The sequence below is a fragment of the Coturnix japonica genome, chromosome 6, assembly GCF_001577835.2.
Source record: "Coturnix japonica isolate 7356 chromosome 6, Coturnix japonica 2.1, whole genome shotgun sequence".
Taxonomy (NCBI): Eukaryota; Metazoa; Chordata; class Aves; order Galliformes; family Phasianidae; genus Coturnix; species Coturnix japonica.
In genome coordinates, this window is record NC_029521.1 from 22,608,341 (window position 1) to 22,844,170 (window position 235,830).

At 43.6% G+C, this 235,830-nt stretch overlaps 4 protein-coding genes and 1 long non-coding RNA gene across 12 annotated transcripts; 3 read left to right on the plus strand and 2 right to left on the minus strand.

Annotated features, from left to right (window-relative positions):
- Nucleotides 1-27,448: 27,448 nt before the first annotated feature.
- Nucleotides 27,449-57,007, minus strand: XPNPEP1 (X-prolyl aminopeptidase 1). Of its 2 annotated transcripts, none has more exons than XM_015867127.1 (21): nt 56,921-57,007; nt 56,311-56,399; nt 53,952-54,027; nt 48,157-48,220; nt 46,435-46,539; nt 46,127-46,219; nt 45,086-45,229; nt 44,609-44,704; nt 42,280-42,361; nt 41,143-41,353; nt 38,161-38,250; nt 37,008-37,058; nt 35,803-35,861; nt 35,274-35,351; nt 34,671-34,742; nt 32,938-32,998; nt 32,049-32,118; nt 30,704-30,877; nt 29,792-29,868; nt 29,029-29,127; nt 27,449-28,011 (listed from the first exon to the last, which is right to left on the minus strand). In XM_015867127.1, exons 2-21 carry the CDS (start codon nt 56,367-56,369, stop codon nt 27,883-27,885), a joined length of 1,890 nt encoding a protein of 629 aa, XP_015722613.1. In that variant the 5' UTR covers nt 56,370-56,399; nt 56,921-57,007; the 3' UTR covers nt 27,449-27,882. The 2 variants fall into 2 exon arrangements, with proteins under 2 accessions (XP_015722613.1, XP_015722614.1); XM_015867128.1 differs by having other exon boundaries at nt 27,883-28,011; nt 53,897-54,027; nt 56,921-56,946.
- Nucleotides 57,008-57,066: 59 nt separating this feature from the next.
- On the plus strand, nt 57,067-69,681 carry LOC107316054. The gene is made up of 4 exons (XR_001556159.2): nt 57,067-57,170; nt 59,198-59,353; nt 59,461-60,013; nt 65,440-69,681. It is a non-coding gene; the product is annotated as an uncharacterized LOC107316054 (long non-coding RNA).
- Nucleotides 69,682-70,622: 941 nt separating this feature from the next.
- ADD3 (adducin 3) lies at nt 70,623-157,290 on the plus strand. Of its 6 annotated transcripts, none has more exons than XM_015867162.2 (16): nt 70,623-70,732; nt 99,890-99,934; nt 132,774-132,997; nt 144,876-145,014; nt 145,845-145,996; nt 146,117-146,197; nt 147,190-147,339; nt 148,260-148,403; nt 148,492-148,590; nt 149,059-149,241; nt 149,487-149,744; nt 150,780-150,899; nt 151,779-151,868; nt 152,522-152,645; nt 153,556-153,651; nt 154,878-157,290. In XM_015867162.2, the coding sequence occupies exons 3-16, from the start codon at nt 132,803-132,805 to the stop codon at nt 155,174-155,176; spliced, it is 2,130 nt and encodes a 709-aa protein (XP_015722648.1). In that variant the 5' UTR covers nt 70,623-70,732; nt 99,890-99,934; nt 132,774-132,802; the 3' UTR covers nt 155,177-157,290. The 6 variants fall into 6 exon arrangements, with proteins under 6 accessions (XP_015722648.1, XP_015722652.1, XP_015722651.1 ...); XM_015867163.2 differs by lacking the exon at nt 70,623-70,732 and adding an exon at nt 88,463-88,496; XM_015867166.2 differs by lacking the exon at nt 153,556-153,651 and having other exon boundaries at nt 70,624-70,732.
- A 5,327-nt stretch (nt 157,291-162,617) lies between these two features.
- Nucleotides 162,618-214,624, plus strand: MXI1 (MAX interactor 1, dimerization protein). Of its 2 annotated transcripts, none has more exons than XM_015867157.2 (6): nt 162,618-162,813; nt 170,102-170,234; nt 187,060-187,089; nt 207,356-207,470; nt 208,695-208,866; nt 210,656-214,624. In XM_015867157.2, the coding sequence occupies exons 1-6, from the start codon at nt 162,633-162,635 to the stop codon at nt 210,817-210,819; spliced, it is 795 nt and encodes a 264-aa protein (XP_015722643.1). In that variant the 5' UTR covers nt 162,618-162,632; the 3' UTR covers nt 210,820-214,624. The 2 variants fall into 2 exon arrangements, with proteins under 2 accessions (XP_015722643.1, XP_015722645.1); XM_015867159.2 differs by lacking the exon at nt 162,618-162,813 and adding an exon at nt 169,353-169,485 and having other exon boundaries at nt 210,656-212,560.
- Nucleotides 214,625-218,402: 3,778 nt separating this feature from the next.
- SMNDC1 (survival motor neuron domain containing 1) lies at nt 218,403-226,764 on the minus strand. The gene is made up of 6 exons (XM_015867161.2): nt 226,645-226,764; nt 226,273-226,392; nt 223,192-223,334; nt 221,962-222,123; nt 220,876-221,029; nt 218,403-220,148 (listed from the first exon to the last, which is right to left on the minus strand). Exons 2-6 carry the CDS (start codon nt 226,390-226,392, stop codon nt 220,011-220,013), a joined length of 717 nt encoding a protein of 238 aa, XP_015722647.1. The 5' UTR covers nt 226,645-226,764; the 3' UTR covers nt 218,403-220,010.
- Nucleotides 226,765-235,830: the final 9,066 nt, after the last annotated feature.

A 235,830-nucleotide genomic window follows, 5' to 3' on the forward strand; every position in this document is an offset into this window, starting at 1 on the left:
CACATTGCACTCAGCACCCCCAGAGCCTAAATTTAGCCATAATTCCACCAAAGGAAACCAAAGAATGGTACTCAAACTTCAGCACTTACATCCAGATGTCAACACTGTCTGTCTTCAGATGCACAGATTACTGCCTATGGGCCTCAGAGTAAAGATACAAGTTCCAGCAGATGTGAGTATGAGCATTCAGAAGACATGAACTAAGCTGCCACCCACCAGACAAGCGTGCATCCAAGTAAGCTGTAGCTCGTACTTATCTGGGGTGTGCAGGATGCATTCAGGCAAGGCCTGCTATGATGAAACTTGTTTATAGCAGTTTTAAGATAAGTAGCACGTTGCTTATTTGGAAGACTAACTATAGAAATCGAATTTCAAAACACCACATCCTGAGATCCCAACACACACTGCAGCAAACTCCAGGTTTCATGTCTTAGCTGCAGGTGCCATGCTACCCCATTACTCTGTGAAAAGCAAAATAAGAGCTGGCCACAGAGTCCTGCATGTAAAACAGCTACAGAACAGGGCAGGGTGAGCTGAGGGAATAGGTTTATTTTCAAAGAACAAATAGAGCAAGGAGTTGAAGAAAAGTTTTATGAAGTAGACCAGATTCTACTCTCTGTAGCTCCTCTGATCCTCCCAACAATCTGGAGTCAATCATTTGGCTCTGTGCGGCCTTGAAATATTAAGGAGAACATAGGCAATGGTTTGAGATATTTGAGATGCTTTGTAATCCCGAGACAGAAGGTATCAAAGAACTGCAGCATACTTATTGTTAAAAGTGTTTTCATTCAGGATTATAGCACAGTTGCAAAGAGATCTTGCATTCCTGCATCCCCGTAGCCCTGGGCTGTCTTCTTTCCACAAATTCTTTTGCAACTGAACTTGGAAGATTAATATTTTAAGAGCAGCTAATGCTGCTAATTGAACAGGGAAACAGATATGTCAACCTTTGTTTTCCACAGGACTCACTTCAGAAGCATGAATGATAAATGCACCCCAAGAGACATTATGATAATCGTAACACCAAATAAATTTTTCAGACAATGAAGTTCACGGCCATTAACTTTCAGTGAGATGCAAAAAAACACACTTGGTGTAAAGCTACTTCCCAAACAAATGAATATGTATTTTGCCCCACTGTAATGAACTGATACAGCTTAGATGAAAAGGACCGTGACCAGGTGAAGGCAGCAGGGATGAAGCTCAAAGCAAGGAGAGATACTCAATTAGCAATCACTTTTGTCCTGTGCCCTTACTGTGGAACTCTACAACAAATGCCTTGATAAGACCACAGAGCTGATGGTTCCCACAGCAGCTTTTGGCAGTGAAAAAGGAGAGTGGTCCTGCTATCAAATAATAGCAGGCGTTCGCTGATGTGAGACAGAGAGCTTTAATTCCCAGCTTAAAATGACCCACTGGAGCTGAGAAGAACAGCAGAAAATATCAGGCTTTGTTGTGTCATTAGGTACCAATGGTATAAGGTCACTTCTGTTCAAACACGCTCCTCCTCAACCCCGTGATTGAATTAATATTTAGAGAAATGGTTCTCTGGGTTGTGTTTTGCCACCAAGAAGGTTATTCTCAGCCACATGTTGCATGCTGTGCTATGCGCACAAGAACTTAGACATTGTCAGGTCTTTGGCTGCACAGCAGAGATCCCACTCCTGTTCTTTAGTGCAAGAAATCCTTGACCTGAGCCTTGAAAATGAATTGTTTTGGAGAAGATGCTTCCCACTCCTTGGCTCCTCTTGTTTTTTGCTCATAACAGATAAATAAATAAATGTTTTCCTTGGAAGGAAGAAATGCAGAAAACTTTTTTTCCCCTGATTTCTAATGAAGAAGAATATTTTCTTCAGAAATGACTCGCAGGCAATTTTTGTATCAGCCCTTCTCACAGACTCTGCAGTGAGAGGCACAGAGCTGCTTTCCCAATTACACTGCATTTCTTTGTAGATTCAGCTAAAGGAAAACACGTTAAATAAATTATTTGTTCCCAATTATTCACTCAGCTCTAAAAACAAATACATATGCACGTCTTTATATAGAGACATAGCAGACAGACCAAAATATTTGCTATTTTAAGAGCTTAATGGGAAATAACACAGACAAATGCCTCTTCTGATCACAAGCAGCTACGTCACCAGTCCCTGTGCAAATCATTGAGGGCAGAGAGCTGCTCCCCTACAGCAGATAGCAATGTGACCGAAAGGAATGCATTAAGAGCAAATTACAAGCCTATAAATATTACATCATAACTTTTTTATTTATTTCAAAGATAAAAACGGAGGCACACGGCCACTATTCTGTATGCTTGTATGTTATCCTATATATCTGTGCCTTCCAAACTGAATCTATTGGAGGGATAGGGTTATGATGATACTTCCCAAAAGCTGTGTGATCCTCTGCTCTGACAAGCTCACATTATCACTCAAAAAGCACAGGTGAGACAGAATAATACAAGAGAAATGAGTGTACAGGAGAGTGTTAGCAAATCCTTGAAGATATGCGCAAAAGTATTTGCTGTTCCACTGTGTTTCAAAACAAGCCCTGTCGTGTCTCTCCTTTTCTTACATTTTTCAGACATATTAAAAACCACAATAGTCCCATCTGCTACATGCAAAATGACATTGTCAGGAAGCTAGATATTAATGGTCAGGAGTAGACTTTCCTTATGTGCTCCTTAGTGGTCCCTTTCTCCTTCTGCATCATTAGCCTAGGGAGTGCACTGCCAGGATGAAAATAAGGCAGCGTGCTTTACACCCACTCTTAGGGCAGGTCAACCCAAAAGGTACAGTACTGCACCTGTAAACAAGTGTCCTGGGCAAAGATGCGCTGGTGCACTCAACCTGAGGCTTCTCAACCTCTTCCCAATTAGTGAAGAAAGCTGGCTCACGTCACTACCCTGTTTGCTGGCACAGCAAAAGCTGAAAAGGTGTCAGGAGAGCCTCTCCTGGCTTTTAGCACATCCAATAGTTGTGAAATCCAATAGGTGAAAGGAACCAGGAAACAGACAGTTATAGGATGACCTCTTTAAGAGGCTCCTCTGTGCTAAAAATTCAGGTAGGAAGATGCCAAGGCTTCTTCCCATGCAATCTCCTCCTCATTGTCATTGCTGCAATATAAATATAGTAACAAATAACACTCTGAAAGACAAAAGAAAAATAAACTCATAATCTCTCTGGCTCTCAGCCATCACCATGACTAAATCTATAGAGAACTGTGGGTATGAGCCCAGCAGGTCAGAAGGCTGTTCTGACCAGGTTGCTCCTCTGGGGCTCCTACCATGGAAGGACAGCACCTGTATTGCAATGGAAGCCAGCTGAGCTGTGAGCAGTGATCTCACTGGGTGCAGCACAGCCCTGGTGAGCTCTGCTCATGTGAACAGAGTATTCACAATGGCGATTAAGTTGGAAGAACATTAGTTTGAAAAGGACTTGGTATAAGACTGTGTATCAATGAGGAATTAGAGCTGGGTACCAAAAGGAATGGCATTTCCATCTTATCCTGGCACTGTTCCATCACCCAGAAACATCGTACATGTAGGGAATTCATGTGTCCGCATGCACACAGATACATATGTGCATGTGCGTACATGGGTGTGCATACACATTGAACCTTCCACTTCTCAGAAGAGACAACCTCTAAAAGAAGGCCTTGGAAAAAAAGAGTCCTAAAAATGAAGAACCACACAGAAGTCAATTGAGTTGGACACAAGGTTGAGAAAAGATCCCATACCTCTGGATTTCAGCAGTCCTGTGCCAGCAGTTTCTTCACTCATTTACTGCAGAACTCTCTCAGAATGACTCTGCACAAGAAGACATGATGCATTTCAGTAAATCTGCTACATAAGAAAGAAGAATAATCAAAATAAAGCTAGTGAAAGGAGAAATAATTCTTCGGTGCTAGACACAGAGAAGAGCAGCATTTACAGGAACAAAACTCATCAGATCAAAAGCAAGTTTTTACTCTATAAACCATCAAGAATTTTTCTGGAGGGGGAGATCACAAAACGATGAATTGTGTGACAGCTGGGGGCAAAGCCTTCACTGCTGATAAGATACGGCATGAAAAGTGACTGCCAAGGAAGGTTAACTTAAGCAACTGCACTACCACCTTTAGGATATATAGCCAGGTTACAGTCTGAGTGCTGCAATACAATAACAGTGAAGGAATAGCAAAAATATGAGCAATTCCATGAAGATCAATGGCTTTTTCACTTATTTTTGGAAAATTCATGATACAGAAACGTACTGCTATGTAAATGCATGTTAGCCAAGCCCCATATACATGCTTGGCACTAGGAACACACAAACAGACAGTCCCCATCGCTCAGATGATACACAGTGAATCGCTGGAGTGCAATAAATTAATCATTTGCATGAACCCTCCTTGACAAATGATCCCTCCTAATTATTCTTCCTGAGGAGACTTCAGGAATGGAAACCTAATCATAAGCAAAGAAAATCCACCAAACAACTCCTGCTACCTCAGACATAAAATTTTAAACCTGTGGTTATACTTTAGAAAACACCTTGTTACATTCATTAGCAGGTTTTGCAGCTGATCCACTCCCGTGGCAATGCACATAAATGATGGCATAGAGGTAAGGCACACAAAGGATGAGATGCAGCAGCAAACCCTACTCTGAGAGTAACTACCACTATCATTCCGCAGTGCCTTTTACCCAGCCCTTAGAAATGTGACCTGTTCAGAGCCCCTGCCAGGTCGGCACTTTCAAAGAAAACCTCTGCTGGCTTTGCTCACTTTTCAATCTGAGCTGGAGCAATTTCGCTCTGCCACCCACCGAGCAATCATTTCGGCAGGAGCAGTGTAGTTTGACCCCATTTAACGTCTGCAGACCAGACCCTTGTGCTCATGCTTCTGCTGAGCCTGGGTCAAGTAGAATCCAAGAGCACTTTGTGCTGTGGTTGGGTTCAGCTCATCCCACCCACACCGTGGGGCTGCCCTACAGCCGAGCATCTCCATTCAGGGTGGGATGCAGTAACTCTGCTGCCAGAGCTGAAAACAAGAGGAAGGTTCTGCTCACCCGAGGCATGAGAAAGCTGTAAAACAGCATGCTATGTGTGGGAAGGAAATGGAGCCTGACTGGTTTGGGCCATGAAAGCACCAAGCGTAACCCATTAACAGATTTTGCTATTACATCGCACTGTGTCAGCGTGAGGCTACTGCAGGGTGGGATGCTCAGGGCCAACCACAGGGCTGTAGGGCAGGAGAATGAGATCTGCTCCCCTGCACCTGTGTGTATGACACACGTAGGGGCTCTCAGGGTGCAGTCAATATTTCATTTCTCCCTCCTCTCAGAAAAAGAAAGGGAAGTTTATTTGTCTAGCAGGCCTTTTTAAACAGAAGAGGTAATTACCTGAGTATATCCATTATATGCAGAGCTGCTCCGATCATCACCAAGCATGATTGTCAAAGTACAGTTAATCAGGAAAGAAAAAAACCCAAAAGCTGTTTGACTAATGCGAAGGCATGGACCAAAAATTCCTCTTGTCAACCCCACATGACTGGAGGCAAAGGCAGGGCTCCCCCTGCAATCCGAGCCCTTGGCTTTCAGCTCCCCGCGTCCAAAACCCTTAGCTCTATTTTTTTAGAACTAGTCTGCTATGGAGAGTTACTAAACATACATCAGCAGCCCAACAGAGCACTAACAGGAGTACACAGCAATCAACTAAATGGACCGAGCGAGAGCTGGGAAGGAGACAGTGTGGGAGAACGTTAAGTGAATTGGTGTGTTGGTAAAAAATGACAAATTAATGGTCCAACAGACTCAAGGTCCCAGGGAAAAACAGAAAAGCAGTTCAAGCTCCAGGAGGGCTTTTTAAGGTGTCCTGGGGCCACAGAGCTTGTGGAGTCACCAAGGCACAAACCCCATTTTTCCTCCTCTGTTCTATGCAAACATTAGTCTAAGCACAAGGATTTCTCATGTCTGGATACCACAATTTGTTTCTCTGTCTTCACAGCCACCTCCAAAAGAAGATGCACCAGTGAGAACTGAGATCTCAGGTCAGGCTTGCTGATATGGGAGCCCCAGCCCCTTCCCTTGTCCCCTCCTGGCAATACAGAAGCAGGGATCCTCCACTCCCCTTCTCCCCCGGGCCTCAAATGCTAACAGCTGTGCCCCCAGCACAGCCATGTAGGCAGCAGTAGCAGAGCAAGGTCACCCTGGCATGTTCTCTAACCCACATCAAAAAAGCCAACACACAAAGGAATGGAATTACAGAAGGCTGGAGTAGGCAAAGAGGCAAACATCCCATTTCCACAGCCCCACCACCAGGTAATCCCATGGAGCTCGAAATCAATTTGTTCTGATTTCCACAAGCATGGAAGGAGAATCAGGAATCCCATATCTGTGTATTACAGACCTGAAAGGGAAGAAATCACACAATTAGCAAAGCAAGGGCATGTTCTTTTTTTCCTTATCCAAACCCAGAGCTATCTGAACAAGAAAAAAGAAACCTCACCTTATCCAGTACACAGAAAGGACTGACATCATTTGTACTTTCACTGTTACTCAGCACTCCCACCTGCCTTTCTTCTCACACCAGATTTTACTCTCACTAACGAGTTTCCAATCACACACTCCTGTTCTAGAACTAAGGTAACTTTGTGGTTGGTGTAGGTCAAGGCAAGCTTTGCGTGGGCAAATGAAGTTTACACTTCTAGATGGGAAGGATGCTTAATTTTAGGATATTCATCTTCAAGAATCCCGAAGCTGTCTGTGCAAAGGTGGAGTCTCCCAAAAGCTTCAGTATTAGAAACTCACTGACTTCAGTATTAGAAACCTGAAAATTCCACCAGTTTCCACATAATACAACTGTTAGTGCAAACTCTACCAACCCATGCAAACCTGAACAAAATGAACCCCAGAACTCTTCCTCACATCATGCTTTGTGTCTGGTCTGATTGCAAGAGGGGCTTGTTCCCAAGGTTGTGCCTGATGAATGTCATAGCATGGCCTTACAGTTAACTTTTCATCCAAATGAGAATAAATGGACTTCACAAGTCTGTGCGCACATGTGTTAGCACATGCCTGTGGCAGATCCAATTAGCAACTGAAGCAGATACATTTCTGGTAGTCTCTCACTCAGACAAATTCTTTCCCTTTATCATATGTATGCTAACAAAACATATCAGAGCATCCCATTCTCCCTTGGATTTTCTGAAAGTGAGAGCTGTAGTGTAATTTAATGTCCCCATTTACCACATTTTTATTGAATGCAGAAATCAGTAACAAACTGCTGGTCAATAAAGTGCTGTTTATTGAAGGCAAAATCTTCTTGCAGGTGCTAGAAAGGAAAAAATAGAGGAATAATTAATAAGTGTTTGACAGTGGCCACTGGGCTGTAACTAATTAGGGGAATGTATCATCTGCTAGGAGAAAATTTTCATTTCACAGCTGCCTGGAAGACCTGGGGACATTTTTCTGGCTGCCTACAGGAGCAGGGCATAGGTACTTACCTTCTCCAATGGATGTTTTAGCCAAGCAAGGAAAACCCATTTTTTCATCTCTTTGAAATTGGCTGTTGCTTGCACAGAATCAGTGTCTACAGCAAGTCAAAACATCACTGTTGCATTCCTACAAAGTAAACTGAGACCTCAGTGCCCTCATTATTACACAGCTACACCCATTGCCTCATCAGTGTTTATGTCCTGATGCCTCCATGACACAAAGCTGGAGGGGACCTGGTCACTCCAGAGCGGTTGGCTTCAGCTCATGGGAGTAAAGCAAAAGGGCAGGGAAAAGTATGACAGCTGGCACACCGAAAAATGAAAGTGCCCATCAAAACCAAGCCCTTACACCAATGGAGGAATAAACACACTAACTGAAATGCACTGATTAGTTATGCTATCTTTGGGAACCTCCTCTACTGCTTCTGGTTTCCAAACCCTGCAGCAAAGCCCTCTTTTGCTCTGAATGCTTCCTCCTTCAGTGCTGTTATACTTCAGTTGAAATGATCACTCTAAATTATCCCACTGTTGTGACCCTCGGGTGCCATGGCTATTAGATTTCGCTGCCCCATCCATGAAGACATGAATATGGGTAGTATCTATACATCCTCCCTGATTAACTGCTAACCACTACAAGATCACCTTGGGGAGGAAGTATTTCAAATGCTCAAGAAATAAAAATTAGTGAGGAAAGAAGACAAAGCCACAAAGAAACAAGGTGTTTGCCTGTATGGAATACACGTCTGAGGAATAACAGCCTTCAAGTTGACACTACTGCTGCTGCTTTTACAGAAGTGAGTGTGAACAAAGAACAGAGCTGTTCAGGTAAGAGAAATAATTAAGCCTGTAATCAGTGATATGTCTCCAGATGGAGACTCATTAGCTTTTCAGGCAACGCGCATTAAAATTCTGACAAGTTCATAACAAAGTCCAACCAATTCAAACACCTCCCCAGCATGTCTCTGGCCTGTAAGGTTTCCTTTTAACCCTCATTGTTGTAACGTGTTAGTTAAAGGTAATGAGGGGAATGCTCCAGCATTGAACCCAATCCATACACCGTCTGATGTGAAGGCATTAGGATGTAAACAGGCTGACATTTCGTATATTTAGAGTTTAATCTATATGTAAATTTCCCAAGCGTACTTAAATAAAATATAATTCACAAAAATTTACGTTTACAACATAGGGTGTGATTCTTCACGTCTTTAACTAATGCTCTCAGATCTGTGCTGTTGTATTTTCTAACACAGAGCCAATAGATCGTCTGAACAGGAGCAGGGCTGAACGTTTCCTTTTGTAATAACGAGAGACCTGAGAGGTTTTGATATATGACTAACAGGCAGTGGTAAGGGCACACAGACCTCTGCTAAGATTCCTGTTAAGTTCACAGATGCCTAATTAACGCCAAATGAACTCTAGAGGAACCAGTGCCCATCCAACAGCATTCCCAAAGACATTCAAACCCAACATGAGACCTTCAGTAGAACTGGAAAGCTGACTGTAGATAAAAACAACCAAATCTGTTTGTATCGCAGACATCGTTTCAAGGTCAGAAAAGGGCTTTAAACAAAGACATAGGTCTTTATAGAAAGACAGATGTCACTACCTCCTCTACTTCCTCCTGTACAGAAAACAGTAACTCTCTGAGGCAGCCAGCTCTGATTGAAAGTCTTAAAGCAATGGGAATTCATCATTCCATTAACTCTCACTATTTCTCATTTCCATGGCAGCGAAACTGTAGTTTTCATGCAAGCTGAGAAACATGTTGAAAAGAAATGCTCACACGTATAGAAAGAATGAATCACAAATGCTCCTACTTAATATCCATTTACATTTTTCACACTAACATGCAGGTTATAAACAAGAGTCCTAACAATTCTTAGACTTTATCTAGATGCAAAAGTGGTCTTTTTAATATTAAAGCTCGTATAATGTATGAAATTCCAAACCAGGTATTTTCGCATACAGTCAAACCGTTCACATTCTGATGGCTTAATTGTCTAGTTTGGTAAGAGCCACATTTGTTAGCCGTATGTAATTCTCAGACTATTGTATTCTTATTATGTTTGTATGAAGGCAGAAGAAGAAGAAAAAAATTGGCTTTGTTTAAAAAAAAAAAGGAATATTTCTATGCTGTATCTGATTAAACATTTACCGGTTACTAACACTGCACTGGGAAGATTCAAACGTAACTTCAAGGCAGAATACATGAAGAGTACCTGTAGTTAAGACCAAACCTGTTGCAAGAACAATCAATAAAAGCATTCATTAAAAACCTTCGCCGTTCAAAGTTAATGGCTCTCTTAGAAGGCTCTCAAACACCTTAAGGGGAAAACAATATGCAGTGAAGACATTTAATTAACCTTAACTCTGACCCCCATAGCAATAGCATACACGTATCTTGCAATCATTATTTCTTTCCTACCTGCTACATACCTCTGGGAGCACACTTTCTCATCACAAGGATCTTTCTGTGCTTCTCTAAATTTCTCCAAGAGAAGCATAAGGGACACTTTATGAAATCACATAAGGAAGCAGAGGCAACAGGATAAGATTAAAGATAAACATAGATGGAGATCATCTTGTTTGCTAGGGTGGGAAAATCGTCAAGATATGAGACGATAACTTCAAGCGTGGCTGCTTCTACAACAAGAGAACAATGAGCAGAGACTAAGAGTGAGAGACAATCTTCTATTTCACACACAAAAGAAACGGCGTGATTCTGGGAATGAGCATGGCTGCCAGACCACCTTCTTGCCTTGATTCCCTGCTTTCAATAAATAACAACCTGGACTTTCCCATGGGTGCCAAATAAAAGCTCTATGGAGGTAAGATGAAGGAAGGGAGGAAGGAAGCAACTGGCTCAGGTTCATTCTTGGAAAACTTTCCAGATTTATGCTAAAACTCTTTGTAATCTCTCCCCCAGTGACACAGTATCTGGTGAGAACCTCAGACTGAGGGCTGTTAGAGATTTATTCACTAAAAGCTTTTCAAGTCGCTCTCCAAATGCACAGCAAATTCACACATGAGTGTCAAGAACTCCTGAGAAAGTACCACTTAGAAAAAAAGCAAAGGCTGAAGATTTTAAGAGGTGGATGAGAAATGGCTCCTTTATACTCAGAACATCTTAATGTTCATAGGAGTCTATGAGGACACCCAGGTTTAATGGAAAGGGAGAGGAACCCCACACTCCAGAGAAACTTCTGCTATGGAAGGGATTGTATCAAAAGTGTCATTTCCTTGCCCTGCCTTAGGAAGGAAGCCAAGGAGTTCTTAAGAAGACAGATCTGCCAGACACAGGCTGACAGGCACTAAGGCTACAGCTGCACCAAAGGAGCGAAAAAACACAACTGAAAGGTGTATATGGAAAAGTTTGGGAGGAGAATGATCTCCTCTGCACCATAACAAAATAAACTCCCTAAGATACCACAGTTATGGGAAACAGTGCCATAAAAGGAATGTAGATAATTTAGAAGAGTAAAAGTTTGTGTAATATGGATCATTTTCCCTTGTCATGCAGTACACATTCACTGTACTAAATAATAGCTAAGGAACTAAGACAGCTCCCTTAAGTCAGTGAAGAGTCTGTCTGCCCTTGACTTCATCTGACTATTAATCCAGTTTCAAAGAAGGTAAGTGAAATGGATGTACTACTTCCCATCATTAGTGAATGATGGAACTGAGGTGATTGTTTTCCAGCCATACCCATTTTGTTTGGATCCAGACAAAGCCATAGTTTGTGCTTTAATGGGGGTTACCACTGCAGCACAGCCTCTGCTGGGTCAGGATGGGGATCTTTCACACAGCACAACAGCACAATCCACTTTGGAGATTAGAGCAACTCAAGCACTCACTCAATTGCAAATAATATGTTTGACTCCTCTGCCAGCCCACGATAGCACAAAGATGTATGGACGTATTTTAACATCTGGAAATTCTGGAACAAACATACATGCCTGGATAGCCTCTCCCAGGCTGGCCAGGACCTGGAATTCAGCCTCAGGGGAGATGTGCTTCCTTCAACCACCAGCCCCACTCCCCTAGAAGATGCTATGATAAAGCCAGCTCAGTACTGTTTCCTTTATGAGAGCAGATGTGACAATAGGCCAAGGCCTTACAACCTGAGGGCAACAGCTCTTTGCATCCACACACGAAGCAAAATATCTGAACTCATTACTTGCTGGAGCAGTCAGCATCTGCTATATCGTGTCATCGTGCAGTCTGTCAGAATAAATGACTTGGAAAGATCAATACTGGTAAGAGATACCAGGGGAGAGGCAGACAGATGGCTTAGATAAGAAGAGCTGAATTCTTCATCAAGGCTCTGATTTGTGCTCATCGTATTTTGGTTGTTTCCTTAGATCTGACTTTTCAAGGACCTGCCTGCACAGAGTGCACAAGTGAGCTCAGAAACCAAAAGGAATTATCCCAGCTCCTGTCAGTGAGAGCTTCAATAGCCCTCCAGAGACAAGCAATGGCCTCAGCATGGCTCTCCTGCTCTAGAACACCCATCCGTGTATACTGATGCTTACAACACTCAGTGACTCCAAATGCTTTTGGATCAGACAGCAGAAGCAGCAACCTGGCAGCAGGTATGAGTGATAAACACTCTCTTTGTACCATCTGAAATCCATACACTGCTGCTGGCCTCATCATTGAGCCTGCTCCACCATTTAATCTTATCGGAAAAGAGTAGGAGGCATTTTGCCCTGGCATCTCTTGCATTGAGCCCAACTACAAGTTCAGTGCTGTCACAAACTTTCACCTTCTTATATCCAATATTTTGCCATCTGAAGCAGCAAAAGTATGAAGGGGAAAAAAATAAAAGAAAAAGCTCATCCCAGAAGGAAATGAGCATCCGGCAGCCTAATAACCCTTTCACTGCACACCGTGCAGGGCCATGCAATTAAAGCCATAAAATATTCAGAATTGATTTCTGCATGTGGAAGATACGCTTACTACATAACTAATGATGGTTGCTGCTGTGATTCTGGGAGAGGCACTCTCCCCCACGAAAGCTGCTCTCACTAGGACACCTGCAGGTCTTATCCTGTCTCTGCCAGGAGAGATGAAGGTCAGATAATCCAGACAGGCAGCAAATACATTTGGTTCCTACCCAACCCACAGCCCAAACCATCACAACTCAACACTGCTTTGAACTGATCAATAGTGATTTTTCACGGACAGAAAGACTGCTCTGACCTGGGTCCTGCCTTGGTGGGCTTGCTTCTGTCTGAAGGGTGTGGAAACCTTCTCCGATCTGTCAGGTTCCCTTTAAAAGCAGAATTAATTTCCTAGCGTATTAAGATTAATAAGAAGCACAAGATGTCAAAAATGAAAAACCACTTAAGCAGAGCTCATTTGCAACAGTGTTTTAAGCTGCACAGTACACAGAAAGCACCCAGTAAGAAAGATTCACACACAGTATTACTTTTTTCCTCTGCTGCTTTCCAACCACTGCAGTGCCCGCTTTGCAAGGTCTCACTTGTGCTGCAGGGCAGCTTGATGATGCCTATATTTTCCTTGCAAAGCCAAAGCAGATACTTATTGATGTGCACTGACTACAATGAGAAGAGAGGTAAATGCTGCAGCAACCAATACCACAGCCAGGGAGAAAACAGAATTTCTCCTGAAACACTTTGCCAGGAGATCTCTAGGCTTCACATCCCCATCCACCTCAACACAAGCAAGACAATGAGGAGTCCCATAGCTGGGACTTCTGCTGTCTGAACCCAGTTAATCCCAGCAGTTATCCCAAAGCATCCCATTCAGTACTGACAGCTGCAAGAGTTTCCTTCAAAAACCAGTAGTTTCTCCTGCGGAATTTCAGGGTGAGAAGCAGGAATTCTTGCCCATGTGTAGCAAAGAGGAGAAACGCAGCCTGAGGCCCACCCTGCAGCCAGCTGAGAGTCAGAATGAAGCGATTTCCATAATTCAGCTAAAATTTGCTCCTTGTCCTTTCCAAAAAAATCACTGTCTTGTACAGAACATTGGATGAGTCCCCTTGATTTACAGCTGCAGTCATTAGGAGATGTAAGAAATATTAATGACCTAAGAATTATCTTGCTCTTGAAAGCCAAAAACAATCTGAATAAAAAATTCATTGATCAATATTCTCCCCTCATTTCTCACCAATTAAGCCTGTAAGTAAGTGTACCTTCAAAGATAACGCCAGAGCAAAGGCTTTATGGGCTTAGACTTGGCTGCTCACCTGTGAAAAATAAAATCTGCTTAATTTTTATGGGATAATAATTATATGACTTATTTTTGGAAGTAAATAATTCAGCAAGGATGAGCCACACAATAAAAAAGAGAGGGCTGCCCATGTTTTGCCTGCTGAAAAGGGGCAATTCTGCCATCCCACAGAGTGCCTGCAACACCAGCATTAACCTCTGCAAACATCTTGAGAGAGAAATGAGAAGAGCTCTCCCAGCAAACCTAAATTCCTCTGCCAGCTGACATTTGTTTCCTTTTATCTATACATTTGTCTAATTAAGAAGACATAGTGCCGTTTTAATTTTCATATAAACTCTTAACTTCGATGGGGATGCATTCTGCAAACCAAACAAGGATTTATTAAGACAATAAAGCAAGCACTTCATAAAAATTTAAATGCCTGCTACAAACTTCTTCTTTTTTTTTTTTTTTTTGTGCAACTGGGAGGCCAAAATATCTCTAAAACTGGGGGAGGCACCTGCAGCAGTCAAACAGCCTTGGCAGGAAAAGCACACATATGACATTCCTATGTGCAAGAGTGGATTTTCATACCTGAGGCCACAGCACCATGGTCCAGCAGGATTGTAGCTGTGTGCCAGCACTGCACCTTTTCATGCTCAGGGGTGCACTGGCTCAAATTAATTGATCCACTTACAGGGGCCTCAGCTCAGGGGGAAGCATATTAGTTTCCTTTGCTTGTGCTGCATCGTCTGTTTATAACAACATAGTTAATCAAAGGAAGAGGAGATGAAGATCTTTTTTTGCCAGTGTGGCAGGAAAGACTGTGAAGCTTTAATTGACCCCTTGAGAGACAAAGCAAGCTTGTGGAATGAGCTGAATTTTTAACACAAGGGCACATTTTTCTTTCTTCTCGGGAGACTATAAGAGAGGGTCATGCTCTTTGGTCCCGGGTGCAGCTGCTATGCCTCCTCACCTGAACCATTCCAGAAGCAATGCAGGTATTAATACCTCAGAGTAATAGCTTGCCATAATCCCTTAAACCCCATAATTGGAAAAAAATGATCACTGCTGACTAATGATTTTAAAGGCTGAGGCTTAATGAATTGAGCTCTGCCTACAATGCCAGAAGATTTTAAAGTGGTTGGTAGCTTTGCTCGTCTGGACCACACACAAGGGTGTTCCTCAAGGCAACGTGTCCTGAGGCTGCAAGGCAAAATCCAGCCAGGTCCTCCCAACCCAGGACTGCTTGGGGGTAGGGATGCTTCCCTGGATGTCACCATCCCTAGAGGTGTTCAAGAAACGTGGAGATGTGGAACTGAGGGACGTGGTTCAGTGGACATGGTGGGGATTGGCTGATGGTCTGAGTGGCCTTTTCCAGCCTTAATGACTCTATGATCCTATATCCCCACCAAGCACATGCAGCCAGCAGGATGAATTCAGTGGGCATCTCAATGCAGAAGGTTCCCAGCTGATGGATAAGGAAGGACAGCATCCCTTGTGGCTATCTTCATCAAATCAGATCACCCTCCTCTTTCATTCTGGGTTTCTAAGTAATCTTCAAACAGTAAATACCACCAGCAAGCCATTAGGGATGAGCCTTTATGGTAACACTGCTGTAGCTCGGTCACATACAATGAAGAGGGACAAATACCAGCATGAGCAGCTTTGGGCTTGCTCAGATGCCATCATGCAAGGAAGGACAGTGATGGCCATGCCAAATCATAACCACAAGAGCTTCGGAGTGGACCTGGCAGCAGGGATGTTGCTATGGGTCTCAGCTAGTAACGAGTGGTTTTGCAAGTGGTGTTCCCATAGGAAATAAACTCCTGGTGAATAATTCCTCTTTCCACAGTCTGGAAAGTGGCAGCAATGAAGAAAAACTTTTTAGGTATAGGCAATAGTTTTTGTTACAGCAACTAAAAGCTATTACTTCTCCCAACAAAACTCATTTTGCCCTCATTATACTTCTGCAGCTCCAACAATGCTATCATAAATAACAAACATACTCAAACGTGTGGCAAGAGAATCTAAGCAACACGTTGAATGCTACTCTCTTATCTTAAAATATTCTAGTCAGATTTCCTCTCCGCTGTAGGAAACATTATGTTTCCCTCTTCTCCTCAAACAACTGTGACACTCGTGACCACATAGCACGAAAGCTCCCTGCAAGCCCCCAGCATAATGCAGCCTCATTAGTAGCTTTGATTATTTATTCGGAACATCTCCAGCTTGCCTGTGTGACTCTAAGATTGTCAGTCCTGTGCACTGATTCATGTTCCTACTAGAAGGCAAGCCAAAGGGCAAAGCCAAAAATAGGTAGTAACATCAGCTAGGAAAAGTATCTAATTCACATAATGTCAGTGACCCCATGATGACGTCTGAGCTGGTGTTAAATAGAAGGCATTGAAAATGAAGACTTCATGCCCGGGGCCTTATTGATAACATCACGGAAACCACCATAACCCAGCAGTGTTCTTCTGAGAGCTGTTTTTTTAATGATCGTCAAACTTGTTTAAGACAAGAAAAACTGCAGTTTACATGAATGTTCTGGATCTACAGGGAGGTTTCATTTCATTCTTCCTTCCCTTCTTCTAAAGCACCAGATTCTAGACAAGAATAAACAGCATTTTGAACTAGAACATATACAAAAAAGAAAATAGCCTTAAGAAAATTTGCATTCTCTTTAAAAATGCTCCTGGATCCAGACTTCCAGATCCTGGTCTTCATATAAACCAGTTTTACTTTCCATCATGGCAACACTGAAGATGTTGACAGAAAGTTACCAAAAATGTCCTACTTAAAAATCCTTTGAGACCATTGACCAGCAGCCCACGGACCAGAAATATACCTTGACTTGTCTGAAAATGCCCATTTTGACCTTTTTATATGGGAGGAAAAAACCAGCCCAGTTTTCTATTCATGTTGTGGGAGTTAGCTTCTTTGAAAGTCTTCTCTCTAACTTTCGAATCAAATCATCATCTAGAAATTCTTCACCATTATACCACACTGCAACTGATGGGTATTATTGCCAAAGGAAGATATAGCTGAACAAAAAATAGCTTTATTTTCAACTTATCCCTTATAAGGCATAATGACCCACAAGAGTTATCCCTATCACTGCAGAATGAATAGAGATTTTTACTGGTCTGCAAAGCCCAAATAATACATATTCATGCCAAACTTGTAGAGCTCTTGTCAGAAAGGCTTCACCCAGACACAAGGCAGGATGTAGGTTACTCTTGCATCAATAGCTCCTGGTATGGTGATCTGCAAAATGTCATAGCAACCAGTCCTGCAATGAGCTGAACTTCCTCTGAGATAGAATTCTGAGGGTAAGTCATGCCAACAGCTCAAACCACAATTTGGGATGCAGCCCAGAGCAAGGAACCAGCCCCAGGGCCTGCCGGCACCTTTCTCCTCCAGCTGCCAAGTTCCTGGGTTGAGCTATATGAAGAAAAAGGCACAAAGTGAAAAAATGGGAGGAAATTGGACTGAAAATGTTCTTTCCACTGGAGCTAAGTAGGACATGAAAGCTGAAGCATTATGTCCCAAGAGCCAAGTATTAAGGAGGCTGGTGCTCTACTTCATGTGGGTTGCTGAGGGGGGATTAGCTCCAGAAATGACCCCTTCTTCCTGGCTGTCACTCCTGCCAGGAGCCTTAAAGAATAACTGCTGTGTTGTGGCCTACGCAACATTCCAGTAGATAGTATGAGAGACATCTAAGGCATAAACTACATGCTCCAAATCCATCAAGACTCATGAGGAACCAGCACTAGAGGGATTCTCAGATTTTCCTGGGGAAAACATCTGGGGGGGGGGGGGGAACGGGATGAATTCACATGGGAAATGGGATGAGATTCACATTCCCACCTCTCCACACACATCTGTGTGCTCTTAGTGCTCCATGGGGACAAGAAGAATGAGTATGGGATCATTCCTTCCTTCAGGAAAAGAGGAAATGTTGACTGGATAATTTCACCTTTCTCACTTCAAAAGGTATAGTGAGTATAGCCCAACAAACAGCACACCCAGAGGTGACATTCCCCACACAAGTGATTACTTAAGGATTAGTCATGCTGCTGCACCTCAGGCACGGGGCTGGCTTTGCAGGAAGGTCTGTCAGAACAAAAATGAATACAGATGGCCAAAGCTGCCAGGTCAGGAGCTTGTCCTCCCACTTCAGTAGGGAAAAAAGTTCCTTGTTGGAGATCTGTCTGTAATTGGTGTCTCCTGGATGCTCCTGCAGCTCTGTTTATAGTGATCATGAAAGGAAGGAAATCATTTACAAAAAAAGAAAGAAGAACACAAAGCATCAGTGCCATAAGAAGTCCTCCCCCTCCATCTGGCAGTTTGTGAAGGGCAACAGAAAGGCAAGAACTTTCTGCAGCATTTTCAATTGCAAAATTCATATGGGAGCCTCAAGAGCTCTGTCATAGAGTGGCCGAGGACCTCAAAGATCATCCAGTTTCAACCCCACAGCCACAGGCAGGGTCGCCAACCATTAGACCAGGCTGCCCAGAGCCACATCCAGCTCTGCCTTGAATGTATCCAGGGATGGGGCATCCACAACCTCCTTGAGGTCTTTGCACAGCCTGAGCACATATCCTTGGTGCATCCTCTAACTATCGACCATGCAGGCACACATAAGTCCCCTAAGAAAAGAGACCAAGCTCCCACCTTCACGTTATCACTCACTGTTGGTGCCTTCACACCTGCAACATCAAAAACAAGCCTAGTACAGAACACCATAGCAGCAAGCCTTAACAATCAAAGCATCTCTGCCTTCATCATCACAAATGCAATAAAAAATATAACATCCAGTAAATCTCAGATGAACAGGAAGCCCTCACCTTTTATTTTCCATTTGCCCTTTTCCACACTCACTTGGAAGCAGTTTGCCACCCCCACGCCAAGCCTGCCGTCTCCCATTGCCCATATCACACTTCTTTGTGCTGCGGTCCCCCCAGGCCATACTTGGCCGCTCCACGGGGTCCCTCTGGCGGCACTCACTGCGCCAATAGCATCACTTGTCAATGCAGTACTCTAATACAGGTGTCACTTAGCAGAGGGTCATGGCTGCTTTTTTCCACTAAAGATCTCTTACAAAAAGCAATCCGTCAGACGTTCCTATTCAGAACGTTCCCAAGTTATGTTCAGCAATATGGTCACAGAGAAAAATGTAGGGCTTTCACTTTAAAGTGTGATAATAAAAGAATACCTGGTAGCCAGTGAGAATCTTCCAGGGGTGAGAGCAGCCCTTCCAACTCCTCCGGGGGTCTGACATTACAGCTCCTCGGGCAGGTAAGCAATTAACTGACTTCATTCACTGATTTTAGTGGGAAGCAAAAGTAAGTGCAAATCTGAGTCTTAACTGCATACTGCATGCCCACCTTGGGGTCTCATTTGTTCCGGCTCCAGTAAGTATCTGTTTCTCATCTTGCCATTTTAATGTTGCTCTTTTCAGTGGTGCCCGGTACCAGGTTAAGAGGCAATGGGAACAAACTGGAACACCAGAGGTTCCCTCTGGCCATCACAATGCATTTTTGTGCATTTGATCTGTATCCCTTTCAGATTTTCCCACAAAAATTAAGTGGAAGAATATACCCAAAAGTGAAATTAGGATATAGAAATATGATGTGTGGAGCTGAAGGGTTATGACACCCTCACAATATTCCAAAGTCCATTAACAACGTAACTGGTTTTCCAGGCAATTTCAAAGTATGTCAACACTGAGTGATACGTATTAGCAAGCACTGTGATGATGGGCTGATAGTCAGACTAGACGACATTACTGCTCTTTCCAATCTTGCTGATTCTATGAGCCTACGATTCAATTCTGCTTTGTGTTCAGAGGGGTGTTGATACCACTTACCACCAAACATCCTTGAGAAGCTTCTCTTTTTCCCTACTGGAAGTGAAGGCAGCCAAAATATCCCACCTCTCGAGCACAGACAGATGAATTGGTGTCCAGCTTTGTGCCAGAGATGCCATCCACACACCATTCAGGACTGAGAAGTGTAAAAACTGACTCTGCCTAATTTTGGTGGAGTGGTGGTGTGGACATTCATCCTGTCCAGAAAAACAAATAGAGCTGTGAGCACATTGTGACATCCAAAGCTAAGCACACCCATGGCAGGCAAAATTAGTGGGTGGTACACAGTATTAATTCCGCTCCTTATCCCTGTATGCCAGGATGCTGCCTTTAATTAAATTAACATAAGCTCTCTCTTTGACATCGTGATTTAATGTTACAGGCTTCGAGTTTTATCCCAGTAAATGTATAAAATGCGAATGCATCTCGAAGTCATTTTTCCATTTCTTGCTCTGTACTCACACTGTTCCTATTGTCCTAATGATCCAGTTTGTCTTTGCCAGCTGGGATGCATGCATTACACGGTAAGCCAATGTTTGATTCTCAGAAGGGAAGAACAAATCCCCACAGTAGCTCCTCTCTTGTGGGGTTGGGGGAGTAAGTGGGCTGTTCTCCCTGTGCAAAGTTTTCCCTTCTGCAAAGTGCAGAACAGGGATAGGTTGTGCTGTGTGGCTTGAGCACAGGGTAGGAATTGTCCTAGGCATCTTGCAATGAAATCCCCAGATGACATAAAGGCTGGAAAAGACTGCTAAGATCACCAAGTCTGACCATCACTCCACTCCCACCATGCCTATTAACCATGTCCTACTTCTACTTGGAACACCTTCTGGGGACAGTGAACCCCCCCCCCCCCCCCATTCCTGGCCATTGTGTCAGTGCCTCATCACTTTTCAGGTAAAACTTCCCCTGGTGCAATGTGAGGCCATCACCTCTCATCCTACCATGGATGGCATGGACACACCTGGAGGTCTCCTTCCTGCCACTCAGAAGCTGAGTCTCAGCCCCAAGCCCATCCTGAACCTTTCCCTGGGACCAGCACTGTCCCAACATGATCTCCAATATGATCTCTATGCACAGAGGCTTCTTTCCAGGGTTTTCGTCACTTCTTTTTCCTCCTGCTTTTAAGAGGACAAAGAACCAAACTACAGTTCTGCAACACACATCTACGTGCTTTCATCCAGCCATCACATTTGCATGTTTCGGCCTGAATTAATCACTTAAATTAATGCTTGCTGATTTTCTCACATCAACAAATGCACCAAATGCAAAACATCTTCACAGTGACTATTTCTGTCCCTACAGCTACAGAAGAAAGCCAGATTTGCTGATGTTTCAAAGCCAGTAAAATCAGGCATCTGCAGTACAATTCTTAATGCTAAGCAGATAAGGGACGTCTTGCATTAAAAATTACATGATATTTCAAAGTATTTTTTAAATGCTCGACCATAACAGCACCGTACATTGAAGATAATGGGAACCTCCTCCACTGCAGGTCCTTATCAGGCTGCTTGTGACGCTACCTCAGCAGGGTTTGCCCTGCACCACAGCCCACCCTGATGGGCACCACCGGTCCCACTGAGGCAGACACAGAGCACAGAGCACTGGCAATGTTTCTCCAAATCCAATCAGCAGAGGGAATGACAGCCAGGTTTCATTAGTTTTATGCCCCCAAATATTTTAAACCATTTCCAAAAACTGTCAGAATGCCTTAATTCAGCAATTTCTAAATGGAAAAGTCTATAATTTATTATTTTTTTTCTTGAAAAATTAATCTAATTGGTTGTTTAATTAGAACTGTCAGTATTTACACATACTCCAAAAATGAAATATTTGGTAGATATTACTTTTTCAAGCCCAATAATTTCCCAGGCTCCTATTTAGCAAACCTTATCGTGGCTTTATCCCAGAAAAGAATTACCCTAAAAAACAGCTCCATGAGGCAGAAAGAAAGAATACCTCCTGCTTTTCCTTGTTTTGACCAATTCTGCCATTGCAGTGATTGCAGCAGCATGGTGCTCGCGTGCCTCTCACAGCTCAGGCTCCTGAAGGGAGAAAGGCAATGCTAATTCCATGGTTAACTTTGCTTAATTAAATAAAAAGAATATTACAGTAAATGAAACAGGATTCTTCCCAGCCCCTGCCCTGATCAAGCTGTGCCCCAAAACATGAGGTTTGATTATGGTTATCTTAGCAAGATGACTGTCAGGCTTTGTGACCCAGCGTGAAGGCAGGCTATTAACAAGTCAGATATTTATAGTGCGGATGTCAATAATTCAGGTATTTAATCACCACTTCCTTCGATCTGACCGCAGCTCAGACAAATGACCCAGCTGTGCCAAAGGCAATGGAGGTGCATCTGGTCTGGGGTCTGGCTCTGGGCTGCTGAAGCAATCATCTGGGACAAATTTCTTATATGCATATATATGCCACAACCTCTGTATTAGCTGATCAAGTCATGTACCTGATACACATTCTCATTAGCTAATTACCCAACAATGACTTTCAGATGGACCATTGCACCACAGATGCTGGTCTGAAAAGTACTTGGAGGAGTACTTTTTCCAACTGGGAATGACAAAAACATCCCCTGGATGTTTCTGCAGGAGCTTCCAGCTGTGCCCAGCTGCTGCAATGGGAGGAAACAACGTGCTCAGGTCACAGCTGGATCCTGCACATCTGCCAATGCTCAGCAGTGTGTGGTCTGAAAGGAGCTGCAGGTGGGGATGGAGAAGGTTTGCTTTCTTTGACTAATGGCATGGCATATATTTTGCTTGCAAAAGTCCTCTCAGAAATGAAATTTCACAAATCTTAAGGAAAGGTCTTTTCTGAGTGCTCAGAGACAGTGCACAAGCTAATCCCGTAGCACTGAGACGATAAAAGCACACCCTGAAGGAATGAATAATTGAGGGCCAGCCCTAAATATTAATGGCGTACAAGGGGGAGAGGACACTATTCTCAACTTTGCACTTATCAAGCTGCCTGTTCAGATTTGAGAGAAGATATTCTCCCAACCACTCAGAGCTCCTTAAATCCCTCTTGGAAGGCAGTGGTGCTCCAAAATAACACTGCTTTTGCCTGAAATCCCACAACTCATTCTCCATTCAAACCTCAAGAGGAACACAGCAGTGTTTATTAGAGGACATGATCCAAATGCAAAGGGACATGGAGAATGCTCACAGAGTCCCATGTCACACACAGAGCAACATCTGCACATGAGTGAGGGTGCACAGGGAGCAGGATGGAGCGCAGCAATGGGGGATGCCTGCCAAGGGCTTCCTGACTTGGGGTGATGGAGGGATACTGAAAGCTCTGGTGGACACTTATGACAAATGATGAAGGGTGGGATTGGATTTCTTTCATTAAATGTCACCTGAGCTGTAAAAGTGGCTCTGCAGATAGCAAAGACAGCCCCAAGGAACAGAACTCCCCTGCAGCATTTCCCAACCCTGGGCCAGTAAAAAATAAGCAATGTATTAATTAAAAAAAAAAAAAGAAAAAAAAACCAAAAACTTTATCTACGCTTTCATATGAGTTAGGCTGCTCTCTGCTGGCTCTGTGTGCATTTAGTCAGGATTGCAGACAGCACACATTCACCATCAGATCACACCGTGGGAATGGAGAGACCTGGTGTCCCCCCCTCATCCCACCACTGGCTTGGTAATGGAATTCAGATCTATGTCTGTACAGTCTCCAAACCCTGGTTTCTATATCCTCTTCCACATCTCATGCTTTGCTGACACAAACAGCCAACTGCAAAGTTCCGACTGATTTCCAGGTTATCTCAACAAAATCTAGAAACAGCTTTAAATGAGACAGCGTTCCCAATGTTAGGGAGATAAAATACCCCAGTAAAACAAGTTTCGATAATGCTGATTTAAATTAAAGCACGCCTGTGGTTGGAGGTGCCCCCTTTCTAAGGCACTCCTTCGATGCTAAGACTTGCCCTGCTGAAAGCACTAAGGGGTCTGTAGCATCTCTGCAGAGGAAGCACTAGCTTGCAACAAAGCACATTTGGACAGCAGCTGCTGTGGCTTGGTCAGCCCTGGGAAGCTGAAAAACTGTCATCTGCAGCCAAGTCTGTATATTGAGGATGGTTTTGAACTTAGTGATGGCAGTGTGCCAGGTGCTGAGAAGCAAAGCTCTAAGGGAGTCCCACGGGCACTGCAGCCAGTCCAGCCCCAGCCAGGTGCAATGAATTCCATCAAACTGTACTAAAAGTGCCCATCCTCTGCTAATGCTTTGCAGGTGTTTGTTTTCACCACAGCAGCTTCAGGTGTGGAGAGCTCAGCAAGGTTTGCTCAGCCTCTGCTTTCTTGTACAGGGAGACAAAAAGGGCCTCAGCTCCAGTGGGACAATTAGACCCCTGTCCTCAGACCTTCCACCAGACTCCCCAGGTTGTGTGTATCCTCTCTGCTCAGATTTTTCCTTCTGGGGCACTCAGGACCTCGATAAGATGAGCACAGCTTGATTGAATACAAGATACATTGCATGTGACTGAGAACAAAACATTATATTATCAACCACGAGGTTAAATTTCTACTTCTTCCAAAATACCAGAGCTCAAGGAATGTGATGGTTAAAGCCCTTCTGTAAGTTGTGCTGATGACTCATCTCACAAGTTCCTCCCAGAGGAAGGATAAGAAGGAGCCTGCATGCAGTGATCAGGGCACAACTGCTCTTCAGCAGCACCTCTGGGAGCAAAACCGGGGAGAAAGCAATCTGAGCGAGCGAACAAATCGGTCTAAAATAGCCTTAAGTACCTTTTGGCTGTAAATTTGAAGATTCCCAGCTGTCAGAGCAGTAACTTTCTCAAATCATCTTGCACAAGGCACGTTCAGAGTGGGGAGCCTCCATCCCTACTGCTTACAACACAGCTGGGTGAGCTGCTGAAGAGTTGCCCCAAACCTCTTCCTCCTCATGAAGCAATGCAGAGAAATCATAAGTAGTTGTTGTTGTCGTCTTGTTTTTTAATGGAGTCAGACGTTCCTGTTTCTCTTCTATGCTAATCCTTATCAGGCAGCTGATGCTTCACTGCATCACAGAAGTAACCATGTCCATGGGCATCCGCCACATCCCAAATTTAGAACGCTTTTTAACAAGCTGGAAGGAACAAAATAAACAGCACTTGATCTGTGAAGCTTCCCATTCTTGACAGCGTCCCCAGAGGTGGTGGGAAGCTGAGGAGATAGCTCCTTGCTTTAATTGGTACATTAAAATTCTTCCAAGCTGCTACACAACTGTTAATAGGCAACTTAATTAAGTACTAACCCAGTTCATATTTCCACCCTCCAGAGGCCCTTGCTTCATTTTTTTTTTCTTATTACAGCCAAAACCGTGGGGACTTTTGTCCTTATCATGTAAAACAAGCTGAGGGCACTGACACAAGGCAATTCAACTCCTGACCAAAAGACACCTTCACCACCAGATGCTGGAAACAATTTGTCCCCTAGAAAGAAGACTTAAGGAAAGGATCTGTCCCCTTCTGCCACCCTGCAGCAAGGGGTCCTGCTGTCCCTGGTCAAACAGAGAAGCTTCAAAGCAGTTTAATTACTTCACACAAGGCAGAAAAATGGAGCAGACCTAGGAGGCTCTGGGAGCAAGGTGTGAATTGCTGCAAGTTAACAGAAATAAACAGCAAATATCCTCAGTACCAGCAGTCACTTCACCCCCCCAGAGTGCCAAAAGGAGCAACAGACCCTTCTCCAGGTAGCAGGTGTGAACACAAAGGAATACTTTAGGCAGGACTGAGGAGCTTCATTCAGCCTCTTATTTCCCACAATGTTGATGTACCCCACACCCTGCCCAGAGAACATCCCCCTGAGAGCACAACATGACAGAATAGATGTCACCTCCTGGTCCCCAGGAGAGCTGGATTTGATGCATTCAACAGTGAGGTCCTCAACAATGGTGTTCGCAGTTTTACTTCTCTTTCCAAGGCCAAGCTGGGATATATCAAAACTTGCTTCAAAACTGCTGTGTAAAGTGAGAGGTTTAAGAGCCGTGCAAACAAACAGTGCAGTCTCCATTACAGGTGAGTTACAAACCATGTAAGTTAAAAACAGTGGGGGTTTACTGCTGCCTGGCACACTTTTGTTAATATCCCCAGACTGAGGAAGGAGGGGTTATGAAGGGATGGAGTAGCAAAAGTAGGCACAGCAAAGGTCAAAATCTGGAAGAAATAAAACACGTAATTTCCATAGGAATATGAAGCCTGGACGTGAAAAAGTAGAGAATGCACTTGTGTTTATTGTGTTTTCAGAATGTGCTGGAAGGGAATTAGGGATGGCAAAGGGCCAAGCATTTCTGGGACGTGGGTGGGAACAACCCCAGGTGGGTATACAACCATAAATAGGGAATCCAGGTGGGAAGAAGGATTAATTGGGCCAATCAAACCACCCAGTACACAAATTGCTTTTGGTGTCACATCCCCAATCCCTCACTTCTCACTAAGGTCCCTGAGCCAAACACAGCAGCTTTGTATTTGAGATAAAGAACAACAGCTTCCCTGGCTGTTCTGCTTCACTGTTCAGTAGGCATCATTCTCTTTTGCCTACCCATTCAGCCTCACTGCACACACAGTGATTTCAATGGGAAGTTCCCATTTTGTCACAACCCGTTCAGAGATCCCCTGCCTGTTCTTTGATCCCACAGCACAGTCAGTACCATCAAAGGTAATATGATCCTGTGAAAGAAACGCATTTTCCCCAATCTGTTTTAGATGGCACACACTCATGAGACACTATGGACAGCCTGATACGCGAGCAGGGAATCCCACAGAGCGTGACAGCTAATACTTGTGTGTAGCAGTGGGAAACCACTTGGATATTTAAATGCAAGAATTTATCTGTAGAAAGTATAGTATCAAAACAAACTTTTAAGAACTGATTGCACTTCTGCTTTTAAGCTTTCTTGGATGACAGAGCTATGAGGCCAGGCAATGCAATTTCCTGGAATTCTCTTCCCTAGTTTCTCTTCCAAGTTCTTTGCTGTCTGAATACATGATACTGCTTCCAATTCCCAGAACTCTTGCAGTAAATACCAATTTCATGCCATTTAACAGAGATCAACATTTCCCTCTCTGAATTTCTTGCAGTAAAAAATAAGAAAGAGAGAAAGCTACATATGTATGAACATTTCCATTTGCACAGGCCATTTCTTTAAAACATCAGGAATCTGAGTTAGTTACCCAATTGTCCCTTTTATATCTAATACTGAGCTTTAGTGTTCTTTCTCTGTTTCAAACACTGCCATTTTTTCTTTTAGTAAGTGTATTCTTACACCACCATTTAGCAATAAGGACAGTGCCCCGATGAGGCACACAGGGACTTTTCAGAAGACAGACCAGAAGGCTGCAGAAGAGAACATTCTCCCTCTGGTGAAGGGTAAGACGAGCTCATACCGGTGCTTACCTTGCAGTAGCTCTCTTAGCCACTAGATGTCCTTGTGCACTGCCTAGCAATCCAGAGCACCGTTCGTGGCATCCGAGGTCAGGCTGGTTTGGAACTACAGTTGCACAGAAGCCTTCTGTTGTCCACTGTATTATTTTTTTTTAACGTAATAATTGCCCTGTGTCCAGGAAGAGCTATAATTCCACGATACTGCCAACTCATCCTGCGCTGCCAAGGGTTATACAAGTACTCAGTACATCATAACAATAGACAGAAGTACTGGCCTGAGCGCTCCATAGGCAAAACCCACTGTGTCACCAAATCCCTTCCACGATCTGTCACAAAGCATAGACAGAACTGACAGCTCCTGTCGGGCCTTTCCATAACATCTGTCCTGTTCCTAGCACAAGGAAGCTCTATGTGTATTTCTTCACTGTCTGAGCTGGATACACACATAAGGGTCGAGTTATCTGGTTCCTGCCCTTCTTCAGGCTGTCAAACCAAACGCGTCACTGACTGCAAGAGAAGGCAAAGCGAATAACAGGTTGGAAACTTTTATTCAGTAATCAGTCCTGCTGTGTGGGTAGAATCTTAGCAACTGAAACCCAAGTATGTAAAAATACTTAGTTTTCACAGTGAAAAAAACCAGACCATATAAAATATTCCAGTATTGTTTCTTACAACCCTTATTTCAAGATCTCCATTTCAAAGGCAACATGCTTGAGTATTTTATTTGCTTTCTATTCTCAGCCTTCCCCTCCCCCTCAAAAAATGTTGAGATGGTAACCCTTCTTTCCCTCCCATTACCCGCACGTGATGGGAAAGAGAAAAACACTAAACAAACCCCCTCCCTCCTGATTTCCAATGGTTTACTGAAGAACTTTCTCCCGGTGGTGTCAAGGGCCAAGAAGACGTAGACTGATGTGACACCGAGCAGTCCTGATGTTCCACATACCAAAGACAACCACGGTGCTACTGAACTCTGATTAGAGGCTCTGTCTCCCGGATGAGCCATTGAAGAGCTTCATGCCGACCTTGCCTCTCCAGTTCTGCTCCAATTACTTCCCGGCACTTTTGATGATAGTCATTCACCCAGTTACACTGGAGAAAAGGAGGGATATGACATTCAGTACAAACACAGAATAGCTGGTGGCTGTACACAACTATAAAGGCAAAGATATTAGTAGGGTATTGTGCCCTTTGGGACTGGGCTGTGAGGCTGGGATGGCATCCTGACCCAGAGACAGACCCCTAATGCATTCAAGCAACTTGTAGATTTGATGAGGGAAAGAACCGAAACAATTAGTCCTGGGTTTTCAGAGGTGAAGTGCAGTTCAAATGACTAGTATTCAAAGTCTCTGCAAATCACTGCCTCCAACAAGTCAGAAGAGCTACTTGGCACAGACTAATAAAAAGCTTTGCACATTCATAACTCTGAACAGTGCACTGCTGAGATACAAGTTGCCCTATAGATCTCAACAGGTAACCTTAAGGTAAATCTCGGCACTGATCATAGTCCTCTTCAGATAAAGGAAACGCAAATGGAATTACCATTCAGAAAAGCAGGATAGGCTGAAGAAAAATGAACAGTATGATAAAAATCAGCATGAGACAGACCAAAGTGAAGGTAATGGGAAACCTAAAGAGAAAGCTACGGTATAAAGCTATTTAGGAAATACATGCTGCTGAGCAAATATGACTGATGTCTGCTCAGAGGCCAAATGCACTGCAAAACGTGGCACTGCTGAATAGGATTGATCATGATCATATACAGAAAGCAACATGGGACAGTAATTAGTGCAAGCCTCTGGGGAGACAGCACCAAAGTCTGACAATGAATGCAGAAAAAGACAAAACATGAGAACAGCAAATACCATATCAAAGGAACTACCAAAATGACCCCTGCTGCCTTCATCACAAAATAATTTAGATGAGAAGAATTCTAAAGCCATCTATTCCACCCAACCACCCACAACCGGATCATGCTGAAAATTAAATGAGATTCTTCAAGAACATCCTCTGAATCTACCAACTAAAACAGCGGACAGTGGTTCATGTCAACAGAACAAGACAGTTCTAGCATATAGAAGACAGTGGAAACCTGCTCTTTTCACCTACCTCTTTTTGTGTCAGCAAACTAACATCAATCATTTTCGTCTGAATTGGAACCAGCGTTAAGGGTTCAAAAGTCAGGCTTCCTCTGTTTTTGAAGTTGTACTGAAAAACACAAATGACGTTGCAAATTCTTAGAATTTGCTCTAGCAAGATCGTACCCTTCAGCTCATGTTGTCACTGACCACTAGAAAAACACCCTCGTATCATTCAGATGAGAAGGCAGCAACTTAGCAAAAACTTTTTCTCATATATTGAAGAGATAATCTCCACATAAATCTTAGTCATTTCTTTCCATAGCCACTTTCTAAAGGCCATGTCCCAAGTCACAGCTGCACAAGACTTGATGACCACACAGTAATTTCCAGTCTGACATTTCTATAAAGCATATCCCAACCAGACCTGAAATTATTATGTCAAAATCCATCCATAGTTTTGGTTCTACTGCCATGGGGGACTAACCTGACATCAACTAACGCTACAACAACACATCCAAGGGGCTGTATTAAAAAAGGTTCTGGTCTTTGATCCCCAGACAGAAACCATTTTAGAACAACTCTCACATACACATGCTAACCTATGGAAACTGCTGAAGCAGAACTGTCTTCTGTGTCTCCATTAATAGAAGAGATGTAGAAACAGCCTTCACCAAAGCAGCGATTTGGTGAGTAGCAGTCTTGAGTAGGACTAACTGTCTGCAGCACTGTCCCACCTCAAGTTTTATGAGGCTGAGTCACAAAGAAAGGTACATTTTGAGCAGGCCATTCACCTTGGTTTCAGCAGGGATCACAAGGACAACATTTTCTATTCGGATCCCAAAGGACCCATCCTCGTAGTACCCAGGCTCTGTAGAAACAGACAATAATTAATTAAGACACACAGCTACACTGTGAAAGAGCTTATTCCCTATGGCAAAACTTCCCCTTCGTAGTTTTAGTTCACTGAGGTTGCTAAACAGTCTTGACATCAGGCACCCAGAGAGGCAAACAAATTTCTGACTCTACTTAATCTGCACAGAAGCCCCGAGCAAGGTGACAGCAGAAGTTCTCAAAGAGAGAAGAAACCAGACAGACAGCCCTCAAGCTCAGAGAGTCTCCTTCTAAGTCGAGAGAGAGTACCAAGTACATGGTTCCAAGTACCAGGAACTCTGTAAACATGCATTTCTTTACAGAAGGCCAGTAGAAAACCCCCCTCCCTGAAATTATTTTAGAGTGCTCCCCTGACTCCCTGAAAGGATGTAACAGCCCTGAGGAATGCAAGTCTCTTAGTAAAACCCAGAAGGTTGTTAATTTCTTACTGGAAAAATAAGGCATGTACTAACTATCTCAAATTGCCCATAGCACAGCCCCTGAAAATCTGGCGTTCACCATGTTCTGCAGCCAGCTCTTCCTCTGCAGAATGGGAAGCAGTACGCCAGAACTGCTATGTTCAGCAGCACAGATCTGCTGAGGTTTGCACTTCACAAAAAAGGAAGCAGGTTTGCAGAACTCAATGGAATAAATGAAAAGGTGATAGCTAAAATCAGTGTCTTTACCCAGAAAGACTTGACTAATTAACAAACTGAGGAGGCAGGACCAGAGCTTATGATCACATCCTCCCTTCACCACTAAGTTCTTTCCACTGCATATTAAGAACGTGGTCCCTCCCTCAGTAGCCAGAAAGAACTGTTGATATTACATACCATCAGAGACGATCATGCCAGCCTCCAAGGGCTCATCTGCAAAGGTTTTGTAGCTAATGCCACAAGGACCCTCGTGTACATTTAGGAAAGAGCCAACTCCATGTCCTGTCCCATGCAGGTAATCCAAACCACAGTCCCACAAGGCAGAACGGGCAAAGGAATCTAGAAGATGACCTGCAGGCCAAGGGAAAGAGAGACACATGGAAAGAAAACTTGATCAAATAAGGCTTCCTCACAGACTGAAAACCACTTCAAGGGTTCAAACCTGGAAAATGTGCGAAGAAAACAAAAAAAAATTTAAAAAAGGGAAAAGTAAAACAAGTCATTGGTTTGTCAGAAATTACAGAGCAGATGTCTGCCATTCAAACACATCCTCATTGAAAGAACCCTTCACCCACTCAAGTTGCACAGCTCTTCAGAATACAGCCTGCAAAATGTTGCACTGCTGCTTGCTTTCCTTGGGTTTTCAGGAAAGAATCTAGCAGATAAATGGCCCACAAAGAATTCAGTACCTTTTTTTAAAGGCAGCCACACTAAGAGAGCTTTGCATGGAAGAGCTGGCAATTCTGCTTGGTGAACTAACCAGCCAGACCTCTCGCCTGGATGCCATAACTTTCAATTATGGCTGTTTCAATCAGAACACAGGGGATTTCTGTTGCCTGCGTGTGAACATCTATCATGTGCAAGTTCTGACACTCTCTATACTGTTCACTTCAGTTGGGGTTTCTCATGCCATCAGCCAGATACTTTTTCCTCACATACATAAGAAAGTGAACTGGAATCCACCCTACAAAGAGGCATGCTTATGTCAAGTATCTGACTAGAGAGGAAAGAGCTTGCAGCATTCACCAGCAGTGAACGTATATCACATGTTTTCCAGCACAGAATTAAATCAGCTCCAATACGTGTTATTCTCCCACACGGCTCACTGATAAAAGAGATTCCACATTAACTGGAAGAGAATTAGCTAGTCTTTTTGAAACTGGAAACTGACCTATCACTTTGACAGGTTTTAGAATAAAAGCATAAAGACAATGTCAGAGCACAGAAACGCCACAGATGTGCTAGGAGTGCTTGTCACTGAGGAGCATCATCGTCATCCTAGAAACAAAGCACTCAGACACCCTCCAGACTTCTCTCCCTAAATTTTCAGCACTGGTGGCTGCTAAAAGAGGGGGAATCGATAATCCAGAATGCAACATGCTGTGATTGAAACAGACACAGACATCTACACCAACATCTGCCTAACACATCAGGACCTATCAATCATAATGCTGTTTTCACATCACTTAATGGTTCTCCAGAAGTCACCGTCATGGTCAAACACTCCAACTCATCAACTTACCTTTGGTTCCATTTGGGAAGATGGCTGCACTCACAGCTATGTGCCCCTTCAGGACATAGGTGAAGCATTCCTGCCAAAGAAATGCACACTGTAAATAAAAAGGGAGAAACAAAACATTGCCCTTCCCCAGAACAGAAAGGAAGACTGCATCTGGTAGCAAAAGATGTGGAAAGACCTGCTCATTTCCTCCTATGGCAATGCAACGCAAAAGCAAAGCATGAGCAAAAAAGAGTTTAAATTACTGTGAAGATCTCCCTCAGTTATTACGCACAGGGTCACAAACCTGTTTAGCAACAGGATTCACCTGACCTATGTGACTGATTTTCCTTGTGACTAACAGTTTCGCTTCCCAAGCATATCCTATTTTCATCACTGAGCAAACTACAATAATTCAGCGTCAATTAAAGAAACAATTTAAAATAAAGAAATTTACATTGCTGAATTTCCAACATGGACCACCTCAGAGCAGCCTGAGACTATTTTTATACAGTATTCTATGTTCAAACCACTAATGCAGCTCTACATTAGACACTGAGCTTAAAGCTAAATTAAACTCCCATAATAACCTATGTTGGGCAAGCCAGTAATGTGTATCCTCAGCCCACTGATTTTATTACTTCGTCGAAAAGACATGCCACTTAGTAAATGAGAGGTGCATAATTTGAGATAGAAAACAGTGTCATTCTCTAAACATTTTATATTCAAAAATTTCAAGTCTGACAGCCTCCTTATCAGTCTTAATCAAAACGCTGTCATTTTCATTAGTAAAGAAATGATACTTGATAGATCCCTTAGACAACATAGCAACAAGACATTTAAGCCACCATCATAATTAAGTATCTCTAATATTAAGGGTCAAATAGCAAAACACACTGTGATGCCAACCTACCTTTTCATAGGCTGATGGTGTGCCAAAATGCATTGTTCTGGTCACATCTGTTGTACCATCTCTTCCAGAGGCAAAGAAAGATTCAGGAAGCAAAGGAAAGGGAGAAAAAAGAAAGATTAAAGTGAAAATGCATTAAAAAGCAAATAAAACAACAGTCATACTGCAGAAAAACAACCAGTCTAACCACTGGGTAAAGTTGTCTGCTCTGTGCTACATAAGGCTGATTGTATAAAAGATCCTAAACCCAAAAACATGCTGAACACACACATTCTCTTTCGAACATAAGGATCTCAAAGTTCTTCTCAAATAGAATCTAGACTACTCATAAAAAACAAGTGGATTTGGGGTTTAGCAGCTGGTACCTGCCCACTGGGAACACAACAGAGAAGGCCAAATTTATTCTATGATAGGAAAAATGATTCATTAACAGCTTGAAAATACAAGTTTATATACAAATTACAGCCAAGAGTTCAGAGGAAGGATGCATAAAGCTGGTTTAGAGTCCTTTTCATCCTCAGGATGCTTTGTGCTAAGACTACTAGAAATTATCCGTCATTTGGATAGGATTTAGTCTGAAACATTCAAAAAGTTCCATATGCGGATATTATTTTGAGCTTGCTGCCAAACACGGAGGCTCTTGAAATAATGAGTTACCTTTGAAACACTCACTCCTGTACCAACACTCTTCCCATCACATTCGGGGCCACAGACACAAAGAACTCACAGTTTAACTTCTCAGTGGTGACAAGTTGAGCATCCCTGTCACAATGCTCTGCTGAGTGTCATTGATGTCCACCTTACATTCTATTCAAAGACTTGCTTTTCACAGTGGCACCAAGGAAACTGCTAATTAGGCCATCAGAGGGGTGGAGTAAAGATCTCATTGTAAAAGCCTTATCAAAGGATGTCTGCATGGTTCATTTTCAAAGCTCTTCCTGACTGACAAAACAAAAAGGCACAGCTCTCAGAGGAGCAGCCAAGTCTATCCTGCATCTCCATGAACAAACCACTTCTCATATATTTACACTGGTTGAAAACACTACTTTCTCCATTATCTGTGGAGTCAGAGCTCCACAATAAACAGCTGCAGAGAACTGAGGTCACTGCCGAAGCAGCAGAGAGTGCATCAAAAAACATGATGCCTACCCAAAAACATAACTGAGACCCAAGTGGGCACTGGGATAATCTCTGCACCTAAGCCTCTCTGGAAAGGCAAAGAATGCCACAGGGCAGTGCTGCCCTGCTCCTTTGCCCCACCTTCATTACCTACTGCCCACATCCTGGTAGGCTAAATGCCTTACTTAGCTTTGCAGGCTGCTGCACAGGCAGCCTAAGGCTAAACCTGGGTAGCCGGATCTCCTCCCAACTCCCCACAACTCTTAACATGATCAAGCCAGTGAGCAGAGCTGCAACAAACAGAAACATGCCCCACCAGCTAAAGCACAGCTACCATCACAGAGACAAAAGGACTCAGAGCAACCCTGGCCAGCTGCCCAGAAACTAGCTCAGAGCCTTCTGGTAGGGATCAGTCACCCGGTGACCGATGAACTTGGCTACACTCAGAATCCCACAATCTTCCTTCACAGGGGATACAACAAGCAGGCTCCTTGTGAAATGGCACTGCAGACAAAATTACACATTGCCACACTTCCCAGAGCAACTGCGAGCTGACACTGCAGGGTGGTCACTAGGAGTAGAAAACATAGTGGTTCTGTCCCACTCATCCCACTCACTTGTACTGTGCTCCTGAGTCCAGGAGGTAGATCTCGTTGACAGACAGTGTTCTGTTGGTCTCAGGAACTGGCCTGTTCAGTTAAACACAAAGTTGTTTGGTCCACAGTTTTAAAGCCTCCAGCTCATACCCACAACCCAGAAGCCTTATCAGGTGCTCGCTTGGATGCATCAGTTCTGATTTTGTGGCAGTCACAGAAATCCAACATGTGGTAAACCAGAGATCATACTGAGGAGTTTGTTTTCTTCAGTAAATAGCAATAAAGTACAGAGAATAGTTTTCTTGCTTCCAGCAAAACCCTCAACATCTGTTCCTGGACACACTGCAGAACAGTTTGCACTTCATATTTGTCCTTCTCAGACTTTTACCCACAAAATAGGCTTTTTCCATGGCTCCTGAGCAGATCAGCATCATAATACATACATGCTGCCAGCAGGGAGAGATCTCTGCTTAGTATGCATGGAAGCTCTGGTGGAATAAAATAAGATGGCAAACAGTGACTACATCTCCCTGGAGTACCCTGTTGTGACTCCACAAAGAAGCTAGACAACTCACTCCAACTATGTTTGCTGATGGATGAAAAAAGAAGCAGTGTTTCTCTTACTTGTAGTGAATGATGGCTCCATTTGGACCAGTGCTTGATATAGTAGCAAAACTCAATTCAACAAAGTCTTTCTGTTGGCTGAAAGAAAAGATAGTGATTGCTACAGCACAAGCAAGAGGAATGCAAAAGATGAAGTGAAACTGAGGACAGGGCACTCCATCTCTGCCTTCCTCTTAGCCAAGTTAGCTGCCTGGGCATGAAACACCAGTAGGGAAGCTGTACAGATACCAATCCTACCCTTCCAACAATGCGGAAATGTTTTCCATCTCTGTCCTTTTCCTACATGTAAGATTACCACTCATACCACCCAGGGAAGAGATGTCCTGAACCATTTCTTCTTTATTATTTACTTCTAGGTATTTCTAGAGATCCTGTGAGGTGTACATTGGTGTATCTCTCAATACTAATTCTCCATCAGGAGAGGATGAAATCTAAAGCTTACACAAGCTACTCTGTGGTAACAAAGCAATAGTCTGAATAGTCTTATATTCAGGTGTCCTAACCTGCAGCACTCCTCATTGCTTTTTACCTGCGAAATTCCTCTGCTTTGTCTGCAGCAATTATTTCTGTCACCGTTCCCTTTGGAACCTAGGAGATAAAGACGCAGGTTGAATTAGTTCACCAACAAATAATGAAAATGCTATATGCTTCAGCAGTGGGATCCCCTCTGAGCATTATGAAACCCAACCCCAATGTGGCCTGTTTCCAGGTTTTCTGTCCTCATTCCTCAGTAACGACAAACACAAACCCAGCAGTACGTGGCATGTGAGAAGCACGAAGCTACTCAGGGCACGACTGCTGAACCCTGTCCAGGGACCACTTAGTGCAGTATTGATTTCACTGAGATACGCACAAAGTAACAACTCACAAGGCAACATCTCTTCAAATACAGGTTACAGCAAGTTTAAACAGTTTTATCCCTTTCAACAGAACAGGGTATTAGCAGGAATGCTATGCCTCAAATCTAGAGATGGAAGCAGTTGCAAGGAAAACAAAGGATGCTAAATTTTATATTATGCATCTGATAAATCAAAACCTGCGAACAACGCAATCAACTTTCCCTGGATTGAACAGGCAAAGGAGGACAAGGGATTGGTCTCAGCCCTTGAAGCAGATTTCATGAATTACTCAGACATGTGAAAAGGCACCCTCTGGAAAGCACCAATTCGTTTTCATAGATGAATTCAATGGATGCAGACAAGCAGGAGCATGCAAACAGTGCAGCTTTATAAGTTGCTATGTAACAACTGGAACTCTGTATCTTTACTATGTACTTCTAACTCAGCCTTGAGACAAATGAGTAATTTTACTATTTCATTTCTACTGTACATGGCATGACTGCACCTCTTCATTCCTAAACACCAAATCTGTTCATGCTGCCAGCCAGTGCTGACAATCATAGGAATACCTGCATAGCATTGAACCAAAATAGATGTTACTTTATGTTTTGAGCTACTAAAGCAGCACAAGATAGTGATCAACACTGCGTTAAGCATATCCATATAACTCCTCACCTGCTAAAATAAACAGGAATATGTTTTCAAAAAAACTTTATTTGAATAATTGAATAATTGAATAATTGAAATTCCCCAAACCAAACAGAAGAAACTCCACTTATTTCCCCACTTATATCAAAGACATTCTAAAGAATGTTAAAAAAGTCTGTGCTAATGGAGAATTTTACTTAGCAATAATGTTTCCAACTTAAAAACTAATAATAATAATAATACACACCTCTTTCTCAAGCCAGTTGAAGAGCTCACACAGGGCAACAGCATCTTTAATCTGTGTTAAAATAAGCACACGAAAATGGAATTGAGAAGAAAAAATTATCAAGGCTCAATACAAATATTGCTCTTGGCAAAGCAGTTCAACCTGTAAATTTCATAAATACAAACTAAGAGGTAACCTGGTCTTCCCAGCTTCTGCATCCTGTCATTGCTGAAAGCACTGCAAACATACAAGGACAAATATATAAATCTTAATATAGGTTTTCAGCTGGGATGTATCTTACTCTGAGGAACTGCCAAGTACTCAGCAAACACCGGCCATCTCACGTATGATTTTCAAGTGTCTTTTATGCATTTCAGCTCATCAGAGGTAACCATGCAACACATCTGGCCATGCAACAGGGGAACATGCCCTTCTCTGCACAGTACTTTTTTTTCCTTATTAAAATAAACAATGAAATAAGAACTAGCAAATCCCAAGAAAATAGCAGCAAATATGGGAAAAGCCCAGAACTGTCAGCTCTGCTTTCACTGGCACATTTCTCCTGTTGTGAAACCTTCCTCTTTAAAACTAACAGAAAATAAACACCAGAAAATTTCAGCTCCACTGTGAACATGTTTCACAGGCAGCTTCTCTGCTTGAAAACGTGAAACATCCTGGGAAATCAAACTCATTTCTAGTGTGTCACAATGGCGATGCAAAAAACAGTGCTCTGAGGATACTAGCTGCTTTTGACAATCTTGGCCTGCATTCTGAATCATGTGTCAATAACTGCTCTACGTTCTTTAAGCCATGTTTGTTCAAGTGACAATAATGTTGAGATTTCAGTGAGACAAGTAACAGAACTATCAGCAGAGAAAAAACATCCCTCTGCGGGCTCAGATTCTAAACAACATTTCAAGTCTGCGTGGTCTTCCAACAGAGCAAGGTTGGCTCTTCGTGCAATTAAAATGTTGCTCTTTACTCCAACGAAACACTAATCAATTGAAAAAGATGTGATTTAACAGCAGTAGGTGACCTTTTTTAATCTGCCATCCAAATTAGTATTTACTTTTTAACCCAAAACACTAAAATTGAAAGGAAAATGACATTTCTTTCCCTGAAGGTAAAGCAAACTTCCTGCCATGTGCAAGGAGGCTCTCAAGGCTTCACTTACATGTGCTCTTCTCATGCCTTCTGTTTCCAATGCATTCTTCACAGCTTTTGCAATGCAGATGGGGGTATATGGGGTGAGATACCGGTAAGCCTGCAGCAGAAGGACAGGATTACTTGTGGATTAGTCAGACTGTGTAATCCTACAGGTTTAATAATTCAGCCTGGCTACAATTCATACTTTGGCAGCCTTTTTCAACCTTCAGCACTGAGATACTGATTGTGTACTGGGAAATAAAGAGCAGAAACATCCCCTGACTAAAGGAAAATCAACCATCAGGGTAATCCAGGGAACTGAGGGGTTAACAGCGTATCATGTAGCGGGATCAAGACTGGATATGCTTAATATCATATCAATATCTGAGCTACGGCTTTCCTGTTAATGCCATAACCTAAAGAACCAGAGACAGCCAGGGAGAAAGACCAATCCCAAAAACTCAGATGGAATTTAAGCAGTGAAAACAAATCTCAAAAGCCACCTTGACTTGTTACCTTACTGCTAATATCAGGGAGCAAAGAGTACCCAGCCCAGGTACCCAGCCTATTAAGGGTCTGGCTCCTCCAGCAGAGAGCACCACTACTAATGATCAGCAGCTCTGACAAATACTTCAGTAGCCCAGAAAACATGAAAAGACTTTGCAAAGCTCAGCTTTACATGCTATCCTCTTCTGAAACAAACTTCTGAAACTTCTGAAACGTCAGGGGTTTGAGACAAAGCTTTCCTCTGTATCAAGAACTAGTAACTGATTCCTTTCCACTGGGCACTTCCCCAAACACCAGCTGTCCTTAGGTTTGAATGCTTGGCTGGTTATCCACATATCTTCAGAAATTCACTGAAGTTCCTTGTCAAAGCTTTACCACAGTCAGTATCACAGGATGGAACAAAAGTGAAGTCTTTTGCTCCACAGTCCTCTGTTTTGGGGGAATGAAATGGGATGAGCACCTACGCAAGCAAAGCCCAAGCAACACGCTGTTTTCATGTTCTCAATACAACAGCATACAAATAAACACCAGATTCATAGGGAAGGTCTGGTAGACCTTCAGCAAAGACCAAATTTGCAGCCTCCAAATTCTTAAATTCTTTTAGAAGGAGAATTACACTAGTTTAGGCAGAAACTGATGTATGGAAGAAGCCATGGCAAAGTTCTCTCAGCATCAGGACAAAATTTAACAACAGCTAGATTTTGTATTAGATCAGTTTGTCTTTTAAAGATACCATCAGGCTCTATTAATCTTTTGTGAAAAACCATATTTGCACGTACTTGTAGGCAAACCTGTAAAGGGTTTGCAAATCTGTGTTTAATAACAAACTGGATTTTTGCCAGTGTCAATGTTTGGCTTTGGTGGAAACAGGCAGCAAAGGGACTTCCAGTACTGAGGCTCTTTAAAGCACCCCAGATCAGCTACTCAGCTGTTGCGAAGTGGTGCAGAGCTAGTGAAAAACACCCAGCATGAGGAACTTGGAGTCTCTGACTTTGCCAGTGCTTTCTGAAGTGTTTTTAATCAAGATATTTCAGTTCCTACCCTCCTGTGTTCTACAGCATAGAGCTCCTTCAGGCAGGGTCTCTCCCCACACAGGGCATTCAGCACTGCAATGACCATTTGCACTGCAAAAGGGACCCATTAAATTTCTTAACCTAGGCCAGACCTGCCATACTTGTCCATAGGGACACCCCGTATAAATCAACTACGGCAAGTTACCCAAAGTGGGGCTATTCTATTGACACCAACTACAATACAACAAGAGGTTTTCTCATCTGAAGACAAGAGGTAAACAACAATTTATCCTGAATGCCTCCCCAAATCTATGCTTTCTGTTACACACAACAAAAGGCAATGTGCACAATGTTAGTGCTCCGTCTTCACATGGTATTGGCACCTAGAAATGGAATGATGGTGTCAGAAAATTTAACCCTCAACAGAGGCAAAACACTGCTGTTCTTGCTTATGTACATGTCTTGTGGTTTGGTTATGTTTGTTTTTAAAATAAATTTGCAATTCTAAAGTAGTAAGCTTGGACTGTTCAGTAACTCAACAAAACATTTCTGTTTTGTGGGTCTGGTTTTCCAAGGCAACATCTGGAAAATACCCACTGGTACCTGATTCCTAGCCATACTGCTGGGTAGTGTGTTTACTCACAATAGCTTTTTAGTACATGCTGATGTAAACTGGATGATGTTCCAGAGAGAATGTGATCTATTGCAAACAAGAGATCAATACAAGACACACACAATCTGGCTCACCAATCTGTAGGTGCTGTTCTTTCCTAACCTGAGCATCTGCTTTCATGACTTTCAGGCTGAAACACAGGACTCCCAGACAGCCATGTTCAAGTACAAGGGTAAGATAGAGCACATAGAGCTGTACTGAAGTTATTTACATGGTACAGCTATCCCTCAACAGATGTGCTCACTTCACGGACAACCAGCGCCTGCAAGTTATCTGCATACTCACAAGGGCCTTTGCTGCAACAACTCTTGTCACCCTGTTCCTCCTGTCTTTGATACAAAAGACATCATATATTGCCTCATTTATTTCAGTGGCTTGAGGATATAAGGGGAACCATCTTCAGATGCTCAGGCCAAGCCCAGTGCTTCCTCTACAAAGTCCATCCCAACTTCTCTGCTTCAGTTTCTATTCCCTCTTCATGCTGCTGGTCCACATAACACTGATGCTCCAACCACAGGCACACTGACCTGAGTTTACCCTGCTCTCCCTCTCCCTCCCCTCTCTCACTGTACTTGTCTTATCTTAAGCTGACAATTCTTTGGGTAAATCAGCTTAGTGAGTTGGAAGGGCAGCTCCATCAAGAGCAACCCCAGGATTAAACAACCCCTCAATACCTCAGTATGGCTGGATGCCTTCCACTACAGCCTGCAGCACTCTTTACAGAGGGAAGCTGAATCCAGTTGCCCTCATTAACAACATTCCCGACCACAATGAACAGAAAGCAGAAAAGCTTTTTCACTTTGCAAGAGCCACACACCTTGGGAATGGCTTCAGTTAGAGCATAGCTGGCTTTGTCACTGAGCCACACTTTTTCCTTGGATGAGAGGTCTGCACCAACAGCATGCAGTTCTGTCAGAATAGATCCATAAGGCATCACTTGGATTTTAAATTCTGGTTCCAGGGTGCTGTCAAGCTGTAAATGCTCCCTTACAGCTGGGTCCATCATCCGGTCACCATCAATGAAGAGCCTGAGAAAAAAAAAGTCAGAGCAGAGAGGTAGGACCACATCTGACAGCAGCTCGATTAAGGTTGGGAAGGAGAAACCACACTGTTTTGGTGACATTTCACAATAAAGGAGTTTGTCAATAATGTCTTACACTCTGCTCTCTGTTGTTTTATCCAATGGCCATCATACAGCTGAAATTGTGTTTTGAAATTACGATGTATCATCCTGCTGAGGAGGAGCTGACAGCATTTTTGTTTGTATGACATTCAGAATGGCTGTATGCCATCACTGTGCTTCAAGCGAGAGAGAAACAAAGCACATAATGGCCGTTCCCTCATTTTTAGGGGTAACATTTCAAAATGGAAAATCTACTGTTGCTTTAAGTACCATATTGCTTTTGCTTTCACTGAACTGGAAAGTTCAGATCACCCTTCACACACAACCTGTATCCATCAACAAAGGTTTTACTCCAAATGCATCTATCTAGCAGCTTGGACATGATTCTAAAGCACCTGTGCTTGTGGAAGCTCATTTTATGGTGCAGTCACAGGAAAGAAGCCTTCTGTCATAAACCAGCCCTGAGACTTTACTATGTGGTCTCAAAAGCTTTGAAGCAACTCATCTGTGGCAACAGAGAGTAGTCTCCCAGTACCCAGGATAGCATTCACTCTTACCCGCTTTTCACCCAGGGCCCCAGGGTGACACAGAGGGATCAGCTGTCCTGCCCAAAGTCACTCAAAGTCAGTCTAAGTGCTGAGGAGCACAGCAGAGCACTTGACTAACTCTCTAGCTCCGATCAATGGAAGAAAGTAATATCAAAGACAAAAGGGCTCAGAAGCAACATTAAAGCATCTGAGCATAGGTGTTTTAAAAAGACAAAAACTTTGTTGAAACAGATCTCTGAGAGAAAAATGCACCGTGGGGAACAGAAGAAGGGAATACAAGCACCTGATTGTGTTCATTCCTATGACGGCGTATGCAAAAAACACAGGATTGTACTCAACATCAGAGCCTCGGAGGTTGAAAAGCCCTGGAAAATAAGAATGCCGAGAATCACAGTCCTGGTTCATCTCTTGCAGCATTAAAGAAAACCAAAAATAATCTCACCAAAATACAGTCAAGCAATGAGTCACCATGAGCGCAGGCCATGGGTCCGGCTCACACCCAGCCATCCCCACATCCTACTGTTTTTCTGGCAATCCCAAAGTTTTGCCAGGAGATGGCACCAGAACTGCAGTTTAAACACTATAATCCAGCAAGGAAGCTAGGTTTTAACTTCTAAAGGAGGGCTGGCTGGGAACAAAGCAGGTACAGGAAAAAGTTACGGAAATAATAAAAAAAAAAAAAAAAGAAAAAAAATGGTATTATTTGTCCTTTTTTGCCTGTGCAGCGTGGTAAGAGCTCATTTCTCAACTGCCAGAAAAGTTCAAAGTTAAAACAGGATATATTATTTCATTCCAATCCTCCTTTTAATACTAGAAGAAGGAGGGAAACAATAAGCAATACCAAAAGTGCCTCTTTTTTTGGCCCCTTATTGGGGCTTCCAGTATCTCAGATTCAGACTGCTGTCTTCATGCCTTTTTTGACGAAGGTTTAATTCCTCACAACAGCAAAGTTGGGAGTGGAAGGAGATGTTCAGCATCTTCAAACTTCTGATTTTAGGGTCAAATGAAAACCCCAGGATATCCAATTAGCTGAAATGAGTTACTCAAGGCAATAAGACCAGCCAGCAGGACAGCTGGGGAAAAAAAAAACAGCATGTCCTAAATCACAACCCGGACTGCATTCATTGAACTGCGCAAATTCTGCCATGAAAGTAAAAATAGTTAGATTCTCCCCAGGGAAGGAGTAGGTCACTTGAAAGCAGGAAAGAGCCACAAAGAACTCTTTACTGTAAGGGTACAAACTTCCTTGCTCAGTTAATTCCCAATGCAGTGAGGATGCAATAGATTCCTTTGTAACCTTCTCTCAGTCCTCAGAAAGTTGTCTGGAGTATAGTACAGGAAACTGAATTAAAGAAAATTAAAGGGACCTTTCCATTCTTCCCCCAGCTTAGGACAAGAAATTAACCAGGCACGTGTCAGTAAGTTTCTCTCAGGAGCTCTTCTGGTCCATCCTAAAAACCCTGATTCATAAGCAAGCTTAGCTTTGCTGAAGTTATTTATCATCTGAAACTACCTCAGGGCACCAATTTATCATTAATTTAATTGGAGATGCACCTGAAAAGGTGAGACAGACAATCTCTACTCACATAGGCATCCCCAGAGAGGAGTCATATTCACCACTCCCATAAGTATTTCTTTCATGAAACAAGCCCTGTGCTCAGCGACCCAGATCCAGGAGAGCCTACACACCTCCACAAGCTGGCTTCTCCTAATGACAGTGACTTTGTGCCTGCAGTACTGAAGCTAGGAATATGCCGTTTTCATTTTTATTTTGTCAGATCAGACTAAGTATATTTATTAGCAGCACGCATCCTGCCAGGACTATGTTCCCACTACAGCCTGTACACTGGGATGCACAAAGGATACAAAAGCTAGTAACAAGAGTCACAGGGGAATCACCCTTGTTTCTGCACATGCACCCTTCCTAAGTACTGGGCTGGAAGCCAGGATGTGGAGACTTAGTTAACCTGGGGTCTCAAACACAGAGGGGATCCTCTAACAGGACTCTTGGATCCTGAGCTGAAGTGATCTGGAGACAGAGATTGAGTCCTGATATTCACTTTAACCAAAGCATTTGCTAAACAGTGGAGAGAGAGAAACTGATGCAAAAATTTGTGAAATTTAGGAAGATGACTGTGAATGCTGTATACCTCACCCCTGCTTTGTGTAAACAAAGCCATATGTTGCACTGCTTTATTTGTACCACAACCTCCAGAGCAGAAAACGGCCTCTATTTTCCCATAGGATGAGGCAGCATGAAGATATTTTACAGTCAGAAAATCTCACAGGTTGTGGGTTTTTTTTGCAGGCTGCCTCAGGCTTATATTACAACCTTCCCTTCAGGCAGTCTGCTACTCAAAGTTGGTGATTTGCTGCATTTCTTAAGCCAACAATGTACCCAGGCGTTGTACTGGTGTAAAAAGGCAATGTGCAAAAGTACACATTCATCAGCTGTGACCTCGTTTCTAAACAACACTTGATACAAGCTAATCAACCTCTTACAAATACGCTGGCTGTCATGAATGCCTCTCTCTGTCAGGATTCTTCCTTTCCAAGGCAGGGAGGAAATTTATTTAATAGGAAGAACCCAAAAGGGAAATGCAAAGACTTACATGCTACTTCATCCAGAGCTGTTACCACAAACCACACGACTTTCCTCTCAGCCATTTTTGAACGGAGGGCTACAATTTTCTCTCTCCAGCTGACCCCTGCAAAACACAACATGGAAGGCTACAGTCACCAACTTCAATGGATATAAGGATGGAAACCCAAATGCACTGGATTTTGGAGAAATTCAGAGCACACTGTTTTGCTTGCACTCTTCAGCCCTGCCTCGTAACCTGATACTAACCATCTCAAACTTGCTCTTTCCAGACATCCACAGACTTGTTTAGAAGTTATCCAGCTTCTAGCAAATGATCTTATGACCTTTCAAGGACAAAAGGGCCATAAGTCTGACCACTTTCTCAACCTAACTACAGTGGATCATACTAGGTTCCAGCAGAGTTTTTCTCACCGTTTTGTAAGACAAAACAAAATGGAGACAAAGCAGTAAAAATAGTCCACCCATCAGGAGTAAAGTTTCTCACCTGTATAATTCAGGTCTAGCACAATGAGAGGCTTGCAGGGCCGCTGAGGACGGTCTGTCCAGATTGTATCAATCAAGTTCTCTTTGACAGGTACAAGATCGTGGCCAGCACTTCTCAAGACTTTGGACATCCTCTTCCACTGGTCTACCAAAGGGAAAAGACTTAGGAGTAGTAGTTTCAAAGAATGCATACCAATTGAATAACAGTCCCGTTAACTGGGGGTGAGCTTGGGAATCTGGGTCTCCTGCTTTCTTTCTAGGTTCCCCTTCCTCCTTTTCCCATAAAACACAAAGGAAAAACTATTATAATTACAGCTTCACAAATGCAGCCAGAACCAGATACAGAACCTTGCAGCCCAGGAGCTTCATAGTACTGCTGAAGAACTGCTAAGCCAGGAGGCAGAAGACACCAGAAGAAGCCACCTCATGAAACACTATAACCATCTCCTCTACTCTTGTGCAGAATCATATTAGTCTAGACGAGGGACACTGCCATGAGTCAGATTCTCTGCTAATCTTAACAAAGGAAAGATCTCCCCAGTGATCTTTAAACTGCGCTGCATGTTCTGAAGCATGAATATACAAATATTTGTTCATCTGGTATAATTGGCACTTCTCCACAAATGTGTTTCCTACAGAGAAAACTAAAGAGATGCTGAGATCACCAAGCATAAGGAGCAGAGTGAATTCTGCTTTGGTGTTCTGGCTTAAATGCTGGCCAAGGCAAGCCTCTTTATGCTGAAGTGCCTGACACAAGCACAGAGAAAAGAAGGTGGACTGGGACACCGCTTTTCAGATAAGGTGACTGTAATTCCACTGTAGATCCACAGTCACACAGTCAATGCACTGCTGCAAAGCTCTCACTGTACATGCTTAAAACCAAAATCCAACCTATTTTGCATAATGGTTTAAGTCATCACCACTACATCTATGCTGAAACACAGTAAAATTAAGCTGTATATCATCACACAGCAGCTTAGCCAGACAAGCAAGGAAGCAAAATTAACTGCCCAGCCCAGTTATGAAATCAAGTAAAACCAACCAGCTGGAATTATGGAAGGGTCCACTCCCACCTTCGAGCCTTCTGGGAGGACACTCACCAGCCAGTCTTCCTGAGTTGGGGTATCTTTCAGACCTCCATTGATTTAAAAGAGAAAAAAAAGAAAGAAAAAAAGAGGTTGAAATAAGGCATCACACTACCAAAAAAGTCAAGTCCATCAGACTTTTCCTAGTGCATGTCTACACCAATGTGCAAGAAGAGTCACAGGACCCTAAAGCAGGAGCAGGATCTGAGATGTCTTGTGTGATGAGGTCTCCCTACTTGTTCTATGCTCCCATCCTCCTGCATACCCATTTTCATGAGCGTCCAGTTGTTATCCATTTGATTTGCTGCCTGCAGGAAGTAGCGCCCATCAGTCCACATGGCTGCATGCTGTTCAGTTACAATGGCAGTACCTAGGCAGGAAGGCAGAAACATGAGGGTATTTAGAGGCCAGAAGCCACTATGCAAAGTCAGACAGTAGTGAGCATGTTTGAAAAACACCTAAATTCCCCTTAAAATCAATCTGGCTCACTGTTCAGTAGTCCCTTTACAGTGGAGATATTCACCATTTCCCCTACACTGTTACCTTCAAAATCCTACTACAGACAGCAGAGACAGCTTTGCAGCCTACTGAACTGCCTCAGATACATTCAACTTAGGCATATCTCATCCAGTGCAACTGGGTAAACGGGGCTTTCCAAATCTTCTGTAACAGAGAGTGTGATCTCCACCTGCCTGTTGTCACACTAACACATACCAGGCACCCTGACTTCATCCCATCTTCTTACAGGCAGGAAGCTGTGCTCTGGTAACTCACAAGAAAAAGGTGTTACTAGGCTAGCAGAAGTAGGTATCGCTTCCAGATGTCAGCTGTATCCCTTTCCCAAATGTTACAGCTTTAGCTGAGATGGCTGAACGGGAACAATGAACAGAAACTTCTTTCTGCTGGTTTCAATATTTGTCCTATTCCACTAATTCCAGATGGAGGGATGCAGACAGACAGACAAACAAGAACTGAAGCCCAGATTAGCAGAGTCTCCAAATGCAAATTTTTTGTCTTCTCACTAACTTCTGCCCTCTGAAACCCAATTTTAAGGTGCTTCATCATGAAAATATATGAAACAGAAGTGTTTTCCATCAGGTGAGTTTAAAAGGTGAGCTCCTGGGTGACACTTCACTGATTTACTGCATGCTAGGCCGGGAACAGAGACCTTCCAAGTACATAATAAGGGCCCAAAATAGAGAGAAAGGTTAAGAAGAGGCCATAAGGAAGGCATGAAATTAACACAGGATTATCCTTTAGCATCAGCCTTCAGCCTTGAATTTACAACCTTCCAAATGAGGCCCCTGAGCAGTACATAGGAACTGATACATAGACCCTCTAAACACATAGGCAGCAGTACTAATTAAGCCAATTTACAAGTCGGGGAGAAAAACACCTAAAGAGATTAAAGTGACTTTCCAACAATCACACAGCAAAGAAAGTTACACAATCACACAGCAAAGAAAGTGACATAGCTGAGGGTACAGCTAGGGTAAAAACTAGGTCTCTTGACATAGACCTATCCTAGAGCCAAGAAAACATCCTGTCTCAGCAAGATAAGTAAACTTTTCCACAGTGCTCGGTTTCCAAATGCAACATTTTGGCCTTGGCCTTGTTTAAACAGAAGGGCTAGCTAAAACCCATCTACTACTCACCCAACCCAAATGGGCAATGTAAAAATCTGTTCGTGCTGCCTTCTCATCACAAGAAATGAACAAAGGATGTGAGCATCATATTAAAGAGTTAACAGGATTTTGCTTTATGAGAGGTTCATTCAGGGGTCAAACATTTTCTGAAAACTTGTTATTGCATTGATATTACATAATTCCAGTGGGCAGCCAAGATATTATTCTGCAGATGCTGAAACGCGAAAGACCATCCAAACAAGCTTTTTCCTTTTCCATTGTGCCTCAATGCCATGAATGAGACTATTTCTTTACAGAGGAATTCTGTAGGTTAGCAAGAAACCCAAGATCTGGAAATGTACCTGCGGAGCCATCAAAGCCAGAGATGAACGCCCGTCTGCAATCACAGGGTGCAATGTACTCGCTCTGGAAAACAAAAGAGGCAGGAATTATTTATAGCAACACGGAAAAAAATAAATCAGCTGATGACAAAATACTCTGATAAGCTTCCCCCTCCCCCCCTTGTGCAAAAGGGCACCACAGAAAGAAATTAGTTAAAAAAGCCTGAGCTTTACTCCACTGGAACATTTAATCATCTGTGATTATACTGTATTTACATCCAACTGGTTTGGGGGTTTTCGTGCATTTTTTAGCGGTTTTTAAGCTGCAGAACTTTTCTCCCATAAATGTCTGTAAACACTGAAGTGCCTCAGAGTTTGCAGATGTTTACTTCACACTCAGCCTCCCCTTTAGGCAACAAACAAATGATGCCTTTGAAGCTGCAGTGTGAAAGGAAGAGAAACCAAAAGCATCCCTTGATCTGGAGACCACAGTAATCAGCATGTAAAATCTGCAATAGTCACTACCTTCAATGAAGTCCCCTCACTGGAATTTAACAGAGTTCCTTTAAGACTTTGTTTTCCACAATGATGACATTAGGAGGAAAAAAAGAACACATCAAGGTGATAAAACTATGAAGTTTAAGCCTTTAGGACCTTTCATAATTAAGATGCTGAACCTGTCACTTCTACCCTACCTACTCAAACCCCAACTACACCATAAACTAAGGCTTGCTGGGTGAGAGGGAATCAAAGACAACTAGTTCATCCTCATACCAAGCCCATCACAAACACACTTTGCAGGTACTTTTGCTGGCAGTGTTATGAAGAGTCTGAGAACATGCAGATACCTGCCAGTCACAGAGGTGTACCTTGAAATGGCCACACATCATTTGTATGGGATCCCATTCTGGCAAGTTCGGAGGTCAGAACTGCTGAGCAGACCCATTCATTAACTAGCACAACTCAGCAAATCAGCTTAATCCAGGCTGACAGCACTCATGTTCGGACTGCAAAACCCCTGGATTGGTACCTTACAAATGGTCTGAAACCAAAGTGTGTTCCTTAGCCCAGAAAACTGCTCTCTCCGCAGCTGTGGGGAGAGAAACACTTTGGGAAATAAGCTGAGAAACCGCAGTCCAGTTCTCAGGAGGTTTTAGTTCCTGCTTTCATAGATATTGCATTTCTTGCTCTCTGAATATGACTGTTTTTAAATCATCTGCTCATTAGATAATATTCCCTTCAAATCTGCTCCCCTTCACTGTACTCCTAAAGAAGAGAGAGGATTCAAAAGCACAGAAGTGAGAGAAAAGCACAAATTGCAGCAGTTCTCAATCACTAGAGGCCAATACTTGAGTTCTGCTTCCAATCACCCCAAGGTCAAAACCCCTGCACACCAGCCACATCCCTCCTATCCTAGGAGAGGTTACCACCAGTCTCCACTAACCTGCTGAAACAGAGTCTTAGAAAAGCAAAGCCCATGGCCCAAAAGAGGATCTTGTGGAGCAAGTTTTTGCTTTTGACTACCTGGCAAGAACCCTGGGATTACATCCAAGAAATCCTCTATTTTAACTAACCACACATAGGAAGAAACAGGGTAGGTATCAAACCACAAGTGCATTCTGCTCCAAGGCAGTCGCACTCCCTGTGTCTCCTCCTGTCCAGCCCCATAGCCTCCAACAGGCTGCCACAGAATCATAGAATCACAAGGTTGGAAAGGATCTTCCCATTACCATTGCTACCACAAGCCATTAAACCATTAGTGGTTCCAGTAGCTCCTCATCCAGATGCCTCTTGAACACTGCCAGGGATGGTGACCTCCACCGCCTCCCTGAGCAGCCATTCCAGTGCCTGACCACTCTCTGAGAGAAAAAGTTCTTTCTAATGTCTAATCTAAACCTCTTCTGGTCCACAGACAGTAGCTGCAGGGATGAGATGGGCCACTACATCCCTCAGGATGGGATGCTCTCCGTGCACCTCTAGGTGATGAGATGACCCAACCACTGCACCATTAACCCTCCTCAAAAGAACAAGACATCAGTAGGCAGAGGACAAAACCATTCCAGGAAGACAATCAAACATCAGTTCCCACAGGCACCCATATCCCAGCAGCAGAACAAGGTGATGCTGGACTGGAGAATAACCCTTCATATCAAAATCTCCTAACAAATATTCACCCTGTGGACTGCTACAACTTCTGCTCCTCTAAACCTTTCAGCTCACAGTTGAGGTACCATCTCCACAAGGATCCAACACCTGCAGGAAATGCTGGAAACTTCCCACCATGCATCAGATCACTAAAGATTTCTGAAATCAGACCAGTGATTTATCTTCCTTTTCTCTTAACCTGTTCTCTTTTCTCGACACAACAGAGATTACAGTCTAGTTTGCTTGTCTATCAGTTTTAGATCTGCTAAAAGTTGATTCAACTAAAAAAGACTTTGATTGAATGGGAAATATCTCATACTGTCTCATTCACCCACAAACTCAGAGAGTTTTAAAAGTTTAACATGAAGTGGATGGGATTTCGGAGGGCTTATGAGAGATCTGGAGGGGAAGAGGGTTCATTCATCTGTCAGTTTGAATTCCTTCACTCCCACCTGTTGTGTTCCATGCAGCAACCCCTGCTGTGCAAAGATGAGCCCATACTTTGCACAAGATAAAATTACAAGGGGGAACACCTGTGTATGCCACACAAAGTACAGACCACAGCAAGGTATTTCCCTGGGGCTTGTCTTGCAGCTCCCATGGCCTTCAACCTGGCCTTTCTCAGGCTTTTTGTGGCTGCTCTCCCCCATGCCTGTCAGTCCCAAGCGTGCAGACAAAATGGGGGCTGCATCAAAGAGACCCTCAACCAAACCAGGAAGAACTCAAAGGAATGAGTGGTGCTTCTCACCAGTCTGCATGGCTGTTCTTAGCATCTTAAAACTTATTCTGTTCAGGGCATTCTAATGTGAACCAACAAAAACTGCAGTTCACTGGCCTTAGTGTTACCACACTGAAGCCATTAAAGAACATGTGCTGCTGTGTGTTTGGAGGGAGATCGGTATTTACTGCCAAAAACCCAACTACATCAGTAAGATCTGGAACAGGTCAGTGCAATCCGTGCACAAGCCATATCCTCTTTTGCTTTATAGCTCTGCTGATTCCTCAGCTAAGCACATGTGTTTTAGAGGAGCAGAAGACTGCCAACCCAAACACAATGACCTGAGCTGGGCACGTACCTCCTTGATGTAGAAGATCAGCCAGATGTGACCAAATTTGTTTTCACTGAGTCAAGACCTGAGGTGTGGAAGCCAGAATCAGGTTAGCAGTGACTGGCTCCAAACCCAAGCTTCAACATAAACATCATTCTCACCCATTAAGGACAAAGTTCCTCCAATCACTGTATATCCTCATGAGGTAGACTCCAGATTCAATGTCAACTGGATAACTCAACATAAAAATGGATATTGCACTTACGACTGCAACACCCCAAAATCTTAGACAAGATTCTTAGCAGAGCCACAAAGAAAATAGGTGCCTCATTCCCAGAAGCACAGCATTTCATCCCTGCACACTCCTTTGACAATTCAAGCCACAAGATCTACCTCATACACACAAAAGCAAGCAGGATTTTTTGTACAGACTTCAGCCCACTTTTGGCTCTTCTTTCTCAACGGCCTATGGGCCATCCAAGCTTCCAAGAAAACACCTTGTTCTGATTTCTTAGTACCAGCAACAAAATTTCAAAACAATCAAAGAAGCCAAGGTTAAGTGCTGGCTACAAAAGCCACAAACACAAGGTATTAGAAGCCTTGGGTAAGCCAGAATCAGAGCCAGCTGTGTGTGAGAAGTTCTGCAGGTCCTTCATCTCCTTACACAACTAAGCACAGAAACCAGAGGAAAGAGCTGGCGGCAAGCCTCCAGGCAGCAATATAGCCTAAGCCTTTTGGCATTGTCTGCAAAACCAATATTAAAAGCATGACAAAAGCCCAAAGCTCAAACATTCCCAGTGACACTGGTTACAAAGAAAAGTTAGTCAGCAAATTGTAGCATCAGTCCAATTCAGGGATTTCTTTGAAACCAAAGAGGGAATGTTCCCCTGGTCTAAAACCAGCATCAACACCACAGGAGAGAAATCCCTCTTTGTTGATCTCTTTGTTGACATGGATCCCTGGGTAGCATCAACAACAGCTGAGAGAGGCAAAGGCAGGAAGTAACTTGGGCTACAGGGAGGAAAAGGCACAAACTCAGGTATCATTAAGCCACAGTTTTCTGAGTCATGAAAGGAGCTGGCTAAGAATACACTCTTCAGGCCTGTAAAGTTCCTATTTGCATACAGGAAAGAAAGTCTTGCTTGGAACATACAAAAACTGCAAATCTCAGCTCATCACAAGTTATCTGGAATCAGTAAGGCTGTGCTGGGATTAACAGGTTTCCGCCTATGCCTAAACCTGCAGCAATTCTCAAACCTCACAGACAGAATCCTGCACTAGCTAGTCAAGAGGACCAAAACCAGCAGCTTTTAGTAATCATTTTCCATTTAGATAGATTCATTCTCCAAAGAAACCTGATCAACTTGCCCAGCAGGAAATAGCAATATGGGGTTCTCTACTTAACTGCATTCTGTCAAGGAAAAAGAGAGCAACAGAAAAACCCAGAAGTCCTGAGGGTCACATTCTTCAACTCACATGACAGCACTTAACATCTAGTGAAATGAAACCAGAGTTATATATGGACAGAGGCAGCAGCTCGAGGCAGGAATGTAGCAGACAATAGCAGCTGCAGAAAGTGCCTTCCCTCTACCTGCCCAAGTTTGGTCTCCATAATAGGAAACATGATGCTGCACATACGCTCCCAGGGCACAGGCAAGTCTGGACCCAGCACACCTCAGTGCCAAGTCGAGGGCAAAGGTTCTGACTGAGTTGCATTTTGCTCTAGTACACCCTAGGGTAAAAGAGAGCTTTGGATGTGAGCCAGAAAGGCTTCATGTCTTTTGTTTCCTGAAAATGGCTGAGGAGGAAAAAAGGCCTTAGCTGTTCTTAGGTCTCCAAACAAAGCAGACATGAGTAAAGCTAGCAAACAAACAGGCTGGGGAGGTAAAACACAGGTCAATAATTTAATGTCATGGACTACAAAAAGCAAGAAAAGCAGTGGAAGGAGCACATAAAACAGCTGCCACCACAGGTTACCACACTGAGCCACTTCTCTTGTCTTTAGCACACAGAACTGCTGGATGCAGACCAGACTCCAAAAGGAAGTGTCATTGTGACACCCATTCCTGACTCTCCTAAGGCCTCTCTGCAGAGGATCTGAAGAGCTTTACCATAAAGCAGCAAATTCCAGCAAGAACTGGATCTAGTAAAGGGAAAGCTCTACAACCACTAGACATAAGAGGATGTCTTAGTCAGGAGGTGCTAATAGAGAAACTAAAGCCCAGATAATGCTTTTTCCTTCCCACATAAATCCATACTTTCCAACAGTCAGGATGGGGACAGCAAGTGCTCTGGCAAGCTCTTTTCTCCCTGGAGACAATATGATGAGAAATTGCTGGTGGAACATCCATGCTGATTTGTTACAAGAACATAAAAACTTCACTCTCTTGAATAGATTCCAGAAACTTTTTCCAACACAACGGTTCTCAGGTTACTCAGGCCATTATACTAGAACCATGAAAGTTAATGAATGAAGGATGATTTCTGTTATCCTCAGCTTGCTTTTCTTTCTTTTTTCTTTAAAGGAAGAAAAGGTAAAATCATTCCCATAATTCATCCATCCATACCTGGTGGGCATCTCCAGAGGGCACTATGTAGGCTTGTACAGGCTCCTGGACATACCTGGGACTCTTCATGACCTGCCGCAATTGCTTCAGCAGTTCTGTTGTAATTTTTGGACTCATCTTCCCACCTGAAACTAAAACAAAGAACAAAACTTCAGAGCTTCTTCAGCCATCTGAGGCCACTCACACACATGGGGCTGGAGGCAATAACCACTAAAAACTCCAGAAACACCCTTCACATTCCTGCAAAATGAGAGTTCAGTCAGAACCCAGTGAATCAAAACCTGGTCTGCACTATTAAGGTTCCCTACAAACTCGTGAAAGATAGGTTTGCTGAGCTTAACATGCATTCCATCCCTTCATGGCAGCTCAGATATGCCCAACAGCTTGAGGAGCCCTGTGACAACCAAGGAACATCCTAGAATGTGATGTTAAATGTTCCAGATCCCCACATATCAGAAGTAACCCCACACACAGGAAGAAACTTTCAGTCTTTTCACTCTGGGGGTAGAAATATTGTGGCTTACATGCCACATACATACACACTGCTGGGAGAGCAGGCCATGCATTCTGGGGACTCAGAAATGGACCAGTTAAGAAAGCAGTTTTTAACACTTTCACTGTAGCCCAGGATTTCATACTGGACTGGGGATCAGATTAACTCAGATAGAAGAAATCTGTTCCCAAGGACTGAAGAATTTCACTGGGTGCATTCACCTCTGGGCTGCAGGCCAGCTCACACAGCAAGAACACAACTGTAATAGGAGGAATGGCCCAATGAGCTCCTACAGGTGACTGCAAGGGGACTTAAGGCAGCTTAAAGGAACATCCTCTAAAGACCTTTGGCAAAAGCTCCACACAACTCAGCTGGGACCCAGCAGGCAGGAGTGGGGCACAGGTGGATGGAAGGGAAAACAAGCATACAGGTCAATCACAACCTCTTGCTGTGGTTATGCAATAGGTGAGTCTTTGGTGAGGGAAGGAATGTCAACCTCTCTGTTTGCTACCCAAAAACCACAAGTAGCTGGAGCCTGCTGTGAGCACCATGCAGAGATGCAGGAAGCCATGCTGCTGTGCTGGCATGCACAGAGGCTGCAGTGGCAGGCACCTGCTCACTGCAGAGAATGTGCAAGCTGTGCAGGAGGCTTGGTCTGAAAGTCTATGACGATTAAGTAACTTGAACATCTTCAGAGATTGTCTCCATTTTCTTTACTCATGTCTCTCTATCAGTGCCTAAGAAAACAAAAATCCCCTTCCCAATCCTCTACCCATTTATTTCTAATTTTTAAGGACAGACTGGGATCTTGTAACTTCAGTGCTACCAAATTCTAGGGCAAGGTGGATAAGCTCAGTGTTCCCTGAATGTCAGTGCTAAGCAGTACTTCATTCTGACTAGTTTGTTTAACAACTCACTTCACAGACATGTCCACAAACAGATTATAGATGACAGAAGCAAATAGCATGCAAATACTTTTTACTTATCCATGCTCTTACTCTATTTACACCTCAGTAGCCACCAAAAGCCCTAAGAAACATCACGGTCCTGTGCCAAAACACAATAAGGTACAGTCTCTGCCCTGTGATGTTTTGTCATCTAAACAGGAAGGCTGCCTCCAAGAAAGGCAACGTGATTTGACAAAGGCCACACAGCAACACTGTGACCAAGCCAAGAGCTGAATCAAAATCTGCTGCTTTCAGGTGTAAAGATCTCAACCTGAGTCTCCCGTTTACACCTCAGCACAACAGGTTCTTAGCACACCAGATGAGTAACAACCCAGCTGCCCCCAGGTAGTGTTTTAAAATCCAGAACACAAGAAACAAATAAAGATAATAAGTCACCATTCTCTCTACCATCAAATTGATAACTTGACCACAGTGCTTTCAATGGGATTAGATTATACCTCAGATTTATTTCCAAGACAAAATTTGTATTCTTTTTCTGCAGTTTGCAAGCTTTACTGTACTGTGATCATTTCTGCATCCTCTGTAAGAAGTTCCTGTAACATTCTACAACACCACAGCTGATCTCTGTTCAGAAAAACACAGAGGTAAAGGAGCAATGAGGACACAACTTTCTTTCTAGACCTGTGCTTTGACCCCAGGAGCCAGAAAGTCTCATTTGAACAGGCAAGGAATGACAAGGCTTTGCCTTTTAATAAAGCCCCTTGCTGACAAGCCAAGATTTTCCTAAGCTATTTTCTCTGAGATCTTTGGTTATCATTCACTCTGGTCTTCCTATAAATTTCTGCAGGTGGTCTTTCCTTCCATAGCCGTAACTGTAACCTGCGTGAAGCTAACACAGCTTATTATTATTTAATCATTTCAGTGGTTAAAACCAAACAGAGTTCAATTAACGGTGCAGGGTACGGTCTCATTCCCCTCCCTACCCTTCCAGAGGTACCACACCACCCCATTACCTGCCCACGCTGCTCCCCACGTCTGGACTCCTCTTGCTTCCCCTCACACCAAGCACCATTCAGCAACTTGCCCGGCCTTAGAAATGTCCCTGAGAAAGCAAAGGGCAGAAGTGAAACGCAGCACAACCTTCACCCCCCATAAAACGTTCTTATATGCCAGCACAAGGCTCAAAACGCCTTCGGGCTGTAATTCAGTGCCGAGGCGGCCGGGCCTGCTGGGCCTTGTGATTAAATCCTGTGTATTTTTACACCGATTTGTTTCTGCAGCCGCTCTGACAGCGTTCAGCGTTTTACAGAAGGGAACGCTAAGGCCGAACAGCAGCAACAACACAGCAGCGCTGCAGGGAGATGGAAGCAGCAGAACCCTCAAGGTGCCCGTGTGGTACACGATCTATACACCACACATCAGTCAGCCCCCAGGGAACAGGCAGAGACACGGGACCGGAGCCGGCCTCCACAGGCCGTGGCTGACAGACAGAAGCCGGCGAAGCGGCTGAGGGGGCCGCCCCGTGCTCCGTCCCGCCCAGGCCCCTCCTGCCGCCCACCGCCCCGCTCGGGCCGGGCCTGACCACCCCCCATCACCCACCCATCGCCTCCCCATGGCCCTCACCTGCCGCCGGCCCCACCACCACGTCAGAGCCCACGTGCACCACCGCCGGCCGCCGCCGATGACGTGACGGAGCAGCGCCGGGTCACGGCACGACGGAACGGGGGGGCGGCTCCATCACAGAGGAGCTGCTTCCTGCGGGGTTATGGAACCTGAAAGAACGGCTACATGGGGGTCAGGAAGCATTTTGTAGGCATCTGATGAAGCCGGTGACAAGTCCACTGCAGCAGGAAGCACCCAGCCCGTTTGGCAGGTGGAAGATGTATAAAAATATTGTGGTATTACTGCATTTTCTGCCCTGTGGTGCAGACCAAGACAGCAAGAAGACCTAAACCCTCGAGTTCCCAGTGCCAGGGCCCTTATTTCACCCACAGAATCACAGAATTATCGAGGTTGGAAAAGACCTAGAAGATCATCTAGTCCAACCATTACCAATACTTCCTGGCTAAATCATATTCCTCAGCACCACATCCAAGCGTTTCTTGAACACTCCCATGGTCGGTGACTCCACCACCTCCCTGGGCAGTGCATTCCAATGCCTGACTACTCTTTCCGGAAACTAATACTTCCTAATGTCCAGCCTGAATCTCCCCTGACACAGCTTAAAACCATTCCCTCTAGTTCTATCACTGATTACACGAGAGAAGAGGCCAACCCCCAGCTCACTACAACCCCCCTTCAGGAAGTTATAGAGAGCTATAAGGTCTCCCCTGAGCCTCCTCTTCTCCAGGCTGAACAATCCTAGCTCCCTCAGCCGCTCCTCGTAAGGCCTGTGCTCCAAACCCCTCACCAGCTTCACCCAGCAGACCTAGAGAGCTCCAGGCTCCTAAGTCCAAGTTAATGCCCCAGCTTTACTTCATCTGGTCCAGAGATGCCCTCATCAGGCAGGGAAAACCACTGGATGTTCAGCATCATGGTTCAACCAGTGTCCCGACCCAGCAGGACCAGTGTCAGGCCTGTGGGTGAGCACAGTGAGGGCTCAGGGTGCTGAGATGCAGCCCTATGGATGCTGATGGATCTTTAGGCTGAAAGAGCCAGCAGAGGACTCTTGGCAGCACTGCTCGTTTCACTTGAATAGTAAATGACTGGTAAGTTAAATAAGAGAAAGTGAAATGAGCTTTCCTGTTAAGCCCAAATGCTTATTTCCTGGATGTTCTGGGTCTCTGGGAAGCTTCTAATGAGCTTTCCAGTGTAGATAATGTAAAATATTTTAATAATTCATTTATCGAGCAGTAATGTGAATGATATATAATCTGAAATGATTGAAGAGATGAAACTGGCTTTTCTAAGCAGTTGCTGAATCTCAGTTAAATGATGCAACTTCTGTTACAAAGGTGTTTTATGAAAACTGTTCAAAATCACAGCATCACAGAATTGTAGGAGTTGGAAGGGACCTCCAGAGATCATCGAGCTCCTAACTAAATTGTCCTAATTGAGCTATCTTTTATGTTCTTACAATGCTATATTCTATCAGATTGCATATGAGAAGGAGAGAGAGAGGGCAGTCTGGCAAATAGCAACCAAAACTGCCTGAGACCAATTGCCATGTGACAGAGCCATTAACTCTGTTGTAATCTTGATCCATATCAAGAGATCAAGGCCAGGAAATAAACCTTAAAAGAACTCCCATTATCTTATCAGCCCTCCTATACCCATGATACCTTTATTACATCTGTAGCTTTCCTTTCCTTCACCTTCTCTTGCTGGGTACAGATGAGAGTGAGACTCCTGTTTTTCAGTCTAATCTTCTGAGATGGCCCATTTCCACCACCAAGCTCGGAGCTTTTTAATGGCATTGGTCACCTTTGGCTCTTAGTGCAACTCACTGAGTCTGGGAAGGTGAAAGTGGAACCAGGCAGCTCCCCGCAGACTGCTGATCCCATGCAGTGTGCCATGGAGAGACAGCAATGGGAAATTTGTAGCATGAGGTTTTATCAGCACAAACATTACCAGGGTTTGGTTACCAGCATGCCATGTTTTGGCCTGGCAAAGCACTGCTGTCGCACAAGCTTCCGTCCCAAAAAGCCCTGTGAGACACCAGGCCAAGAGCACAGGCATAAACTCATCTGAAAGCTACTGGGAGGTTTTAGCTCTGCTTATAACACTGGGGGGTGGTCTTCCAGGCCTGCATGCCTCTTCTGTCCTATGTGGGCTACCTCTCTTCCTGCTTCAGGCTATTTCACACTATGGCTCCTTCAAAAGAGCCGATCAGCAGAGACTGGGGAAAAAAAAACATAAGCAGTTCTAGTTGTTCCTAAACAAGCTTTCCCATTGTTCTAGTGTTGGCTTATGGATTCAGCCCCTTTGAAGAAAGATGGCCTGTGTTATGGAAAAGTGAGGGTGACAGACAGTCTGCACGAGACACACGTTGCTATGACGTACAGGAAAAGGATGAATGCTTCACACCGTCCTTGTCAGTGGAAGTGCAGGAAGGAGGTGAGTGAGGGCAGTGGGAAACTTCCACCCAGCCTATGGCTGCACTGCCTCTATTACATCCTTGCTGTGCATTTCCAAAGGTTAAAAATGCTCCTCATTCATTACAGGGCTCCTCTGGCACTGAAAGCTTTATCCGCACCAAACTAGTGACGTGTGTTGTAGGAACCTGTCCCCCCATGCCAGAGTCCATATTCTATGTTCCTATATATGTTTTGCTGGAAGGAGAGCAGTGCACCTCACTCTTCTAGTATTATATGCAAAAAGGAAGATGAAGGAGAAGCAACACAGCAAGGATTCCCATAATCTAGCTGCAGCTCTGCCAGGAAACACAGTGTAAAAGTTCCTGTTTTAAGATGAGAGATGAGTTTTATTGTTAGCAGTCGTTATAGCAACGCGAGGTGCCAGCAAGCAGTACGACTCAGCACGTTGCAGCAGACCCAGACAAGTTCAAGGCTGCTGCTGAATCTTGTTGCCAAGGCAATGCAACATAAGGCAAGAGCTTGGAGAAATGACGGCTGCCGACAGCTCATGCCAGCAGGATCCGTCTGGTTCAAAGGGAACTTTTAAAAGTAGTGGTGGCTCCAGCAGCACAGCCACAGAACGAGGACAAGGGGCATGCAGGGATGGGGGAAGGAGCCCAAGGAGAAGCATCAGCAACAGGTAATGCAAAGTGTTGCATCTGACAAGGATGACTTAGCCTGCAATGAGACTTAGCCCATACTGCATTTTTTTGGAGGAAGTAAAAAAAAAAAAAATCACATAATACTATTTTTTAATATTTGTTTAACTTGGGCAACCGTGCTTGAACTTGAATGGGAACTTAGGCTTTTTCCCAGTAGTGCTAACAGCAAAAATGGTTTTGTTCCGGGACATGGCTATTGTTGCTGCAGTAATAAAAGGCATGAAGTAGCTCATTTCAATTTTATACTCATTTCCAGGCTTCTTAAGCATGCTTCATGGCAAAACATTCACTAGAAAAGAGCTGGGCTGCAAGTTGATTATTCTTTCCTGGCTACGATCATATGCTAATGTTAACATAAACATAGACAACATGCTCTGAGCTGAAGGAAGACTACTACCCCAAGGAGTCAAAATAGATGATCAGTGCAGAAGAAATGAGGTGCATAACGTTGATTTTAACTACCAAAGCAATAGTTTGGCATGTGCTGTGGGATAGTAGGGAACTAACATGCAATTACTACCAAAGTGCCTCTAACAGTTACACAGTACGCTTAGATAAATTTGCCTGATATCTATTGACCACTAAAAGCACATTATTTCTTAAACAACTACTACAGCAGTATTCTGATCCAATCCTACTTACATACCATGCATTTTACACTTTCATGTACTACCAATGGCTAAAAATAACCTTATCTTTTCCTACTCAAGGACTATTCCAGCATGTGCAACTTGAAGTACAACAGTAATCTATCCATAGTATTCCTGAATCTACCAAATGTCCCATGGTGGAATTTGTTCTCCTGGAACCTGCTGTGGTTGTGGAAAAGTCATCAGGCCTGCAAGCATTTTGTACTATCTAAAAATGGGAAAACAAGATAGGGGAAGTGATTTGTCAAGTGTGCTGAATGTTTTCTGTGTGCAATTGTGTGCAGAGCCATCTCTACTAACCTCTACCACAGTAAAGATTTTAATTAACTGTGAACATTTTACTACTGATTTGCTGTTTCTAAGCTATGGGCCAAGAAGCACAAAGTGACTGGTCATGTGCTTGCAACCATCATTTGTTTTTCAGCAGTTAAGTTATATTCAAATAAGCTAACATTCTGTACTTGCAACCTTTCTGCTGTTAAGTACTGTTACCAGTACTTTTCCACAGTTGCTGTAGCTTGCTATGAGATATTCTGTGATCAGAAACAACAAAACACCTGGTTCAGGCAATTGTGAAGAGAAATAAGATGCAGCCTAAGAGAATGTTTTTTACTTTAAGACTGTCCATTGTATAAAAGAGACAGAAGAATCACAAAACTGGACACTAGCTTTTTTATTTTTAACAAGAAAGCAAAAGAAAACTATTTTTAGTTCTAGCTGAATTTCTCTGCTGGTGATTCCACACGTGATGTTACTTCTTAATATATCCAAAAGAAGGTTTCAAAGTCATCCAGAATATCTTCCATTTTTCTGAAGAAATATACATACAGAAACCTGGCCAATAAAAAGACAAAACCATATGGGCAGGATGCTTAACTTGATCTGCAGGATCCCAAGCTGTTTCCAAGATCTGGCTCTCCTGTTCACAGATCCCATCTGCCCTTGATGCCAGTGATGGTAAGACCCTTTTTGGAAGGTGTCTGCTCTGTCTTTGCCACCCTGGGTGTGCTGTGTGATGTCTTTTCCAGGACAGATGGAATGTACAGAGGAAATTTGGAAGAATCCAGGGCTGAACCGTGCTGCAGCTAAGAGTGCCTTGGCATGCACTCTAAAACATGGGGGCACAACCAAGGCTCTTCAACTTTCTTCTGTCTTCTTCCCCTGTCCCTTGCTGTGCATCTATTTAGTCACTCAAGAGCCAGCCCTGGAGAGCTGGGACAAAACATGGAGCCAAGGCAGTATCATCAAGATAGCTACAGATAGTGAAGAAGACAGAGCTATTTCTAGAGTGATTAATACTATTAGCACATGCTGAAGCTTAAGGCTTAACATAAGCTTTAAAGGGATGGATTTTGATGTAAAAAGTGAATAAATGAGACAACTGTCAGAATAATGAGTGCTGAACCATATAAAGATCCTTAGCGTAGGAGATGCGAAGCCCTCCCTGCTGGCCTGTTTTCTCTGAAGCTGCTGGTACAATTCTCATTGCCCTTCAGACTGGAGAAACAGCCTGGCAATGGAGTGTGGCACAAAGGTAGCCAAATGAGCATGCAACAAGGCCGTCTTCATAGCTAACCGAGCACACCATATTTTAGCATGAGCATAGCCATGGAAATAGACACCAGTAGCCAAAGCTGCTAGCCCCAGTTGTGCTGCTGGAGCCTGCTGCATCATGTCTGTGCTGCCCTGCTCTGTGCAGACCCAGATGCTTGTAAGAGTACCAGTCTGAGGGCTCATCCTCTGGCTGAATTAAAAGCAAGTCTCAGAGGGCACATCTCGCTCGATCATCCTCTTGTAATCCCCATTGCGGAGTTCTTGATGCCATAATTGAAAACCTGCTGCTCATCTTTTGAAAGTCAGGTTTAACCCACCATAGGGAACTCCCAGAAGGGCAGAGTTTTGCATGAACTGTTACATACAGGGATCAGGTTTAGTATTTCTCTGTTTTTCTTCTCTTGACACTCTGGTCTCACCAGAGAGCAGGCAAACAAAAGCCAGTAATAACTGTACAATACATCCTCTTCCCCAGTTCCCTTTTATTATCCCCAGACTTCCACACTATTTGTTTAGCTCAGTATATCAAATTGTATGGTCAGCATTCAAAAATACACCCTTTTCTTTCTCACACTAGACATTTGGAAAATAGATACTTCTAATGGATCCACCAATGTGCAGTGGGTTTTGTTCCATCAGATGTATCCATTTCTGTGTAGTAGCTAACTAAGCCCATACAGAGCCACATGATCCCCTTTCCCATCTCGCCTTATGGCCTCTGAGGAATGTTGCATTGGCTGCGAGGGAATTACTAGATCTTGGCAAGACACGCTAATATCCTCGCAAAGACTTGTCAGGGACCAAGACTTCAGCCTCCAACTATTTCCTCTGATAAAGCAGAGTATTCACAGCAGTTCATCAGTCTCGAATCAACAGTTTGACTTTGTCTGAGAGAAATGCAAGATCCACACAGAGCTCTGCAAGCACTGCCATGCAGCAGGATTTGTAGCAGAAATACAGTGTCAGATCCCACTGGAGTCATCAGAGGCTCAGGACACTTTAGTCTGGGCTTGGGAAAAAGAACACCCAGGCTGTGAATTATGGCAATACCTGCTTCATTCTGATTTGAAAGGACATTCTTACATATGAAAGCTTAGACTTATTTGTTTGGAGATGCAAATTCAGTGGAAGCGTTTCCTCTTGAAAACCTGCTTGTGCTAGTACACAAAGTTTGCAGCAGAGACAGAAATACAACCCCATTTCATGACATCTACTCTTTTTTTAACACTGTGTTGTCTTTCCGTTAGCACTAGAAATTTCATTGATAACCCTTGACATCACCAGCATCATTTCTGTAGCTGAATCTAGGAAGCCAGTTGCACAGCATGGAAAGTATTTTTGCTATCTTGTTTTGAACTGCTGATAACAACACCATCAGTGAAGGAACCACATTGTTCGCTTAATGGATGGGGAGGATTCCCCCCCAGGCCCAGCCTGCAGCTGTCCCAGCGCTGTCCCCACAACAGGGAGGCAATGTCCCAGCTGCACATCCTGTGGAGCAGGAGTAGCTTTCTGACAGCATCAGAGGCACAGCTCTGCTGCCAGCAACAGAAGATGGACCATGAAACAAATTCTGAACCAACTCCATGTGAGGAAAAAATGGCATTTGAACGGTTTCTAAGACAAACAGAGCAGTTGAAGCTGCCATGAGATCCCCTTGCTCCAGAGCATGGCACAGAGGAGACCAAGACCAAGCCTTCTGCACAAGAGCTGCACTCCCAGCCCTGGGCAGCCAGGGGGCTCCAGGAAGGCGAGGGCATCATCTGGTGCTCAGAAAGCCCTTAGCCCCATTCTCTTGGTGCCAGACCATCCTAATCACACCTCTGGTGATGCAAAAGGAAGTGAAATTGGTGGTTCTTGTGCATGCAATCAATAGCTTTGAAAACACTCAATCTTGTAGAACTCAGGGCAGAGCTGGCAGATCTGGAGCTGGTTTCAAACCTAAACATCAGACAGGATGCTGGATGAGGATGCAGTGGCTTTGACAGAAGGCCAGGCCCAGCACTACCATACTCAACTGCTTTAGTGTCATCTGAACATTCAGGAACCATTTTCCTAACAAGCACATCCAAGCCTACCAAAGACCGAAGACCTGACAGCCTTCTGAGGAGCAGTAACACAAACTGCAGTCTTGTATAGAGCCTTTTGGTGTCACCCAACTCGTCTTTTTGACCTGAGGATCCAAGTCAGGAAGCCAGTTCAGCAGGTCCATGAGGATGTGCCCATCCAAGTGCACCATCTCTTGGGATGTGTATATCCCTAGTTAGGCTTGTTTATAAATGACATTACAGATGTGCTCAAATGTGGATAAGAGTATCACAGCACAAGGACAGCAAGCCAGCTCCATCAGCCATGCACAACTGGATGTGTTCAAGCCAGCTGATGGGTAATCCTGTGTGTACACATCACAAATCCACAGCATAGCTCACTGTCCTGCTTGGCAGAAGAGTGCTATTGCCTCTTGGGAAACAAGCATTCCTGATCAAAGACTATCCTTATACAGTAAATAATCAAACAAAATTGATGCATGTTTATGTATATACACACACAGTTCTCATGGATTTATGTGATGTTTTGCATATGCTAATGTCAGTCCAGATGAGGGTGCAGGAGCTGATGGGGAAGCTGCAGCTCCATTGAAACAATGGGAATTTTCTGGTGAACTTCAGTGTGACAGAGAAACTAATCTCAGAGGTCGTTAAAGACTTCTGAAGCCTGCTAATTATACATTAGCCAAATCTTATTACAAATAAGTAATAAGTATGGGCACGTTTGTTGTTTTTACTAATGACATTAATGTCTTTTTTGATGACTTGCAGAACTCCAGAGGACCAGATACTCAATTTGCACTGATGTATCTCCCACTCTGGGGAACTTGTAGTTGATGTTCGGTGTCTTTTCACCATCTATCTTGAGACAATCCGAGGTCTGTTTGCTGCACGGTGGTTTAAGCTTCCTCTTCTGCTGTACATTTACACAGATTTAGTACCTCTCTTAGAAAATGGATCTGTGCTCTGTTTTCTAGTGCATAAGTGACTGTATGTTATTCTCTAGTACATAAGTGATTGTACATAGAATCATTTATTACTCTCGTTAAGGGGGATTTGTGCTTTTCCTCCCCCGCAGTTTCCTTATCTCCCTTAGGGCACCGGTGGTGACATGGAAGCCTGCCGTACAGATCCATTTGTCTTTCCCTGCAGAGTCCCAGAGAGTTCAGGCACCCCGGTCAAAACCCCTGACGTTGCAGTTCACTGCGCTCCAGCAGCCGGGAACGAGCCAGACGTGGAGCTGGTTAAAACATGTTCTGCAAAATTATCTGGATTTGCCGGGCAAAGACAAGCGCGGGTTTTCCCCTCGCAACCATTCACATACCTCTGTGGAGGATTTGTTGGGAGTTTCCACCACCTGTTTGCACAGAGCTGACTATGGGTCCATGCTGCTCCGCTCTGCTTCCTGTCTGAGAAGAAGCCGAGACGGTCAGCAGAAACAACCTCACGTCCTTGCAGATGAAAACCATGGAACACAATTTGTCCCGCTAGGGAAATCAGTGCTTTAAGTGCATGAGTAATCCACTGACTTCATAGGAATAGCTCCGGATGGATTTTTTTCAGCGTGCTCTCAGGGGCTGCAGCACATCATGGGTGTGTCAGACGAGCCAGGATGCTCGGTCTGCTGCTGACCTGTGCTGTCCATTGGGGTTTGGGCTGTCCCATGGGCATGCCTGGCCCCTGCCGTGCACCCCAGGGTTCCATCACTGACAAACAGTGCTTTCTTAGCAATAGTATCCCCAGGAACACATTCAGAAACTACAGATGAGGTCATTCCCCAGAGCATGCTTAGGTATTTGGGGCCCTGGACGTGGAGAGGAGCTAAAATCTTACACTCAATTAATGGTTTTTAAAGTGAAACTAGAGCTCTTTTTACAGTACATTTGGAGTCTGTTAATCTGGCACTGGTTAATGATTAACAATTTATTTATCCTTATCATTAGAGATGGTGCAAACATACATTCTTCATCCTTACTCGCTTCAAAAGAGGCATTGGGAGTAACAGCCACCTACGCAGAATAAGAATTGAATGTTATTCATGAATTAATACTGTTTATTCACATTAACAAATCTGAGGCTGGTACATCTCCATGTTGTCCTTTCAAGCAATCCATCAAACAAAATAAGCAAGGGCCCACCCCAAAGGCCCTAAGTTTGACTTTATGCTCTAAACTTCCAAACTTCAGCCCAGGAGATGCTTAGCACAAGACCTCCAGAAAGACTGAGGGTGTGAGCTTTGTCCTACATTTGGAGATAACAAAGAAGTGGAAGCCTGGCCTGGAATCCATCACAGAAACCCCCTGCAGAGCTCACCACGAATGACCCAATACCTGGGCCGAGCTCCTCACCACTTCCCCCAGCACACCTTGAAGGTGGTTTCTGGGCACAGCTGACATCCCGACACAGCATTGCTAACCCCTGTTCAACCTGAGTGTGGATGGTGCTGAGGTGATAAAGCTGGGTTTCTGGGTGCGGAAGGATGTGCTTTGCTTCATCAGAATCACAGATTAGAGATGCCTTTTGAAAAATGTGCTCTGAGCGTGATCTTTTTTCTTCCAAAAATAACTTGTATTTTGCTCATATTAAAAGAGCAGGATGTTCTTTCCTGTCCTACAGGGATAAGGAGGAAATGAGAACTACACTGGTTTTTTTTTAATATGATATGAGCTACTATTCTTCTGGTCTACTGCTGTGAATCTCGATCCCCCACCCCCCAACCCCAGCACTAGGATTTTAATCCCTATGGATCTCATTTTGCTTCATTCATGCCAATGTTCTCCCAGTGAAGCTCTCTTTGATTTCAGCAGGATTCCTCCATATTTACACCTTTCAGATCCCAAGGCAGTATGGATTGAAGGGAGGCAACTAACTTACAACAGAGAATGCTGAATGCCTCCAAGCCCCTTTCCAATGAGACAAAGTCAGCGGAGAGACATGAGTGGGGGCAGAGAGCATCCCTTCCTGTCCTCTGCATTTAAAGGAAAGAGGCTGCTCTTTGGAGGAAATGTGAATGTAATGAACTGGACATTCGAGTCCCATTGTGCTGAGGTCTGACAGGAAACACTTGGGGTTTGATTCAGGAAAAAGTACAGAGTATTCCTTTATAAAACTCTCATAACCCCAACTATCCCGCAGCATTTCACTGCCTGTCTGTCTTTAATGTATATATTCTCACAGCCCTCTCCAGAAGACCAGAAGGAAACCTGGCCACTGGGGAGCGGGGGAGGCATGGGAAGAAACTGTAGGGATGTTTCCAGCCAACAGCCATCCTAAATGACAGCATAAGGCCAGCAGCTCGCTCCCTTTTCAACCAAAGGGACCCCAGAACAGCTGCCCTTGCTGCTGGCCACCACAGTTTGCTATGGGAAGAGGGACACTGCTCCAACTATAGGAGCTATAAACTGCCTCAAGTCTTATGAAAGACCCAAACTGTAAAGACTGTGAAGGAAACCCCATACAACCCAGAAGAGATGGATTGAGGACATAATGCCCTTGACTGAAAAAGGAGGCACCCAGGAAATCTAGTGGTGTACATATATATATATAGGTGTGTGTATATATATGCATATATATATATATTTAACTAGGGCTAAAGTAATTGGCATGCACATCCCCTGAGCTGCTTCCTAATGCACAGCTGCAGGAGGAATTATCTGGCTCTTAGCTGAAGGAACTCCTTAAGAAAGAAAGAAAAAAAAAGATGTAGGCCATTAAAGTGCTAATAAAAAATGTTGATGAATCTCAGAGCAATGCTCTGATTATCTCGCTGTGGGGAATGAAGAACTCATTAACATGAGCTCCGTGCCACTCCTTCCTCCTTTCTCAGAGTTTGGCATAAAGCAAGGAAACAAATGTTTGTGGTTTGGCCAAGTTTCTAATGAGTAGCTCTGCGAGGTCGCCTGATTAGACACATGGCTTTTCAGAGGGCGAGAAGGCTGTGGCACCGTATAAGTGGCAAAGCATGTCTGTAGGATCAGGCACCCAAAAAGGAAGTACTTTACCTGCTGTGTATAATCTGTTGGTTGCTTTTTGAGGGGTTATTTAGCCAAATGCAGGAAAAGTGCAGAAAGAGAGGGGTTTGTTGACACTGCAAACAGGAAGCAACAGCATGAAGCACAGAAAGAATAACAGAGCCCTAGTTCTTCCCAGAGATCCACTCTCCAAAAATGCAATGCTACCGTAGCTTATTATGGGTTTGGTTTCACTCATTAAGGTCTGATCCAGTAGGTTCATCCTGGCTGTTACCACCTTATCTAGTAGTTGCCTTGCCCTGCAGCATGATGCTTCCTGTAGCAGCACCCAGGCTTGTGGCAGCAATCACCCTGCACTGCCTCACCCTGCAGCCACAGCACAGCCCTGTCCAGTGGCATGGCCAAGCACTGCTCCAAGGAGGCAAATGAGCCTCCAGAACTAATGGGGAAAGGCTCTCCCATGCAGGAATGTTTCTTCTTGATCCTGCTTGTGAGCCAGTTATGGACTGAATCATAATGATCTGTCATCTCCATAAGGACTAAAGTAATAGTGAAGCTCATCCATATGCCCAGGAGAAGAAAACTTGTCCTACAATAAACACATAACGATGCATCTTTACATGTCTGAAAGCATTCTGCTGGGATAAGCACTGGTGCCTCTGAAATTCAAATTCCCAGGTGTGTGATCAATGTCACGCAGCACCTTACCATTCAAAGCAGCCTCCCCAGACACCAGGTCTGTCCCCTGCTGCCACATCCTGTAATGACTTAATAAACTTCACCTCAAAAGCAGTGAGATTTTTCCATTCCCAGTACCCCCACTGGATGTTGCCAACTCTCCTCTGATTCACAGCTGAAATGTGTCAGCAGCCAGTTCCTGTCCCATTGTCCCCATGCCAGCACTGTCCCCTGGCTGTGTGAGTGCTGAGAGCGGAGAGCAGGAGCCAAGGGAATTCCTGACCCAAGGACTTCCCTGTAGCACTGCCTTCACTTTCCAAACCACAGCTAAATGGTGGTATTTCTTGGCTTTTTCGGGCTGAAAGTTTATCAAAACATGACACAGCTGTATTTTATTTTATTTTATTTTCCTAAAAGGAAGTAAAAAATGGGGGTAAGCATACAAGGAACAGCCCTGCTATTTCCATGAGTGCTACACTGAATAAATATGAATGAAGAAGGCAGCTCCATCTTTCCAAGTGCACTCCACGTGCAGGTGTAGGTATGCAAGCGCACTTGCTCCTCCTGTACCCAAGGGGAGCTTTCATTCCCTACAAGCACCAGATAGTTAGAGATCCTGTATTAAATAAAGGGATGAGCTGGAATGGCATCTGTTATCACTGGCCAGCACCTACAGGCTCCCAGCACACTGCTCCAGCCAGGTGGGGCTGTCTGAGTGTTGGCTATCAATTTGCAAATTAAAGCACCCCAGGCTGCACAGTGCAATGCCTGTGGATGTTTTTCCAAGGCCCTCTGCAGAGGAACCGGCATCTCAGGGATCAGCAACATCAGAAATGGCCCCCAGGAGCTCTCTGAATCATAGAATCACTAAGGTTGGAAGAGATTACTAAGATCACCAAGTCCAACTCCGTCACATTCCTCCATGCCCACTAACCGTGTCCCTCAGTGCCACATCTTCGTGGTGAACACCTCAGGGGACGGTGACTCTCCCCCCTCCCTGAGCAGCCTGTGCCAATACCTCACTGCTCCTTTGGAGAGGAAACTTTTCCCAATAGCCAACATGAGCCTCCCTGGCACAACTTGAGGCCGTTCCCTCTTGAGCTACTGCTATAGAGTCAGCAGATCCCTGAGTAATGAAGTTTGCCCTGAAACATCTCAAAGCTGATCTGTGTGAGTAGCCTTAATCTGGTCACAAATTGAACTTTTCTAAGCCTTTCAAGCACGTTTTAGGCAACTTTTGAGACAAAATGAATTAAAAATATCACCACAGACTTTTCTTCTTGCACGTAAGCCCTATATATCACCCAGCGGTTCTGTACATCCCGACGGCTGCCAGCACCGCCTGGATATCGCCCAGCAAACCCCAAACCCGAGAAACCACCGACTTCGGGTGCTGAGCAGCACGGAGCCGACACCGCGCTCCATCGGCAGTAAGGGCTGCGGGAGCAACAATGGAGGGCGGCGGGCGGGGCCTCGGCAGAACCATCTCCTCCTCCTCCTATTTTTTGTTTTTATTTTATCGCTATTTTTTTCCTTCCTCCCCTTCTCTCTCCCCCTCCTCCTCCTCCTCCTCTCGGCCCCTCAAACTTGGCCGAGCGGCTCTGGGGGCAGGGCACGCTCGCGGGCAGATAGCAGCGGAGGGGAGGAGCCCAGGTGTCCCTTCCTGCCACATCGTTCCGCCCCGTCCTGCCCCCAGCCCTCCCCTCCCCTCCCCTCCTCTCCTCCCCGCCCGCCGCGGTGCTGGGCTCCCGCGCCCGCCGCCGCCGGAGGGATGGAGTGAGGCGCGGGGCTCCGAGGTAACGCCGGGCGGCTCCGCTGCCTCTCGGGGTGGGGACGGGAAAGAGGGAGCCGAGCCGCCGGGGTGGGGGTTCGGTAAAATGTCTGCAGAGAATGGGGGGTGGGAGGTGTGGGGCTGCCCCAAGATGTCCGCTCCCCCCGTGGCTTCTGGGGGGTGAAGTTTGCGGCCGCATGAGCGTGGAAGTGTGTGTGTATGTGTGTGTGTGTGTGCGCGCATCCCGGCTGCGGGCGCACAAAGGCTGCGGGGCTGCATTGCTTCGTTGCGTGCCCCGGGAGCACCGCGCGGCCCGGCTCTGCCCCCGTTTAGCCCGGTGCGAGCGGTCACCCGGCCGCTGTAAAGCCGCGGAGCCGCCCGGCTCGGTCGCTGTTGGGGTTGCGCCGTTTCCCGTCCGCGCTGCCCGAAGAACCGGGGGTCGCTCCGTCCGTCCCCGGGTGCGACGCCCCGCGGCCGGTGGGGGGGGGGGCCGCGGGCTCTCCGGGTGCTGCAATGCTGCTTTTTGCCTCAGCGCCGATCTGAAATAGCGCGCGGCTCCGTGCAGAAATCGCTAATGCAGGGCGGTGTGGGAAGTGATGGTAACGATGGAGCGGCTTGGCGCTATCACGAGACGCGGCAGCCAGTGCGAGGCTCAGAAAAAGGCTTCAAATTTATATCTTCCGCGAGGGCTGGGCTTTAAAAATGTTCCATCGCGTTCGGCTTCGTCTTTGCCGTTCGCCAGGATTCCCATTCCCGAGCACACGCATTCTTGGCACGGCATTGCTCACCAGCAGCACCCCTACAGCTGTGACCAACATCTGGCCCTGCGCTTCTCCGCACTCTGCTCCTGGAGACACACAGCTCTGGGGTCCGCTCCGTGTCCTGTGTTCATTGTGCGGTGCTGTACATCTGTGTACGTTAGGAGAAAATTCAGTATTTATGCCTTTAATGAGGAGGGTTGTAAGGGGCCCTGGGGAGCTTGCTCCCAATTCTTGAGTTTGCAGACTGTTTTCTTCTCTTATATAAAAATTCAGAGAGAGTTTGATACGTGATGTCTATGAATTGGAGCTGATCTCGATCCAGCATATTGGCAGCATCTGCATTACCAGCCGGTGTGACTGCAGTGTGGCTCTGCTCAGCATCTGTATGTTACAGGTGGGTTGAGCCCCAGTCTGCTGCTTTGCATCCGCCACCACCCCCAGAGGAAGGTGGTGATGTGGTTCTAAGCAGAGGGAAGAGGTTGTTCCTCAGCTTTATGGAGCTCATCTGTGAGGGAGCTGAGTTTTAAAATCGATATGTAAAATAAATAGCAAAAAATGATTGCCAGAAGGTTATAAAAGACTCCATGGTTTGGATTTGCTGGATGACTCTTGGGCAGGATAAGCTGTTGCTGCAATCGGCTTTGGTACCAAAGGAGTGAAGTTGATAAATGTGACCCCAGACTGCGGGCTTTGCTGAGGTTGAGGAGATTTTGGGTTGCGTGGGTGCCTCCTGTGCTGGGCATGGTATATAGGGTGGGCACGGGGTCTGGGATCTGCCCTATTCCTCTGTAGGGTTGGTGGATGCTCTTTGAGTAAGGAGTGCATGAGCTCCTGAACTCTGTGCACACTCACTACTGGCGGTCACCAATTTGAGCTTTACAAGCCTTTGCATTCTCAGGTTCTCAGGATTTCATGTTATTTTTTAGAATAAGACATTGCTGATGTTTAGTTTTCACTGGGGGAATGTGAAGCCTGTAGCAGGGATGGACTGAAGGTTCTCCATGTCGGGATCAGTGCGTGCAGTGGTGGCTGAGCAGCCCTTCATTCTTGGCCAATAGATGGAGTGCTGCTGTCTCCAGGACCTCTGGGGGTGCAGCGATGCCTTGGCTAAATCACTTATTATCCTCTGCTCTTGTCTGAGGATTGACACAGCTGGCCTTTTATTTAAGGAAGCAATGATTTTGGGGGGGATGCATCTGCAGTGCTTGTGGAGTGGCTGGGATTCAATGGGGCCAGGCAAGTGGTGTGGGCTTACTGATGGGGCGGGATGGAATGGGCTGGATCCTGACGCTGCTGGGCTCATCCCCACTGCGTGTGGTGCTGGAGGTGAGCGTCGGGCCGCCTTCTTACAATTCTTGCTGCAAGTAAGACCTGCAGCAATCATCCTTCCCTGCCTGCTTCATAGGGCTGGCATTAGAATTAGAGTGCTTAAAAAAAATTAGCATAGGGAGCGACCTGCATGACCTTGAGCTGACACAGAAAGTTGCCTTTGCTAGCTTGAACAGGAGAAGAAACTGTTTCTTTGAGAAATATCCTGTAACTGTAGTGGCCATAGCAACGTCAGGCTGTTGTTTCTCTTGTAAGTCAATTTTGCAATCTCTTAGTGCCGTTGTTTCAAAAATGGAGTATGTCATTGTTTTGGTATTGACTCAGAAGAATGCAATCTATATTATTTGATAGCATTGCTTCCTGTTACATCACGGGCTTCTCTGTAAGCTCTGCTCTGAAATGCTAGTTGTTGTATTGTGGTAGTGCTGCTATAGTGCTGGCTCTCGGCAGGCAGTGTCTTCATGCAGCATTTTCTTGGTGCGTGAATTAAAAGCTCCTTGTCTCATAGGGAACAAGCAATAACTTATTCATTATGTGTTCACGTTCAACTCTGTGGCAAGCAGATCTATTTCCTATATTAATTTTGAGGACACTGGCATGGGGAGGAACTTTTGTGCAAGGTAACAGAAATCATGGTGCATCACAAATGAGAATTGGAGATCTTTCTTTTAAAGTCATCACAAATGTGGTTGTGTGGTGGATAGTTCTTGGACTGGATTAAGACAAACCAATTTTGAATTGCATCAATGAATTTGGTCAGGTATGAAAGTGCCTTCAATTATAGCTTTCTTTTAACCCAGACTACGGTGGGGAGGTTTGTTACTTCAAAATAAGCAGTAAACTGGAAAACATTTTGTACTAAGAAGTTGGGATTTCCATGGGATTCTTTGAGAAGCTTCTGAAAGAAGGCCCTTTAATTTGAGAGTGATGGTGTTTTCCTTTGTTTGGTTTTACCCTGCATCTTCGTGGTTCAGTCTATTTGATGTAGGTAACTGCTTTGCCAAGACCTTGGGAACGTATAACATTCGTTATTATATTTAATGTCATTCAAATGGTAGTAATGTAAACTCTGCTTTGCAGGGATGCAATCAGCTGGTACGAAGTGCTAATTAAGGTGCCATTATAATAGATTCATTCACTGTTGCAGTCTTTACCTGCTCTGATCTTGGATGGGAAGAAACTCTTTTTCTTGCCTTGTATTGTTTAACGTGTTAAATTCCTGGGGACTTCAGAGCAGCAGGGAGTTTCTGGTTGAGCTGGCAGGCTGAGGGCAAGGTCAGTAAATGGGCAAGCAGCTCTGTAGCTCCTCACCTTGTGTTCGCTTGACCTGCAGCAGTGAGCAACTGGTGGAATGCCCTTCCCCTTGTGCAGTCAGCATGCACTGAAGGTACTTCTCCAGCTGAGGGATTGCAGTTAAGCTGCTGTCAGGTTGCAGCTTGCTGCTTCTCTTCCTGTCACTGTGCTGCCTTGTGTGAGTCTGCGGCATAGCGTGGTGGTTGTTGTGGCTGGAGCTTCAGCTGAACGCTGGACTGCATTGGCCAAAGTGAGGGGTTCTGTTGAATTACTATGAAAACTCGTGTTTGTTATCTCAATCTGCATGCACCATATCTCGTCTTCAGGCTCTTTTTATTGTTGCATATGTTTAATTGTATTGTCACAGAATCATAGGATGGTTTAGGTTAGAAGGGACCTTTAGAGGTCGTCTGCTCAAGTGTGGCTGCCGGGAGCAGATTGCCTGTGAGAGCAATACATTTACTATTATTATTATTACTATTTGTTATGGTATTGTTATGCATGTCACCTGTAGCTATTACACTGAGTGTGACATTCTTCAGAGGTCCACCAGATCTGCGTCTTCCTGTGTTTGCAAGCATGTGGTCAGTGTCAGGTCTGACTGCAAGATGCATGGTACCAACAAAGCATTCCTGTACTGGATGGTAAATACAGGGAAAAACAGAAACCCTTGCTTATTGGATAAGTTCACTTTACTTGTGCTAATGCAGTAAAAATAATAAAGGCAAAATAGAGCTCAAAATATTTGTTTTCCCCTCTAAACATAGACTCACTTGGGGTGAAGAGAGGCTTCTATTTTGTCAGTTCTAGAAGTGTTGCCCTAACCCTGTGGAAACCATTTTGTGCTGAGATTGGCTGCGTGACTCAATAAATTTTAGATTAAGAGAAATCACGACTCCTGTGAAGATGTGTATGCTGGGGGCTTTCACCTCCTCCAGTTCTTTTCTGGCTATAGGGATTGGTCTTAGCTCCCTGTTCCAGCACTTCCCCCATTCCCTTGCAGATCCCAAGCAAAGGACAACCACAGGTCCAAGACTTTGGGTGAAGTTGGTTGGCCAACCTGCTGCTTTGCTGTCCTCCAAACATGGGCTGGGTGAGGACAGCCTGCAGGCTGCCTTTCAGGTCATGCATTGATGCCTCAGCATTTCAGAAATTGCCCAGTTCAGGTGCACGGCTCGGGAATGAACAGCAATGACTCACCCATATTTTAGTCTTTATAAATTTATAAACAAAAAACTCTATGCTTAAGGATTCATTAAGGTCACCAAGTCAAGTATTTGAAAGTTAGATAGTGCTTTCCAAAGAAAATATCCTGGATTTAAACATGAAATTTAAACTCTAGCATTGGAAAGCATACTCAGGAGCCTTCATGTCAGGAAGAGTAGGAGTGTTTTGGCTCAGACGCTGCACATCTAGCAGATACTTAGCAGAGGCAGCCTCAAAGAGGAAAATATGGAAAATATAAGCTGAAATATGAAATTGGAAACAGGCTTTTGAGGTAGAAAGAGTGGATGATACGAGGTGGTGCATCCAGTTCTGTGTGGAGCTGAACAGTGACGCTCCATTGGTGAGATGGTGACAGCCTGTGCTTTTTCCAACACAAATGCACAGCTATTTCCATTTCCATGAGAACTTGTGAACTGCATTAATTGCATCCTGGTCACTTCTCCAGGATCCTGGACAGTTCTAAAACAGGAGCGAGATGTAATTTAAGCCAGTTTGTTGTTCTGGTATACTTTCAACACACCAACCATGGCTACGTGCAGGACAACCTACTATATTTACCCTCCCAAACCTTCCAAACCAAAGTATCTAATTGCTAGAACATTCAGATTTCGCTTTGAGATTTCATGACATGGTACTCTGAAGAGGAAAAGATGTATTCTCTTATGGCTCTCCTTTTTTCCTTTTTTTTTTTTTTTTTTTTTTTTGGTTGTTGTTGTTTTTTGTTTTCCCAGATGTATTTATTTGCAGTTTCTATGGTGTTTGTGAAATATAGGGTGCAAGAAGCTGGTTTGTGTCTCAGATTAACAGCCGTCACTCCTTTGCTAACTGAATGCAACATTAGCCCTTGTGATGTAGTAATCCTGCCATAATAAATGAGTAAATAGTTAATGTGATCAAACTGTGGCCGTGCCTACAGGCCCATCGTCATGTTTCAGATCATGATTGTATTTGAGGTATTATGTTAGTTTGTCATTTGAGGAGTCTTAAGTCTTTGTAATGTTCACAGTTAGCCTATGGAATTTTGGCTTTGAATGGCAGCTTGCTTCAAATGCATGCTTGCCTAAAAGCATATACAAAAGCAAAACTCTTGTTCAAGAAATTCAAAACGGTTAATTTTTTTTCTGGCCCAACTGCTGGGCAAGAAGGCAGAAAGCTGAGATGTTTATGGCCATCAGCACATTCACTAAATGTATGTTGTCTACTGGGGCAAACTGTGCATTTTCATTCCATGGGCTTCATAATTTACTTATTCCTGAAATTCTCAAAGTTACAAAAGGATTTACATATACATGATTGTTTGGGGTTCTTTTTTTTTTCAATCCATTCCCATGAATTGACATAATAGCGAATACAAGTCAGATTTCTTGTAGGCATGGTGATTGGTATAGATTGAATATTCAGAGCTGTGTGTGTTGTGGCTTGTGTGAATGTGGCTTGGCATTCAGGGACATGTGTGTGCTTTGTGTTAAGTGGCTGCAGACCACAGAGACACAGTTGGGGCACCTGGCAGACCCCACTGACTGTGTGTGCATGGCTTGGAATGGAGCACTCCATCTTCTAAGGCAAAGTGTCCGAGGTGGATCTTTCAATAAAATTGTCATAAATGTTTTCATTGCAAAGGCTTAACTCTGAGTGGCTGAGGAAGAGACAGGAAGTTGTGAGACACGTTTCAGTGGTAGGTAGTGCAATGATTTCTAAAGCAAAGTAAGCCTGCAACCAGCACAGCTCCTTTCATAGGGTCGGCCTGTTTGTTATCGATCTAATCAAAATCATGGGGCTAGTGTTGAGGAAAAAATAAGATATTTCTTTAATTAAGAAAGAAAATAACAATCCAGCATAAAGAAAGCCAAGAATCCCAGTGGTCTGGCAGTCGGATTTTTCCCTTCCCTTTCAAACTTTGTTTAAATAATCTTGCAGCGTGCTAAGAGATTGAATACATCTGTATATCTCTGCGGGTTCTGTGCTCAAAACCAGGTTAGCTTATAAAAAAATTTATACGTCTTGAAATGAATCCAGGGAGCTTCCAACTTGAAACATGTGAACTCTAGACGATGTGCCTTAGCTGTATAAAGAATTAAGCTGTAAAACACCAGAGGTGCCTGGAGAAGTCACCCTATGGCTGCAGAGGGGCAGTGGGTTCCCTGCCTGTGTCAGATGTTTCCTTGGGAGCCAAGGACTAGGGGGTTAATGTGAACAGTGCTGGCGTGTGTGCATGCTGTCCTCCTGGTGCATGTTTGTTCAACTTAGCTGTTTTTAAGCATCAGTGTTTATAACTTTACATGCCCTAAGGCAAATCCTCCACAAAGCCTAAATGGCTAAGGCTGCTCAGTTCTCAACCATGTCTTAAGCCTGAGAATCTCCGAGTGCCTGGATCAAGATGCCATCTCCACCTCCAGCAGCCACATGCAGCGTGTGCGGTGTGCTGTGATGTTGTCTGCCAGAACTGTGCCCTCCAGCAAGGGCAGTCAGCCTCTCAGTCCTACGCCTTGTGAAATCTATGTGCTGCAAAGGATGCCAGATCTTCCCTCAGTTGGCAGGAGCACGCGATGTGGCCTGAGCCAAGGGAAGGGAGCGCTCAGAGAGCTCAGTGCTTGGGGGCAGAGGTTGGAGCTGCTCTAACCACATCAGTTCAGCTCACCCAGACCCAGGTGAGCTCCCACAGCTGGAAATGAGACTCCTCATACTTACCTGCAGTGTGCCCATCCAGTGGAAAGGACTCCTGTGGGTGCCCTGAAGACTGAGTGAAGTGTAGCAGTCTGGTTGTCTCCAGATTTGAATCTGGAGATCCTATCTCTCTGATGGAAAAAATTCACTGCGTTTCCTTGTTGAAATAGTCTCCTTTGGTGTTTAAAAAGATAACTCAGATATATTGCTTCCTTTCATATTAAGGTTGGATAATACTCTGCATAAGGCTCTCTGCTGTCTGTGAAATTATGACCAAAATGAATTAGCTCGAGTTGGGAGTAAGAATAACAGGGTCATATTTATAACCTGGGCTAGTTTTTAACAAGAAAAAAATAGCTTGAGGTTTGCCATGTAATGGGAGAGCCTGGCTGCTATCAAACATGCTGTAAATGTATAGTAACAGGTATTGTAGGCAGTAAATTTATCTCTGCATGAGAAACCTGACGTTGCTGCTGTTCCCAGGGGCTGAGTTGAGTCGGGCTGTTGCTGAGGCTCAGCTAACAGAGCTTTGCTTATATAGCGTGCATGTGGACGGGATGGTTCAGCACAGAAGGGTGACCTTTGCTGTATTTTGGTTTCAGATTTCACAGGGACCCATTTCAAAGTTTTTAGCTTCAATCCACACCCTGCTGGTGGTGAGCTATAAAACTCTCTTTGAAGGAAGTTTCTCAAAAAGAAAAAAAAAGAAAAAGAAAAAAAATCTGTCCTTTATTACCTTAATAAAGTTAGATAAAGGTCATTTGTTTACTCGGCATGTAATAATACGCTGCTGTCGCTGTTATTCGTCAATATAACTGATGGCTCAAAGCTGTAGAATTACCAGCTATAATGTGTAAACGTGTAATGCAAGTCATTCTTTTTTATGACTCTTCAGTTTGTTAGTTAACTTGAACAATGCGTACTGGCATATACTTATGCTGGGGCGACTATTATGGGTGACATGGTGTAATGTAGCGTCCTTCCTCCAAGGTTATTTCACCTTCTTTCTAAACTTTTCTTGCTTATGCTCCCTGTCTCTACAAAAACAATTCAAGGGAATAAATAAAGGTGTGTAAATGTTGTTTGTAGACAGCTCAGAATGAAAGAAGCCGTGGCTCCAGGCATTGGGGTGCGAGGTGGCAGCTCCAGTACTCCCAGATTATGTAGGGAAAAGGTCTTGTTAGAAGGGATGCTCGTTGGGTTGAAGGCAACGTTTTGGAGAAACTACATAGACTTCAAAATTATTTTAATTAAAACCTCCTTGTCCGTTGTTTATCTTGGCAATTCTTAAGAGGCTCAGAAATGTGTCAGAACCTTCCAAGTTTTTAAAAGCCATTCCTGTTATCTGATAGTTCGGAGTTTCCTGTCCTAGATGCTGGATTTGAAGGATGAAGTTGTCACGTAGGGGAGGAAAGCAAGAAAAATGGGGTTAACCAAAGCAGGACTTGCCAGTGTAACTGGTTCATAGAATGTGGAGGAGCAAAAAAGCTGACAAATATGTAGGGATAAGCATTGAAGCATGTCTGCTTGTTTTATTATCCTTAGACTGTATCATGCAGTTGTGTCTGTTAGGCACATGTCAGTGTTCACCTAACCCTTAATCCTGCAAGGAGGGGGATGTACAGAGTGTGTGTGTGTGCAGGCAGATGGAAGGTGTCCCTGCAAGTTTGGGTATTTCCCATTTTGTATTAAGTCCTTGAAGTCAGCTTGCTGTTGGAGTTAAAGGGACTGACTGATTGCCCTGATGTGCAGGTGTTAGCGTAGTGTATGGTCCTGGGCAGCACAAGGGCTCAGTGCTTGGGATGGGGATGGGGTGCTTTCCGTTACAACCTTGTCTTCAGTCTGCAGCCTTTCTGTACAGCGTGAAAGTCCACAGATAATTTTTCCATTGTAAATTAAAAAGGTTTTTGTATTAAGCAGCGTGTAACATTGCTCATTTTACTTTTCGGCTCAATTTCACGGTTATTGACAAGAAGCTGAGGCTAAATACCCCCACAGTAAAATTTCACTGCACCAGGTAGACCAAGGTATCTTGGTCTCTTGTGTTAACCATCTGCAATTTGTAAACCAAAGTGCTTTCTGGAGAGAAAGGATGGTGGCTTGAGCTTGGTTCTGGTAATGAATTTGTGGTTGTAAGACAACTTTATACTGAAGAAGTAACCAGTGCATTGAGGAGAGCTACAAATAGGCAGGTTCAGCCCTGCTCAGCTGCCTCCCAAAATGTCCCGCAATCAAAACTTGTGGTTTCTTTATGTGCTTTTCAAAACAGCGTTGGCTGTCTTTTCCTTCCGTCCAGGTTTTCAGCAGTTAAATGATGTGTAAGAATGCCTAGTGTTACTGCTAACAAATTTGGCACTGAAATTGTTTTAACAAATTTAATGCTGACTTTCCAAAGAGCAGAAAGCTGTTTGCTGTGAAGTTGACTGAAATTGTTCCAGTTCATCTCTGCAGGTGGTGAATGATAGGCATTCACAGTGTGCACAGCCGTCCCGTAGATAGCTCTGTGTCCTTCAGTGGGGTGTCCTCACTTTTTCCTGTGCCTTTTTTTCTTATTTATTTTCTGTTCCCTCTCCTAACTGCATCGTAGTGTTATCTCCAGAAGTTTGTGCTTTTTTTGGTTGGTGTGATGCGCAGGCTTCAGTGCAGATACTTAAGGAGTCTTATCAAAGTAATACTGGCTCAGTCAGAGTAAAGATGCTTTAGCTAAATAGACTGTGGCTGTGTTTAAAAATAACAGCCCTGGCTGTGTCAGCGCACTGGCCGACCTGGTTTCGATGTGGGATGAATCAAAAGAGAGAGGCTGAAGTTTCCTGAGTTTTCGCCATGAATCACCCAAAGGCTCAGCATTACATTGGACACCATTTAAATGCACAGATCCTGAGCGTAGAACCTCTGCCTCTCACTTACATCAGAGCTACAGTGCTTTCCTGCCTGGTTTCAGGCTCTGTCCTCTGGGTTTGGGATCACGGCCCTTTTGTGCAGAGAGAAAGCGATGCAAACACCCCGCTGTACCGCAGCCACTGCATCCCATGTAAGCTCCTGCAAAAATATACCGTGTTTTTTGAAAATATATCTGAGGCTTGTTTCATTTTTGTCTTCTTGTGGTTCTTGTTCTGTGGGGTTTTCTTTGTTTTTTTCCTTCTTGGCAAGGAAGACAGAGTTACATTCCCGTACCAAGAGGAAGGGTATTGAGCTATCTCATAAAAAGATTTATTATCAAACGTAGCTTTTCATTTTGCCCACTGGAATTTTCTTTTTGATTTTTTTTTAAGCCATACCCAGATTACTGGCTTCATTCATGCAGTCTTTGTGCCGACTTAGGATGCTGTCTTTGTTAAGTTATAGCTCCTTAGGGTTTTCTGCTACAGAGATTTCTTCAGTCAGGGGAAATGAGGGTATAATAAAGAGGACCCGAGGACCGGACGTAATGATTCTATATAATTGAAACAAACAATGCCAGATTTGGCTGATGCTAGTTTTCCCATTTATTTATTTATTTATTTATTTATTTATTTATTTATTTATTTATTTATTTATTTTTAATTGGCAGTTGCTTGTTTTGCTTTTAGCAGAGTTTTAGACTGAAGGAGCGTGAATGTTTGAAGTAACCGAAAGACCAAGAGCAGACAGTTCGGGCAATACGTGCCATCACTGTGTCCTGTCTGTATGCAGTTACCCTGAATTCTGGCTTACTCAGGAAGCCCCTTTGATTCAAATGCCACTGGAGCATTAAATTCAGCAGGAACAGTTGTTCCTAATATCCAACCTTTCCCTCAGACTCCAGTTCATTTATGTAACTGAACTCCTTTTCTAACCTTATTTCCTCGCTGCCCGTGTTAGAAGCAGCTCCCTGCTAAAGCAAAAGCCATCACATTGGGCTTTAGTGTGTGTAGTGCATTGGCAGATGCAGTCTGGACATGGAAAAACACTGTGCGTGATCTGAGATGAGCACTTGCAGTATGCTACTGCAGTGCATTGTAGTTCTATGCAATGAATGCAGCGTTTTTAATGGTTCCTCTTTTCTTTCCCCTTGTACCATATATATGTACAACGCAATGAGATTCTTGATGAAAAAAGAAGCTGACAGAAAGGTTAAAACTGCATGTTGCTCCTAGGGTAAACTTCTGGAAATATTTCTGTGGACTGTAGCAATGGATGTTATGTGAGAGAGAAGAAAAGTTTGCCCTGAAGTGCTGAAATTATTAAAGCATTTGTAAAAGTGGGGTCTGTCTGTAGCAAGTATTAGAACAGCCATGTTGGTCCTGCAGGTGGATGAGTGTAGGTGCATGTAAAATCCTGGTTACCTGCAGGCAGCTGTGGCCTGAGAGGTACCGTGCTGTGTAACTCAGTGAAAGAGTGAATGTTACAGCTCACATCCTTATGTTACTTGGTTACGCTGCAACTCAGTTTCCTGAGCAGTGTGTTTAGCAGGTGTGAGGTTCTGATACCTCATTTGCTTTTTTCCAAAGTAACGTGGACCTACTGAAATGTGCAGTTGTGCAGCTTACTAAATAATCTGAGTTCTGTCTTTGCATCTCTCGCATCAAATATGCCAGGACTGTGTTGTAGCACCTCATGATGTTTGTGGGATTTGCACTGGGTGTGGCTCCTCAGCTTTGTCTGGAACTGTTATAGAATCATAGAATGGCCTGGACTGAAAAGGACCTCAAAGATCATCTAGTTTCAATCCTCCCCTGCTACATGCAAGGTGCCAACCACCAGACCAGGCTGCCCAGAGCCACATCCAGCCTGGCCTTGAATGCTTCCAGGGATGGGGCATCCACAACCTCTCTGGGCACCCCCTGCCTCCATCTGTAAGGCAGAGGAAGGGAGAAGCTGTTTGGTGTCCTTAGTCATATCACCAGTCTGAGCTGCCTTCTGGAGAAATCTGTTGATGAAGGAAGCCTTTCAATGAGGCAAATCCAACCCTTAGCTGGCTAATTGGGGTGCCCCATTAGGTCAGTGTGAGTGACCCCCTCATGTTGCTGTGCCTACACACACCTCAGCAGGATCCAAACTCTGGGTCCTCTCAGCTCTTTAAGGCTGGCACAAGTATGTTTAGTTCTCAGCTGGTTGTTTAGATTGCTGTAATATTTAATTAATCCATCTGCATATTGGCTTAACCTATGGAAAGACTCAGGCTGTGAGGGTTTTTTTTTAATTAACTTCTTAATATAAGCTGTGCAAATGCTGCAGTGTTATCCTTTGCTATTGAGGATGTTTGAAGCCCTCGCTGATGTGACATCTGCTGGCTGGGGACAGCCCATAGTATGAAACTATTGGCATCCAGTAAACGAAAGGGATTTTGCTGTTGACTTCAGTGTGGTCAGAATCCACCTGAAGGTGTTGGGTTCCTAAGCTGTTCAATTTGTTTGTGTTCCCTCTTAAGAAAATACACAGACAAGCATATCTTCATGTGTTTCTACCAGCCTCCATCCATAGGTTGAGGAATGCAGGTGCTTCTAAATGGCAGTGTCTTCTGAAAGAGTTCCGCAGTTATATTTTTCAAACCAAGAGGTAATATGGGGATGGGGACTATTTTCAGTCATTAATTGAAGTGATGCCGCTGATGGTTACTTAACCTTACTTCAAGTTCTGTAATTGCAATGATAAATACATTGCCAGCACAATAACCTCAGTAACTGTGAACCACTTTGGGATTTTTACTAATTTAATTTTGTCTGAACATGAATGTAGAGTGAGAATAAAATGATTATGTAGAGAGAGTTTTCTTCAACTCTGGATTCAGTATTCATATGAATACGAATTCATATGAATTCTGCTTCCGTGAGTAGAGTTATAGTAACCATTAATGGACTTCTCAAAATAAGCTCATGAATTGGGGCAGTGCTAGGGAAGTAGGTAGTGAAGAAGCTCAGTCCAAGCCTAGTTCTCACCTGGAAGGTTTCTCTTTCAGAGCAGATGCAGGAATGGATTGCTACAGAGCAATGTTTCCTAAGCAGCATCTTCAGTTTTTCATAAGTAAGGGTAAACTTGAATTGTTTTTATGATATGATAGAATTGTGAGAAGGTGAGGGTGTTTTAACATTCTAGCTCTAAAAACTTTGTGTAAGAGAGTTGGAAAAAACATAGAAGACAAGTTAAAAGATTACATATAGAGAGAATTTTCCCTTAAACATTGGGTTCAGGGTGTAGGCCACATCTGTAATCGTGTTTTTAGAAATGAGTCCATATTAAGCAGACCCTTTGCCAACAGCATCTGGTTACACTTTATGTACATGTTTTCTTTCATAAAGAAAGCAAACCATATGACATAACCCCAGTCAGATAAAAATGATTGTTTATAATACTTTGCTTATTTATATAGCACCACAAGATGAAATATGTCTTCATCATAAAAACTTCACAACACACTACAGAGGTGGGCAAATGACATCTGCATTCCCAGATGAGTGGCTTGGTGTAATGTGGGTAATGAGGTCTGCTTAAAAGAATATAAAGTTAGGAGCTGAGTTGGTAATTGAATGTGAGCCTTATAATCTCAGATGCCTTCATAGGTTGGGTTCCATGTGCTGTGGTGGCACTGCAGTATTGATGATGCTCCTCTGAAACATTGCATGGATTCAAAAACCATGAATGCAACAACAAAACCTTGAAGATTGTACCTTTGAGTATAAGTAGCAGCCTTTAGTGCAGCTTGCTGCTAAGAGTTGAGTTTGGAAGCAGTGATCTGCTTTTAATAAAACAGACTGTGCAGCAGTTGTTGGCTTGAGTTGCTCAGACTGATTTCAACAGGTTGATCTTAATGATAATGGGAAGGTAGCTTTTTTTGCTTGGGAAAAGCACCATCTCTGTGGGTTTAGTGAAGAGCTGCAGCAGGGACCAGCCATTTAGGTTAGGTTTAGAGAGCAGTAGAAAGAAAAGAACTGGAAATCTAGTAGCAAAAATGTCAATGAGCAGCAAGCACCCCCAAAGCAGGAGGAAGGTATGTGGTGGGACTTCACTCACTGTAGCGCTCATCAGCATGTGTGTGTTTGAAGGATTTTTTGGCTGTGTATGGATGATTCTGTACTTTAGATTTAGGGATGTTTGGAAGGGAAATTTTCCATATAGGCCAGCAGATGGTTGGTGCAGTAATAGTGTCTTGTTTCAAGAACTTTTATGCCCTCTAAGGTCTTATGTGCCAGCAAGGGATGTCGTGGGGAGGATGGCAGCTGTCATCTGCAATAGCGTATATTTTGTCCTGTGATAGGATCCCAATAACAGTCACTGGGAGAGGACATTCTTAAAATTTATGCTTAAATAAAATGCCCTTGTGTGCTTAACAGTCTTCATCCGGGGTGTCTTACTTTGGACTTTCAATAGATTATTTGTTAGTAACATCATTTCATTTTATTTTTTTTACTTAGTAATGAAATGATGTTGTTTTAGGCTAAATTTTTATTGCAATACCAGAACAAAAGAAGAATGTGAACACTGTGGTTATTAGAGCCATTAAAATAGAGCATCCTAATTAACAGAGCTAAATATGACTCAATTACTTAATGTAATTAGCAGAATATATATGACTTTTTATTTATTTATTTATTTATTTTTAATTATTTCTAGGCTGGAAGGTTTTAGCCAAGCACGAGCTTTTGCTGTGCATGATGACCCTGTAAAGGCTTTTGGGACTCTCTCCAGCTGGCAGCTTGGCACTGCTGAACAGATGTGGCTGGTCTCTGGAGATCTGCTCTGTACTGCTGGCTTTATTAGTTCCTGATGTACATATTGATTTGTGGGTCCAAACAAATGTAAATAGTCTCGTGTGGAAGTGGCATAATGTGTGAGTTCCTGTTGGTCTCTTCCTGATATGTCAAGGATACATTTTGGTTGGTCTAAAATAGGTCTTCCCAGGTCTTAGTTGTTGTTTGTGTGTGTGCGTGCTTCACAGTTTTTTGGCTCCATGTTCTATTCTTGGTGATTCATAGAGCATCAAAATACACAGAAACTGTTCTCAGCACTTTTGTAGACTTCTCCAGATGATAAGTCCAAACACTGCTTTTTTACGGGAAGCAAGTGGGAGAGCTGGAAGAGCCTTCAAGTTTTCTGAAAGTGCCCGTTGTTATTGAGGAACTGGTTTGCAGTTGTCCTCTCAGAAGAGAGTTCTTCAAAATACTTAGTAATTAAACCATGAGTTTGAAAGGGAGTGAATTTTCCCGTGATAAGGATGGATGGTGTTGACAAAGCAATTGAAAATTTGTGCTGAATGACTTGAGTTTGATTTCTCCTAGAATATAATTTTTGTCTGTGAAAGGTAAGCAGCAGGATGTTATGATCAGCATGGGCAATAAACTCAAATCACAAGTGACAGCTTTTACTGTTAGGCTGGGAAGGAGTACAGTTGGGTGGCCCACAAAGACCTCCCGTGTAGTAGAACACCCATTAGTGTATTGTTGTCAAATACTGAAGTAAGAATATCTTACACTTATCAAATTTAAGAGGTAAATTCAAATGCTTTAAGAGTACATTGCTGATCACATGCAACATCGGGCAGTGTTCTGATTCCCGGTGGAGGATGCCAGTGGACTATAGATTCCCCTCTTTATCCACTTGTTACTGCAACCGAAGCCTTGCATTAATGCATGTTACTGACCTCATCCCAAGAAATGTGCAACGCAAGCCAACTTCTGATACAATTCAGGGAAAACACTGATTTAAATACTTAGTGAAAGCAGATGTTTGGGAGGTTCTTCTGGGTATGTTCAACTTTAAAAAAAAAAAAAAAAAATTAAAAAAATTAATCTTTTAATCTTGAGTTGTGATTACAACAGTTGATTTTATACCTTTCTAGTCCTTGAGCTAGAAAGTTTACTGTAAAGTTTCCTTTACTGTTACTGGCTTTGTTAATTCCTCCAAGGGAAGCACTTGCAGGTCAGAAACTCAATTGAGATTGAGACCACCCAATGGTCACTGAATAGCAGTCATGGAAATATGTATGTTTTCATTTAGCATAAACATTCTGAACATAATGACTTCCTCTTTCTAAGGATGAAAATAATCTTACTTAAAAACAAAAAGTAAGTTGGAGGGAAAATGTTAAAATAGGAAACCTAAGCACATGACAACACCACTTTGGGAAGCCTATGGGTTGATGCTTAACAAAGAGCTAACTCTAAGATGCTATGATGTTACAACATGCAACTCATAACTTTGACAATGGTTCTGATTGCTTTTATAAAAAAAGATCCAATCTTGTGCATTCTGTAGAATAGAAATAGGGAAAAAGCAGAAAGAATCTGAAGAAGGAGTGGATGGCCATGAAGACTAGGGAAAGAATATAGAAGGTGTGTTATGTACTGTGTAGACTTAATGTAACGTTACAGTGGATGGGTTTTCTGTTTAACTAGGTAACAAGCCTCTGTTTGCATTTCCCAACCCAATCTGAATAGGCAAATATTGCTATTAATAGTAAAAGGAAAAATGTAGATAAAACCTTATGATTAGACCAGAGTCAATAGCAAAATATTTAGCAGGCAGACTCGAGTCAAAGGAGTAAATTAGTTCATTTGGTGTATTGCTCTTTCAAGTAACTGAGTTTGATGTACAAGTTATGAATATGGCAGTGTTTTAAGTGTAGCAACTGTTTTGTTCCTCTGGTCCAGCAGTTTTAGGAGTAGAAGTGATTTGCAATGATAAGTAAAGGGCTTGTGTAAATTCACTGAGATGCAGATAGCCAGGAAATGTTATGCCTCTGTAGAGCTATTTTACTTTAGACCCAAACTCAATAACTCATGTTGACCTCTGACATTTGTCTTGCACAGCCTTACATCACCGCTTCATGTCATGCTCTGTTTGATCAGTGCATGTTTTCTTTCTCTAATACTTTCTGTTGAAGGGATCAATGCATGTACAATGAATGCTGGAAGTTCACAATCCTTTTAGAAAGATGGACTCCAAAAGGTGGGAAGGACTATGTGGCTTAACTTGATTTAGGAGGTGGGAGGGGATCTTGAAATCAAACACCAACTTTCTTGGGGAAGGGACATATAAAATTAAATAGCATCCTTTTCAAGCAGCAATAGAGTGTATTTGTATTATTCTTACAGTACGCTTGGATGCCATTTTGACTTATAGTTTTGAAGGAGGAAAAATAATTCCTTCCCAAATGGGCTTTGTTAAAGTTATGCTGGAGGAGCCTGGGGAAGTGAGTCAGCTTAACTAAGCTGCAAATAATGCTCTGTCTTATAACTGAATGGAGAGAGAAAAAATAAAAAAAGCAGCTTTCTTTCTGACGGGGAAAAAAAAGGTTAGCTGGTCGTGTTCTTTTACCCCAATAACTTAAATTTCCAAGAATATTAGACATATGTTAAACTGCAGCGTTCCAACCAATTTGGAGTTGGGATTAAGGGATTTGGACAATAATGTGTGTATTGTGAAATGCAGTCTCTTCCTGAGTCAAAACATAAGAATTTCCTTTAGCTTTGGTGGCAAAATAAATTGAGCTAGTTGAGTAATTTTCTGAATCTTCATGCTGTCCAGGCATTCATCAAAACAGGGATTTGTCTTTTGAATGTAAGTAAATTTGGGTATTATTCTTGTTTACTTTTTCTGTAAATTGACTGTACCTCTTATGTACACTTTCTGTGGTCCTCTTATTTTTTTTCTCTTTTCCCTTCTCCTTTGGAAAACTGGAATCTCTATGGTGAATGACAAACAAGAATTGCATCAGCTAAACTTTGTTATAATGGCTTTTGCAGCAGCATCTGACAGGATCTGTCTTTTTTCTCAGCTTGGTGATATCAACCAGACCAAACTGTACAGCAGCAGTATTTTCCTTGACAGACCCTCGATCTATTCCAGTTATCTCTCAGTTAAGAAAGAGTGCATTTACTTTCCTGTATTATGTTCATTAGTATTTATTATCATTATTTCCTCAAAACTTAAATTTAACTAAATTTCAGGATGAAATTTAGTATCTTCTGTATTTTTTATATGTGGCAGGAGTTCTTAGAAACTGAACCTTGGGAATGGAGAGGAAAAAAGGACTAATGTTCCATAGGGCAGATAGACAGTCTAGTTACTGTTATAGTCAAGATGGCCACTGGCATCATACAGATACTGAAGTTCTTCACTTGTTCTTTCCCAGCCAATACCTGGAATTCCTTGAGTTGTAGAACTGTCCTATTAGAAACATAACAACATTGTCTTGAAACCTGCTTGATATGTGTAGTAATTTGTTTTTATACCATAGGCAATAGTGAGTGGAATTTTTCAGTGCCAGCTACAGAGGGCGGTTGTTATTCCTTCTGCATCTGCCATTCTGGGTGCTCTCATCTGATGGCACCTGCCCTTCCATTCATGCATCTCTCAGTTTCTGCCTGTAAGGTACTTGTCATGTAAAGCATGATTTGCAATGAAGAAAATCCTGCCTGTTGAACATGCTTGTATTGCATGCTAGGGACTCTTTCCCGAGGCAAACATGAGGAACTTAGCTCTTACCTATGAGTTTCTTTCACACTCCAAAGCAGCAAGTGCTCCTCATCATACGAATTTCTGTGGAAAACATTTGCTGTAGTTCAAGAATCAGCAAACAGAATGTTGTTGCTTCTAGTGTTCTTTTTTATCGAGAGAATGACAGTGTTCTTCTACTTGAGGAATTATAATTATTCACACCTACTGGAACATCATGTAGGGTATGTTTTAAGGGAAAGGCTTTGAAACTTAGCAGGGGAAAATGCTAAATATATATGTCTATCTATATATATATATAGAAATCTATCACTGAGTACAGAGAAGATCTTAAAGAAATGTGTTCTTGCCAGTGACAGGTTCCAAGTTATTTGACGTTTTCACGTTGTGTTTACAGCTAGAACCATCATTCTTAAGATTCAGAGTGATGCGTGTGGCAGGTCATTCTTTGGATTATTCATTGTATGTAACTAAGCATTTATTTTCTTTCCCTCTCAGAGTATCTGTGACAGCGTTTATACATTTGAAGTAATAATAATCTGTGCATTTTAATACAGCATTTGCATAATTAATTTGGAAAGTTGATTGAAAGGATTTATTTTAAGCTTTTTGTGCCTAAAATATGTTCCATTGACTTAACAAATAACGATGGGCATTGAAATGCAATCTGCATTCAGATTGCATAAGAAAATATACTCGCCTATGATAACATAGCCAGGATTTCAGGTTAGGGCTGTAAATCCCTGTGCCACTGGAATCCCTCCTGGACACCAGCACCTCCCACCTGCCCCCTTGAGTTCTTTACAAGAAATATTTTCTGCCTTGTTGGTGAAAAATGCACTTTGTCTCTGAAAGAAGATCAGTGAGGCTGGGCCAGCAGACAGGCACCCCATCCTCTTATGTTGCCTTGAGCACATGGGTGTACCCCTGAGGCTGATGGTCCAACTCATTGGCTGCTGCCAGTCTGCTTCTGCAGGATGCTCAGCATTTAATACCTTCATCAGTTTGGAGGGATTTTGCTTCATGTGCCTTCTGTAGCCGATGCTATGTTTGCTATAGAAGCAGCTCAAAAGCAAATTTCCCCCAGATTCTATCAGATTTCCATAGAAACTAATTTAATGCCATAGATGCAGACTGGCAATAAAGTGTTTTGAATCCTTTCTGATAGAAACACATAAAATCAAGCTGATGCTCCCGAAGTGAGAATATATCAGTCCATGTTTCCTTGCAGACACGGCAGTGAATCCATTCCTACTGATCCTTTTCCAACTCAGACGCTTTAAAGAACAGAGTGCCATACGCTGTGATTGCCATTCATTTGATAAAGCTCTGAGAATTGTCATTCCTTGCAATAAAGCATCTTTAATAGCTTGCGTGAAATGTCCAGCTCATTTCTCAAGAAAAGGCAATTTAGTTGCCTAATGGATGAAATTCCTTGTCTTCACTTTGAAAGGAAAAAAATATCTATATTACAGATTCTAGAGAAAATTTGCACAGCTTGAAAATATAAAGGGGGGTGGGGGTAAAGAAGTCCTTGTTAGTGGAGATATTGCTCAACTGGTAACAGACCTCCTGGGGTTTTGTTTCTGATAAATAACATGACGGTGCTTCCCAAAAGCAGAGATGTGTTGCATCTTCACTGTTTTTCAGATGATTTTAATGATAAAGCATGTTTATTCATGCTGATGGTCCTTTGTGGGTTTTGGAAACAGGAGAAGAAAAAACTGGGAAGGGATAAGATTGAATCAGTCGAGAAATTGGAAACAGCAACTGCAAGGAGGCAGAATGTTTGGCTGTTTTTTTAATATGGGGTTAAGGCCTATCTCCATAGACGGGGTTTCTTTCTCTGCTTTGTCCCTTTAATTCTGCTGGTTCAAGTATTTGTGAGATGCAGAATTTCTTTCTGTCTTGCCTTGTTTCATGTATGGTGGTGTTCTGGTGAGTAGTTACATTTGATGGGAACATGTTGAGTTACATTTTTCATTCACTGTTATCTTGATTCTGTTCATTTCCTACTCTAATGAATTTATTGTGGCGTGCAGCCTCCTGCATGTTTGTAATTGAGCTTCTACTCTCTGGTTTTCCAGAAAAGCCATTGAAGAGATGAGGAAATACTTGACGTGGTCATTAAAAGTGGAAGGCTCGCGTCTTTGAATTATGTTTGGAGGTTCTACTAGAAAATAAGCAACAGCAAGTTGCTCTCTTTATGTAGTCATCCCTGGAGAAGTTGTTTCCTTTTAAGTATGTATTCCCTCATGTACATTATAGTAGAGTTCTACATTAGCACTTTCCCCTTATCACAGCTATTAAATAAGCTCTTTGCATTAAATTTTTATATGAATCAGACATTTGGGTTAAGCATCGCAAAGCATGGAGGACCTTCAGTTCCCAATTAAAATCCAGCTGCCCATCACACATGGCTGATGGCGTTCAGGAATTTTGTCTGTAACAAAGGCACCAACCTGGCTTTTGTTGAAACTTCCTGCAGGCTTCTGGTGCCTGTCAGGAGGGGTGGAGAAAAGTGGCAGGATAGATTTTAATATTAAGCTATTGTGGGCTACTTTTGGTAGGAAAAGGTAATATGCTTTGGAAAATAGGCTTATAAAACATACCAAAAGGGAAGAGTTATACAGCAGTAGGGATAGCACCAGGTGGAAGTTGGTGTCCCCAGCTGCCTGGTGGTTGGGACGAAGGTGAAGAAGCAGGCACAGGAGCTGAGCTCTGCAGAAAGCAGAGCTATGGAGGGGACTCTCACAATAAGTAGGATTATAAACACACATGTTGTTCTGTGTTCCTTTTAAAACTTGTTTCTGATCTTATTTTGGCAGTGGCTGGTTTCATTTGTAAAACTGTCACTTTCGCTAAATAAATGCTTTGGTACAAGTGCCACGGTTCTGCTCTATTACATGGGAGATTTAGTGCTGTTTGTACGGACTCTTGTGAAGTGCATATGAAAACCAAGGGGAAAAGAAGCAAATTTCTCCTCTTGCAAAAAAGAGCAGCACTGGAAAATGGTGAATGAAGAACTTGTGTGACCCTGATAGAGCTTGCAAGAAAGATTGTGAGTGTTCCCCAGAGGGCATAATAACTTCTTGAGAAAGTAAGAATTTAGAAAATAACCATGCAGACATGGCAGGGAGATAGTAAGGAGTTTTCTTTGTTCATGAGCAAATTTAACTTCTTAGTAAAGTAAATACAGTCCAGATGGCTGGAAAGTACACGATGCTCCCAGGGGTTAGGGTGGAGGTTGGATGAATTAAGCTTTGTGGAAGTCAGAGGTGAATAAGTGAGAGACAAAAACGCAGATACAGAGCATTTCTTTTTTCTTTTCTTTCCCCCCCTTTTCATTTCTTCTTAAAGTAAAGCACAGTTGATTTCTGTTCTTCCTGAGGTTTGAGGCTGGACTGAGCCTTTCACAATAGCAATAGAATGACAGTGTATGGAGAGGAAAAGTTTCTGTTGATAAATAAGAAAAAAGAAATTTGAGAGAACTTGCTGTGCTTTTGGTTTTTTTTTTTAGCAATGGAGGTGGTCAGTTATGAAGAAATAATAATGTTACCTTCCAAGTACAGGTTGTTTCAACAAAATACAGGGTTTTGTACTTCGCAGTTGAGGATAAAGATCTGTATGCACAGGGATGGTTATTACCCTTGCAGCAGCACCGTTGTTATGAATCCAGCTATGACTTTATCCAGAAATTATTACAGGAAGAAAATAGCACTGAACACTGAAAGTTTATATGGTGAGATGTGTTCTGATCATCAGTCACCAGGCACACGGGCTGTGCTGCACACTGCATGGAGTGTAGGAAAAGTCCTCCCTCCAGCCTTTAGCTGCAGGGCTTCCTTTTTCCTTCCACTTCTCTCTTTTTTGTTTGGGGTGTGGTAGGAGACAAGTTTGGACGGCATCTGAAGGAGACATGAAATCACAGTAACCTTGCTGGAATTGCTCAGTAATAATGTTGCCTAAGTACAATGAGAGTATACTTCCACATCAGAGCTGGAGGAGAAATGTGCATGCTGGAGCAGGTGTGGAGTTGCTGTAGATGTGATGATTTAGAAATAAAAACAGAACACATGTGAAAGGAAGAGATGAAATTAAAGAGGAATCAGTGGCTGCCTAGGTGGTCCAAGCTATCAAGGATGGCTTCTCAGTAAGGACATCCTGAATGAACGTTTCTTAAACAGAGTGACAAAGTTTGCAAAAACCATGAAAGGAAATCCAGTGTGATAATGTGTTCAATCTTACTGTTTCCTAGGGTAAACTGAAAGGTATATTTACAATTCCCAGGCCTACGAGATCATAATCAAAGTAAAGTTCGTAGGCAATTCTCATACCAAGAACACACTAGGCAGCGGCAGGAGAGGGCTGATGATGAAGTTGTAAGTGCAGGGGATTGCATTCAAAACTGAATGCAGGAGCAGGAACAAAGCAGTGAAGGAGCTGTGAAGGGTGGAGGGCAGGATTTCTCAATGCCTCTAGCACTCTTCGCATTTTTGAACGCCTGTGTATTGCTGAGAGTAGGGTCTTGGAAACCATTCAGTGGGAGTGGTTGGCTTCTGGTAAGAAGCCAAGAATGATTTTTAAAATGTGGAGCACAGCATATTAGTAGATGAAATCTTGCGGGGTAATGAGATTTTAGCAAAAGCTAATGAGTTGGAGTTGTCGGTGAAAGACCAGTAGACTATGAGGCTCAGTCACAAGGGCAAAAAGAAAGCAGGAAACCTGTGACAGCGAAAGATGAGGAGACATGCCAGGATTTCACGATACTGTTTCTTTTGTAAAACAGAATGTAAGGTAGACAGAATTATTTTTCCAATAGAGATTTAAAAATCTGAGGAATCTGAATACCACAATATGCATAGCCTGGGGCAAAGAAAGCAGGGAAAGTTCACATTAGCATGCAAGGTAGGTAGGCAAGGGCATTAGACAGCAGTTGGAAAACGCCAAATGGCTTTTTGGTGATGATTACACAAACCTTGGGCCTAACTGGAAATTCATTTTTCACTGTGTGTAGCTTTAACACCTGCGATTTATTTATTTATTTATTTGTAATTAAGGATAAAGGAGCACAGCCCACCTCTCCTTGACAAACTTTCTGAAGCGGCAGTTCAGCAGTTGTATTTTGCCTGTCTTAAAATACCTGTCACCAAAAGAGATGAAATATATTTACAAATGTGAATGAGCACAGCTTGACAAATCCCAGTCTCAGTCACAGCTTCATCTCATTTCTAGGGAGTCAAGAGGCAGAGAAATGCAATGCACGTGTGATGTTTCCCATGTCCTGATAGGGCTGTAGAGCTGTGCCTGACATCCAGACCCCTAAACCCATTCAGATAATTTCTAAAACTTCCATTTCTGACTATTTAGACCACTTTTATTTGAACAAATTTTAATTGAATTAATAATGCAGCACTTAAAATATCCTACCTGAATGAAAAGTTCTTTATGTACTTGCTTAAAAACTGTAGGTAATTAAGATGTATTGCAGACTGCAGCTTTATTGTCTGCAACACTGAACTGTTGAGCATTGAGCCAGATGACCAAGGGTAATGAAGTAAAAAGTAAGCTATAAACAATAGGGTAGATCTGAATTAGCATCTTATTTTCATACGTATTTAGTTCAGCCAGTATTCATAATTAAAGTCTTAAAAAAATTCTTGAATAGCTTTGATTTGTTGCATTTATCTATAATCACGCCCTGCTTTCTCATTAACACCAAAGCTGCCACTGATGGCAGTGAAATTTCAGCCTGAGCCGTACTGTTACATAGGCTTTGCTCTGTAGTTTCTTGTCTTTCAGAACATGCATTTAAGTGCTGCAATGGTATAAAAAAAACCCAAACCAAACAATGTGCTTTTTAATCAAAACCAGCAAATCGTTTTTGGCATAGTTTGATAATGCTCTGATCCAATTGTGGAAATATGCTGTGTATCCTAAATGCTGCCCTGCCTTACAAACTGCATAGTTTGGGTAGTCTAAGCACCGGCTAGTTCTCTGTATAGCATCTTTGGTAAGATTAAATTGAAAAGCTTTTAGTGTTTGTTTTCCTCTAGGATGCTGACAATAATAAATCTAAAAGATGGCTTTTGAGTCCTCTTCTAAATCTTCAGCATACTGTTTGTTATTTTATCTTGCTATCTAGTTAAGGCAATAACGGGAAAAATATTTTTTGGTATACTACTTGTCATTATGCCAAGCTGCTTCTTTATATTCTTTGTGCTTTAATCCTCAGCAACATCTATAAAGGAGGGGAGGTCTCACGTGTTTGTAATATTAGAAAAGATGAATTATCCAAGAGCAGGGGCCTTGTTTGTGCCTCCCCTGAAGTCTAAAGGTGATTCTGTAGCTGAAAAGAAGCACTTTCCCCAGCTGTAACTCCTACAGAAGGCCACATTTGGTGTTGTCACATGGAGATGTCCTTCCTGGCCATGTAGGCTGTGTGGGAGGCCAGAACCATTTCCCAGCCTCCTTTCTGAGGATCATGGAGCAATTTTTTCCATGTTCTGTTCACTCCAGAATGGAGCATTCCAAAATTTCCAATCTTATAATTCTAAGAGTGGTTTCCTTGACTACCGGTGTAATAATCCCTCTGCCATAGATTGTCAACAGCCTCCTACACAAGGAAATTCTTGTAACATCTCTATAGTTTTTCTGTCTTCTTACCATCCAAAGTTCTTGACTTTGTCTGACACACTAAATATGTAAAGTTTTCTGTCTTTCATGGGTTTTGTTTGTTTTGTTTTGTTGGGTATTTTTTCCTTCTGTTATTAATGCGGTCTCTTTGAGGCATGCTTTGGTTTTGTTCGGTTTTTATGACTTGTCCCACTTGCTTTCCTTTAGCTGCGGTGGAAAGAATGAGGTTCAGTTATAGCCCTGATTAAAATCTTGAGTTAACTGAGCTGCATTTGTGATGACAGAAGTTTGTCAGTGTGCTGATGACTTGTACCTCCTTGCATTCCTGCTACCTTTCTAAATCCTGATGATGCTGTACGGTTTTACCATTCATTATGTTCATTTCTTTTCTTTTTCTCTCTGCCCTGCTTGAAGCTCAACACAGAGTGTAAATTGCTTTTTCCATGATAGAGTGACTGTTAATTAGCTGTCAAGAGGCCTGTCTTGCCTTTCCCTTGGGTGTCTCTGGTGCTTATTCTCATCATGCTGGAGTCCAAATGCCAGTAGGTTTCAAATACTAGGAGGGCCATTGCCCATTCCTTTGTGCTTTTTATCGAAGCTTCCTTCAGGGAAAATTCCTAGCGTTGATAGGCATTACAAAAGTAACTGCAAACTGAGAAGCTGGAGAGGAAAACTATTGATTAGACTAATAGGGGATGACATTGTATAGGGTGCAATGTGTATATGGTCAATAGTAGTGTTATTTTCCTCCACTGTTCAAGGTAAATAACAAACGTGTGTTTTTATGGCAGTGATTCTTGCTAGCTCTGCCAGGGAAAGCTGTGTGATTGAGCCTTTTGACTGATCTCACTGAGTTTTGGTTGAGGTTTTGTGTTTTTGGCTGATAGAGGCAATAACAGTGTTCTGGGGAAATCCGACAAAGGAGTAGAAATTGCAGTAAAAATAATAACTGATTGGGCAAACGTGGCCAGTAATTCTCTCTAACCCTTCAGAAATATGTTCTTATAAAGCCTCTCAGGTGCTGAGTCTTGGTAAAGAAATCTCGTGGCCCTGATGGTGATTGTGTGACATTTCTGTATCCTATTATATCATCTATTTTGTATGCTGAGAGCTCAGAATGGAAAAGATGGAAACGCAGTTAGATTGTCACTTGTTTCCAATGAAGAAATCTCTGTTTGGTGGAACTGTTTGCATTCCTGTGGTCAGTGGTATAAGGAAATACCATGTTATGAAAAATTCCCAATTGTTTCCTTAAGGGCTCTTCTAGAATTGCACAATCTTTTGATGGTTTTGTTTGTGATTTAACAACAAAAATTATAAATAAAACGAAAAAAAATAAATGCCTTCTCTCCAGTTCAGAACTCAGAATTCCCTCAAATATTTACCAGGGCTTTACATTTTATACTTAAGTTTTGGATTCAAACCAGAAGTGTATTTTCTTAACGTATGCTGATCAACCATTATAATGTGAGTAGTTAAAGATTATATTCTTGTTCCAGAGGGTGTTTCTTTGGGATATCCCATCAGTTCCTTTACTATCCATCATAGTAATTACTCATGGTTTCTGGATGCGGCTCTAAAACAATACTCCTGAGTGACTGGGGAAAACTCTCAAATAACCAAGTGGTTTTCACTAAGCTCTCAAGAAGTGAAATGGTATCTTTGACACACAAATCCTTTTGTCCTGTAGGCTGAAGGCTTCTAAGATTTAATTTGTACTTGCCCTTCCTGTATCCTGTCAAGATTTGTGTAATATGCCTCATTTCTGACATATGCTTTAATTCATATGTATTCCAGTTTTTCAGAGCTGCTCATGTTCAGTATTTTTCTTATTGCTGCCATATCTTGAGTTAAAGTCAATTTCTCTTCCTAGTTTATTTGTCCAAGAATGTCTTTGTTATTTTTCCTGAACTGAGAGCTGGCTTTGAGCTGGATATTTACTATGTGACTCTAAGTCCTTTTCATATCTTTTTCCCATTCTTGATAACATCTTTATCCTTCATTATCAGATATACGATTTCATTTAGGCTGTAGAGGCATTTAATTAATATTACCATGGTGAATGAAGGCTATGTGCAGTGCTAAGCTCAGTGAAACCAAAGTTTCTCATACCCTCCTGAGGGGTTAGAAGGAGTGGACTCAGACCAGTTAAACTGAATAAGGACATGGCACCAAATGTTGAGGTAATTTCATCATTATTACGTGGGTTTTTTGTTGTTGGGCCCTGGTTTGACAGCACTGGGGAGAATGTTACATTTTTATATTGAAGGGTGGTCTCTCAGTGCTCTCTAGAAACAACTGCCAGCCTGCAAAACCATGTCTTGGCTATGCTTAAAATAACTGATCAAGGACTCGCATAGAAATAGCGTTCTCTTATCGCAGCCAGTGTGAAGTAGGTGAAAAATAAACCGTACTCACACTGAGAATAAACAGTCACGTTTACAGTGTTTAAATTCCTGATGCTGCAGAGCACTCCAGCTCAACAGGGTGTGTTGGTGCCAATGGCCATCACATTGCCTCCCCAGCCAGCACCACTGCCAGCGTGCAGAAGTGCCCCAGCCCTGCAGGGAGCTCCTGGCTCCAGGCTGTGTTCCTATTGTGTCTTAAATGAGGGGAATTGTGCTGTGGCTGTGTACCTGTACTGGTGATGCTGAATATAAAACATCCTTCACACTGAAGTATGCACTTGTTGCAAACAGTGCTGTATTTATTGCAGTGTTCAATTGCAAGGACTTTGTTTAACACAATAACTCAGGGGAAACAGACTGTTTGAGCACACATGCTATAATATTTCATTCTGACTCCTGTGGAGAACTTTTTTATTTTGCATTATATTATGACAGTTGTCACACATTGGTTTTGTGTAATTCTTGAGGATAGTGTATTGGAAGAGTAACAACAGAGAGCTGATGGTTGAAGTAGCATTAAAACTCAGTGACTACAAATGGTCATAGTTTGGGAAGAAGCAGCACGAGTCCTCGATGGGTAGATGGAGCTCAGTGTTTTCACCATGCATAAAATGTCTACTTCGCAATGTATAGGTCTTAAAAAAAAAACAAAACATATGCTACTTGTATTTGTTTATTTATTTTCAATGCGTAGATTCATCCCGGAGTCTGGCTCCTATCTAGCAGGAAATAGTTGGTTTTCCTCAGAGGAGTGGATGAGGGAAAAGAGAAGGTGATGGAAATGGAATTTCTTGGGTTTGACTGAAGATAATTTATGCTCGAAGACAGAGAAGACAAAAGATGACAAAAGTGAACAATTGCTGTTTTATTTACGCTTTTTACTTTCATGTTAAAAGATGAAGGGTGAGAGGAAAACCCATAGCTGCTCAGTGGTGGGAAGGGGTCAGTGAAAGGCAGTTGTTGCCTTATGAACTTGGCATACCAGCAGCTACGTAGTTGTTGGCCTTCAAAGAGAGGTATTGTGTTCCCCTGTTTTTTATATTCCTGCCCTGGTCAGAGTCAGCTCAGCAGTGCAGTGGGAGTTGTGCTCCTCTGATGTTCAGCTTCTGAGAGGTGAGGAGAGGGGCTGTGGTGGCTGTGTCCTCCTGCAAGCATTCAGCAGGTAGCTTGATTTTGTTTCTGTTTGCAACCTGGTGTGTGCAAGGCAGAGTGGCTGGATTCCCACCCAGATGCTCCTTGAGGTTTCCTTGTGCTGTGGTTTTTGGTGTTTCTTTTTTTTTAACATGAAGAATGCATTGTATAGAATCAAAGTAATTCAACAAACTATTCCAAGAAAGGGTTCAAGAAACCTAATGTTGTGTGAATGCTGCTTTAAGTTTTAAGTGTATAATATGTTCCAGTAATACCAAAAAGCCTTCCAGAGGTCAGTAATCTCTTTCTTCTGCTTTACAGGTCAACTACATTAATAGAGCAAGGAGAGCTGTGGAAAAAATCAAGGTACCTAAAGCACTTTATTACCTGAATTCTTGGCTGTGTTCTTGCTGGTCTTTGGACGTAATGATTTTAACTGGGGGTCTGGGAGTTAGCTGAGCTAGCAGGCTGCCACTTTAAGGTAGCCTTATTAAAGTAGTTGTGGTTTTTATCTGCACGTTTTGATGTCACTGAGGTTGTGTAAAATACTTCTGCGGGAAGAAATAGTGTATTAACTCTGGGATAAGTACAGGAGTATGTGCCAGTGCTGCCCACCTGTATGGCTGAGTGTGATCACAGCTGGGAAAAGCAGCAGCCCAGGTAAGCCACAGCATTGTTTGCAGCTTGGATTTTTATTTACCTTATTTTGGTGAGTTGGAAAAGGTTTATCTCTTCTGTTTGCCACACTGTTGGTTCTTTGTATTTGCTTGTTTGTTTTTTGAGAGGGAAGGGGAATGTAGGAGGGACAGGCAGAGCTGTAGCAGATGTTAGTCATTGAACTCCATCTCCTTAAATAAAATCATATGCATGAAGGAGAAACTGCTTTAACAGGAGGGGGTAGAGTACAGCAAAGTTATCTGTGCCCATTGATTGTATGCTGAGTTGGAACATAAGTTCTTCTACACACCTTGCAAATGCTACAGTCTGATACAGGCAAAAGTGAGCTTCATACAGAAATTGTCTCCCAAACTTTTAATACATCTCTTAGAGATTATTTACAGCAGGGACTTGTTTGGGCTTTGTGAAGAGGAAAAAAAATGATGGGTATTTTCCCTTTGAACGGCATCTGCAGAGGGTAGGAAGGTGAAAGAAGGGCAGAGCAGCCTTTAGCCCTGCTGAAAATGCAGGGTGTCCAGCTCCTGCCTGGCAGAGGGCAATTATGCTGACATGGCAGGTGGTGCAGTACTTCTCCACTTAGTTGCTTGCACTGAACTGGCAATACAGGAGAGGAATCTTGTCTGAGAGTGAATCAATGGTGTCAGTAGTGGTGTGTCCATTGGTGGTGCCTTTCTTTTCAAGGAGCAGAGCAATTTCTTAGCCATTCATCTTCGGTTTAGGTGCCCTCTTTCTCCATTAAACCTATGTCTTCTACAGTGCCGAGGGTGCTCACCATGTCAGCATCTATCTGTCTGTTTGGACTGCAGGCATGGTACTTACTCCTTGCAAAACAGGAGCTGGAAGAACATTAGGGAAGGAATTTGTGTGCGACTGGAAAAGAGATAGAAGTGAGCCTCAGACATTTTTATCTGGCATCTCGGTGCTGAAGGGAGAGGTTTCTATCTCCTCGCCCAATTTAGACAGGAGATTTTACTCCAGACATAATCTTGCTCCTGACTATGCAAAACCTGTCAGATCCTTTCCCTGACACTTTCTCCCCCGTTAGTCCCTCAAAAAGACTTCAAAAGAGATTTTTCCCTATTGGAAAAGGAACCAGACATGGCCTTTCGTACTTGCCCTGCATCTGAAACACTGATAAGTAACATGTGGCTGGCTCCAGGCTGCAGACTTTCCCAGCCATTTAAGAAAACATCACTAATCGCTCTGTGTTAAAAGAATAGGATCCTTCTCCCTCCTTTGCCATTGCTCATTTGTGTAATGTATCCCAAGAGCTTTGATTCCCTTCTGTCTGAAGCTGTCAGGATTCACTAATGTCTTTCTTTGATTCTCACACGCTAAAAAGAATTATTTTTTTCAGTTCTTCAGCGTTGGAACACATTCTCTGTTCATGACATGTGGTACGCTGTGTAAGCTTTGACTTTTTTTTTCCATAATGCCTTTTGGATCGTCACTGTTTGGAGCATTTACTTGAGGAGTGCCCTCGCAGAAAGAAAAATATTATTTTTAAAGCTGGAGACTGAGCATGAGGAGCCTGGAATCCAAATCCACTGTCTTGCATAATTGTTTAAACCTGCTGCACAGTTTGGCAAAGGCCTGTACTGAGAGGGCTTTTCCATTAAACGGAGCTGAGGGTTCGTCTTCAAAGAGAGGGGCTGCCTGAGGACGGCCTCTGATCCCTTTAATATGAACAGGGCTCGCATGAAAGGCAAGGTGGTAGATGCAGAAGAATGTAACCTGGGGGCTTGGGTTTGCTCACTCACACCAGACCTCTGCATCGCATTGTAAAAATGGGAGAACATGGCGAAACTGCAGCCTCTTCTTATTTCCTGCCTTGTTTGAGGACCAGGCTGAAAGCAAATAGTTCAAAAATACAGTCAGATGGTAGATTAATGCTAATCTGTGTCCGAATTTCTTGCCTAAATTGATTTAGTGTGAGGGGAAAAAAAGTTCAGCCCTGCCCTGAAGTGCAGAGGCATTACCCAGAAACTTTGAGCCTGCTTAGGTAAAGTAATGCTGATCCTGAGCTGTGTGATCAGCAGTGACCACCTCTCTTCTTCCCGCACAGCCCAACAAGAGGTGCTGATGAAGCTGTGGGTGTTTATGTTTTTGAGAACAGTGTGATGTCCCTCTTGGATGAAGCTCCAGTTGACATTACTAACTTTTTAAGGTGTAAGGTTTAAAACACACTACATGTAGAACTGAGGAAAAGGTCGCACTAGGGCAGATTGGGGCAGCTACTGATGTATTATTGTATCTTAACAATGTCTGAGCTGACCAAGTTTTTTTCCTGTGTCCTGCTCAGAGTGCCAATGGCGTACCCTGCTTATGCTCATGTGGTTCAGGTTCCATTGCAGGGTGACTGTGATGCTGTGGGTGAAGGTCGTGCTTCTTGCCCGGCTGCTTTGTGCTATAAAGCCCTGGGCCTTTGGAGCCCACATGGGGACGAGGTGGTGCTTGTGGGGCTATTTTAAGCAAGCACTTATGTGATTTTTCTTTTTTTTTTTTTTTTTACCCAACACATCTTTCAACACGTCTATCTCCTACACAAAGTGTAGATCTCTATTTTCCTACCAACACTCACCCTTCCAGGCAGGCAACTGTGATGACCATTGACTCAAAATCTATTTAACCTCGCTCCTTCCCAGGCTATAGCAACAGGAAATTAGTATTTACTCCTGGATATATGCCATTTCAGGCCAGCACAAAAAGCTTGTCCTTCCCTTTCCATCAGTTACCAGCCCTGACCGTTCTTTAAGATCTGAGGCCTGGGATCCTGCTGAACGTGACTTCCTTGTCCCCATGGAGCCCTGAGCCTCATGCACTGCTTTCTTCTTCCAATCAGCTTTTTAATCTGGGTCATTTTAACTGCCCAGGTAGGACTCTTCAAACATCAGAGACTCAATAGTCACATCCACGTGAATAACAAAGCAGGATATGGGATTCAAATGTATTTCTGCCTGAGATGCCTGTTCCCAGTAAATATTCATGAAAATAAATTGGTCTCACAGTCCACTAACAAAAACAAAACTAAGCGTGCAGCTCAGCTCATGCACATTGCGTAAAATAATGGTGTAATCTGATGCCCTCTTCTCTGCTGTGGATCAGTTTGAGGCTTGTTTTCACTAGCATGAGAAGTTTCAGGTCAAGAAAACCTCTCAGTCTTCAAATTAACCTTTTCACTAAATATTTGTAAATGCGGACAGTAATGTTTGTTCACGCACTGTCTGCACTCGGTGTTCCTTTTTCACATTGAATGGAAAAGGAGAGCTGTACGTAGCATGAAGGGTTGTATTTTTTCTGTAGTTTTCTGGAACTAGCGTTCCTTATTTGTTGGCATGCTTGCCTGTTCAGGTGAAGAAACTGGAGCTCCTATTGCGCTGGCTGCAGCCACGAGCTGTGCTGGCGCTGGTGCCTGCCCCAAACCCAGCTGTGTGCTGTGACCGGTTGCATCAAAGCACTGGAGCTCTGCCCAGATACTCATAAACAAATGAAATGCGATGTGAGATATATATTGCGCAAGCTAAAGTAATCAAAGAGAACATAAAAAAAGACAAAAGGAGATCCTGTTTGTTTCTACAGTCGTTGCCTTTCTCCTGAAAAAGCACTTCTTTGTATGTACCTCCTGTTGCTTTATTGCACATATGACAGCGGTGTGTGGTTTAGGTTTGTGAGAAACATCTTTGACTTGGGTTTCCATTAAAAAATAGGACCTGGCTCTTGGTACCTTCAGCACCGAGCTGATGATTGTTCCCTCTCAAGAGATCCAAAGCTGCTCTGGCAGGACCAGTCTAAACTTGATCCCTCACATCACTTTTCTCATCACCATGGAAAACTATAAGAGGAGAGCTTAATGGAGGCTTTCAAAGCAGAAGAGAAGACATCAGCTTGGGATACTGCTAGAATTGCTGCTCCTGCTGTGATCCATTGTCTCAAGAAAGGCTTAACCAAATCCATGCAGCTTTATACAGTGTCAGTAGGTGATCCCAGAGTTTGCGCAGAATTTCTGTAGATGCTGTTCTGGATTTAGGAAGACAATATATCTTTCAAAGGCATTTTTTTTCTTGAAGTTCAAATCCCAAATCATGGGTGCTGCCCTGTTTTTCCACCAGTACCTGGAAAGTGTTGAAGAGCACTGAAAGATTTGCCACTCTTTTCCCCTTCCCTTTCATGTGCCACTGTCAAGGAAGCAGTTGTCTGGCAGCAGGCAATTTTCTGTATCTCATTCTCTGTCAAATTCCTTGGGCTGTGCGATAAAGCAGTTTCATGCTAAGCGGGAGGAGGAAGAGGACTGAATGAATGGAAAGTCTCAGAGTAAACTGGGGTTGGAGGAGCTTGGTTGTCATTTCCAGAGGGAATTTTGGGGAGGGAATGCAGCCGAGCAGTGGGAGGGAAGCAGTGGAGCTCTGGATTGCTCTAAACAACAAAAACTTGTCGGTTTTCAGCTTTCTCAGTTGACACGAACAGGCTGTTAAAAGTTAGTAGTACAGATCTTGTTATCTCATTCCATTAATTATGAATTAACAAAGACCAGCCCTGGATAAGTGAGCTGCTGTAATTATTCACTAGCTTGTGATATGCTCATCAGATTTTCAGCCATTACGTTAAGATATTGGAATTGAAGCTGGAAATGCTCATTTAAAATTTCAGACTGCCATATATTAAATCAATAAGCTTATAACTACCAGAGAACAGACCTAGTTTAGGATTAAATACTGTTTCCAAAAGGCAAAGTCATTCGATTTTGCCAGCATTATCCCTATGAATGAAACTGGAATGTGTCACCCTGTCTGCACCACACTATGCTTATTTTTCAAATTGCCCCTTAGTTCAGGAGCAAGCTTGTGCTTGATGGCTTAAAATACCTTATCTTTATGAGCATAAAAAATGTAGCTACATATGTATCAGCTCATCACTGTGACTTACAGTGGAGATAGTTGGGTTGTTTTTTTCCAGCCCAGTCTGGTTTGGCTTTATTCATAAGTTGAGCGGAGAGTGAATGAAAAATGAGTGTTTAAAAGCTGAACTTTTTCCAAAACAATTATAAGCCTCAAAACTCCCATCCACTCGATACTGATTTAATAATTTCAACAACATCCTGTCTTTTTAGGATTATTCTTTTCCCTTCACGCATTGCACTGTATTTAGTAATGGTGACCTCCTTAGCAAATGTTGATATTTAGAAAGTCAGTTTAATAAACACACAGCTTTTTGTTTTCCCCCTGCTGAAGCTGGGCTTACTTCCTCACAGTTCAGCTGTAGTAACACGATGGCTTTGTCATTCTGCTAATGAGCAGTGATTCTTCACAGAGATAATACTGTGTTTAACTTTGCTAAATGCCAAACTAGTTTTGGTTCAGTTGTGAATCTTGGTATGTCACATTAAAACAGTGTCAGTCAATTGGTTTGCAGCTCTGATTTCTGCTCCTAAAGGGCCAGGGCTGTCAGCTGAGTTTTGCCACAGTTGTAGTCTCTGCTTGTTATCAGCATGAGGTGCTAGGAAGTAGGATTTGTGTCCTGTTATCTTTAAGCTTATGAGAGTCTCGGTGAAGGGGGGATGGAGGGAAAAATACCTTTAATGTGAGTCTGATTTCTTTATGCTCTGTCTGCAATTGGAAGTCATTTTCAGTGGTCAAGAGTTAGTGCTATTGCCTGGTGTAAGCACCTCAACATAGAGAGGCATACTCAGGGCTCCATGTCAAAAACAATGTGAGGTTCATCTGTACAGGTGTTGGGAGTTATCTGCAATTACACCCATTGATTTTTAAGTATAATTTATCCATATTTCTGAATTAATGTTAGCACAACTACGCAATCTGGGGAATGATGGTTGCTTCATCAAATCTATTTATTATCAGCTTAGTCCATCTTTAACTGCAAAGATAAGAGCAGCATTATACTTGACATAGGCTGTAAGTTTAGGTTGAATTAATTCAAAGCAGGGGTTTGAGTTAGGGTTTAGTTTGCAGGGCTGGCAGGGAGCTGAACACCACAACTCCTGTGGCAGCTTCCTGCCTTTCCTAGTGTCAGAAAGCATTTTTCATTGGTTCACTACAACCAGTTGATGCTTTTTTAAGACGTTTCCATGCCTGATGCATGAACTATTGCACCCACGCAGATTTTCCAGATTAAAACCCAAGAACAAGTGTTGATAAGAGGTGTAGATGTTTTGATTAGTTGTGCATGGCTTTGAGATTTTCATATAATGAGTACAGTAGGACACTGTAGCTACTTAAATGGTGCAGGCACTTTGTGGATGGACCTTTAAGTGTGAAGAGGTGAATGCAGTGCTAATAATTTTAGTAGATGGAAATGCTTCATGAGAAGAACAAAGCTGAAAGTCTTATGTACTTCAGCTGATCGGTTTTGTTTTATAATTTATTTCTTTAACTTGTCATTTTCAGTAAGTCAGTCCTTTGGTTTTTTTAGAACTATAGACTGTTCGTTAAGGTATTTACATTAATTTATTTCATCAAGTTCTCAGTAGTTCTATTAAAAATGACCGTGTCATCTTTAAAGTGAACACAGCAGCAACTGTTTCTCCAAAGCAGAAATACACAGGAAAACAATTAATATGTCTTTCTTGTCATTGGTATCTTCATCCTTCAGTGACCATATCTAAATTTCACATATTGTAATTAGTTCGCTTATCCCCAGACATTTGGATCATTGCAAATACACACTGGTAAGGGTATCTCACTTAGTCCCTAGCCATTGAGCTTGAGCTCATAATTTACAGAAATGCATCTGCTAACATGTAATGATGATGACTTTAAATTAGTACTTACAATCAGTGTGGCAAGGGTAAAGAGGTTCTGGACTAAACTAAAGCTTTGAAAATTGGATGTTTCCACTAGTAGACAGATTTATTGCAAAAACGTTCAACCTGTGGCTGAAGCGGCTCCCTGCAGCTCTTTGCCATTTACGCCCCAGTGCTTCTGTTTTCCTTGGCAGTTACAATTAACATATGTAATTGGGACAGATAGTTTAGGCAGAAGCAGAGTAACTGGCAAATCACATCCCATTTAAAGACAGGTCAGACTGCAGCAGGTGAGCTGGTTGTCAGATGTACTTGGAAAAAGTACCATGGCTGCCATGATCATAGGCCTCAGATCTTCTGCTTAGATGTGTTCTTTTGAAGTTCTGGGAAGGAGCCAGGGACAGGCAGTGCAGATAGGACAGAATTTCAAAAGCAAAATGTGTACTGACAGGAAATAGGAAACCTTGGTGAAATGATCTGAAATGTTCCCAGTGTTGTATATGTTGAACTATTGCTGAGGCAGAGACTTTGGTGCATGGTTGAGATGTGGAAAAGAGGCTTTTATTCAGTTGAGAGCAGGAGGAAAAAACTTTTGCAATGGAAAGATCTGAAAAGGAGGGATGACCTTGTGCTAAGCCAACAGGGAACCAGCAAAAGGCAGTTGACGCTACAAAGGCTTGCAAACTAATTTTCAAGCTCAAGAGAAAAGGGAAGGCACCTATTGAGTTTGGTGTGTCCTGTTTTCTAAGAGTGAAATCATAAGTAATCCTCAAATGGTAAAGATCCAAATTAGCAAAAATCAGCTGGGATAGGACAAATAATAAGCTAGACTAAGGGAATGGAGGAGCCTGCAGGAGCACCAAATATGTGCTTACTTCTACCTAATGTTTTATCAAATGCCAATGGGATGGAAAAGATGGTGATGGGTGTCTTTCAGTGAGGTCATATATTTGTTAGAATTTGATGGCCAGAAGAAATCTCTTAACTTCAAGGCAGAGGTGACTGTGTTGGCAAGTTCTGGACGCTGAAGAAACCTGAGGTGAAAGAGAGGATATATTTCAGTCATCACTTAAATTTCTTATTCTGTACAATGAAAAATACTGGTATTGCAATACCTGTCACTCATTGAGAACAAAGAGAATAACATTTTGGACCAAAGAGGTGCTCTAGAGGGCAGTCAGTAGAAGAACCCACAGGATGGGCCGCAGCTCAAGCTTATCCTGACTTGTGTGTTTCAAACACTTGATATCATGTTGTATAGCCATAATATACTGAAATTACAGATCTTTTCAGAAAGAGCCAGGAAATTCACTGTGGTAGAGTTCTGAATTTAGAAAAGAAGTGCTTCATAAAAATAAGGAAGCTTTTTGTAAGGAAATCGAACCTTGCAGCTCTTTAAAGACCTCACATGAAGAGCTAGATAAAATATATGCCAAGTATCAAATACAACATATTCATTTTTTGTTATAGTTGATACTCATTTTTTGCTGTTGTTAAGAAGCAAGGAGGTTTTTATAGCAGAGTTAAGGAATCTATTAGAAACACGGAGATGTTTTTCAAAAGCCAAAGTTGTATCCAAACAAAGAAAATAGACAGGAAAAAAAGCATCTTGCAAATTAAATTTTAAAGTATAATGAGTCTGGCCAAAATATATTCCGAGAAAAAAAAAAATCACTAAATGCATGAGAGTCTATGATAAATCACTTATATTGAATCATTGCAAAAGCATCAGAAATAGAAATTCTGCCAGACAGACTGGAGAGCTGATGGATGGCCCAAGTGTGAAAGCCTCAGAGAGGGTAAGGTGCAGAATGAAAGCTAAATGATTTATATCCGACTTGCCTTTCCTGAGAGGTCTTCATGCAGAAACTTCACAGGTGAATCCTGAGAATGAGTTTCATTGTGAGATGTTGGTAAATGCAGGTGAAAATGCTACTCTAGCAACTGAGATCTGTTCCTTAAAATTAGGATCAGAGGCATGAAAATAGGCAAACACAATTTCAATATCTTAAAAGCATTCCAGAAATAGTCAGGGTACCACAGAGCAGTCTATGCAGGTGAGTTGATATGTGTCACTACAAACAAATAAAAGCTATGGAATTGGTAAATACGTGGGCTTACATATCTTGTGGAATATCTTTGGGAAAAGGGAACAAGTACATCAAATAGATGGATGCTCTTGAAGCTTGCAGCAGACACGCAGGTTGCTGGGTCTCTTCTGCTCCTTCAGCTTGAAGAATTGAAACTGCCAGTATCATAAGATGCAAAGAAGCCATTTGTTCTGCCATCGTGTGTCTTTGTGAAAAATATATGAACTTGATGACCAGGGACAAAATGCCATACCTCAGCGTGACTTCTTCTAAAATGTGTGGATGTCAGTAAACAATTAGATCATAAGAAACAGTGGATTGAAATAAATTGTATTATATTGAGCGCATTAACTATCCAGTATGTGGTTGAAGTCTGTGACTGCAGACCTATATTTAGACGTCAGTGTCTGTTGAATTTTGGTCAAGTCCTGACCACGGGATGTAGGTAAAACTTGCTTTTTGTGGTAAGTGGTGGATGTGGCATGGTCAGTATAGCCCTACAAAGTCTGCCAAGTCTGAGCTTTCTGCTGTCTTCAGAATTGAGTGGCATGAGTCAGGCAGGATATTTTTAGTTTTGTTTTCTTAAATTGCTGATGCTCACTTTGGTAATAGGATACAAAACAAAGAAGGTGTAGGGTCTTCTTTGTGTTTGGTGCAGAGGTTCAAGGAAAACGATTATTAGGACTAATTCTAGGTTTATACTGGATCTTCCATGGATGCAGCCTCTCTAAGATGTCTAACCTTCCTTATTGACTGAATGCATTTACATTTTTTTCCATCTAAAAAGTTTGTGTAAGAATGAAACACCTGTTTTTTGTTTGTTTTGATAGTTGACATGTATACAAATTCATGAACTGAAAGAGAAAACGTGCATTTAATGAGTTTTACACAGAGATAAATACCTGATTACACAGAAGAGATGTTTGATACAATTGTTCCAATGATATCTTCCTTGAAATTGTTAAAAGTTGTGCACAGCAGCAAGGCTGTCTGCTATTTACCATCTAAGCAGAAAGGATTTGCATTTCATTGGCTGTAGATGAAGTGCTCATGATCTGTGAATGATTGAAAAATTATTAACTGAAAAAAGCTCTCAACATTGGTCTGTGTAAAATGGTAATACTGTAATGATGGTGTATGGGAAGTGTGGAGTCATGGCCTGAGCCACTGATTGAACACCTGTGGAAAGGACTGGGTCAACCCTGGGAGCACAGGTGAAGGCAATTCTTTTGTAAGACCAGAAGGGGCGCAGCCTGGCTGCACCTCTCAGACCTCATTTAAAGGCTGACTGACACCTCTTTATGAAGCTTCCCGTGCGAAACTGGAATCTGCTCCTATGGGTGAAGCATCTCCTTTCCTTCCTTTGTAGCACCTTTCTATTATGTTGGTTCTTCTGTCATCGCACTTTTGTTGTAATGCCTTTCCCATTGTACTGATCTGTCCAGTTGCTACAGCGAGCGAAGTGGCTTTGAAGTAAGACAGGTTGCTAGACCAGAAGAAACGTTTTTTCCTCCATTGCTTGGCTACATACCAGTTTTGTACCAAGGAATTGTAAAATGGGGAAAAATCATAGAAGAGATCACGTTCCTCTCACTGAAGCCTTTTCTTTGACCAAATCTGGTTTTCAGGATTCAGGAGAAGCACTATAGAAACATTCATGCTGTCTTTTTAAAACATAAATCATCAAGTGTGCGCCATTGTTTTCCTGCACACAGTGTGTCATATGGAGAAAGCATGTGTTTGTAGGTGGGCACTGATAAACTTCCCTGCTTCAGAGAAGTATTCAGAAATCCTTTCATCTTCACTATAATTTATAATACTCCATGCTTGCTATTAATCATACCAATCCAGCCCAAAATATCTAAGCTGTGGTGTAAGGGCTTGGGTTTAATTTAGCTTTTACCAAACAGTGTATCAGGATGTTTGTAATGGGTTGATGGATGTGTGGGTTTGTTGTTGCTTTAACTCTGCTTTCACCATGAACTTTTAAAGGATTTCTGGTACAGACCAGCATTTTGCTTATTTACGTGCCATACTAACAGTGAAACATAAAGATTTTAACACCATGTTGAGGTCTAGCAGTGTGAGCTGTGTAATGCATTTGCTAACTTTTTGGCTCATTTATTCTCTCATGAGGGCAATACTAAAATCAAGAAAACTCAGTGTTAGGGATGTACACTAGTTTCAAACGTTTGTGGGGAATGTGAGGGAAAGTTGCTTTAAAAATCTTTTATGGAACTCATTAGGCACCATTTCCTCCTAAGCTTATTTGCTCTGTAGTACTCTTCATGGAAATACAGTTTCCTAATCAAATAAACATATATTTTGACCACAAGAACACTACAGCTTTAATTATCATGTTTGCTCATCCCTCCTCCTCTTCCCTTTCTTCCTGCTTGTTGACATCTTTTGTGACTTACCATTTTTTAAGGAATCAGACATATTTTCGCTTAGTGCCTGTTACATTAGCAGCTCCTGCTCTTGATATTCTGAAAGCCTGTTTGTGCTGGTGACATTTTCACACAGCATATTTTAGCTGTACATCTACATTCACACCACCATTGCCAGATCTCAGTATTCGTTTGGTGTCTGCTCTGTACTCTTTCTACGTTGCTTTGTGTCGCAGTGCAGAAAATCAGTATGTAATAGGGCTTCTTGAGTGGATCGATACCCCCTGAAGTTAATAAGAAGCATTGAAAAACACATGCCAAAATGCCCTGCCTGTGCTGCTGTGTGAATTGCAAGAATTTAATGAGTTCTTGTTTTAAAAGCCACCATCTTTTTTTTTCTTTTCTTTCTTTTCTCTGATATTTGACTAAGCGATCTCTTCTTGCTACATATTTCCTGTCTTGCATGTACCCTGCTGGTGTGTTAGAGCAGCGCTCATCTTGCATAACTTGGGATGGCAGCAATATGGATGTCAGCTTGTGAGTTCTGTTACAATTTATGTCTGGTGAGTACAGCCAGCAAAGTCTTGAAAATGATTCACTGCAGCCTGAAGGAAGACTTAGACAAGTAATTCCAATGTTTGTAAACATCTAAACTTAAGCAAAAAGAATCCCCCTCTAGGACTCTGTGAATTTGTGAACATGGGTGTTGAACATGACAGTGTTAGGTTTCTGTAGCTCATACATCATGTGAATGATGAATGAGAACTCGATTACTTCAGGATTTGGGAATTTTCCTTTCAGACCAAGGATTTTTAGTTGCTGGGCAACTTTGGTTCTGATTTAAATTCAGAAGAGAAGAGAAAATAAATCATCACCAGTGACTCTTGAGCTGTTACCGCTACACGTGAGGCGAGGTGATTCACCTGGCAAGGTCAGCCCCTACGTGATGTAGGTTTTTCTAGGCACCATCAGGCACCTCCCATACTTGAGTAATGTACGTGGCACACATCTGGCCATTGATGTGAGCTTATTCACAGCATGAGTAGCTGTGGCTGACTGGGGAAGCTATGGATTTTCTAAACACTTTTTGCATTCTTTCCGTGTGAAATCTTGGTGTGTAGCACACCTGAGAGTTGCACACTGCTTCAAACCCACAACTACAGTCCCACTCGGGTTTGTTTTGGGGTATGAGTTGTATGCAGGCTTGGAGCTCACACTGCATCTGAATTTCAGCCTTAGTCACCATAGCCCAAAATATCACACCTCATTTCAAGTAAGGAACTGTGGTCTTTATTTCTTAGAGATATCTTACATGCTTTTCAGCAGTGCACATGTAGGTCCTGTTTGAGAAGAGAGCAGCCTGTGAGTGGGCATGCTGGGCTGTGTCTGTGCCCTCCTCCAACCCTGTGCCATAGCACACACATTTCTAATGCCTGAATGACAGCTCAGGGAGAGGAAGCAGCTCAATTCCTCCCTGTGCACACAGCTGGGCAGCAGCGGATGGAATTATTGCTGATATACGCTGCCTGTGTTGTTCTTCCTGTGTCACTTCCTTTGCAGCTGTGAAAGGCCAGTGGACTTTGAAAACAATATAGACCTTGGTGGTAGTGATGCAAAGGTGCTGAAATGTGTGTGCTTGTTTGGGTTTGCTTGTGAAATAACATCAGTATCCGAATTCTGACTGGACTTCCAGCTTGAAATGTCTCTTCAGCGAGATCTGGCTTTTTGAACACAAGATGTGGTGCCGTCTGAAATGAAGCAATAGAAGAGTTTTCAGTTGAAACTAATCAGTACTGAAAATGTTTGTCTACCATCTAGAGTCCTAGAGCTAATACATCAAATGGGCTGATGCTGCTGTGTTCAAATGTGAGACAGTCGAACTGCTGAAAGTCGTCAGGTTGCAGGCTGGCAGCTATGGGAAATTTATCACAGGGTTGGAAAATAACACGTTATCAGCTGTGCTGCACGTCTGCCTCAAGGCTTCACCTAGCCAATAACAATTCAAAAACAAACCACCCGTCACAAATCAAAGGATGCTGTCAAAAAAGTAGTTCTCTGAACACCAGAAGTGTCAGAAGCTGCAGCATGTTGGTTTTAGTTTTAACGTTAATGGAAAAATGTCTATCTATTGTTGAAGATAACGATTTAGTAGCTGCCATGATGTAAATCCCAGAGATATTTTTCCTCTTGTTTATTAAACCATTGTAAATGCACTTTTGTTTTATGGAAATTGTTAGGCCTCACCTATTAGCAAACTTACTCTGGTTTGTGATTTACCCAAGAGAACATCTATAAGCTCCAGTAACAAAAGCAATCCTTGGGATTTTACTGAGATACAGTAATCACGTGTCATAAATTCATAAAGAACATTATATAAGAAATGAATTATTTGTTTAAACAAATGCTCGAGCAATGTTGTGGTGGTGTTTTTTATTTTAGACCTGATCCAAAACAACTAAATAAGTGAAGCTGTATGGGTGTGCTGAAAATATCCCTACAAGCTTGTGTTGTGCAATTACTCCTGCCACAAGATGAGTATTTCAAAGGACCCAATGAAACCAGGGCTGTTATTTGTGGTAAGAGATGTTGTGTGGTGCAAGGAAGGGTTGACAGGCCAAGATCTTAAAATTAAAAGAATAAAAATAAAATGTAAGAAGTTGCACAGCAAGGAGCCAGGCGTCCAGTCATGGTACCCACATCAGCCAAACTCTCAAAGGCTGTTGGGAGATCTGTGGGACTGTACTTCACTCACAACAAACATTGCGGTGTGTGTCTTAGTTTAGCCTCTCATGCTACTGCTAATTAGGATCTGTCATGGCTAATGCTGTGCACGGAGACAGCACACCAGGCATGGCTCATGCAGGCCTGCAGTAACTTGGCTGTAAATCTGAGCCCAAGTGTCGAGTGTGCTCAAGCCATGGCTGCAACTTTAGAATGTAAGGCTGGGTCTTATAAAGTCTTCTGGTGTTCAAAGCTGTGCAGAAATTAACTTCTGTGTAAGTCATATTCATATATATGTGTGTGTATATATATATGCATGCTTATATTGTAAATATATATATATGCAGCAGAGGCTCCCTGTCCAATCTCTGTCATACTAAGCACTTTTTTGGCAGGTGATAGGAGTTATGGAAACAATTAAAATTCCTGTGCGAGGTTGGATTACTTGCTTGTTTGGAAGAGTGGGTGGGTGGAGGGGGAAGGGAAGACGGATCTGTACTTCAAAACAAAAGTGTGAAAGCATTTTGAAGTGTTTTCACCAGGAGGTCTTATGTCTATACGTGTTTTGACAGAAGGGTCCAGGCATCAGGAACACAGCTCTGAGTTTTATACTGTTATATCTGAGTGGTAAATATTTAAGAAATTAAAGAGCTGCACTTATTTTTATGGCCAGTAACATGTCTGTGTCCACTTCAAGGCACCGTGCAATACATGAGAGCAGCACTTTTAGTTTCTAGTGCAAGGGCTTCTGAAACAAGGGTTAGAGACCCTTTGGTTGGTTTGTGCTCTGGCTTCGTGCCCTGTCTTTCCTAATGCACTTTAATCTTGTGCTTTTTCTGTCTGAGAGATTACAAGTGTCAAAAGAAAAGTGTTTTAACAACAGATAGAGGAGATGAGCAACATAACTTTACCTTACAGAGAACATCTTGATCTGGAGAGCCTGTGGCTGCCTTTGCCTGTGGGTTACGTGACAGGTTGGTGGCATGATGCAAACTGTGAAAGAGTTCATGTTTGTGACTCCCAGTGGTTTTTTTTCCACCTGTGAGTAAATTCAAATGCTCAGTAGGAGAGGATTTCTCTGGAAGTGCCTCATCTGATGGTATGTTTTCAGATGATGGGGAGGTGTGCTGTGGCATGGTGTGCGGTGCCTCCTGAAGGGAGAAGCAGCATCAGCGACAAGTTGTGGCTCTACGACAAGAACAAACCACACCAAACACAGCACTTGTTGGATGCAGTCTGTGGGTTTGGGTCTGAACACCCTTTTGGTTTGGCTTGAGGTTTTCTTTGCCAGTGAGCGTGAGCTGAGAAGTGTTCTGTCAGTTGTGGTGAAACACTCACTGACCATTTTTTAACCTTAACAGTGGCTATATGTCTCAGATTGCTGCAGCTTCAGTCTTCTGATCAAAGACCTGACTTGCCACGTTACATGCAATAAATACATGTTTCAGATTGTTCTGCGTGTAACTTGCACGCTGTAGTTGACTAATCAAATACATGATTTGGCAGTGCTAGTGCTCGAGCCATTGTTCATGAGCTATGTGTAAGAGTGTGTTCATTCAATAAAAAATAAAAGGAGCATTTAAAGAGTCTTTTATTCCTGTCATAGAGATGCTTTGTGCTATTGCTATTGTGTATTTGACAGAACAGTTGGAGATGGAAGCTGCAGAAAGTTGTCTTGTATTTTCATTGTCTTCTATTTTACATTTTCATGATCTTTATTTCTAGAGCAACGACGTTGTTGGTGAGTTATGATTACGTTTTGAGTAAGGTTTTTCACTGAAGCTGGTATCTGTCTTTAAATCAGCTGTTCTTTTTTTGCCTCAGTTGTTCTGCATGTTATTATTTTTTGAGGAGCATGCAATCTGATTTTGCTTCCATTCAAGCAGACTGGAGCACCAGCCTCTGGAGAACTGGGCGCTGGATTTCAAGCATGTGCCAGCGCTGCACCAGGCTGGTTGTACTACGGCACAGTACTGTGGTTTGCTGTGCTGGCCTTGCAGATCTTAATTTTAACAAATAAGTTTCTTTACAGCTGGGCACAAATAGGAAGCTAATTTTGATTTCGTTTGCAAGACACGTTTTTGTTATGTGGCTCTAAAATGTAGCATTGTACCAGTCACACAGCTATAGCAGTTGTTGCACTGCAGTTCCTTATCTTGGTTTATTATATCAAAGCAGTTTGGATTCGGTGTGTATATCTGCCACTAGTCTTTTATCATGTGTTTAAGCAGTAACAAGCTATATAGTCTCCTGTACTTGTCACTGCACTAAGAGATAGTAGAGGAGTCTGCTCTCATGCAAAGTTATAGGAGAGTGCATGAAGCAGCCTTCACTGATGTGTACTGTAATTGTATTGAATGTCCTAGATTACATCAAATAGGTTTCTTATGGAAAACACATGTTGAAATATTTTTTATGTTGCTTATCAAATTGAATTTTCTGGTGTCGGGGGGAAGAAAGGAAAAGCACTCCTTTTTGAATTCCCCAATTTGAACTGGAGGAAAAAGACAGAAAAACAAACTTTCTGCTATTAGAAGGTTAAATGTATTTTCAACATCTGAAATTAAGGCTTTTTAATGCAATTTTGAGATGAAAAGTACTAATCTCAGAGTCTCATGACGGCACACAGAACGTAGCTGAAGCATCAGATGCTCAGTGCTGGCTTTAGTTTTTCGCATTGTTTCCACATTGTGGCATTCCACTCCGCTTCCTCGCCTCACTGAGCACTGAGAGGGACATAAATTGACATAACTAGATTTCTCTGACTGGTGCAAGGGAAGCAGCCTGTAAGATAAACTTTAACCTACCATCCTGTCAACAAATTTGCATTGTTACGGGAGTAAGATTTAACATATCACAGAGTCAAAAATAGTATGCGGGACAATGTATTAAGATTACAGTAAACAAAAAGTGCATGTTTTAAGTTATATTCTGTTCAGGCTAAAAGTGAGCTGGGCATTCCACTATCTGATTTGTTTTTCCATAATTTTGGCATAAGAGGATTCCATAATATTTTCTCTGGCCTAAAGTGAAAAACACTTCACAAAAGCTGAAGAAATTCATGGGAAAATTAGGAAAGAATTTAGTCTGTCAGTATGGTTTTGTGACAGACAAATTCTCTTAGCAGTCTCTCTTGTGTCTCAACCCTGCCACAACTTGGTTGTGCAGTCCTGGGAAATTACTCCCTCATTGAATGCAGCCTTCCTTTATTAAGGCTAATAGGAGTCATGTGTTTGTGTCAGTGGGAAAGCAGACCCTTAAAAATCTTTCTGGTAGATTTGGTGGAAACAGAGCTCATGTTCATTATTGCTTTGTTCTGGGAGATCAGATGTCTCATTAGTGGGATGTTAACTATGTTCAGTGCACTTCTTTTTTGGACATGAGGATATGAGGGAAATATTAAGTGAGTGACTTCTTGATTTTTATTTATTTTATATCATTTCCTGTATGATTGGATTAATTTCTCAGTCCATTGTCTCTTTTCTCCTATGGTTAAATATTCTCTGTGATCCCCTTCTGTACTTCAGCGTTACCTGCAGCCACCATTACAGCCTGGTGCTAACATAGGTCATGGCAGAAGGCAGGGTGACGGCATGCACCTCAACAGCCCGTATCCAGCCCACACTGAGGAGTAGATATGGAGCAGTTATAGCTTTAAACCTGTTAGAAATGTTCTATAATGTTAGAAAATGAACTGTTGGGCCAAGCAGATGTTTGTGCAATGGGGCTGCTCCCCTTGAAGCCCAGCCCTGGGCTTGCACCCCATGACATGCGTGGGACGGCTCTTCCTCTCTGGGAACGCTGTCAGTTGGCAATTTATCTCTCTGAGGCAACCACAGGCGAACAATGGGTTATTAAAGCAGGGGAACAGCCAGAGCTAGGGCTGACCCAGTGTTTACTCTGTTCTGCAGGTGGTGGTGAAGGGAGGAGCGGGCTGGGTGGGAGGAAGGTGGTAGCAGTGCGTGTAGGCCCGGGTGTGGGGTGGGTGGGTGGCGTCCGTCTGAACTTTGGGAGCTTCCTGCCAGAGCTTCCTGTTGTAAGGGGACAAAAATAAACGTGCAAATCGAGGGTGGAGGCAAAGCAAGAGTGTGGTTTTTCTGCACGGTGCAAAATCTGTCTTCATTCTGTGGAACTCACTGCAAAACTCTTGCTGATTTCTGATGCTGGGACGTTGGTAGCGTCTGATAATGGCTTGATCTCAAAAGTACTTGTTTACAGGCTGAAAGGTGCCTCACCTCCCCGCACTGCCTGCAGGCTTGTGTTCTGAATACAGCCTTTGGAGACCTTGTCCTGCCACAGAATGGGCACATCTGTATGCAATCTGACAAGTGACACCACTGATAGCTCGGAAATCAGAGCCAAACTTGCTCTGCTGTCCATTTGCTCAGTTCCAGAGACATAAGAATATGTAATTCAGTCTAGAATCAAGGTGTTGTCCAGCCAGGTGCATCTCTTGAAGGTGCACTCTTAATTCACTTCAGTAGATGCACTTTTACCTTGGTGTTGGTTGCAGTATTTATAATGGCAGAGGAGGTGTGAGCTTTGAGTATGTGCAGGAGGGGCACAATGTTTAGATGTTGGACTGTAGTTCCTCCTGTGTGAAATGGAAACAAGTGCTGTGGGTCCCTCAGCTTTCTCTCAAGCACACACCCTTAACTACCAAAAACAGAGACCTGTCCTGTTTTCTGCTTTCTTGGATGGAGTTTTTCTGCCTCCATTGCAGGAGGAGTCCATCCAGTACATTAACTGTTCATCTGCTTATGCATTGTCCTGGGCAATGTGTTTGAATGGCCCTGCTTAAGCCAGGGTCCCTGCTGACCTCAACCATTCTGTGACTCCAAGTGATGTTCAGATCAGTTGATCTGTCCACTACAAGGAATAATGTCATCACATTATTGGATGAAACTAGTTTTCATTCTGGACTGTTACACCTGTTGCATCCTTAGAATGTCCTGTTTCTACATTGTTTTGTTTGTTTGTTTGTTTGTTTAATTTGTTTTTTTTCAAGATATTTAATGATGAAGAATTGTGGTGTTCGCTTTGGGCAGTTGCCTACTCATTATGTAAATATATTCCTCAGTGCCCTGACTCAGAGCCTGCTGCAAGTCTCTCAGCCAGTGCCCTGGTTTTACAGCTCTTGGGTTGCATCCGAGAGTCCAGTCCTGGGGACTTGGCCATCAACTTGGCAGGGGCAAAGCACGATCTCGATGTGGGAAGAAACATTTAAATGTTATGAGGTACATCTTTTCTTTTTTTCAGATGTGGAAAAAAATGCTGTGGCAGCAGCTGTACCATGTGAGTGAGTGTGTCATGAGCCTGCTGGGCAAGGCATAGTGAGGGGCATTATTTCACTGCGAGGTTGGCACTGGCCATGGCCCTCCGGAATGGTCACAAAGGATTTTCTGTTCAGCATCTAACGCAACCAGAACATTCATATGTTTGCAGAGAGTTTCCATGGAAACTGTGTAAACTGTGATGCTAGCACACAGAGGCAAAGGTTATACTATTGTAGAGGGCCTTTTGTATTCTCCTTTTAATGTTTCACAGCAGTTATATTTCTTAACTGATAATCTGAGCATGCATTTTTTTCTGAATGTTTGTCATGGTTGTACTGAGGTCAAACGAGCTTCAAGAATAGTAATGAATTATTTGTTTTTTTAAACATGGAATCACTCAAATACCATGATTTGATTTATCTTTTTGTTAGTGATGGTGATGCAATTGTAAATGGAACAACACCTTCATGCTATTCCACATTCCCCCATTCTGTTCAGTGCTTTAGTTGTTCAGGTAGAAGCAACTGTCTGAGGTCATCATTCACTGCCACTTGTTGAAGGATTTTGAATGCTTGACTCTTCTCTGAAGTATGAACCTCTGTTATTTATAGACAGCAGTTTTAATGCTGTTCAGTATGCTTTGATGGTTCACGCTGTCTTTATCCTACAGATGTCAATTTCCAAACACATCTATTGCAGTGTATGCTCATGTTTCAGGAAATGCTACCACCATGAGCACAAATGTTATTAATTATTAAAGGAAATATTCATACTGGCTCATTGATATGGTTTTCCAGGCTCCCACTGGATGGTCCCTGTTTGCAAAATTGTATTCAATATCCTCATTCATATGTTAAAGCTTAATTACAGTGGGAGTTGCTGATTATTTTTTGTTGTTGTTTTTCTGAATTTAATTTTGCACTGATGTCTGGGTTCATTTGATGTGTCAGCAAGAAGTCCAGGTAGCTGCATGATTCTCATCTTGTACTCTAAGAAAACAAGGTCTTCTGTGACCACATTGTCTGGTGTCCATGCACATTTCTACCACATAGCTTCTAAACCTGCTGGCTGCTTTAAGCCAAGCTTGGTACAAATGTAGAGAATGATTCTCTGACACATGACATAAGTTGATGTCTGGTTAGAAGATAAAGATGTAGGATTCTCTGCTGAGGTTACAGAGAGGTGTAAAGTTATTCATTCCATCTGTTCATAGAGCAGTGAGAAAATGTCAGTCAATTAAAGTGGATATAATCAAACTAAAAATAAAATTAACAGAGAAAATTTAATTTCTCACTTTTAACGTGTTTTATACTTTACCGCAAAATGTACAAAACCTCTCAGGAGTATATCCAGTGCAAACAAGTAACCTAAAGGCATTGAGTGCATTTCCAAACAACATCGTTTTGGGGGGAAAAAATCCCAAGAAACCACATTTGTGCTGTCATAATAAATGAGGCAGCACTTGGTAATTACTTTTCCTTGTGTGTGTCCCATACGTGGATGAAAATAATACTGTGTCAGCTGTCTTAGAGTAGTTACTGTAGTGGGCAGTGGTTTCTGATACAGAATGAAGGGGTGAGATGCGCTGTTAGCTTGGAGAGCTGCTGCATACCTTTGAGTGGTGGGACGTGCTGCATTTCTTGCTGCTCTACAGGAGAGACCAGGAAAGGGTGGGTTTGTTTACTTAGTTATCATTCTCTCTCACATGTTCTGTCATATTAGGTATCAGATATATATATATAATTATTGAAAGCAAAGCTTTCTATCTGATGCCTCACTGGTGTGACAGTTGAGGATCACTTCAAAAAGAGAAAAATAAATAGAGCAGTTGGAGTAATGCCATCCATTGTAGAGTTTGAGGAACCAATGGTCTTGTAGTTCAAATCACCCGATTACAAAACGCGCTTTCAATGTAACATGAGAGCGAACATAGGATACACATAGTGAAAACCTATCTTGAAGCATCGTATAATGCTCTGAAGCAGGGCTGTGCACCAGGTAGGAGTGTTTTTCATTACAAATCTCTGAGCTTGAAGCCAGAAGTCACAGGAAAAAGTCTGTTCGTTCAGCACAACACTTTGAATACTTTCCTTCACCTCTTTCTGACTGCTTTGCAGTTCTAAGTGAGCCGTTTAGGTCATTTATCACTGAGACAGAACACTATACTGATGAGGCAGGCAGAAACCAAAATCCCATAACTAAGTGCTAGGGAATAAAATAATAACCCACAGCAACCCAGCAGTGGCACTGCAGACGCTTACTCCAGTGCACACTGAAAACACCACCTGGTAGGTATGACAAAAAACAGAAAACCTGTTGTCTTGCTGCCCAAAATAATGCAACAATTTAGCAAGCTAGACGTATGCATCTTAATTAAAAAGATAATGTTTAAATACATTCCGGCTCCAAAAGAAGCATCCTCTATTACCCTTCAAGAAGCTTTTCAGAACAGACCATGGTGACTGCATCCCTCCTGCAAGGTTCTTCCTTTTGGAGAAGGAGATGGGTTCCAGCACGGGCGCAGTGCTTGATGCAGCATTCCAGCACGTCTGTAGGTGCTGTTGTGAATGCAATTTTTGGCAGGCATCTAATCACCTATTATTGTTCAGTTCGTGATTAAACAGCTCTTGTGGTATTTTCTGGCATGTTCCTACTACGGAGGCTTCTAATTCCTTGATGAGAAGAAAAACAGTGTCAGGTTTTTGCAGATGTCGAAAATGACCTGAGATATAAGTGAACAAGATGACTGAAAGCCACAGAAAACATATGATTTCTTTCACTTTTCAAGCAGGTGTAATCAGCATCCTTCCTGTCATTTTTGTGTTCTCATCAATTTTCTGAAGGTGCAAAGGAAAATACTGAGTTTACCTGGGATGATTTCCATGGGTTTCTCAAATATTCAAAACAAGCATTGCCAGAGGTGAGATTACAATGACATTTTTGCAGTGATTGTTGACTGGATTTTAAATTGTTTGCTTTTGAGCCATAACAATGAGAGAAGAATGTGCCCCCACCTCTCTATACTCACACATTCTGAACTGCCTGCCCAGGGGTTACGATCCTGATCCTGGCTTTCAGCGTAGACGTAAGCAGGTTTAATTGCAAACAGGCAAATATCATTTTTCAGGGTAGGTACACAAATGAGGCTAGATAATTCAAATAAAACAACTTCTAAATTGTTTTGTGAGGTTTTTCATAATACCTTATCTTGAAGTCTTTGGATCTAACAGACGGATCCATCTAATGTATTTATTTGTTTAAGAATGTTCTTGAAACTATAAACCAAAGTAGGGAAAGTCAGAAATGGAAGAATTGCTTGGGGAAGGAGTAGCAGGGAGCATCTGTCACACTGCATGTGTGACCCTGACCAGGTCTCGGACAGTGCACATCCAAGTTATGGGTGCTGTGGCTCATCCTAAGAGCCTGGCTGCCTTCTCTAACAGAAACTAAGAAGAAGCTTTTCTTCATTTGCATGATGGATGGTGTTTTAGTAGCATCTTGAGAAGCTGTTTGCTGGTGCCACCTTGGCTGTTAGGAAATTCTGTCTCTGGTACATTGGTCTGGCTCCTCTTTAGACCTGAAAATCTGCCAATTGTATTCAGGGTTCATGCAACTATTTTTTAGTTGAAAGACAAGAGGGTGTAAATTTCCAGATTTTGCTCTCAGGCTGCTTTTGCATTCTAGAAACAAATGCTGCAGATATTTGCCTGTCTCCAGGACTGTGTACGGTATGCAGAGCAACTCCATGCTGTGATACTGGAGTACTTTGTGCAGCATCTCCTATTTTATCCAGGCTTTCAGTGCTCGGAAGTGATGATGGAGAAGGAGAATTATGGAATTAAAGTAGAGAAGCGCTTGCTTGAACTGGAAAATAATAGTAACTTAATTCTGAAGTATTTATGCATTCTGCTTTTGATATCCTAAAGAATACTGTGCTGAACACGGACTCACTGCACCCCTCACTGTCCTACCAAAGGCTTTGGTAATAAATCTTCAGCACTCATTAGGGGTGTGCTGGCTGCTGCTCTGGGCACATCTGTTCCTCTGTTCAGTGCTGTGGCGAAGTTCAGAATGACCATTTGACTTCAGACTGGCTGCCTTGAAATTTAGCTGAGTAATTTTCCATTCCTGAAGGTATATAAGACCTTTGCCTCTCTAAATTCAATTTGCTCTTCTAGCACTGTTAGCAGAAGGTGCCAAAGACAAGAAGCAGGTCAAATGTGGGCCGAGTCAATTGAGATTAATGTGCATATTTATGTAGGTAAAACTTTGACTGCAGTGGAAACTCGTTGGATTTACTAGTCAAGTATTTTTAAATTATTTTGAAGCCAGCTGAAGACAGTATTAGAAATGTGAGTAAAAGTAGAAGAAGTGTTCCTTCACCACCATAAATCCTAGGGATTTCCCAGAGAAGGGTAATTAAAGCAAGATGCTTTGAATCAGCTAATTAAGTATAGCTGTGTTTTGAACTTTCCTAAAGGAGGTCCTGGCTGCCCTCTTCACCTCCATGTGGCCTCCTCCTGCTCCATACTTTCCCTTGTTGTCCTCTCCCAGATTATCTTTAACCTTGGTCTGTTTTGGTATCCAGTTCATGGACAGATGTGCAGGCACAGCTGGGGATGGCATTTGGAGAGCTGAAGTGGGAGTTGAGAAGGGTGAGATTACCTCAAGCCAGACAAGAAAGCATGAAAAAATTGTATCATAAGGTGTGCTTATCAAATTAAATCCTCTACAGATGACATTTTTGTATGTATTTGACAACCTCAATTAAACACTTAGTGTTTGTTAACCTTCTTCTGGTTATATTTTAACGCAGATTAACATTTCATTTGTGGTTGCAAATGGACCAAGAAGGGGAAAATTTGTACCATAAGTTGAGGAGGCTGAATGGGGCGAGAAAAGACAATGGCAGAGTAATTTGGGAATAGCATCTTACATATTTTGTTTATTTCTTTGCTTTTCCCCCATGCTGTCCAATGGATAATATAAGCTGTTCATCTCCTACTGACTGAGCCTTCTCTCTTCAATCTGCAGCTCTCTTCTTTACTAGGGTAAATCTCTCCCTTTATTCTAGAGAGATGCCTGGGTACTTTTCCATGCTTCTCTTGGTGACAGCGTGCCTGGCGCATGGTCCAGCCTGGGGCTGGCTGCCATCGCTTGTTCCACTGATCTCTAAAATTACTATTTTTAAATAGTATGTGTATATATGTATATATATATAGTCATAGTCATGCACATGTATATGTGATCATCCTCTCTATGCCTGTTCTTCATATGTGATATAAGTATATGCCATTGTGTTATCTAAAATATTCTTAATGTTTTACTATACCGTAAGTCAGTTTTTTTAAGTGCTGCTGCTTTTTGTTTTATGTAGAAATACATGTACAAATCAGCAAAATGTCTAACTTCTGTTTTTAATGTTGAGAAGTAAGCTAATTTACTTTACATAATTGAGATGGGATCAGTCTATTAACATGGCTTCCCTATTTCCCTTGTTGCTCTCTGTTCATAATTTATAGTGGAGTGATTCAGAGATCCTGAGATGAACTGGAGGAATCATGTAGGGTGTGGTGCATAACATAAATAAAGATACAGTTTGTCTTGAAGACTTTAAGATTGAAGGCCTGGCAGTTTCATCTTGTCTCCAATTACAAATGTCCCTGCTGAGATCAGCTGTTGGCCGGGTTTCCCCTTCCTCACTGCAGGGTCAGTGCATGGTCATCAGGTCCTTGCTGAGCTGCTGCTCGTGCATCGGTGATGGGAAAGGTCAGGGCTTGGTGTGAAGAGGATGAACTCCAGAGGTTTGGGCTATAAAAAGGTCTGGCTACATGCTGCCATCCCCAAGACCATTTGTGAAATCCAGCAGTTGCCTCGTGTCGATCATTGGGGTTGCCCACCGTCACAGCCTCCGACCCCACATCCAAACCCTGGAGGCAGCTGCTTTGGCCATGGCATTTCTCGGAATAATCAAACTGTCGTAAATCAAGAAGACTTTTGATGTGCCCTGGGATCCGTAAGATTTTTCTCTACGATCTAATGTCACATGTTGTACCAGTGAATGACGAGGTCCCGCACAGATTGCCAAGTAGCCTTCATTGCTCCAAATGGTGCTTTCCAGGCTGGTGTCAATCAGTAACTTCATTTTTCTATCTGTACCACTATGTCGGTCTGCATAAAGAGTGATGAATCCCGTTTTATTCCTGCATTGGTACCATTCAGAGGAAAGCTGCAGTAAAGTTACTATCGAGGGAGGAGAAGAGCACTGCAAAATGTGAAAGGTTTTGACTGCAATCAGCTTTCCCAACTAAATGTGTGTGCTTTTTCTCACAGCTAAGTTTCTAGTTTATATTGCAGAGGAACTTAGGTTTCATCTTTTCCAAAGGATTTAAGGAGATTTTTCAGCCTTTGCTTGTGTATGTGTGTGGGTTATGTGTTTGTGTACTTTCACAGCTTAGTACGGATAAGTGCTACCAGAACATAATCTTTTAATTTAGCTCTCTGTTGTCTACTGACTCGTGAAATATTTTTGGGTAACTTAGCCACAAGTGATTATGGAGATAAGCAGAGATAAGTCCTTTAGGAAAAAAAAAAATAGCTTCTTATTGTGTTTTAATGTGTTGGAAAAATACTTAGTTTTTTCATTACCAAAGTCTCACATATCTTTGAAATAATATTAATTTTAAAGTACAGTATTTTCCTTCTCTTCTCCACCTGTGTTATGCTGTGTTCTTTGCTGATGGTTGTTTTCTAAACCTCCTTCAGTTTGCAGCATGAACATGAGCCAGCTCCTGAGAACCAAAAATTGAAACTACTTTGGTGCTGCAGTGTTTGTGTTGCCACGGTTTCATCAGAACCCTTAAAACTAAAAAAAAAAAGAAAAGAAAAGAAAAGCAATATTTCTTAGTGAAAACAAATACTGGTGTTTTATTTGCATTTCTGGTTTCAGAATAAAATGGAAATACTCCTTTGGGGTTTGTTGTCATGCTGAGGGCTTTTTGTCTCCTGACTTAAGTAAGGTCAAACACAGGTAATCTGGTTTATGCACTGTAAGTTGACTTGCATCCCTTGCTGATACCATTACTCTAAGGTGCTAGTCAGTGATGGGAGTGGATAAAGACCTTAATACCCAATTACTAAGTACTGAGATCACCAACAGATTCTTTGTAGTATGTAAATATTTGCTAATAATATTTATGACTTTTGTTCCAAGTATCCAAACGGGTTTGACGTGGGTGGGTGAATGCTGTCACCCATAGAAAAACAGGGTCAGTGACAACTGAAAGGCTGCCAGGGCTCGCCCTTGCCCTTGGCCATGCTTGGGAGTGAACAAAGGGCTGGAGCCCTGTGTTTCATGGACCGATGGGGCTGCACCTCTGCGTGGGCCCACCTTGCCCACACACTGATATGTGTGTGTGTGCTTTCATCAATCAGAACTGTGCTTTAGAGGTGATGGTAGTAGGTATGTTCTTAGTATACTTTTAGAAGTGGTTAAATGTGGATTAACAGTTCATTCTTCATAATGCACAAGCTCCTAGGTGAGATGGAAAGGACTGTTTCTTCTCTGTCCATCTGGAAACCTGTGCTGCTGCTGCTGCTCTGTGAGGTGATCTCTGCTTGCAGATCCTTATCCTTTGCAGAAGCCCTCAATGCTGCAAGGGAATGAATGCAGCTTCAGAAAGTGTGCAGCTCAATGAGCTGAAGCTCTGCAGAAGTTCTGCTGCTGTGGTCATCCCTGGTGGTGGATAGGAGGGTGCTTCCTGCAAGTTTTAATTTGCCTTCTATCAAAGAGCAGAATAAAGTAAAATTGAGAAAAAAATTGAAAAATCAATGTCAGATCCATCTCTGCCATTCAGTGGGGCTGTGAGAGCAGCTGTTCCCACATGCTGTGGGAGCTGCTCTCCCTGGGAGTTCTGCTGGGCTCCATCCCTTAGCTGCAGGAGGCTGCTGCTCCTATGCTATGGCATAGAAACAAGTGAGGTGGTTCAGGTTCGGTGTTCAGGTTCTTTGGGCACATCCATTACCAGTGTGTGGAAGTTTAATTTAATGCAGCTGCTGAAAAACAGCTTAAACCAAGAGAGGCTCAGGCCCAGTTTTATGATGTTTGTTCTTGAACTTCGTAGTATTGAAGGTGAAAGAAAAACAGAGGAAGAGTGGGTGTGAGGTAGCACTGACAAGCTTTTCAAGTCTAGTAAGTACAGAAGTTAACTAATTGCAGCTCTACAAATGATTTAATTTATTAGCTGGTCTGGTGCTTTTACTCAGTTTAAGGAGATGATTTTCTAAATAGCCTCAGAAAAGGTTGCCATGCAGTGGCTCTACACCTTTTGGCAGGGCAGTCACCCTGTGTGCTCAGGCTGAGGTGGCAGCCCCAGCTGCAGTTCAGTTCAGTGTCAATTGAAAATATATTCATGCATTTATATATGTAAGCCAACCTTGCATGCAAGCAAAATGTAACTCAACTTTAAATTAGAACCGTCTGGTAAATTGTAGTGTGTCAGGTACTTATTCACAGAATCACACGGGTTGGAAGGGAACTCAAGAGATCGAGTCCAACCTATCTGCTAAGGCAGGTACCCTGTAATAGGTTGCAACTAAAAATAAGCAAATAAATAAAAGGAGGAAATACAAATACCAAGAGGAAGATCTGCTTTCAAAGGAACAATTACAGGGAGAAGGGAACAACAAACCAGTGTGATATCTGCGGATGACTGACCTCATTCTCTTTAAATGAGCTTTTAGGGACGCTTTTTATAATCTATATTTTTTGGGTGAAGTGTGAGTTGAGCTGTTTGAATATTCGTGCTGACTATAATGCTGTATGGTGTAAATGTGCAAAAATCATGCTTTAGATTTAATGCAGAAATACAAGAACCCGGGTTCAGATAGACTCCAGGTTTGTATTTAGAAGAAGCTTACACTTGCCACCACCAAGTCTCCTTAATGTGGTGTCTGGGAGGAGACGATGACTATTTCATTAGCTTACGCTGTTTAAAAGCAGAAGGGCTTAAACTAAACACATGGTGCTGGGTTCGAATATTCAGTCTGGGGTTCAAATATTCAATCTGCTGCCAGCGTGGGCTGTGGTGTGACCATCACCTGTGCCCGCACTGTGCTGGCAGAGGCAGCCAAGACAATACAGTGTGCAAGAGGAGTATGTCCTACCCACTACTCACTGTGGCCTTACACGCATTGGCTGGCACAAATGGGAGGAGGTGGCAGAGGCAGAAGGCCGGGGTGACAGCATGGCTGGGAAGGCAGGAGGTGTGACTGCTCTTTTTTTTTTTTAATGCAAATCCCGCCTTGTGTCAATTTAAGGCTGTAATCTGACAGTTTGACTTCCTCAAGTACTGAATTAGTATATCTTACTGAAATCTTGCTACCTAATGCTAACTGCCTAAGGGGAATGGCTTCAAGCTAAAAGAGGGGAAATTCAGGTTCTATGTTAGGAAAAAACTCTTTACTCAGAGGGAGGTGAGGACTTGGCACAGGCTGCCCTGAGATGTCACAGGGTGCCCCAACCCTGGAAGTGCTCGGGTTGGATGGTGCCCTGGGCTCTGCTCTGATGGGTGGCACCCAGCCCAGGGCATGGGTTGGAGCATGACGATCCGTAAGATCCCTCCCAGCCCAAGCCATTCTATGATTACCTAGTATTTTTGGTTCCACCAATTATCATTAGAGAATGCTCATGTATGAATGTACAGCTTATTCTTCTTACCAGTGCGTAAAGCGAGACTGATAAATGAAATCTAAGCTTCATGCAACAGAAGAGCCAATGCAATCTGCCAACTTGCTGTCAGATGTTCTGATCAAAAAGCTTTTTTTTTTTTTAAAAAAAAAAAAAAAGAGGGTGAAGGAAATAAATGGGCTTTGAGGTGTTATCCAAGTATTTTCTTGTCCTAGAACAGATGTTACAGAACAGATATTACTCAATAATATATTGTTGCTAAAATCTGTAGGAGAGAGGATTGCAAACTGAGTTCCTAATGTCACATGGTGATGATGGTGGCCTTCATCTCAGCCCACGTTCCCCCACCTATTTTTCTGTTCCTCTTAACCATTCTTTTGTATTCCTTCTGCCAGCTCCCTTGCGTAGCTGACTGTGCTGGTTCAAGCCAAGTCTTTGATTCAGACTGGAACCTGCCTGATTCACAAAGAGGCTGGAACTGAGATCAAGAGACACCCAGCTCGCTTCCAACAAGTCTCCTGGCAGACAAGATACCGGGGCGGGGGGTGGGGAAAGAGCAGACTGTTCCTTAAAAACAAGCAGGCAAGAAATAGCGAGAGCAGAATAACACAGTGTGCTCCTTAGAAGAAGTGCTCAGATGTGGTCTCATCTAACCCGAGTGCTCAGACCCAAAATCAGTCCTTGCAGTTAGTTATGGGGTGTGCGTGCTGTTGGTTTGCAGTGCTGGAAGCTCTACCAGATGGGTTGCACTGCATAGAGAAAATGGGGATGACTGAATGCAGCCATAAAAAGTCAGGCTAAAAGGTAGGTTAATGATTCGTTGCTAGGCAGTCTAATGATTTACTCACTTTTCTGTTGCTGTCTTTCTGTTATGGTAATATTTATTCTTTTATGTGTTCTGTATGTTATGAAGAATATATTAAGTCAGTTCTTTCTTGGGTGTTCTTTGGCAAGAAATTTTCCTTGTGTTTGGTCTCTTGCTCTCCTTTTTTTTTTTTTCTTAAGTGCTCCATGTTTCTCTGACCTCATTATTATTTTTGAGCTGCTTCTGTGATTTGACATTGAAAAAAGTTCTTCCAACAAAAGCAGCACAGCATGTTACTCAGACTTTACAAAGTGTCAGATGGGCACGATCGGGACTTAATCTTGCAGCCTACAAGGCACAGATCCAAGTTATTTCAATTAATTGGCAGCTTTTATTAAATAAAGCTTCGAAGTAGAGAGATGCGTATCCTCCTGACAAAGGTGCAGTGCTCTACTTTCTGCAGCCCAGTCGCAGGTAGAAAATACAGAAACTGGGGCTGCTATATGAGGTATATGAGGTATGTATGTGCTATGTGAGGGTATCAAAGGATGCGACCATTTTTCTTTGAATACCTTGTCAGTCCTGTGCTGAGAAGGAGGTACAGATCCTCAGATCCCCAGAAGCAGAGCATGTTTTAACAAATGACCCTCTTTGGGAAAAAATAAATAAAAAAATAAAAATCAGAGCAAGATACAAATAAATAATAAAAGAATGGCTGATTTGTTTGAAAGTTTTCCAGCCAAACAGTAGGGGTTATGCAAGAGTCAGCCTGGACCCAACAGAGAAGGCATTGAACCAGGTCTAATAGGAACAACTGGACCCAGTACCCATATTATGTTCAGCAATGGAGTTTTTTTGTAGTACAAGGACTTTAATGTTGAAATCTTAACATCCAGTCTGGAGGGAAAAGGGAAAAAAATGAAGTCCAACACAATTAGAAAATCTCTTTTGTGGATTTTAAGTATTGCCAGCCACATTTGTGTCTTTTCACAGATGAATGGGCTTTTCTGTCACTGTAAGGCTGCATTGTAAAGTAACGGACTTGAACTAATTGTGTCCTGTAAACCTATTTAGAATAATCATAATAATAATAAAAGTTCTTTGAAGCTCAGACATGCGTGTAAGTTGTTCCTGCCAACTAAATGGGTTGGTGGTTGGGCAGCACTTTGCCACTCAGAGTTAACAGGAGTCAGGAGCGTTATAGGAAAAGCAGTTGGATAACACAACTCCTGGGTAGGGTATCTATGGAGGAGCTGCAGATGGTCACCAGTACAAGTGAGGTGCTCGCCACCTGCATTTCTGGTTATTTTGGTTATCAGGAGGTGCTGGAAGGTCTGTTCCAACCCAGTGAGACAGTTATTTCCATGAGGATGGAGAACAGGCCCAATCTTCAGCTCTTTGTACCTTCTGGCATCATGAGAACCTGTATTTTCCCGTGATGATCTTTCTCCTGTCACTTAAACCCCAGTATTTTTCTGGGGAAAAACCATAATCCATTGTTGTTGAGCTGTGTTGGCGTCTCTGAATGCTCTCCCAAGAGTTTCCTCCTTCCGCATCAGTGCTCTTAGCTGCAAAAGACAACGGTTCATTCTTTAGCAAACCTTAGCTCATTTTGTACCTCCGCTTATAGCACGTTGCCCTAAGCAGAGAATAAATGAGAAGACGTGAAGTAGTCTGTGATAAGAAAAGATCATACACTGAAAGAGGTTATTTTTCCCAAACCCAGCCTTGCCTTCTCCCCAGCATCCCTAAATCAGTCTTGCGATCAGGCCCTGGTATTCAGCCAGGAAGTGAATGGGCTCAGGCTGTGGGGAAGCAGCAAACCAAAAGCGTATCCATATCAAAGCCATCCCAGTTTATTCCCAGGGCACGTCACAGGCAGGAAAGCTTGGGCTGCCGGAGCTACTTTAATGGAATCCTCTCAAATGTTTTCATCTTGAAGAAGCAGGAGGTTTTAGCTGACCCGCTTCAGATGCCCCACATCAGTTTGTTGCTCACACAGTATCTCAAAGAGCAGCTGCAGTGACCCGAAGGAAGGATGCTTTGAGCCACTAACAGGAAGGTATCAGTTGAACCACATCACTTAATGCTTCTCGACTGGCAGTGTTCCTTCCCGTTTGGATGTTTTGTAAATTGTTTATATACTAAATACTTTTGCATGCAAATATTCTTATATTAAATACATTATTGAATGTAGGTATTTGCATGTTAAAATGTATTTTCATAATATGCTATGTCCTCCTACAAATCTTGCTTCTCTTTGTTCTTCAAACCTGAGAAAACCTTCCTCTCAGTACGTGTTTGAGAAATGGTGTTTCTGAACCTGACTCTGTGTGAAAATGTGAGTGTCTGATTTTCTGCTTTTGATGCACTTTCGGTTTGTGTTTGCTTATCAGTTGGTTGTTTTTGGTTTTCTTTTTAAAGGTGTTTTATACGTATCTTTCTACTAAGATATGAAAACTTTGGGGATTTTTGTTACTAAAGTAATGAGCTTTGGCGAGAATCCTCACTTACAAGTGCACACGTTTCCCTAAGCTGAAGCAATGGGATGCTTTGGAAATGCTGTCATTGAGGAATTCCTTTGCTGGAGTTGGGAGATGAGCTCTGAGCGGATGTTGAGGACAGGCCCTGCCTTCTGGATGTGCTGTGTTAAAGCCAAATGTGTCAAGGAGGAGAGCTGTAGAAAAAAAAAAAACAGGGGCTGAGGTGAATGTGGTGTAAAATGAGATTTTGTCACAAAATACCTAATGCACATTTTGGACATTGTTGTTTTAAATGTTCTGCTCTTTTTATCTTGCAGGTGAGGACTCCCATCTGCAGAGCTGAAGCATGAGTACCGATGCCAGTCAGGTGGTGATCACTTCTCCCCCTGCAGCCACAATGCCCCACAAGGAGAGGTACTTCGACCGCATCAACGAGAATGACCCCGAGTACCTCCGGGAGAGGAACATGTCTCCAGACCTGCGACAGGACTTCAACATGATGGAGCAGAGGAAGAGGGTCACTCAGATACTGCAGAGCCCTGTGAGTAGGATTAAGGGGGGATGACAACTACAGAGTGCTATCTTTTAGATTCCTCTTTATGTTCTTGAGGTTTAAGAAAAGAAAGCTATATCATGTTAGCTAGAATAATTCTGGAATGTCTTATAAGGAGAGTCACTAAGCAGATTATCCAACATTTTGTTTGCTTCGCTTCTTGTCTGTGAACAAATGCTGGTGTGTTGTTTTGTTTTTTTTCTCCTGGTGCTTTTATAATCTTACGCTTCATTACTGTATTACAAAAAGATCTGACTGGCTGAAGGGTACTTAATTAAAACTTAGGCTCAAGGAAGAGAGTAAAGGAGTCATCGGTCAAATAGGAACAAATTAGGGTGTTAGATGGAGTTCTGCACTCTGGTTTTGAATATGAACTTACCATTTGCATCAGGAATGCTTTAATTAAGTTTTTAATGTTGGCTAAGATCATTTAAAAGCTAGAATATGTTCTCTTGTTCTTGGGGGCAATCATACCCATATAAGGCCTTAATGGTTCTATGTATGCACTTACCCACTGGTTGCATAAGTTCAGTGCTTGTGTAGGCTACGTGTAATACTTTAATATAGGGGTGGTTCAATAGTTTTAATTTATATTTTAATGTATATATTGTGTGAATTTCACCTGATGAATGCTTTGGAAAGCAAAACTGGCGCCTGAGTGGTCTGAAGCTATAGGGAGTATACGAGGGTGGGCCTTTGGGGTGGGGACTATAAGGTGAGCAACAAGGACAACGGGACTTGGAAGGGGTTAAGCAGCTTTGCAGATCCTTTTCTGTTCAGTTCTCCTGTAAGTTGGGGTGTTTCTCATGTCATTTTTCTGAAGCTTTTCCATATGTAATGAGATTGCAAACAGCTGTTAGTAATCACCCTATTATAGTCATCCATGAATAACAGGATTGTTTGCTAAAGTGTTGTCGTGGAGTGCCTCTCGGATCTGTGGGTTGCTCTGGGTATAATGTGAACCTGTTGACTAAGGAATTTATGACTTTCAAGTTGATTTGTGCAAGTTTATTTCTGCAGCCAACCCCTATACTATAAAGAAAATACTCCAAGGAGGTATTGCATAATGCTTTAATCATGATAAAATTACATTAAACACTCGATTGTAAAATGTGATCAGTCTGCTCCTTCCTCTTAAAATACTCACATTATAAGTAGCCAGGGCTCACAGCAAGGACTAGGTATTTATCCTGTTTAAATAGGGCAAGATAAAAATAAGTTATAGAGGTAGTGTTTAAGTTTGTGGTGTTCTTTGGTTCTTCTGATAGAAGTACTGAATCGGGTGGGCATAAGTATTTGCTCAGAGTTTTGGGGGACCCTATGCCAGGTTTGTCAAATGTAATAAATAGCTCTTTGCCACAGTCTCTGGTATTCTGGAGGCGCAATGTCAGCATGCAGGTTTTAGGAAGGGATGAAGAGGTGCTACCTCTGAGCCTGGGTAAGTGCTTTAACAGACAGCAGGAGGATTCAGTCAGGCAGTTCTGGGTGTGCTGCTGAGCACAAGCTCAGCACAGCACTGTTTGGAGATGCCAGTAGGTTGCAAGTTGTGCAAGGGGCTGGTTGTCCAAATAAGCCAGAGGCCTGCTGGCTGCATGGCCATTCTCTTCTGAGTGGGAGAAGATGAGAACATGGAACACAGAGCAAGGCATGGACAGATGGAAGCTGAGCTACCAGCTTCTTTCTCCTTTTGCTGGCTTTTCTTGAAACAGAAGACATGGAGTAACCCTGCTCTGATTCCTCGTGTGAGGAAATAAAGGCACTTTTAGTACAACATCTGGGACTGAATGTCCATCAAACAAATTTCATAACTGATTTGGGGGTAGAAACTGCATTACTTCTTCCAGCGGCTGGCTGCAATGTGGCATAGCGTTCTTGAGTCAGGACTGAAAATGATTATCAGATGAAAAATGATTATCTTCTCTCTTATGAATACTTATTTATTTATTTATTTATTGAAAGTATCAAAAAGCATTTCTTTTGTTTCTTTTCCACATAACAGGAGCCCAGGATTGTATTGTGCACAGTGTCTGTGTTCTATAGCTGCAGAATTGCATAGCATTACAAGTTTGCATAAAGCTTTAGCAGGAACTAGTTTGGTGTTTTGGAAGAGGGGGAAGAGGTCATCAGACATTTTCTTACTGGTGAATATTCAACTTGCCTTACATGTGCATATGTGTATTCAGATTGGAGGTTTAGTTGTTGGCTCATCATAATTATGTATCTGTGACTGTGTAAGTATATGTTACAAAGATAATAACTTTATGTCATAAAAATATGCAACCATGTATGGGCTCAAGATGAACTTGTGTGAACACATACTTTCTCCAAGCAAAGAACTATGCTATAAAGCTAAAGGGTTAATCGCTACCATCTATGAGGAAGCTTAGATACTCATATTGTATTAACAAGCTTTTTTCCTTTCTTTCAAGTAGGAAAATCTACATCCCTTAGCAAGAAAATATATATTAGAGAATATATTTCAGGAACCACTCTGTACTCTGTGCAGAGCATGTCACTGCAAGGGCTACAGCCATGACCAGACACCCTCAGACATCAAACTGCTTCATCTCTCTGATGTGCCATTTGATGCACACATTGATGTGCAGCCTGGCTACTCCCCTCTGATGTGCTATTTCCCTTTCCTAAATTAAATCATTTAAAAGCTACACTCATTACCTCTGATGTTTTCTAATGTTTGTAATAAGCCTTAAACAAATCAGTAAGACTGATTTGTTCTGTTAACACTGCCCATGAAGAATTTCCTGACATTATCAGTGGTTTCTCAGACATGTTTACTTGATGCTCCCTGTAACCTGTGCACATCTGAAAGCCTGGACGATCTGACAGGACCTGTGTGTTTGTTGTTCTATGTTAAGTAAGTACAAAGCAATGACATTCAGATAGGTTTGTGGAGCCTGGTAACGCTCAGAAGTACCACTGGACATAAAGTTGCATGATTTTGATTTCATTAATGTCTGCAGGTTCAGAGCACTGGGGTATTACATCATTCTTTTCATAGGAAAAAATATTTCTTTGCAATAGATGAATTTCTCTGTTTTCTGTGGTTCTGATACACTTCAGCTGTAATATAACCAAAACAGGAAATGCTTTCTTTTTTCTTTTTTAATTTTCTATCTCACATCTATAATTAAAAACACTTTTGTCTTTATAAGCTAAACAGCTGTATATTGCTTGTTCTATGGAGTAACTAACTTCTTAATGAGTAAACATCCTTATTTGATGTATTATCCAAATGCCAATTTAAGCTTTGGTATGCGAGTCTGGCCTTCCTTTCTATCTGGTACTTCTTGGGTATGCTCACCATGGTGACTGAAATCTATAGAAGCCATGGCTGCCCTGTTATTCCAGGGCAGTCTTCTGTGTCTTTGTCCATGATACATGCAGGTGTAGGAGCCTGTTTGGTTTTAGCCTGAAAGGAAGCTAGCCTGTGGGATCTCCCAATGCTTTGCTTTAACTCTGTGTTGGCTGTGACAGTGCTGATTGGTTCTGTGCAACACTGGAGGGCGATTGGTACAGTGATGCTTCATCACTGCTGTTACATAATGGCAATAATTCAGTTGTACCCAACTGTGTTGCTAAATTGGTTTTCTCATGCTTAGGCCAATTGTCCTCCTGTCCTTCCTGCCCACATGTGTGCATGTGCCCAGCCCCTGCCCCATCTGACTCAGTTTTGTTTTTTCCTGAGATTCACATTTGTCTGGCTTGTTTTGTTTTGTATCAGATGGACATTCAGTATTTTCACACCACCACTCCCCTACTGGGGCAGTTCATTTTCATGGAATATCCAAGTCCTTTCAGCTGCTCACTTATTTTGGCTTGTACTGCTCTTTCCCCATCCATTTAAAAGCCTTTCTGATCCTTTAGGAGCATTGCCTGTTGCTAGCATCCCATTCTATCCCTTTGGTCCCATCCTATGGGACCTCCTGCTGGAGCAGCCTCTCGTTCTGCAGCTCCCCCAGGTGGCTTCAAGCTCCTGACATCTGTATAACTTCCTGCTGGGGAACTGAACAATTGTCCCCTGCTCTACTCTCATCAAAATGGCTTTTTTAATCTTTGTTCTCCACTCTGTTACACTAGAAATTAAAATTACCTTTGACTTCTATTTTATTTCCATATTGCAGATTTAGCTTAGATTGAATTCAGGTTTTCAAATCTCTGTGGTTTCCACATTGAAAATATATATATATTTTTTTCCCATCCATATTTCTGATCTTTAATGTTGTTGACTTGTTTGAGTTGAAGTTTTTGTCTCCTTGGGAGGGGGTTGTTTGCAGATCCTGCTGTGATTTTGTCCCCACATCCTGTAGATCATTCAAATCATTATCAGTGAAGTCCATCCTCCTTTTGCTTGATGAATTTACATAGAATCATTACAGTTGGAAAAGACCTCTAAGATCATCTAATCCAAGCCCAGTCCATACTCACTGATATTGCTCACTATCCATGTCCCTCAGTGCCACATTTCCATTGTTCCTGAGCACTCCCAGGGACAGTGACTCCCCCACCTCCCTGGGCAGCCTGTGCCACTGCCTCACCCCTCTTTCTAAGAAGAAGTTTTTCCTCATATCCAACCTGAACTTCCCCAGCCACGATTCAAGACCATCATCTCCCATCCTATCACTGTTACCTGGGAGAAGAGTCTGACCTCACCTCACCGCAATGTTCATTCAGGGAGCTGTAGAGACCAATAATGTTTCCCCTGAGTCTTCTCTTCTCGAGGCTGAACAGTCCTAGTTCCCTGAGTGGCTCCACATAGGATTTGTGCTCCAGACCCTCCACAGCTTTGATTGTCCTTCTTTTGACACTCTCCAGGGCCTATGAGCCTTTTCTATGGCTCTATCAGTATTTGAAGTAATTAATTGTAAATAACACTCAATCAGACTTAACTCTGTAGGTAAGTGATATGGAGTTGTAAAATAAAATGCACTGTAATGAGATCCGTTTTTCTTCATTGGTTTTCTGAATTCTGTCCAATGAAAGACATCAAGTCACTCTGGGGAGTGGGAAGGAAGGGGGGCTTCCATTGCAGTGAAGAAAATGAGCAACAGTTGAAAGGAGCTCCTTATCTACATTCATTTTTTTAAGTCCTGGAGCATCTTCAGGCCACTCCACCAAGCCCACTTACGCACTTCATTGCAAGTGAAAATTGCAAAAGATCTACCAAATTCCCCATGCTTATTAATAATCCTATCTCTTAACAGAATGCCAAAGCCATTTTTTGTTTGTCCCCTCCTCCTCATAGAGCTAACAAACACTCCTGTTGCCCTTATCTTTCCCTTGCCAGCCGCAGCTCTTTGACGGTTTTTTGTGGGCAGCTCCACCCTCTTCCATCAGGGCACCTGCTGCTGTTGCAGGGCTGTGCAGGCTGCTGGAGGTACAGCTCTTCCTCCTAGGGCAGCCGCATGCACAGTGCTTGCTTTGCTTCTCGTCCGCTCACCCTCTGGAACAAAACATCAGTTAAGTTTTAAAGCTTTTTATCGCGGTAGTGATTGGGCTCAGAGGCTGTGTGCATGTGGGTGTGCTTGTACATAGAGAAGCTGAATTGTAGTCTTTTAAGAAAATACAGTTTGTGTGTGTGTGCTTTGATCAAAAACAGGAAAAAGAAGCTAAAACGGTTTCTTGTATTATTCTGCTGCTTTTAGGCATGCAGCAGGGCTGTTATTGAGTAGGGATCTTGCATATCTCGTCAAGCTATACGGGCTGAGGTATGAAACAGTTTGGGCTCTTACTATCCTTGATAGGAACATGTACTTTCTCCTCTTACAAGTTCGCAGTGGGCTGTTAGCAGGTGACCCGCAGCCATCCTCTTCTCTACTTACAGGGGAGTTCTTTTTCTCAGCATTTTGTTTCTAGAGTCATTAAGTGTCATCATGTACCTATGGAAATAGTAAGCAAAAAGGAAGATAATACTTATGGACTTGTACAATACTTAGGAGCCTGCCTACCTCTAAACATCCTCAGAGAGCTGTCCAACAAAACGTAGAAATTAATACGTTTTTGTAGTAAAAATATACATATAACAGAGAAATAGCAGTGCTGTGGGTTATTCTAGTTGTCTGCTTCTGTTGACTGAAGAAAAACAGTTAACCAGGACATACAAATGTTGCTTCAATTCTTAGAAGCCCCCATTTACACTGTCAGTTTATACTTGTGCTAAATGGAATTGAGTCAGAACTGAAGTTTGCAACCTCACCACTGAGTTTCAGAGAGCCTTTGCATGTGTAAGACAAGAGATTTTTGCACCTAAGCTGCTTGAGTTTGTGTGATATGAATTTGGAAGAGGACTGCATATATTTCTGGGGAATTAATTTTATGGTATTAGAAATAGGTTGAGCTAATTGTGTGATTAATGGCTTTATCGAAGAATGCTGTGCCTGGGCTGCAGGCCACGTGCCTACCTAACTTGGCCTGGAGGAGTGGCTGGAGTGTTAGAAACAGTGAAATTCCTGCAGTGCCGCATCCAGCTGAGCACGTGGCCCCTGCACCACCACAAAATGCACAGTGAGCTGCCATGTCTGCATGGCTCACAGCTCGTGCAGTGAGACAGAGCTGCCTTGTGTTTTGTTCATGAGTCACGGGGATGTTCGTGCTGTGGTGTGCAGTGGCTCTGAGGAGATGGGCAGCTCCTTCCCCCCAGCTGTCCCCATCCAGCTTCCACAGTGCAAACTGGGTGCTGTTCCAGCACAGAGAAACAAATCACAGAGCTGAAGCTCTTTATTGAGCAATGCTGAGCATACACAGCTGAGTAGCATAGTTTTTCATTCATCTGACAGTATGGTTTTTCCTTTGTCAGCGTTTTCTTGTCAAGTACTACATCTGAAATGGTAGTGACCTTTCCTCTTGAAAACTCACTGCTTTGTGCTGGAGCAGAATGTTTCTTTGCTTCTCAGTCACTGGTGGGCAGTGGCAGTTATGGTCCCTGGCAATCACCATTGGCTACAGGCTTACAACTAAATTTTGCAGTGTTGATGACAACCATCCAAGCTCTGCCAGTCAGCCAGTTCTCAGTCCACCTCACTGTCTGCTCATCTATCCCACACTTCCTAAGCTTACCTATGAGGATGTTATGGGAGACAGTGTGGAAAGCTTTGCTGGAATCAAGGTATACAACATCCACTGCTGTCCCCACATCTACCCAGCCAGTCATGACATAGAAAGCTACCAGCCTGGCCAAGCATGATTTCTTGTTTGTGAACCCATGTTGATTGCTCTTCTTCTTTTCCACTTGCTTGGCAATGACATCCAGAGCAAGTTGTGCCATCACCTTTCCAGGGACAGAGGTGAGGCTGACTGGCCTGTTGTTTCCCAGCTCCTTCTCCTTGCCCCTTTTTCAAGACTAGGGTGACACTGTCTATCCTCCAGCCTTCAGGCACTTCTCCTATTCTCCATGAGCTTTCCAAGATGACAGAGAGCAATTCGGCAGTTGCTTCTGCCAGCTCTCTCAGCACTCATGGGTGCATCCCATCAGTGCCCATGGATTTGTGTGCATTGAGTTTGCCTAGACAATCTCTGACCAGATCCTCTTTAACCACAGGGAAGTCTTCCCCTCCCCAGAGTCTTTCTCTTACCTCCAGGGCCTGGGGTTCTTGAAGGGCAGTCTTAGCAGTAAAGAGTGAAGCAAGGAAGAGTTAATGGAAACTATGGAAAAATACATAGAGTCATGTGTGACACTGAAGACTGCTGTCTGCCAGATATTATTGTTGTGCACTGGCTCGTAGATAAATAGCATATTTCATTGTATTTTATCCGTGTTTCAACTTATTAACATCTGCTTTGCCATTCATCCCAAGTCTGCCTATCTTCTACTTGCCCTGGATTATACCAATTTTCTGGTGTTCCTGAAATTACTTTTAAGGAAAGCTTGTTGTTCAGTTATCAACAGCTTTGTTAAACCACGAATCCTTACTTGTAGCATCCTTTGTGTGCAAGAGACACTACTGCATTAACACTGGATAACGACTCTGAGATGAGAAGAATGAAAGTAGTACAGGCAGCAGAATATTTTTAATAAAATAAACCTTTCCATCCAGAGTTGTCCAGAATACATTACACTATCTTTTTTTCCTGCAATAGACATTCCTCAGACAAGTTAAAAAGAGGAAAAAAAAGGAAAGTCTGGATACAACTAATAGGAATTTGCTGTGAATGTTTTTTGCAGATCCGTTCTATAGTCCTTGTTGAATTGAGAGTGATTTAATGTAACACAGATAACTGTTTTTCTCCATCTCCTCCCAAGCAAATACTGACATAAATTTCATGAATTCTGTCTTCTACATGATCCCTGTGAGACTACGAATGTGCAATTTCCTTATATACAGATTATAAACAAGAGTAAAGGAGTATTTCAGCCTTCCCGAGTGTGAGATGGCAGAATTTTTGTGCAGGGGCCTCTTTAAGGAACATTTAAGGAGTAATTGAATGTCTTGGAATGGCAGAGTCTGAAAATAAAGGCTAGGATTACTTGTGGATGAAATATATTGTCCAGTCACTGTCTCTGCTGTCTTAATAGATCACAGTAATAGAAGGAGAAAGTACCATAGAACTGCAGCCACGTGGTAAACCATTGGGAGAAAGGAGCACTAGGGCTGGAATGGCTGGTTCTGGCAGGTCTCTGAGAGCAGATTAATTGTGTTGTGAAGCTTAGGAACAATGTGAAGTAAGCTGCCACAAAATCTCTTGTTGTGAGGTGGTTTTGTTGTTCTAAGGCACTCTGTATGGTCAGAAATATGATGTGCAAAGGCTAAGGAAGTGCCTTTGGTTATTGTACGCTTCCAAGCAGGTTGTTAAAACATCCAGGTTGGACTTTCTGTATGCAGCTCACCAAAATCCTTTCTTCTGGTTACGTGAGAAGTAATCTAACACAGAGATCACACGTGTCTGAATGTCAGAGAATCATGGAATGGCTTGGGTTGGAAGGGGCCCCAGCGATCATGTAATTCCAATCCCCTGCTGCATGGGCAGGGTTGCCAGCCAGTAAATCATGCACTACATCAGGTTACCCACAGCCCCATCCAATGCTGAAAGCCACTTTGGATGCAGTGCAGGAAGTACCTGGGTTACGTCCTGGCCTCAGCACCTCATCCCAACTGACCCTAACAGTGCACCGTGGCCTCCTGAGTTTTGGGGTTTGTGTTTCCAGCTTGTTCCCCTGAGACTGAGCTCTGGGTGTCAGACAATCAGAGCTGTGCTCTGGTCTTCAACAGGAATTGAGCTTTGAGTATATGAATAGCTACTTACTGCTGAGTGCTCTGCACATCAAGCTCTGGGCATCTCACAATGAATATCCCAAATCAGTGGGACTGTCAGACCTCAGCACACTTGCTGTTCTGTGAAAGCAGTGACAGTGCCCTGCTTCACCATAAAGACATGTTTTTGGGGATTAGCAAGTTAATGCTTGTGAAGCATTTAGATTTAAGGTAATTATCTGCCCCAGAGAAAATCTTGTCAGATAAATAATAATTGTCATCACATCAGGGTATGAACAGCATGCAGATAAAGCACCAGGCTGTGTGCTGAGAAGAGGAAAAAATACTGAATTTATTTTCTACTGTGGACCAACCACAGTGTGTTAAATGAGGCATGGGGACGAGACAAGTGTGGCACAGTTAAAAGTTATGTGCAGGGCAGTAAGAAACATGGCTGCACATCTGGCCTCCAGCACCACAGGGTTTGTGGCCATGTTCGGGCTCCAGGCTGAGGAAGGCACTCACTGTGCTGAGAAAAAGGATGGCTCCTGCTTTGCTGTTTGAACACCTCAGGTCATCAGTAACAAGGATCATCCTTAGAGCCAAATTGGGTGGGTGGGAGGGGCCTTCACAGTTACCTGCAGATAGACAGAGGGGTAAGGGTGAGAGACACCAAATGATGCTCACGGTGCTGAAAGAATGATGCTGGGCTGTGCCATACCGAAGGTTTTTCTTACCTTGTTCCATTAACCTTTCTTTAAAGTTTTCACTGTATTCCAGTCTTTGCTTTGCATTCCATCCCCTCCATTTGCACTGTTCACCTGTTTCTAACCCTCATGCCAGGCCCTCTCACTTCTTTCTCTGTACAGTCCTTCACTGAGCCCCCTGCATGACACCCCTTTCCACAGGGAGTCCTTCCTTCTGTCTAGAGTTATTCCTCCTACAGAGCTGGTTTATTCTTTGCCAAACCTTTTGCTATTCTTTCCTCCCTTCTCCTCTGCTGTCAGTGCTGGTTATTTTCTCCAACCATTTGCTGTTTTCCCCAAATGTTTGTTTGCCTTTCTAGCAATTATCCCTGCATAATTACCTCCATTATTTACCCTTACGGACTTCTAGTGCTGATCCACCTCTTTCCTCCCAGTCCCCATTAAGTTTCTTTTCTCACTCACTTTCTCCTTTCTTTTCCATTTTCCCCAACCTTTCCCTATGCTTGCTGGATAGATCTCACCTGCAGCAGACACTGATTTTGCCCATGTGTCTTCAGACCAGCAAGGTGCTGTGAGTTATTTGGTGGAGGTTCTGTGTGCACCTGATGTGCACCAAGAAATCCATACAGCAGTTTAACACACAGTCGCTCTACGTGGCTTTATCTGTCAGGATCTGGCAAGTCCCAGGTGCATGTGATCCCAGTGAGATTGCTTTGGGAAAACAGTACAGTGCCTGTGCTTGAAAATTAAGTGTAGCTGTGGATGCCCAACTGAGAGGCCAAGTCAAGCAGAGTCCTGCAGATATTTTGTGGAGTGTGGTAGCAATGCTTGGCTCATCAACAGTCATGAGTATATGGGAATGTCATGGAACTGATGGGTTTTACCCAACCAAGAGAACTGAATTAAAATTGAGTGAAGAAATTGCACTGGTCTTGCAGAACTCTTTTCCTTTTTAATTGAGACTAAATAATTACTACGGTAGACAAACTGTAAGAAGCAATTACATAAAGAGAGTAGCCTGGAGCTATAGTAGGAGTCAGTTGCACTGTACAGACACCAAATGCCTTTCTGGAATGAACCAGCAAGAGCATTCACCATACACCTTAGCTGGTGGTATGTGCACTTCTGTGTCCTGCATGTTCAGACAAAAGCTGGAGGAATACTGCCAAAAAAATAATGAGAGGGGTAGGAAACAACACCACTAAGACAAGTGCGGAAGAATGGAATTTATTTAGTCTAGAAGCATCAAGACTGAAGTAGTCCTAAGACTGGCGTTTGTTATGAACAGTGGTTCATCTGCCTTCTGGAAGGAACAGCCTTGGTCCACAGTGCTAAGTATATTAAATTTGATACAGTGAAAACCCTTCGTATAATGTATTTGGCATGAATTTATCTTGTTGGAGTTGTGGACACTTTATACTGGGGAAAGAGGGAAGGGCTTTTCCCTCGAGGAGAAAGAAAGAAGCAGAGAGGTGACCTCCTGACTTTCCTTCTAGATTTTGCATGTCTGCAATCCTACTTGAGTGTGGATGAACTCCAGTTTTCCATGTGTTTATAACTTTATCAAATTTGGACGGATTTTCAGAGGGATTACTGAATTTGAAAGAAAAAAAAAATACCCAGCACTAAAAGCAACAGGTCCTGGTCAGATTTGAAGTGCTTCTTCGGAACTATGGAGAACTCTCTAATTGTATTTTACCTTGTTTTCTTCTTGGAAGTAGTTAACCCTCTGTGACCAAACTTCTTTCCCCTCTAGCCCATAAATTGCCAATAGTTAGCATACAAAGTTTAGATCAGATGATTAAAGTTTGGCAAAGTTATAGGCACTAAAAACAAGGTCTAAGGGGAAGTGTCGTGTAACATTAATAACAGGCAAATCTACCAGCCCCACCTATAACAATCTTACTTCTATCAAATCCAGGTTTCCTTGATGATTCTCAAATGTTTCCACAGGCTTTTAGAGAAGATCTGGAATGCCTTATTCAAGAACAGATGAAGAAAGGCAATAACCCAACTGGGCTGCTTGCATTACAGCAGATTGCTGATTACATTACTGCAAGCTCTTTTGCAGGTTTTTCCTCATCTTCACTCAGTAAGTGAAATGTGCCTTTGACTGCCCCTTTTTCTCTTTGTTTTTATTATTACCAGTGATAATTTAATGTGAGCACAAACTAAGACATGGCATTATTTTTCTGCTCTTGCATATAAGTTGTAAACATGGGGAGTAGCCCGCCAAATTGAATCATTACCCAGATATCTCCCAGAGTTGAAAATAACTTTTACAATGTGCTATAGTTACAAAAACATTGCTGGGATGTTCCAGTCCTCCCAAGTCTTCCAGTACTGAAGTGCTGAGTTTGGCCTAAGCACTCTGGGTGGGTGATGTGATACAGGAACTTACAAGCCTGAGGTACAGTGGCAGCTGTTGGCATTCGGCATCTTTTGAGAACTGGTCCCAGAATGGCTCCTTAGAGTTCATACAGACTAAGTGGAAGAGAACAACAGAGCTCAGAGTGCCTTATCTCCATGTCTCAAGCTGGTCCTGCAGGTCCAGCTGTTCCCTGCAACGTTTCCCTGGGGATTTGGACAGGGCGATTAATCTCAAAGCACGCACTCTCTGTTGAAAACCCAAACCTGTTCTCTCTCCTGGTAGTAACAATCCCTGTAAGCAAAGGCAGTGTTTCTCAGAGAGGTACTACACATTCATGAAAGGGAGAAATACCCCTTTGCAAGATGTTGATGCAATCAAAGTCAAAACTAGCAGAGGTTTCAGTAAAGACCCTAGAAGTCCCAGTAGTGCAGATGCAGCCTAATGATTGCTGGTGTTGCTCTGCTGACATTTTAAATATATTGCTTCTGGAAGATCGCGATGTCGCTGGAAGGCATTTAATTGATTGGCTGCCATCTTTTTCTGTTTTTCAGGCCATGGAATGATTACCCCCATCAATGATCTACCTGGGATAGATACCTCTTCGTTTGTTAAGGGAGAAAAACTTACTCGTTGCAAATTAGCCAGTTTATACAGATTGGCTGACTTGTTTGGGTGGGCACATCTGCCAAATGCCTACATCACCGTAAGTATTTCAGAGAATAAGAATGTTGGGATCCTACCTGTTGAGTCAAATTAATTTCCCCCAAATAATGTGAATTCAGAAATAAGTTAGTAATCCATTTGTTTTTTCCCTCCGTTTCAGGTCAGAGTAAGCAAAGAACATGATCATATTCTAATCATTCCAAGAGGTCTGTCCTTTTCTGAAGCTTCAGCTTCCAATTTGGTATGTAATTCATCTGCATAGTAACCACCAAGGCTCAGCCTGTTTTCTAAAATACTTTTGTGGCTACTACAATGGACTTAGCTGTGATCGCCCTGCTCGATTGTAGTTGCTTTTAATGTTTACCTACCCTATGCAAAGCTGATTAATTATTTAGATAGCAGCATCCTTTGTTCTGATTATTTATTTTTGGATATAGCTTTGCTTTCTATTGCTCTGTCTCCAACCTCAATGCACGGTAGCAAAGTTTTGTTCTCCTTTCTCCCAGAGCTCATTAAATAGCATCAGTATAGCAGCAACCTTTTAGAACCTGACAATCTGGTAATTCTTATGAAATCACACTGTAGGAGTAATGTCAGCAGAATCAGTTCTTATCTTTATAAATGGGGAAGTAAAGTTGAATAATCTTCCCTGGTTGTTACAGAGGAACGGGGTAAAATTACAGGTTGGTATTTAGGATCCTGTAGCTGTTAAAATCATGGGTCTTTTGATATAGAAGCTGCTGTATGTTCTTCATGTCAGTTCATATCTGTGAAGAAGCGATCTCCAGTTGGAAAAGGCGGCAGGAGAACTAGTTGGAAGATTGATAGGCCGATAGCCTTGCAGGAGATAGAAAACCACAATAAAAACTTGAGAACACTGCCTAATGTGCTCCTGTTGCTTTATGTTGATCCCAGAATTATTATTTTAATTTTCCTACAAATCTTTATGTTCTTTGCACGTATAATTTTCTTACTGGAAACTTATTGGCTGAATTTTCTTCATACTCAGAATGTAGACAGTGTTAATAAAGTTGTTTTTAAAATGCCAAGAATTAGACAACTTCCCTTACAAAAGGCTCTCAGCAGTGGGCTGTAGTTGTTTGCAATTTATGTCAAATGCTCTAAGCCTGAAGAGCGTGGGGAAAACTTGGTATCAAGTAAGAAGGGAGGTTCTCAAATAATTACAGTTATTGCAAACTTCTTGAATGTTGTCTAATTGTTTGACTTTTCCAGATTAAGGTAAACATCCTGGGAGATGTAGTTGACCAGGGCAGTACAACTCTAAGTATCGACAATGCAGGATTCAGTCCACATGTGGCCATCTACTCCACACGCCCCGATGTCAGATGTATAATACACATACATACCCCTGCAACAGCAGCTGTAAGTCTTCTTCCTCCTAGCTTGAAGAGTAAAAAAATAATAAAACAGGTTGATCTTATGAACTGAGATCACCTTTCTGAAGCTGAATTGTTGCTCGTGGCGGTTTTAGTTTTGTTTGTAACATAGCTCCACACTGTTGTTTTTCTCTTTAAAATAAAACTCTGCTGTGAAATCAGGGAAGCAAGAGGGCAGGGCTACTGCAATGAAATGAATGGTAATAAACTGATGCTTAGATATGATTGTGCTCAGGCTGAGGAGACTAAAGCAGTTTATCCAGGCTTCATTTATAGTATCTCTAACCATATAATGTGCTGTATGCATCATCATTTATGTTACACAACTCTATTTTAACTGGCTTAATTAGTAGTTGTGCTCTGTTTGGATTTACTCCACTACTGAGAAATCATATTGAAAATAGAATTAGATATAAAACATAAGTTAATATGTAAAAATATGAGTTTATAAAATGGTTCATACAACAATTATAAAATTATAAACAATTATAAAAATGTAAGAAGACTCAAAATCATTGGTTTGAGATAAATGGATAAATACGTATGTAATTATTGCTTGACAACAGAGAAAAGAGGGAGGGGTAGCTAACTTCTTTCACATAAGTTCTTTGAAATTACGATTATGGGAAAGAAGGAAAAAATTAAACACAGTTAAAATTTGCAGAAGCTCAATTGGGATCGTTTGTCTCTTCCTATAATCAATCTGTCCTAAGGTTGTGTAGCAGCAGTTCTGTCACCCTCTTGTAACTTTGAGTAGTAAAAGCCTAAAGATATTATTTCTCAACTCTCTCACTATACAGTGTCTTTTTCTGGCAAAGTTAGTTTGCTAAGAGGTCCATGTTATGTTGTAGGTTTTAAGAGTTTATTTTTTCCCCTAATTATCAATATATCATTTTCTTCAAATAGGTTTCGTCCATGAAGTGTGGCATCCTTCCAATATCACAGGAGGCTCTGATTCTGGGAGATGTTGCTTATTACAACTACCAGGGTTCTCTTGATGATCAGGAAGAGAGAATTCAGCTTCAGAAAGTTCTTGGACCCAGTTGCAAGGTATTCAGCCTCATTCAAGCTTCCCAAAGGCAATGTTCATGTCCTGTGACAGTTTCTACCATTTAACATTAGTGTCTTCATTTACCAGGTATTAGTCTTGAGAAACCATGGTGTGGTAGCTCTAGGAGAGACACTGGAAGAAGCATTCCACTATATTTTCAACGTGCAACTGGCCTGTGAAACACAGGTGAGCAAGAATACGTAACTGTCCTCATCTTCCATAACTCCTAAGCCCATCCCCAGAACTTCATCACTTTTCTTCTATGTGTTTCCTGTCATATTTGCAAGTATGTGTTTGGAGGGAAGGACTGAATAGCACTCTACTCCCTCACCCTGACATTCATTTTGAGTTCAATTGCTCATTCATTTTGAAATGTGTATAGAAATGAAAAGATGCTTAATACTGTGACGGAAAAAGACTTTATTAGGATACTCTGAGAGGTTGTGTTTGTGTCTGCTCCTTTTAGAGTGTGATGATTAGCATATGTTATCATCCTTCCAGTATTAATCACCTGCTGTATATTGTAATGTATGTTCACACAGAAGAAAGCCTGAGAAATATTGCAGCAGGCATTTGTGTTTCTCTTGTTTATTCAGAAAAGCAAAGAATCCAAAGCATTTCTGCAAGTGAAATAACACTCATTGATGTCTTCAGGTTCATGCATTAGCTGGAGCAGGTGGGATAGACAATCTCCTACTACTGGATCTGCAGAAGTTCAAGCCTTTCACGCACGGTGTGGCAGCAGGTGGAGGAGGAGGAGTTAATATGGCTTCACAGCAGAAATGGAAAGTAGGGGAGCAGGAGTTTGAAGCACTCATGCGGATGCTGGACAACCTGGTGAGAACACACTCGTGGCAGCCTTTGCAAGCTTCTGAGCGTAGGATCAGCTGCTGTACAGCAAATGATTCTTTCTGGTTTCTTTGTGAGTTTGAAAATGAAGGTAGAACGACTTCTCGTCCCATTCAAGGCATATAAGATAGTACCAAAAAAATCTGATTACTTCTTCAGTTACTCTTTCAATTTTATTTTTTTTTAAATTTTATTTCTTAAATTATTATTATTTTCTTTTTTCTTCTCCATAGGGATACAGAACTGGCTATGCCTACAGGCAACCCTTAGTCAGGGAAAAGCCCAGACATAAGAGTGACGTTGAGATCCCAGCCACTGTGACTGCCTTTTCCTTTGAAGACGATGCGGTCCCGCTCTCCCCGCTGAAGTTCCTGGCACAGAGACAACAGAGGGAAAAGACAAGATGGCTGAACTCCCCAAACACGTACTTGAAAGTAAATGTGCCTGAGGAGTCCTGGAACGGGGAAGCGAGTCCCAGGACCAAGATCATGGTGGGCCAATACTTTGGGGCAGTTGTTCTGGTTTTATGCTGCTTGGGAAAAAGCAGAGTGCACACAGGCCTCTTTAACAGGATTAGTGAATCAGTTAATGAAGCAGGGGGAAATTGGTTTGTGGGAGGTTTAGTAGCATCAGTACTGATGACCCTCAGCGATTTGGGCATTGCCATTCTTTGGAAGAGCAACAGTTTATGCTAATAATTAAGCAGTTATTTTCCCTTTTCACCCAGCTCCTCCAGTTCCTAAGTCAGGAAATAATAACACTGTATGTTTTTATGTTTTAAATTATCCACTAAATATAAGAAGGTTTTAAATCACCTGTAGGTTGCTGTCATCTCTTCAAGGTCCAATTTGCCACTATCCTTTTCCTGTTTGTGAGCCTGCTAAAAACAGTCTCTGAAGATTATTCTCTTGTTACTACTCATGTTGATTCAGCCTTTTCCTCCTGCTTCCACTGTCTCCAGCCTGAGAGCAGTGCCTGTTTGCAGGGCTGGGGAGCACATTATTTGCTGTCCTGCTTACAGTTAGACAGTACAACCATAAAGGCATCAGCTCCTCCTGCTGGCAGACTAGCAAGCTTCTGCATTTGTGTTTGGGAGAAATATCCTCAACAAGATGTGAAACCTCACTTCAGAGGAATAAAGCTCCAAAATGTGTGATTAACAGAGGTGGAAGGTGAATGAGGAAATGAGAGAGGGTGGATGAGCTCTGGAACCAGCAGATCAGTGTGCTACTGGATAGGAAGCATGATGCCTCCTGAACAGAGCTGCATTAGTAGGCAGTTAGCACTGCGTTTTACAGGAGTGTGTTTGGTGTTTACTAAAAGTAATGTAGGTGGTACGTGCTCAAGGCAACTTAGATCCCCCTGGGCAAGCATGCAAACTTGTGAGGATTTGGGGGTATTCCATGGATGTCATGTGGAACTAAAAACAGTCAGGAAGGCTCTTCTTTACTTCTCCTCTTTAGCCATAAAACAGCACTGAGAATTGTCCTCCCCATCATGCTGTGCTATTCTTTTTTTCCTTTAAGTGGATGAAAGCTGATGACTCTTCCAAGACTAGTGGAGGAACACCAATCAAAATTGAAGATCCAAATCAGTTTGTTCCTTTAAATACAAACCCCAGTGAAGTGCTGGAAAAAAGAAATAAGGTAAAAGATGCACACTGAGTATAACTGTACCGTTTCTACATAGAGTTACATGTTAAATAATGTGTAATAGTAACCCAAAATTTTCAAGTGTTCTGTTTTTAGTAGGAAGTTTCTGATGTGATTTTGGCACTATAAAGCATGTATTTAAATATGTGATATACATGAATTTTGTATACGTATATGCAGTGTACATATAAATTTTGAATGCAGCATTTTGGCGAATGATGACCATTAACTCTGGAAATGATGGATTGGAAATGATAGTCCCCATCATTTAACATTACATTTAGTGGATAATTAGGTGCCAGCATGAACCCAATTGCTGTACATGGGGTACAGCATAATTCAGTCTCATGTGAACTCTGCTCTGTGCTACTTCTTCTAGCATGTATTAAACTGGCGTGTCTCTGGCCCAGTTCAGTCTTTTGGCAATAGAAAGGAAAAGGAAAAAAGCAGAAAAAAGAAAATGAAAGATTGTTGGACCTGTCTGTAATCACAGATATCTCTCTGCTTTTCCCTTCCAACACATAAGGCTCTAACTGTTAGACTGACCAAATACTCCACCCTGGGCTTTACTGTACTAGCAGATATTCGGGACGCTTTCCATGTGATTACAGAATCTTTTATTTCTTGGAAAGGACCCTATCAGTATCTGTGGGGATTGAACTGGAGTCAGAAGGATCCACTCCCTTCCTTAGGGCTGGCAAGGCATCTTGTGGTCATCCAGAGATTAATGCTACAAGTTCCAGACAATGATTTTAAGATTCTCTCAATTCAGTGTCTCATTAGTTAGTTGACTCCTATTTTCCTGCTGTATAATGTTTTTATCTGATCTATTTTCCTGTTTACATTTATATTTGGTCTGTCTCTCTATAATAGATTCGGGAGCAAAATCGATATGACCTGAAGACAGCGGGACCACAGTCTCAGCTGCTTGCTGGGATTGTTGTGGATAAAAAGCCAAGTCCAGTGAGTAGGGCATAATTCTCTGATTTATGTGTATGTGGGTTATTTTGCCTTGCTTTCTTTCAAGCTTCACTTTTGGGCCATTTTATATCTAAATACTTTGTTAGAGCTGGTAATTTTAATGCCAAGTTTTGAATGTGTAATGTTTTATTCATATAGATGTGTGTTTTTTATCTCAGAGCTTTAAAATGTTAGTTTCAGGTAGGCATACCTGTCTTTAATATTATTGTAGCGGGAGCCTTCTCTAAGACCATTTTAGCTGAAGAATGATGGACTTTGCAGTGCACAGGGCCAAAAATAACTTCTCATTGTTCTGTGGAGCTCACCGCTAAAGAAAATCATTTAAGGCCCAGAAATGACATGAATTTAAAAGGTGGGATGGGAACATGCAGAAGGCAGCAGTCATTGGAAACAGGCTTCTATTGGAGTTGGAGTGAGCGAGGGTTTCTGGTTTCTTAGCAGTCTTGTCTTGAATAGAATATAGTTACTTCTGGTTTATATGGATAATCCTGATAAGGTATGTAACAAACCACGTTGAACTAGAGTTAGCATTCAACAACTGTATTCCTTCTCTTTAGGTTTGAAGGCATCATACTATTTGCCATGTGCATGTGCTTCCTTTTTAACTGTTAATCTTTTAATTTTCTTTCTCCTAGCCAATGCAATTTGAAGATGATGAGCATGCACCACCAGCACCACCCAACCCATTCAGCCATCTCACAGAGAAGGAACTGGAAGAGTACAAGAAAACAATTGAGCGCAAGCAGTTGGGGCTGGAAGGTCAGTGGTTGGGGTTTACATTTCTATCATAGTTCATTTATGTTTCATATCTACTGTTGAAACGTAGCGATAATTCCTTGAGGAATTCTGTTATCTAAATGATACGTGATAAACAGTCGACTCTCTGACAAATTATTTTTGCCACCTAATTATGAACAATGTCACAAGGTAGAAGAAAATTTTTGTTATCTCAAGGTTTGTTTTATGCCCGTTCAAGTGTCAGAATTCACAGGGAAAACCCACTGAGCTCTCCCTGTATGCTGTGCTGCTTCACATTTGGTGCAGCCCTGTCAATAGATTCTCTGCTTTCTGACCTTCAAATTCCAGTGCTTTTTGAGCTCGTGTTTGTAATTTATTACCTTCAGAAGTTTTGTGAGATGTTTGATCTTTGCTTCTTTAATTTTTCCTTTATCCTCCCAATGCGCAAGACTCATCTGCTTTCACTTTTTACATCTTTTGTCCAGAACTACTATTGTGTAGGAAATTACTAATTCATTGTTGGTTTTTTTGACAGTATCACTTACTATGCATTTTTCTTCATTAGCACTTTGCAATAAACCAGCTTTGCTATATACCACATTGGGGTACAGTGTGGTAGCCTATTCTGTCAGCTGTGTGTGTGACTTAAGGCAAGATAAAACCATGGGGCATGCAATGTGAAATGCAATGGAATGCAACCCTTCCCCCTTTTTTGTGCTTTCTGCTAATGAACTAATATGAAAAGATTGTTAGCAGATGAAACATGTAAATCTCTCATTCTATGTAATTTAAACTGTGCACTGCAACTTCTTAATGTTGTCAGCAGAAAGAGCACAATGCTAGCAGAGCTGTAAATCTTGTACCACTAGTACTGACATGCTTGCTTTGTTTTTACTTCTGCATGGCTACTAATCAAACTCTTGTCCTACAGATGCTGAACAGGAATTATTCTCAGATGACGGTTCATCTGTGTCACAAATTCAGTCACAAACTCAGTCCCCGCAAAATGTCCCAGAAAAATTAGAAGGTATTCTGCGTAGTCTCTGTAAAATGCTGATGGCTCTCCTAACCTGAGTCGTCTGCTTTTTTGCTGAGTTCTTTATGCTTCTGTGTCATCGGATGAGTAAAAAAGAGCCCTGTTTTCCCAAAGTCTGGGGAGGGACTCTTTACTTTTTTGGCTTTCCCAAGTTTTTCTAGTACATAATTCTCACAAATGGAAAATAACACAGGCTGCTCTGAGCCTTAGTTACTAATGAGGAGGAGGAGACAGATATGTTTTGGTTTTGGTTGTGAGCCTCTAACACAGGATAGATGTGGAGCTTTTGGAGAGGGTCCAGAGGAGGGCCATGAAGATGATCCAAGGGCTGGAGAACCTCTCCTACAAAGACAGGCTGAAGGAACTGGTTCGTTCAGCCTGGAAAAGAGAAGGCTATGGGGAGACCTCTTTGCAGCCTTCCAGTATTTGGAGGGAATTTATAAATGTGAGGGAAAGGAACTTTTTATGCAGGTTGATAGTGATAGGACAAGGGGGAATGGTTTTAAACTGAAGGAGGGAAGATTTAGATTAAATTTCAGGGGGAATTTTTTTACTGAGTGGTGAGGAGATGGGGCAGGTTGCCCAGAGAGGTTGTGGGTGCCCCATCTGTGAAGGTGTTTAAGGCCAGGATGGATGGGGCCCTGGGCAATCTGATCTAGAACCTGATCTAGCAGCTGGCAGCCCTACCTGTGGCAGGGGAGTGGATGATGATCCATGGAGTCCCTTCCAACCCAAGCTGTTCTATGATTAAGATCAGATGTTGGGCCTAAGGCTTTTCCAGAAAGGTCTAAGAAGGCACTTGGGAAGGGCAGTGTTCCAAAGATTTCTGCATGGAATGGTGGCACTTTTGTAAACCTGTCTCTGGAATAAAATGTAATTCCAAGTATGCTTGAAAGTGTATATCTATCTATTGTTTGTGTAACATACTAGATACGGCTTTAGCTGCACATGCACCCGGTAGAGGTGAGTTTAGCCTTCTCAGCTAAACTCATTATCTTATAGTAACGTTTTAGGTCTGTTTACAACAAGTAGATAAAAAAGATAAGACAGTGTCTTAGCATTTTGGATTTCATTCTTTGGATTGCAATCCAGACTCCCATCTTTGTTTCAGGCTTGGGGTTGGCTTTTGTTTTTGTTTTTGTTTCTTTGTTTGGGGTTTGGGGTTTTTTTTGACATGATATCACACCTAAATGACAGTAAAATTTTCTGTTCTCTAGAAAATCACGAGGATCTCTATACCCAGAATGCCAACCTAATATCTGCAGAGCTACCCGTGGTGGTGGTGAATGGCAAAGAAGATGCACATGATGTGGAAGAAGACCTCACCAAGAGGGTCAGTCAGTTAACCACTAGTACTGTGGAGAGCGTAGAGATTACCATTAAAAGCTCTGAAAAGATAGAAGAGGCCCTGTCTCCTGAAGGGTCACCTTCCAAATCCCCGTCGAAGAAGAAAAAGAAATTCCGCACCCCATCTTTCCTGAAGAAGAATAAAAAGAAAGAGAAAGTGGAAGTGTAAGTGCAGCTCTGTTGGGAGGAAATGGTGCACATTTTAAACGCTTAAGTTGACCATTAACAGAGTAGTGTTAGGGGTGTGCAGTAACTGGACATTTAACCTACACAAAGAGGAACTGGAAAAGGTTTTGCTTTAAACAAAACAGAAACAAACAAACAAAGAAAATAAAAATAAAGACTTTCCTATTAAGTGAAAATTAATTCATCTCTCACTTACCTGGGTCCAAAACTGCTATGAGGGTTTGAAACATTCATTACTTTCATGTAGAACTACACTGGCAGGTGCTCAAATACCGTCATAGCGAGATGAAACGCCCTCACATTGTGCAGCAACAAGTTCTGCCCGGGGTATTTTGCAGACCTTGACATTTTCAGTATGGTAAAGTCTTTATTAAAGTTATTGTTGGGTGATCACATAACTTCCTTCCTAGAAAAGAAAACTGCTGTCTGAATTGGTAACCAGATCATCCCTTTTTGTATTGTGATTTTTTGACCATATATTTTGTGTTTCTGTGCCCCTGTTTGGGTGGGTGCGTATTAACAGCACGCCTTTAAATCTTTTTTAAGATTAGATCACATAGAAATATTATACACTGGCACATAATGTTAGGGGGAAAGCTGCGTAAGAGAAAGTTTATCTGGAATTATACAAAATGTCAGAGAGTTCCATTCATCGACAACTTCTTTGCCAAATATTTCATTTTAGTGAAATATAATTTTTGAAGACTTCTTTTTTATTCTGTCGGGTGGGGGGAGGGGGAGGGGGAGACCCTTATTTTTCAAGAAGGGGGATTTTATACACGTAACATTGATAATTTAGTTTAACTGCAAAACAAAAAGAAGATTTTATATGTTCAAATGTTTGTATACCATTCAGTATAAAAAATATTATAGGCATGTGAACCAGGCATTAAATAGTAGAGTGTATTTAAGAACGCTTGGTTTAGAGTATACTTAAATATAATTCAGGAATCCAGGGACTTAGAAATCGGAAGACAAAAGCGTTTAACATCGAACTGGATTCAAAACTTACTGTGTCGGGTTGTTTTTCCTCATGGTATTGCTAATGGATGAAGAAAAATAATCTCTTAACATAACCAAATGAAGGAAACAAAGCTGTTTAAAAGGGAAGTGAAACAGTGAGAAAACAGGAGGAGACAAAGAAAGGACAAGTTTGGTGATTATTTTTTTTAACGATATGATACGGATTGTGGGATATTTTTATGAAATCAGCAAAGTGACATTTCCATATTAGATGTTATGGAGAATTTGTGTGGATTCATGCAGAGCACAACACTTGCTGTCGCTTTTTTTTTTTCCCCTCCCTTTTGTTTGAATGGTAAAAGGGTCTCATGAATGTGTGTTGTCCTTTGGATGAACCCAGAACAAAGCAGAGCCTCGTGCCGTGGGTTGGGTGGCGCTGCCACTTGCTCATTTTTACTGGTATCGTCATTTTCTTACTTTTACTGTATTGTAAATACAAACTAAACATAGAAATTAACATAGGTTTTCCTTCGCTGTCTCAAATCGTCTGTAAATCAGTCATCGCAATAGGAAGTGCATTTTAAAGATCCGTGTGGTTCCCAAATTACCAGTTGAAATATTATACAATATATAATTGTTAAATATGGCTGGAGAGTGGTTTGGCATGCACAAATGTTGATATAGCATGTTTGGGGGCTGGTTAGCTTTGACTGTGTTAAGTGTGATAATGCAGTGTTGGAATGGATCCTGGAAACAATTTTCTAGCTTATCACTAAATACTGGAATCAGTGTTTTTAATCATAGTAGAAACTTCCAGCCGCTTACTTTGTTTTTTATGTTCTACATCATTTGTGTTGTGTTACAACATATGTAGAAACAGTAACCTGTGAACTACGCTTTTCATAACTTTTTTAAAAGTATATCTAAATGAATGCAATGTGCATAAATATTTTTTAAAATGCAACCGTGAACTATTTGCACCTTTTGCTAATGCCTCTATTTACTTGCTTTGGCATAAAGAATGAGCCAGCCAACTCTTGTGTCCTGTGGAAAATATATAAACGTTATCTGAAATTGCTCATAGATGTAATGCTAATTAATGTGAAATCACAAATAAACAGTATTTTAAATAGATGTGTTTTGTAAAGCAATTGTTTGTTTATACAGCGTTGTTGCATCTCTTGCTTGTACAGAATTTATTCTGGAGATGGGTTGTCTTGGGTTTATTCGGAAAGCTATGGAGGAAAATGGTCTGGTCTTACTGGAGAGCTGTTGTTTTCGGTCTTAGGTCCTGGAGATGAAGGAGAATGGGCTTGTGGTAAACAACGTGGCACTGTCAGGTGAGGGACTGAACCCCAGGCGTGCTGCTGCCACCACTTCTCCTCATGCTTCATCCATCCGGCTGCTGCTTAAGTGTGGGCTTAAGCTTGACAGCCTCATATGTGGGGCTCAGGTGGTTTAAGTGATGTGTCAGGGAAATACCTTGTGGAAATTACTGCTTCCTTCATGTTAGCACGGAAAATAAATTGTTTTGTAGGATCTCTTTTCTTTCAGTGAATCATCACCATAGAATCATTATAGAAAGGACCTACAAGATCATCCAGTCCAACTGTCCTCCCATTACCATTGCTACCACAAGCCACTAAACCATATCTCACAGCTCCTCATCCAGACACCTCTTGAGCACTGCCAGGGATGGTGACCGGTTAATCACTCCTCCATTTGTCTTTCTGCATCTGCAGGAGCAATGTGTAATGAAGGGTTGAGTCCCGAAGTCAAACGCGACCTTCGAAAACAGAACGTTCGAATGGCCATTAGGTGGCGTCAGATCGTCGCGTTTGCTGCATCCATTCCCTGCAGTTGGAAAGCTGTTAACAAAAGAGCTTTCAAAGAAAAGTATTTTGGTGGGGATGTGGTGGGCATTATTCCAGTTCCAGCACAGAGAGATGAAAGCTGACATCTGTCTGCTGGACTGGTTGTTTTTGATTGATTCATTATGAAATCCAGAAATGGAAGGAGATGTAACTTGGAGGCAGGGCTCCTCCTCTTAGCCCAATGTTTTTGCAGCTGAACATGTGCACGTATTTTAATGTGCAAGCTTGCTGCACAGAATATCCTGCTGCCCAATGTTTTCTCTCTGGCAGCCTCACCCATGGGCTGGGGGCTCTCAGTGTTCCAGGATGGCTGGGGTGGAAGCAGTAAGGCAGATTGGAAGTGCACAGGGCCACATGGCTGGGAGCATGCAGCTCTGGGTGCTTTGGTGCTGGGGCAGAGCTTTGCTGATGCCTTTCATCTGGGGGTTCAGCCATGGACGTGTGCACAGAGAGCAAATTGCAGACTGTCAGAGGGCGCTGAGCATCACTGTGTACTCTTTGCATTCTTATGCTTCTTTCCACATGTCTTCGTTACATCTCTGTGGGAAACAGGGTCCTGAGTAAGTCAGACTTCTGTGCAGATTTGTTACAGTTGTGCTTCTGTGTTGGTCGGCCTTGGGAAGGGAAAGGCTGTTTATGTTGTTGCTGTTGTGCAGGGAAGATCAAACAAGGGTAGGGGTAGATAGACAGCGGTCAAAGAGGCAGATGTCCCGTGTTGTCTCCAGGAGAGAAGAAAATGTGTTTGACTTTTAAAAAAGCGTTGTTGTCAGATGTTTTGTACTTGAGGTTTGCCTGTAAATGAAGTCACATAAACCAGAAATGGTGGCTGCAAGGGTTTTTTTTTCCACATGTGTTTAGCAGAACTTCCTTTCCAGTTTGTCTGGCCTGGTTTCTGCAGTTTCTCCTTCCTGCCCCTGATCAACATTTGCACAGGGTCAGACTCGGGGAGAGAAAATCCAACGGCTCAAACTCACGTGAGGCAGATGCAGATTTCTTTTCTCCCTGCTTCAGTGTGATATTTGTGCATCCACGTTGTGCAGACATGACCCAGTGATGCATGTGACTGCGGAGACCCTCTCAGACCTTGTCATCGGGCACATCACTGAGCCATCTCCTCCATTACCTAAAACCAGGTGCTTGAGTTAACATGTTTCACCCTTGCATCTTGGGCACCTCCAGCACCGACTCCTCAAGTTCAAAGCTCACAGGGTTTACGGCCCCAGGATCCAAGATCAAAAGGTCACTGGGTATGCAAAGATCAGGGGTCAAAAGATCATTGTGTCAAGGGTTGGCAGGTCACAAGATCCTAAGTGTCAAAGGTAATGGGAGTCAAAGGCCAGAATTTCACAGAGTCAAAGAGCCGTACCAACATGGCTGCACAGTGCTCACAGTGCTCACGGTGGCACCTGCCCCAGCAGTGCCCTGTGCTGACAAGGTTCAGGCCTCTGCTATGGCTTGTTCACTGGGTATACAGGAAAAATAATAATAATAATTTAAAAAGATAATTGGGGAAATCTTTGTTGCAAGAAAGAGCCAACTGGACACCTGTGAAGATGCTGCACTGCTCATAGCCATGTGGATGGCACCAGAACCACACCGACCACATGGGCATGGAGCTGGGATGCCTCCCTGCTGTGAAGGCATAGCAATGCCTCAGATCTGGAGAACAGAACTCCCACAGTTGATTCTGTGCTCTTGGTGCCAGGCTGGACGCAGTTATCTGCTTGCTATGGTCTGAGCATTTGCAGGTCTGTAAAAGCGATGCTCACTGATAGCTTGGTTTGTGTCAATATTTAAGGAACACTAAAATCCGCCCAGTTCTCTATCTAACTGCCTTTCTGTCTGTATCAATATCGAGCATTATCTATTCCTGCCTATTTTTATAACATGGCTGCGTTACATACAGCCATAAATGCAGGTTAAGCTGGGCCGAGGCGGGGCACAACCTGCTCCTTGGCTCTGAGCTCCCTCACCCCGCCGGGCAATGAAGGGCCGGGACGTGGCTTCACACCCCACCCATGTCTGGAGCCGCCGGCTGTGGAGCAAAGCAGGACCAGATAGGGACGTTTCCCTTCTCTGTGGTCTTTTCGTGCAAAGCACGTTTATCTGTATTGTTTGCCCAGCCATGGCAAATTGCACCCTGTGCAATGCGTTGTGAAGGAGAGGCAATTAAATACCGACCGAACGAGTCGTGCAGCCAGCACGACTAGGGTGAAACAGCTGTAATCTGCATGACAGCTGGGAAGGAACTTAGGAACCTTGCTACGTCAGGCTCGGCCCTGCCCGTCTGCCCGGGTGCAGCCAAAAGTGAACCATGCCAATGTCTAGAAAAGCATTAATCCCATGGCTGACACTGGGCACCCCAATAATGCCTCGTTCTCCATTCTCTGGGGCTGGGAGCTCATCATCTGTGTTTGTCTGACTTGCTCCTGCTCTGGGGTGGGGACAGGGACAGTGTGACCCCTGGACAGGTGGATGGAAGCCGAGGTTGAGCCCCAGCACCTGGGATCCTGCAGGAAACCACAGCCAAAAGCCCAGAGAGGATGGCAAAGGGGGGTAAAAGTGCAAGGTGGAAATGAAAAGGTCAGGGTGGCAAAAGGAAGATTTATCAAGTGAAATGATGTTCCTCGTAGCCACGCTCAGACTGAGCCTTCCCCTGTCCTGGTGTGGGCAGTCTGCTTTGCTATCCATGAGCACAGCAACCACAGCAAAATAAAGTGAGAGATGTGAGAGCCCTCCAAGCAGGTTTTGTTTTTATATCTCTGCATCGCCATTGAGCAGTGAGGAATGTCTGCCCTTGACAGATGGGCAGCATGGTTACCACGTGGAAAACAGGTTCATCCTTCCAAAGGGCAGCAGCGTGCTGCAGGTGGGATCTTATAAAAGGATTACAACGGCCTCAGCCATAAAAGAGAGAACAGGTGCACCATGGGGCCTTTGCTCGCTAAAGTCTTGAGCTGTTCTGGCCCCTACACCCTGCACTGTGCTCTGCAGTGTCTGAGGGTGGGGACACCCAGCTGAGGAGGTGGAAAGGAAACTTCAGGGTGAGCTCAAAGGTTGAACAATGTTAACGAGAAGGTAAACACAGACAGTACAGACAGTGCAATGTAGCTGGTTGCATTTAGGCTGCTGGACCACGACTGTTGGGTGTGTGATACTGGGGAAACAGCAAGACATCTCAGTTCTTGATTGTCCTGTCCTTCTTGTTTGCAGCAGGAGCAGAGAGAGGGAATGTTGTGAGGTGAGGTGCCCGGTGGGTGATGCTGGGAAGGGAGGACTTCTGTGCAAATATCCCTCTGTGCCTCCCAGCACATATCCACTGGAGACACCATTTCTCCTGGGTCGGATGCCTTGGAACCTTGGCATCCCATCCTTCTGGGCAGCCCAGGTCCCAGCAGGTGCCCAGGTCCCACTGAAGACCAACTTCTTCCTGGGCTTTCCATATGGGGACTGTAACTTTGGGCTATTAAAGGTGTGTGGAGCAGAGCGTGCTTAGACAGTTCAGCATCCCGCATCCAGCAGCCAAGAACAGACTCCAAGAAGGAAAGTTGGAGCACTGAGGGTGGGAGGCAGCAGCTGGGGCTCAGAGCTGGCCAGACCCAACATGATTTTGGGGAGCAAAAGGCAGCTTGAACTGAGCTAAAAGGAAAGGGAATAAAACTTCTGCTTGTTCTGGTATTGAACCTGGAGTTGTCATGTGGGGAGAAGCAGCTGCCCAGGGCATGGGAAGCCAGCCCTGCTCCAATGAGCCACCAGTAAGTGCCATGGGAGGGCCAAAGTGGTTGGCACAGCGTCACAGCCACGCTGCACTGCCTGGGAGCTGCCCTGGCTCCAGCACGTGCCCCAGGACACGCGTGTGGCCAAAGAAATGCTGTGGCCGAGCCTCCTAAAAATAGTCCTGCCATTGGGAGCCCAAGGGGTTTGTTTGTCTGGAGTGACTCAGGTCCCTGTGACTTCCCAGTGTCTGTTAGTGCTCAGTAAGGTGCGTGGATGGATGCGGTGCTGGGACGGCAGCTGGGGGCCACGGGTGTGTCATACAGAACGATGTGATGTCACAGCACTTGTTGTTGCATCTTGACGGGATCCACGGGACTCCCTGGGGATGTGGTGGCACCCAGAGCTTTGCGAGGAGCTGTGACAGTCCCCGTGTCCCTGAGTGTGAAGGATACTGATCCCTGGATGAGGAGGTGGGAAGTGACAAGAGGTGACAAGGGGTAACGTGGGATGACAGGAGGTGACACAGTGTGACAAGGGTGACGCGGGGTTACACGGGGCACTGCGGGCTCTGCAGGTGCAGGGGGCACAGCAGGGACTCGAGGTGGCCGCTCCGGACCCCCAGCCCCGCTCCGAGCCCGACGGCCGCTCTCAGAGCAACACAGCGGCCGCCGCTCGCACTCCGCAGGCGCGGACGGGCCAGGCCGCCCCGACGGGGAGCGTGGGGCGGGGAGGGGGGGGGTGTGGGGGGGCGGGACGGCGGCGGCCGCCCTCGGGACGAAAACAGCGCACAAGCGGCAGGAGGCGGCGGCGGCAGCGCTAGGACCGCGGCGGCGCCGGGCTCGGGCTCAGCCGCACACGCCGGGCCGGAGGGGGCTGCGGCGGGGCATGGGGAAACGGGGGCGGCCGCGGAGAGAACCGCGGGGAGAGGAGGGGGAGGCCGGCGGGGCCCGGTGTCCCCTTGGGGACATTTTTAACACGGGGCCGGGGATGGATACCTTCCTGCACAACGTGCAGGTGCTGCTGGAGGCCGCCAGCTACCTGGAGCGGATCGAGAAGGAAAATAAAAGTGAGTGCGCGCGGGCGGCTCCGCGGGAGGGGGGGAAATAAATCATCGCGCAAACTTCGGGCCGGCTGCGGACCCCAACACCCGGCTCGAGCGGCGGACGGTCGCGGGATCGCCGTGTAAAGTTGGAGGGCAGCGGCGGGGCCGCGGGCGGTGGACGGGAAGGGGTCGGTGCTCGGGTCCGAGGGAAGGAGGCGGTGTCACGGCCGCGCTCCCCCCGCCGGGGCATGGCCGCAGTCACGTAGGCAAACGGCCGCGCTCGCCACGTCGCCGCGGAGAGGACGGGGCCGGCCACGCGGGCAGAGCGGCGGTGGGGGGAGGCAGCCGGCCGTACAGCCGGGCCTCCGGCTCCGCGGGCGCGCAGGATGCGCGTCGCCTTTTACGAAGCGGTGAGCGCAGGGAAAGTGGGAGTTGACGAGTGACCGGCCGGGGGTTGACAAGTGACGGGACAGGGGATGCCGCTTCGTGCCGGGAACAAAGCGGGCACCGTGCGCCGAGCAATGCGCGGATCGCGGAGCTGCGCGGAGCGGCCCCCAGTCCGCGCCCCGCCCCCCGCGCAGCCACATGGTTCGCACATGGAGGCGACCCTCGGCGCTGATTGGCGGAGACCTCCGGCGGGGCGTGGCCGAGAGTGTTCGCTCCGCCAATAAGCGACGCCGGGGTCCCCCCTGACGTCATGTGTTGCTGTGCGGGGCGGCCCGGCGGGGTGAGCCCGGGCTGCTGCTGTTGTGTCCCCGGGTCACACGCAGGATGTTCATTGCCTTCATTGCCTCATTGCCTTCATTGCCTTTCTTTTCTTCTTCTTGTTTTTTTTCTTTGTTGTTCTTTTCCCCCTATTTCACTCCATTCGTTTTTCTCTATTTTTACTCTTTTATTTCCCTCTCATTATTTATTTATTTAGTCCTCTTTTCCCTTATTATTTCCCTCTTCCCGTCTCACTCTCAGCCCCCATCTCGTTCCCTCTGCCCCTTTTGCTCTCCCCGTCCCCCCGTATCTCCCCCATCTCTCTCAGTTCCCATTCGCTGCCCCCGTGGTGCAGGAGCGGCTGCAGCCGCGGTGTTGAAGGATCGCGAGCCTTTATTCCCCACCACCACCATCAAACTCCAGGCTGCTTTTCTGCTCTCAGAAATACAAACAGCGCTGTAGTGTTGGCTCGTTGTTTGGTTGGGTGTTTTTCTGCCTCTCACGTGCCGACGGGTGTTTCGTAACGAGCCCGCAGAGCCTCGAGTCGGGGGATGATGGAGGAGCGGGCGGAGCTCAGCGCTGCGCCTGGGGCTTTGGGGAGCAATGAGGGACCGCAGCTTGGGTTTTGGCCTTTTATTCCCCTCTTCTTCTTTGAGCTCGAAGGGGAAGTGTCAGAATCACGTTGTGGGGGCGGGATTGCCGAGAGAATTGTTCCGCTCTCGTCTTGCAACAGTATCTGACGTTTCATGTGTTTTATTTAAAAACTGAGTGATTTCGTGGGGTTCGGTGCTTGGAGATGGAGGATGGTGCGTCCTTCTGTGAGCAGCACGTGGGGATGTGGGGGGTTTTGTTGCCAAATATTGAAATGAAGCAATAGTATCCAACCAGCTCCCTTCCCCAGCACTTGTTTATGCTGCATCTTCCGCTTAGGAGAGCCGTGCTCATAGCAGGGAAATCCTTGCCTCCATCAGATGCTGCACAGCGTCTCAGTGTTTATTTGCAACCTGGTGTTTTGGGTTGGACAGGCTGGCTCAGGGCTCGCTATGGAGCGTGCAGTGCAGTGCGGTGCAGTACGTGATGGCTTTGACGTGTTGCCTCCCAAACAAAGAAAACTGCTGCTGGGATTGGAAAACAATCCCTGAGCACCACGGGACCGAGTCAAAGGGAGAAAGAGCTGCAGGAGTGTGTGTGTGTGTGTGTGTGTGTGTGTGTGTGTGTGTGTGTTGGGGGGTGATGTCCTGTGTGCCTACCTGGTCTCGCTGGGGGGAGAGCTGTGTGCTCAACTCCAATTATTACATTGGGATCCGCTGCCCTTTGGCTGCTGAAGCAGCAAGGATGGCTCCATGTGCTCCATACCGGCTGCCAGATGGGGATAATGGCTCCGTGCTTATCTTTACAGGCTCCTACCTGGCAATTAGCAGCAAGAAAGGAAAGCAGCCCCAAAACCTGAGCTGGACACATGCTTCCTGCTGCGTGCTGGTTCTGGCTGCTGCTGGGCAAGGCTCTGCTACATTTTGGTGTGACCACTGAGTTACAGCCCTGATGGGTGCTGTACATGTGAGGAGTGACAGTGCCTGCCCCCAGGAAACGTAGCCCGAAGAAAACAGGACTGGCAGAGAGGTGTCTGGCCCCACCTGACCTGTACATGTGATGGGGACAGGGCAGCAAAGTACTGGGGTGCTGTCTGGGATTGGTATGGCAGCTTTGGGAAAGCTGCAGGCAGTGGTGACCCCATGGGATAGCACTGCTTGTCACTCAGATTGTAGAGTTGTAGAGTTGTTAATGTTGGAAAAGACCTCAAAAAATCATCTAGTCCAGCCACTGACTCATCACCACCATGCCCATGGGGCTGGGTGCTATGATGGTGGAAGTGCATTATAGTGTACTGGGTTATAGTACGGAGTCATAATGCTTGGGTAAAATGGAGTATTTATCTATGGATATGATGCTGAATCCTTTTTCCAGTTTCATTGCTGGAAATGGGGAGCAGTGCTGCCTTCCTGCTTGAAGCAGCTCCCATGCCTCGACTGTGGAACCCAATCCCACCACACGTTGCTAGCTGACATGTACAGGTTTCCAAATGACCTGTTTCTAGAAATCTGAGCTTGGTATCAAAGGAATAGAAGCAGCACGTGAAAAATTACATCGCCTGTTTTCAGAAATGAAAGCCCTGCTGAGGGCAGCCCTGGTGGTGTATCTATCACCTCTGCAATACCACCTCACAATGAGGCCTGTATAGCAGCGTGTAGAAGCTGCTGAAATGCAGGAGTTGGGAGGGTGTTATTAGAGGGACTTGAAGTAAATTCAGTTGTGGTTGGTATGTGCCAAGCATTACCTGTGTGCTCACAGGCTCCTGCTTATGTCAGTACGAGTTGCATAAGCACATGATTAACTCTTTGGATGTGCTGCCTTATCTATAATAGATGTGGTATGTATATGTGCTGAGCTCACTGCAGAGGCAGACATGCTGTCATATCCTCTTCCAAAAGCATGATGGCAAGCAAACCAATGTGACAGCGGTGTCCTTATTCACAGTTCAGCACAGGTGTGTGTGTGTGTGTGTACAGGACAGTGGACTTTGATCCCTGCAAAAAGACAGCCAGATTTTCTTTGCAAAGTGCTGCCTATGTTTAGTGACCTTCTGACCAAGAATAACAAAAGGGTGACTGAAGATTTGTCCTTTGCTCTTCAATAAATCTGTCTGAAGGGAAGGAAAACTGAGCCTTGTGGGTGAGTCAACGCTATATTCAGCTTATGGCTCCTTCCACTGTTTATGCCTTTTTTGAGGGTCTTTTTCTGACAAGCCAAAGGATGGTTCCCATGAGGTCAATGAGAGCTGAACACATGGCTCAAGGTCAGTATGGATGGTCTTGGATCATGTGGTGATGCGATATGGTGCAGCACAGAGCTCCTTCACATATATATATTTTTCCCAGCTTTAAATACACTCCCTTCCTTCCTCCTGGTTCATAACCTGGCCACAGTGATTCATGTGTCAGCTACTTCCAGGTTGTGTTATTTTGACTCGTGCTGTTTGTACATCATCATGAAATTCAGAAGGAAGCCACAGCAGGAGAAATGATAGGGTAGAGCAAGAGCTGCAGGGCCGTGCCAGGAGCACTGCTGAGAACTGATCATGTCCTTGGCAGCAGGGCATCCTCAGGGCCAGCAGAGAAATGTCTTCTGCTGTTGTCTGGAAAATCCTACCTTTTTCACTGAGGGACCCCATCCTGTGTACGTTGTCTTGCTGTTTATTGTTTTTCTTGAGGGTGGCCCTATTACTTAATTTTGTAGGTGGATCAGTCGACTTGAGTGAGTCACTGACTCGGAATGAACTGGGGCACAGTGCAGGTCTGAAAACAGAGCAGCACATCTCCCAGAGGCTGGGAGCAGGCAGCCCAAGGAATAGTAGACCCCTGGCTTTTGCTTTACCCATTGGCAGAGCGTAGTCTTTGGATCAGAGTGTATAGCACGTGCTATATTCACAGTCCAACTCTTGGATGTCCAGGTGGTTTGGCTGTGAAAAATTTCTGTCCTCCCTGTTGGATGGGCTCCAGGTGCCAGTGGGAGCACTGGAAGGGATTATCTGGTGCTTTGCAAAAGAACGAGGCTCCTCAGTGAGAAATGAGGCCGTATCCTCTAGGTGCTGTAGGACCCTTGCAAAAGGTATTGGGAGAGTGTCAAGTAGGGGAATGGAGACTGGTTTGTTGCAGTATGTGCTGGTAGATGGAATATTCAGATATGTCTGAAAACAAGCTTTGTGGATCTGTTGTCACCAAAAATGTTCTCATCCAACACCCCTGTGAATTTTCTTTTCTAGTGATTTGGGATCAACAGAAAATGGTTCCTAATGGATACCTCTGTTTGTGCCTTTGGTTGCAGGGGTGTTAATTTTGAAGGATTTGAAAGCAAGGTTAAGAGTTTGCAAGAGTTTCCTTTGCCCACCTTCAAGCAATCCCTGCAACTGTTGCCATGTTCATTTTCCTCCCATAGGTTACAAAGAGCTGGAGATAGGACGGTTTGAGTAGCCAGAGAAGGGATGGAAAGCCAGGCAGTTTAACTAAAGGTATTGCCCTTACTGAAAATAACTTGCAGGTTGCAAAGCACTATGTTATTTCTAAGCCTCGTGCCCAAAGCAGTGGGCTGGGCATCTTGATGGGTGAGCTGTATTCTTGTTCTACCTCTAGCTGAGGTCATCTTCATGTGAGCGGTTATGCTGCTTACACCTCAGTTTCTCTTCCTGCAGAGTGGAAAGAAAAGAAACTTCAAATCATTTCAGTTTTGAGAAGCTTAAAACATTACTTTCTGGAAAGCTCCTAGAAGATTCCCCTGATGGAAGCAGCTACTTTAGTGCAAGTGATTGTGGTACTGATGTAAAAAATACTAATAATTAAAAACAAAAACCAAACAGACCAAATCTGTTTGACTTGAATAAAATAACAGCGGCATTTCAGATGTAAATATTAATTGATTTCTGCACTGCAGATTTCTTCCTGGATATTTAAATTGTTGCTAAGGAGAAGGGAAAGGCTATCAGGGAGATTAACAAATCCATTATTAAGGCTGGAAATGGAGGGCCGCCGAAGTGCCATTTAATAAAATGTAAAAAGCCCCTTTCTAAAGGGCAAAGCAGCAGAACACACAATGAAAGTGAATCACAGCTGCCAGAAGGGATGCCAAGCAGCAAGCACTTATAATCAGAAAACTGTACTTACAGATCATTCGGAGCCACTAAATTAAATGATCTCATTCTCCCCTAAAATACTTTTCCCTTTAGCCCCTCCCCAGCACAGCCCGTGTATCGCTCAACCCCATTTCAGATGTGACTTTGGGGGTTTCTTTTTGCTCGGTAGTTGAATAGCACCAGGCGTCTTCGTGCCATTCACTTTCCACCCACTTTTGTTTCTGTCGCACACAACTCTGTGGTGCTTTACAGGCTGACCTGCCCGTGCTGCAGCTTGGGATGACAACTGACAGATGGATACAGATAAGCTGTGGCTCTGTGCTTGGCTGCCCCCATCTCTGTGGGGCTCCTTCTTTGGAAAGACATCCCACAGTTTGCTCTGCAATTTGTTTCACGCAGGTTTTTGTAATTATGAGCTATTTACTTAAGAAACAAAGACGTGGAAGCTGAGCTGATGTGTGCGTGGAGGAGTTGATCTACATTTTCTCACGTAGAACTGATCCGGCTGTTGCTTCATTTTGGTGCAGGGATGGTGGCGAGGGGTTGGGCCTGTGTGGAAGCTGGGATGTAAAGTGCTTTACAGGAGGACTGGGAAGAGTGGGGATGCGTGTTGTAGGTGTGACAGTGTCCAGAAGGTGAAGCGTGACCTATTAGTGTGGTGCTTCAGACAGCCCACAGGCTTTCACAGGCACACAGACTATCTCTTGCCTGTAGAACCTGCTGGGGTTGGGACATGGGTTCTCGGAACTACATCTCCCGTGCAGCCCCGCGATGTGGAGCTTCCCCGCCCCTTCCCGTGAGCGCCCGGCGGAGGTAAACAAAGTGGTGCGAGGCGTTGGGGGAGGCGGGCGGGGCGAACGGAGGGGCCGGTCCCGGCGGGGTAGAGCCGGGCGGAGGGGGGGGATAAGCCGTAAGCACAGGCCGGGGCTGCAGGGGCTGAGCCCGGCAGGGGGTGTGGGCGGGCTGGGGGGTGAAGCGAGGAGGTGGCAGACGGCAGGCTGGGCGTTAGGGACGGTCGGAAAGGCCTCGCTTCGTTGGCTCCTCAGGGGCGGGCGTCCTCGCCATCTCCGTGCTTGTGTGTGGAAAGCCGTCCTGGGGAGAGAGGGGTCGATGTGAGGGGTGTGGGGTTAAGGGGAAGCCGGCAACTACCTCGCCTCGTAGCCCCCCCCCCCCCCCCCCCCGCTGGGAGCCTGGGGGCCGAGGGGGGCCCGGACGGGCCGGAGCCCCGGGGGCCATGGAGCAGGTGCAGCTGATCAACATCCAGCGGCTGCTGGAGGCGGCCGAGTATCTGGAGCGGAGGGAGAGAGGTAATGGGAGGGAGGAGCCGGGCTGACCGCCTGCAGAGGTGGTGGGAGAGGGGTTGGGGTCAGGAGTCCACACGAGATGAAGGGGATCGGAGGCGGTGGTTGATCCTCGAGCAGGGGTTGAGGGGAGGGACAGGGCTGGGGTGTGGGTGAGGTGGGGGGTTGGCAGGAAGGGAAGGGTGAGGTGGATGTGATTTCTGGAAGGAAAACCAGGGCTGGCTGGGAAGTTTCCCACTGGACAGGAAGGATGGGGTGGGAGGTCCTGGCGTTGCAGAACGAGATGTGCCTGATTTGCTCTGTTCGGAGCTTGTGCAGGAGGAGAGATGAGATTCTCTCTGGGCTGTCCTGGCTTCTTTTGACGCTTTCAGGTATTTGAGATGTGCTGATTTTCTTGTGAGGTTGGCAGAGCTTTTGCACTCCCTCTCTTTTCTCTACCTCTTGGTCCACTTCCTTCTGAATACATCAGCAGTTGTTTCCCTGTGCTGTTGTGCTTAAGGACTTCCCCACATAGGCTGACGGGTCAGTGGTGAGGCCTGCCAGCTGACTTTTTATTATTATTATTATTATTTTTTTTTTTTCTGACCCCTTTTTTATGCCCTGCCTGTTGATTCTTGTGCAGAGTGCGAACATGGCTATGCCTCGACCTTCCCCTCAGCTCCAAGCCCTGGACTACAAGACCCAAAGCCCACGCGGAGGCTGAGCCGGGCAAGGAAACACAGCGGCAGTGGCAGCAATGCAAGTATTGCCAACAGGTACGACATGGGCAGAGGAAAGTGCGGGTGTAGAGCTGGGTGGGAGGATGGAGCTGAAAAGGAAAACTCAGGATGAGAGGTGAGGAAAATTTTCCCCTAGGAAAACAGGGATAATGTGAGAGCAGGGGGATTCAGAGCTGGGGCACATGGGCACAGCATCCCTTCTGGATGTGTTGCACTTAAAGTAGAGGGACACAGGGGAGCTGTATCTGCAGTACTGCCAGCTGACTCTGTGCCAGTGCTCAGATGCTGCAGAGAGAAGAGAAATAGGGAGATCTGTTCAGAGGATGCAGGGAGGAGATAGGCAATGGCTATTCCCATTATGTACAGTGATGTTTTTCCAACCCAGAAGTCACTGCTCTTAAGGGATAGCATGCGTGCAACCTGAGTGCTTTGGGGTTGTAATGACAGGCATGACTTGAAGCAAGGAAATGATGTTTTGAAATGGATCCCCTACAACAAATGGGAGAGAGGGAGATGACTGGCTGCTACATGCAATGCGTTAAAAATTCAGTTCAGGAAATTGAAGCTGTCTTTCACTCTGGCTTTCAGGGCAGTGGGATTTCCCAGCTTTCTGATAGCTCGGTAATTGTCGAACTTCATGGTTTTTGACACATTGCTTATTAAACAATGCCATATTTCTTGGTTTGTTAAATCAAGAATAGACAACCAGATTAGGCCTATCACTCAGTGCTGTGGAAGGGTCTGCTATTCCCCTCTAGTTGGTATACTTTATTTCTTTTGTGGTGTCTTTGCTGGTGGTGGTTGTTGCTTTTTTTTGACTCTGTTCTGTGAAATTATTTGGACAGTGCTGAAGATTTCTGCTACAGGGAAACTTTAGAAACAAAGTAGGATGTTGGAACAGGCAATTGCAAGCTTGTGTTTACTGCAGTGGGGCTCGTACAGTCCCTAAAATGGTGGCAGATGGCTCAGGTGATTAAAGCTTTCTTAAGGCCATTGAAAAGAGACCCGTAGAGGCCATGGAGAAAGGTGTCTTAGCTCACAGTGATTTTGCTTTGGCAGCATTTGATAATAAAGGTTGTTTGAATTGATGTTAGGACACCTTGCTGCAGGGAAGTTTTCTACCTCAGGATGGTCACATCCTGGGCTCACTCTGTGCTGCATGGTTGTGCTTCCTGCCTCATTCACCCACCCTCTCCTGATCCGAGGGCAGTTGTAGTCATTTCCTATTTCCCATGAACCCAAATCCCGATCACTCTCTGTTGAGAAATGACAGCGAATGCTGAATTGAGATGTGTGTTTTTTCCCTCATAGGTTTCTTGCATGTTATTATCCATCCCACACCTCTTTTTCTCAGAGGCCTTTGTCATGGCAACCTGCCCTTCTCCAGAGGAGGGCTGGAAGCACATTCCCCTCAGGAGCTTCCTAGCACCGAATCCTGCTGCCTTGGGACTAGCAAGGGATGCAGAGCATTCCCTATCTCTGGGGCGTGGGTGTACAGTGTGCCCTGCTGGCACAGAGCTCCCAGGCATGCCAGCACAGGGCCCCCAGGCACAGCTCTCTTGGGGCACCTTTGTGCTGAATCTGTTGAAGGGGGTGGGTTTGGGGGGGGGTTGGGGAGAGTAAGGTAACAGAGAGGCAGAACTGATGTTTTCCAGCCTTATTTAAAACCTTCATTATTCAAGGAGTGTTGAGCACCAAATGAAACCTTTAATGTAAAAGTTGTAGGCACCGTCGTCTGGCTTGAGGAAGGTCTGCTCCAGGCAGAGATCTGAGTGGTTCTTTTTGGAGAGCTCAGATCTTACATGCACAGTTGGGAATGGAAGTTTCTGTTAGCGCAAGTCGTAGCAGCTTGCACTTGCTGTAGGAGATGGCAGGCCTTCCAGATGGCTGCAGTGCTGGGAAGTGACAACTGTGAAGTTCAGGATGCCTCCAAATTCACTGCAGTGTGTTTTGTGTGATGCTGAGTAGAGCATCAGCTTTGTTTAAAGAAGGCTTTGTGTCACAGAATCATAAATTGTTTGAGTTGGAAGGGGCCTTTAAAGATTGTCTAGTCCAACTCCCCAGCAGTGAACAGGGACGTCTACAGCTCAGTTGGGTTACTCAGAGCCCCCTCCACCAGCCTGACCTTGACTGTCTTTGGGACAGGGAATCCATCACCTCTCTGGGCAACCTGCTCCAGTGTCTCACTACCCTTATTGTAAAAACTTATTTTCTTATATCCAATTTAAGTCTCCCGTCTTTTTGTTTGAAATCATTTCCCCTTGTCCTGTCACAGCAGGCTGTGCTAAAGAGTCTGTTCTTTCTTATAGCCCCCCAGTATAGCTTCCAGAGGTCCCTTCCAACCTCTGTCAGTCTTATGTTTTTCTGCCTTTTGAGCAGTGTCTGCTGTGTATCCAGTATGCAGGGTGTGTCTGGGATGGGCAGATTCTCTACCCTGCCCTTGATGAGCATGTCAAGGCCCCTCTTGCACGATCTCTGCACAGCCACAGCTGAGAGGGGTAATGGCAGGTTCTGTATGAAATGGCCACCTGGGCTGTGCTAGTCCATGGATGGAGAAGGGAAAGTGAAAACTGATGATTTCACTGGCTGCAGCACTGACTGCTGTGCTGGGAGATCGTCCCAAAAAGGATGTTGCTTCTCTGCCACCAGCTGAATCCCATCAATGCAGCACTGCATGAGGAGGCCTCTTCTAGTGCCAGTGGAGACTTCTTCCAGGGTCATCCTTCTTGTGAGTAGATCTCACAGCTTCTTGGACTTGACTAAGCACCTGGACATGGGTATCTGGCTTCTACACCAGGCTCTGGAAGAGGTTGAGTAAGTCAGCCTCCCTGGTGCTCAGGAAGGTCTGTGAGTCATGGAGCTCTGCTCCAAGCACATGTGGAGTTGGTTATCTTGATCTTACAGGAGTTATGGGAGGGCAGCACCATCAGATGCCTCTAAGCTACTTTCACTGGCTCTGGAACCAGCAGGTGTTTTTCTCCACATGTAGGTAGGAGCCCTCACACAAGGTATCTATGAGGGTGGGCTCCTCTCTCCATTTCAGCTCATTCTGAATGCGATGGAGGAAGCACAGCACACCCCCCAGCAGCCACTGCCTCATGCAGGTGCACTCCAACTCCACATGCAGGCAGGACTTCTTGGTGGTATCTTCTCCACATTGCCCAGCCCCAGGTGGAAGGTGTGCCCTGATGGGGAGGCCTCAGGCACTAACAGGCAGTAGAGGATGTTATATTCACAGGCACATCATCCTTTGTAGATGCAGGCCTCCCTGATGGCCCACTGCAGCTGTAAGATAGTTTCTGAAATAATCATCCCTTCTCTGGAAGGTCTGTCCAGTAAAGTTTGAATGGACTTTGAAATAAACATCAAGCCCTTGATGAGGGACAAAACTTGCATTTCAGGCTGAGGTGTGTGACTTTTCTTAGATTACTTTTATCTCAAAATGTTTAATTAGCATAGAAAAATGTTCCTTCTAAATGAAAAATATGCACAGGATTTAAGTCTCCCGTAGAAAATGTCTCTTGAGCAACCTAGGTAAACTAAAGTTGAGACACCTGAGCGTCACTGCTGGTCTTTATTCAACCAAATAAGCCATGAATATGAGACTCCAAGTGCTCTGTTAGATTAAATCCAAATATTTCCCTTTGCTCTGTGCAATGACAGCTATTTCTTCCTAGCAGGCCCTGTGTTGTCATGGCATAAGTACCTGCAGAGTTCTGAGGAGCAGGCAGCCTACCTTTGGATGGCACTGATAGGGCAAATCTTACTCTTAAAGAAACAAGGATGGTCCCCCAGTGCCTGCAAAAATCACTGTAGTTCTACCCAAGCAGAAGTGGATAACTTAGAGAGAAAACATTGCTTCATTATTTCTAGTTCATATAACTGCACTTTTGAAATGAAATGATTTTGGCTCAGGTTCTCACAACTTTCCTCTTGTTTGTTCCAGTTGTGTAAATGATCCCTGCAAGGGGGTTCCCTTCTGCCATCCGGTAGCATTTCCTATATATATGCACAGTGTTTTGGGTGCACGTTTTAAAGACCTCTTGGGGATTAGTGACTGTGCTATGATTTTAAAACCTGAATGTGTTTAGTGCTGTGCAGTCTTGGCTTTGGTTGGAGGTATTTTGGTACTGGAAGTGACCCACCTGCAAGAATATGTGATCAACTACAGCTGTTGTGATCTGGAGTCTTTAATAAACAAGGGAAACCTCTTAAAGAATATTCAATTTAAAACACAGCTATAGGCAAACAACAGCAACAACAAAAGCCAATCAGCCAACCTGTATTACATTAGAATTATTGTACTTTCAGTTTACTTTGTGTCTTGAAAAGAATATCTGATGGTTTTTGGAATGGGGTAAAAATCAGCAGTGATTTATTTTAACATATTGTTTGGTTTTCTTCTGTCTGAAGGCATTTCTGGGACAGAAGCTGGGTTCTAAAAGCCAGAAAAGTTAAGTAGCCCATTCTGGGATTACAGCTCTATGGGCACATCAACTTACATTCAGTGTTACTGAAAACTGCTCTTTCAAACTCTTCTTTATTCTGCCCTAAATAAACAGTTATTAGTAAGTTTGTTATAGTTACGATTAGGCTGGTTTGATACTTACACTTCTTGAAAAATAATTAAGTGGATGCCAAAGGTTTTGGTTTGTTTTTCTTTCCACCCAAAATATAAATGGTTTAATGAAGTTGAGGATTGTAAGACAATCTGAAATTGTGTTACAATATGATATTGTACCTTCTTTTTTAGACTCTCAGATGTATGGAGAAGCCTGTTACTTTTTGGTCTGATCCTGGGGAAATGCTGAGCCCCTTCCAGTGATGTGAGGAACCCTCAGCTCCCTCAGGAGGCTCGTGTGGTTAAGGGCACTCAAATAATCTATTGCTCAGCTCCATGGGGAGGGTTTGATCTCTGCCCAGTTTCTTTTTCCTTTCATTTTCCTCTTTCCTGTTATCCTCTCCCTGTTGTCTAAGGCTGCTTCCCAAGGGCCCTTGAGACACCTGCAGTGGCAGGTTGCATGGGGAACCCGAGATCTGCAACTGGAAGGGCTTGTATGCAAAGTGGTCTTGAATGTGGTGGCCTCCAGGTCTTAAGGGCCTGTCTGTTCTAGTGATGTAGTTCCTCATTTTCTGTATTGTTGCTTTTCCCTACCCTATTAAAAACAGCTTTTTTCATGCTTTGAAATCCCATCACTTGGTTTTGCGCTGAATCTTTGTAACCCTATCTGCTCTCGTAACCTTTGGAGCTGATTTTTGAGGGTAGGGTTTGGGTTTGTAGCTATTTAAACTCCTGGTTTTAAGCTTTATGCACAACGTAGCATCCCTGCAGAAGGATGGTGTGCAGAAAGTACCTCGTGTGCCTCAGGTGATGACTTGATGTGCCACAGGTTCACAAACACGGGTGCAGAAGCTAAAAGGACGTGGCATATGTAGCTGCAAGTCAGCCTTGGTTGTCTGGTGCACAGGAAAGCCTGATTTACCAGAACAGCAGTGCTGTGCAACTGTACAGCGCTGTGCAGGGGAGGAGCAGGGGGCTGGTGGACACTTGCATAGGCATAGCTTTAAATACGTTATATCTTTTCTATTAGAGGAGATTCACTGCCCCTTCTTCCTAGCCTCTATTGGTGTTTTTTTTCTGGATGTTTATTTGTTTGGGGACATTTTAAAATCTGTTTATTCTCACATCGGATCACACCTTACTCCACAGCTAGCAGTTGAATTTTGACTCGCTGTATGTAGGTGGGTTAGAATCTGGCCTTTGTTTAAGATGCTGGGGACAGAGACTGCCTCAAGCCTCATGCCAGGGAGCTCCGTGCATGGCTCAGGACTTGGCTGTCTTTGTGTGGTACAATCTACATGTGTGATACAGAGGATGGATGAGATTCATTGTGCCATGTTTTGGTTTATGCCACATTTTGTTAATGTACCAACAGTGAGATTATTCTCTGGAGTCTTCGTGGTTCTGTTGAAATTTTGTCTAGTAATAGTGGAGGGGGGGAGTGGGGTCTTGCCTTCTAGTAGAAAGTATATTTTTATGTTAGATTTTTAAGGAAGGAAAACTGGACAGGGCTGAGCTGTTAAGGTATGCTCTTCTGATAGAGATAGTAAGAGGAATTAACCAGCAGTTAGGCATAAGCATGACTTCTCTTTGGGAAAGCATAATAATAGTTTGTTAGGCTGGGAAAGCGGCTTGCAGGTCCATTCTGTTTCATTAGTTCATTTGGCAAGATAAGCTGTGCTCAGGTCCCCCACTGTTACCTGCATGTAGCACACACAGAGGAATGGTCTTTTGGAGTGTGATTTGACTGCAGCATCTGTGCATGCTGCAGTCTAAAATTTGTTTGTCAAAGAGGAGCCTCTGTGACAGCACAGCAACACTGAATGCACGAGAGGCAAATCACCCTTTAAAATCTTCTTATTTCTCTAGGTTTTTACCAGGCTGTAGTTGTTTGGAGCTGGATGGCAAGGAGGGCTGTACTCACGCGTAGCTCATTTAGGCCTGAGCCACATCCCATCTGCCCAATTGATATAATTTGCACCCATGGAGTTTGCAAGTACAGGCAGGCAAGCCACGGTGATACTGGAGCTTCTGAACCTGCTGGCATTACGTTGTGCTTTTCCTTGTCTTTGCCAATCTACATCAGAAGTTGAGATTCTGCCACTGATGTAGATAAAATTATGCAGTGTAGGTGAGGCTCTGCACGCAGTGTCTTCTCACTGATGTTTGGCTCTACAGTACTACAGCTGACAGTTTTCCAGAAAGTACTGCAAATAACTTGAGAAATATCAGTCCTACTCCTTACTGTGGAAAGAGGCCTCTGAATCAGCAGTATCAGTAGTAGGGCTGATAGAACAGCTCCCATTGTGGAGCCCACTGTGTTTTCCTTGGGCACTCTGTGTATTTTACTGCCCTCCAAGTGGGAAGATCCCGTGGAGTTGCAGTTTCTACTTTCCTTTGTTTATTAGTAATATTGCCACGCAGAGAAAGGTCTGTGCTGTAAGGGCTCTATGCAGAAATCCACGATTCTGGGCTGAATTTAGACTTTTGATACCTTCAGTAGGTGTAAAATGTAATTTGTTCTTTAAACTGTCAAAGTTGTGCAAAGAGGCCTTTGTGTAAACCAGAAGCAGGCCCATTTGTTGATGTTATCTGCATCCTCACTGTAATTTACTGCTGCAGCATCTGTCTGCTCTGAATTGTCTGTGGCTGAAGGTTTGTGATCCCTTTGTCCTCTCAGGTTTAAGGGAGTCCTCTGCAGGCGTGTGTTGCTTTGGAGCAGCAGGACTGTTACTCAGGGCTCGTGCTGCCCACATTGCAGCATTCTAACCAGGTAGAGCTGTGCTGCAGTCAGCGTGGGATGATTTGCATTACTGATGGCACTTCTGACGCAGTGACAAGGAACTGCAGGTTTTGGTGCTTATGGTCTTTTGAAACACGAGGTTGTTAGTCCCAGCTTCTAATGAGATTTGGTGCCCGAGGATGATGGGGGAGGTTGTTTGGTCCATACTTGGCCATTTGTTTCTGGAGTCTGTATTTAGTGCACAGTCAATTCCCTACTTCGGGTAGCATTCCTCGTGTGTTGGGTGTTTCACTTGACCCGATCCTTTACTTGACAATGCCTTGGTTGTCACCTGTAGTGTTGTTCCCATCTGCTCCTTCACTGTAGGCAAGAGTAGCTTTTTCTTTTCTTGCTCCTGGTGGAGCTTTGAAATCATTTTCATTTTCTGACCCACGCAGTCCAGTACATCTTTTCATCTCATGCTGCTAAGTTAATTGGCTTGTTTGTTGGAGTTCCTGCTGTTGATTATCTCCTGATCCTTCCTGACAAACTTCTGCCCATATTCAAAAACTGACTTGTGCTTGTTCTCTAGAGAGTTAGCTTCTGCTCCCTGCCTGCTTTTAACCAACAAAGATAGGATTTGTTTTTGTTGACGATTGTGGGCTTTCTTGACCAGAGACTGGGGCTGTGCACTTGGCTGGTTGTTGCCTGGATCTCTTGTCTGTGAGACACTGCCTTTACTCAGCTTGGAGGGAACAGGATTTTTCCATCCTGCTGGATATGTTCCCATCTCTCATATCTGTGCTGCCTACTGTACTTCATTCTCTGATAGGAATGTGATCTCACTTCAGTTCTGTTGCTTTATGAATCCAGTTTGAAGTAGACTTGATGGTTTTCATCATTATCTTAATTACTTGTCTGTACTTCACTGTTTCCTTTGTGGCAAGTAGGTGTGTGGATTAAGAGCTGCACTTTTGCCTTGGTTTTGATTAAAGTTCATCTGCATGAAATACTCATTTGTTTTCTAAACACTTTTTGTTTATTTCCTTCCATCTTTTACACCATCAAGAAGGGATTAACCAAGTGCTAGAAGTTGTGGGAAGGAACAAATGACACTGGGACTATTTACCCCAGTGGTCATTCTCTGCTGCTTGGGCATAGACATGATATAAAGGACCATGGTGTAATGTGACGTGGCACCAGCTCTGGGTTGCCTTCAACTGTTATGCTGCAAATTGCAGCAGTTTGATCTGCTTCACAAGCAGTTGGGCCATCTGAGAGCAGCTGGAGGTACCAGCTTTCCTGTGAGTTTCTGCTGTTTGTGAGCCAGAACTGGAATAACAGAAGGAAAAACAAGCTCTTCCATTTTATCAGTCTTCCTTGGTGAATCTCTGGACAGTAAATGAGCATGCTCTGTTCACAGGATATAAGCCTGAACACTGGAGTTCTCTTGCTGGTTTTCCTGCAGCCTGTGTTAGTCTTTGTGCTTCAGTTTCCTGAAGACAACCTATGGCTAACAGTGGAGTTATTGTATTTCCTGTTCTTGAGTATTCTGCTCCTTGCCTTCATCTCCAGGATCTGTGTTGCATCATTGTCATTGTAACATGGGTGATAACTAACAAGTCTGAAAGTCTGGCCTGGCCTGGAGCTATGCAAATGTCATCAGTTTCTTTTCAAACAACGTCAGTTTCAGTCAGGTAACATTTTAGTCCAAAAGCCTCATTTTCCCCAGTACATCTGAAGGCAGTTTCTTTAGGTCGGGAGAGGTTGCAGAGAAGAATGTATGTTTCAAACAGACTTCAGCACTGCAAATGACATTACTGAAGCCATTTCTGGATGTGATCATCTTCCTCAAAAGGGTAGCATTGTGTGTGGGAAGAAGCATGGTACAAGGCAAAGGGCTGGCGTGCTGGGCCCTTGGATCCATTCCTGAGTCTGCCACTGAAACACTGCAAGATCTGAGTGCGTCAGGTAACTTACATGGCTCCTACCATCTGTACCCTCCATGGTTCCCACCATCTGTACATAGGGGTAATGCACATGCTTTTTTACTCTTGTTCTCGGGAGGTAGCATCAGTGTTTTGGAGCTTGTGACTATTTGAAAGAAAGTAAAACTTGAGATCCTGAGTCTTCTAGGTAGATTTGAAAATCACCCTTGTGTTGTTGTCCTCTCTCTTTAAATCGTTGTGATTTCTTATCCTACCCTCCAATATGCTTGAATATTCAACAGAGAAAATGTTAGCAGAGATATTAAGGTGCTGGTGGGAGTTGGATGAAGTCTTTGCTTTGCTGAAGTCTGTTCATCATTCTACTTAAATAATGCATTTTGCTTTGTAATCTGTTGATGGTGATCAAGCCTGTAGGGATGCTGTTCCTGGTAGCACTTGGTGGTTTGCACTGGTGTGAGGAAGTGTCTGTTTCATTGCCCTCACTCGGTGCCTTACTCTTCTCTCTTCACAGTGGAGCCCAGATGTGCCATGTTGAGGCTACTTGATATTTCTCCTTGTTGTGTCCTGAAAAACATAATTTTGTCAGTGCTTTTAAAGTCAAGAGGCTGCTTTTGTGTTCGTGCTCCTTTGTGTCATGGATCACAATTAATGATTTTGCCTTGATGAGAACAAGGAGATGGATTTTTCCTGAACTGTGGGAATCTACTGTAACGCGACCAAATTTGAAGTCTTTACAGAAGCTGTCAGCTGTCACATGTGCAAGGGAGGTGGGCCAGGGTTTCCCTACTGAAATGGCTCATATGGGTCATGTGTCAGCCTTTGTGTCTGATATGCGTGCACCAGCCCCTTCTGATGTGGTTAACTGTGGGCTGAGAAGGGAAGGAGGTGGTTTCTGTAGAACTTTATTCACTTGTCATTGAAGTTAGAAGGCAGGCAAGCAAAGCAGTGAATAGCACATAGAACTTATTCCCCTCCCAACCCCTGTCAGCGGTTCTGTGTACATTCAGCAAGTCACTTGAAACCTGCCTTTTCAAGGGAGGCCTCCGAAGAGTGTATTCGTCATGTAGTGTTTTTTTTCCAAGGTATGAGCCTGGGAGCTGAGCTGCAGAAGCGCTGATGATGCACAGCTACAAGGGGATTTGTGCTTTGAACTTACAAAGTTTGTAACTCAAAAAAAACCAGTCTCTTGAGGGTCTTCTTAAAGGCACCGGAGAGAATGAGAACCTGCAACTCTCGTTTCCCCATTTCTTGGCTTTTCATTTGGAAAGTGAAGTTGCATAGCAGTAAACACGTTTGTGAGCTGCTCTTCGTGAGTCTGTTGTAAAGCCTGTAAGAAAACCACCGGTTCTGTATTCAGAGCAAGGCTTGGCTTGAGGCCACGCATTGAACAATGAGGAGAAAACAAAATACTGAATAGCTGCTTGTTCAGCAAACTCAGTTCCTCTTGGCCATGCAGGGTGCTGCATGAGGAGGGAGTATATGCGATGGGGCAGTTTTCCTGCCTGGGTTCTGTACCTCAGGTCTCGGGTGGCAGAGGAGAAGGGCCATGACAGCACTTGGCTCCCAGCCTGTAGAGTTGGGAAGGAAGCAAGCAGGAACATCTCTGTTGGCCTCACGCTGCAGCAGTGAATGCAAAACAACATTCTTGTTTGGTAGCCTGGCTTGGCAGAGCCATCTGCTGCAGTGAGCCACCTTGCCTTGCTAAATTGGGATGTTGCTGGAGTCCGGTGAGCCCAGCTTTGGGTCTGAGAGAAGCCTGTGGTGCTCAGCAAGAGAGAGCTGACACTCCTTCCTTGTGCTGAGGCAGCAGAATAAGCGACAGTAGGACAGCATGCTCTGCTGGGGATTCTCTGTCACTTTATCCAGTGGTGTCTGAGAGTAGGGCCGGTTCACTTGGCAGCTGGTGAGTAAGACATGAGGGCTTGTTTAGGTTTGATTTATGTGGGGATTTTTCTACTTTACTACTTGCAGTACACGATGGTTATGTCAGGTTTTTACTTTGACCCAAGACTCAGATGGCACTAGTGTCCTTGATAGGGGTCACCGGGACAGCCTGAGAACGGCAACCACCCTGCTGCACCCTGGCATTTAGGGAATGAGGTTAAGTGCCCTGCCACTGATTTCTTGGGTGGCCTTGGGAACGTTATTTCATGTTGTGTCTCCCTCCTGTACAGAAAGTATCAGGGAAGAGTTAATTCACAAAGTGTTGCAAACAGAAACAGTGGTTATGGGAGTAGGTCCCAAACGGAGAAAGGCTGCGTGGATTTCACTTCTTCCAGGAGCGTGTGCTGCATGTCTCTTAAATTGCATATTGCTCTTGACAGTGTTGCAGAGGCTTTCAGGACTCTGTAGAAGCAGAGAGGTGGGCAACTTTCTGCAGTGTTTGTGCACCATGTGAAGGAGCTCTTTTTTCCTTGTTGGGATGTAAACACTGTGGGGCCATTTCTCCTTTTCCAAAGATTAAAAAACACAAACAGATGCCAGGATGGCTGTGTCCCCTTCTCTGCTGGAGACTGAGAATGTGAACTTTGGAAACTGTCTGACTTGATCCTGAGAAAACAGCTTTGATCAGAGCCTTGGGAGGAATCTGATACCACGTCAGTCTAAGAGCGACAGAAAGACTAGCCAGAATTTGGGGCCAGGTTAATCTGGTGCATCTCCACTGACGTCAGTGAGAAGGTGAAACAGCCTGTTCTGTCTCCTCATTTCAGCTTCTTGTGGAGAAGCTTTTTCTCTGGGCATCAAGGCCAGATAATGTAGAAGGATCATGGAATAGCAGTGACTGAGATATTTTTTGTCTTTGTGTCGCTTGCAAGGAAATGTTTTGTTAGATTTGCTAAGTGAGGCTTAGGTGGGACTTGTTGGGCTTGGGGCTGGTACTTGTGGTGGGTTGCTTCTAGAGGTGAGGTGAACTCCCAGCTCCCTCAGGTACAGCCCTCGCTCATCTCTGCCTTGGCAGGAAGATTTGACTCGTGCAGCAGCTGTGAACCTATCTATCACTTGCCTTAACATTGGGCTGAAAGCCTCACCCTGTGCTGCTCTCAGAGCTTTTCTACAGGCTTCCCAGCCTGCAACTTGTGCATTTAGTTTCATAGATGGCTCACAGTGTTGATCCACTGCTGTTTGAATGAAACCCTGGCAGAACACTGGGATTCTTCAGACAGGTTTGCTTTTGTGGACACAGGTAGATGTGGAAAAGAACAAAGCAATTGATCAGCCTTCCTTTTTGTTTGTTTGTCCCGTCGTCTGACTGCTGCTAATAACAGTCATTTCTGTGAAAAGGCTTGCATAAAAGAAAGGGCAGTACCTTAGTTCATTGGCTCCAGAAGAATAGTTTGATTTTTGGCTTGGAGAATGGTAGAAGACATTTCTTGGAGGGGGAAGTTGGTGACCAAGTGAATGGGGGTCAACAGAAGCAGAATGTGGGAAAGGCCTGGAGAATGAAGGAGACTGTGGGGTTTTTGTTAATGATGATGCAGAGATGTTTGCATGGGCAGAATGAAGTAAGAAGTGGTTGGCCTGCTCTGGATGTTCTCGCTGTTTTGCTAAACATGATTCAGGTAACTGTGTATTAGTTTTCACAAATGGCTGGAGTATTTATTTACTCATTGACCTCTTGCTAAAGCAGAGTGGGGTGGAGTGAGTTTCATCTGACTTGGAAGATGAGTGCTAGTTCTGTGTTGGATTAAGGACGTGCATTGGAGGGGCTGCTGGGTGGGCTCTGGGTGGTGGAAATGCAGCTGTGGGAGCCCTATGCTGGTCTGGGATCAGGCACAGGCAGAGCACAGCTGGGTGTAAGCACACAGCAGGGTTTGGGTCTCAGCACCATTACTGCAGGACTCCTTGTTGCTGTGTTTTCCCTATAGGAAAGTTACCTCACTGAGAAATCAAAACAAAATGCAGATACGCTGCATTTGTTGGGCTGTTTATCGATATCAAATGTGTAAAACACAAAGGTCAGCTGTGTTTAATGCCATGTGGCAGCTTTATGATTTTAATTACAGTAGAGAAGTGACAAATTAATTCATTGCTCTTTCGAGCCTGTTCTTCCCTGACGCTGCTCTGCTGCCTTACCTGTGCTGGGGGATATTTCAAATGCCTGTACTCTGGCAGGAGGGATTCTGTTTAAGTAAGGACAACGAAGTAAAGCATTCAGTGATTTGCAATGCCTGGTTCAGTGAGGGGGTTGGGGTAGTTCAGTGTTTCAGCAGCACCTTGCTACAAGATGGGTTAGCGGTGATGCAGGGAGAATCACAGTAACTGATGCAAAGAGGTTGGTTCATGGGGACCTTGGACTGGTGTGACTGACAAGTACTTCCCTTTTGCTTGCTGTTTTGTATGCACTTTAAGGTATCTGGGGTAGAGATGGATAAACTTCAGTTTCTTCTCTTACAACTTTAGTCATTTAAAGCACAGTGGGAACTACTTCTGCTATTTGTGTTGTTTTCTTGGCTCCTTCGTGTTAAGCTTCTGAAACTCTTTCATGATCTCTTCCTGAGCTGTTTTCAAAATGCATTCAGCTGGCTCTTTCTCATGTAACACTCATGAGTTTTTAGGGAGAGTTACCAATATGGATGGTTTGAATTTATTATTAAAGAACTGACTGCTGTAGAAGCCTGCTTTTAAATGAAAGCCCTGTGGACAGTTTGTGCCTGAACTCCTTCTAAAATGCAGCAGTTTTTGGGGCTGAGACAAGCTGGGGGTAGTGCTGGTGTGTGTGTATGTGTGGGCTTTTGTTTTCCTGTCTGCTCCCGCATGGCTTTGGCTTCAGCTTTGCAGGTGAGGCAAGGACCTGCTTGCCCTGTTCTACTCCATGCTCAAACAGCAGTGACCTCATTTTACTGTGTGACACAAACAGTGCCCAACCATCAGCAGCAGAGCAGCATTGCACTGCGCACGCCGTTTCCTTGCTGTTGTAAGAGTGACCCTGAATGTTTCATGCGTGTTGCGATGGCTCACAGCCGTGCTGTTCATCCTGCTCAGAGAGCTGGTGGTGGCCTACAAGGACAGAACTTTGATTTCAGTGCAGTGATGCTCTCTGGGCTCCTGGTTGATGAGGCATTCTCAGCTAGAGGTCCAGCTACGTTTGTTTTTGTACTTACTTGAGTTGTTTTCTAATGCAGTAGCAATAGAAGTTCCCATGCTTTTTCCCGCTTTGCAGTCAATGCTGTCCTTGTTTAACTCCAAATAAATCTTAGTAACGTGTGCAGCCCAAAGACGGGGAGAAGATTAATCTCGATCAGGAGCTACAGAAAATGAATTATGAACAGAGAGGAGAGAGGGTTTTTCTGTATCTGTCGTCTGAGCAAAGGGAAACTGGCACAGAGAACAAGAGGCAGTGAATCGTGGTGGTGGTGCTGGGGAGCAGCGCTGTTTTTTATAGTGTTTTTTTTTCCCTAATTTTAGATGAAAGGAAAGATTAAAATGTTCCGAGTGTCCCCAGTAAAACTAAGCAAAGCATGGGCAGGTGAGAGGCAGCATTCCCACAGGATTCATTCAGTGTAGCTGAGATTCTTTTCTGTGCATTCAGCTCTGCACTAGTGGCTGCATTTGGGGGAACTGATTTTTGTATGTTTGTTTTTTCCCTGTCACTGATACGGTTAAAAGTCACGGCATAAATTTCCCGACTTGGTGAAAAGCCTGTGACCCCTCTCAGTGGTGTTGTTCATCAGAAGGCAGATAGGTAATAAAGAGTCTCATATGTGAGAGGAGTATGGAGAACCTGCTGTTTTAATTTTGTTCACAGCAGTGGGCCAAACTTTGTTCTTTCAGTGCTGGCCTTGATAATTGGCTCGAAATAATATAGGAATTCAAGCCACTGCGTATCTCTGGCTTTATAACTGCTAATGTCATAGCCAAGAAGGCTGCAAAGTCTCCTGCAGGAGCACGCGGTAAATAAGATCCATAAACGTGTTCCAAAGAACATGTGGGCCCTGGTGCCCTCTTTAGCCACCAGTGAGTAGATTTGTATCCAAGATGTGTGGACAAGTGGTGGTTTAGCCCCTGTGGGGAATGCAGGTTTGGACTGAATTTGTGTTATGTTTTGTTGGGGAGCCACTCCTAAACAACCCTCTGATTTCATAGGGGTCAGGTGAAAGCAGTTGCTTTGGGATCTTCCTTTACTTTAGGGATCTGGCTGTGGCAAGTCTTGCCTTAGGGACACCCTGTATCCTGCTGTACAGGGTGCATTGCTCAGCTGTACCATTAATTTGAATTGTTGTGTTTTTTTCTGTCCTACAGTTGAGCTCTAGTGGTTGTTTTCTTTATTCTTTAGTTTTATTTTTTCCCATCCACCCCCAGCTCTCAGGCTCTGCAAGCTGAGACTCAACTGCGTTGGTTTTTGCAGGCATCCACACTTACACGTCATCCTCACTAAGGTTCTGGCACCTGTTAGGTGCTCCTCCTTCCTGGTTTTGGAGGAGCATTTAATTATGACAGGGTTTCCCTTGGATCACATCCTCCATTCAGTTCCCTAATTGTAGAATTCTCTGCGGGATTCTCCAGATGGGGGATAGAGGATAATCTTCTCAGAGCTCCGGAAGAAATGTGATGCCAAATTACGGAAAATAGATCCTTTTTATTAAGCTCTTGGGCTTCTTTTACTCTTTATTTTAAGGTGACTGTCTGTTAAAGGGAAATGCTGGGTAAATGGCTATTTTAAATCATCCTCAATGACTTCACCTCGGTTTCTAATAAAACCGTTAGATTAGAAGTCCTGAAAGGCTTTAAGTTTAGGTATTTTTGGTTAGGTTTGTTTTTGCTATTCCTGCAGTCATCACAGACAGGAGAACGGACTTGCCTGTTTCCCTTTTGTTTTTGCTTGGTCTCGGTTTCAAGCTGTGAGCTGTAAATGGGGAAGTTGTAAGCAGGTAGACAGACCAAGCCCCCTCCTTTGTCAGATGGTCTCAGTGCCACGTGAAGGGTCACTCACTTTGCTGCAAAGCTTCTGCTGTGACAGTGCTGTTTGCTTCCCACAGGGGTTTCCAGGCATCCTAAAAGTGCCACTCAGCACTGCTGATGTTTGCAAACATGGCACTGCTGGTCATCCTATTTCATGCCCAAATGCTGACCATATCTGGAGTTCTACTAAGCTTGATAAATCCAGCATGTGACCGCTGAAGGTCTCCGGGGGTTGTCCTTACGGAGCCAATGCTGTTGGAAGGTCCCCAAGTATTTAATGTGCACAAATGAACGCACCACTAGCTCCTGTGTTAGCAGATGATGGCAATATTTTTACAGGGTAGATAGGGATGCTGGACAAAGGTATGTAACTGCTGTCCTGGTCTGAGCTGGTAGCAGAGGCAGAATAATTTGGAAATGGCTGTTTTTTGGAACTCTATTCTGATCACTGCTTTTCTGTGGAATTCTGTGTACTTTTTAGTCTCTCGGCTGCATTTTCTGTAGCATCAGACTTGTACATATCAGGTAAATACAGACTTAGGAGGGGAGGAATCTTGTCAGCAGGGAGTGAGGGTGATACCTGATGGTGATACCTATGGGCTTTAATGTAGGAGGCTGTTTGGCTTTATTGCTAAGATACACCACTGGGGATGTGTGCAGCTCTCAGTGATTGAATTCTCAGCACCATAGTTCAAAGGTGGCTAATGCAAATTTTTGTTTATCTTTCAGGTCTACGCACAACGAACTAGAAAAGAACCGGTAAGTAGCTAATGAGCCGAATTCTAAGAAATGCGAGCCTGGTGAGTGCAGTGTGCTTTAACCTTACCACATGCAGGTGTTGTTTGATCAGCTTAGGCAGCTGTGAATGACCACTGTGCATCACATAGTTCTAAAACTGAGAGGAAGACACAAAAAGAATCTGAAAAAGGAGCCTTGTTTTTATTTCTTTTTGCTATCTCAAAAGGCAAGAAGTGACCCAGTTTTGTGACTAATCTGTATGCAGAGTAAATAGTGTTCTTCTCCTGACACAGTGAAATCTGATTGGGGCACTTTCCATACATGAGGTTGCTACGGGATCAGGTTTCTTGGGCCCAGGGTAATACGTGTTACCACGAAGTGAAGGGCAGAGCCCATTTACTCTGCACCCTCTCCCTCCCACCCCTCTGCTGGGCTGTAGTAATCTCTGCAGCGCAGAAGCAAATGCCATTGTCCAGAGGCTCTGAGGTCTGGTGAGCATTGTGCCTGTGGAGAGTCTTTCCTCTAACCTGTTTTAGGATTGAGCCTGTTTATCCTTGAACCTGGAGTTTTAGCAAAGCTTGCACTTTTGTTACTTGGCCAGCTTTGCTATATGACTCAACCCTTTTTGTAACAGGAGTTAAAGTAAGATAAATACCATTGAGACAAGGGGAGCTAATTCACACACAGATCAGATTATCGCCTTCCATTCAGGATGCTATAGTTAAGGTTGTGTCAGGGTTTCCATTATAAACTTATCGTGGCTCTTCTGAGGGATTTGGTGTGTGTGGGGGGGAAGGGTTGTGTTTTTTGTGGCTGTTGGAACAAAGACAGTGTTCTGGCCAGCTGCTCCTGTGAAGAAGCCCCCAGGGTGGGAATGCTGAGTCTAAATAAGTTGATTGCCTCTTCTTTCCTTTTAGCAGCCCTCATATGATGGGATGGGGGCATTATAAGTATGGTCAGCTGTGCATTTCAATTTGGGCAGGATCTTGCCATGTAGCATCAAGAAAGTTGGAGCTGAGTACTCTGTGTTCCACTCTGTCCTCTGCTTCCGATGCATCTGGGCCCTCTAAGCAGCAGTGTTGCATGATGTGGGTGATTTCTCCCTGTCTGTGGTTGTACCCCCTACAGAAGGTGTTCTGTTGTCGCAGCCCTGCCTTTCCACAGTGATGCAGGGAGGTTTTCTTTTTGGTTATGCTGCTTTCCCTTGAGCCTTGACCTGTCTGGTCCCAGGTAGGGCTCTGCTAAAAAGTGCTGGCCCGTGGATTTTCCAGTGCTCTCTGCAGCTTTAGTCACCAGTGAGAGAAAGAAAATGGGTTGAACCCAGAATGGAGATTGCTTTCTTCTCCATGACAACAGTAAACCGTCACTAATTTTCAGTGTGCTTATTTGCATATCTAATTGTTACAGCAAACGCTGCTTGCCCTGAGTACAGCTTTAGAGCAGAGTTGTCCCAGTCTTCACTTGTACCAACCTGGTCTTCTTGCATAGACCCAGTTTGTGTGGAACTGTGACCATCTTTTTCTGTTCTCAGGCTTGCGGGGCAGGCAGGGAGCTTCAAACTCTGTGGGTGAGATCTTTTAATGCAGGTGTGTGCAGCCGATCAGGCTGTAGCATGGGCAAACTCAGCCAGAGCCCAAAGTGGCTGCACTGGGTTTTACACTGTGTATTGTCAACAACTGGGCAGTGAGTTTCGTATTAGAAACATTTATTTTCAAACTCCATGGCAGTGTTTTCCCAGTCAGTGAGATTGCTTCCCAGTTAGATTTTCACCATGTTTTATTTGCAGCATTCTTAAGTTTGTCAGTGTCTCCAGACTTAACTGTGTCAAAGATAAAAGCCCAGATACTAATGGCTTTGTGGCTGGCAGGTGCTCATTTTCCCTATTATTTGAGATTATTTCCTTTTGAGTCTCACTGTTATCTCCATTATTGACACACTGTAATTTTCAAAATTGTCCACTATTAGGTCTCTGACTCTGTTGTTTTTTTTCCCCCTCCTGTCTGTGAACAGCAGCCGCTTTCGATTCAGTTAAGTTGTGTTTTAACCCCTTCAACAAATAGTTTCTTTCAAGCAGTAGCAGAAAACGAGTACAAAACCAAAATGCTCTTCTATTCCTTTTTGAATAAGCAATTATGACTTGGACTCGATTCTGCAGAGCTAAGAAGCTTCAGTGCATCAGGTTTAAGAATCGTATACCTCCTAGTGTCCAAAAGTAACTAACAGTACGTTTTCAAAACCTAAAGCAAAGTCTTAGGCTGCCCCTTAAGTATGGAAATGTTTCATGAGCAGTGGAGTGGTTCTGCTAAGGAGGTGCTTGATTTGGTACCGAATGCTAACTGTAATACTGAAGTGGCTTTTCTCTCTGCTTTGATATATTACTGGGTTGGGTTTTTTTGTCTGAAGAGATTGCAGTGACGTTTACATAAGGGGCTTTGTTTGATTTATGAAAGATTAAAGTTAATTTATAGTTATTATCTGTCATTAATCCTCATGTTGGAAAATTGTTTGTGTTTTTTATTTAATGGGTATGCGTTACAGTTTCCCTCTGCCCAGGATGAGTCATAGCTTGCATTTAAGTAAGAAGCCGGAATTGTGTTTCTCGTATGCTGCAAGGCGTAACTAAAACAATACTTCTTAGTATTTTAACATGCCTTCCAAAAACTGATTCCTAAGCACAACCACCATCGTATTCTGAGAGAAAACACAATAAAGCAGGCGAGTGAAATACAAAGCCCGGTAGTGTAATATTTTCTCAAAAAGTTATAAAAAACAAACTTCAGGCTTAAGCTAATCTGCATGTGCGTATGTCTTATAGCAGAATGAGCTGCTGTTTGTGAGCATTTCAGGCACAAGCCAGTTTTGGAAGGATGTGGTCAGCGTGGTGCGATGAGAAGGTACACAGCACAGAAATGGCTTTCCTGCTCTGCTGTGAAGTGGCTGTTCTGGTAGACCAACATGGGGATGCCTGATAGACAAGTTGCATCTCCTGGTGGAGTGAGGGATATTTATAAAGCTATTGATCAGACTGCTTTTTTTTTTTTTTTTTAACCTTTTTCTATATATTGTAGATTGACCTATTTGTTTTAGTGATGGTGGCGTTATAATACAGTAAAAAGAAGTGAAACGAATCTGAGTAACTGGGTGAGGATCAAGTTATTAGGGCAGAGTTTGCTTCTGGTAACAACAGTGTAGCTCGGAAGACAGATCTGAGGAGGAAAAGAGGCATTGAGACAACAGTCAATTTTCTGGAGATATCAGAGATTTTGTCTCTGCAAAAGGTAACTTGTTTAAAATAAAACAAAAAAGAGCAAAGTGAAGATCTGCTTCGAAGTCAAGCTCTGAAGTGTTGTGAGCTTATTGAGAAAGCACAGAGTAAAGTGCCGTAAGATCCTCTCTTTTGAGATGATCAGAAAGCAAAGAAGACGCACGTGCTGCAGTGTTCAAGTACTGTAGTTTTTAGATGTTCTGACTCTTATCTGGATCTCCCTTCTGTCTTCTGTGATTTCCCCATGCATTCTCATTTTAAACATGAGACAGACTGTTAAATGCAGAGCCTTTCTCCAAGTTGGTCTCTTGTGTAGAGCTGACTGTTATGGTATGTTGCATAGTTGAGGTAGCAAATGAGATAAAGGAAAAAACCCACTGAATTTTGAGGAGAAAACCATTACCTGGGTCAGTTTGCACTGAAACATGGGGCTTTCTGGGGCTCCCAGCAAGGGCACAATCTGATTCTCTTTCTGCAGAACAGGGGCTTGCTTGAGTGTGTCTGTATTAGCAAGAGGGGGGGAAAGCATTTAACTACAGAACAGGGTGCACCACTGCATTTAAATAGCTTGGGTATTAAATAGTGTGGATGTGCTGTTTAGGCTGGAAGACAGAGGGAAGGAAATGAAAGTGTAGTGAATCCTTGCTGCTCTGAGTAAACAGGGATGATTGTGCTTTTGTTGTGCTCTATATGCTTGCCAAGGCAATCTGATCAGTGTTTGTCTTGAAGTAACTAATCAAAGTGGTGTTGAATTCACTGCTATTTATCCAGGAGAGCTGGAACAAGAAACTAATCCAGTAAATTTCATTTCTTCTCTGGAGTGGTCTTTGTTTTCATGTTAGCATAAGTTGACGGTGCATATTATTTTCCTCATTTATAAAGCTTGAAACCTGTGATGTTCCCTGCAGTCAAAAAATGGCCAAGGCAGCTGAGCATACATCTTTGTTTTTGACACAACATCCAAAGGTTGGAGCGTGCCACAATCCGATTTGCTCCTTGTGGGAACTGAGGCTAAGCCCTGCTGAATCCATGGCTAGCACAGAACAAGAGCTGGAGGTAGCTAGCTGTCTTCAACTGCTGTTTGGATGACAGATGCATTCATTTTCAGCTGGGACCAACGATTTTCAATGAGCTGAAAGATGCTTCACTCTCTTAGGAGATTTGTCTAACTTATGCTGCCATGCCCGTTTTTGCTTAACCTTCAGAAAGGGAAGTCTAGTTTGTGGAGCGAGGTTAGCAGGGAGGTGTTCATTCTGCATACATTCAAATGCAATCGTGGTTGTTCAGTGTCAGTTTGTCTTTTGCTACAGTGCTCTTTCCTGCATTGCTCCAGGAACACAGCAGTCAGATGCTGTGATACTGGGATCTGATCTCTTTGACCCCCACACTTGTTCATGCAAAGCGTCCCCTTGTGCAAAAGCAATGTTTCAATTCACTTAGAGTCAAAACTCTGCAAAGGCTTTGTTTCACGTTTGCCGAGCAGCGGAACATCTTGAACTGAGTAAAGCTGCTGAAAAGGGAAAGTTAGTTTCCATGCCAAAATTCAAAGGAAACAAAACAATCTTCATTTTGTTGGGAAGTTCTTCAGCACTGTTGGAATCAGAATTTCAAGTTTTGGTATTTTTTCGCTTATTTGTTTTGTTGGTTTTTTTTTGGTATTTTTTAAAATTCAAAGTGATGAATTGAGGAATAGTTGCCTACGTGGCTTCCTTTCTGCTCCCAGGTCTTTCCACTATCCCACGTAGCAGCAGATGGAGAAGGAAGAGGAAAAAGAACAATACTACTATTTTGAATGAACTACCTCAAAGCAAACTGGTTCAGCCATGTTGCACAATAAAATCACTGTCAGATGCCAGCTCTCAAACAGCATTTATCACAAAACTCGCCTCAACTAGGGACACTTTCTGGTGTGCTTTCCTCCCAGAGAATAGAAAGGAATTCCAGCACAGCCTGCTTGGCCTTGGCTGCAATGGTTTGATGCTGAGAATTCATTTGTCCTTTCGTTTCCCAGAATGGAGACCCCACTCTCTCAGAAGAAGCATCTCTCTTATTGCAGGGCCTCCCTGCTTGCTGCTTGTAGTTAGAAAATATCTAATTTGGAGTCTGTTGTAGCAGCTCTGGTTCTTCAATCTCTTCCCAAATATGCATTCTTCAGATTTTCTTTGGGGCTGTTGCCACTGTTGTTGGGTTTTTGTTTTTTTCAGGCTGAACCAGCTCTGTTTCTGTTTGTTTATGGATGTTGTCAAAAAATAAAGGCCAGGCAAATCCGCCCTGTAACCACTGAGCTTGAACCAGGCAAGTCTGGTCTTAAGTAGTAAGTCAAGCATTCAGCTTTCTTAACTCAGTTTTCAGTCACATCAGGGCACTTGTCACAGGTACTTGCCATATCTCTCCCAAATGTGCCTCTGGAAGCTTTGCAGGTTTGTTTTGTTGTTATTATTTTTTTATTCCTTTTTTCATGGGGTGCTGTTTGGTGAAGTGTCGAGAGCCAGAAATACTGATGCAGCAGCTTATCTTGTAAAAGTGACTAATGCTGCTCGTGGGCCTGAAAGCATTACTAGTGAATACCACTTGGGGACTTCCTGTCTTCATGAAGGTGAGGTTATAGGAATACAGTTTTTGAGGTAAATTACGTGTTAACTGCAGGCTTCAGTACTTTGTACTCACTGGGTAGAAGGTAGAGTTGTCTGCAGCTGTATGTGGTTATCTGTATCTGTTTCTGATACATGTGCTTAGAGTACTCTAGCATCATATCCCATACAACTGGTGATAAGCAAAGGAAAACCCAGTGTGGAATAGGAAATGTTGGTAGGAAACGCATTCTTCCTTGTGGATGTTATGGCATTGAAAATCTGTATCTTTTAATGATATTTCAACAAGGGGAGGGAGAAAGACACCTGTCTCTACCCTCCCTTGCCCATAGCTGGGACATGCTGAGTGATGCTGTCTGGCTTCCCTTGAGGCTCCCTGCAATTGGAAGGAGCAGAGTGGCAGAAAGTGAAGTACCTTTGCTGTTGTCGGGGAGTGGCAGTGCTCCGTGCAGAATGATCTTGTCCCTTGATTTGGAAGCAGATGTGTAACAAACTTTCCCAGCCTCATCTGGGAAATGAAAGCAAAAGGTTTTGCCTGGCAGTTGCTGTGGTTGTTGCCTGGCTGCGAACAGTGCTGAGCAGTTTGCATAGCTGTGGGCAAACAGACCAGGCAGGTTTCCTCCCAGAGAGCACATATGACAACCATAAAACAATTAAATGGGCAGCGTGCAACCAAGGGTCAGGAATTCCCCTCCCATAAAACCACTGGATAATACAGACAGGGCCAAGCCAGGGCTATGACAGAACATAGCGTTGAGGAGACACCATGGAGCCCCAAGGGAATCATAACCCGCCTCCCTGTGTGTCTTGAGAGTTTGAATTTGTGTAGTAATACGGATTATCTCTATGTAGCACTCTCTGTGCTTGCTTTTTTGGTGAATCCTTGCTGTGCCTTTGCAAAGTGAGAGTATCCCCCTTTATAAAGGTGGCATTTAATCTGTCGCATGCAGACAATCTCATAGAAAGGTTTGGGACTCCTCAGAGTCAGGAGGAATGCTGAGGATCTGCTGGATCTCAGCATGGTGGCGTGAGTCAGGTCTTCTGCCCAATAGACCATCAAAAAATTAGTGGCTGTCTTTTGAGGGTACCCTTTATGTATACACTGCTGCTTAAGCGTCACTTTCCATTAGCTTTGTAATAAGATTTTCTGTCCCTCTTGTATGTTAATTATTTACCTTTGAGAATGCGTTCAGAAAGGAGCATGCATGACTTAGAGAAAAATGGAAAGCTTCTGCCAGACGCCTTTTGTACTTAGTTTTTGCCCAGGTTTGAGAACCAGAATTTTCAAGGTGAAGGAGGGATTGTCACGAATGGGAGGTTCCACAAATGGACATTGCAGAACTTGAGGCTGGAGAGGGAATGTAGCACTTGCATAGCAATCTTGTAGCTGCATACAGAAAAAAATCTGCCCTTGAGGGGCTGAGGGAAAGATGGAGGCATAGCAGAAACTGATACAAAAAGCACTGAAACCTCCACTGGAAACAGGTCTTGAGCTTGAAATGCAGTGTTACATCAACAGGCTGCGTATAGTATCAGCGAGTTCATGTGTGGTCCAAGCTGATAACACTGCGTATGATAAGGGTGTGGTTTTATCATGGCAGGTAGTAAACAGCTGCACAAAACTTAGTCATGCTTATAAAGTGAAGTGCTATCTCTGGGGCGACTGGTTGCTGAGCTAGGGTGGAATATCTAAAAGCATCTGAATCATTTAGAAGCTCAGCTCTTAATGACTTTCAAATAAATACTTGCTCCTTTGCTTGGGTACATAGTGCTCCCTCTGCTTGTCCCTAAAGTGCTGTAGCTGTGCACGGTCATTCAGAGAGCAGTGCCAAGGGCTCCTACACTCAACGCCTTGCTGTCCAGGCATGCATGATACTACAACAGAGGGAGGGTGTTGATGGGTGCCACTCTGCATGTGAGTGGATGTATTTTTAGAGGAAGGGAAAATGTATTTTTATAAGAGTAAAGGCTAGCAAAAACACATACCTATCAGAGGAGTATGTGGACAAGGGTGATGTCAGAATCTATTTTGGTGCTTGTGTATGGGTAGAACTCTGTCTGAGCAACCCAGGAGAGAAAAGGAACTGAGTAGGAGGACTCAGAGGTGAGATGAACCCTGAGGGCATTGTGACTGACCTCAGCCATGAAGATTCTGGTCGGCCCAGAGTGTCTTAAGACCTGGGTGCAGACAGCTGCCAGCACTTCATCTACAGCAGCACTGTGTTTTTTCTCTCTTTTTACTCAGAGCTGGATTATGCAGGAGGGATTGCTCAGGCTCTCCATGACCTTGATGGAACAGGGTGCTGTGTCCTGCACCTTATTCTCTCAGTAGGGTCTTTCCGATGCTACTTGAAGGCACAACCTGTTGAACACTTGGGGTTATTCACTGTAACTTCTCAAGGCCGAAGATGATTTCTTCAACAGGAAAGGTTCTATTCCTTCTGGAAACTTGGGGGGAATTCTTCAAATGAGTTCTGAGAAGGGGAGCTGTGTAGCGGAAAATTGAGGTTAAAAAGAGGTTGCTTTGTATCTTCCCTGTTTTGAATTCCCACCTACTTGGCCTTGCTCCTCAGGGCAGGTTGAGCTGTGCGTTGCCCAGTCACAGTTTGCCCAGCTGTGTGGGAATCTTCCATACAGCTCAGAGAATGCCATTCATTAGCTACACTTCAGTAATGTCAGGAGGCCAAATGCGGGGTGAGTACTCACACTCGCACAGATGCACCCAGTTTACGTGCAAGGACACACAAAGAGCTTGCAGTTAAAATCTATGTGCCCATTTATTTTAAAAAAGGGAAGGCAGAGCTCCAGCTGTGTATACAACGTGGCTTTTCCCTTTGATGTGTGTTTGTTTCCAGTGTTCTCATAGCCTGGATCCTGGCACTCCTCAGAGCTGGCTGCTCTTTTGCCTGTTTGCAGCTGCTGAACTGCATGCAGAGGGGCTAGCAGGGGTGACTGCAGCAGAGCTAGTTTCTGCCATTGGCTGGGGGGGGGTCTCTGCTCTCCCCTGTGCAATAAAAACTGCACTAGGCAAGGAGTGAGAGCAGTGGCAGCTGAGACTGCTTCCTGCATCTTTGAGGTTCCCCTGCTTCCTCTTGTTTCTCATCTAGCTTGGAACGCTTGTTTGTGCTGATGACCCACTGCTTGCTGTGACTTCTGCTTCCTGACACCTCCCTCCTGTTTCCTGCTACCTGCTGCAGTGCACGTTTCTCTTCAGCTGATTCTTCCTCAGCCAAACCCAATCTGGAAAATTACAAGTTACAGTGCTATCACAGCATCTGCAGAGCCTCTTGGTGTTGGCTTTTTCCTGTCCTGTCCTCACCAACCTGTAGGGCAGGGATTTGATGCATGCTGGTAGTGGAAATTCTGCCTTGCAGATGTCTCCTGGTTCTCCCTTTCCCTCTGGCTGCCTGTTTGCCTACACGTGACATCGCTGCCCTTTCCCAGCTGCACACAGCAGCAAGAGTTGCCATTGCACAGTAAGTCTTACTCTCTTACCAGGGCTGTAGCTCAGAGAGACAGAATACTTCTTTGCTTTCCAGAGACTCAGTGCAGTGCCTCTGCTGCTGGCTCAGACCTATTCCTAAAAGAGGGCACCCTTCCAATTTACACAGCATCTCACAGCATTGTCAGAGATGGGGTTGAGGCCTGCGCAGTTCCTTTGGTGCCCCAGAGGAGGATAAGCTCCATCTAAACCCTTACCTGACAGATGTTTATCTAACGTGGTGCTAAAAGCTTCTGACAGCAAGGCTGCCTAGGGAAGCCAAATTGCGTCAATCAACCGCTGGTACCACTGGAAAGCTTTTCCTAACGTCTGATTAAGAAAATGTTTTCAGCCTTGTTCAAGGAATGAAAAAACACCTGAAGTGTCTCTGTGTTTGAAGGGGAGAGTCCTGGATGCTGAATATAGTCATCAGTTTTCACAGCAAGAATAAATATTAGACCCCAGGAGAATTCTGGTTGAGTAAGGGAATATGAAGAAAGCACCAGCGTCCCACTTCCCTTTTCCCAGTATATGTGTTTGCCTCTTCATCTACCCAGATGAGCAACTTTAATGCCAAAAGAAGCAGGAAAGTGGCTGGGAACTCTTTGTTCCCAGTGCATAATCTATGTAATAGGACTCTCTAAGAAAAAATGCAGATACTGTTCTGTACGGCATGACCTCTTTTAAACTTTTGTTGGCTTGGAAAAGCAGCTTACAGGCTTGGTGTTCACTGGGAGAAGCACATATGGGGATGTGTTGCAGTGAAGGGGTTGCTAAGGGAGGAGGAGGGAAATTTATGTTGTGCTGTACTTGTGGAAAGCATGCTAAGGCCCTCTGGAGGCATCAGTGTCCCTTGGAGTTTCTTCAGTGCAATTTTGATGACATTCAAATCGCAGCACCTCGGACTGAGGTGTTTTCTGTCCCCACCGTGGATCCCGAGCGTGAGATAGTGCAACATCTGTATTTAAAACACAGGAAGGAGCTGTTTGTTTTCTTTTTATGATCATGTAATGTCTGAACCACTCTGATCTATTTATTTTATGGGGCCTAGGTCATAATCTGGGCATGTCTGATGAACAGCGGGACATGAGAATCTAAATGTTATAAAGAAATAAAAAGCTCTGTGACTGTTTGATTGCAAAGTTAGCAGTACAGCCTTCGTCTTATAGTCCTGCTTCAGATTTGGCTGCTTTGAGCTCAGTTGAAATTCCCTCCTAGGAATTCCTTGGGACAGCTGTAAGAGACTTTTTGCTGCCTAACTGGGGAGAAGCAGCGAGGGGTTATTGACTCTTTCTGAAAAACATGGCCATCTTGTGCTCTGGGTATTGCTAACTAGAAGAGGGAGCTGAATGAATTAGCTTTCCCAAGACTCCAAATGTCAGTGTCATTTCCAAGCTACGTGAGCACCTGAAAAACAAGAGTGGATTTAGCTCAGCAATGCCCTGTGAAGGAATTAGGCTTAGCTCCATTTTGTGAATGTGTGGTGCGTGCTTCAGTTCCTCGAGGGATTTACCTGAGGTCGCGCAGGCTGGCTGCACACAGCTCTCCCAACTCTCACTTCAGCATCTTGCCTGCTGCAAAGCTTTCCCTGGGTGTGTAGGGGGCTGAAATGTTGGCCCCTTTTTGATGCTGCTTTGCCCTTTTTGAGAGTGTGTGTAGGTTCTGCAGCTCCTGGCTAGCACAGCAGTGGGCAGAGCAAACAGTCTGTGCTCCTTGCTATGTCTTTTGCTTCTCCTGATGCTCAGCCCACTGCTGCCTCTTCCCAGGTGAATGGTTGGTAGAAAATCCTGTTAGTTGTTTTTGGTTTTCTTTGGGTTTTTGTTAGTTTTTAAAACTAGTGATTTAGTTTTGAAACAAACAAGGAATGATCTCAGGATGGGACAACATGTAGGAAATATCTGACCATGGAGCTCTAATTCATGCTTAAATTCGTGAGGCCCTGCGAGGGTCAGAAGCTCTCCATAACAACAGGGAAGGAGGAGTGTGGTTGCAGCAGTAATGCACAGTAATGCAGTGCCTTTGCAGGTATTTCTGTAAGCTTGTGTGGCTGTGTTTTTCATCTTTGCCTGGTAGTTGAGCAAATGGAAACCAGTTCCCCCAACACCAGAGAACTGGGTGTTCTTCCTCCTCTTTTAATTTTTTTTTTTTCCCTTTTTCCTTTCCAAAACAAACCACAAACCATCCAGTGTTTGATTTGTTCCCAGGTGGGATCCTAACTTTTCCTGCTGGGAGAGCACAGGGTGAGCAAGCGCCAGGCACTAATCCTTCCACAAATGTTAGTTTACTCATCTGCAGCTGTTCTTGGGCAGGGGGGAATAATAGTTATATCTGTTTGTGGCATTTCTGACCAAGGCAGGGGTTCTTTTGATCTTCTCCAGCTGACCAGGAAGAATGTCCTGCATATAAGAGAGTGACTTTCTGAGCATTTGGAAGCATTAGGAGTTTTGTAGTTGAGCTGAACAAACATTGGAGCAATTTTCATTTCTTACAGCTGCATTCTGCTTTACTTCTTGCCCAAGGAAATAGTTTCCAAGTGGCCAGCTCTGTCTGCGATTTGAGCTGTCCTGCATCCTTTTGCTTTCATATATGCTCAAAGAAGGGAAAGTTAATGCAAGGAAGGTATCAGAGGTAGTAAAGGGAAAGGGCAGGGTGCAGGTTTAGTTTGGTTTTGCTTTTTCTTCTAAAGTTTACATTGTTATAATTCTCAGACAGCAATAGATGTAATTTTCTGGTCATAAACCCTGCTCCTTGTTGGAAGAGCTGCATTGACAGGTGAGTTTCTGCTAGTACGTGACACCGGGTGAGCAGGAACAAGGTGTGTTCTGTGCTCTCTGATACCACTTCTCAGAACCTTCTTTCTTTCCTGGTAAGTGCAAGGTCAGCATGCAGCCCACCTGCTGCAGTAATGCTGGAAGCCGCCCTTCGTTGTTCAGGCTCTCCTGCTGAGCAGCACGTGGAGTTAATTTAAGTTACAGCTGCTTGGTGCTTAATGCCAGCTCACTCCTGGGCTTCTGAAATACTGTTGTTTGTGTGCAGAAGTATGTATCCAATAGGAAGAACAGTACTAGGGTCTCTTTCATTTTCCTTCTTTCTTACTGTGCTTTTATCCAATTGCATATCCTATAACGACCTTGGCTGCTAATTCCTTTTTCCTGGGAAGTCCGAGGTTAAATTTACAATAATTTTACAAGGTTAAATTACATGCACTGCTTCCTCTGTTCCAGATGCATGCACTCTGTACCTGAGAGGTACAGCGGCTGTTTGATGACTCCTTAAATATTTCTGACAGTGCAGAGTGGTATTAGATGAACAGCACATGCTTCCCTTCGGGGTGTAAAGGATTTTGTGTAAACAAATATTGTGTACGGTTATATTCTTGGAATGGGTTTTTTGTTAGAAATTAAGATTGTTTTGCTTCCACGAGGTAAAGAAACCAGAATACAATATGAGAAAAGAGATGCGTGGGCTGAAAAAGCTCTGTCCTATCTTAATAGCAACTGGCACCACACAGAATGTGTTCTTGATACTGGCATGTTCCCTACTCGTCATTTTGGAAAGAGGAAAGGTGTTTTCCCAAATAGTAAATTGGCAGCATCCTTTGCTCTTTCACTGATGGACAACTGTATATCTTACAAGTGCTTTCTTCTTGCTGCTAGTAACACCAGTTGCAGTGGTGTCATTAGCTTAAAGCCTGACTATATTTACTAGGCACCAAAATCTGGGGTCTTTTCTATGTTATGAAGAAACAGGCTGTGATTTGAGGTCTGTCAGTGCCTTTGCTGCTGTGGACCCCACGGGGCTTTTCTGCTGGAGCCATGAGAGGTCTAGGCTAGGAATAACTAATTCCGTGGGTTCTTCCCATCCTTGTGCAAGCAGTGTGCCTTCAGGCATGCCATACCTGCAAGGCAGGGTGGGTCCCACCAGGAGAGCTTGGTGTGTGGCATTGGAGGAGGCAGCTGGGGGTGAGCATCTCCTGTTCCCAGCAACTGACTGCAGCAACCCCTGCAGGAGCCCAAGGTACCTCAGCAATCCTTTCCACAGGCGTGGTGCTTAGCCAGGAAACCTCCAAACACAATCATCAAGAATAGCAGGCGAGTTTGGCAAATCTCGGCTATCTTTGCCGCTGACCTAATTCTAGCAGTAAAGCTGAAAATCCGCAGGTCGCAGCAAAGCAGGTTACTGCCTCCTCTGCAGCGAGGCTGCTGCTGGCCAGTGCAGCTGCTCCATGGGAGCGTTGGTGGCACGGAGCTCTGCTTGGAGTGGTGTCGCAGGCAGGAGCACGCTGTGTGTCCCCGATGGTGATTAGACCAGTATTAGTGAGAACGGGGGCACAGGGCACCGTTGGCTATTTAAAGAGCAGGGCTCTATTTTTAACTGCCTTTTAAGAAAGCCAGAGATTTATTAGACCAGACTATTTATAATTAACAGGACTGGGCTGCACGTTGATGTTTAAGGCTTGCTTTGCGTGTTCCTCAGTAGACAAACGCAGGACTGTCACCATATCTTATTGCTAGGTGGTGGAACTGTGATACTTGCAGCATTGGGAACGAGCACAATAGGAAAGTTGGTGCCAAATGATCTCGTGCAAGAGACTCCTGGATGTGACTGTACTGGCAGCAAATAGGTCAGAAAGTGAATGGGACATGGAGCATTTACAGTCTGCGGTGGCTATAAGGGTTAGAACAGTTGGAAGCACAGCTGAGCCCGACAGGGATTTAGCTGGCAGTGCTGTGTATTGTGCTATGTGAGGCTGAAGTTCAGTTAATTAGATTCACCGGGGATTAAAAATACTTTGTGGGTAATGGCCAAGATCAATAGTAATAGACCCTCGATATATATTTTTAGGGGGAGATTAACTTTGATAAATTGTAATAGACTCTACTCCATCTGTTGCTCTTTGATGTCTCTTAACAACTGCCCAAGTTTCATTACCTTCCAAAGGGAGGCAGAAAGCTGTAGGGGAGCTGTGAGGGAAGAGGAGAAACTGATGAAGAGGCGCTGAGAGCGCAGTGCTCGGGCTGGGTGAAAATGAAGGGGTGAGAGAAAATGCCAGGCATTGCTTACCTCGGTTCCTCTGCTGGGCAGATGGCCACTTCTGCTGCTGTCATCACCTTCTCATTGCGAAGTGCAGGCTGCTATACTTGATCTTTTACTACTGAGTTGTGTAGCCTGTCTCATTGGCCGCTCTGAAGATGAGAGAGGTTAGGGAAGGATGAGCAGTCAGCTAGTGAACAGCTGAGAGCTCGTTTTGGAGGAGGCACCTTCGGAACGGATACATTCTCAGCCATGTTTTTATTACTCTGGGCACTCTGCTTTTCTTTGCTATTCCTTTCAGCATCCTAGTTTTGGGAGTCATGGGATTACAGATGGTCACTTTATTACGGTATTAATTTAAGTGAATAATCTGTATTTCAGCCCTCCAGTTTAAAGAGAAACGCTTCAAGATATGCACCACCAGTCACCTGCCTGTCAGGCAGCGTGTTACATGGCAGAGCCGCATTGCCCTGATGTATTTGTTGGTTTTATTATTGCTATTGTTATTACCGCCGTTAATTACAGGTCTCTTAATTTGTGGTTTGTTTTCTGTCCGCCCTTGGTTTGAGAGCACAGTTAGATGTGTGTTAGTTCTCAGCATTTGCACACAGATCTGATCTGGTTAAGATCAGGCTGAACATTTTGCCTGCAGAACGTTTCCATCCCCTTGAATCCCTACGTACAGCGTGTTGTCAGGGCTTTTTATTGTCATTCCTCAAGTTTCATTTCTTTGTTTCTTCCAAACGATTGGCTTAAAAAAACAAGTGTCTGGAGGCTCCCCCCCCTCTTCCCCATTACTTTCTCATGATGCAGTTTATTAACATTTGCAATCCAAATGCTTGTATGCGCCGAGGAGCCACGGGTAGAAATGGGCAGAGAACAGGAGTGGATGAGCGAGTGTTGCGTTCAGCTTGTGGTGAGCACCAAAACATAAATAATCATGTAAGGAGACCTGATGGAAAATCAGAAAGAATGAATGATTGCACAGTGCAGGTGGGGAAGATGAGCTTTAACGGTGCTGTTGTGCACCACATCTCCTTCCCCGTGTGCGCCCGGCGGTGCTGCGCACTGAGCAGTGCGTGCTGCTGCAGGCTGGGGGAGCGCACCGCTCTGCTTACATAACGCTCTGCAGCAGCGCAGGCTCTGCCACAACGCCTGCCTGGCTTTCAGTTTCTTATTCAGGCACTTGGCAGCATCTCCTCTTCCTTCTCTGGAGACACGAAGGCAGGGCTCAAATCCTTCTGCGGACAGGGGAAGGATTAGAGATGAGCACAAGGCAGAACCTGTTGTCGTGTGATGTCTGTTACAGATAAGCGAGTCTCTGACCTGTGAATCGCTTATGGGAGGAAACCATATTTCCCCCCGTTTTCCCTGCCCAGTGGTTTCTGCATGTGTTTTTCATTACTTTTATCTCAAAATCGTTCTGGTCCAATGAATTATTGATGTGGGGTCACTTGCGTTGCTCCAGGAATTGCTTTCTTTAACCAGTGATCCCTCCTGAATTTTTTAAGCCATCTATTAGCTCTGAAATCCAAACAAAGTTGGTGGTTTCTAATTTCAGGGTTAAATTGGACTCGACTTTGAAAAGATGAAGACAGCACAGGGAAAGGATGACCATATTCTTTTCCATCTTAGGATCTTCCTTGTGCTGATGCCTTTGGTGCTTCTTGGGGTTTATTTGGTTTTGTATTGTTTATTTTATATATGTGTATATATATATATAAATTTCTCTTGGAGATCAGGTGTCTGATCCAGCTTCAGTGGGGCTTGAGCTTTGGTATCCCTAATGTTGAGCACAAGCTGAAATTGATTGTTGTATGTCAGCCCTATAGACCTGCAGGCATAGTACAGAAACGTCTGTGAAGTGCTTTCCTTTTCCCTCAGATGCTCTTTCTTTCAACATACAGAAACTGGAATTCAGCGCTTTGAAATGCTGTTGGTCATCTCCTGCTGGGAGAGAGGCTTGATCTTCTAAAGATGGGCAGTGTCTGTGTCAGTGTGCGTGTGCACGTGTGTGTGTTCTGCAGATGTTCCAGCCTTGATTCAGCGCTGTCTCTCAGCAGTGCCTGGCTGCAGGGTAGTGCTGAGTCCCGTAAAGTGCTGCTTCAGAGCTGATCATGTACGTGGTTTAATGACTTCTAGGCAGAAAAAACTTTCTTCTCTCTCTCAGTTTCCATTGCTTCTGCCAATGGTAGAAGATGGAAAGGGAAAAAACAAAAAAAAAACCAAAAAAAAACCTAACAACAAAAACCAGCCTGTATCAGCAGAATAGCTGCAGTCTCTCCAAGTATGCTCATATTCAGGTACTTGCCCGAATCTGGCTAGAACTGAGATCTCTTGGTAGATCTGGCTGCAGTGAGCTTCGGCTGGGCTCTCCAAGGGGTATGGAGCAGATTCAAGGGATGCCGTGTGTCTCCTTGAGCCCAATGGCTGTGATGTCACTGCTGCAATCTGGGGAGAGAGACAACTCAAGCAGAGAGGCTGAGCTCAGCAGGGAACATGCCACAAGGGGCAGTGCTGTCTCTATAAGGGCTCCTCGGGCACTGAGGGCAGGTGGGCTCCCAGCCCCTTTGTGGCCAGCGAGTACAAGGCTTGGAGCTGTGTCCCCAGCTCTCTGAGGCAGGGGCTATAGGCAATCCCCAGGTGTGGAGGAGGCTGTGGTGCAGAGGTTGACTCCTACTGCTACCCCTCAGAAACATCCCTGGCAGAGTAGGTGGAAGGAAACAGGGATTAATTATTTAATTGTTTGTTTATGTATTTGCACCCAAACCACTTCCTGCACTGCAGTTTTGATTCAGGCAGTGGGGAGCCCAGTTTCCGCAGTGGGATTTAGATGCGGGTTGTGCAGTGAGACAGCTGAATCTATGAGCAAAAAGCATGCAGAAATAAAGGTTTCCTCCCAGTACCTTATATAATCAGAAGGGATGATGTCATTGGGAGCCAGAGAGGAGAGCAGGCTGTGAAATTACAGCCCTCTGCAGCCAAGCAAAGCCAAGTGCAAGCAGGGGCAATGTGGAGCAAGGACTAGGCTCCTCTGGGAGAGGCCAGGGGCTCAGGCTGGAGGAGACCTAGGGCACCATTGGAAGCAGATACTTCACATACAGTCAGGAGCTGTCGCACAGCACAAGGTGGAAAGGAAAGAGCAGCATGTGCCCAGCACACAGAGACAGAGCTGCTACTTCAAAGGCTGACACCTCTCTCCCACCAGCAGCCCCCCATGGCTCGCTGTGGGTCGGTTCCCTCTAGCTGAGGAACTGGAACTGAAGCTCTCCTTCTGTCCTTCTCTTTCTTTCTGAGATCAGGCAGTGAGAGGCAGCAGCCCTCTGTGCCCAGCCTGAGTTGTTTCTCTGTTACATAACAATACGGGCATTTAGACTTGTTTTCCCAGATATTGGCAGATGCATCAAATATTGGCATAACCCAGTGATTTACATGGAAAGCCGGCAGGCTCTGTCTGCAGCCTGTGCAATGCTGGCATTTTCATTGAGTGTGAGAGCCTACAGCGGTGTCAAAGCCATGTTGTAGGGATCCAGGTAAGCAAGTGGGAGAGGCATTACTATTGTGGCCTGACTCTGGGATTACGGCTGTCCAGGTACAGCTATGCAACTTGATAAGGAAGATTAATAGGCTTGTGATTGCTCTCACCCTGAAACAGGCTCTGCTAAGTTTGCTCTGATGCTTTTGAGAGTTGGAAAGGAACATGCTCACATGATGGCTCAATGTGGGGGCTCTGAAGCTCGCTTTTCAGCCCTTACTTGCAGGGTGCTGCTATTTTCTCTGGTCTGCCGTGGTCCTGGGGCAGAAGTAAGACTGATCCAGTTGGAGTTTCAGCATTTGTTCTCTCTTTCAATGGTTGGATTTTTGCACACAGCTTTCAGATGCCTGACAAGGTTGATTTTTACCAAATGCAAAAAGAATCCAGCTTTTGACACAGCAGGTCATGGTTCCTTCCATCTAACATTGTCTGGTTAGTTGTGTCCGTGCTCATTCTTACTCAGCCCTGATCTCTGTTCCTAGAACCACAGTTCTTGGTGCAGGGCCTTCCCATTCCTTGCAGTGCCTGGGACTCAGATTGTGAATGCACTGTGCTTTTCCCTCCACATTTAGGAGTGTATCATGATACACCCGAAACTGGTCAGATGTTGGTTTCCCAAACTTATTCCCTGTTTCCACTTCCCTATGACGTGGAGCTGGCCCTGCTCCTCAGTCCCTGCTCTGCCTGCCAGCAGTCAGTGCCCAGTGTCACTTGGGATGACAAGTGCCAGCAAACCAGCACTGCTTTTTCATTGCTGGGCAAAGCACCTGCAGTGAGTGCACACAGCTCCTGTTGATCAGCCTGTATGCTGAAGATAAGCTTCTAGGTAGCTAAAACCCAAAAAAGTAAAGCTCGTGTTAGCCATAAGTGCTTACTATTAGTAGAGTTTGCCCTAGAGCGTTCTAAGGAAGGAAGAGATGAGATTGATGCGATATATCTTTTTTTCTGTTGTTTGATTTTTCTGATTATGATGTTCTCACCCTCCTTGTTGTTAATGTTTAATGAAAAACTTGTGTTCTTCAAGGGCCTTGCTGGTCATGCGCGGCCCTGTGGCTGTTCTTGAGACAGAATGCTGGACCCTTTGTATAGAGATTTATAATAGAAATACTGAGGAGCTCACAGCTCCGGCACTGCTAGCAAACACTCCTCCGTGCTGACAGTTCATCAGCAAAACCCCTGACCCTTCCACCCTTAATCATCCTTGCTTGTCACTGACATAATTGCCTGATTACAGACTCTTCTCCCCCACCCCTTTCAAACTGGGAGCAATAGTGAATTTGAAAAACAAATGGAAATGAACTGTCCATGCTCTTTAGTTTTTTTCCTCCCTGTATTGAGGTGGATCAGGCTAAGATTCGGTTTCTTTGTGTACGAGCAGGGGCTGGGATAGGCTTTCAGGACTCTTTTGCACCGGTGTTTCTTGCATGTGAATGGTGAAGCTGATGTCATTGTGTTATTGATTGAGATGACAAGTTTAGACATAAATCATTAATGTCTGAGAAAGGGAAAGGGAGGGGAGAAAAAAAGGCAACCCTCGCTTGATAGTTTTCCATAAATTTGCTGTTTGTTCCTGCATACGTGATACAGAGGAGGATCAGTGGGGTTTCTTTTCCTACGCAGCCTGAGGATGACGTGCTTTGCTTCTGCTGCCCAAACCATTTCCCCCACATTTCTGCAGAAAATGGCTCAAACCATCAGCGATGCTGTTGTGCTTGAGACTCTCTTTGGAGATGTGATCCAAGGTCAGCAGGCTGCCCAGAGGAGGGGTTCAGGCTCTCTTGTTCCCACTGACCTTGCACCCCAGCAGCCTTTCAGACTTAGGCCCAGTGCAGCGCTTGGGCCATATAATTGCCAGCAGGGATTGTTTGGGTGTGTTAAGCTAACCGGTTTTGTTCATTGCTCTTTCAAATTTTGTGCAAAGAAATGTTAGAAATGTTGCTTGGATTGGTTCATAGCAAATGTCCCTGAACTGACCCTGAACTGACAATGCACAAGTGTGTGTGCGGTGGTAGCAGTCATTTGAAAGTGCTCTCACAGAGTTCTCAGCACAACAGCGAGTAGCTGAGGGAAATGCAACCCCTAAGATATTTGTACCGACTGTGCCTTGTGTCTGCGCAAAGTTCATCCACTGAATCAGATTATCAGTTCAGACAGCAAGAAAATAAACAGTGTCTGTCAGGGGTTAGCAATCGTGCAAGTATTGGTGAGCAGATGCTGTTTGCAGTGTAAATAGCTTAGTGGCAGTCTGTCCTGGCACCTGTGGAGAATCTTGTGATGCATGAAGGGAAGGAAATATGGAAAGTGGCTCACAGAATGGAAGCAGAGAAGGAAATGACATTGCATTTCTGCAAACTAACTCTGATCCCCTTCTCCCCTTGCAGCCGAGCTCACCTCCGCCTGTGTCTAGAGCGCTTAAAAGTTCTGATACCACTCGGACCAGACTGCACCAGGCACACGACGCTTGGGCTGCTGAACAAAGCCAAAGCACATATCAAGGTAAGGGCTGCGTTTCTCAGCTTCTTTCCATCTGGGCTGACTGGAAGTGCAATTCAGTTGCTCGCTCTTGCTGCTGAGAGATGGTTTTATGTTGAAGGAGACTGGCACCTTTGTTTAATATATAGATGTATTAAATAAGTGCTGCCCCCTTGTTTAATCGTTAATCATTACTACAAGCCACACTGTGCAGAGTGTCCGTAATGAACTCCATTAACTATGAAAACGTTTGATTAGACTAAGGGTCTTGTTTTGTATTGTGATCAGCCACTGACAACAGAAGGTCTTAAAAGAAAAACATGCTTACTGCTGAATAACTCCACTTTGATGGGAAATGTGTTTTTTTGTCATGTTTTTTTTTTTTTTTTTTTTTTTATGATGTGCTAGTAAGTTTCCATTGCTGAAGCATTAGCACAAAACCTCAAGAGTGAGACAGGGTTGGCTTACTGAAGTTTCATACGTGAAGCAGCCAGCCCAGCACTTTTCTAGTTTCACTTCTGGCAGAGTGAAGCATGAAAAGAAAATACAGCGTTGTCAGTATCTGGAAAAAGCTGAAATCCTTTGTCATAGCTCAGGATAGTGGGAGGGAGGATGGGTGGTGAAGGAGAAAAAGCACTGCTGGAGGGACAGGGTTAGCCTGAAATGACTCCTCCTTATGCAATGTGCTTGTTGTAGGAAACAAAGAACAGTGCCCTGGTAGATTTCCCAGCTGTGATCAAAGAAATCTGTAGTAGGTTATGTAAATCACTCACTAAATAGAAAACTGTTTTTGAGAAATCCTACTAAACCTTGCAGCAAGGAATGCGGAGCTCCCAGGGCACGTTTTTATGTTACAGTGAAATATAACAAATAGTAGATTGGTTTAGTTAAGGGAATTGAGGCCCCTTTGTGGACATCCGTGGTAATGCAGGTGGCAGAACCCATGCGGAATGACCCACGAACTGCTATGCTTAGATTAGTTTCATTTAGAGAGGCTCTGTCTTCAAAGCCTTTCCAGCATATATGATTTATCAGGGTTTGGAAAATGGAAAAATTGTGAAGAGATAGCGTGGAAACTGCCAAGAGAGGCTTCAGGAACCTGGAAGGCAGCTTCTTTCAGTGCTCTTACAGCTTAAATCCTTCCAGGATCTGGAAATGTCCTAAATAAAGCAGGTGGCTGGACAGTAGAGGTGGGAGGGAAGGATAAAAGGATGAAACTTGTTACTGAGATGTATTTGATCATGTCAGAAACTTGAAGAGGTCGAGAGAAGAAGCCAGCACCAGCTTGAGAACCTGGAACGAGAACAAAGGTTTCTAAAGAGAAGACTGGAACAACTACAGGGTCCTCAGGAGATAGAGCGAATACGAATGGACAGCATTGGATCTACCATTTCCTCTGATCGTTCGGACTCTGAGCGAGGTGGGTGTCTCTGAACTGATGTTGAATCTCCAGGGCTCTGAGAGGAGGAAGCATGAAGACAGATCCATTTCTTGTCTCTCAGTTATGCCCTTCTCTGTGGTCTTTGGTATTTAGGCTACTGATTTTGCTCGCACATGTATGCACATGCATGCACATACACACATACCCTCTCCTACAAGGGCAGGCTGAGTGAACCAAGGCTGTTTGGCCTGCAGAAGTGAAGGCCCTGAGGTGACCTGATAGCAGCCTTTCAGTATCTAAAGGAGAGCTATAAGAACGAAAGGGACAGATTCTTTAGCATAGTCTGTGGTGACAGGACAAGGGGAAATGGTTTCAAAGTAAAAGAGGGGAGATTTAGATTGGGTATAAGGAAAAAGTGTTTTACAGTGAATGATGTTGAGGCACAGGAACAGATTGCACAGAGATGTGGTGCAAGCCCATCCCTGGAGACGTTCAAGATCAGGCTGAATGGGGTTCTGAGCAACCTGATTGAGCTGTGGATGTCCCTGTTCACAGCAGGGGAGTTGGACGAGATGACCTAAAAAGGTCCCTTCCAAATCTAAGGATTTTATGATTCTGTAGCATACATAGAAATTTTTGTCTTTTGCATAAACTGTTAGTAGTTTAAAGAATCACTGCTTTTGTCAACTCACAGATTCCTGTGGCATTTAATGTGACCTGTTCTCTGAAGAGCTCTCCAAGAAGTGAAAGCATTACTTAAAAAACATAAATGGCTGTAGTCACATGTTGGTAGCCAAATACTTGTCGAAGATGGAATATCCATTGTGCTTTTATTTTGTATGTTTTGGCATCACAAAGGCATGCTGCAAGGCAGCATCTAACATCTTATTCCCTCCAGTGTATTTCCCATTTTGGGGCCCACTGTGCCATAACTAAGCACAAACAGAACTAAGCAAATTGACTCTTAAAATTCCAGGAATCGTTCTACCACCACCTCCCTTTCTTTTCTAAGCTTCTTATCAGTTCATCTCAATTTAAACTGGATGGAGATCATCTGAATAGCTAAATGAATTTGGATAATTTTCTTTTTTGAACCATCTCAGCTGTGGGTCCTGGGTAGGCACAATAGATGTTTCGATATTTACTGACAGCCAAGCGTCCTGTGTAATTTGTGTCTGAATTTGCAGCTTGGGGGGAGGGGGAAGAAAAAACAAAAAACAAATGGGAAATTTTTTAAATGCTGTGAAAACCAAGATGCCTGGTTGACTGGATTTCTGCTTTCTAATTCCTTCTTGGGGAAAAAAAAAAAAAAAAAGGGATTTAAGCTTTTAGTTCCACCATCAGAAAATAACCCAAATCCTCCTGGTAATGCCCTCTATTTGTGATCCCAGCTTTCAAAAAGCGATGTCAAGCGAGTAGTGTGGTACAAGGGTAACTTCATGCTCTGTTTTCTCTTTTATCCTCTGTTTTATTATATTATATATATTTTTTTCTTTTGTTTCCAATCCTGGGGTGATACAGTTCCAAAGAACAGAGGTAGAATAACAAGCTCAGTGCATGGGGTGGCCCAGCTATGCTGGTAGTGTGGTCTGCATGCTTGGGGAGTCAACTCCTTTTGCAAACTCCCTAAGAAAAACTCCAGGCTGGTAGCTAATCTTTTTATAAATAATTTCTATAGCCTGTCCTGCTTCAAGGAAGAACATTGAAAGTCTTCCTACCAGAGTGTTGCCTCATCTCTACCAAGGGAGTCCTGGCAGCTTGCTGGCCTGAAAGGAGCAGTTGTGTTTGCGGTGCTAATCTGTGTGTTTCTCTCGTTTCCTTTTTTTAGAAGAGATTGAAGTGGACGTTGAAAGCACAGAGTTCTCCCATGGAGAAGTGGACAATATCAGCACAACCAGCATCAGTGACATTGATGATCACAGCAGCTTGCAGAGTATTGGGAGTGACGAGGGTTACTCCAGCGCCAGTGTCAAGCTCTCGTTTGCTTCCTAGAACCAAGTGAGATGACAGTGCAGGGTGAATGATTTCACTGGGGTGATCAAACTGGGTCCTAGATGCCAGTATCCTCTTTCAGAAATGACATATTGACAGCTAGTCCTGGAGAGACCTGTAAATAAAACCTTTTGGGTAAAGGAAGAAACCCACACGTTCATTTGGTCACGTTACCAATTCCAATTCCTGCTGGCAAAAAGTTAGACCAAACTATAGTCCCATTGAAGTCAGCGATAACCATTTGTTTCTGTGGGACCTGGATATAGACCTTAGTGACAAAACACTTTGTTTTGAATTTATTTGTTTGAAAGAGGATACTAGAGAATCATCCCTCTCTTTCTGTCATGAGATCTGGGAAACGTCACAATTTTGTATGTTGCATTCAGGTTGAACAACCTAATTTAGGCCCTTCTGAAGAGCTTTTGTGGTCCTAAAAGGACCATGTCCTACAATTTATCACAATCCAATGCTGTTGTAATGTACTAGGAAAATTTTGAGGACATAAGTAGCCTAGGGATAACAACATCAACAATAATATTAAGGTCTCATTCTGTGCCCAGAGAGAGGGGCGGCAAAGAGATGTTCAGGAAAGATTACCATTCAGCTCAGCTTTCTGTTGGACATCATTTAAAAAGCAAGTACCTCTGATGCGTGGCTAAAGCAAGGGGTACACACTTGTAATCTACCAGCACTTCATGGGCTGTGTCACACCTCAGGCTGTGACACCAACAGCAGATCTCCCGGTAGATGCGTGCCCATACGCCGGCACACAGCCAGCTGAGGACAGAAAGAAACCAGCACATAGAAGAGGTGATATGCCAGAAAGTCATGCCCAGATACTGAGCCACTATGACCTTTTTATTTGATGAGATTTTTTGATAAACATTTGTAAATGTGTTGGGAGAGAAAACACCCCAAGTCTGATGCGTCTTTTTAGAGCTTGTCCATACAAAACCTTAGATGTCTTTTATATGAATTTATGCCATGAAAAGATCCCTGTTTTGATGAAGCACTTGACCCAATGAAATGCAAAGATGCTTTTTGTCATGCACACAGTGGATGGAGGCTGTGCTAGCTGCAGAAGGCCAGATTTGGTGAGGGTTTCTTCAAATTTCTTTTTAGAATCATTCCCTTTGCTGACTTTTGAACTTCCAGTCCAGTAGTTAACCTAGTTAAGCTCAGCACGTCTCTCACGTTGATGTAATGTTTTTGACTGCACGTCCTGTTCCCAAGGGCCTTGCCATCATACCTGTGCAGGTGCTGTTAAGAGCTGTTCTAGCAAATGTTTTCTAATTTTCTCAGAGACGAGCATTCTAACCTGCACTTTGAGGGCTTTGCTTTTTTATTTTGTGTCTTTTTAATGGCCAGGATTATTTCATTTTCCACGTTTAAAAAAACAAACACCTTAATAGAGTTCTCACCTATGGCATTGTTTGAAACTTTGTATTATCCTTAAGTAATTTAACTACCCCTCATTACTAAGAAAAGAAGAGGAAAAAAAAATGCTTTATAAAATTCATAACTTATTGCTGATTTGAATGGGTTGTTAATTTTCAGTCCTTTAGACTTTATTTTATTGTTTTAGGTAGGGTTGGGCAAAAAGGTAAAATAAAATAAAAAATAAAATAAAATAAAAAACAACCATATTTAGCAGTGCAGTGGAATTGTGTTTAAATGTTAGCATATGGTCCCCATTAAAGTAGCACTTTAACGCCATTAAACATTTCTGTATCTGAAATGAGTTGTGTTCTTCCATCTTGGTCATTCGTATCACTTTAGCTGACACTTTGTTCTTCTCGTGCCCTTTGATCCTGTGGTCAGAAGATCTTGAGTGATTCCGCTGTCGAGTTCTGCGTTATGATGAATTGCCTGTGTTTAACTATTCTGGTGTTTTCCCCGCTCTTCTCAAAATGTGTCATCCCCTGTAAGAGGCACAACACATACACTTGAGTAGAGAAATAATCTTTCCGTGGCTGAACTATTTCTGTTTGTCCTGTGTGATTGTTTTTTGTTTTTAAAGTATTTTTAATTTGTTTATTATGTCTGGATCAGGTAGCTGTGAAATCTATCTTCACTTGTGTGTATGTAATGCAGTGGCTCCGTACATCTGTTCTTCCTTCTGGGAGGTGACCTGGAAGGAACAGGAGTCTGTCACAGACTGAAATGAGTGCTAGGTTAATTAATAGGGCCCAAGGGTTTTGGAAGAAGAATGTGCTGCTCAGATTTGTTAGGGGTCCATGTAACCTTTGGATGACAGGAGTTTGGGGTAGTGATGATGAAGGGGAATCTTTAGCTCTAGCAAGCCTGACTTTGTTTATTCATTATTACTCTACTTGAAAGTGTTGATCACTGGCAGCTCTGGTGCTGAGCAGCTGAATTCCAATGGAAATTTCTTAACTAATGGCCTTTTTCTTTAGCTGTCTCAGCGCCTCCTCCTTCCTGTTATTCTTGTTTCTTTTAAATGACCACTGGGGAAAGAAATATCACACCTGAGAAATACTGAAATTTGAGAGTTGCTCTGTTCTCTTAGCTGGTTTAAAACTGTCACATGTCTATGGTTGGTTTAAGTGTGATTGAAATGTTTGCTTGCATGCAACAGGGCCAGTATCACCCACCTTTTATAGCATTGTTGGCTTGGAGAAGACTGGTATCAGCTGCAGGTACTGGGGGAAAATGTAGCAGGGAGAGATGAGTTTATCGTGACTTCACCAAAGGCAGATCATGCCTGACCAATCTGGTGGCCTTCTAAAGTGGTGTGGTGGCATCTGTGGACAACATAATGTCATCAATTTCCCTTTACTTGGACTTCTGTAAGGTCAAGCTCCTCATCTTTTGAAAGCTGAGATGGTCCTTCATACCGCTTAACTTTGAGAGAATCCATAGAGCGAAATTTACTGGCCCTAGATGTCTACACACCAGGTTGTTTTGACCCAGAGTAATGCCGTAATGTGGGCATGGAGTCACATTTCCCTTCTGTATTTGCGAAATGGAGTGAGAGTCTTTGTATGGTTTTTTTCTTATATGCTATTGTTTTGTGGCCCACTTTTATGTTAGGAGTGTAACAGAAGCCCTGAATCTATTCCCTATGTAATTTTACAAGAATACGGTGCTTTTTGCCATGAAACAGAATCAGATGTGCTTTCCTTAGGCAGCACACACACCATACACACACACAGCTCCTTCGTAAGCTCATTCTGCCGAGTCCTCCCTCTGCAAATTACATCCCTGATGGGTCCTTTTGCTACGGACAAACCCATTAAAAAGACCATCCAGCATTTTCCTTCTTTTGACACAAGCGCATTACAGTATGTCATCTTGTGTCTGCACACAAGGTGGAGATGACTATCTGGCTGCATTTGTCACGCTTATCCTGTGATGAGTTGTCACTTGAAGGTCATTTTAATGTCCGTTCCATTAGAGGCCTGTCACTGACGGAAGGTGGTCGCAAATCTGTCTGTCTCAAGAAATCTGTAGGTCAACGGGAATGGGGTTAACTGCACATATGGATCATTTTCCAGGTTTTGTCATTGTGCTTTCGTTCCGTTTGTTTGCTTGCGTCTGTTACTGGGCTCTGAGCTCCAGCCTCTCCTTTTTTGCTCTTTGTTCTCTTTTCCATGCTGCTCCTTGTTTGTAACCCATGGTTTTCGTGTTGCTCTGTTGAAACTGAAGAAATATTTGGCCTCACCGTCGTGTTCACTAATTGGAAGAGTCTTGTTTGCCCCAGAACTGTAAACTATGACTGTTAAATGTTTTCTGGCACCAGCTCTACGTCACCAGAAAGAGAAATTCAGGCGACTTCCAGGAAGGTCGTGGTTTTTTGTGTTTTATTTAAGGCAATTCATTCTGAATTTAGAGAGGGCGCTAATAATATTAACAAAGAGGGGGGGAAAAAAGTCCATAAATAACAGAATAAAATCTGTTTTTCTGTTGTTTTTCCTGGAGCTTTGTCCTGTGGGCAGATTCTCTGTTGAGCGATTAATTCTGTGCTCTGATAGCGACTGAAACTCCTCTGCATCCAAGATAAATGCTCTGAGTTGTCCCACAGACCCCCAGGGAAGAGGAGTGCATCTCTCTTCCTCTGTGTTCTTCAGTCTGCACAAGGTATCTAGGAAGTTAACGCTGTTGAAAATGCTGATGTGCTGTCGGACGTGCTTGAAATTGGCTGATAGATCTAAGTGATGGCTGGGAGGATGAACATGGGGCTGAAGAGTGGCTGACTGCATACCCAGTGTCTCCCTTTGGAGCTACACGTTACAGAAAGGTTTAACTGATGATGATACGTTTGTGCTGAGCCCTGATTGACTGCTCATTTCCTCCTGCAAAGAGGAGCGATGTGTTTAATTAATAGGCAGAAGGAGGAATACAGAGGCAGCGGGTTTTGGTGCTGTGGATGTGCTGAATACTACAAAATATCTATTATTTAGCATTTCTGTTGGTGGTGATGCTCTGTTTGACCCAAGCTGAGGAATTCTCTCCAAAGGGAGGATGCTGTTAGAGGTCTTGAGAGGCTTGTACAGGAAAAGGCATTTGAGATCTGGATGGAAAGGTGATGCACGCGTTGCCTGCAGCACTTGGCTGTGTGGGGCTGTAACTGATGTCCCTGCAGGCCAAAGGTGTGAGATGTTTTCTTTATGGAATGCCTTCAATGTTAACCATGCTGGTAGGGCTATGGGTAATACTTGATTATTATTTTGTTAACGCTGTCCTACCACACAGGAAAAAGTTGTCCCCTTTGGTTGTGGTACCCACATGAAGCCTTGGGAAGAGGCAGCTGCTCTTTGGGACATGGACAGAGGCTGAGGCTTTGCAGGTCACCTTTTTTACCCCTCCTTAGTGTCGTGCTTGTGTGTATGTGTGATGGAAGGGCAGGCAGAAGGGCTGTCAGCTGGGCTCAACATGCAGGGTGCTGTGGACACTGGCCCACTGGGGAGGAGCTCACATGAACTTCCCTGTTGGGATCCTCTGCTGTTAAGTAATGAGGCCAAATGTAAATCCAGAATCCATGCTGCTGCCTAAGAGGGGCTCAGTGCTGACTTCAGTGGGACCGAGCTGACAACTGAACGTTTCCACTCATCCACTTCCAAACATCCTGACTGAGTGAGCTGGTGGGGTGAGCTGATGAATTTGGCCTTTAATGAATCATTTGACACCTAGTTTGCCTCTGTGTCTTTGCCCATAAAATGTGGATTATAGTCTGCTGTGCCGTGGTCATGCAGAGAAGCTTCATTTTAATATGACGTTTACTCAGAGGAATCAAAGCACTACCCTGGATTTACATCAGTCTTCAGCTGGTGGAGGGAGTAAAGAATAGTTCTGGCCTTGTGGAGCCATGAGGTGTGTTTGCAATGCTGGAGATATGGTGTTAACCAAGCTAAGAAGTCAGGCAGAGAGGAATAATGAGTGAATGTGTCTGAGAACTGCTAATAGTGCTAATCCCACCTCCAGGGATGTTCCTGGGTTGGGATTTTTCAGCAGTGAGGTTCTCTGGGATGTTTCATCATACGGATCTGACTGTTGTGTGTATGGGTCTGGAGGACACTGGCATTTCCTATTTCCTTCCAGCCATAGCTCTCACGTGCCTCCTCCACAAGGTGGTAATTACAGGTGTAGGCTGGGAGAAGCTGGATGTAGCTTTCATAGTGAGCCGGAATGGCACTCCATGTGTGTGCTGTCAGTTTGCCCCTTCTGTAATGCCCCATTGAGTTTGTGAATGTTGCAGCAGGGCTGTTTGTGCAATGAATAATTATGATCTTGAGGAACATGCAGCAAAATCTTCCATCAGCATTCATCATGGGAAAGCTTTGCACTTCTGCATGGACCAAGGAGTCACAGCAAGGTGAGTTCAGCTTAGAAAGATCGTTCCTTTACAACAGGAAATAGAATGCTTTTGTTTAGCTGCATTCACTGAGACTTCAGAACCTCTGAAGTCAAGAGAAGCTGTTTAATCAGTCAGGTCATATGTAGCCAGCTTGGCTGTATGGCATGGATGTTTACCACGCTGGTGATGCAAACATCTCTGTCTCTTTTGCAGTGTGATTTAAATGAAGCTTTTTAAAGAGCAGATAAAGACTGAATAAGTAGTGCAATGCAGAGAGCATTGATCACCTGCACAGTAGTTCTTTCCTTGGGCCTGACCCAAGAACATTTTCACTAATCCTATTCTTCATATAACTATTGCAAAAGACACAAGGTGGTGGTGTTACAAAATACTGCCAACTCAGGCTGGTAGAGGAAGTGTAGAAACTTACCATCTTTTTGCCTTCTAAGCTTCTCCCATGTTGAATTGTAATTGCTTAAGTTCAGATTCCTTCTTTGTATTTACAAACAGCTCGGAAACCAAGCAGCTCCAGAAATAAGTGCACCAACAGTCACAGTGGATTGCCATGACCATGAAACTTGCAGTGGTCAGTATAAATCCTCTCTTACTTCTTTATATTGAACATACTGAGCTGCTGGTAAAAATCAGTAATTACCTCTTTAACTGAATCAATGGCAACATTCACAGCATTTAAAATCGTTACTCTTAAGACTGCTCTGAATGCTGGCATTAAGAGTCTCAGATTTATACTGTCTTAATGTCCTCAGCAGATTACAGTCTGTACAGGACTGAAACTGTTCTGGATAAACTTTTCTGGAGCAAGAGATGGAGCTCCTGTAGTGTTAGTCTTGGGCAGTAAGGAAACAAATACGTATGCTGACATATTCTTCTACCATGGCATCTCTGCACGTTTTGCTTAACACAAACTTTTCCTCCTTCCTTTCGCTGTCTTTGCAGTAGTGTCTGTGTTTGGAATTGCTAGCACAGGGGTAGGTGCTTATTCTGCTCGCTGAGAGGCTGGGTGTCAAAAACCACTTCAGGTCACTTCAGCTTTTGTAGAGTAAGGAGCTTTTTTTGGCATTGCTGGTTTTGAAAGCCAGGCTGCTGAGCAGTGACTCCATGCTGCACAATGAGGGAACAGTCACGGAGCCTAATTTTACAAGGAACAGCTGTGGGCAAGATAGCAGCCTTAGGTTTTGTATCGATGTTGTTTATTTGTTTCAACAAGTGGTCTGAAAGCTGCTCTCTGATAGACAGTTCCCACAAAGGCATACAAGCCTTCCCTTAAAGTTCTACTTTAGTGCTTTTTTTGTAACCTTGAGAAAGTGCTCCTTCTATGTAGTGAAAGCAGATAGAACCTCCTATCACAGCCACCTGTAAGAGACAACAGGCGGCTTTCCTCAAGGAGATGTAAGTGCTGCAGGACTATTACCAATGGCGTAGCTGAGACAGGGTCTTTAAGGTGCAGGTGCAGTACAGACTCCCTCTCCAAAAAGCAGTGGGCCCTTCCCTCACATTATTTTAGTGTAAATAAGAGTTTTTCTAGGCAGAAGAAAGTTTACACCTACCCCCAGCCGGCAGCAAAGGAAAGGAATTAAGATCTACTTGATTTTGCATTGCTAGTGACGTACCTCCAATTCACTTTTGAGTATCATGTTCTCTATACCCATCGCTCCTGTGTAGCATCAGCAGATTCTTTACTTCTCTCCATCCTCATTTACTATGCCCAAGCCACATGCACATCATGTTCACTTTGACAGATATATCCAGCAGATTTTAAACACTTTATTTAATAAAAGTTAAACATACAAAACTGAAATTAACACACTTTGTATTCATAAAAATCACCTTCTCCCATTATAGGGAAAACTTCTTTCTATGCATGGATTCTAAACTACCAGTTGTAGAGTTTAGCTTGAGTTGTGACTCAGGTAACTGATGGACATCTCCACCAATCAGTGCATCAACAATTGCTGACGTGACCTGATCTAGGTAACAAATTACAAAATGAGCTACATTAACATAATATACAGGGAAATAACGGTCAGGGTTAATGAACAAGACGCACCCTTTAATCATTTAATGGGGGAAAACAGCTGATGTACTCTTGTCCATTAACTCAGCCCTAGGTTTTACAAAAATAATATCTACACTGTATACAGGGCTACCCATTAAGTTCTTTGAACACGTTACGGATTCAGAGATGGCACTGCTACCATAAGTGGGAGACAAATAACAGAAGAAAGGCAAATCACATGAAATACAAAAAAGCAAGAGCTTTTACACGTGGCTTCCTGAATAGAACTGAAGGGGCTCAGCAGCACTGTAATACAGCTGAAGTTACAATGAACACTAGGGCCAGTCAGTTATTTACGGACAGAATCTTGAGACTAACCTTCACTCGCTCACAACTAAGTGGGATCTAGGCATTCATACCTGCTATGCTTCAGTACTACTTGACAAGATGGAGGCAGCCCAGACACAAGATGTTACCGTCTGCTCAAAGTCTGTGACCATACCATCAAAACTCTTAAGTTTGAAAACTGCAAGAGGGGAGGTGATGATATTTCCAAAGCATAACCATCTACAGTTCTCCCACCTCTAATCCCTGGGGCATTGCTTTAAGTACAGTTCTGTTCTTCAGAACTGCAGTCTCTTCCTATGTTGTTCTGGTTACATTTCAATAACTTCCTGTTAAAATTTAGTGACTATTAGAGAAAAAAAAAAACAACATTTCTACTTAACTTTTAGAACAGGAAATTTGGACTGGAATTAAAGTTGGATTTATTGTTTCTAGCACATGAATCATACTTAGTTATAACAACCACAACAGCCCTGTTCTGCCCTCATTCACAGCTGTACAAATCTGTCTGCAGGGAGTAATTTAGAACCTCCCTTATAATTCCACATGACTTACATGCTACAATGGAATCTTCCTCCCAGTGCTGCAGCAGCTCTGTAACACTGAGACCAGCAGACAGCACTGTGACTACAGAAATGAGGGAGGCTTTTAGAGGTGCCATTTTTATACCACCACTTTTTGTAAGGAAAAAGAAAACTTTAGTATCCATACAAATGGAAGATTCTGGAGCTTAAACTTCCAGATAACTACTGCTTTTAGCACAAAAGGCAGCAGCAGTTCATGAAAGCGTTTAACCGCAGAATGTATTTTAATGCGACTACCAAAAAATATGATGAGGGGAGTCAAATCAATAGTTGGAAATTTAAGGCTCATATCAGCTGAAGCCAAAGTAATGGTGACCGAAAGGGACTAATTGCTATGTGCCAACAAATAATTTACTTTTAGAAAAATATAATGATAAAAAGATAAGTGAAAAGCCCTGCAGAGATGAAGTTCGACCTTTTTCCCCTGCTACTGAGGCATCAAATGCCTGACGTTATATTTAGAGGTATCTTGATACTGTGTCATAGGTTTGTCTGCAATTCCACACGTTCCAACTCCAACTTTGCCGGTAACACTCTCTGGGGAAGCAAAAATACTCCGCTTTACCTGCAAATGAAACAGAAAATGGCATTTCTGAATGATAACTGATTCGCTTTTAGAAATGGGCAACCATTACTATTTGTAGCGTTTCAGAATCCTCAACTTCCTACTCTACAAGCAACCATGCTGAACAAAGGCTAACTCACCTCTGACTTTATTAGCAGTTGGGGCTGGGCTGGGATGTGCTGGATGTGATCTTTGCCCCTGCAGCCTCAGATGAAGCCAATAGTGAATACAATTCACAAGGGATCACCTTATGAGGAAGGTAAGTGCTCCATTGTAATGGGGAATTCAGATTTAGCACCATGTATAGCAGCTCTCTTGGTTGAGCCATGACATAAATTTAAGCAAAGCTTCAGGATGTCCTTGCTAACTTGTTTTTTTGCAATGTGCTTACTAGTCCACAGCAATTACTTGCTACCATGTGTGCTGCATCATAAACATAAGAGGACTTTGGTTGGTTTAGATAGGCCTCGGGACCTTAACTCCAACAAATGCTGCACTGCAGCTCAGAGTGAACCCAGCTCTTTGATGCAAGTGCAGCCTCATAAGAACACCCCAAAGTCATCCAGTGCAAAACTAGGCCTTGAAAGTACAAAATTGCCAACTGCACATTTCAAGTAAGTCACATGTGAACAAACTACCTTTAAAAACATCTTCTTCCCCTCTCCCAAGTTACTGCATAGAATTCTCTATCTTTAACTGTTCACATATAGACAAAAAGAGGACAAACCTGGCCTTTTTTGTTTTTAGAATATGCTCTGTTGTTGAACTGTTGCCATTTGACTTTCTGGTCCTCTCGTTCCTGTTCAAGTTCTTTAATTCTCTGAGCTTTTTTCAAAGCTTTTTTCTTTTTATACTCCCGTTGCTGAGCTATCATCTCTTTTCTGGAAGAAAGGGAAAAAAAAAGAGATCCTTTAGGTTTGTGTCTCTGTCTTTATATCTGTAGAGTATCCTGTAAGAAACTAAAGCCTCTCTTAAGAGAAGGGCACACACAACAGTTTTTCTTAAGTAACATATAACAAAGCTTTTAAATGATGTCAGATCCCAGGAGGAAAAAATTCTCTCCATGCTGAAGTGTTACAATGCTCCCTCCTTTCTGTATTTGGGGCATAATAATAATGACCACCTGATTAAAATGACACCAAAATTTAACTGGCTTATTTTGAGTGAAAAGTCAAAACTACTGTGAAGGATTAAAGCACTCGTGCTAACTAGTATTGGGCAGGGGTGGAAGGAAAGGAGCACAAGTTATTTTATTGAAAATAAGGAAGTTCACATATAAATCTATGCCAAAACAGTGTCCCTCAGAGTGACTCCATAGGGTTCAAGTTCTGAAGCTGTACTCCCTTCTTTTGTTCCCAAAGATTTTCAAACCTGGAAAATACCTTTAATATTTGTATTTGTTAGGCAAAGTAGGCTACTGAGTAAAGCACATCTCCCCAGTGATGGGATCAACAGAGAGACAGAGGCAGGAGCTTTGCAGTGATGAGTGCACTGAGTTGTGAGCCAGGTAACAAATCATAGAGCAGCCTGCAGTGGACCTGGGCTGTTGCCTATCCACATACATATCTGGGATCTTGAGATAGCACAATCTGAGTAGAACAGTCTTGTATTATCTTACCAGGATATGTGATATACAGTGCCAGCCTCAATAATCTGCTGAACACTGTATGCCACATTGATTTATGATCTTTTCTAACAAATACATGAATATATTGGTGAAAAAAATTCTAAGGTTCTACATTAGCCAGTTCTCATAGCTGGGGGGAGAGGGGAAGCAAAGTAGCTTTCAGACTTAGGCCTATATATTACTTACTTGGACATGGGCTTGTTGCCACTGTCCTCTTTTGCTTTTCTTCCCTCTTCCACAGGCTTGAGGTTGAACAGCGGTGTAACTTCAGCATTCCCATATCCAGCAAAAGTGACTGCAGCTGTTCCATTCTCCTCATCTATTTCTTCAATCTCAGCTTCATAACACCTGTAAAGATATCATGGCTGTAAGCATGTGAGTAAAGGTTTAATACTCAGCCCATCAACATCTACACTGTCAGCCAGCTAATGGCATTAAGCAAAAATAACTTGTAAATATCAGGCTTCATTTTCAGAAGCAACACAAACCACACCAAAAGCTTCTTCTTAAGGCCAAAAGGACACAAGTACAAAGATTAGGTTCTGTTGTATTTGACCTTAAGCATCAGGAAGCAATGGTCGCAGCAGTTATCAAGACTAAGAACTAATGCTTGGGCAACCTAATCAGAAATCTTGATTTTGTTTCTAATTCTGGTCACGGGACTGGAAAAAGCCCCAATAAGATACAGCATTCAACCAGTACAGGCTTCAGAGAACTTAGTGAGAAGCTTTGGAACACGGTAGCTCGTGACTATAAAGATTTGGTCCCATCTTCTTCCATATGAAGAAGAGTCAAGAAAACCTCAGGTTTTTTTGTTATATCTCTTCTCCAACACGTATAAATTATGTTTTGGAAATTAGGAAGTCGGAATAAACTGGTTTGGTGCCCAGAACTTCAAACACTCGCGCAGTGGGGACTAAATCCCCAAATCCTACAGCTGCTTTACAGTCACTTCTTTCACAGCCAGAAAATAACACTTTCAATTCAGAACTAATTTCCAATTACTCACACAAATTGAGATACAGCAAACATTTTCTCTTGATAGTGATCAATTACAAATACATGAATACGATATTGGGAATCGTATCACCTGAAACCTTTATGAAACACTGCCATAAAACCCATTAATGAAAGTCTGCCATTTATTACATTAATAAATGGTCACTTACCAATGCTACTCTGCTTGTATAAGGTTAGTAACAAACAGGGCATTTCTAGGAAATGACCCCACAGCTCTTTGCTTTTTATCTACAGTGCTGATCTTTATTAAAGGGTACCACAAGAGCTACTTTTGTAGTTCTTTCCTTCCCAGTTTCTTTTTGCTTCTTGGTCGCCCTAGGGGCAGTGCAAGCTGAATGAAAGTCTCTTACCATGGAACTATTTCACGTAACGGTTAGAGAAGTTTTCTACACTTACTGTCCATCTTCACTCCATATTGCCATACACCTATCTCCAACCTTCCAGGAGTGACTGGGAAGAGCAGAAGCAGAACTGTCAGAACTTGCAAGAGTTTCCGAAGGTTGCGTAGAAAGGAGATCTTTGGTCAGTTCTATCACTTCCTACAAGAGACAGAAATAACACAAGGAATAATTTCTCAAGTCCTGTTGCCATCAGTATTTTAGAATACACTCACTGCACACCTACATAAAGGAGCTGTGGGCTTCACTGTATCTCAGTAAAGACCCCCAGCAGTTACTTCCATCCCTTCCACACTGGGACTAGCTGACTATATATAAGATAGTCATCTACAAAATGCACGGCTATAATTGCAGCAAGTCAAAGTAATCAAACACTTCTCAGTTTATTAAAAAATCGGTGGATTGGCCAAACTGATGCACTTGAAGCCATTGTGGAAGAGTTCTTTCTAGGACTGACGCTCAGTAAAGCCCCTCTCCTTTCCAAAAAGCATTCAGATGCATATTAAAGAAAACAATTGCTTTAAGTCATTTGAGGTGTTCTTTTTTCTCCACACTCAGTGACCTCAAGATTTCAGGTCAAGCGTTCCCTTACTAATCCAGCAAGTTTCTGGTTGGTTTTAGTTCGTGTGCTTAACAAATTTCTCCAGTTCCTTTAAACCTTATTCATTTAGATAGGAGCACGCAGCCAGCCCTCTCCTCAAACCTTCCTCCCCATATTATATCCCTGTTCCCCAACACTGAGACCACTGATTTCAACTAGAACTAGTCCAACTGTGGACTTAAGACTTGCTGAGGGAATGGTGGTGAAGAAGCTATTCTTCATTCCTCAAGAACAAAGAAGACTGTAAGCAGTTCCCAGATAGCAGGTTAATGCAATGTACCCTTCTGTGCACTTTCATCCAATAACCTGTACAACCAGAATGAATGTCCTGTTTGTTTGTAGCGGTTGTTACTGTCTTAATTTGTCAGCACCTTTCTAACAGAAGCTCTGTTCTCTGTTTTAAGAACTTGCTTGTTTCTAAATTGAACAGTAATCACAATGGGTAGCGACTATAAGCACAGTGACATGCTGAAAACTATTTCTATTTAACTTTGATCTCTAACTTCTGTAACATTACAGCTGAACTAGAACAGACTCTGAGGTTACCCAGTTTGAGAGCTCTTCAGAAAACACAATATCTGCATAATTTTTCCTTCCAGGTGAGAAACACCAAACCAGCCATCAACATACAACTGTATGTTGTCTGAAAATTGAGAGGCTTTGAAATGGGTGCCATCTCAGCATGTCAAATACATGTAAATGGAGTGCCAGCATTTCTGCTGTGCGTGCTACCAGCGTGACACAGAAGTGTTGACATGTTCTCATCACGTTCATCGGTGGTTTATTACAGAACTCCAAATGGGAGTAGCTGAAAACCATTCTACCAGCAATTCTTCAAATCCGATGAAGTCATTTAAACAACAAGCAACGAATAGCAAACTTTTGGTACAAATCTTCCTGAGATCGTTCTGTAGCAATCTTTAAGGGAGCAGCTTATTCAATGAACATCTCTGCACAAGAGACACCACAGCAGCTTAGTCCAGGAGCTGAGCTGAGCAGCAGGATGGGCTGCTGTGTCTGTGTGGCATGGGAGTGTGACCTGCAGGGAACTCCAGTGAGAGTCTGTCAGGGTTTTTCCTCACCAGCTGCTCTCTAAAAAACTCAGGCAGAACTTTATATTCCATCTCCAACTACAGAAGGTGATGGCTGCCATCAGTTCTACCTCGCACAAAGCACAGAGTTCGTTGCTTTGCTGTATGGACAGTGTCCAAAGAAGCCCTTCAGTGGAACAAAAGGCAAAGAGCAAAGCATTTGTAAAAGTTTCTTGTCGTATTTATTTTAATCCCGTTCATCAGGAATAGGCTCAGTATACAAAATGCAGCAGTGCATCTCTATGTTAAATGTAAGAGGATCTTTCAGCTTCACATTAAGTCTGAACAAAAGAAAAGCTCCATAGTCAGGACAGAACGCACTGAACCCACGTTTACAATCGTTAGGTTGACATGTTAAGTCTGCAAAACATTGTCTACGTCATTTGCAAGGTGGAACATATGAATAGCAAACCTTTTGGGGACGACAGTGTAAACATCTTCCCCATTCTGTGCAGAAAGCTTTTATTAAAAAGTTTGCAAGTTGTCCTTTCACATCAATGATCTCAAAGCCGAGGTCGGGTTGGTATCGGAAATATCCCATATGGGTTTGGCTGTGCATTTTAAAAATATAAACATATACACATGCTTTTAACAGTGTACAGCAAAGGACATTCAGATGATCTACTAAGAGCCCTGTGGGCACCAAGCCTTTATCATTTAAAAGGAATTCTAAAGATCACTGACTGTGTCAAAGCAATCCACAGCAGAAAGGAGGCAGCATCCTGCACTCTCACGTGAGATTTGAACAGTGCTGTTTTCTTCTATGCCAGTGTAACTTTCTATACACAAGAATCTAAGAGCCCTATTATCAATTTAAAATTAGCCGCTGGTCTTCCTGGCACTGAACAGTACCTGAAGCACAGAACTGGTCTGAGCTTTTTACAGGGTGCTACGCTCAAACGTTTAAAGAAACTGCAGGTAGCAAATGAAGGACACATCTGTCTTCCTTTCTTACATAATTCTTAGCACAACAGAGGATTAGATGTACAAGGGATGCAGAAACAGACTGAAGTTTATATCGTTGCACGTAATGAATACACGGATCCTAGATGAAGGATTTGACAGCTCAGGAACAGGCAGAATGAAGCACTGTTAAGCCACCCATTAGGCTTCAGCACGTACACCTTTACGAGATCAGGTTGCCCAGGGCCCCGTCCAACCTGGCCTTGAACACCTCCAAGGACGGGGCATCCACAACCTCCCTGGGCAGCCTGTTCCAGGGCCTCACCACTCTCCTAGTAAAGAACTTCCCCGTAACATCCCTAACTCCCGGGATTCGAGTCTCTGTGCTGCAGAGCGGCACTTCTACCACAGACAGCTGCCACACAGACATCAAGGAAAGGTGAAAAAACCCCCAAACACCCTCAGGCCGCTCCCACTGCCTCACCTGCAAGTCCTTCTTTAGCTTCAGCAAGTCCTCGTTGTCAGCGTTCCCAGACAAGGCCGCCTCGACCTGCTGCAGCTGGGCCTTGTAGCTGGCCAACTGCTTGGCCAGGTCTTCCGACATCTGCAGGGAACACACAGCTCAGCACAATAACAACAACAGCGGGCACGGAGCTCCTTCACCTGCACTGAGAGCTGCACAACAACGGCAGCCTGCGGCGTAACGAGCCCGATCCCTCCCCTTCCCAAGGCCCGGCCGTGCGGGGAGGCAGGGCCGTAACACTAGGCCTAGGCCCAGGCCCGAGCGCGGGCTGCCTTCCGGCGGGTAGCGACAGGCAGCGGGGCGGTATAGAGGGACCGAGCGGCCGCTACTCACCTCGGCGGGCGCTGTGGGGCCCGAGGGCCGGGCCGGGCCGCCGCGCTGGAGCCGTGGGGCCGGTACCGCCTGATGGCCGGAGCTGCGGGCCGCGCTACGGGACGGGAAGTGGGAGGAGCCGGCGGACAACGCGCACCGGGCATCGCGAGATGAGAGAGCGGCGCTGAGCGGCACGGCTCGGTGATGGCCGGTAGGGGGCGATGCTGCTGCGCGCACAATAGACTTATTCTATTTTCCTATAGTTCTATTTTTTACTCCCAGGAGGGGAGTAAACTCTTGGAAAGGGCTGACAATAGCAGGACACGGGGAAATGGTTTTAAGTTAAAAGAGGGAAGATTTAGGTTGGATGTCAGGGGGAAGTTCTTCACTAGCAGAGTGGTTAGGCCCTGGAACAGGCTGCACAGGGAGGTTGTGGATGCCCCGTCCTTGGAGGTGTTCAAGGCCAGGTTGGACGGGGCCCTGGGCAACCTGATCTAGTAAAGGTGTATGTTTGGTGGCCCTGCCAGGCAGGGGGTTGGAACTACATGATCCTTGAGGTCCCTTCCAACCCGGGTCATTGTGTGATTCTGTAACAAATTAACCTCTCATGCTTTCTATTTATTTTGTGTAACAGTTTATTATTGTAGGCAGAGCCATCCAGTTTGCCCATAGATGCAGTTCTGTGATATTTCATGGCATTGCTGTTGTTGCTCCATTAAATTACAAGGTTGGAGTTTCCATTCTCTCTCTATTCCAAATCATGGACTCGGAGTTTCACACAGTTTGGCTCTTTTTGGTTTGTTTGTTTGTTTTTGCCATTACAACTCCTGAATCTTGGCCTAATTCTTGCTGTTTGAAATACCTGTTCTTACAGGAGTTTGTTTGTGAAGTGAATTTAGGTTCTGAACATAATTAAACTCCCTGTAACCCCGGTACCCGACCTGAGGTATGGCGCTAAGCGGAGAAACAGAGAGTTCTGACATGTTCTGTACTGTGAGTGATTACAGTAATTATCCCCCATCAGTGAAAAGGCCCAGTGACTCAAAGTGAGGGGGAGAGGTGAATCAGAATTGAATGAGGATGAAGAGACAGGGCGGAGCATCGTGGAGATAAGAAGAAAAGGTCAGTATTAGGGAGAAGTGACAGAAAGCCTGCGCTCATTGGGGCATCACCTGCTCCAGAAGAGCCTGAGGTTCTGAGTTTTCTGTTCACCTACTGTTGGCAGCTTTGTGAATCCTGACAAAATGGTGTCTCCCATAGGAAATCCCAACCTGCCGGCACACAGCTGGTCTGTTCAATGGGTCTGCGTCAGGATACACAACTGGCAGATTGTCAGGTGGTTTTTCAGCTCGACGTGTGCCTCCAGCATGGAGGAATATGCCACGTCAAGGCATGGCTTCTCTCTGCGAGGCACTCTGTGTCAGCGAGTGTGTTGGTGCTGATTGCCTGGGGCCTGGAGATGCTGGTTCTGCAGCTCAGGGTGCTGGGTAGGCTGCGGCCGAGATTGCTTCTGTTCACACGAGGCTTGGATGACAGCAAAGCTGAGAAGATGATGGGAGGCTGGAAATAGAGAGCAAGGGCCAGAGCAGTGGGTAGAAGAGCCTGGGAGGATTAGAGGAGCCTGAAGCAGTGAGCCAGCAGCGTGGGAGGGTTGGGAAGCAGGAACTCGAGGTTAACATGGGAACAGCGTAGGGGTGCTTTGTGTTTGTGTGTGGGGAGAGACCTGGGAAGCACGGAACAAGGAGTGCTGCTGTGATGAATGGAGGGGTTGGGTGGGGGGAGGAGGCAAAAGCCTGGCATCTATCACAGCAGCTCCACTGAGTGCCAGCACCCCCTGCTCTGCACTGGCATCTGACAGCAGTGCTCCCACAGCTCTGTCTGTGCTGCACATTGTGTTGTGAGAATTAGTATGAAGCGAGCACCTGAAATCCCAGCATGAACCTCGCCTACGTGTCTGTAGTTTGACCACTTCTGCTTGTGTGTTAGGCTACGGTCTTTAATTACATTATCAGATGCCTTCATCCTCTTCCTCTTAATCTCTGTTCCATTCAGCTCACAGGATTTAAAGCCATCGATGATGTGTAGTTAAAATAGATTGTAGTTTTTAAGTTCTGCTTCTCTTTTTGTTGCATTTTAAAGGAAAGTGGTATGAGAGAAAATGAGGTTTGCAAGAGGGCAACAGAGCACCACTATAGAGATGTGAGTTTAGTTTCCTGTGTGGGAATATCTGAGCTCTGTGAATGATGTGGACTTGTGTACAGAAAAAGGAAAGCTGAGATTGTAAACGTAGAGCAAATTCCACCATGGGACTTGACTCTGGAAACTGGTTGAAGTAACTCATTTTCAGCTGGAGGCACTTCTGCTGCCAGTGGGGCATCATTGGGTCACCTTCAGGAACTCTGTACATTCCTGGTTATGAAGGATCATAACGTCTTGACCTGCAGCTGTTACCGTTCCTGATCAGTGTTCCTTAAGCCATATTGGGAAGTTGTTTTGGCTCATCAAAAACGGAATGAAGTCATTTGAGATGGGGTGATTTACTTGTGAAGAGGGTGCTATTCTTTTGATGTCTCTTATAACGTTAATGAGATCAGAACTTTAATTAGTGCCTCAGACACCTTTGGCTATTTGTATTTTCTGTCCTCCAGTAGAAAAAGGGATGATAAAGTTATTTTATATTATGGAAATTAATATTTAAACAATGCTGAGATGCAATACTGATAAGGACCAATGGAAGGCAGTAAGAAAAGGAAGAATTTCCTCTTTCAAATAGAATTTGAGGAGTCCTTAGCAAAGACTTTATCTGAAAGAAGAGGTGGAAATGGTGAAATTATTCTGGCAGGTTCTGCTGATATTGAACCAGGTTGTGAATGAAAGACTACTGAAATCTACTTTGTCATGCCATGTTTTAGTTCCAGCTGTGAGCCTTAAAGTTGCCCATAGTCAACATTTCTAGGGGTGAACAATGCTAGGGTTATTTTTGCTGTTTACATTGCACATGAGCCTCTAGAGAAACGTTGGCACTACTATAGTGGTATATGGACCCATGTGCTTTCTTCACCAACATAAACATGTATGGTCTGCGTAAAAACCCAAATATACACATCCCCGTTCCAAACTCTTCCATCATTCCTTTTACTGACAGACTTTGAGACACGTTCTCCTAAGTGAGAGAATTCCTGAAGTATGCCTATAGCGGCGAGATGTGGCAACAGCCCATCTTGTTGCAAGAATGGACTTGTTAAATATTCCCTTCTACATCGTGTTAGTCACTTCTTGAGCCTCAAGGCTGCTTTCATGTGGTTTAACATCCTGTTCTTGGTAATGTTGTCTTACACCTGATGCAATGCTTAGGGAAGCTGAAATTCCTGCAGATGTTTCCTCTGAAAATGAAACTGAAATTTCTCTCACACTAATTGTTGTGCATGTCACTGCAGCTGTCTCCAAACAAAGTCAGTTTGGATTCTTGGCAAGCAAATAGCATTATTTAGAGGCTAGTAATGAAGGGAGAGTGTCTCACCTGAGCAGTTAAAACTCTCTTAATCAGTATTTCCCGTTATATGTCACTTGAAGGAGAAAAGCATGTGGTGCTACTAGTTGATATTTCTTCAAATTCTGACTTTCATATTAAAATGTAGCAGTATCTATCCTAATATGATGGGGAAACCAAGACGGCAGGTAATGAGGAGCATAAGAAGGTACAGCAGCTCTGCAAGCCTAACTAAATGATTCTTGTTCACACAAAGGTTTGTCCTCTTCTTGGTCAAGGCTACTGGCATGATTTGGTGAGAGGATAAAATACATTGTTTGATGTCAGTGGACCCTGAACTATTGCCAGCAGAGAGAGCTTAAAATGAAAGGCAGCTGTTGTCAATGGGGACAACGTGACAGTAATTATGGTCAGCGACCATTACAGTGGCCATTATCCCTTGTAATAAATTTTCATGTTATATTCATGGGATTATTTTATTTTAAGGAAAGTAACTCTTGAATTGGCAGAGTTAGTCCTGAACGTTTACAGGACAGGTGCTGGCCAGAGCATGTTTAGACCAACACCTGTTCTTGTGTTTTTCAGGGTGATCTGATGTGTAGTTTTTAATTGCATAATGGGAAGACACGGTGTTTTACAGCCTAAGGAAGGGTGGATAAGGATGGACAACTAATCAGCTAAAGTGCAGCTGAGAGCTGAGCCTTCTGGGTTTTAAGGCTTGGTTGGTTTTTACGCCTGGACTTTTTAAGTATCAGTCTCAGAATCTCCTTGGGATTTGCCAAGCAGGGAAATAAAGGTGAAAAGCTACATATGGCTCCCAGCTGCCTGTGAGCAGTACTGCTCTGTCACAGTGCAGCTTTATGTCTAACATTTTTTCCTCTTTCTGCCCTCCCTCCCACACCTGATGAAACTTTGAAGCTTTGAAATGTCGGGAGGCCACATACCTGAAGCAGCAGTGGACTTGTTTGAACATCATTTGCTGGTATTATAGATCCAGATATGACTAATAAGGAAATTTCTTCAGCTGGTGTCAGTGGATGACCAGTTTGTGCTAGCATGAGGAACAAAGCCAGCATGAGGAGGTTGTGTTGCCCAGGGAGCAGCTCTGTCCCTGGAGTGAGTCACGTTGCTGATGTCTTAAGGCACAGGGAGAAAGCACAGGATCAAAACTTAAATCTCTCTATTTTATTTTTTTTGCCTTCTGCCTCTTTCTGGAGGTATCTCCAAGCAGGCTGACGTCCCTGACACACATAATGTTAATATTTCTAGATTTTGAGCATTCACAATTTCCCTTTTGTTGTAATATAATGAAGAAACTAACTACCAGGTGAACCAGAATAGTGAGTATGGTAAATATTTATTTCAGTATCCTTAGTTGATGTTTCATAGTAAATTTCTTTTTAAATCACTTCTGGGTTTCAAGTTTTAAATCACTTCTGGGTTTTACATTGCCAAAGTAGAGAAGTCAGAGACTTGTTTTTCTTCCCAGAGTCCGTGTTTCTTTTGGAGTTAGAGAGCAGGCTCAGCATCGTTATCATTACCAAATTACGGCACGTTCTGAAATGATTTTGACAACAGTAGTGGGAGACAGAGCAGAGCTGCTCTGTGCTTGGAGAGAGCTTGTGTGCTCAGCACTGCCCCGGGTCACTGCTGAGATGAGACAGCAGCGTGTTCGCAGCTGACAAATGCTTTTAGTGGCGTCTTCAATTAAGTCAGGAGATCTTTCCTAATTCCATTTCCTGCTGTACTAAAAACTGCCCACCAGTAGATGATGATGCTTTTCAAACCACGAAACCATCTTAAAAATTTAATCTGGCTAATATGTAAAACCAGTAACAGAATCAGAGCTCAATAAAATATAGACATGGTTTCAGACTAATGTAAAGCATGATCAAATTAAGCTGTGATATAATTTTAAGGCTAACCTTGAGGGAGCGGTTGTCAGAAGCCATGGTTCGGAGTGGTTGAAATATTAGATCAGCCATACGAATCCTTCCTTTTTTATTTATTTAGTGAAAGCTCTCGGGAAATACTCCGTCTGGATTTCTTTGGAGCTTCTGAACAGATCTGATCGGGGAAACAGTATTGTTTTTGAAACTCTACGAGTCTCTGTGGACTATTACTACCATCAGCTGTATTAATAATACAGGTGTTTTCGGTATAGAGTGCTCAGTAGCTATTGATTCGCTTCTCCTTTGGAGGTAGTCAGGATTCCAGACAGTATATTTCCATTTGCGTGGTATTAAAACACTATGTGTGTCTAATAAGACCAATTATTGACATGTCAATATCCTTAAAGTAGAAACAGGAAGAGAGGAAGGAGAATATGAAATAATAGACGGAAGGAAATTAGGGGTGGTTTAACCTGCAGACGGGGGTTAACAATTTGAGTTCTGCTGCAGGAAGAAATGTAACTTTGAATCAGTGTATGGTGCATAGGGCTGGGACAAACTGAACTAAGTTAAATGCGTGTTTGCATTACAAGAAGAACAGAGCAGCTCTGTGGAGTTGCTTGTTTTCATTAGGCTAATCACCCTCTGCTTAGATTTGGTTTTGAAGCTGCAAACAGTAGAGCAGCTAAGTGCCATTGCTTGGGCTTAGCTACCTTTGCCTCACTGCTTTTTTGCTTTTGTGTATAAAAAAATGTAATAAAGGTTATAGTTTTATTTTGGGGTCGTTCATGTAATGACATGCTTGTTAAATGCATTCTTAAGTAGTTTTTACTGCGTGATTTCCTCTGTTCCTTCTTTTCCATTACAATGGGCTTCCATGAGAGTTAACTTCAGCTGTGTTAGAAGTTCATCTGGTTGGAGACAAAGGGCTGAGATGTCCCTTGGGCAGACAGTGAACTGCCCGTGGAGAAAGCAGCCCACAGGTAGCATGAGGATGTGGGCCCCAGTGGAAGGGGCCTGTGTCTTAGTGCCATGTTTGGGGTGTATGTAAAGTTATTCATGGTGCAGAAGAGTTGGGTACCTTAAAGTTAATAGTTTTGTGCTGTTGCTTCTTCTGTTAGGACTGGTCTTCTGATTCGTGCAAGCCTCTAAAAACAAGAGGACACGCAGCTAACTTGTTTGTGTACCCATATTCAGATTTGGTTCAGGCTTGGGAGGGGAGTTAGTTAAGATAAGCTCACTGGTGCTCATTCGGTGTTTAGATATAGGCAGTTACTGGCACCTCTAGTAGGAGAGATGGGTTTTGCTAGGATTTACACAAAGATGGTAACTTAAAGCATGGGGGCCTGAGGTATTGATTGGGGTTTGATTTTGTCACTGTTTTTGTGTGTGTTTTTTTTGTCACCTGTATCTTACCATTGCTGCACATCTGCAGACTGGAAATATCACAAAATAGAGGGCGGCAGGCGCGTGACTTACGCCATACATTCAGACTCCTCAGTTGGAGCGTATAACGAAAGGAGGGTGCTTGGTTGCTCAGCTAAGTAATTTATTTTACCCATTGATGCTTAAAATAGTATCGAGGCAGCCTGACGCATGCTCTGCTCTCTTGTGGCCCACATAACATATGTTGATGTGTGAGCTGTGAGCCCTCTGTTCTTCCCTGCCGCGTCCTTCCTTCTTGCCTGCTGTCACAGCCTGACCCTCTCATTCCCCCAGTGCTGCTGGATGGAGTGTGTGTGTGGCACAGCATGGGCTGAGCCATGGGCAGGTGACGCAGAAGGTTCTGAAGCACACAACTTCAGAAAGCTACAACTCAAAGGAAAAAATGAGTGTCTATCAGGTAAATACGCCAATGGAAATGGAACTTTGGGACACTTCTATAGACATGACTAATCCTACGCATGCTGTTACTCAGCTAGCGAAGCATATTATCAGGAAAGGTCCCAGGGCTCCTAATTATAAGCTAATAAATGAAAACCTCATGTTTTCTGTAATAAACAGAATCACTGAATCTAATTTTGGCATCTGTTCCTTTCCCCTTCAAAAAATAAACCACTCAAATCTTTATAGCCAAGGGAGGGGAGCATCATTTATAGTAAACGTGTGCTCTGCCTGCAGTTCATGTGTTCCCTCCTAATTCTTGCTGTTTCTCCCTTCAAAATCTTTACACTCTGAAAAGTGATTGACTCCAAATTAATTTGGAAAAGCACATTTTGGCTTACTTTGTCATCTGTGAGCTGTATGATGATGAAAGCAGTTGTAATTTATCAGGCTCGTATCATCAGTAAGTTGTGTGTGGTGGCTGAAGGGATGACAAAACAAGTTGTCTTTTTGGATGGACTTGGTAACAGAACTTCAAATAAGCACATTAGTTAGAGTTTGGTTATTGCATGATTAAAAATAAAATGCAGAACCTCGGATGGATCCAAACTTGCCCTCTGATTTGTTTTAAAACATGAACCAAATCAAGCAGATCCTATCACAGATTTCTACAAGGATATTAGGTTTATTACACTTTTCCTTACATTTTTATTTCAGCTCTTCAATTGGTCTTGAAGGTTAATTTAACAGCAAAACAAAAATGAATTAGTCCAAAAATTTCAGAGAAAAAAGAATAGCTTCAACTTTTCCCTTGGCTTTTTGGCTGCCAACCCCCAAAATTGCAGATGTGAGTTCCCTTCCTCCCTCCTTTTGGTCCAGGTTGTGGCATTCACTCCCAGTTAGTATTTAAGGCTACATCTTCTACTGTGGGGCTATTTAAGGTTCATAAACTGCCTGAGTCCCAAGATCTGTGTGTGCAAACACAGCATCTTTTAGTCCATGTGGAATTTACACAAGGATTATTACCTTTTCTTCACATTAATTCTTTCTCCTTTAAACACAGCTAATTTCTTCAGAAATTGAACATATTAGCTTGTATCTTGGAACATTGTAGCTTGTTTCATTCTCTGTCCTGTCAGTGTGACTTTGAGGAATCTGTTCAAGAGAACTTTTAATCTTAATAGGGGCCAAATTATCTCATTTTCCTGCTGATCTACTTCAGGAGCAGACAAGCATCAGCTTGGTCCAAGGGCTGGGTTTGGCCCTTGATGGCTGCTTTAAAAACAGTATGTTCTGTATTATCTTGGTTCTTTATCTACAGGTAGTGTGAATGAATAGAAATTACTTATTTTTATATGGTGATAAGTTTGGCTGCTGTGAAAATGTAATTACTTGGAGGCACTGAATCAAGCTTTTGGGTGGAGTGCAAACAGCTGATTTTGATTAGTTGACCCTAGAGAATTAAATGCCTCAGGTTGTGTGTTGATTATGAAGAAGTGGCTTATCCTTGGATTGTTCCAGCTGATACAGGTACAGTTTTACAGAGGAAGTTTTTGCTAGACATGAAACCAGTATGCAGGTCCTAGCCTGCTTCATAGTGGACAGGAATCCATGCTTGAAAATGGCATTGCTTTCAACAAACGATATTTATGAGCAGTAGCTCAAAGGCCAAAGCAAGGGCAAGTTGTGTTATAGTGAGGCTATTCCTATGTAACTAACGGGTATAATAGATCTGTCTGCATTTTATTTCACTGTCCAGTCTGCAATCAGCCTGGCTCTGCCTAGCAGCGCTATTCATGTTCTTAGCTGAGATGGTGCAGACTTGTTCTTGGTGTAGGTTTGTGTTCCATCATTTAGGTGCCCACGTGCTTGGCAGAGAAATGCCCTGGCAAATTAGAAATATGTCAGAAAATATATTTTGAAGAAGCTGAAACATCATGTTGCATAAAGTTGACATGTATTTAGTCAGTTTAGTGTGTTCAAAAGCCAAAAAAAAAAAAA

Bases quoted from the DNA above. Each gene is read 5' to 3' on its own strand.
- ADD3 (XM_015867162.2), top strand. From the start codon at position 132,803: ATGAGTACCGATGCCAGTCAGGTGGTGATCACTTCTCCCCCTGCAGCC. The intron at 148,404-148,491 runs GTATTCAGCCTC...TTCATTTACCAG, and splicing joins TTCTTGGACCCAGTTGCAAG to GTATTAGTCTTGAGAAACCA. The intron at 149,242-149,486 runs GTGAGAACACAC...TCTTCTCCATAG, and splicing joins TGCGGATGCTGGACAACCTG to GGATACAGAACTGGCTATGC.
- XPNPEP1 (XM_015867127.1), bottom strand. From the start codon at position 56,369: ATGGTGCTTGGTGTGAGGGGAAGCAAGAGGAGTCCAGACGTGGGGAGC. The intron at 54,028-56,310 runs GTAATGGGGTGG...TCTTTGTTTTAG, and splicing joins GTGGGGAGCAGCGTGGGCAG to TTTCAGGTGGGAAGATGAGT. The intron at 30,878-32,048 runs GTAAGTTGATGA...CTTGGCCTGCAG, and splicing joins CTTCCCAAATGGAACCAAAG to GTCATCTTCTAGATTCCTTT.
- SMNDC1 (XM_015867161.2), bottom strand. From the start codon at position 226,392: ATGTCGGAAGACCTGGCCAAGCAGTTGGCCAGCTACAAGGCCCAGCTG. The intron at 223,335-226,272 runs GTGAGGCAGTGG...TGTCTCTTGTAG, and splicing joins AGCTAAAGAAGGACTTGCAG to GAAGTGATAGAACTGACCAA. The intron at 220,149-220,875 runs GTTTGTCCTCTT...TTTCATTTGCAG, and splicing joins CTAAAAACAAAAAAGGCCAG to GTAAAGCGGAGTATTTTTGC.
- MXI1 (XM_015867157.2), top strand. From the start codon at position 162,633: ATGGGGAAACGGGGGCGGCCGCGGAGAGAACCGCGGGGAGAGGAGGGG. The intron at 162,814-170,101 runs GTGAGTGCGCGC...ATTCTTGTGCAG, and splicing joins GATCGAGAAGGAAAATAAAA to AGTGCGAACATGGCTATGCC. The intron at 207,471-208,694 runs GTAAGGGCTGCG...TGATCATGTCAG, and splicing joins AAGCCAAAGCACATATCAAG to AAACTTGAAGAGGTCGAGAG.